The 288,358-nt window shown below is 38.5% G+C and overlaps 4 protein-coding genes, 1 long non-coding RNA gene, 1 other non-coding gene and 1 pseudogene across 15 annotated transcripts; 4 read left to right on the top strand and 3 right to left on the bottom strand.

The window, feature by feature from the left end:
• Positions 1-6,451: 6,451 nt before the first annotated feature.
• On the top strand, positions 6,452-26,884 carry CD274 (CD274 molecule). Of its 3 annotated transcripts, XM_057724755.1 has the most exons (8): positions 6,452-6,522; positions 8,181-8,249; positions 11,600-11,665; positions 12,559-12,900; positions 19,073-19,357; positions 21,398-21,505; positions 22,932-22,991; positions 24,052-26,884. In XM_057724755.1, the coding sequence occupies exons 2-8, from the start codon at positions 8,213-8,215 to the stop codon at positions 24,072-24,074; spliced, it is 921 nt and encodes a 306-aa protein (XP_057580738.1). In that variant the 5' UTR covers positions 6,452-6,522; positions 8,181-8,212; the 3' UTR covers positions 24,075-26,884. The 3 variants fall into 3 exon arrangements, with proteins under 3 accessions (XP_057580738.1, XP_057580737.1, XP_057580739.1); XM_057724754.1 differs by lacking the exon at positions 24,052-26,884 and having other exon boundaries at positions 22,932-23,249; XM_057724756.1 differs by lacking the exons at positions 11,600-11,665; positions 24,052-26,884 and having other exon boundaries at positions 22,932-23,249.
• A 5,899-nt stretch (positions 26,885-32,783) lies between these two features.
• On the bottom strand, positions 32,784-34,059 carry LOC130845648 (CDP-diacylglycerol--inositol 3-phosphatidyltransferase-like). Its single transcript, XM_057723161.1, has one exon. It carries the CDS (start codon positions 33,969-33,971, stop codon positions 33,525-33,527), a length of 447 nt encoding a protein of 148 aa, XP_057579144.1. The 5' UTR covers positions 33,972-34,059; the 3' UTR covers positions 32,784-33,524.
• Positions 34,060-52,623: 18,564 nt separating this feature from the next.
• Positions 52,624-53,656, bottom strand: LOC130844399 (thyroid transcription factor 1-associated protein 26-like; annotated as a pseudogene).
• Positions 53,657-56,157: 2,501 nt separating this feature from the next.
• Positions 56,158-149,559, top strand: PDCD1LG2 (programmed cell death 1 ligand 2). Of its 2 annotated transcripts, XM_057724516.1 has the most exons (7): positions 56,158-56,301; positions 72,261-72,329; positions 80,281-80,586; positions 90,457-90,723; positions 98,558-98,695; positions 102,298-102,347; positions 113,305-113,452. In XM_057724516.1, the coding sequence occupies exons 1-7, from the start codon at positions 56,283-56,285 to the stop codon at positions 113,308-113,310; spliced, it is 855 nt and encodes a 284-aa protein (XP_057580499.1). In that variant the 5' UTR covers positions 56,158-56,282; the 3' UTR covers positions 113,311-113,452. The 2 variants fall into 2 exon arrangements, with proteins under 2 accessions (XP_057580499.1, XP_057580500.1); XM_057724517.1 differs by lacking the exons at positions 56,158-56,301; positions 113,305-113,452 and adding an exon at positions 149,515-149,559 and having other exon boundaries at positions 72,270-72,329.
• Positions 113,521-156,733, bottom strand: LOC130846339 (uncharacterized). Of its 4 annotated transcripts, XR_009051548.1 has the most exons (6): positions 150,949-151,023; positions 149,700-149,752; positions 139,853-140,051; positions 118,908-118,999; positions 117,762-117,998; positions 113,521-117,184 (listed from the first exon to the last, which is right to left on the bottom strand). It is a non-coding gene; the product is annotated as an uncharacterized LOC130846339 (long non-coding RNA). The 4 variants fall into 4 exon arrangements; XR_009051550.1 differs by lacking the exons at positions 149,700-149,752; positions 150,949-151,023 and adding an exon at positions 156,584-156,733; XR_009051549.1 differs by lacking the exons at positions 149,700-149,752; positions 150,949-151,023 and adding an exon at positions 156,406-156,519.
• Positions 123,220-123,326, top strand: LOC130847288 (U6 spliceosomal RNA). The gene has a single exon (XR_009052066.1). It is a non-coding gene; the product is annotated as a U6 spliceosomal RNA (small nuclear RNA).
• A 282-nt stretch (positions 156,734-157,015) lies between the features above and the next one.
• RIC1 (RIC1 homolog, RAB6A GEF complex partner 1) lies at positions 157,016-286,015 on the top strand. 4 transcript variants are annotated; one of them, XM_057720553.1, is made up of 26 exons: positions 157,016-157,388; positions 182,856-182,963; positions 210,345-210,424; positions 232,593-232,700; positions 237,540-237,682; positions 238,004-238,137; positions 243,316-243,407; positions 250,741-250,829; positions 254,753-254,897; positions 255,546-255,594; positions 257,203-257,355; positions 260,477-260,677; positions 265,254-265,292; positions 265,634-265,744; positions 266,591-266,680; positions 267,287-267,447; positions 268,388-268,523; positions 272,852-272,968; positions 273,440-274,168; positions 275,795-275,953; positions 276,042-276,178; positions 277,922-278,208; positions 279,075-279,263; positions 282,027-282,204; positions 282,349-282,537; positions 283,390-286,015. In XM_057720553.1, exons 1-26 carry the CDS (start codon positions 157,245-157,247, stop codon positions 283,676-283,678), a joined length of 4,257 nt encoding a protein of 1,418 aa, XP_057576536.1. In that variant the 5' UTR covers positions 157,016-157,244; the 3' UTR covers positions 283,679-286,015. The 4 variants fall into 4 exon arrangements, with proteins under 4 accessions (XP_057576536.1, XP_057576537.1, XP_057576535.1 ...); XM_057720554.1 differs by having other exon boundaries at positions 238,001-238,137; positions 243,319-243,407; XM_057720552.1 differs by having other exon boundaries at positions 238,001-238,137.
• The last annotated feature ends 2,343 nt before the right edge of the window (positions 286,016-288,358 follow it).

Raw genomic sequence — 288,358 nt, 5'->3', positions numbered from 1 at the left:
AAATGGAGTAATCAGAGATGACAGTAATTTAAGGAGGCAGCCAAGTCACAGAAAGCTTTTTTGAGCAGAGGGTGATTATATTTCAGAGTGTAACCTGAATAAGACTGAGGCTTCACATGGTTCAGTCCAAGCATGTAATAGCATTCTAAGAAAACATCAACCAACTGCTGAAGCACTTAAGAATAATACATAAGCTTTCTTAAGCAGACCCTGCAAATGACCTGCACAGCATATTTAACAGGAAACTCCCCAAATCTTCTCTAGATGTATCTCTCTTTCCCAGTATTTTTTCCACTCACAGAAACTGCTTATATTTCTCCTACTTCTCAACCATGAGGTTTCCATATCACTAGACTAAACCATATCACTAGATAACTTCCTTCATCTACAGCCCATGCCACTCACATAACCCTGTTTCTAGCCAGTGACTCTCAGCCTCCTACACCTCTGAGAAATTCAGCCTGGTCTCCCACCTGGAATCCCAGGTAGGATTTCAATTTAAGTTGAAAACTGTCCCTGAACTCTGGTGAATAAAATTACCTGCCTTGTTATATATTTCCTCTCTTTTGCAGCTCTTCACAAGAGGGATACATCTGTTTGGGCCATCCAGGGACCATAAAAAACCATACCCAGAGTTCATTTTTCATTATTTTTCTCTTCCTTCTGTGGCAAGAATCCCTGGAAGTGCTGCACAGCTTAGCCCGACAGTGTCCATTAAACTTCTTCCAAGCGAACCTAGGAACAAGCATGCCAATGGAACACTTTATTCTTCCTCATGCCAACTTCCTCTTAGGATCTCCAAGAACATATGAAAAATGATGAGTTCACAGGGTTAATTTTTTGTGGTTACAGCAGGTATTAATCATCCGCTTTATCAAAACCAAGCAAATATGGTTATCTCCTTGACTGTTGGAGTCTGTGACATACAGAGTAATGAAAACCCAATGATTTTGTTTGATATTAACCCTACTATATCAACTGCAAACTAGAACCACCTTTTCCAACTCAAAGCTAGGCCAGGCCTCACTGGGTTTGGAGAAACTGCTTATCTTCACCCCCTAGGGCCTTGCCTTGAGATAGCTGGACTTCAAGTAGGAGAAGTATGCCTATGTTGCTTCTGACTTTACAAGTCTACCTCAGTGTTTGAGGTCAGAGTGTTGCTATCCTATCTTACTCTTAAAATGCTGCTATGGTCTTCTCTTTGGCTTTGTCAGCTCTGATTAGCACAAAATTAGCAAGAGTTTCTGGGTTGGGGGCCTTACTTGGGGTTGTAAAATGTCTATTACTCTAGATATAATTCACATGTTTCTGCTTGGCTTGCTCATGCACAAGCACAAATGAAATCTATGCTTTCCCCTTACTCTCCACTCTGCCATATTCTGTAAGAAGTAAAACAGTTCATCCCTAGAGTACACAACACACACACACACACACGCACACGCGCACGCACACCTTAATGTTAATGACTTAGCTGATGGCATTTCTCAGCCTCTGAGGCTTTCCCTCTGTGTACTTGTCAAAGGAATGCTCTAACCATAACTCAGAGCCTTTTCCTCTCATCTCTGGCACAGTGTTGCCAGTAAATTTCTTCAGCTTATGATAGAAAATGACCTAGACCAGTCATGTGGTACCCTGATAAAGTCCCATGAACAGGACCAAAGCCTTGGACCACTTCAGCATACTGCCATCAACTTTCCATTTCTAGAAAGGATTATGTCAATAATTTCTTCTTAAGTTATGAGTCTCTTGAAGGGTTACAACCAGTTTCCAATGATAATTTAATGGGAGAGTTTGTGTTTCATTTTGAGACTTCCTTAAAGAGCTCACAAATATTGTGAAAGCCTTTAACTCTGGCTATAATATCCTACTCTGGAACAGTGTATTACATCCCATCTATCATCCTTGATACCCTCTTCCCTCTTAACTACGAATATACATCAACAAATTAGTTCTACTTCCAAATTACATTTTGAATGTAGTCTATAGCAATAGCTCCTAAAGGTCTCCCAGCTTCCATGCTAGCCCCTCTATACTCCATGCTTCAGACCACAGCTAGAGTGATGTTTTTGGAACATCTGTCAGGTAATCCTCCTGCTTTAAATTATCCAGTGGCTTTCCATTGCAATTTGAATCCAACCTTCTTCCCATCTGATCACCACCCCTCCTTTCACTCTGTACTCCAGCCACAATGACCTTCATTCTGCCCCTAAAACTTGCCAGGTTTTTGCATCTGCTGCAAAAGCCTTTGTTTTTGCATCTGTTGACCTCTGTACCAGGAATGTTCTTCCTGAAAATCATTTAATGTTTGTCTTCATAATTCATTTCTCAAATATCGCCTCTTAGAAAAGACTTCCTGGCAACCATCCTAAAGGAGCCTCAAGTCTTGGCATTCTATTATATTGTCCCACCTCATTTTCTTAGCTGCAGCAGGTGGGATTTTCGTTGTGACATGCAGGATCTTCTGCTGCTAGTTGTGGCATTCGGGTTTTTCTCTCTAGTTGTGGCATGCTTGGCTCCAGAGTGCGTGGGCTCTGTAGTCTGCAGCACACAGGCTCTCTAGTTGAGGCATGTGGGCTCAGTAGTTGTGGCACATGGGCTCAGTAGTTGTTGCACACAGGCTTAGTTGCCCCTTGGCCTGTGGGATCTTAGTTCCCCAACCAGGGATCAAACCTGTGTCTCCTGCATTGGAAGGTGGATTCTTTACCACTGGGCCATGAAGGAAGCCCCTTCTTTCTTTTTTTTGTTTTTAATAAGACTTTCCAGTATCTGAAATTTCTGTTTATTAATTTCTGTTTGGAATCTCTCTCTCTCGCTCCCTCTCTCTCTCTCTCTCTCCAGAAAAAGAAAGGCCTTGATGTCCTTTCACGACAGGGTGGGGAAAGAAAAAACTACATCTCATTCTTTTATGATGAGCCTATAATCATGAATGGCAGATTAATTCGGTTCTAGATCCAGTAACCTGGATGTGACTAAACCACTTACTCATACCAGAAAATGAAAGTCAGTTTTTCCCTTTCAAGTAGAGTTTCTGAAGACTTTTGGACTCTTAGAACTCATATTGTTCTTAGTTTAAAACCAAGAATGAGGGGCTTCCCTGGTGGCACAGTGGTTAAGAATCCACCTGCCAATGCAGGGAACACGGGTTCAAGCCCTGGTCTGAGAAGATCCCACGTGCTGCAGAGCAACTAAGCCCAAGGGCCACAACTACTGAGCCTGTGCTCTAGAGCCCATGAGCCACAACTATTTGAGCCCACATGCCACAACTACTGAAGCCCATGCACCTAGAGCCCGTGCTCTGCAGCAAGAGAAGCCACTGCAATAAGAAGCCTGCGCACCACAATAAAGAGTAGCCCCCATTCACTAGAGAAAGCCCATGTGCAGCAACAAAAACCCAATGCAGCCAATAAATAAATTTATTTTTATATAAAACAACAAGAATGAGTGTAAAATAATACTCTTGGAGGCAGTTCCACAGAGACGTTTGAACTAAATCATGCCCTCAAACCAAGTGAAATAACTCACAAGGGGACTGTTTCATTTGTACAACATTCACTTAGGTTACTTAGCTCTAAGATATTAAATACATAAAAATGTCCCCAGTATCCTCTGAAGGTTATCTCCCAATTGTAAATTCTATTTTTAGCAGCCTTCAGTTCATTTATTGAGATTCCTTGGAATTATTTACCATAGAGTGTTCCTGACTTCCCACAGCATTTACCTTAGTCATAATTATCTATGTCTGGGTTTGTGAATTCCTTGAGGACAAGGGATATTGTTGGAGGCCTCATCTTTGTTTTTAAGAACCCACAATGTGGGAGCTGCCCTTTGTAGCCAAGAGCTCTTCACCTGACCAGCTCTTCTCCAGCTCAGGACAGGAAGGAAGGAAACGAATATGGTCATTTTTAAGTAAGAGAAGCATCTGAGCACGGGTGTCAAGTGATGACAGCTGCTACCCCTTGACCACCCACACATGTTAATTGCTCCTGTATTTTAAACAGTTGTATAACCAGGGCAAAGTGTTCTGCTCCATAAAATCTGTTTGGCACCAATTTATGGGGGTGTGAATAGATGGCAAAGGTGGAGGCAACAGAAGGTGAGAGTTGGTGGATGGGGGCAGAGAGAGAGAAATGGGCAGTGGTTTACAACCCTACACAATCAAAAATAGAACATGAGGGGAAATTTGGTTGTCTTTATATGTAATAATAAGATGCATTTCTATGTATTCAATGAAAACAAAGGAGTTTGTCAGTATTTTGTTTTAAGTATCTTTATTATGTCCTGTTCTTGATGATCAAGCAAGTTTACTGGAAATTGCTCCTTCACCAGAAAATTGCTAGCATCACTTCAGGCCCACTTGTAAAACCCTGGAATCTCTCTCTCTCTAAGGTCAGGACAAAGATCATCTTTCTTGTTTTAGGGGCAAAAGTGAAAGTAGAATGGGCAGAGGTAGAGTGAAGAGTGGTGATGATACCAATTAACCAAATTAGATGGAGGCAGGAGAGTTATAACTGTACTTGTAAAGAACTCTTCGTTCAGTTTTTTTCCTTAAACATTATACCATCAGTTTTAAAAACTTCAGTGTGTACATGAATCATGTGGGGATGGTGTTGAAATGTAGACTCCCAGGACCACCCCCAGGAGAATTGGATTTAAAAGATTCGCGGCAGAGATCTGGAATCTGTATTTAAACACCCATCCCAAGTCAAATGTGATGCAAGTGACCCTCAGAAATACTCTGAGAAACAGCACATCAGCAATGACAAGTTTTTAACCTCTAAAAATGAACAGATTAAGAGGGGTGCGAATAGGACATGGCGATATTGGAGATGATCTGGTATGTTGCTCTGCAGCTCTGGTTTCCCACTACTCTTCTATCTCGGCACTCCTCCATTCACTTCACCCAAATCACAAACCATGAACAATGTTTTGGGACTAATGCCCTCCTGGCGGTTAGATTTTCATATACTTTTTTGAAGTGATAAGATCTCTTTTTTTCTAAATACATCCTGTTTTTCTATCTCCAGAGGATATAAAAACTTAACTAAGAAGCTTGATAAACAGTATGGGAAAATGAATGACTGAAGGGTGGAAACAGGTGGGTGAGATGGACAAAATCACAAATCCTCAGATTAGTAATATGTAAATCACAGAGCAGAAAACTGAGTAAATACCTTCCATTCCCATCAATAACTTCAGAGAAAGGCAAATTTCACTCACCTCCTGCCTTCCCTACTGATCTTTAAGTAGACCCTGAACATAAAGATCAGTAGGGAATAATTCTGCTGCTGCCTCCTTAGTGTGAGTCAGGTGACTTCAGCTTGGGCTCAACTATTGATCCGGAGTTACCAGAGAATTTTCTTAACCCTCACCTGTGCTACCCCAACCTAGATCTCAAGGATGGTAGAATAGCAGGGATCCAGAGCATTCTTAAAAGGTTTAAGTCCTGCTGAGAAGTTATTTTAATGACAAAGCAATTATAGTTTCACTATGTCGAGGAACTTTGAGGAAGTGACAAAATCCACGTTTTAAAAATATATTTCCTATCATACACAAACCTACTTTCTAGAATAAAAATCAGTCATATGGGCCCCTGTCGTTTTACTTTCTATATGTTGTAGATTTATAGCAAGTTATGTCAGGATAATCTTGTAAAAGCTTTTTATCAGATAGAAGGGAAACCTCATGGCAGAATTTAGAGTGCGAATTATGAAGGTAAAACCAACGTCTGAAATCTTTGTGATGATTCTGGACGTTGGTTTGTTTTTAAACATTGTTTAAAACATCATATTTTTTTTGGTTTTGTTTTTTAAATAAATAAATTTATTTATTTATTTATTGGCTGCATTGGGTCTTCCTTGCTGAACGAAGGGCTTTCTCTAATTGGGGGGTGGGGGGGTGGGGCTACTCTTCATTGCCGTTTGTGGGCTTCTCATTGCCCTGGCTTCTCTTGTTGTGGAGCACGGGCTCTAGGCGCCCAGGCTTCAGTAGTTGTGGCACGCGGGCTAATAGTTATGGCTCATGGGCTCTAGAACACAGGCTCAGTAGCTGTGGCCCTCTGGCTTAGTTGCTCCGCTGGTATGTGGGATCTTCTCAGACCAGGGCTTGAACCTGTGTTCCCTACATTGGCAGGTGGATTCTTAACCACTGAGCCACCAGAGAAGCCGAATTTTTTTTGTTTTAATCCATGAAGATTTTCTTTTAAAAAGCTGATTTACGGGAAGCTGGACTTAAGTTTCATTTTCCGTTTCATTTATCTTTTTATTCCAAGAATGAAGAATCCTCTTATTTCCCAAATTACAAGTTTAGCGGCAGCGAAAGAAAATCCAGTCGGGGGCTGGGCGAGCGGTGGGGGGAGGGCTGACCGGGAAGGCGGGTCTGTCGAGCAGGGGTGGGCGGAGAACTCACGTACACGAGCTCTTTAGCAGCAGGCCCGCCGCGAGGGGTCCTTACAGTCGGGGCACAGCGCCGGAGTCTCTCCGCCCGCCGCGCGTCTCCCGCCCGCCGCGCGTCTCCCGCCCGAAGGTAGGGAGCGTTCTCGCTCACTCGCCAGGCATCTTTGGCCATCTGACTAGGCACTTTAAAATGAACTGTCAATAGACCCTTTCCTTGGGATGGAGAGAGGAGAAGGGAAAAGGAAAGAGTGATGGTTTAGGTGCAGTAGAGCCGATTGCCTGTCAGCGTTAATAAGAATAAATAACAAGTTTAGCCTTTCGCTGGGGGGTTCAGTTTCTTATCTTGTAACTACATATATGTTTCTGCACGTTCATGAATGTGGTCCTGAGGTGGGTAACCGGGTCTAGAGGGAAATTCCTGGGCTGGAGGTCGGCACACCTGGGTCCTAGTCCACCTTTAGCCGCTCAGTAGCAGTCTGATCTGGGTAAGTCATCACACCTGCAAGCATCTACTAAGGTCCTTTCCTGCTTTAAGAGCCAGGATATCCGAACCCGAGTTCTTTGCTCTGTTTTGAGGACTAAAGGAGTGCTGAAGGAGGAAGAGAGGAGCCTAAGGGAAAAAAATGTTAAAACATTTCTTTGCTTGGCTAAGCTCAATGTGTCTGAGTTCAGTTTGGGTTTGTCTTATAACACAGAGAGTACTTCACGTATCATTGTTCCACCTTGTTTTGTGCACCTAATGTGACTGATTTTCTATGGATTAAATCGCTTTCTAAAAATGCGATTTTTTTTAATGGCACCATTCCATGGTGCTGGATGACCAAACTAAATTACTCCCCCATGCTGAACATAAAGGTTATTTACAGTAGTTCACTATTTTAGCCATTCACCAAACATCATTGCATATAAATGTCTGGGACATTGCTGATTATTTCCTTCAGATTAACTCTTACAAATATAATTTGTAAAGTCTGAATGTTTTAACAGCTTTTTAACACAAATTTAAAATTGCCTTCCAGAAAGGTTGTGCCAGTTCACATTGACAGTTGCCCAGCAGTTTTTAAGAACTGTGATACTCTAAAAAAAAAATTAGCCTTTTTTTCAGTGGAATAGAGTAGGCAGAGGATGCAGGACAGTAGAGTGTGGTCTTAAAGGAAGCCACAGAAATACTATTGGGAATTGAAGCTACACTGGGAAATGTACAAGAATATCTCAGTGTGACTGAGCGGAAGGAGTCTGGGCACAGGGTTTAGTCAAGTTTAATAGAGTTTGATATTATAGTAGAGATTTAATAGATCAACTGTCTTGATCTGTTAATCAGGTAGGTTTTCAGCTTACTTGGGGACACATTTTCAAACTCTAGGAATTTAAAAAAATCAAATGATAGTTCATATACACCAGGTAACAATCAAAGGAAACCCTGAACTAACAGATATCAAGACGTTCCTTGCTTCTACTTTTGAGAAAGAAAGGTTGAGTTCTTTTCCCTGTCTTTTCGTCCTACCCATCCTACCTTAGCGAGATAGAGAAGTAGTATCAGTTCCATAGTGTTACAACGGATTCCCCCAGGGACAAACCTGCTTCCCCATCCTGAATGAACCATCACTTCCTCCCTAGTTCACATTTCCTTGCTCTTTGAATGTCTCAGTTCTTGTCTGGAAATTCAGATACATTGTCAGAGTTTCTTACCTGAAGATGACAGTGTTCTTCTCTTAGATCAACTGCCCTGATGTGGAGTTTAGAGGTCAAAGACCATGTCTATTTACATGGTCTCTCTCTTCTTTCCAGTGTTCGCCCACTAACAACTGCCCTCCAAGAGAATGGAGCCTTGGAAGAGAAGGTATAATGAGGAATTAGGTAAATATCAGATCTAATCCATCACCTTCCAGTAAACTTTTATTACCTCTAAAATTTTCAACCAAATTCATTAAGGAATAGGAACTCCACCAGGGTATGCCATAAACATTGGAAAAATTAGTTGAAATCCATGGGTGGATTTACTGTCCCTCTGTTTTATTCAATAGTTCTTTGCTTGAAGTTAGGGGCATCTTAAGTTTTCTTCTGCCCGACAAATGTATTTGTGTGTATTATATCACATTAGTATTTTATAATTGTGATATAATCAACTCTGGCTCAAGTAAAGGATAGCCAAATAGCTGCTACAACCCCATTTCAGCAATCTTAGTATTCTCACAGCCCTGGCTGCCATCCCTATTCCCCACGTACAGGACAGACAGAAAGGAGTGAAATAAGAATTATGCACCTAACACTAGCAAGAGGATGATAATGACCTGTTTTATTTTACCCTTTTTGTATGTGTATATCTATATGAACATGAAGGATTCATACAGGTTGATAAGGAAATCAGTAAGATAAACAGGCAAAAAAATGATCAGATAATTCACAAAAGAACTAAAACAATCAGCAAACCCATGAAAAATTCAAGTTGTACTTTGTAATTAAATTAGAAAAAATATATATTTTCAACAAAACCAAGGGCTAGGTGAAGACACAATGTAACTGGCACCAATTATCCGCATGTATCAAGAACCAGGAAAATGTTGTTTCTCCTTGATCAACAGTTCCACTTGGGAATATCTATCCTCAGGGCCCAGCCTGGGACCTGGTACACAGTAGACACTTAACAAATATTTGCTGAATACACAAATACTTATATTTTTAAAGCTGGAAACAATCCTATATCTAACAACAGGGAAACTAAACATTATGGGACCACTAAATAAGATACTTATAAATATCATGCAGTAAAATGGAAAATATTTGTCCAAATATTAAATGAAAAAATGGGTATTAAGTGTATAATTGTTTTTAAAAGCTTCATAGGGGAAAAGACTGGAAGAAAAATATACTGAAATGCTCACGTTGGTTGCAAGGTTTCTTAACTTTGGCACCATTGACATTTTGGACCAGATATATCTTTGCTGTGGGGGCTGTCCTGTGCATTGTAGGATGTTTAACAGCATCCCAGGCCTTTACCACTGGATAGTAGGAACACTCTCTCCACCTCATTTTGACAGCCAAAGATGTTTCCAGGCATTACCAAATGCTTCCTGGGTTAAGTGATAGACTAGTGGGTGACTTTCCCCTTCTTTTCTTATTTTCCATAATGTGGTTATATTATTTTAATGATGAAGAAAAACAGAAAAATAAACACATGCCATTATTCTACCTCAACTCTGATGCTTGGAGTTCTGGGGTTATTTCCATTATACTACTCTGTCTGCCAAATCCTCTGCAGCTTGTCAAGGTGAAATGGTTCATTAAATTTTGTTTTTATTTTTTTCTAGTAAATGTAAAACATATTCATTTGTTTGAAAATCTGGACACAGGAAAACACCAAAGAAGTCATTCACAATCTCATCTCCCCTATTTTCTTTCTTTTCTCCCATCCTTTCTTCCTTTTGAAAACTATATAAAGAGGTAAATACCTGACTATTCTTCCTCAAATTTCATTCCTAGGTATAATCACTGTCGGCATCTTGGTATGGATTTTTCTATAAATTTCCTATGTCTAAATACACACACACATTATTTTTTTAAACAAAAGTGGATTTCTGCTACATATATTATTCTTTCTACATATACATATACTGTTACTTTCTACATCTTTACAAAGTCAATACATCTACATGCATTCTTTCCTTAATGGTATTACATTATATGGGCATAGCAAAATTTATTTAACCATTTAGGCTATCTAGGGTATTCCTAGTTTGGGGCTAGTATTAGCAATGCTAATCCTTTGGTGTCTATTGTTACATGCATTTGTTTTTGTTTTTGTAAGGTATATTTCTCAGAGAGGAAGTGAAAGCTAATATCACATATACATTTAAAATTTTAATGGAAATTACCGAATTGCCATCCAAAAAAGGTTGTACAACTTCACATTCCTACCATTAGTGGGTAAGGAAACCCATTTGTTCATATCCTCACAAATGCTAAATATTAGGAATCTTTATAATTTTGATCAAGCTAATAAGTGAAAAATTATCTTACATCTTAAACTATTATTTTATCTTTACTGGTAAGATTGAGCACCCTTTCCTATGTTTAGATGTCATTGTACTTCTTATTCTCTGAACTGTATATTAGAACCTTTGGCTCTTTTTCCTGGTGGGTTGTATATAGTTTCCTTATTTATTTTTAGGAGCTATTTATATATGCATGACATAAATCTTCTGCCTTACATATGTGTAGTATTGATTAATGGATCAGTCGTGAGTTTTTGTATGTATACAAAGGTCAAAGAGACCCTAAGGGGGAAAACTGGCTTTCTTCTCAAAGTGGGTAAATATATGTGTAACATGAGAGAGAAAATATGTTAATAAATAAACAGATTTGCTGAAATATAGCACAAATCTTTTCTATTTAATCCTCTACCAGAATATATGCTCCTAGAAGAGAGTGGTTTTTCTTTCCTGTTCACTGCTGCATCCCTAATGCCTAAAATAGTGCCTGGCGCAGAAAAAGTACTCAGTGTTTGCTGAGTTAAAGAACTGGTAGAATTTCAAGCAGGATAACACAATGAAGAGTAGAATCTAGGCAGATACCCCTGAAAGAGGACTGTGAGTGAGTCACATCTTAATGTGACGTGATTGAATCCAGCTGTTTTTCCTTCTCGCTCCCCCTGCTACTAGTAGAATCAGTTTGTTGAGGGAATAGAATTTATAATGTGGGATAAGCAAAGAGCAAAGGAGGAGATTTTGGAAAGATGGCATCTTGAGGAGAACTGGCATGGTTGGGACAATAATGTGGAAGTCTTGAATAGTTAAATGCTAGGATGAAAGTATTCAGCGGCTTGGGGGGAAAAGGCATTTTGTACAGGGCAGGCTTGGATTTCTAGATATGTTACACTGCAGGAAAAAAACATAAAGTAATTGAGAGGATTTTGGTGCAATATTTTCTTCTTGGTTTCTTTTGAGCATACAAGTTTTTTTTTCCAGGCTTTGTAATTAAATTTTAAAATTCTCATCATAGTACCTTTTTTGTTCATTTAGCTTTATATGGCTGTGGGATATTAAGTGAAGGTATTGAAATTCTAAATTCCCTGCTGCATTTCAGCACTTACAAATGAGTGATTGTCTGGTTATCAGAAGACAATTTCAATTAGAACTGCCAAGTCCCATAATATCTGGGTGTTCAGTTATTAAGTAAAGGAGTTTTCTTTTTGTGTTTTCCATAATTAGGTCATTCCAGAAAGATGAGAATATTTAGTATCTTTACATTCATGGCTCACTGTTGTTTGCTGAAAGGTAAGACACCAAATCCTTTCATTAGGTTCTATATTTAAAATATTTTAACTATAGGATAAAAACTGAAATAATAAAATGGGTATAATTTTTATAGAGAGGACATTCTATTTTTCTTTCATTATAATTCATAAACATATTTCATAAACCTATTTCACTGCACAAAGAAATAGGGAGTTTGGACACACTGCAAGAAATAAAATTAACCCATATACATTTGTCCATTACTCATTATCCATTATCCATTTCCCAAGGGTAATTACTGAAAGTATCTGGGGAAATTGCCTATGTGTATACTTTTATATGTTTGTTTTAAACAAAGGCAGGATCATTCTATCCACCTTGCTCTATGATCTGCTTTTCCCAATGAGTATATTCTAAGGAAGAATTGTAGTATACACGCAGTGTCAGGGTAACACAGTACTGGCATCAGCCTGAGACTCTCCCCAAATCTCTGTACTCATCTGCCTCTAGCTAGACAACTGATTAAGAGTTTCAGGCAGTATGTAGAGAGGTCTTTTGGGCTCTATGATTTAGACTAAGTAAAAAGCAAGTAAGCTTCCAGTCAAAGGACATTCTGGGGATGTCCACGTGAAACAAAGTATCCCTAGTTATAAGTACCCCATTACTATATAATATTTCTACAGTAGTGTATATTTATGAATTTGGGGACAACATCTTTTTTAGCTAATTTTATTATTCTAACTCGGGAATGAGATATACATCCTAAAACATGTCTCAAGCTCACTAGATAAAATACGTATTTCTGGGAAGTAAGTCCTTAAATGTAATTATCATGTAAGTGAACAGATAAAGTTTTTATAAACCCTGCACTCATTCTATAAATATTTTGAGGAATTTTCCATCTTCTAAAGATTGGTCATCTTTCTTTTCAGCATTTACTATCACAGTGCCCAAGGACCTGTATGTGGTAGAGTATGGCAGCAATGTGACATTGGAATGCAAATTTCCAGTAGACAAACAATTAAACCTGTTGGCATTAGTTGTTTACTGGGAAATGGAGGATAAGAAAATTATTCAATTTGTGAATGGGGAGGAAGACCTGAATGTTCAGCACAGTAGCTACAGCCAGAGGGCCCTGCTGTTGAAGGACCAGCTCTCCTTGGGAAAGGCCGCACTTCAGATAACAGATGTGAAATTGCAGGATGCAGGGATTTACTGCTGCTTGATCAGCTATGGCGGTGCCGACTACAAGCGGATTACTTTGAAAGTCAATGGTAAGACTTATTATAGATAAAGACGCACAACCTTTATTAAAACCGTATCTCAGTGTTGAGAACTTTTCATTCTTGTAAGTCCTGCCTCACTTTCCACAGCAGCAGTCTGTTCGTTCATTCATTCACACACTCATCCAATGAGAATTGTTTGAACACATCCTATTTGATATTCCCTGGAGATCCAGAGCCAAACATGACAGTCATGTTTCACAGTATGTTCAGTTTTCCTAAAAATAAATTCTGAATCTTCACTTTTTTATTATGAAAGTAACACACACACACACACACGCAAATAATTCAGATACTGTGGAAGAGAATAAAATGGACCACAAAAGTGTCTCTCCTCCCTTCACCACTATCTTCCATGGCATGCAAAGATAAGAATCACTATTTGTGTGTCCCTCTAAGAATTTTTAAATTCAATACCTATTAATTTTATCAGGTCTGCCAGCATTTTTCCTTTGAAACTCTCTGTGTCGAATCCAAATAAATATATTAAAAACAAACCCCATCGTAAGGTTCACATTCAAGAAGACAAAGTCAATCTTTGAAGGCAAAAAATAATCACGTCAAGTATTGAATAAACTATTTATCCTCAGAGACAGTATAAACTATGCTCACTAGGCATACATTCATCTTAAAAATCTGTACCAATATTATCTTGGAGTGTTGAAGAGAAACTGTCAAATTCCTGGGTACTGACCTATAAATATGACATCAGGTCACCTGGGTTCAAAGTTTTGGGTTGCTTCTAGCTAAGTAAAGGAAAATGCCTTAGCTGACCACCTCTGCTTCCACGGTGAAAGCTGAAAGGATCCCAGAAAAGAGCAGCTAAACCAAACACCCAAAGAACAGAAATCCCCGTGAAGGATCTTCTACTCACATACTTCCTACCGTGATAGCCCTGTCATTTGGACCTCCCTTCCATTGCCTATTTTAATTACTTTCTTATATTGAGCTGAAATCTGCCGTTTCTAGTCATAGTTTTGAGATTATCTGCCTACTTCTTTGGTTTATATGGTGACCTTTTGATATGTGACCAGAATTAAATCATCATCCCTTGGTGTTTCTGTTCCTGACCGAAGAACCATCATTCTGAATGTCAGTAATATAAGTAGAAAAAGATTACATTTATCATAAAGGGTAACTAATTATTATAAACTCAAAATGAAAATTATATAGGAATTAGGAGAAATGCATCTATTTTATGGTACATCGCTGGGTCTCTGATTCTGGCTCAATTAATGCTACTATTGTCAAAATGCCACTTGTGAAGTAGATTTAATTTAATTGTATCTTACCATATGCTTTTCCATAACAGATATTCATGAAAGCAAGCTGATAGGATCCCAAGTTGGGATTTTTAACTTTTCTTCAGTCCATCAGCAAATATGAGGCATACTATGTTGCAAGGCTTTAAAGAAATTTTCAAGACTTAGCTTCATGAACAGCCAGCATTGCTGGATCTCAGCGGGGGAGGAAGAACATAAGCCTGGCAGTCAGTTAGAAGGAAGGATAGAGTATAAGTGTCTCCTTCCAGAAGCAGAGTCATCAGTCTGTAGGGAGCATGCAGAGAGTGAGAAAGCTGTCCCTGTTGTGAAGAAGGGTTTTCTTCCAGGTTATCTGGGCTCTGTAATGTCCCTTGTGGATTTGTGATTTTCTTTGCTGTGGTTTGACACAGTAGGAAGTCTTTGGGCACTGATGATTTTTCCAAGGAAGGGTCCTTGATGGAGCAAAGCAGATGACCGACCAGATTTGAGGATGTGATTTGTTTGACCATTCCATTTTGTATTATAAATTACTATTTTGGCGTCCTAGTCCATCTAGTTGTCATTTGCACACAGTGGTCTTGGAGGTCAAGTTGAGCTGCACTGAAAGCAAGCCAGCCACCAGGCTTCAGTTGAACTGAGGCATTGTCATCAAAGAAATGTGGTGGCCAGCTTGCATGAGTTTTACAACTCAGGGAAGTAGAACTCCTGAGTCACCTCCATATGCAAATGATTTCACAGTAATGCTGGCTGTCAGGCTTCTCTTCCCATCACTGCAGACATGTGGTAACACAGCTTCCCCACAGGGAGTTTACTCACCATGGGATTTTAAAGGTGAAGCATTTCAAAACTGAAATTTGAAAGAGTTTAGTTTTAGATTAACTCAATTATTATCACTTTGATGTTATTGCACCTTTCATGTTTGTGTAAATACCAGATTCTCAGGCATCTGACTTTCAGTTGAAAATATTATTTTTCCTTAAACATTGAACCTAATAGCAGGGAAAATAAAGTGCCCATTTATACTTTCAAGAACTTAAATGGTAGGAGGCAACCGAAGGAATAAAGTATGTGTAGTTATCCTGATAAGGCTAATTTGTTCATATGGACCAAGGATTAACTGCTATCATTCTTCACCAAACCCATCCCTCCCCCAAATTCACCAACCAGCCCTGTTTAAGTGTTCCCTGTAGCATTTAATCCCCATCTAATATATCATGTAACATACCATATAAATGTACATATATATTTTGTTTATTATCTCTCTCCTTCTTCTAGAATATATAGCCCACAAAGGTAGAGATTTCGTCTGTTTTATTCATTGCTGTATCCCTAGGACTTGGCATATAAGAGTAGTAGTGTGATAAGAACACACACACAAAATTTGTTGGATGAATGAATGATATATTTCCTCAAACAGGATAAGCCTAAAAAGTTTCAAACATAAACAGGTTTGGATACATGAGGATTTATTTCCAAGACTGCTCATCAGGAACTGTCTATACTTTCTAAAGAATACCACAGGAGTGCACTTTGGTAGTAGTAGCAAGGGGAAGAGCAGCTCTAGCAGTAATAGCGGTAGTAATTAACATGTGTATAGTACTTATGTGCCAGGCCCTATCCTAAGGACTCTGCCTATATTATCTCATTTAATGCTCAAATGACTCTATGGAGTAGGAGCTTTATCATGTCTAAGATACATGTTTTTCACAGTTTACTGTCTCTGAAGTCTGAGTGTGTCTTTCAGTAGGTGACCTCTTAGAGTCAATGACATGTGGTGTTGTTATTCTCATTTCATGGATGAGGAAAGTGAGGTCCAAAGAAATTAAGTGATTCGCTAAGTCCATTCAACTATTAAGTGATGAAGCCAGGTTCTAAACTCAAGCAATCTGATCCTGAAGTCTGTGCCTTTACCAACCAGGTTCTATTTTCTGTATTTGTACCTCCAAAGTGTGTATTGAGTTGTATATTGACTTCAAAACTACTGTTAGCTTTTCGTGGTCTGGATGTAATGGTTGCATTAGCACATGTGTGCTCTAGATCTAGTAAACCACGAGTCTCCAAATGTTTTTGATTACCTACCCCATCAGCAAAGCAGGTTAAACTAATATGTGTGTGTGTGTTTATAAAGAATATACTTGTGCTAATATATAGGTTATAACATAAGAAATTGACATTTTTTAAAGGCAAAAGAAATTGAATACCACCGTTCAAACTAATACAGTGTACATTCTATAAATATATAAAAATAGAAATTTTAAAAAGATGAAATGAAAATTTAATAAACAATATTTTCAGTGTCTTACTAATTATGGTGCTTCATTGTCATTAGCTAATATTTCAAGGCATAGCATATCTGAGGTGAAATTTATTGTTAACAAAAGAGGATGGTCTTGACAATCTTGAGGTTTTTTAACCAATGCCTTGTCAGGTCCAATTAGGTACTTATTGTTTTACTTCATAAAGTCTTGGTGAGAAGTGTCACTCATGCCATTTCCTTTTGGTTTTTGCTTGAATTACTGGTAATGCCTTCAATCCTCAGTTTCTCTGTGGGAAACCTTTTAATTAGTTGTTCATTTTGTAAGCAGGTTAGTTTAGTTAAAATTAGATAAGAGAACCTGCATATCTATAATAATCCCAAACAAGTCACTGTCCTCCCTTTGGTGTTATAAATCTCCCCTATTCCTTTAAAAGCCTTGTGTGGCACACAAAGTGAGGCCCAGTGTCAATCAGTAAAGGTTATTAAGCTTAGATTCTTTTTTTAAAAATTTATTTTATTTATTTATTTGCTTGTTTATTGGCTGTGTTGGGTCTCTGTTGCTGCTGTGCACAGGCTTTCTCTAGTTGTGGCGAGTGGGGGCTACTCTTTGTTGCGGTGCACACGCTTCTCATTGCAGTGGCTTCTCTTGTGGGGGAACACGCGCTCTAGGCACACTGGCTTCAGTAGTTGTGACATGTGGGCTCAGTAGTTGTGGCTTACAGGCTCTAGAGTGCAGGCTCAGTAGTTGTGGCACTCGGGCTTCATTGTCCGCGGCATGTGGGATCTTCCCAGACCAGGGTTCGAACCCGTGTCCCCTGCACTGACAGGCGGATTCTTAACCACTGCGCCACCAGGGAAGCCCTTAGATTCTTTCTTAATTGTTATGATAAAAATACATATAAGTGGAAGTTCTAATATTCTCGTCTTGTACCGCAGTACGTCTCCACTTGAGAGACTAATAAAATGGATATTTAATCAATGAGTAGAATGAATCCGCTAATTTGTTGGGCCCTTAGAGGTACACTACATTTATACATATGCCCAGGCATGAAACAACATTCTCCTTTATTCTTATTCCATTAAAAATAGGAGAAGAGTGAAAAAAGCAGACATTTTACCCTTAAAGTTTACTATTAACTCTGATTTTAGGCTTGGAATTTTAAGTGTCCAAAAATCAAGCTATGTGCTATATGAATTAGCACCTGTTATAGTAATATTCTTTCATGAGGTATAATCAGTGGATTCCTTTTTAAAAGAAAGCTTAAATATAACAGATATAATGTTGAGGACTCAAGTACTCAGGAGAACCATTATTTATGTGTTTTGAAATTGTAATTATGTTGATTTCATTGGTGGTTTCATTGACCATCACATCATTGTTGAAATTTTGTTTGTTTCTGTCTGTTTTGTATTAAATCTCTGTGAATATATCATATCACAAAGCCATTGTTGTGTCTTCAGTAAAGGAATGCAGAATTAAGGCTCTAGGTGGACCATTGGTGGTTACACTAAAATATTAGGAGTAAAATAAAAATTATGCAAACAATGATAACATGTTAACATACTTGTAATGGAAAACATGAAGAAAGTTCTTAAGCAATGTAAATGCACTAAATAATCTACTAGAATATTCAGTACATCGGGTACCTTAATCCTAAAAAAGTCCCAAACTAATGATCTGAAATTAAAGTTTCTTCCTTGCATATAATTACATGATTTATTAAAATAACCAGCGTAAAAAGTTTTACAAATAAGTATCAAATATGGTATTCTAGATGAGATCCTAGAATAGGAAAAGGACATTAAGGAAAAACTAGTGAAATGGAACAGAGTACTAAGTTTAGTTAATAGTACTGTACTAGTGTTGGTTCCTTAGTTAGGATAGAAGTACCACGGTAATTTAAGATGGTAACATTAGGGGAAACTAGGATAGAGGTATGTGGACACCCTGTACTATCTTTGCAACTTTTCTGTAAACCTAAAACTATTCTAAAATTTTTAAAAATGCACTTAAACTTTAGAAATTATCATCCAGAAGCACATATCAACTTTTACAATGACATAGTACTATTTTCATACCTAATTTCTGATCATTGACCTAAAGTTGGAAAAGTGAATGGCACGTCAAAATGAGATTTTCTGTTTATTAAATAAAGTCTAAGAAAACAGTGCTGAACAGCTGGAGAGGTTCATGTTTATGAAGAGAGCTTTACAACAACAAAGAGAAAATCAATTTAAGGATTTGGCCCTTTGTACAAACTATAAAACTTTACTGAGAAACATATAAAGACGTGAGTAAGTGGACAGACATATTTTATATTTGGAGAGAAAGACTACTGGTTTAAAGATGACAGTTATCTTTTAATTAATCTATACATTTATCAATACTTTGAGATCAACAAAAATAACAATATTCTTTTTATTGCAAGATGGTTTTTCTTTTAAGCCCAAACTTGGCCCAAGTATGAGTGGAAGAATTGAGGCAGAACTACCAGGCATTCCTCACTTCTGAGACACATGATCATTAAACTTATTTCTCTGAGAACAGCCTGGATTGGTATTCTTTCTAAGGTAGATAAGACCAAGCCACATGTCTAGTTCTGTGCTAAGTGAAAGACGTGCCTTCTTTTTGCTCATGACCTAGCTCCATACCGCAAAATCAACCAAACAATTTCTGTGGATCCAGTCACCTCTGAACATGAACTAATATGTCAGGCTGAGGGTTACCCTGAGGCTGAAGTCATCTGGACAACCAGTGACCACCGAGTCCTGAGTGGCAAAACCACCATCACCAGCTCTAGGAGGGAGGAGAAGCTTTTCAACGTGACCAGCACGCTGAGAATCAACACAACAGCTAACGAGATTTTCTACTGCACTTTTCGGAGATTAGGTTATGAGGAGAACAGTACAGCTGAGTTGGTCATCCCAGGTAATATTCTGAATGTCTCAATTAAAATGTGCCTAGTACTGTCCCTTGGTACCTAGCCTGATGCCTGCTCATCATAAGCTTTCATTGTTTGTTGAATGAATGAATAACACTGTGTTTACAAAATGCATCCTGCTTCCTCACCTCCATTCATCCAAGTCATATTGATACTTAATAAAAACCTTCAGCAAATATTTATTGAATATGTTCTACGTGCCAGGCATTGGGGGCTCATAGAAGAATAAAGAGCAGTTAACACTCTCCAGGAAATAGATAATAAAACAGGCAATCACATTTCATGTAGGCTAGGGGATCTAGGAGAGCACCTGAGAGGAAGACGCAACTCAGGCCATGTTTCAGGAATCCAAATCTGAGCACATCAGAGCTGTTTCCTTTCCAGGGTTTCTGTGGCAGGAAGCAAATAGAATGTACTTTTCTATCTTATTCTAAACAGGAGAGAGCCTTCCTCCCCATCTGCCTCCTCCTAGGTAGTCTGCTTAGTGCGTAAGATATAAGGCTGTGTGTCCCTGGGCAAGCAACTTGACTTCTGTATGTTTCACTTTTCTTATACAGTTATAACCTATTGGGCAACACCAGCATAGGAATACATGAGCTACAGTGTATGAAAATGATTTGAGACTCTTGTTTGCACAGAATCAACTTTTTTTTTTTTTATCTTACTCTCCTGCAGAATTGGGTAAGGCAGGAATTGGTCTGGTGAGAGGCTCAGATGTTTAGAGAAAGTGAGACTTGAGAGCATGATGTTAATATTGGGTTGGCCAAAAAGTTTGTTTGGTTGGTGAATACGTTGTTTGATAAAGTTCTTTGTGAAAATGAAAAATGAGTCTTTTATTTTTACTTAAAACTGAGCAAACTTTTTTGCCAACCCAGTATAAACCCAGAGGTCTTCTCAGAGGTACTTCTCACCACTCTCTCTCCAGCTAAATGTTGGGAGTAAAGTTTAGGTACTTCAGAGAAAACAACTAAAAAAATGAATAGAAAAGGCAAACAATAGGAAAAGACAATTCTGGGTGGTCCTATGAACAAAAAGAATGAAAAATGTTGAGAAAATTGAAGAGGTGCTCTTACTGGGGCATGAGTCACTTTGGTAGGAGCTGCCATTAGTACACTAGGTTCCTGCCATTTAAAAGCTATTTTATGACAACTTACTTGAGGGAAGACCTCGGGTTAACTCACCTAACTGCTCAGAATCTGTGTCCTCATCTGTAACCTAGGGATTTTGTTTTTTAATAACCTGGCACACCTAACTCATAAAGTTATTAACAGGCTTTGTAAACTGCAGGCTACTAGAGAAAGGCTGACTATGGTTGTGGCTTTAAAGCTTGAACTAGGTAGTCATGGATTGTGGCTAATGGTGGGAGGTGGGAGTTAGCAGTCTCTGAGCATCATGTGCCATAAGACCCCTTTTCTTTCCGCACGGGACTGGAAACAGAGAGATTGGTGAGAGGTGCCAATGATTAGATGTCCCAAGATGTTCAAACTGTGGAGAAAGGAAAGATAGCAAACATGGTCCCCAGTCATGGCCACAGATATGGGGAAGTAGGAGCTCTTTGGCAATGGCAGTTGGTCTTCTTGTTCCATCTTTGCCATGTGCAGTAGGCTGCTAGCTTTTATATTAAGGAATGCAAGATGTGAAATAATCAGGGCTACCATTTAATATTGAGTTGCCACTCCCTGTGAAAAGCACTTTATAAACATTAGCCTTACAAAAATTTCATTATTTCCATTTTGTAAGCTGGTTAAAGGACCTGCTAGAGGTCTCAAAGCTAGTGAGTGGCAGCAGAACTTAACCCCAGGTCCATCTGTCCAAAGCCTGGGGTGCTTCCACTTTTCCAAATGCTTCTCCCATTTTCATGTCTGAGGTATCTCACCATTCTAGCCACTCACTGGAAAGGAACTTTTGGTATTTAAGAAAATTAACCTAATGCTAGCCTAAATTAAGCTTCAAAGATGATTATTCTCTTGGCCACTTCCAAAGAAAATTTTATCATTAGTTTCTTTTTATTTTGTTTTGTTTTTCAGAACCATATGCAGATCCAGCAAAAAACAGGACTCACTTGGTGATTCCAGGAGCTTTCCTGTTGCTCCTTAGTGTAACCCTGACAGTCATCTTCTGTCTAAAAAGAGATGGTATTTCCTTTATTGTATTAGTCTCTATTGGGGTTGTGGAGAAATGTATGAGTGCTACTGTTGTCACAATGGCTCTTAGTGGGCAGAACCAGGGATGCTAAATGTGCAGGACAGTCCCATGTAACAGGGAACTATTCTACCCAAAATGCTAGGGGTGCCCCCAGCAGGAAACAGTGATTTATAAAATGCCTTCCTATTAGCCTTCCCTTCCAGGGCCAACTTTCAGTTATGCAAAGTAGGTTTTTAGCTACTGTTCTGCAGCATCACTTTCATTGGAGGGCAGCAGTGAACACTTATAGTAACATTTCCAAGGGAGTGAGAGTTGGATCATGGCTGCAAGCAAACCTGACGTGCCTCTGCAAGGTAGCACAAAGATACTCCACTATTTCATAGCAATTATAGTGGAGCTGTGCAGGATTGCTGGGTGAAGATCGTGAAGATCACGTGTATGGAGGTGAAGTGTTAAACAGTTTCTGTCCATCATGCAAATAACCACAGATTCATAGGAGAGAAAAAGCTAAAATGCCTGCTGGTTTCAGTTGAATTTGTTTTACATTAGTTGCACTGTTATATTGAACTGGTTTCTGGGAGCTTTAAGTAATAAAAATAGTTCCTTATGGAGAGCAGTGATACTTTTACCATAGAGTAGTTTGCAAGATTTCTGACTGAGGGTATTACATAGTTTTCAAAATAATTTTAATGTGTGTATTTCTCTATTTACCCAAGGGGGCAATTAAAATTCAGGAAAACGTGGCTATTCAAATAATTTCCTTTCATTTTAAGATGATTCAGGGTAAACATTTCCCTACTTCTTTGAGAAGTACACCAAAGGATCCGATGATGATCTGTGTATAGTGTTATCTCATGACAAATAGGGAAGTGGAACATGGAAGGGAATTCCAATGGTCGTTGAGAAATTCCCTACAACCCCTTAAGAGGTGGGTGGGTCTGGGAAAGTGGTATAACTGAGGGGGTGGAGGTCAGCTTCTTCTAATGAACAAGTACTTAACAGAACTGAGACAGCCAGAATATAAGGATCAAGTTTCAGTGATAGGAAGACCTGAGATGGCGTTGATGTGTCCAAGGAAGTGGCTGTGGCCAACTTACATTTTCATGTGAAAAATAATTATTTGGTATTAGGAAGGGCTAGAACACCAGTATATAATAAAGTATCTCATAATGTGGTACATCTCTGGGGGAAGAATGGAAAATAAAAATATATACTTCTGAAGAAAATTGTGGAACAAAAGCATGTGCCCTAAACTGTTGAATAAATCTCAGGGGTTGGGACTCCTGGAATAAGGAAGTCTACCAGATTTCCTAAGGGATTAAAAATGTTTCATAGGAACCTGGAATTTAAACTTGAGTCACTGTGTGGGATATAGAATTCTGTCATATGGAAATAAGAATAACTTTTTTTTTCAAGTGAGAATGATGGATGTGGAAAAATATGGCACCCAAGATATGAACTCAAAGCAACAAAATGGTAAGAATATTATCAGGGATCAGAAGTTGAAGGAAAAGGAAACAAAAAGTTAAAGAACAAGGAGAAAGCTATCAGCTGTAATCTCCCTCATTTTACAGAATGCTGACTGTTGGAACTGCTGGCTCCTCTTTGCCCCACAAGTCTGATATAAGAACTATTCCCACAGTCTGAGGTTTAGGGATGGCAAAGGAGAGTAGAGGGGTGGCCCTTTGGGGAGGTGAGGGATAGAGGCAGTATCTCTCTGCTAGGTTTCTATTGTTCTGCATCTTAACATCTCCTTGCTATAGGGGACCAAGGTGATTTATGTGGATGGGTGATGGATGGATTGATGGATGGATGGATGGATGGATACATACATAGATAGATAAAACATGTATCAGGCACTGTGTGTACTGCTTCAAGTGCAGTACCTCAGTCTCCTCCCTCTACAAAGTCAAAGAGAATTTATTTATTATCCTAGGATAATGCTAGAATTATTCCTATTTTATAGTACTGAAAACAGAGGGTCAAGAAGATAATATAAATTGCCCCAAAATCAGGCTTTGGGCCCCACTAGCCTGTCCATATAGCCTTACTCTTAATCTATTCACTTAAATCCATTTCACCACAAATGTCTACATTTGTAAAAATCCATAAAGACCTCTCACCCAGGTGATTGAACTAAGAAGTAAGTTAAATTAAGGTTTCTAATTCTTTTTACTGTAATTAGAAACCAAACTTCCCAACGAGCCCCAGTTTAAAGTAGTCCAATCACCTTGGACAAGCTCAGGCATGTTTCATTATGTAGTCCGTAGCACTCATTTGTGTCGTAAAGCTAATTAGTGTTGTTTGGAACATCCTAGGGTGACAAACCATCCCGCTTTGCCCAGACTAAGTGTTTTCTCAGAACACAAGTCTTTCAGTTTCACAACCAGGACAGTTCCTGGCAAACCAGGATGGTTGGTTACACTTTGTCACGTAAAGGGACCTGGGCATAAATATAATCTGCTTCTTTCTCTTATTGCAAGTTTATTATATCATCTAGCAAGTATAACTTATGTTTCTCATTTTCACTCTCCAGATACACAGTTTGAGGAGACGTAATCCAGCATTGAAACTTCTGACCTTAAAGCAGGGATTCTCAGCCTATGGTTTGAGTTCGTCAGGGCTAGGTGTGTCCAGAGGCATGCAGTGGGCCAGGGGGCTGCAGGTAATGTAGAACTTAAAAGCCCCAAGCTCTGAAAATGGAAGCTGGGAAAGAAGAGGAGAACAAAGGAAGAAGGAGTAAAAGAGGTAGCCTGGAAGGAAACCTTGGTACTTCAAAATGACTGGAAGACTCATCAGTGCATATGAAAAGGAGAAAGGACACTTCTGATTGATAAACCTCCATGCAGATTATCCATCACTCATCCTAGGAAAACAGGTTGAGATGCCCCGTTTTAATGGTCAGTTCCTGCAGAAGTGCCCTTTGCCTTCACTCAGTGTCTTGATTTGTCTTCTGGGTGATTGAGAGTCCCAGTGTCACAACAGCACTTAAGTATGAGTTATTTTTATTTATTTTGAGTCTGTGGGGTCTTGTCATGTGAGTGTGGTTGTGAGTGATTTCTTTTGAAGATATGCTGTAGTAGAAGTTAAAATTTTGTCACCAGACCAAACTTACTACTTGATAACTTGTATGTGTCCAGTAAAATATAGTATTTGTAAATTGCTTGATATCCTCTATAACTATCAGTACATAGGAAGCATAGAGAACAAACCATTGGTTTGTATAGGATATGACTTTATTTAACCCGTTGATACTTTGATTGACTTGGATAATCTTATTCTCCGACACCAAAGTAAGGTACGTTACCAAAATATCTGTTACATTTAAATATCAGCTTTACAACTGTGTGTACACATAATCTAATTTCATCCCTGTAGCAGCTGTGTTGTGATAAGCACTATTATTCTACCCATTTCACAGCTGAGGGAGCAGAGATAGAGTAACTTGCCCAAGACAATAAATAGCAGACCTCAGATTTCCAAGAGGAAAATCTGTCACCCACTGTCCTTTAATTAATTTATTTATTTTAACTCAAGTATAGTTGATTTACAGTATTGTGCCAATCTCTGCTGTACAGCAGACTGACTCAGTTATACACATGTATACATTCTTTTTAAAGTTTTTTTAAATTAAAAAAATTTTTTTACTCACTATCCTTATAGAATACAATTTACAGCTGTATTTTACTTTAAGAAATTCATTCATTCAGCAAATATTTAGCAAGTGCTCTACCATGTCATTCACTGTGCCACGCAGAGTCTACAGATGTGAGCAAGATAAAGCACCTTCCCTCAAGGAGCTCCTAGTATAGTGGGGACATCAGTAAGAAAATGTATTGCTACAATGTGGTGCATTATCATAGCATGAGGTGTTAGAGGAGAATGATTGTGTGATGAGAAAAGTCTAGAAAGGAGCGCTCTGGGTAGCCAGCCAATGTATTCCTGGACAGTTGAAAATATGTACACATTTTAATAATCAAAGCAATTTTAGTTCATGAGTTTTGTTTTTTAAAACTGTGGAAAACAGCTCTTGAATTCCTTTTCTATCACTGTATTTACCCCTGATTTGTTTGCCTTGCCATGCAATTTGATGCTTATTTATATAGTGCCTAGTATTGTCTAGCAGTTTTCTTCTTTATTTAAATCCAATGGAATTTTGAATTCATGCTTTTTCATGATTCAAAATTCAGAAAGTCTAACAGGAGACATCAAAAAGTCTCCATTCCATCCTCTACTCATCTAGCTTCCCTTTCCAGAAGCAACCACTCTTGTCTTTTATTTGTCTTTAAAGATATTCTATGAATACATTTGGAAATGTTTGTAAAATGTGTGTATATTTTCAGTTTTTGCTCTATTTCACGTACGTGGTAATGCATTATGCGTCTGCTGTGCACTTTGTTATTTTTATTTAACATACTGTTTCTTATGTAGTAGACAGCACAAATTTGAAGTTCCCAGAGGCTAGGCACTATGTCTTGTTTGTTCCAAGTCATCTATTCCACAGCCTCTTAGTATCTTTCATAAGATGTGGCACATACTAAATAGTTACTACATGTACATTTAGACAACCAGCATTTGTCAAGACTTGCTTTATGACTGTGTTTGGATTTGGTTTATTTTGTGTTTCTCAAAGAAAGAGTGTATTTCTCAAAATGGGTTTTCCAGGGTACGTGAGGTCAACCTGGTCCTAAAGGATGACTTGATTGCCAAGTCTGTATGACAGAATCATATCTGGAACTTGTTTTTTTCTGTTTTCCCTTGAGTATAAATTTGACGTTGATGTTGCACTTGCAAAATTACATGTTCTTTTTGGAAATTCTAGTTAAGTACCTTGATCCTAGACCTTCGTCTGTGCCAGCACAGGCCTGTGAGGCCTGTGAGCTGTGCCTGAACCTTTGAGTCCCACCAGTTCTCACCACTACACAGGCATCCTAAGACATTGCCTTCCAAAAGTTCACATGCCCTCTGAGGCGGTCCTAGAGCGTTTCTTCCCCCTTGACCATTTACCTGGATCGATGACAAGGAAAACCTTCCTTGCTTTGCCACATGTCAAGGCTGAAGAAACAGAATCTCCAACAGAACTCTTCCTGTTATGTTTTTGTACATGTTCATTTGCACAATATCCCTTGTTTGGGTGAAAGCATCCTTTGTTTATGTGAAATACAAGCTAGGATTCTGGTTCAGCAAGACATAAAGTCTGTTTACTCCATTCCCAAATCTTAATGCCTTCTTGTGGTATTGGATTTGTAAGGCACTTTATCCCTTTGTCTTGTGTTTCATTGTAAATGGTATATGCACAGATTATATTTAATTCTGCATTTGATTGTCACTGTTTACACTTGCATTAATTTAATAAAATTTTCTTATTTATTTTGTTCTTCAGTTAACCCACATATCCATTTTCTTGTTTTCTATGTGTTTTATAAAACCATTCCCAGTTTAACATCGCGATGGAGACAGTTACTTGGAATATCTTCAGCTACCTTCTTCGTTCTTTTTTTCATAGCTTCTATGTTTACACAGCATACTTTTGCATCCTGTGTGATGAAAAAATATCAAAAGAATTTTTTAAAGAATGTATTGAAAATTTTCATCCTCTCTCACTTGATAGCTTCCTTAGAACAATACCAAGAGAAGAGTCAGAATTGTGTTGTCCAAATTGAAGATCTGAGGGAAGGGAGATGGGAGAGGAGTGGTCTTCAGGAGAATTACAGGGAAATGAAGGGGCTTTCCTTTACGAGAGTACTCTTCTCGGATCAGCAGACAAGGATATGCAAGCCATACATGTCAACCTGGATGTATTTCAGTCATCAGGTTCTGAAAAGGAAGTGAGAAACCTAGAATGAAGCCAAGTTAAGGATTAAGGCCTGACACAGGGTGGGACAGTAGGAAGATTTAATATGTCAACTAATTTAAAACTTAGTCATCAGGCTTACTTTCAAGAGACTTTTGATCATTTCTCTAAATCAGACACTCTCAAAAGATAATGGTGACTATTTCTAAGACTGGATGTCACATTCTAGATGGTTCTAAAGTAAGAGTATCAGTATCTTTGTAGAAATGATGACGGTATAATGTTTATGCCACTGCTGGGCAATGAAAGCAATAAAAATGCATGATTGGCATCATTTCACCTTTCTGACCAATCTTCCTGGCTGGCGTTGGTGGTCATGGTTTTGGATGGAATTTTGTGACATTGGGAGGGTCCATATTATAGGAAAGTTAGCTTGAAAATGTACCATAAGCTTTCATTAAGCTTTCACTCCAATCCCTTTGACAAGTGTGTGACTATTTGCCATAGTGGACCAAATATATTTTTATCTAAATATTTTAGAAAACATATATATTATTACTACTTTAAAACTTAGAATTCACTATAGATATCCCTGGCCAAATTTGTGAAGATAGATACATTCCATTTTTATAATTTTTTCCTACTCCAGGCCCCCAAAGTTTCAAGGAAATTAATAACTTCAAACCAAATTACCTCTATTATAATTTAAATATTTCCAGAATTATTTATATTTGAAAAGAGGTTAAAGTTTGACCAAACTAAAGCAATTGTTTGTGGTGGGGTTTTATCATCAATAATTATGATAATTACCATTTATTGAGCATGTACTCTCTGTTAGGCACTGGGATTACACACATTATCTCATTTAATGTCTTGGGCTGGTGATGAGGTGTACCAAAGAAATGCACCATGTTTACCTGGAGAGCTACCAAATCAGGAAAGTTAAGGAAAATTGGAGCATTAAAAAGGCAGAAATAAGTAACTGCATAATTACAGTGATATTATAGGAAGAAAAAAACTTTTTTAAAGAGTTTTTATAGTAATTCTTGCTGATTATTTACTTAAATATTTTCCCTCAACAGAAAAATATAAAATGGCCATTTAAATGTTATGTATATAAGACTATGACATTAATTTTGCATGGAGAGTAAGTTGTGGAGCACTGGCTAAAATATACTCTTCTCAGTTTCTTATTGTTGTGAAGCTATCGTATTTTGACTCCATTTTCTGCCAATTTATGATATGACTGCAGATTCTATAGTATAAAGATGCAATTGGATGGGCAGGAAGTTCTGAATATGCATTTCCACTCAAGGAAATATTGTCAGTAAACAGATCCCTGACCTCCTCCTTCCAAAGTCAATGTGACCTCTCTAGGAGATCTCTTTTTGTAGAAAATGAGAGTGGCTAATACTTTCTCACCAAGGAGAGAGTCAGGCTGGGGAGATGGACAACAGCCTGGAGTGTGGAGTTAAATCTCACCCATGACCCCAGGATTTAATTCCCCATCAGAGCTTTTTCAGTACAGGTGGCAAACCAGGGGGTGTCCCAGAGGGGGATGGGAGGTCAAAAATGTTAAGAAGGTACACCCACTGCAAGGATAGGCCTGAGGAAATAGGCAGCAGCATCCTGGTTGAAGGGGAGGTAAAGGGAGGTGAAAATCCACCCTACCTCTAAACTTGCAATAATCTGTAGGCTGGAGACCAGCCAGAGGATTGCACACTCTCACATTCACACTTTGAGACCCCTGGGGGTGACTGCAATGGTGGCAAAACTGAGTTAGGACAGAGTTCCAAGGCCTACATTCTGGGGCAGGAAAATTCTCAAGATAGGAAGTAAATGGTTTACCAGAACAAGGTTTTGTGGCAGGATCATGTCATATCTCAACATATTAATCTGATTTTTCTCTGTGCACGTCCCTCCACCTCTTCTCTCCTTCTTTATTGCCTGAGGGTCGATTTTCCTCCCCAAGCCCATGCCAAAGCTGAGACCTAGGAAGTACCACTTTAATACCTGAAATCCCACTCCCATTTCCCACAGTTTCATTACAAACATCTCAGCAGGTCACGTAACTCATTGGGCATCTTCTACGTGCCAGGCATTTACAGGGCACTGTGGGGGAATCAGAGATATTTAATGTGGCTCATGCTCTCAGGGAGCTTACAGTCTAGCTGAGGAGACGATATACGAATTTAGGAAGAATTAAGCAATAAATCAAGTGTTAGAGAAGATGAAACTTTAAAAAAATGTCTCAAGACAGAAGAGAGGACAGCAGATACTATGAAATAGAGGAGGGAGGAAATAGTAAGGGCTAGAAAGCCTTCACCAAGGAAGCCAGATTCAACTTAGACCCTGGAGAATGGAGAAGATGCCTACCTCTGATGGTGTGTGTCTTACTGCATTTGAGCTGCTATAACAAAATAGCACAGATTGGTGGCTTATAAACAGAATTTATTTCTCATCTTTCTGGAGACTGGCAAGTCCAAGATCAAGGTGACAGCATGGATGGGTTCCAGCCAGGACCCTCTTCCTGGTTTGTAGCTGGCATTTCCTCACTGTGTCTTCACATGGTGGAAGGGGCAAGGGATCTCTGTGGGGTCTCTTTCATAAAAACACTAATCCCATTCGTGAGAGTTCCATCCTCATAACCTAAGCACCTCCCAATGGTTCCATCATCCTAGTATCATCTTTGGGGGTTAGAATTTCAACATGTGAATTGGGGAGTGGGGCACAAACATTCAGACAATAGCAGTGTGGAAAGCAGTTTCTTTTCTTTTCATACAGGATACATTTAACAATCGAAGAAAATCTGCAACTGCTTACATTTACTTGACACAGCCCCTGAAAAGGATAATTTGGCAATATCTATCAAATTATAAATGACCTAGAAATTCTACTTGCAGAAATTTGCCCTACAGCTATATTCTCATATGTGCAAAATGACATGCATAAGGGCATTTATTGCAGCTTTATTTATAATAGCAAAACACTGGAAACAACCCAAATGTCCATTAATAGGGAACTGGTTAAATAAATGTGGTGGCACTTCCAAACAACAGAATACTATATTAGACAGCCACATCAACAAATAAGGAAGTTCTTTTCTGTACTGACATGAAAGAGATCGCCAAGATACATATTGTTAAGTAAAAAAGGTATAGAAGAGTACAATATGCTACACTTGTACATTTTATTAATTAGGTATACAACACCATGTATACTGTAAGCACTTGCTTCCACAGTAAGTACTTAGTATGTATATACTATATACACTTCATTTGTATATTATGTATACTATGCATCCTTTCAGATATAAATTTTGCATTTTTGAAAGGAAAAATGTAGAAACATATTTCCTTGTATATGCAAAAAATATACATCTGAAAGGATGCATCTGAAACTTGAAACTAGTTGCCTTTGGGGTGGCATATTTGGTTTACAGTGGAAGAATTTTATTGGTATAACCTTTTGACTTTTGAATCATATTATTACCTATTCCAAATAAACAGATTATAATTTTAAAAGTCTGAGTGCAATTATTTGCCTTCCAGGGACTTTCATGTACTTTTAAGGAAATGATACTCTCATTAACGCATAAGGCCAAATACAAACATCAGAGGTGAGGGAGTTTGAACAACTGAATTCAACCACCACTGGATTTCAGTCTGGGCTTGAGCCCAACTGTATTGAATTATTTTCTTTCATTTAATTTTCCCCTGTTTTTCACTGTACTCACTCCCAGAACAGCTTCTAGTTTGTGAAAGTATGATCAGTTTATTTATGGGCTCAGATTAAGCAGCTATCGGTTTGGATCCTCACTATCATAAAGGATACTGCTATAAAAGAATGAATAGGCCAAATCAATCCCTTGTTTATAGTGCCATAGACATGAAATATGCTTCCATAGATATGAACTAACTAAAATATTTGGGCCTTGGGAAAGCTTGCAAGAATGATCCTAACTTATATTTATCCAGTTGGAGAAGTGAGTTTAGCACAAGTGAAGTTTTTGCAAAGTAAAGCTTTGGTCAGCATTTTGGGGGCCACTGGTGACTATCAAAATCCCCAAACCTAGGCTTCCCCTTTCATTATCTTGGATTCTCCATGAGGAACTTTGTCTGCCATAAGATCAAGCATCCAGCCTTTGACAAGACACGAAAAGCTCTTTCGCCTCAGTGCTCTGTAATGGCAAAAAATGAAAAGAGATCATGGAGAAGTTACTCAATAGACAACAAAATTTACATAACTGAAACTGATTAGAAGAACTTTTTTTGTTGTTGTGAGAAAGAAAATGCTGCATCAGGACTGAGTAATGAAAAAACTAATATTAGCAACAGCAAATGACTGAGAGCAGCCTTCACCTGTCAAGCATCTCTCTTCCTTTCTGGACACAGATGACTTAGCAAGAATAAAATGGTCTCTTTCTAGGACACTGAAGGTGTTTGGAGACTTAAAAACTTGATTAAAATGATTCAAGAATCTAGGAGAAAGAAAATGCAAAAAACACGCAAAAGACAAAAACAACAAACACATGTTTATACTTACCACAAGCTCTTCTGAAGTTGTTTCATTCCAAATGACATGAAAGAAAGGAGAAACAAGAAAAAAAGACTAGCTGTATTAGAAATGTATGTATATTTGGGAAAGAGTGAGAGAATGCTTTTAAACACCTGGAGTCCTTCAGACCTAAGTTCCAGTCTTCTTGACTTCTTAAGTGGCTATGTTATTTAAATTCACTGAACCTGTGTGGGAAGACATTCTGGAACCTTTCTGAAACATTGAAAATGTTGAAGTATGTGGGCGGAGCGATGGGATTCAGAATGTCCTGCTCGAGCAGTGGAGGAGCTAAGGGTGCGGGGCGTGGAGACTAATATCACCCTGTTTGGTCCTGAGGGATGGCTGGTTAGCCAAAGACGGGTAAGATTCCTCAGAGGAGGAACAACCTAAGACAGGCACAGCCGCAGAGGGGCCAACAGGGGTGGTGCATAGAACCTTCCTTATATCACCGTGTTTGGCCCTGGAGGATGACTGGTTAGCCAGAGACGGGTAAGATTCCTCAAGGGAGGAACAACCTAAGACAGGCACAGTCGCAGAGGGGCCAACACGGGTGGGGCACAGACCCTTAATCCTTTTGAGAGAGGTCTCCTGCCCCCAGGGCTGCTTTGCTCTCCACGCCCAGCTCAAATCAGGACCCAGGAGGCAAACAAAGATCATTGCCCCCAGTCATGTGAGGCCTTTGATTGTTTATGGGATTAACCTGGGAGTGTTAGACCCTTAGGCTATGCCGAGAACTCAATAATAAGCAACGTGGGATCAATCAGCGAGGCTCTTTTTTTTTTTTTTTTTTTCCCCAGTCTATTCGTATTTATTAAGCGGCTACGATGTGCCAGGTCAAGGTTAATCTTCTTTGTAGGGATAGAGAAAGAACAAGCAAAGTCTATGCCCTCATGGAGTTTACATTTTAGGAAGGGTAGAAAATATCAGGTACACAAGTAAATGTAGACAGCCAGTGACAATGTTGTAAAGAAAATACAGCAGGTGAGCAGAGGACCTGCAATGCGCTTGGATGGCAGGGAGGGGCTCTGAGTTCACTGAGGAATGACAGGAACGTGGCAGCAAGTAAACCACTGGGCAGAAAGTGGTCCCTCCAAGCTCTCCTCAACCCAGGCCCCAGTCCAAGACTATCTCAAAGGAAACCGAGTCCAGGACAGTGGCACTCCCGCCTTTATTATCAAGGCTTTCAGAGCCAGGACAGACAGGACAGCGGAGACTGCAACGGGGATCTCAACGGCCCCTTCTCTCCCGGCCATGGTACCCACAGGCTTCGTCTAGCCAGGGGCAGAGGCCTGAATCTCCGCCTTTTGGAAAACCTGGCCCTTACCCCACCTCCCTCACTCAAGTGTCCCTAAGGTCTCAGACCAAAAGCTAAGGCTGAGCCACTGGGTATGACCGTGTCCAGTCCTCTGACAGCTCTCTTGGGGCCCCAGGAGCACTGCCTGTGTGGGTGGGGCCTCCTGAGCATCCTTCCTGATTTGAAGTCCAGGTCCCTGGAGATCACAGGGGTGAGACTGGTCCCCAGGATTACATCACCAAAGAGGCTGGCCCTCTTCCTAGCAGGTTGGACAACACATTGGGAAGACGTGAGCCTGGGACCTCCTAGGAGGGACAGGGGAGCTGCATGGCAGGTGGGCAGCCAGGGGCTGGAGGTTCCAGGGTCACTTCTTCTTGGCACGATCTGCTGCGTCCAGGGCAGCCATGTTGCGGGCAGCTGTGATCAGGTGGATGACACTGATGAGGGACTTGAGCAAGGCGACAGGGGCGGTGATCCAGAGGCCCATTCGGGAAAGACCCACAGAGCCAACTAAAGGTCCCTCGGAGAAATTGAACAGGTAGAGGAGGCAGTAGAAGAGCTCATTTCCAGCACACAGGGTAAACAGAGCAGGTCTGGAGGTGTAGTAGATGCGACGCACTGGATTTCCAGACAGGTCAATCATCTTGTGACTTTCACTGCCTCGGACCACAGAACTGTGGAGGTGTAGCCAGTGGCTGGCCACATCCAAGCTCATGCTGAGCTGGAAGAGAAGGGTGGCGCGAGGGTACAGCAGGGCCAGGTTGACCAGCAGACACATTGTGGAGCAGCGGTCCGTCAGCATGTCCAGCATGGCCCCAAATCGGGTCCCTTGATTAAGGACTCGAGCAGCGTGTCCATCGAAAGCGTCCAGAAGTCCACGATAAGGTTCGGCACAAACAGGAAGATATTTTCGCCTGGCATCAATCAGCGAGGCTCTTGATCCTAGAGGTCTTGAGTCCCCTGTCCCATCTTTCTCTTCAGTCTGTGTCTGTGTCTTCTTCAAGCTTGTGGCACCCGTCACTCACCTCGAGTCGCCGAGTTGATCCCGGCAAACCTGTTTCCTTGAGACTAAAATGGAGTAAGGACTAAATAAGGCAGTGTACCTAGAGTGCTTAGCACAATGCCTGGTGCTTAAAAGCCTGCAATCAATTTATGTATTCCTATTTTCTAAAAGTTACAAGTATTTACTATTAAAATTTTATTTATTTTTAAAATTAAAAAATTGAAAGCTAAAGTGTTTGATTTTTCTTTCTACCTTAAAAGTTAAAATCACTGAATTAAAATTGTGCAAAGTTAAAGGTCTAAGTTGGTAGACTAATTTTTAAATCTTTCATAATGGCAAAATTAACTAGAACTCCTTTTCTTTTTCAATTTGCACATTTAAAATTCTGTCATTCTTTTTGATTCATCTAGGCCCCTCATGTCAGTAAAGTTGAGCTACTATAAAGCAGAAGTTTTAACTTAAAACTTATTTAGGGGAAGTTTAGGAAACGTTTATTTGGATAAACCATGTTTTGTCTGTTTTGAAGGAAAGATGCTTCATTCTTTGCTAGTTTCAGAACAAACAGCTCTACAGTGGAAAAAGAAAGCAATTCCTGTTTTTACACCTCAGATTTAATATTTGTCTATCCTTCAGTCAAACTGAAAACATAACAAAATAATAACCCAGCTTGGTTTCTAACTACACAGAAATGAGCACACAGTAAATAACATGTCCTCTTTATTGAGCATTGGTTGAGCACTTACTGTATCCATTAGGCATTATGGAGAATACAAAGATGACCCAGATATCCAAGCTGCCTTAAAAACATGAAGATTGAAACATACTATCATTAGTTATGGGCCTAGCTCCTCCTCTTCCAAAAACAAAACAAAACAAAAGACGAAAGTAACAGTGTTTGTTAGAAATAATAATACAAGCCATTGAATCTCCAGAAAATAATTAAAGCACTTTGAACTCAACCTTCACACTCTCTACCACTTGAGTTATATTTTATCAAACATTTGTAAGTTATTTCATGTATTTTGGTGCCTCAAGGACTCTAATCCAAATACGGTATTTTTAGTTCCATATAGTCTCGTGCATAATCACCGTGCTAGAAAACACATGGAAGAGAGTTAATAAATAGTATTAATTAAGGGTTTTTTTTGTTTGTTTGTTTGCTTTTAGTATTTACTACATGCTGGGAAATGTTGTGAGTGCTTTATGTGTATTAATTCGTTTAGTCTTCCTAGAAACCCTATGAGGAAAGTACTACTATTATCTTCTGTTAGCAGATGACGAAATTGAGGAACAGAAAGTTTAGGTAATTTAGCCAAAGTCACGCTGCTAGAAAGTGAAGGCCCCAGGATGTGAAGAGTTTGGCTTCAGAGCCCATGTTCTTAAACTCTACACTATGCTCTACCTGAATAATTGACTAAGTCATGTTAACTGAGGTTTCAGAGTTTAATACTATCATAGCAGTGTAGTACAGTGATACCTGCCTGAGTTGAACAACTCCAGAAGCGGTTTGTTAGGCCATGTGTTTTTGTTTTTCCAGACAGTGGGGGCTAATCTGACTAGCACAACTACAGATATTCTAGTATAGGTCTTTCTATGAATCTTAAACTCATTTCTGTTCAGTATATACCTGATGGTACAATTGCTGAATCATTGGTATATACATAAGAGTGGGATTTCTGGGGCATAGTGTAGAAATTGCTGGAAAATGCACCAATTTGCATTCTTAACCTCAGCGTATGGGAATTCCAGTTGCTCTACATTCTCAGCAACATTTGATATTTTCAGTTGCTTTTATTTTAAGCATTCTGGTAGGTCCATAGAGCTATTACATTATGGTTTTAACTTGTATTGCCTTGGTAACGAATGAAGTTGAACTCTTTTTTGTATGTCTGTTGGCCATTTGGCAATAAACTTCTATGAAATGTCTTTCCAGGTGTGTTGTCCACTTTTCTGTTAGGTTGTCTATCTGACTGATTTTGTAGGAATTCTTAACACATTCTAGATATAAGTCCTTTGTCAGATGTATGAATTGAATATATCTTCTTCCAGTCTGTGGGTTGTCTATACCCTCTCTTAGTGGGTCCTTTGCATGAACAAAAGTTCTTAATTTAACATAGTGCAATTTATCATTTTTTCCTTTATGCCTAGTACTTTTTTTAGATTATAAAAGTCCAGTTACCAATACTTAATTCAGACCAATTCAGTCGGACTTTCTGGAGGTGAAGTAAAAGTATCAATAATATTTTAGTGCTTCTAAGATGATTCCATTGTACAGCCAGGTTTGAGAATTGTGGATACAGAACCACCTGCTAAGTTGTTAGCTATGACTGTCTTTGTGGGATAGCATTATGATATAGTTTGTCTATTCCTTATATGTGTTTTCAGTTTTGATATACGAATAATTTAAATGATGATAATGGTACAGGGTGCATTCCTATGTGTAATGAAGAATCTGACTCCATTTTTTTGATGTCTCACTGTTGACAGCTTTAAGCCTCTCCTCTCCCGCTTCCTCTGGTACCTCACATCTGATCAAGCTGATAAGGAGACTTGGCTTGCCCTCCGTTGGCACAGGTGAGAGATTCAAACCATGCAAGCCTCTTCTTGCACATGAACCTCCACTCTAGCCCTATTCTATAAAGATGATAAAAGCCCAGGCTAATCTTTCTTTGCCTTTTCAAGCCACTTCAGACCTGCTTGAGAGACTGCCTTATTCTCCCAGGGGCCTCAATTATGTAAGTAATAAAGTTTTTCATAATAAACCTTTTTCACGTGTGTGGCATCAGTCTTAACGTGAACCAAATTTTGAGTAGGGGGTCCATTTGACTTTTCAGGGGACTATAACAGCACGGAAAATAGACACTTGAAAATTGTCATTGCAGCTCTTCATAACATCACATGCCTTCCTGTACCACCAGATACTCTCTTTACTGCACTGTGCTAGGGCTTTTATTGTCCTCAGCTGCTAAAGACTCTTGCTTTGTCCTCTGGGAGCAGACTACAGGTTTATATCTCTATTTTCCTACTAGACATAGTTCCCAGGAGATTTTGCTCTTCTTTCCTTATCTTCAAACTGAATTTTTGAGGCTTGGGGTGGGGTATAGAATCTGCATATTCTGGCATGGCTACTGTCTTTATTCTTCTGATGTCACTATCCTATCAGCACTATCCTTTGATTCAAATTCCTCTCGAGTTTTGATGCCTTGATAAGAAATGAACTGATATTTCAACATCTCAGTTTTATTTCCTTCTCTAGAAGAGTCACTTCTACTGTAGTTTTGACCAAATTTCTTCTTGTTTTAAGCAGTCTTTAGCTATGTCTCTTTTCTCATCTTGCCATGCCCCTGGCAATGTTATTGAATTAGAGAATCTTTTTATATTTAATAGCCATTTGTTAGCATTCTTTATAATCTTTTGTATCTATACATATTTTAATAGTTAGAATAATAAACTAAATTCTATATTCTTTTCTCTATTTTTCTACTTTTGTGTCCCATTTAAGCAAACTTCGCCTACTCCCAGGTCATGAAGACTCCCTCCATGTTTTCTTCCAAAATTTCTTTGTTTTGTCATTGATATTTAGATCTGCAATCCTTCTGGAATTAATTTTTTGGCATACAGTCAAAGTGCATTTTTTTCATATGAATATCCAATTGTCCCTACACCATTTACTGAAAAGACTATACTTTCCCTCCCTATATTGCAGTCTCACCTTTATCATAACCAGGTGACGGTATCTATATCTATGTCTCTCTAAGTATCTCTCTCTCTCTCTCTCTCTGGATTCTGTTCTATTACATTGGTCAGCTCCTTTGTTTTTACATCTAGAAAATTTTGTTATAGCTGTATTAATGAGTTTGAATTTTGCCTCTTGGGGCTAGGACAATACTTGAGTTCATGACTTTTCATCTGCAGCCCTAGCCAGGCATTGGCACCCACCGAGACTTCCATCCTATAGGTATCCTACGCAAAAGACACCCCCATCTCTTTCTCCCCTGTTTACCCTTCCCACTTTCACCCTAGGTCTATATTCAGTCTCTATCTTTCTCGCTGAATGTGTTTATTTGTTTCTCCATAAGTATAAAAACATACCCTCATCGTTTATTTTACTTATTGGACATCTTCTCTTCCTTGTGCATTATTTCAAAAGCAGACAAATAAGGGATTTAAACATATTTTTAAATAAAAAAGAAATTAAATTACACTTATCTATGTAGGCTTCAATGAAACTGTTTTCTACTATAAATTCAGTGGTTTTTGATTTTAGAAAAATATTTTCCACTTACCCTAAAACAACATAGTTATTTGAATTCTACAAAGAAATTATTTTATTCTAATCTAACAACCACTACAAAATATATCTTTTCTATGATAATTTAAAAATCTATAATTTAAAAAATGAATATTCTGTATAACCGGCTTCCGAGAATATTTGCCCATAGCTACAATATTGTAGGGTCAAATAAACTTTATCTCATGTTCACATGTTTGGAATAGAGTCACGTAGCAATATGCAAAGCGGATCTCCTGTTGAGGTGTCTGTTGGCCTCACTGGCTCACTTGCAGGGCCATGACTTGACTAAAACAGAAACTGTGGGCCATGTCCAGCAGTTCCCCATTTCTGTTATTGGTTTATCAAGTTCCCGGTCACCAGAGCTAAACCTCAGGACCATCAGTTTACTCCTCCCTCTTCCTCATGGCTCAGCTTCAATATTGACCTAATTTCCTTTCACAGAATCTCTTGTTCCAATCACTTCTTTTGTGAATTCACTGTTACTGTCCTCTCTTGGCCTTGATATCAGGATGTTCATATTGGATTAAATAAAAAGGAAAATCATTATCTCACCCAATAAGAAATATACAGATAGAATATCTCTGTCTCTGTTTCTCTGCAAGTTTCTTGGCCCCACGGTCCTGGTGGGTTGACTCTATACCCAAGCTTGTGTCAAGACAGCTGTGGCAGTTCTAGGTTCCACACCCCAGCCAATCACACCTCATGTCTCGTCAGCCAGATCAGGTCACATGCCTACCCCTCAAACCAATTGTTGTCAAGGATTTACCCAGTAGCCAGGGAGAGATCACCTTCTTCTGGGTCACATAAGGAAAGGTACCTGAACAAAATCAGGGTCTTGTTACCATTGAAGGTAGGGTTTGAATGCTGGTAGATAACCAACAGTGTCTGCCTCGCTTTGAATAATTGCAGCCACCTCCTAACTGTGCTCCCTGCCTTTTGTTTTTAGCCCCCTTTATTCAACATTTATATGAAGCCAGTACAATCCTCTTTAAACACACTTCTGTCACCATAGACAGACATTCCTTGTCAGGGGGCCTGGATGTCTCCCCCTATCCCTCTAACTGAAGGATAAAGTCCAAACACCTTGGCCTCCACAATCAGCCACTACCCTATGCCTGTTTTTTTTCTTTTTTTTCAAATTTTACTGAAGTATAGTTGATTTACAATGTTGTGCTAATTTCTGCTATACAGCAAAGTGATTCAGTAATACATACATATATACATATACATATATATTCTTTTTTATATTCTTTTCCATTTTGGTTTATCACAGAATATTGAATATAGTTCCCTGTGCTATACAGTAGGACCTTGTTGTTTATCCATCCTATATATAATAGTTTGCATCTGCTAATCCCAAACTCCCAATCCTTGCCTCCTCCACCCCCTCCCCCGTGGCAACCACAAGTCTGCTCTCTATGTCTGTGAGTCTGTTTTTGTTTAGTAGATATGTTAATTTGTGTCATATTTTAGATTCCACATGTAAGTGATATCATATGGTATTTGTCTTTCTCTTTCTGACTTACTTTGCTTAGTATGATAATCTCTAGGTCCATCTATGTTGCTGGAAATGGGCATTATTTCATTCTTTTTGATGGCTAACATTACATTGTATATATACACAACATCTTTATCCATTCATCTGTCAATGGACATTTAGGTTGCTTCCATGCCTTGGCTATTGTAAATAGTGCTGCTATGAATATAGGGGTGCATATATATTTTCAAATTATAGTTTTGTCTGGATATATGCCCAGGACTGGGGTTGCTGGATCGTATGGCAACTCTATTTTTTGTTTTTTGAGGAACCTCCATACTGTTTTCCATAGTGGCTGCACCAATTTACATTCCCACCAAAAGTATAGGAGGGTTCCCTTTTCTCCACACTCTCTCCAACATTTGTTATTTGTAGGCTTTTTAAATGATGGTCATTCTGCCCAGTGTGAGTTGGTACCTCATTGTAGTTTTCATTTGCATTTCTTTAATAATTAGCGATGTGGAGCATCTTTTCATGTCTATTTGGGTCTTCTGCCCATTTTTAAATTGGGTTGTTTGTTTTTTTGTCATTGAATTGTATGTGCTGTTTGTATATTTTGGAAATTAAGCCTTTGTAGGTTGCATCATTTGCAAATATTTTCTCCCAATCAGTAGGCTTTTTGTTTTGTTTATGATTTCCTTTGCTGTGCAAAAGCTTATAAGCTTGATTAGGTCCCATTTGTTTATTTTTGCTTTTATTTCTATTGCCTTGGGAGACTGATCTAAGAAAACATTGGTACAATTTATGTCAGAGAATATTTTGCCTATATTCTCTTCCAGGAGTTTCATAGTATCATACCTCATATTTAAGTCTTCAAGCCATTTTAAGTTTATTTTTGGTGTGGTGTGAGGGTGTGTCCTAACACCCTATGTGTTTATCCTTCCTTCTCTCTAGTCCCTTATAACAGGGGTGTACAATTTTTTTCTATAAAGGGCCATAAAATAAATACTTCAGTCTTTATGGGCCATGTGGTTGCAACTATTCAACTCTCCCATTTTAGTCAAAAGCAGCCATACATAATAGATATGACTTTATTGACAGAAGAGTCATAGATACAGAGAACAAACAGGTGGTTGCCAGAGGGGAAGCGGAGGAGAGAAATCAGTGAGGGAGATTAAGAGGTAAAAAGTTCCTCTTGTGAAATAAATGACTGGAGAGTAGGGCACAAGATGAGATGGAACCCTGAGGGCCGTGGTGAAGAGTTTGGATTCCATTCTAAATGTAGTGGGAAGTTGTTGAAAGTTTTAAGCAGGGGAATGATTGGTCCAGCTTGTGTTATGAAATCCCTTTTGCTACAATGTGGAAGAAGCATTAAAGGCGCATGGAAGCAAGGAGAATAGTTAGGTGACAGGTGTCATAAGCCGATGGTAGCTCAGTCACGGCAAGCCTGTGTGATGTGGTGGGAAGAGTGTGTTCCTGGCATGTGCTTAGGGAGAAGAGGAGACTCTGTGGTTTGTGGTCTATTCTTGTTTCCCCTCCCCTTTCTTAGCCCACTTTTTATTTTTGCTCTTTTTTTGTATATTATAGACCCTTGTGAACAGCCTTAAGTCCTTTCTGGATATCCCAGATTGTCCAAGAATCCTCTAATATAGCTCTCTCTTTGTTCCCAAAACTATTTCATTACATTGCTCTGGAAGAAGAAATACTGCTCCTTATTGTTTCTCAAGAGGGTTGGTGTTTCTGGGTAGATTAATTAAGTTCCCATTGTGAAGATAGTTGGGACTTTTAGAGAACGTGGATCCAGAAAAACCCGAATTGCTACTAAGAACAATTTACGAACGTCGGTCATAAAGCTTGGAATAAAGTTTTTCTGACATTTTTCTAGGATTGTGTGAAAGGACAACACTTGGAAAGTCTGTGGACAGTCAGGGAAACCTCAAGTTTAGCTATGAACTGGGGAAATGGGGTGAATACGGAAAGGGTGAAGTGAGACAGGAGACTACTTCCTCAAAGTCAGGATAGTTATGAGAATGCTCTGGTTTAAACTTTAAGAAGTTACTGGAAATTGATTGTTACATACACACGCATGTGCACACACACGCACATCCATCAAAAAGAAGACATAACAAATGTCTTATGCAAGTGAGCCCGTGGCAAGTGAAAGTAGCATGATTACCCTTAAATCTCCTACTAGGGGAGGGAGGTGTTGCCTGCCCAGTGTGGTGTAGACAGGGAGTGAAAATCCTGGCTGCTGTACCCATAATAGAAATACAGTGCTCCGCCTCTTCAGGCCAGAACTCCCAGCCAGCCCAGTGTCCTTCCTTCCCACCCACTGCTCGAGTGCTTGCTGACTCTGTCCACTCTTTGGTCACTTCTCCCAGCATCTGTGTCTCTTCATTCTCAGTATCATATCATGGCTTAGGCCTCTGACTGGGCCTCTGGCCGTCTTGGGTACCTCATTTGACCCAGCTATTGTCCTGTTTTCTTGAGCAGTGAGGTCATAATTTCATAACCTTGTAAATACAGTACATGGAGCAAAACATTTCCTAAACCTGATGATATAATAACATTTTTAGAAAATTAACAATTTGTGGAGACAAATTGTGTATGTATGAAATATATATGTATATATACATAGATAGATATGGATACATAGATGTATAAATATATACATCTATATATGCGTGTGCATGAATGAGAAATGAATAGTGTGTGTCTGTTGGATACAAAGCAGCTACAGTCTACGAGAAAAGGACAAAAGGAACAAGGAGGGAAAAGTAAAGAAAATAGAGTTGACAAGGAGTAAAAGCAAAGATGCCCACATATCTCCTACATTTAACGCAAAGCATGTGGCTGTCAGATAATGTCACACATCCCCCAGCTAGAATCCCCAGGGTTCTGGCGCTAACGATGGTGTTTTCTTTCCCAATCCCAGGCCTGGAGGGGCTCCATTCTTTTATTTATTAGCTTTTGATCAATCTTAAGAGGTTTCACTTTGACCAACAGGCTCAAGAACTCCCATTAGCTTCTCGAAGTTTACCCCTGATATGTATGTGTATGTGTGTGTATGTTTGTGTGTGTAAAATATAGAAATATATTTATTTATATTTCTGATTATTTCAGGAGTATCTAATTGAAGATAGAATCATAGATGCCCATTCTTCCAATAATGAAGAAAAGCAATAATAAATAAAAGATCCCTGGAACTAGACATTTGGGTTAAACCTTGATTCTCCCATTTACCTGCTGTATGACCTTTAGCAAACTGTCTACCTCTCTGTACCTCAGTTTCCCTATTTATAAAATGGGATCCATGAGAGTACCTATCTCCTAGGGTTGCTGTGAGAATTAAATGGATTAATATACATAAAGTTCTTGGAAATGCCCTGGCAATATTTAGGCTTCTGCGAATGTTAGCTTGTGTTACTGCATTCCACTCCAGTTAAGAATGACTAAAAGTAGTTGCAGACTGCACACTCCACTAATCCCTCCTGATCACTCCTCAGCCGCACCAAGCCTGTGTGTTGGAATATCCACGCTAGGACAGTGTCTGCGGTGGTCAGGAGGGGAGGCTGGAGTGAAACCAGACCTCTGGTTTAGGAGAGCCAGGCATTTTCCTCACCTTCTTCCACATGTAAGAGCCTGACCTGGCCAGCCCTGGATGCAGTCCAGCCTGTGTCCATCTCCTTTCCACCCTCTCTTCATCTTTCATTACTGTCTGGTCAGCGGAAGGTGCTGAGCCTCATGGCCACCACTCTTGTTTGTTGCCTCACATCCCAGTTCCATCTGCTCAGGAAAATGCTCAGAATCCCTGGCCAAGTGAAGAGGAAAGTTTGGGGCTAGGAAAAATCTCCCCCAAGCCTGACGGGCGCAAAATACCCTTGGACATTATACCCTTAGGAGGTTCCTTAAAAGTGAAGTGACATTTTTCAGCCAATTGAACTTCCCTAACTGATTTCCTAGAAAAGCCAGATATTCAGAGAAGCTACAGGGCACTGGTGCTGTAACAAAGAGGTCAGTAAATTCTCCCACAGAGTTCCTTCTCAGGCCTGAAAAATCACCTGCTAGTAGAGGAACATGTCTGAGACCTGAGGGCAGGGAGTGCCTCCACATATTTGCTCTCCCACAAACGGACCATTGGCCTGATTGTCCTCCCACAACTAGTTGCTGCAAAAGCCACATTCACATAACTCCTGTCAAGCCAGCTGACTAGGCAGTCTGTTTTCTCACAATATGAGTTACTTTGCTGGGACACGTATCTTCAGGTTAATACCCTTTGATCCGGAGACTCCACTTACAGCAAGCTGTCCCAGGAAATAATCAGACAGGGGCCCATAGCTGACTGTGTGGGGTCATTCAGTGGTGCCACTGTTTTATAGTATCAACAATATTAGAAAAAACCTAACTGACCAACACTAGGGGATGGCATAAATAAATTATGGCATAGCTCTACAATGAAGCACTTATCAGTTTTTACAAATAATTATCACATCTATAGTTATGGACATGGAAAGATACCCACAATATCTTTGATGAATAATAATTGCCATTCACTGAATAGCATCCTAACACAATGCCACTTGTTAAAGTTGCATTCATATAGATGTGTCCAGAGAGCTATAGAGAATTATGTTCACCAAACTGTAAAAGCAGTTATCTCTGGGGTTAGGGAGTGAGGTAATCTTTACTTTTTTTTCATTAAAAAATATTTTACAATGATACAATGTGTCATTTTGCAATCAGAAAAAACCCAAGCTTTTTACATTTTAATTGTGAGGTGGAAAAATGAGCTAGGTTTTAGGTTTTGGGAATCAGATCTTCAGTTGGCCACACCAACCAGGTAATAGCATAAGAATAATACATTTAATGCTTATTGAGCACTTACTGTGTGCCAGGAGGCCCTGTTCTAAGCACTTTCTATGTCTCAAATAATTTAATTTATATAACAATGCTATGAGGCAGGTCTTTTATTATCCTTATTTCATAAATAATAAAACAGAATTAAAGAGAGAAAGTCCTTTGTTCAACGTCTCAGGGCTGGTGCACGATGTAACAGAGGTTTGGACAGAGATCTCTGATCATGATCCCTGTGCTGCTCTGAGTATGGTTCACCTGCTCCATCTCTGCAGGGAGGAATGAGGGTGCTGAAGTCTGAGAAGGAGTGGGCAGGTGATGGGAGCAGGACTCTGTCCTCTTTCCCCCACTGTTTCTGAATGCTCTTCAGCCTCCCACTGTCCATTTGTTTACTTAACCCCTCTAAGCTTCTGCTTCCTCTTTTGTAAAACAAGGAAGCCTTCATAAGCCATCCAACCTAGAATTAATTAGTGTCCTCTCTACACTGTGTACCGACCTAGTAGCTACTTCTATTTTGGCATTTATACTGCCCCCCTGGCTCCGCTGCCCACCCCGGCCACTGTCACCACCAACATCCCATCTCAGGCTGAGAGGCAGGCCCCAGCATCCCCCCGTGGACAAGTTGTCAGAGAGGCTGGAAGAGAGCTGCACACTCTCTGTGCCTGCATTTACCACCCTCTATGAGAATTCTGTTCATTTGACTTCCTCCCCACTGGACATGAGCCCCTTGAGGCAGAAACAATGTCTTGGGTACCTCTGCATCCCTGGTGCCTGGAACATAACATTGTTCAATTAATAAACATTCTTTGTGGATTGATATGTGAAAATTACAGCCATGTGGCCTTAAGATTCAGAGGAATAGGGAAAGCAGTGCTTGCGTATTAATTTCTTTTTTTGTTTGCTTTTCGTTTGTTTGTTTTCTGCTTTCCACCTCATCTGACACCAAGTTCAGAGTAAGAATGGTCATTAAATAAAGTCATTAATTTTTAACATGCCACTTAAGCAAAAGGGACCAGCAGGCCCTATTTTACATTAATCACCTAATGCAAGAAATTCTGGGCATTACAAGATATCATTAACAGAACTTCTCCCTCCTTACAAAATATCATTAACAGAACTCTTCTCTTGGTTCAGGCATTTTACCACGGATGCTCAGAGCAGTCAACTCACATAGCTGGTGAGGAGTGGAGCCTGGTTCAGCTTTTCAACCCCCTGTGTCAACTGCTCTTCACCTTCCACACAGTGCCACCCCGCTAACCACTACTGTGGTTTCTAAAAGCCAGCCTGCCACCAACTCTGGCATCTTAGGAGAGATCAACTCGTGTCTGAGTGCTTCTACGTTTCTCCCCACTGGTAAACTGAGGCTCATAACATCAGCTCTTCTTAGGAAGAGAAAATCAAAGAGGCACAGACAGACGTTATCCACATATTTAAATAACCACTATTTGTCTCTAGGTTCTCACCTTCTTCTTCTCCCTTTTACTGACTTTTCTTCACAAAGATTGTTGTGACCAATGTCATCAAAGCTAGGGATTCCCTCATGCTGAGTCACCAATTAGGGCAGGCTGGTTAATTCAGAACCACCTGATCAAAGTTTTGAAAAATACAGATTTTTGGACCCCACCTCTGGAGATTTTCAGTCAGGAGGTCTGAAGTAGTGCCCAGGCATCTGTATGTTTTTGAAGTTCCCCAGGGGATTCTGCTCTGCAGCCAGGTTTGGGAACCACTGATCTGACTCCAAAACATGAGTCAGCTGTCTCCTCCTGCCCCTGACTGTATTTGAAGAGATGAATCATCATTTCACTTTTTTTTCCCCAAAACTGAATTGAAACCAAAGAGCCAGCATGGGAATCTCAGATTTCCTTTACCTGATAATGAGATCAGATGTGCCCTCCACTTGGTCCGAGCACTGCATCTGCTTCCCCAGGTCCAGGCTTCAGGTGATAGATTCCCTCCTCCATTTAATCCCGGGAACATATTGCAGTCTTGATCAGCCCTGGTTAGGAAGTCCCTGGGTGGAATGGCTGTGTGATATTGTGATTTATAATAAGAATATGTATTTGGTCTTTTGTCTCCACTTCTGGCACAGAGTTCCTAGAACTTTGGAACTCTGGAGAGCCTTCAGTCCTGCGTTGCTGGGACCACACCAGGTTCATCTTAACAGCAATCCTAAATGTCTGGGTTCAACAGTCCTGCATCCCTCTGTCCTCCCAGAGATGAGCCAGGACAAGGAAAAGGAGAGACTTTAGAACACATGTAGATTATCTGGTTCTGTAGGTCTACCTCGTCATTCTCCACCCAACCACCCTAAAAATGAGGTCAGGCCTAGTCAGCATGCAGCAGTAGGTAAATCGCAGGCATTTTTGCTCCTTTGTGTTATTAGAACTGTCTGATGTAACAGAGAACCACTTGAGCAAAATCTTAATTCCACACAGGTATATGGCCAAACCCGATGCTGGGACTACAACCCAGGCTGCAGAAGGGCCTGGAACAAGGACCAGGATTCTAGTCAGGGCTGTCTCTCTTTCTTGTCTGCTTCTTTCTTTAGTTTCTCCCTGAAGAGCTTATCTGGGCTACATGGTTGAAGATGCTAGTAACTGTTTTCTAGTAACTATTGCCAACAGTATCCTGTCAGACCTCTTAGCCTGCTGGGCAGAGAGTGACCTTCATCACATCTCAGTCCAGTTTCATAATTTGCAGTTCATTTATTATGACTCAATCCAGCCCCATGTTTTCCAATGGTTTTTTGAGATTTAATTTACACAACTGTACAATTCATCGATTTGAAGTGTACCATTCAGTGTTTTTTTGTATATATACAGAATTGTGCAACAATCACCACAACAAACTTAAAAACATTTACATCATCCAAAATGAAACACCATATCCTTTACCAGCTACCCATCTACCTCCTCCCACACCCCTAGTCCTTGGCAACCACTCACTGTTTTCTGTCTCCATGGATTTGTCTATTGTGGATATTTCATTTAATGGAATTATACAATACGTGCTTCTTCCACTTAGCATGATGTTTTCCAAGTCCATCCATATTGTAGCCTGTATCAGTACTTCATTCCTTTTTTAGGCTGAATTATACTCCATTGTATGGATATAACAGAGTTTATTTGTCCATATACCAGTTGCTGGACAGTTGAACTCTTTCCCCTTTTAGGCTATTATGAATAATGCTGCTATGAACATTCATGTATACATCTTGCATAGACATATGTTTTCATTTCTCTTGGGTATATACCTAGGTGTAGAATGCTGGGTCACACAGTAAATCTGTGTTTAACTTCTGGAGGAACTGCTAGAATCCAGTCCCACTTGAAATTCCACTCACATATGCTTTTCAAATATCCCCCCTTATCCCACAACTGGCTAAACTGTGGCTCTGTTATCTCACAGCGGGGGAGGGAAATATCCCCAGGCTTGCTCTGGTTCAGTCTAATGTCCGTGGCCCTGATAAGGGCCCAGGACTCCTGTGCCCCTAATTTCCCTCCTTCTGTGTTGCCCGAAGCTACGGTAACTTTTGGAGTGTTCAGAGGTCACTAAAGGCTCAGGGTCCTGGAATGAGGGGTGCCCGAATTTTCTTCATCTGTGAGAACAACCCTGCAGCCCTTCACATCCCCCACCCCCGGAACTCCAGAGTACCTCCCCCTTCAGAAATTTCAGTCAAGAAGCAGGTGTTAATCTCTACATAAGGGCACTCTCAAACGTCAAGGGTATGTGTCCAGCATCCCCTTTTTCTCCCCAAGAATGAGAGAAGAAGAGGACAGGACACATTCTCTCCAGGCCCTCCAGGACCTCCTCCTTGTCTCTTGAATCCCTCTCTTTTATTTTTTCATTGTTAAAAGCCAGTGGAGCAGTTCAGCTTCTCCCATACACCTCTCTTCTCCACCCTCATTTCCTGCCTCCACCCCTGCACTTGGGAGATTTACCTGAGGAATTTGATTTTAATTAAGCTTGACCTTTGTGACTTCAGTAACTTTTTTTCTCAATAAGGAGCCAGTTATTTCTTCCCCATTCAGTAATGTGGGTGGTGCTAGGGCAGGAAAAGTACTTAATCAACAGTTTACCTCAAACCATTAAACTTATAATAAACCTCCCTTTTATGTAAGTGCCTTTCAGAGAGTGAGCCAAACCTGGACCTCCTTCCTTCTAAAAACAAGCATCTCAGTTGCTCTGGCCGGAATAGCCATCCACATCTTCCCTTCCCTCACTTTGACTGAAGGCCTTCCTTCACAGGTGGGATTCTGAGCTGAGTGTGTGACTGCTAGTAGGATGCAAGTGACCAGCCCCTGGGTCGACCACAACTCAAGGAAGGCCAGTTTTCAGGGTGGCCCACACGTGGACTCCCTCCTCTATCTGACCCCCTCTGCCTATGACTTTCTCCCTACCTCGGAATCCCCACCCTCATTTTCAAGAGACAGGGCTAGCCATCATTCCTTTTTCTCACATTTCAGATCAACTCATATCAAGACATTGGTTCCTGATGTTAGGAGGGTTGCTAAGGCTGGTTCTAGATAAACTGCTGGCTTCTTGCAGTTCTTCTCACGGCTTCCTGAGCTCTTCCTCTTTGCCCATGTCCCCAAAACCCTGGGTGCATTTATTTCTCACACTTAGACTGTGTTCTTTTTTTTTCTTCCCTATAAGGCCTAGCAGAGTGGGAAATACTAGACTTATTTCTTGGACCTGAAATAGCTAACACTGATTTAGTACCTGCTATGTGGCAAGCACCGTTCCAGGTGCTTTATGTGAGCATTTATTTTTAATTCCAGTTTTATTAAGACATAATCAACATACAACACTGTATAAATTTAAGGTGTACAGCATCATGGTTTGACTTACATACATCATGAAATGATGACCACAATACACTTAGTGAAGATTCATCATCTCGTATAAACACAACGTTAAAGAGATAGAAAAAAAAATTTCCCTTTCTTAGGGTTTACTCTATGTTTATCATGCTGTACATTACATCCCAAGTACTTATTTACCTTATAACTGAAAGGTTGTGCAGTTTGACTGCCTTCATCCAGTTTCCCTCCACCTGCCCCTGCCTCTGGAAACCATAAATCTGATCTTTTTTTTTTTTTTCCTATGAGTTTGTTTGTTTGCTTTTGAAGGATAATTGACCTACAACACTACGTTAGCTCCTGGTACACAACATAGTGACTCAAATTTTTTTTAACATTTTATTTCATCTGAATTTCATATGGTACAAAAGTATTATATGCTTGAACATGTCCTCGAATAGGAGGCTCTTTCAGTTCTCCAGGCCAACCTTCCTTAAGAGGCAAATAAATTTTTAAAAATATAATATTATGTAGAACATACATAGAAAAATTTCTCTTACAAAAATAAAAATATTTGGACATTTTCTTTCTTTTTTTCATTTTTTCCCATATATAGATGTCTTTATTGAAACATATATGGATATATAACTGATATTGAGATAGTCACCAATAAAAATTACACAAAATCTAAACATAATATGCAAGAATAATAGAACTAAAATACCAGAATAGGCCTTGAGAGATTGTCAAATCATCATTCTACCTCAGCATTAAATGATCTTTTAACCATTTATTTATAAACATAGTATAAATGCTATAATGTCTAAAATTATTTTAAGGTGTTTAGTATACTTGTCATTCCTTAATAATTCTAATATATTATTTCAATTGAAATGTTTTAGCACATATCTATCCCTCTACACTTGCCAGATTACATTGTAATATAAATCTTTCTAAAGCTTTGAATCTTAGCTAACAAACATTCTTTTCTTTTTCAATGATATAATGCCTTTTATATTTTTTATTTTGATATTTTGATATAGAGATTCAACGGACACTCAGCATGTACTTAATTCTTTTTTTTTAATTGGTGGATAAATTTCTTAAAAGTTAACAAACTTGGACTACCATATATCTTACTGCATGAAGACATTGCTTAAAGCAGCAATGCCCATTGGGTTTAATTTATAAAGCAGTGAAGTGCTGCAAAACTAATTTTACACCAGTTTATATGAGAAGAAATAGCTACCTTTTTATTATCAAACACTGTTATAGTGGCAACTATGCTCAGACCTAAATATTTTTTTAAGCTCTTTATGGGAATATAATTGCTTTACACTATTATGCCAGTTTTTTCTGTACAACAAAGCAAATCAGCTGTATATATACATAGATCCCCACACCCCCTCCCTCCTGCAACTCCTTCCCACCCTCCCTATGCTCGCCCTCTAAGGCATCACCCGTCATTGAGTTATATCTCCCAGTGTTATGCAGCAGCTTCCCACTAGCCATCTGTTTTACATTTGGTAGAGTATATATGTCAGTGCTATTCTCTCACTTCATCTCAGCTTCCCCTTCGTCCCCCACCCCAGGTGCTCAAGTCCGTTTTCTACATCTGCATCTTTATTCTTGTCCTGTCACTGGGTTCATCAGTACCATTTTTTTAGATTCCATGTATGTGAGTGAACATACGGTATCTGTTTTTCTCTTTCTGGTTTACTTCGCTCTGTATGACAGACTGTAGGTCCATCCACCTCACTACAAATAACTCAATTTCATTTCTTTTCATGGCGAGTCATATTCCATTATATATATGTGCCACATCTTCTTTATCCATTCATCTGTGGATGGGCATTTAGGTTGCTTCCGTGACCTGGCTATTGTAAATAGTGCTGCAGTGAACATTGTGGTACATGTTTCTTTTGGGATTATGGTTTTCTCAGAGTATATGCCCAGGAGTGGGATTGCTGGGTCATATGGTAGTTCTACTTTTAGTTTTTTAAGGAACCTCCAAACTGTTTTCCATAGTGGCTGTACCAATTTACATTCCCACAAACAGTGCAGGAGGGTTCCCTTTTCTCCGCACCCTCTCCAGCATTTATTGTTTCTAGATTTTTTGATGATGGCCATTCTGACCAGTGTGAGGTGATACCTCATTATAGCTTTGACTTGCATTTCTCTAATGATCAGTGCTGTTGAGCATCTTTTCATGTGTTTGTTGGCCATCTGTATGTCTTCTTTGGAGAAATGTCTATTTAGGTCTTCTGCCCATTTGTGGATTGGGTTATTTGCTTTTTTGGTATTAAGCTGCATGAGCTGCTTGTATATTTTGGAGATTAATCTTTTGTCAGTTGCTTCGTTGGCAAATATTTTCTCCCATTCTGAGGGTTGTCTTCTTGTCTTGTTTATGGTTTCTTTTGCTGTGCAAAAGCTTTTAAGTTTCATTAGGTCCCATTTGTTTATTCTTGATTTTATTTGCATTATTCTAGGAGGTGGGTCCAAAAGGATCTTGCTTTGATGTATGTCATAGAGTGTTCTGCCTATGTTTTCCTCTAGGAGTTTGATAGTGTCTGGCCTTACATTTAGGTCTTTAATCCATTTGGAGTTTATTTTTGTGTATGGTGTTAGGAAGTGTTCTAATTTCATTCTTTTGCATGTAGCTGTCCAATTTTCCTAGCACCACTTATTGAAGAGGCTTTTTTCCATTGTATATTCTTGCCTCCTTTGTCAAAGATAAGGTGCCCATATGTGTTTGGGCTTACCTCTGAGTTCTCTATTCTATTCCATTGATCTTCCTTTCTATTTTTGTGCCAGTACCATACTGTCTTGATCACTGTGGCCTTGCAGTATAGTTTGAAGTCAGGGAGCCTGATTCCTCCAGCTCCATCTTTCTGGACACTTTAAATTTAGTATAGCTTAGCAACCCAGTTTCCATTGATAAATTTAGTTAATTGTTAGGAGGTTTAGTACATATACAAAAAACTCAGTAAACAGCAGATATTTTAACCCTTGATTAAGGATGACATGTCTGACTTAATTTTGTTCTTGTATTTTTTTAAGAAGATATTTCATTTGTAAATTCAAGTTTGGTTGGCCCTTTATAGTCTCTTTGCTCAATATTTTGAAAACTTTGATTTTCTTCCTGTTGTAGAGCCTTTGAGCTTCTTCCCTCTCTTGTTTTCTCCTCTCAAATTCTTGTTTCTTAGCAGCACACTTAGCTTGTACCTGTTCATATTCTTCCTGTCCTTTTTGATTTGATGTTTCTATTTTTCTTTGGCCCAGTAATGGCATTTACTCTTATGCTACATTGTTTCTGGCTGAGATTGCTCAATGCTACAGTGTTCTTCAGACAATGCCTGGTCAATGCTACATTGCTCTTCTGGCAAAGGCTGATCAACTTGCTCTTCTGAGAAAGGTTAGTCAGCTTATTCTAACAAAGACTGATCAACTTTTCTAAGTTGATTCCTTAGTCTTTCCTCTTCATCTAAACAGGGACATTTCAGATGATCAGGGTATCGATCTATGAATTGCGATTCCTGTGAGGTTTGAGCCTTCTTTTCCCTCCATAGTAATTTCTTGTAATTTTGCTGAATTTTTTCAAATTGCAAAGCCTTGTCCCTCAAGAACACTGCCCATGAAGGCTTGCAGATGTTTAGATTGCCATATCCTCTGTTTCACATTCTTTTTTTGTTTGTTTGTTTTTGGTGGGGGAAGTTGGCTGCGTTGGGTCTTCATTGCTATGCATGGGCTTTCTCTAGTTGTGGCAAGCAGGGGCTACTCTTCGTTGTGGTGCACAGGCTTCTCATTATGGTAGTTTCTCTTGTTGTAGAGCATGGACTCTAGGGATGCAGTCTTCAGTAGTTGTGGCGCATGGGCTTAGTTGCTCCGAGGCACATGGGATCTTCCTGGGCCAGGGATCGAACCCATGTCCCCTGCATTGGTAGGCATATTCTCAACCACTGTGCCATCAGGGAAGTCTGACACATTTTTATTTTTGAATCCTACCTGTAAAGCTCCTTCACCACGTGTCCCAAAATTCGCTTGCTGCCAGCCTCACCAGTGCCATGGCATACCAACAGTGTCACCAGAAAACCACAAAGGACCCAGTCAATAGTTCTATACATTTCAAAATAATCACTGTGATAAGGTCTAGTTACCATCTGTTGCTGCACAAAGATATTACATAATTATTGACTATATTCCCCATATTGTATATTTCATATCTGGGACTCATTTATTTCGCAACTGGAAGTTTGTACATCTTAATCTCCCTCACATATTTATAATGCATCACATCACATCACATTGCATTGCATCGCGTTGCATTGCATTTGGAGAAAAATATTTGGGGAAGAAAAAAACGCCTTGCACTCACAAGGTGGTCAATTCTTGGTGAAGCCACATAATCTCTCTTCACCTCAACTTTCCCTTCTAGAAAATGAAAAGGGCTTCATAGACTGATTGTGAGATCATTATTATGCAATATTTATTACCTAAATTCCAATTTTCCATGACTGTGTCAGTACAACTTTGCCAAGTTCTAAAAATGTTTTCTTGTTGCTATTGTTTAGCAATTTAACTATAATCTCCATTACTGATTTTTAAAAATTATTTCTGTCTTTACAAAAGCGATTTTTGTCCCTGTCAAGTTATTTAGAAAATAAAATAGAAGGGAAAGAAAGAGAAAGTAAAAAAATCACATGCAAGTTCTCCACCTAGCATTGCCCCTGTTAACACCTCGGTATCTACTCCTCCAGGTTTTGGGGGGGGGGGGTGGTTTTGGTTTTTTTGTTTGTTTGTTTATTTGTTTGTTTTGGCATATAGATTTATGAGGAAGGAAAATGTGCTGAGATATTAGTTTGAGTTTTACTTGGGCCTCGTTGTGAAAACACCTGGGCTTTCCTTTGTGCTGAGATGAGTCTGTTTTCCCAAGCCTAGGTGTGGAGGAAGAACTGAGCTGCTTAGAGGAAAGAGTAGAGAGGCGTGGACCGAGCCGGGAGGGAACCCAAATAAGATAGAGGAAGGTAAACAATGGGGGAGTGTATCTCCCTCTTAAGGAGGGGCAGGGATTCTGGTGGGTGGTGTGTGGACCCTATACACACTAAACTCTTAGGGTCTTACAGGGGACATATGCCCATTCCTCAGCCAATCATGTTAGCTAGGGAAGGGAGGCCAAGTAAGCGCAGGCAATGCTCACTGAAACCACATGCCTGGAGTTATTGGTGGAGAGGCAGTTCCCCACACAGCCCCATTTTTGGGGTCTACGCAGCCACTCCCATTTGTAGCTACTACAAGTTTCAGCCCTTCTTCTTTAAGGAATAACGTAAAAAAAATGAGAAAGAGGAAAGGAGAATGCTGCTTTTTCAGAAGAAAAACAATTAGGTCGGGGAGAATTAGAGGCAAGACATGTTAAGAGGACTAGGACACGATGGCTAAATATGGCTTAGAAAACCTACCCTGTCTCTTCGGACCCCACTCCTATGAGCCCAAGGGAAATGGGAAGGTAGGAAGGGGATTGGTCATCAGGACTGCACACAAGTTGGCCTTTTCTTGCCACCAAGTTTGAGTGTCATGACTGAAGAGCCTCATGGTGTAGTGGGGTCTCAGAGTCCTGAGTTCAAATACAGCCATGCAACTGAAGAAAGGTTGCTTGATATCTACTGCTTCCTCTTATGTAAAATGGGTCTAACAGCATGTAGACCACAAGTTGCTCCAAGAATGAAATGAAGTACTGTCCACCTGGAGCCTCTGAATGTGGTCTTATTTGGAAGGAGGGTGTTTGCAGATGTAATTAGTTAGGATGAGGTCATACTGAAAAGGGTGGGCTCCAACCCAATGGCTGGTATCCTTATAAGAAGAGGAGAGGACACGCAACAGCGTGCACAGGGAATAAGATCATGTGAAGATGAAGGCAGAGATCGGAATGAACTGCTGCAGCCAAGGCTTGACAGGGGCCCCCGGAAGCTAGGAAGAGGCGAAGAAGCATTCTTCTCTGGAGCCTTCAGTGCGAGTGTGGCCATGTGACACCTTGATCTGAGACTTCTAGCTTCCAGAATGGTGAGAGAACTGTAAGTACAGTGTCTGTTGTTTTAAACCACCCAGTTTGTGGTCATTTGTTACGGCAGCCCCAGAAAACAAATAACGATACTTGTGTCAAGTTCTTGGTGCATAGCTAGAACATGCTGGCATTCTTCTTTCCCTCCCCTCCTCCTACTCCTAAATGTGCACACACAGTTCAATGGGTACCTGCATGCGGAGAGGTGACGCTGAAAGTAAAACCAAAACTTGCCAGTAGGTTGGGCTTCAGTCAGTTCCTTAGAATCAGTTTTGGTTTGATTTGACCTCGTGTTAAGAGAAAGCCTGAGTTAGATGGGGATGGCATCTTTTCTTCTCTTGCTGAATGTCCCTTATCCCCACAATTCTCTGTTATCCATCCTCGTGCGTCCCTCTGCCACCTAAAAAGAACCCTGGGTTGGAGCTACTGCTTGTTGCAGTGGTCTCGGCAGCAACCTAGGTTTTGTTTTTGTTTTGGCTGTTTGTTTTGTTGGCTTCTATGACAGAATCTGAAAAAAGCACCCGTTTGTTCTTTTCTTTTCTTTCGCGTCTTTGCCTGAGGATCCGTGCCAAGGCCTGACGTGAGTATTGAGTGGGCTGAGATTTTCTTGTACTTTGTGTTGGTGTTGTGGACCACAATGAGGCTGCCATTGTCGGGCAAGCGTGGGCACGTTTTGTCTCCACACCATCGGAGGTGGGAGAAACTGCCTCAGAAATTCTGCTCGGGGGCACAAACAAGCTAATTTCCTCCTGTCCTCAAAATAGTAGGATTTCTTTCTCTTAATGAAAAAAAATTCAATTACCTGGAAGACTATAAAAGGCACCTGGAATAGTCCTTTGCTTGAAAAAAAAAGTTTTGGGAAGATGGAATTATGAAGTTGCCTGAATAATGGCAGGAGGTAGTGGAACAAAAGGGTGAATCCGTTGTTCAATAACGTTCTTGATGAAAATGAAAAAAAAAAATAGTAGGATTTCTCTCGCTGGTCCTAGGCTTATTATTCTTGTTGAACAGTTTTATTTGGTGAGATTTTTTTTTTCTGCACAAAATAAATGCGCACTGAAAAAAAGATTTATTCCTGAAACTGTCTCTCTGCTCAGCATTTTGGAGGGTTAATGGGACTTAAAATTTTGGGTTTTTACATCTAACACCTGTTCGTGATTATCCCTTTGGCAGGCAGCCAACATTCCAGGCCAGCCTGTGTTTACAAGCTATATTCAAGAGTGAGCTGTTTAAAAAAACACAAAACTATAATTATGTTAACTTATAGGCAACCATTATTTAACAAGAGCATGATTTGGGCCTACTAAAAGGCTTAGTAGTCAGCATAAAATGATGAAAGAACTTTTAGCAAAATGAAGGAAAACTGCCACTATTGCTATTTATTGATCTCTACCCAGATGCACATAGTAGGAAAGAGTTGACAGTGGATTCGTGTGATACAGGGTTGAAGTGAGGAGGTGAAACTTGAATGAAATTACCTACAAACAAGGTCTCCTAACCCTGAAATTCTGTGGTTCTGTGGAAGGGAATGATTGACATACATTGACAAAATGCACAGTAAGAATATTCAAGTGTGAGCAGAGATCAGACAATTGTAGCAGGAGTCAAATGCCAATTGATCTGGATGTTCTTTAAGCTCCCTTTGAAGCCTAAGATTCTATGAATAGGTGAACTATATCTCATGCCACTTGGAACTGGCCTATTTGCCTTCATTACCTGAACTCTCACCATCAGCAGGATCTTCCTTTCCTACTCTTCAAGGTGTTTTCTCAGATTTCTTCTGTCTGTGAGCCTTTCCATTCCACTGCAGCTGCTCGCAGGCAAAGACCCCACCTTTTAGGTTCTCTGAATCCCAAGTGCCCATCATAGTGCCTCACAATATGCATGGCTGCTCACTGGGTGCTTGTTGAATCCTTGAATTAACTGATTTGATGAAATGGCAGGTGAATCGCCAGGTGTGGGATGTTTGCATAATATACAGCGGGCAGTGGGGCTGATGGAGGTGATGCAGATTTCTCAGGGACAGTATTAGGGGTCGTGCTTCAGAGCTGACTTTCTTTAAGATGCATTGCACAGCGATCCATAGATTGTCGTGTGTCATTTTTATTCCGCATGGCAATGTCCAAATATACCGCATGCCTTAACTGTGGCATGCTTGGGTTACCCTGTAAGGAGGCAACTGCAGCTTGACCCCCTCATGTCCCACACTGCTCTACTGCAGTGGGGCTCCCTCAGGTTGTGTTCTCCTAGTCTTCAAGTCAACTCACAGAATTCCAGGATAGATAGAGGAATCCGAAAGGTTATCCAGCCCCAGTCACCGTCCCAGGTCTTACTCTCCCGACCTCTCTATTATCAACCTTTTCCGCTTCTTGGGGTTTTGCTCTCTTGGCTCTGAGGTATTGTGATGCGGAGGCTTCTCACTCTTAGGATCATTTCTTCTCTGCTTTCTTCTCCCGTGTCTTACTCCTGCTCTCCAAATTTTGGGGCATTCCTCAGAGTTCAGATCTTTTCTCTCCAATCTCTCTTTTTATACTCTCCCCTCTCAGAAAGTTAATTCATTCCCCAATGTCCACTAACATTTTATTAGAAATAACTTCTTTATCTTTATCTCTAGTCCCAAATTGTGTCCCAGACTCCAGACCTACATTTTTCTTGACTGCCTTGTGCTACTTCCTGACTCAAACCCAACTCATTGTCTTTCCTTTAAAAATCAGCTCTTGGTCTTATATTTCCTCCCCTACCCCAGCCCCACCCAATGACATCAATGTTGTTTTGATAGTCTGGCCTCAAAACCACAGCCAACTTGTTGTGTCTGTTTCTTTCCCACGTGGCCGATCACCTGCCAGTTGTTTTGTCAGTTGTGCTGTCAATTATCTTATAATAATTCCCCTCCCTTTCTTCCCTTTTCTGATCCTAAATCAGGTGTTTCACCAAGCATCTGGATGAATACTGTGACCCCCTAATCAAATAGCTGGGCTCCAATTCCACTCTCCCTCTATTATATGCTGAAAAATACCAAACTCAGACTTAATCTTTTCAAACTTCTTTAAAATTGTCACTCAGTTTTTGAGTGACTGTCACTGTCTCTTATTGGCAGCTCTACCTGGCATTAAGCTATCAACATTCCTGTCTCAAGCTGTATTTCCAGCCAGCTTATGCTGTTCACTGTCTTCCTCAACATGCCCAGTGTGTTCGCACCTCTAAAACTTTACTCCTGGGCCATTTGCAGTGCCCTCAAGAGTTGTTCCAACTCTCTGATTTCTACCAGTGCTTCAAAGACTCATTTCAAATCCCAGCCATCTGAGAAGTCTCCCTTCTTCCAGTCAGCTTCCAGTGTTTTTGTATCTTCATGCAAAATATTTTACACCACTTCTTAATATTTTTCACGTGTATGAGTTTTAACCTTCTGACTGTGTTATAATATCTTTAAGGGCAGGGATCCTTTCTTAGATGAATCCTTCTATTGATTCTCCACAGTCTAATACAAAGACTTGCAAAAAAATGGGAGATCAGTGTTTATTGACTAAAAAGTTGACATTCAATTTGAATTTAAGTTAAATTTGGATTTAAGTTAAATTGAAGGCTACAAATAGCCTACGTATGCCTGAGATGGTGTAGATATTGAATACTGAAAAATTACTGATCCACCTCTAAAAACAGAGCCACTGTTGCTAAAATTCCCTAAAAGTTGAAGTGGCCGTAGGGACTGGTAGACAATAAACTGTGTGATAATACAGTAGGGAGTAGCAGGGCCTGGGGCGAACTCTGAATTTCTTGCCAAAGGCATTTAAATCCAAATTATTTTTAAACATCGCTACTTACAGTTCTTGTTTTAGACACTTGGCTTCAAAAACAGTGATTAATTCAGGTATTTCAGTTCAACTTGGTGTGTATGTATCTAGGTCTTCATAGATACCCAGGGCTGTGCTAGACACTCAGGAAGAAGGAGGAGCCAAGTGAGTTAAGACTGGCAATGTTCAGCAAAGAATAAAGTGTTATACAAATATGATCCTTTATGCTGGTTATTATTACACGAATAAATTATTTGCTAGGGTTCTTGAGATATTTCCATAAAGTGTCTGTGCTTTGGTTATTCTAGAGATCAGAGAATTCTTGAAAGCCTTGGTTCTGTCTTATTTACCTCTGCATACCAGAGCTTGCCACATAGAAAATATAGAATAAATGTCTTGAATAAAAGAAAGAATTAAAACCTCTGTACATTATTGCAGTACCACAAATTTCATTTCATCTATAAATTCACATCTGTAGATTTCAGTAGATAGGTGAAATGGCAAGAAACTGGGCCTGAAGCAACCAGAAAGTGAACTGTCTAACACCTATAGTGATTTTTGATCCTCTTTCAAATTTTGCCTGGAAACGTTTTCCTGTTTACATTTTCTGCTTACAAACTTCTCAGAATTTGCAGAAACTTTCTTGATTTTTTCTGGAAAGATACATCTTCTTAATACAATTGAATAGATTGATGTTGTATCTTTTATGCAGAAATAAGCAGAATAAGATCTAAACATCTACTAAGCAGAAAGACGTAAACTATTAAATACAGGGTAGACAAGAAGTACTCTGAAAGGTACAACAGTTCTGCAAACATTTACTTACGAGGCACAGGGGAGGATTCATGAAGGAGGCAGCCCTGAATGAGTTTTAAAGACTAGGTAGACTTTACCAGGTGAAATCTTCACGGGTTAGTGAAAGGAGTGGTCATGTTAGGAATTCATGGGAATTTTAGACCAAAGATCATCAGTCCCTATCCTCAGTAATAATGACAATGAATGTGAAGAATGCTTTGCCATTTACAAAGGATTTTTCACATACCTTGTCCACAGTCATTTCTGTTTACTGCCTGTGGTGTGGTCAAGAGCTTCAGATGTCAGAGGACTTGATGATTTCTGATTTCCACCCCTCCCAATATCACTGTGTTAGAAGGGACATTTATGGCTCTTGGACCACAGGAGCATGATCTAGTCATTCAGCAAATATTCATGAGGACCCACCATGTATTAGGAGCTGTTTGGGGTGCCAGGGATATAGTAAGGAACAAAAAAAGGCAGAAATTTCTGCCCTTGGGGAGCTTAATCTTCTTGAGCAGGATAGAGAAACAGAGGAAAAAGAAAAGAAGAAGAAACAGAAGCAAAAGCAGAGAGGCAGAGGAGGAGAAGGAGGAAGAAGAAGAAGTGGGGGAGGAAGGAGGAGGAGAAGGAAGAGGAGAATATCCACTGAAGCAGGAAACTTCCACTTGATGGTATCCATAAACTCTTGAAAATTTCTGCAGACCCACTTCTGCCTAGATGAGGACATAGCTGACCAACACATCACATTACTGGCCACTGGCTCTGCCACAAACTAGGCAACAGAAGTTACGCAACTCCCCACATTATTTTGTATTCCTAATAATAAAGTGCCTAAACTATCAAAAGTTAGCTTTATGTCTATGTATACATTCATATATATATACACATTTATCAGTTGAAGTTTATTACTTATCTTCATTATGTCATTTTTAAAATAAATTTATTTATTGGTTGCATTGGGTCTTCGTTGCTGCACATGGGCTTTCTCTAGTTGTGACAAGCAGGTGCTACTCTTCATTGTGGTGCACAGGCTTCTCATTGTGGCGGCTTCCCTTGTTGCAGAGTACAGACTCTAGACACGCGGGCTTCAGTAGTTGTGGCACATGGGCTCAGCTGCTCCACAGCAAGTGGAATCTTCCTGCAGCAGGGCTCGAAACCATGCGCCCTGCATTGGCAGGTGGATTCTTAACCACTGCACCACCTAGGAAGTCCCTCTGTGATGTCATTTTAACTCACTGTCTTAGATGCCTTTTAGAGGGGAGGAGTAAAAGACTTTAGCTGGAATAAGGTCAGTCTTACATATCTTAACTTTATCTTAAATGCTAGTGATCAGCTGTTACTGATATGCCAATAATACTTGTGATAGGTAGAAATGGAATTACACTTTAATATCAAAAATATTAAAATGTTCATGGTTCATCAAAAATCTTGGTATGTTACACACTTGAGTATTACCTAAGATGGCGAAACAAAATGGTTGAGATTTGTTGTTAGTTGCATAGATGGTACATGGAAAGGACCTTGGAAGTCACCTAGTTCAGCCCTTCTTTTGTAGAGAGTGGACAATGAGTTCCTAAGGCAGCAGGAACAGAGCAAAGACTGGTACTCCTGTCTCCTGATACCTAGCTCAGCACTGTTGCTTCCACCATACCACCAAGAGAAGCAGCTTTTCTAGTGGCCTGGGTGAGAGCAGAAAGGGGGCAGCACTTTGATCAGGACTTATCACAAATCTAAAAAGAGTAGCTGTCTCGTCTCACTCTCAAGCTTGACTCCTGGAGCCACCAGAAAATGTTCTCGAAGCTTATCCAATTCCATTCTGTTCCATTGTAGATCTTGACTTGCCCTCAACTACTACAACATGTTCATAGGCAGAATTATCAAAAATTATCCAGAAATTCATTAAGGATATCCAGAAATTAAGATATTTAGCTAAACTGATCATTTGATTAAAAACTCCTTTTTCTATTCACATTCCAAAGTATTCATTAGAGGCCAGCCTGCCTGATATAAAGAGAGCTGCAATGAGCACCCTCTGCTTGATGGAAAAGCTAGCCAAACCAAACGTACATATGGAATATACAATTAAGATGAAAATGAAAGGCTGACCAAATATAGACAGTAAGATATTTATATCCAAAGCAAAGGTGAATTTTAAAAGGGGAGACTGGAAAAGAGATGTGGGTGTTTGAACATGTTCATTGTATCATGGAGAAGAGTCATTACAACGCTTATTTGGCCAAAGGAGTGCCTTACACATCAACGCTCTGTAAATGATGCGTTGAGTTAATGAATTTTGGCAATGCACTCCATAAGTTCTCCAAATAAATTTTTTCAGGCCCTGACTGTCTTAATATGAAAGAGTTCATACTTCCCTAACATTAAAGGCTTCAAGAACCTGCTCTTTCTCCTAAGGAACCCAGAGGGCAGAGGTCTTATCCAGATTCCCAAGTGTTTTGAGAGAGGTTGTGAGGGGCTTGAGTTACCTGTGGAAACATTCTTGTGGGAGATACTCTTGTAAGTAATCTTGCTGTTAAAAAGGGATCACCTTCCATCTCTTGTGGAAGCTCTTGCTTCAACACATACGCTTTGCTTAAACAATTCCAGGGATAATGCCTCCCCATGCCGTTATTGGGCCATTCTGTTGTGTGTGGCTCCACTCAATGGAAAGTTCTTATCTGCAGCCAAAATATACGACCAAATTAAGGTTTCTGTTTCTCTGATAGAGTGGAGTCAACTGGGAGCCAGCAGTCTCAGATTCCTGAGTATGATGCTAAATTGCCATGCACGCAAGAGCTCACTCACTTGTCCATTCAGCACACAGTTATAAGGACCAATCAAGTTCAGTCCACCCTCCGTACCTGAAGGGTTCTGCCACCCTACGTTTATGGCCAACTATACTATGCCATCTCACGTAAGGGACTTGAGCATCCATGCATTTTGGTATCTGCAGAGGATCCTGGAACCAGTACCCTGAAGATACCAAGGGATGACTGTACAATAAGCTCCTGTTCTAGCCTGGAAAACAGAAGTGTAATAAATCAACATACCAGTAATGAGTTAAGTGCTCACATTAGCAATGAGTAGCAGAAACAGTTGAGGCAGAAGAAATGGCCTAAGGCAGTTAGGAAAGACTTATGCACTTATGTTGAATGCATGGAATGTAAGGCCATTTAAGGAGTTATTTATGATACAATTTTTTAAGCTTATGAGGAAATTGAGATAGAAGAAAAATAAGATTAGAAAAAATAAGATGGGATTAGATGTGAGATTAGCCTTCTCAAAGCACCTGTGAGGTCCTAGTCATGGAACGCACATGTGTTTCTCTGTGGCTGAGGTAGGAGGTGCCAGATCAGGGAAGGTTTTGTAGGTGAACACTAAGGAGAACTTCACCTTGTGAATAGTGGGAGCTATTGAAGTATTTTAAGCAGGAGTGACATGGTCAGATTTGATCATTCAGTACTCAAGAGATTGTTCTGCCTGCTAGGCAAAGACAGAGTTCATCCAACAAATATTAAGCAAGTGTCTGCTTATTGCCAGACTGTTCTAGGGCTGAAGCCATAGTAGGAAGCAAACAGACAAAGATCCCTGTCCTTAGAGTGATTATACTCTATTCTAATGGAAGATGGCAGGTAATCATATAATAAACAAGTACATTATATGGTAAGTTAGATGGTAATGAAAGATTTGGAAAAGAGAGGCAGACAAGGAGAATTGGAAATGCTGGAGAGGTGGTGCTGTTGCAGTTTTACATAAGGCAGTTTCACTAGAAAAAGCAAAGTAAGCATCCAGGTGTAGGGACAGGCACACGGCAGCAAGATCCACACTTGAAGGGATCGATTTGGGGAAGACACTGCACAGGGCTGGAAGCAGGCATTGAGCCTTTTGGGCAGTGAATTCCAGCATCCCAAGGACCCAGATTATAATGGGTAATGGGGGGAGGTCAAGGGCTCCAGATGACATCTCTCAGCCCAGCAAACACCTCACACTGCAAGGAGGAGCATGGCTACAGCGGGGCCATCTAAAGCATGGCAGGGGAGCTCAAGACAGAGGGCCCTCTTCCCTGGGTTATTGGAGCGACTTAGGATTTTATTCTCAGTAAAATATCGAGCCATCAGAAGGTTTTGAGCAGATCTGCTCTGACTTATATTTTTAGAGAATCACTCTGGCTCCTGTGTTGAGAATCAACTGTACGAAGGCAAGGTTAGAATCACCACGAGAGACGATAATGGCTCAGGTTGATATGGAAGCAGTGAGACGTGGTCAGTTTCTGGATATATTTGAAAGAAAGGCCTATAGGATCTCTTAATGAATCCGATGCAGGTGAGAGAAGACAGGAGTCAAGGATGACACCAAGGTTTGTGATGACAAGAGAAGGATGGAGCAGAAGGAAGCAAGACTAGAAGGTAAACGTGGCAGTGAGGAGGTTCTGCTGTGGTGTAAGGAGAAACGTGGAGAAGCTGAATTAAGGTGATAGCAGTAGGCTGGTGGGAAGAAGAGGCATCATCCAAGAAGAATGCAGGAAGTAGAATTAATAGGACTGGGGGATGGACTGCATGTGCAAATGAGAGATGAGTAGGTTTAAGATGACCTCCCAGGATTCTGGCTTGCAGTAGAAGTTATCATTGGCATTTTAGGGAAATGAGACACAAAGAGTTTTCATAAACTGTCTAAAGTCTTAGAGGCTAATAATTTGTAGACTCAGGATTTGAACTCAGATGTGTCTGACATTAGAACCTGAGCTCTTAACCATTGCATGGGGTATATTATCCTAGAAGAAAGAAGGCTGCTGGTTGGAAAGTACCTTTGTGACAGTGTCTGTCTCTCAGTTGGCTCACAGAGGCAATGTGCAAGGAAAGTCCCCTTGGATGGGCAGGGAAGAAAGGGAAGTTAAAACCAGTGATAGGTGAACCAGGAGTCCTTTCTGTTGCCAGAACCATATGTTACTTGCTACCCTTTTGTACTCTAGAGAAAAAAAGAAATGCTAGGCAAGTGCTAGGCTGCAGGTGCAGCTTAAAATGGTATCTTTTCTGGATATATTTTCATTTTCAGTAAGGAAGAGGGTTTTCAAGCCTGGCTAAGGTGTGTCTTAAGCATTTCCTGGTAGAAAGCACTAGATTCTGCTGCCAGTTGTTACCTGCTGTAATATTTCCCTCCCTAAACTAAAAACAAGAATACAGCCCACGGTGGACCTTGCATTCCCTTCTAGTTACTGCGTCATATCTCTTCCCCCTTTTATAGCACTCTTCTCTAAAAAGTTGCCTATATTCTGTTGTCTCTACTTCCTTACTTCCTATTTTTACCTGTACCAAATCTACTGGTACTGTGCTTATCAGGGCCATCCGTGACCTTCATACTGCTACATCCAGCTCTCAGGAGCATTTGACTCAACTGATCACTTCCTCCTTCCAGCACGATGCTTTGAACTCTAGGTTTTGACATTATTTATTACTATTATTCTATTATTTTATTTTTAAATTTTATTTATTATTATATCTATTATTTTATTATTATTTAGGGACCGCGAGGCCAGCAGATCAGGAGGTGACTGCCATTGAAAAAACAGTTTGTTATACTCGCAGATCCCAAGAGAAAGGGGCATGCCACACCACAGGGGGCCGTACAGGCAAATACCAGGGTCACACAGGTGGTGGCATGCGGGGGCGGGGGTGTTGCGGGGAAAGGTGGGCAGGAGCCTTTACTGTGGCTTCCACAGGAAGGAACAGGAATACTATGAATAGTTTCAGCAGATTCTGGGGGCACAGAGGTATCTGGTATCTGGCCCTGGGATGATTAGGGCAGATAGATAGTGGCCCAGAGCATGAGAGCCCAATAAAGAGGTGATTGGAAGTAGGACTCTGGACTGGTTGGTTTGCACGGACGGAAAGGCACACCCACGGGTGAGCCGGTTACTGTCTGTCTCTAGGAATTGGTTAATCCTGAGGGGCAGTCCCTCTGTCGTCAACAACACTCCAGATGTCAAAGCATCAGAATACAGAAAATAAAAGAGATGTTTAATTTGCCTTTATATCCTTTCTCTCAATCTTCTTTGCTTGTACCCTCCCTCTCAAAGACCCATAAATGTTGAAATGCTCCATATCTCAGTCCTTTGACACTTTCTCTTCTCTATCTTTCTTTGGGTGATACCATGCAGCACCAAGGCTTTAAGTAACACATGCATTTATGACTCCCAAATTTATATTTCTGCCCCAAACTTTGGATCATCAGTTGTCCAGCCATCTACTAAACATCTTTACTTGGATGTCTAATGGGCATCTCAAACCAAACATATTCCAAATACAATTTTTGGTTTCTGCTCCCTAATCTGCTTCATCCTTAGTCTTCTCCTTTTTAATAAAGAGTATCTCCATTGCCCTAGTGACTCAAGCCCCAAACCTAGAAATTTTTCTGAATTTCTTTACTTTCGTCAAACTACATTTCCAACCTGTTAGCAATTCCCATCAAATTTTCTTTGAAAATATAGAAAGCTTAAATAAATGGAAACACATGCTGCATTCATGGATTAAGAGACAATATTATAAAGATGGCTATATTCCCCAATGGATCTACAGATTCAGTACAATCCCTATCAAAATTCCAGCTGTTTTTTTGTGTGGAAATGGACAAGTTGATCCTAAAATTCACATGGAAATGCAAGGGAGCAAGAATAGCCATACACCACCCCCCCCCAAAAAAGTTTTAAAAAATGAAAAATAAGCTGGAAGATTCATAGTTCCTGATTTCAAAACTTACCACAAAGCTACCGCATAATTAACAATCTGTGGTACATAAGATAGACATATAGTTCAATGAAATAGAATTGAGATTCCAGAACTAAGCCCATACATTTAAGGTCAATTGGTTTTTTGTGAGGGTGCTATGACAATTCAATGGAAAAAGGATACTCCTTTTTAAAAAAAAAAAAAGTTCTTTGTTGGAATATAATTGCTTTACACTCTTGTACCAGCTTGCGAGGTACACCAAAGTGAATCAGCTGTATTTATACATATATCCCCACACCCCCGCCCTCCTGCAACTCCCTCCCACCCTCCCTATCCTGGCCCTCTAAGGCATCACCCATCATCGAGTTGATCTCCCTTTGTTATACAGCAACTTCCCACTAGCTACCTATTTTACAGCTGGTAGTGTATATATATGTCTATGCTACTCTCTCACTTCATCCCAGCTTCCCCTTTGCCCCCTGCCTCCCCACCCCCGTGTCCTCCAGTCCATTCTCTGCATCTGCATCTTTATTCTTGCCCTGTCACTGGGTTCATCAGTACCATTGTTTTTTAGATTCCGTATATATGAGTTAGCATACAGTGTTTGTTTTTCTCTTTCTGGCTTACTTCACTCTCTATGACAGACTCTAGGTCTATCCATCTCATTACATATAGCTCCATTTCATTCTTTTTTATGGCTGAGTAATATTCCATTGTATATATGTGCCACATCTTCTTTATCCATTCATCTGTTGATGAGCATTTAGGTTGCTTCCATGTCCTGGCTATTGTAAATAGTGCTGCAATGAACATTATGGTACATGTTTCTTTTGGGATTATGGTTTTCTCTGGGTATATGCCCAGTAATGGGATCACTGGATCATATGGTAGTTCTATTTTTAGTTTTCTAAGGAACCTCCAAACTGTTTTCCATAGTGGCTGTACCAACTTACAGTCCCACCAATAGTGCAGGAGAGTTCCCTTTTCTCCACACCCTTTCCAACATTTATTGTTTCCAGATTTTGTGATGATGGCCATTCTGACCGGTGTGAGGTGATACCTCATTGTGGCTTTGACTTGCATTTCTCTAATGATCAGTGATGTTGAGCATCTTTTCATGTGTTTGTTGGCCATCTGTATGTCTTCTTTGGAGAAATGTCTGTTTAGGTCTTCTGCCCATTTGTGGATTGGGTTATTTGCTTTTTTGGTATTAAGCTTCATGAGCTGCTTGTATATTTTGGAGATTAATCCTTTGTCCGTTGCTTCATTGGCAAGTATTTTCTCCCATTCTGAGAGTTGTCTTTTTGTCTTGTTTATGGTTGCCTTCACTGTGCAAAGCTTTTAAGTTTCATAAGGTCCCATTTGTTTATTTTTTATTTTATTTCCATGATTCTAGGAGGTGGGTCAAAAAGAATCTTGCTTTGATGTATGTCATAGTGTTCTGCCTATGTTTTCCCTTAGGAGTTTGATAGTGTCTGGCCTTACATGTAGGTCTTTAATCCATTTGGAGTTTATTTTTGTGTATGGTGTTAGGAAGTATTCTAATTTCATTCTTTTACATGTTGCTGTCCAATTTTCCCAGCAACACTTATTGAAGAGTGTCTTTTTTCCATTGTATATTCTTGCCTCCTTTGTCAAATTTAAGGTGCCTGTATGTGCTTGGGTTTACCTCTGAGTTCTCTATTCTGTTCCATTGATCTTCCTTTCTATTTTTGTGCCAGTACCATACTGTCTTGATCACTATGGCCTTGTAGTATAGTTTGAAGTCAGGAAGCCTAATTCTACCAACTCCATCTTTCCTTCTCAAGATTGCTTTGGCCATTCGGGGTCTTTTGCGTTTCCATACAAATCGTAAGATTTCTTGTTCTAGTTCTCTGAAAAATGCCATTGGTCATTTGATAGGGATTGCACTGAATCTGTAAATTGCTTTGGGTAGTACAGTCGTTTTCACAATGTTGATTCTTCCAATCCAAGAACATGATATGTCTCTCCATCTGTTTGTATCGTCTTTGATTTCTTTCATCAGTGTCTTCTAGTTTTCTGCATACGGGTCTTTTGCCTCCTTAAGCAGGTTTATTCCTAGATATTTTATTCTTTTTTGTTGCAATGGTAAATGGGAGAGTTTCCTTAATTTCTCTTTCTGCTTTTTCATTATTAGTGTAGAGGAACACAAGCGATTTCTGCACATTACTTTTGTATCCTGCTACTTTACTAAATTCATCGATCAGTGCTAGCAGTTTTCTGATAGAATCTTTAGGGTTTTCTATGTATAATATCATGTCATCTGCAAAGAGTGACAATTTTACTTCTCCTTTTCCAATTTAGATTCCTTTTATTTCATTTTCTTCTCTGATTGCTGTGGCTAAAACTTCCAAAACTATGTTGAATAATAATGGTGAGAGTGGGCACCCTTGTCTTGTTCCTGTCCTTAGAGGGAATTCTTTCAGTTTTTCACCATTTAGAACGATGTTGGCTTTTGGTTTCTCATACATGGCTTTTATTATGTTGAGGTAATTTCCTTCTGTGCCCACTTTCTGGAGAGTTTTTATCATAAATGGATGTTGAATTTTGGCAAAAGCTTTTTCTGCATCTATTGAGATGATCATATGCTTTTTATCCTTCAATTTGTTGATATGATGTATCACATTGATTGATTTGCATATATTGAAGAATCCTTGCATCCCAGGGATAAACCCCACTTGATCATGGTGTATGATCTTTTTAATGTGTTGTTGGATTCTGTTAGCTAGTGTTTTGTTGAGGATTTTTGCATCTATATTCATCAGTGATATTGGCCTGTAATTTTCTTTTTTTGTGACATCTTTGCCTGGTTTTGGAATGAGGGTGATGGTGGCCTCGTAGAATGAGTTTGGGAGTGTTCCTCCTTCTGCTATATTTTGGAAGAGTTTGAGAAGGATAGGTGTTAGCTCTTCTCGAAATGTTTGATAGAATTCGCCTGTGAAGCCATCTGGCTCTGGGCTTTTGTGTGTTGGGAGATTTTTGGGAGATTTTTAGTCACAGTCTCAATTTCAGTGCTTGTGACTGGTCTGTTCTTATTTCCTATTTCTTCCTGGTTCAGTCTTGGAAGATTGTATTTTTCTAAGAATTTATCCATTTCTTCCAGATTATCCAATTTATTGGCGTATAGTTGCTTGTAGTAGTCTCTCATGCTTTTTTGTATTTCTGCGGTGTCAGTTGTTACTTCTTGAGAAAGGATACTCTTTTCAACAAATTGTGCAGAGACAACTGGATGTCCACATGCAAATGAATGAATGTGGAGCCTTATCTCACACCATATACAAAAATTAACTCAAACTGGATCGAAGACCTAAACATAAGAACTAAAGCCATAAAATTCTCAGAAGAAAACATAGATGTAAATCTTTGTGACCTTGGATTAAGCAATGATTTCTTAGAAATGACATCTAAAGCACAAGCAATTAAAAGAGAAATTAGATAAATTGGCCTTCGTCAAAATTAAATTAACTCGTACTTTACAATTAAATTAAAACATTTGTGCTTCAAAGAACACTATCAAGAAACTGAAAAGGCAATCACAGAATGGGAGAAAGTAATTACAAATCAAGTATTTGATAAACAGTTTGACAGTTTCTCAAAAAGGTAAATATAGAGTTGTTTGAACAATTCCACTCCTACATATATACTCAAGTGATTCAGAAACATGTCCACACAAAAACTTGTACATGAATGTCACAGTAGCATTATTCATAATAACCAACAAGTGGAAAAAACTCAAATGTCCATCAACTGATGAATGGATAAGAAAGATGTGATGTGTTCTTACAATGGAATATTATTCAGTCATAGAAAGGAATGAAATACTGGTAATGTGCTACAACACAAATGAGTTTTGAAAATAATATGCTCAGTGAAAGAAGCTAGACACAAAAGACCACATATTGTATGATTCCATTTATATGAAATGACCAGAATAAGCAAATTGACAGAGACAGAAAGGGGATGAGTGATTGCCAGTGACTGAAGGGAGAGGGAAGAAGAATTGGGGAGTTTCTGCTAATGGGTATGGGGTTCCTTTTTGGAGTGATGGAAATGCTCTAAAATTAGACAGTGACGTGGCTTGCACAATTCTGTAGAATATACTAAAACCCACTGAATTGTGCCACTGAATCATCTGTGTCTCAAATACATATGTATACACACACACACAATCCTCTATTGTATATCAATTACACTCCAATAAAGCTGTTAAAAATTAATAAGTTTAAAGGACCAATTTTAAAAATTTAATAAATTTTAAAAGTGTATGAATATAAAAAACCTTCAACAGACCACTTCTCACCTCCCCTAGCCCCACCACTCTGGTCCAAACTATCATCATCTCCATGAACATATTTCTTATGGATAGTTCTGCTTCCAATCTTGCCCATCCCACTCTCCTTCACAACAATAGTCTATTGTCTACACCAAAACTGAGCCCTCTTTTAAAAATGTAAATGAGATCGTGTCATTCTCCTGTTCCAAATCCTCCACTGGCTTTCCATTCTACTCGGAGCAGCTCTGCTTTTACCTGATTTAGATGTATGGCTCCAAGTGATTACCCTTGAAGAAATGGTTCCATGGCTAATAAAATTTTGAAAGCCTTTTTGAGGACAAAAAAAGCTGACAGTGGTATACACTGGCTCTTTTGCCTTCAACCATGAGAAGTCCTTGGGTGGGAAAGTTTGTGAGCAAAAGTGGAAGCACAGAAGGTGAAGCAGAACTAAGGTTTGGCACCCACTCAGTGGAGCCAGTTTTCAGCAATCTCCATCTACACGTCTTAGTAACAGGTAGTTCAAGTGAAGGGCACACTGGATCACTCCAAAGAGCTTGACAATTTTACCTGCTCAGTAAAGCATTTACTGAGAATCCAGCTCTATTCTGCTGAGCACTGCTGAGTGTCCGACTCCCAGAGTTCCAGTCCAGCTGGAAAAGATGGTGTGCATTATTCGTTTGATGAACAAGATTGGTTTTCAAGGGCCTACACTGAAACTATGGAAGAAACAAAGAGGCAGAGGTAACCAGCTGTGTGGGTATCACATGAGGACTGGTTCACATGAGCTTCTAATTTGGATTGATAAAGAGTGCCTCACTTCTTCTTATCCCATCTCTCCTCTCCTCTAGGCAATCACCCTTTAACTTCTCTTCCCAGCTCTACTCATGGTCTGCTGCCTCCCCAAAAGATTTGTTTACCAGTCATTTCCCTGTTTTCAGGAGTGAGAAAATGACCAAATCATGAGACCCAGCAAAACTGCAGAAGGCTCTGAGACTTTCAATTGTCTGTTTCAGATCCGGTACAGAACATGTTCCTCCTGTTGCTAATTTTGAGCCTGGGATTGCAGCTTCATCAGACAGCAGGTAAGAAAGGTTAAAGGGAGGGGCCTGAGAATTAGGAACAGGTGATGACCCCTAGCTGAAGCCAAGTATGAGAATGTGGTCCTTGGGCTGAAGAAAGCCTTCAGTTCTTTGAGAAGTGTGATTACCGGCTATTATAAACACAGCCAAAAGAATGGTGCCCAGGGTGGCTTGTGCATACCCATGTCCCTGTCTTACAGAAACAGGGACTAAGAATATTGGTCCAGCTATCCCCACTCTCCAGTAAAGGCAGTAGCAAGAAGACAGGACCATTCAGACCATGCACCTCTGAACTGACACAAGAAGGCATGGGCTGAGTGTCCAGAAAGCTGAGATGCCAAGCAGCTGTCTTTTTCTCTTCTGTCAGGGACAGTGAGGAGACAAATGTCAAGGGGACACCTCCTCTTTTAAAAAGTAAAAGTAGCAGCGATTGGTCATTCAGACATTTAATGTAGATTACTGAAATTGGAAAACCAGAGTCTTCCTTGCATCTAAATTAATGATGAACCTTAAAGCTTGTGCCTTTGAATTTTGAAGAAAGATATTCTATTGGAGGGTGTGGATGGCAAGGAGGAAAGCAGTTTCGGAGTTCTGCTTTCTTGGCGAAGGTAGTTCAGACCATTCACACATGCAGTCAGGACCATGAGTGCATTATAGTGGCTGAACACCAGTAGGTAAGAGAGGACAGAGGTGGGTGCAGGGGATTATGTCCTTTATGATAACAGCTCCAATTCCATGGGAAGTCATCCAACATTCTGCCTTTGATTGAGAAAGAATGCCTTCTTTGGCAATGATAATTTTTTTATATATATAAATTTATTTATTTATTGGCTGTGTTGGGTCTTTGTTGCTGCATGCGGCTTTCTCTAGTCGCAGAGAGTGGGTTTGCTCTTCTTTGTGGTGCGTGGGCTTCTCATTACAGTGGCTTTTCTTGTTGCGGAGCACGGGCTCTAGGCGTGAGGGCTTCAGTAGTTGTGGCATGTGGGCTCAGTCGTTGTGGCTTGCAGGCTCCAGAGTGCAGGCTCAGTAGTTGTGGCACACGGGCTTAGTTGCTCCGTGGCATGTAGGATCTTCCTGGACCAGGACTTAAACCCGTGTCCCCTGCATTGGCAGTTGGATTCTTAACCACTGCACCACCAGGGAAGCCCCAGCACTGATAACTTTTTTGAAGAGCTCTTCCGTCCCTTCCAGATGATCCCAGTCATGTTCCTCCCACTCCCTTGAGCTGCCCAGCCTGGTCTGGCCCTAGAGACACTGACTTGCAGCCATCCTTGGAGAACACCCCAATATTCTGCTTACTCCAGCCCTGCCCTTGCAGTGGCAGCTAAAGGAACACTTGATATCTCCTTCTTAAGGGACCCTGCCCAGCTGGGATTTTTAGAGACAGGTGACATTAACTCTTTCCTTATTTGAATGCTCTGTGGATGCTCTATTGTGTTATCTATAAAATAATTTAAAGTTTGAAGTGAAAAGCTATTGGAAAATATTTTCATTTCACCTTTTAAATATTTATTTTTAAATTGACAAAGTAAAATTTTATAAAGACATCTATGAGTTTTGACAAAAGCGTAGTCATACAGCCACCACTGCAATCAAGATCCCGAACAGTTCTATCACCAAACAAAAACCCTCCCACAACTTTTAAGCCCAGGTACTCCCTGATCTATTCTCTATCCTATAGTTTTAACTTTTGCAGAATGTCATATAAATGGGATCATTTATTAGATATTCTTTTTGTCTGGCTTCTTCCTTTTAGCATAATGCATTTGAGATTTATCCATATTGTTATATGATGTTGTTGAGTAGTATCACATTGTACATAAGCACTTTGTTTATTCATTTCCCAGTTGAGGGACTTTTGGGTTGTTTCCTATTTTTGGAAATTATAAACAAAGTTGCTATAAACATTTGTATATAGGTTTTTGTGGAAGCATAGGTTTTCATTTCACTTGGGTGAATACCTAGGAGTGGGATTGCTGAGTCATAAAGTAAGTATATATTTAACTTTATAAGAAACCGTCACACCCAAACCGTTCTTAGTATCTATACTGTTTTGCATTCCTGCCAGCAAAGTATGAGAGTTCCAATTGTCCCACATCCTTGGCAGCACTTGGTATTGACATTGTCATTTTTCTAAGTCACCCTAATAGGTGTGTAGAAGTATCTCATTGTAGTTTAATTTGCCTAGCATCTAGTGATGATAAACATATTTTCATATATCTATTGCCCATCCATATATCTTCTTAGGTGAAGTGCATGTCAAGTCATTTGACCATTTTTAATTGCGTTATTTTCTTATTGTTCAGTTTTAAGAGTTCTTCATATATTCTGGATACAAATTCTTTATCAGATATGTGATATGCAAATATTTTCTCCCAGTCTGTGGCTCATCTTTTCATTCTCTTAACAGTGTCTTTTGCACAGGAAAGATTTCAATTCTGAAAATAGCGAATTTATCAATTTTTTCTTTGATGAATTATCCTATCTAAGAACTCTTTGCCTAACTCAAGACCTGAAAGATTTTCTTCTAAACATTTTATAGTTGTATGTTTTACATCTAAGTTTACCATCCATCTCGAGTTGATTTTTGTATAGTGTGAAGCATAGGTTGGGGTTTTTCTTTCTCTTTCTTTTTTTTCTTTCTTTTTTTCCTTTTATTTTTGCCTATGGCTGTCCAGTTGCTCCAGCCCCATTTGTTCATTTATTGAAAAGACTACCTTTTCTCTATTGATTACCTTTGCACCTTTGTAAAAACTCAATTGGCCATGTTTGTGTGGGTCTTTTTCTGGACCCTCTGTCCCGTTCTATTGATCTATGTGTATATCCTTTTACTTATATCACTCATTACTGTAGCATCATAATTCAATTTTTTCTTATGTTTGCGTTTCAAAACCTAAGGACATCTTATAACCCAGACACATTTAAGGGGAAATATTTATTTTTGTACTTTGTCATGTCTTGGAGAAAAAATAACCCCAATCTTAAGTCTTTCATTGATGTTTCCTTCTTTCTTCATCTGCCAGCGAAAGCTAAAACCCAGGAGGCACACAACCAGGGTGATGCTTGAGGTGACTCTAGGGCAGGGACCACAGCCTGGGTCACTCTACTTAGCCTATAGCTGGTCCCCAAAACTACATCTGCTGACCCCTGAGGTATACAAAGCAGAAGAATCAGGTTGGGGAAGGGATTTCTAATAGACAAGATGTCTCATGCAGCATTCCTGCAAAGAGGAGTGCATTAGTCAGGTGCCCAGAGCAGCATCTATCCTAAACCAGGAACTAGAGTTTTCTGAAGACTGGCTGTGTAAAGCAATCCGCCCTTCTCTCCCCACCTAGACCCATCCTCATCTTTCAAATACCTTAGGTAGGAAGCCTGTAAACACTTAAGTTTCTGTTGTTAATGGGGAAAAAAGTATAAAATTAGCTTAAAGAGGAAGCTATCTTGGGAGGTAATGCAAATAAATTGTTTTGTGTTTCCTGGAGATGTGACAGGTGCTGACTCCATTGGTGCCCTGATTGCAAATAAAATGCAAACTTCCCCCAAGAACTTTCAAAAAGGCTCCACCATTACGCAAGTCAGCTATTTCAGTCTGTCTAAAGAAACTGCGTGTATTACTTTTTCATGCTCTGACCAAGTCCTTTGCCCTTTCATTTAGTCAAGATGACCAAATGAATGTTTTGTCTGCTTAATTTTGCAGTTGTGGAAAATACTAAAATGTCTTTTCCTTAGTATAAAGCTGAAAAGTATCTATTTCATTCATGTATGTAGTATGCACATGCCAGTAGATATATAGTCATATCTGTTAGAAGTACAAGCTTTCAAGACACGGAGATATGAATTTGAATTTCAACTCCATGAGCTCCCACTTTTTTACTTTGGGCAAGTTGTATCATTTCTTTAAGCCTCAATTTCCCTATCTGTAAAATGGGAGTAGTGACTCCTACCCTTGCAGAGTTTGGAGAATATCAAATGAGATGGTGATGTACAGTTTAGCCCAGTGTCTGGTTCATTGAGTTTAATAAATGTTAACTATTACTCTACTTTCCACTAACAGTCCGAATGCAAACCAGTGTTATAATCTGTTTCTCAAATGTTAATGTGCATGTAAATTGCCCCAACCTTGTTAAAATGCAGATTCTGCATCTCTAGGTCTGGGGCAGGGGCTGAGATTCTGCATTCCTGACTAGCTCCCAGGGAAAACTGAGGCCAACACTTTGAAAGGCAAGATGGTAAAAGATGTCTGCAAGTGCAGGTGTTTTATTCATCTCACCAATGGTTTCTCCATGGTCCCTGCACATTAGAAGCGTCCAGGGAAATACTTTTAAAAATTGATGCTGGCCTCACAAAATAATTAGAATTTAATTTTAAAGGATCCAAAGTGGGGTCTGAACATGTTTTAAAAGCTTCCCAGGTGATTCCAATGATGGCTCAGGTTGTGGTCCTCTCATTAGTGATTCTAATGTGCAGCCAAGCTTGAAAAAAACCTCCTCATAGAATTGTTTGCAGGAGTGTTTTGATTTCCTCTGTAATTTACAATAAGTAAGAATATTTTAGTATTGCACTTCATAAACTCATCATTTTGTATTGAGTAGTCAAGCTCAAAGCTCTGCATGTCTTAGAAGCTTTAATTGGGGCAAAATTAGAGCAACTAACAATCTTTTAGTTATTCTGAGTGACTCAGATGTTCGATTCATGTTCGCCAATTGCTCTTTCCTTTTGTGAAAGTTAGATGGAAAATGTCACCTGTCTGAGAGGCAGCATACTTTATGCTTCCAACCTCTGTATATACACACACACTCTGTACAAGGCACAGGGGAAAAGCAAGTAGAAAATGGATTTTTTTCAAAGGCCCAGACAGTGAAGAGGGGAGTTCTGCTGTATGCCGTGGGGAGTTCCAGAGGAAGTTATAGGCGTTCCCTCTCTCATGAGAAGAAAGTGTAAGTGTGGTAAATAAATTTGCTAAATAAATTCAATAGAAACTACACCCAAAGACCTCTTACTCTTGTTAAATCTCACACTCAGCAACTAACCTTCCTTGCAAGCCCCATTTCTCTTCCCTGTTTCTTGTTTTATCAGATGTAATAAAATAAGAGAAGGAAGTACTATGAGGAGAGTAAAAGAAGTGTAAATTCCTAAACCTGGCACGTAGAAGATGGTTAATACATATTTGATGAGAGAATAAATAAATATTATTCTTCCGGGCAGAGTGGATTTGGTGTCAGGCAGCTCTGTTTTAATTATAAGGGGACTTAATAAGTCAAGTATTTGGAGATGATTCCAATCATAAAGGAATCTACCTTTAAGAGTATCCTATTATGGAGACTCGAGTGAGAGTTATTACAAGTGTTCAGGGGATTCTACAAAATGGAATCATGTGGGAACTTCGGAAGCACGGCATCTTTTTTCACATGTATCGTCCAGAGTCTTCTCAACCTGGCCAAACAAGTGTTCAGTTAGCGTTGCTTTACACAGAAGCACTCACGTTGCAGGCCTGCCCCCACCCCCATCCTGCACAAAAGAATATCGAGCAGATGTGAATCTCTGTTAGAAAGCCACGCTAATGTTCTAGTTGTGCTTAAAACAGGGGTTGGAGGCATGACATAAACTAGTCTGTCATTCATTTTTGATAAAAACTCAAAAGTTTGTGCACTGCTCTATCAAGTGTGCTGAGAGGTAATTAAGAATGACAGTTTGTGCAGTCTGGGGCAAGTTGAAGTTTGATGAGAGGAGAACAGAAGTGAATACGGGGATGCTCATCGTTTTTTTTTTCCCCTCTCCCTAATTTTGTCATTTATGTGTTAAACCTTTAACTGGAATTTAGTATGTACTAGGCACTGGAGATACCAAAATAAGCTCAGCCTGGTCACTGCCTTCAAAGATTTGCAGGATGGTAGGAGGGAAAACTCCAGTCAGAAGAGAACTGCAATGTGAATCATTCAAACAACAGAAAATCCCCGAACTATTTATACTGTGAAATCTGTCATCCAGGGTGACCAGAGGACCACTTTCTCAAGAATTAAAACACTGTACAAAAGAAAGTTTTGCTGACTACCCACTACCTGTCACGATAAGGCAATTCATATGTGCCGTTTTATCTAGTTTTCACCACAGTGCTAAGTAAATGCTAACCTTGGAGCTTTACAGATAAAGAGGCTGAGACTCACAGAGTTTAAACGGCATGATCAAAATCAAAGGGCTCATAATCCTGATACAGTCAGAATTTGAACCCAGGTTCCTCTGTCACTAAATCCCAAGCTCCTTCCACACCACGATTTATGTGGAAACAACCCCTCAAATAGTGTATTCTTAGAAGCCATCCCCAAATATTTGTTAAATGGCTGTTTTGACTGATTAAATGAATGGATCGACGAAGCAAGCTCTACGGAACATAATTTGATCTAATCTTGTCACAATTCAGAAGCTACCTCGAGATCTTACGCTCAGTCTTAATAATTACCTATTCGTTAATGATGGAAGCAGCATAATTCTGTACAGTTTCTCACAATTTATTCATGCCTACACTACTTTCATTAGTTTTGCCATGTTTGACTACTCTTTGTGCTATTGTTTTTCTAGAATTATCTAAATCAACTGAGCTTTTATTTTTTGAACAAAACAATCTACTCCTGTGTTAAATGGAAAACCAGTGTCACTGGTACTGATAAACAGAGGAAATATGAGCAAAAATAAATGCAATGAAAGTAAAGTGGTGCTATTAAATTCTACCCAGATAATAATATCTGTCTGAGAGCCTCTTGTTTTATTAAAAGGAAAAATAGCCATTGTTAGAGGTGTGAGAGTCTAGTTGCAAATTATATGTAATTTGAAGGCTTGAAATAGAATTGAAGAGGGAATAAATTCCTCTCCCTTTGGGCCTTGATTCTGCCATATCTAAAACCATTTTGCACACTTCTAGAGGTATGTGCCTCACATTTTGGAAAATACTGTTTCAAGAACTAAGTTTTTAGATTTAGATTTTGAAGTCAACCATCTGACTGGCTCTGAATTTTAACTTTACTAACTACATCCTGGAGCAAACCTCTTTGACCACTTTCCTCAACTATAAAACAGTAATGATGATACATACTCCATGGCTGTATTTTCAGTATTAAATGATATATTTTTTAAAATATTTATTTGTTTATTTATTTGGCTGCTCCGGGATCTTTGTTGCCACACGAGGGACCTTTCGTTGCAGCACGTGGGATCTAGTTCCCTGACCAGGGATGGAACCTGGGCCCCCTGCATTGGGAGCACAGTCTCAACCACTGGACCACCACCAGGGAAGTTCCAATGATATAAAGAGCCTAAAACAGCAGCTGGCACATAGTAGGTATATACTAAGTATTAGTTTCATTCTTTCTTTCCTCTTGTTGATAGCAAAGATGCTTCTGCAGTGGGCTTGTATGACGTGGTGGTTAAGAGCACTTGAACTGAGCAATACCTGTATCTGATCCTGGCTGTGCAGTCTTAGGCAAGTTGCTTAACTGTGTCTCAGTTTCATTTTCTAAAAAGAAGATGGCTCTACCTCACTGTCTTCCTGGGAAGACTAAAAGAGATCACGTGTTAGCAGAGGCCTAACACCTAGTAAGAACTCAACAGGTGATAGGTGTCATTATTACTATTACTGGTGAGAGGAGGTAGAATTTTGCAGGGAATGATGTAACATGATCCATATGAAGAAAATGAGCCTGGATGATAGAGGGCAGGAGGGCAGTCAGCTGCACAGGTGAGGAGTGTTGAGAAGCTAGAACTACCTCAGAGCCGCGGATCAAGAAATTCCACTCTTTCCCAGAATGGATGTGGCAAAGGAGAGAAAGGAACATTCACAATGCCCAGATTGTGACAAGTGTCTCCTCGGAAACGGGGGTGCGATAGATCTTCTCTGCTCCCACTCTGTACAGAACTGAAATGTGAAGGCAGACAATGGGAGAATGTCTTATTTTCTGTTCAGCTTTATTCACAGTGACAGTCCCGAAGGAAATGTACACAGTAGACTACGGCAGCAATGTGACCTTGGAGTGTGATTTTGACACCGGAGGTCACACGGAACTCGGAGATTTAAAAGCCAGTTTGCAAAAGGTGGAAAACGATACAACCTTGCTCAGTAAAAGAGCCACTTTGCTGGAGGAGCAGCTGCCTCTAGGGAAGGCCTTGTTCCACATCCCCCAAGTCCAAGTGAGGGATGCAGGGCAGTACCGCTGCCTGATCATCTATGGGATTGCCTGGGACTACAAGTACCTGACTCTGAAAGTCAAAGGTGAGTACTTGCAGGGATTGGAATCCCCGGAGGTGTCTCTCCAACACAGGACCTGCATTAGCTGCAAGTAAACTGGGAGGATGGCTGTAAAGAGACAGAGAGCTACCTCAGAGAGAACAAAGCCCCTGCTCAGAAATATTTTTCCGTATCTGAGTGTAAAGCAGTGGAGGTGAGGGTAAAGAGGGGTAGAGGGAATAAAAGGGGTCTAGAGAAAGCCAGGAAAGTGAGTCCCTGAAAGGTGGGAAGGTACCAAATGTAAGTTTTGCCTAATTCACAGGAACGATACTGATTTGATATTAAACTACTCTTACAGAGTCCAGAGTTTTTTAAACCATGATTTGACACTCATTAACAGATTAAAATATCAATTTAATGAGTAGCAACCAGGTGGGTGGTTTTTTTTTTACCAATAAAATGAATGAGCAGAATGAATAGAATATATCAGGGCATCACATAGCAGGGCTTAGTGTTGTTTCGTGAAATACAGATTATTTCAGAGGTGTGTGTATGTGTGTCTTTGTGCGTGTGCATCTTGGCTCACGGTGTAAAAAGTTTTTTCTCACTCTGGGTCATAGTCTTAAAAAGCTTGGAAAATGCTGCTCTAGTCCCAGCCTTATCTATTGCACATGAAACAGCTGGAGTCCAGAGAATTGAAATGGGCAGCCTGAGGGAGCCAGTGAAATCAATAGCTGTCCCCATTCCTCTGGGTTGAGGGCTCTCTCCACCACAACATGAGCCAAGAACCTAAATCTGATAAGAATCTTCAAGTTCTTTTTTGTTCTGGGAAAGGTCATTTGAGGAAAGACATGTAACAATTATAGAAGAATAGATTTGGCTCTCTTCATTAGTTTGTGTTTTTCAGCTTTCACTGACTGTTCTGAGTTAAACTATGTCAGTTTTTCTCTGTCCCCTCCGTATTCCACCCATTAGACCTCAGAGGATCTGTTCTGTCTTCTAGAGGGTCTGTGGATTTTGATCCCTGAAGACCATTGACCTTGACAGCAGTGGTGTGACTTTATGATCTGATACAAAGAAGGACAAACTAGAATAACTAGACATGAGGGTGAATGCTGTTTTCACCTGTGACCTTGGGTGGGTTATTTCACCTTTCATAATCTTGCATTTTTCTTATTTGTAAAAGAACAGCAATAGTAACGTCTACCACATAGGATTATTACAAAAATTAAAAGAGAGAATGAACATAAAGAACTGGCACATGCTGCATGTCCAGAGGTTTGGTTCAAAGACCCTCAATTACTGCAGGAATGGCATCCTCTTACACCGCAACTAATAGTGAGTCATCAGGAAAGCCCTTAGCCTGGATGTAACTGCCTTCTATCTTTAATGCATTTCCTACATCCAGGCATCAACTGGGAGGAACTCCAGAGCATTGAAGTTAGGCTGAGTTCAACCAATGGGAGGAGAGAGGGCTCTACATCTTCACGATCCCCTCGTGTACTTGGGTACCTGCACCCCTAAATCACTGCCCCATGTTTGTTGATCTCTGAGTGCTATAATGCACCCAGGGTCTTTGGGCAATTTGATACCAGTCCCACTTTTTCTCGCTCTGGCTGAGGGGTGTCCTTCATCCATGGGACGGCACTCTGCCTGCTTCCTCACCTAGATCAGGGAAGAATCAGGCGTGGAACAGATTTATTCCTCAGAACTTCATTAATTAATTAGTTAATTAATTCTTTAAACTCTTAATGATTTTCCAGCTAGAGTATATGGGATCACAAAGGCTTTCTATGGGATGCATAAGCATAGCCAGTTTTAGGAAATTAGTTTCTAAATCTTCATCATCCGCAAATACTTATTCCCCAAATTGTGTGCCTGAGAATGTGCCTTCCAGGCAAGGCTCTTGGGGTTCCCCTAAAACACTTCCTCTTTTATTTTTGTTTTACCCACTTCATATAAAGCCTACCTCTCACCCACCGTGAATACAGTGCATTGCCCCGAGGCATACATTCCTCTGTAGTGCTGAACAAAAGAATGATTGGAAACACGGATACCTTACCAAACGGTAATGACTAACAAATCCTTCTGCACGTCAAGAGGTGTCAAATTCTCTGTTTTCAACAAAATTGAAGGAGGCCCTAATAGAGTTAACAGCTAATAATAATAAAAAAGTAAATTTTTTGTCATGTAAATCATTAAGGCTTTCAAAGAATGAAATGATATTACTGTAACCGAACTGCTTCCATTCCCACCTACTTATTCATATGAGCAAGATTCCTTGGCCCTTACAGCTACAAAAAATGAAAAATAGAAATAGAATTGATGCTGAACCTTGTCTCAGTCCAACCGTAAGTCATATGCATCCTCAGATTCATGAACAGATTGAAAAAGAGTCCCATCCATCCCGTTAAGAGATACACTTCCAGTAAACTTTTTTATGTTTAATAATTATAAATATTCATAATATTTTATCTTTTGATTTTACATGTGTTGATAACAATGGAAATTAGATTTCAATGCGGAAGAAAACTTTGAACACTTAAAGCCTTATGGTCACAAGAAAAAAAATTTAATTTCAATAGCTATACATGTTTTGTTGTTGCAAAGAAACAAAAGGGTAATCACCAAAAGAGCATTCCAACATGTTGAATTAGGATAAAATTCTGTAGAAGTGGAATGGGAACTGATATTCAAGGAATGAAAAGACACATTGTAAAGTTCTGACCATTAGAGAAGAATTTTTGTATGTATTTTTCAATGGATGGTGGTGTGTATGAAAGAGCTTCTTTGGTATCTAGGTGACATTGGATGCATTTGTAAAAGAGTGAAATAATTGCCTTACTAAAAATATGTGTTTATAAAGGGTTAAACATCATATATTTTCCAATATAGAAACTATAAAATATTCCAAGAATGAACTTAATAAATATGTGAGAAGGAGCACACTGCATCACAATTGTTTTAGGAGAAATGCAAGCCAAAAAAAAAAAAAAGTTGGAGATCAGCACCTAAAGATATTCTACCCAGATCAGGGGTCTCTGAAGGAAGCAGGGGAGATCTGGGACCCTAGTTAGGGCGTGCTTAAACAGACTAAGACTAGAAGAAGGATGTGCTTTGTCCTTAAAATACCTAAGTTTTGGCATACAACTTGAAAATAGGTTTATAGCATTTTCTTTGATGTCTGGGCAACAGTTCATAATAAATACAGTGAAAAGAGAACTGAATTCATAAGGAAGGGGAAAAAAATACTAGGTAGCATAGCCAGAGAGTCTAGATGAGACAGTAACAGAAGCCTGCAGTTTTTCAAAAGCCAGGTTGCAACCCCAAGACAATTATAAATCAGTCAGAGGAAGGCCAGGGAGTGTGACTGAAGAAAAGAGCACAGCGGCCCTGAGAAGCCAGAGAGTGAGCCCACAGGTCACGAACTGGCCTGAGCAAGGATCCCAGGCAGACACAGAGCAGGTACTAAGAACAGAAGTGCCAGACCAGCCTGAAGGCCTGAGCAGGCTGAGGCTTACAGAAGTACTTTAAATGAACAAAAAGCCCCAAGATAGAGTACAACTTCAACAACTGGGGGAAGGAGGCAGCATAGTTTCCATTTTCTCTCGCAAGAGAAATGGCCTTCACCCTAAGAAGGGGAAGACAAACGGCATAGGGCATAGGGAGGAGACAGCCCCAGAGAAGCAACTCTTCATCATAGTGAAACCACGTCTGTACGTTGAGCCTCCAGGCCCAGAGAAAGCATTTGCGAAAAGAATTTAACTCACGGGGCTAAATCTCTGCTCTCAGTATCTTTTCTCCCCTGAGGAAACAGAAGGGAATAAGGAAAGCCTGAGTCAAGAAAACAATACCCTGAATTTTGAAGGAGAGAAAGCTCCTGGAAATTACAAACTGTGTAACCTGATGTTCCTCTCCAGGCCGTTTAACAGACCAATTGAGAGCCATCCTGAAAGATATCTTTCAGTGACTGTAGAAACCTTCCAGGATTCTCTAAGATTAATACATGTAAAACTACATTTTTTCACCTTAGTTATGGTCATTATGATGATAAAGCAGATAATATTACATACAGTAGTAATGATAATATAGTACTATCATATAAAGAAAATAAAGCTTATCTTTATTTCAGAAATGCTGGAGTTGCCAGTAATGTTTGAATCATATAGTCAGAGACACCAGGATAACAGAAACCATTTAAACCAGTGGAAAATGAAATCAGAAAATAGTAATTCAAAAGATGGAACAGACTGAGAAGCCAAATGGGGAATAGGGAGGCAAATCAGCAGTTAGCAAATGCAAGAAGATGCTACGACACTGCTGGGCTGGAGGGAAGGGGGGAAGGCAGGATTAATGGGCCCAGGGGCGGAGTCACTTGACAGACACTGGAACCCTGTCCAGTGGTGTCTGGAGCCAGGGAAGAGATGTGGTTGCTGATGGAGAGGCCATTATAGCATAGAGTGCGGTGGAGAAACACCCTTCCTCCTTCCTCCTGCTTGCCCTCCAGTCTTCCCACTGTGCCTGCTGTTGGCGGTCAAGAGCCTGGGACACGCAGCCTGCAGGAGTCAGCTTTCCTACAGTACAGAGCAGAAACTGAGGGATGGATCTAAGGGCAAACAGGTCCAGGACTCACATAGCACACACTTTGTGCATAAAGTGGTAAAATGTGGGGTGAATAATAGTGTCATTGACTGGATCTATAACCGACTGAACAAGTAATAGTTGTTGACTAAGGGCCAACAAAGGTCTTGGGTCAACCTGGAGACAATCTCCAGTGACAAGGGGTCTGTGAGAGCCAACCTAGCTCTTTCAACAAAATGGATCTTATGAACTTAGGCTGCTTTAAAACCCTGTGGAGGGCCTAAATTATGCTCAGCACATAGGAAATAGTCACACTATACTTTGTGCTGCTTAGGTAATATCTGGAATATAGGTCACGTTACACTGGCAAAAATAAAGTGTATCCAAAGACTGCTATCTGGAGCTGGGGCTGAAAATTATGTCCTGTGAGATATGGTTGAAGGAAGTAGGCATGTTTTACCTAAGAGGTGGATCTTCAAATATCTGAAGAGTTGCCTTGTCACATGAAAGCGATAATAATAATTGCCAGTACTAAGTGACTAATAAGTTCTAGGTACCTAACTCATTTAATCATCCTCACACCCCTGTTAAGGATAAGTATTATGGTACCTATTTTACAAATGAGAAACCTGACGCTTGACAGGTCACATAACCAGCACTTGGCTTAAGCCTAGTCAAACCTTTCCGACTCTGAAGCCCATGTTCTTAACTACTATGCTCACCGTATGTTGTTTTGCTAAACCAGAAAAGTAAGTACCAACGGATTGAAGCTACCATGAGGCGAAATTTGACGTGGCACCAGGATGATCCTCCCAATGAAAGTTTGTCTAATTATGGCAGTGACTGCCTCTGGAAGTAGGAGCTTCCTTTCATAGATGTATTTAACCAAAAGTGAGTTATCTAGCAGGTTACTAATATCAAGGAAAAAAAGTAATATTAAAGATAAAAAGGGGCATTTCATAATGAAAAAAATCATTTTAACAGGAAGATGTAACAATCCTAAATATGTATACATCTAATCATATAGCTTCAAAATATATAAAACTCACAGACCTAAAAGGAGAAATGAACAAATCCATAATCATATTTAGGGATTTCAACTCATCTCTATTACAGCTGGTAGAACACAAAAAGGAAAATAGAAGAGTAGAACAACATGATTAGCTGTCTTGATCTAGTTGACATATATAAAACTTATACCCGACAACTGCAGAATACACATTGTTTCCAAGTGCATGTGAAACATTCACCAAGAGAATTATCTAGTAAGGCTACCAGAGAAGATACTTCTCATTGAGCAGGAAGTTGGGCTAATTGAATTTTAAGACTACTTCCACCTCTGAAATTCTAAAATATACTCATCATCTTTTCCTAAGAATATCACCCTCAGTCCAGCTTCCCCATTGCGTGTTGCTGATAATGATGTCTTTTCAGCCATTTCCCAAATAAGAAAGAGGCTGTGGAGACATCTTTAACATTATATAGACATAGGGTGTGGGCTCCTGTCCCTCCCCCAAACCTCACGCATTCTTTTTTAAAAATTTTATTTTATTTTTCAAATTGAAGTATAATTGATTTACAATGTTGTATTAGTGTGTACAACAAGGTGTTTCTCATATATATATATTCTTTTTTTCAGATTCTTTTCCATTATAGGTTATTACAAGATATTGAATATAGTTGCCTGTGCTACGCAGTAAATCTTTGTTCATCTATTTTATATATGGTAATGTGTATCCATTAATCCCAAACTGTTAAGTTAACCCCTTTGGTAACTATAAGTTTGTTTTCTACGTCTATGAGTCTATTTCTGTTTTGTAAATAAGTTCATTTCTATCACTTTTTTGAATTCCACATATAAGTGGTATCATACGATATTTGTCTTTGCCTGACATACTTCACTTAGTATGATAATCCCTAGGTCCATCCATGTTGCCTGCAAATGGCATTATTTCATCCTTTTTAATGGCTGAATTATATTCCATGGTATGTATTTACTGTACAATGGAACCTTCTTTACCATTTCATCAGTCAATGGACATTTACGTTGCTTCTGTGTCTTGGCTATTGTAAATACTGCTGCTGTGAACACTGGGGTGCATGTATCTTTTCAAATTAGAGTTTTCATCTTTTCTGGATATGTGACCAGGATTGAGATTGCAGGATCATATGGTAACTCTATTTGTAGTTTTTAAGGAACCTCCATAATGTTCTCCATAGTGACTGTAACAATTTACATTCCCACAAACAGTATGGGGGAATTCTCTTTTCTCCACACCCTCTTCAGCATTTATTATTTATAGACTTTTTGACGATGGCCATTCTGACCGGTGTGAGGTGATACCTCATTATAGTTTTGATTTGCATTTCTCTAATAATTAGTGATGTTGAGTGTATTTTCATGTGCCTATTGGCCATTGGTATGTCTTCTTTGGAAAAATATCTATTTAGGCCTTCTGCCCACTTTTTGATTGGGTTGTTTGTTTTTTTTTTTTTGATCTTGAGTTCTATGAGCTGTTTGTATAGTTCGGAAATTAATCCCTTGTCAGTCACATTGTTTCTCGCCGATTCTTTTAGCTGCACCTCTCTCCCTTCTGCTCCCTTATTTGTATATCCCAAGTCAAAGCCTCAATCTAGCTCCTGACTCATGGCCCTCCTACCTCTGAGATCACCTATGAACTCAGCAACCAAGACCAGCGTCTTGTCCTGAGCTACCTTGCTGGAGCAGGCCAAGCTCTCACCTGTAACACACTACTCCTATGAATCCATTTATTCTACTCTATGCCCCTCCAAAACCCCAGAGCTTACAGAAATAATCTACAACATAATAGGATTAAATGATTATAAGAGGACATCAAATGAAGTGAAAATAAGTGTAGATAAAATAACATAACATGAGATAAAGTGAGAATTCAAAATGCTTGCTTCAGGTCCTATTGGATTGCTAGAGGCAGACCAAAATTGGCTCCAAGGAGACTGGTGAGTCTAACCAGTTCAAGTCCTTCAGTAGTAGGCTGCTTCAGAACCTGATTCTTCTTATCTTCTTCTACTTCTGGGTACTTCTAAGTCCCCCTGGAAAACATATCCTCTTCCCATGTATGTTGCTTCCTCCCTAGACTTTTGCAGTTACATAGAGGATCATCGTCTTGTAATGATCCCGGTAGAGAATTCAGAATGCTCTTCCCATGAAGGGCATGAGTTCCAGGGCCCTCAGCCACCCCATATTCCAACTGTTTCCTTATTTCTTACTGGAATGTGAATTTTGCCTACCTCATGAGGTCCTTGTGTGGTTTCAGTGAGATCAGGTATATTAAGCGGATGGAGTCAGGGTTCAGAGCTACTCACCCCTGCTCTAAGTTCTTGACTAAGTGAGCCATACCCAGAGGAATCAGTAGCTAAATGGAAAACGAACTCCATTTTTTAAATTAATAACTGGATGAGCACATGATTTTCTTGTTTCTTTCTCCTTTGTCTTAAAAAACTGAGTCCAGGTTTTTAGATTGGACCCAAAGTTACTCATCCAACCAAACTCATAGATAAAAAAATCTGCCCCACCAACCCCTCCCCCCCCCCCCCCCCCCCCCCCCAGTCATAAGCAGAAGCTGGAATACTGTGGATGAGAAAGATGTAAGAACTTTTTGAGACAGGTAGGCCAGCAGGCCCGGGCAAGTACACTTAATGGCATGGAAACAAGAACTTCAAAAGAAGGCCACAGGTTATTAATAGCACTTCAAGGCGCAGTCACCCTGCTCTCCAGTGACCTGTGACTCAGTGAGTGACTTTGGTTATAACTAATCAAATTCACAAATCATAACATGGAGACATAAGGAAAGTTCTCAGAAGGCAAAAATTGTGGAGAGGGATATAAGTATTCCTTCCACCTCCACAGAATGGAAAAGCACAGGGCATGAACTCAGCACCTAGAAAACACGTAGTAAAGCATACGTATTTGATATTTTCCACATGGCTGTTATCATTATTTTAATATAAAATTGCTTTTCACAGTTTGTGCTCATTTATACTCTCCCCCAAAATTTAAGAAAAATGTTTCATCCTGTCTGTGCCATATATACATCTTTACTTCAAAGCGTGTATTGAAATTTTATTTCTTAAAGAAGTATTTCCTACCTAATGAAAGCTAGTGCTCACTCCCTCTTCTTTTCACCAAAAATCAACAGGTTACTTTTCACACTCCCTGGTATCTGCACATGTGGTTAATATTTATTTATTTTCAGCTAACATTTGAGATAATTGGACCATTTGTCCTTGTGTCTTCCTGGTGCTCTCAATGTCACGTGTCTATTTTAGACCTCAGTTTTCTAGAGGGCAGGGAAGCATATCTGATGAATTCATTCAGCATCGACTGCAGAGAAGGGTGAGAATGTGTGTGTGTGTGTGTGTGTGTGTGTGTGTGTGTTAGGAGAAGTAACTAATAAATATACTCAATTCTTGACTATAAGCAGAATCTAGGTCTTTTTCAAAAAAAAGTAATAATAGCATTCATCAAGTGCTTACTGTGTTCCTGCGCTTTTCTGAGCACTTTACATATATTAACTCATTCATCTTCAACGTGTTGCCAGAGCTGCTCTTGGTCTTTGCTCAAAACCCATCAGTGCCCACCTTTAGCAGGACTGAACATAAATCTAATCTTTAAAGTGTCCAGAGATAAGAAAGGAAGCTACAAACAAAAACAAACAAACAAAAAAACCCCAAAAAACACCCCAAACCCAGATGGAACCAGCTGGGACCAAGATGGTAATGAATCTGACCTCCAACAGATGCCTAGATCTTTATTTTTTCTCCTCCTAATCTCAAAGAGGACAGAGGAAAGGAGGAAGTGGGAAGAAAATTTTCTGCTGAAGATGTTAGAAGTAGTAAATAAAGTGAGATGTGGGGGTTATCTAGTGATTTTGTTTATCCAGCCTCTCTTTGCTCCAGTCCCCAATTGTAAGACAATTTACAGCAATAGGGGAAGGCACAGGTTGTAGTAGGGTAAAGCACCACTGAGATTTGGAATTAAACCTCGGGTGTGCATGAATTGGCTCACCAGTTAAAAGCCCTGTGACCTTGAGAGAAATACTCGACCTCTCTAGCCTGAGTTACCGTCAGCAAAAATTGGGAATATCAACAATGTTGTTTTGCTCTATTGTAAAAATTAAATAATTCAGTGTATGTAAAATATCATGATATCTGGGACCCAGGAAATGTTTTAAAAGTTAAACCCATTCTTACTTAGTATGATAATGGTAATTTTATTTCAAGTGGTATTGAGTGCAGAGATCTACAGGAATCAGAAAAGAGAGATGTATTTCTTTTTCTTCTTCTCTTGTCCAGCTTCCTACAAGAAAATAAACACCCGCAACCTTAAGGTCCCAGGGACAGATGAGGTAGAGCTCACCTGCCAGGCTGAAGGCTATCCCCTGGCAAAAGTGTCCTGGCCAAACATCAGTGTTCCTGCCAACACAAGCCACACCAAGACCTCTGACGGCCTCTACCAGGTCACTAGTGTTCTGCGCTTAAAGCCACACCCCGGCAGGAATTTCAGTTGTGTGTTCTGGAATGACAATATGAAGGAACTCACTTCAGCCATCATTGACCAAGGTAAGAGCTGCCCGTCCTTCCTAGCTCTACCAGTCAGGGTTCAGGCAAGAAACAGATGGTACATTCAGAATGAATAATCTGAGGTGAGTGTAATAAAGGGACTGTTTATGAAAGTATGATTAAGCTTTAGAAACTGCTAAAAGTAGTGCAGGACACCTGGGGCTTCAAAAGTCAGGGAGCAATTATCACCCTGGAGAGGCTACTGGAACCTGGAAAAAGGAGCCGTGGCCTCCAGTACAGGGATGCTGCCACCTGCGGCAGCTCCAAAGAGCAGAAGCTGATGAATGGATACCCCTTCCTCGTTCTCTTCCAGTCTCCAATCTCCTACTGGTGCCTCCCATTGGCAGAACCCGGGTGTAAGTGAGAGAACAAGGAAGTCCACTGATATGTTCATAAAGTCAACCTCTCGGAGCTCAGAACTGAGTGTTGCAGTGGAGAGAATGGATCCAGAAACTGAAAATAACCAGCATGAAACTAATCACTGTGATTCAGGCACAGTGGCACGTGTCAGCAGTATGAATACTACTTTGCTGGCTTTGCTGCCAGCCAAGTGGTTTTAGGGTTTTCCAGGAAAACTGACCTCTTAAAAAAATTGCTTAGAGACCTCACTGGCTATGCTGAGTCCCATACTTTAGAACTTCGTGCACCAGCAAAATTTCTAACAGTTTTGGTAGTCTGACAATTTTTTATCTGCCAAGAACATTCATTTGACAAATAAGAGCAGCTAATATCCAGTATCATAATCATTTCATAAGAGATAGGTCGTTTTATTACCAGAAGTGTGTTTCCTAGTATTCCTATTGTTCCACAAACATCGTGGGCTTAAGACAACACAAAGTTATTAGCTCCTCCTTCTGGAGGTCAGACGTCTGAAGAGGGCTTCCCTGGGCTCAAATCAAGGTGTCAACAGGATTGCAGAGGCTCTAAAGGAGAATTCATTTTCTTGATTTTTGCCACTTTCTGGAGGCCACCTGCCCTCTTTGGCTCATGGCCCTTTCCTCCACCTTCAAGCCAGCACCTGCATTACTCAGATCTCTGCTTTTGTCGTTACATCTCTTTCACTCTCTTGCCTCCCTCTTCCACATTTTAAGGACCCTTGTGATTACATTAGATGCCTCCCCCCAGTACATAGCACACCCTGATAATTCAGGATAATTTTCGCATTTCAAAGTCCTTAATATAATCACATCTGCAAAATCCTTTTGTCATGTAGGGTAACACATTCACAGGTTTCAGAACATGGACATCTTTGAGGGGAGCCCTTATTCTGCTACCATACCAGCAACGGGTATAATCTCAGAGTAACGGACAGTCCCTAATAGTGATTAAATTTGACTTTATAGATTTGCTATGTTGTCATTGTATTTCGCTATTTGCCCCTTATCTTAGTTAGATAAAACATAGCCTATAATGAGGACTTGTGTGGCATGCAGGTATTCAGGTGGTGATCTCAGGGAACAGAAGGGAGAGGTTTAGGAAATTAAGACAGGAAAGAAGGAAAAGCAAATAGAAGGGTGCATTATCAAAGCTGTTGGTGTGGACAACAGAAGCTCAAATACTCAAGGACCACCTGAGAAGTATATAGATCCTCTCCTAAGATGGGTCCTCAAAGGGCTACAGGTGGAAGGACTAAGCCATCTGCTCCCACCGCCAAGGGTTAACAGTTGTCCCCAGGAGAGGTACCTCCTTCTGCTGTGAGCTGTGCCCGCCTGAGGGCTGAGTGAGCTCCCCTCAGCATCTGCAGCAAGAAAAGCATTCAGGGCAGAAAGCCACGTGTCCACTCCAGGCGAGTCACGGACCGGGACGGGAGTCGAGGCCCGTCCTGAATTCTACCCAATCTGTGGCTGAAACCAGCGGTGAATCCGAGAGGCGGTGAGGAAGGACGACAACAGTCTACCCTGGCACTGCTCAGGTCTGCCCGTTCATGCCCTACCTTCAGTCCACTGTCTCCGAGCCTTCGGGCAGGGACGTAGCTACAATTGCTGCACAAGGTACCTATGCGAGAGTTCAGGGAACACGTTGCAGTTCCTGCTGCTGCAACGGATCCCAAGCCATAATTAATATTTGTCATCTCTCTCATCCACCATACATCTTAGATTTCCCTCACGGCACATCTCAGATGGAGTAGTCTGTTTGGCTGGAGGGGGAGGGAAGGAGGGGTGGGGGGTGACTCAGACGTGCAGTCCTGAGAGCCCTCGCCCTTAGCAGACTGAAGTTGCTGCCGTTGCCTTTTCATTGTTATCACGGGGTGTGGAAGTAACAAGACTCAGAGAACCCGTGGGTCCCTGAGTTCCAGACACAGTCATCCTTGCCTCCATGGTGTAGCAGCATTCGCGTTCTTTATGGTAATCAAGATTGATTACTCTGCCAGCTCAATGATTCTTTTCTTTGCCTGCGGGTCCAACAGTGGTTAGAGTTCAAGCTGTCTAGCCAGTAGCTATAACTTTAGATGCAGCAGAACCCACCCCTTGGTACAGCATCCTTTTGTAGAAGCACTTGCCACTAGGAAACTGGACCTTTAATCCAGTAGAGCCGAAATTTGTGGAGAGGAGAAGCAAAAATTCTACAAGTGGTGACTGGAAGGAATGATGAGAGGGACCAACCTTCAGCACTGGGGGAGCCCTGGCACAAAAGAAGCACATGGCTGAGGCAAGACTGTCCTGGGAAAGTGAGTTAGGACCCGCACAGAATCATCCATCATTCGGTCACATTCGGTCACTCAGCCATGGCTGAGATCAGGGGTGGGACAGGCAGAATATGAGCTGAGGCACCGGAGACACCTTCTCGATCTCAAATTAAATTTTATCATGGATGGCACCAATCCACAGACCAGACTGAGAACTTTCATGTGACTCAATGTCCATCTCATCATTAATTTCCTAGCATATTTTCCTATAAAAAAAAATCCTCCCATTTACAGTTTTCAGAGGCAGCTAGCTCTGTTGTCTTCTCCAAACCCTCAATTCCCCACTTCCCCACCTGTCCACACTTGCCTATCCAATTCCAACCCTAAAGTTAGCCCAGCTTCTTTCTAACTAAGCTATTATGATGAAGTGAGGAAGAAAAGAGGACTCATGCTAAGGGTCTTGAAAGAAATGAAGACATTAGAAACATACCATTTTTAAGGCCAATTTTGAGTGAAAATAGTGAATTAGGCAAGTTGACATTTCAACATTCTCTACCTCTTTTTTAGCCACAGCTAAGACCACCAGACTTGTCACCTGATAAAAATTGAGCTATAACTAATTCATACCAGAGCTCCACAGCCTTAAATGCTAACAATCCCAGGGGAATTAATTTTTTCCAAGAATTGTTCAGTCAACTGTTCTTCGTTATGTGGAATTTTCTGCCTGGTTAATGGTTGGCCAATACTTTGGATGAAATGTGATTTTCTAGAATGACACTTATATAAGGATCTTCACTGGGAAACAGGAGCCTGGATAAAATGAATTTGGAAATAACTGGAATCTACACTTCACATCACTGATTACATCAGTATTTTTTTTCTTCGTGGTAGAGAGGTAGAAGGGCAGACTAACCATTCCTCTGGAAGCCTTGAGGCGATGAGACGTTAAGAATGGAGTAAGCTGGCCCTTCTCTCCATGGAAGCCAACGGAGCTGACGGGATAGTGAACAGTCGTGGGAGGGAGCTGTGGGGTCTGCACCTGAGCTTGGGAGCTCCAGGATGCGACTCATGAATGCAGCCTATCCCCTGACATGGATCCTCTGCTCTAGGCAGCGCCCCCTCCTCTCCCCGTACTCTCTGAACCTGCGTGTACCTCTCCCATCACCACGACTTCTCTGCTCAGGCAGTTTCTCCCACATAAAATATCATTATTCACCCTCTTTGCCAGCTCTCCAAGGCAGCTCAGGTAACTCCAGGGTACAAAGCATCTTTCCCTCATCTTGCCTCCTAAGACCTATTGCCTGTACCATTTCTTTGTTTACCTTGACGGCACGTGTCTTTTCTCTTTCACTGCTATTTTATTTTCCGTGTATTTTAACTGTTTACATGAGTCTTCTTTATATCCAAACTAAAGCAAAACCTGAGTGCTCTGCCCATGATAAGTGCTCAGGAAATGTCAGGTTAATGGGTTGGAGGCTTAGTCTTGGATGACCCCAGGTGCATCATCCCAGCTGCTAGTCTGCGTCCACAGCCAGATCAGAGCAGTCAAATGATCCCCTAGTTTGTGGGACAAATACCAGCAACAAAATAACCAAAGTCACATGTCCTCCCTGGGTTCCTTGCTTCTGTTTCTCAAAGGCATTTTTAAGTTGTCTTATGACTGTCCCCTTCTGACTCATTCTCATATAAGTTGAGCTGGTCACCGCTGACTTCTGTGACCCACAACATGCTTCTCCAGAAGTCAACGAATAGAACAAATTCAGCAGTGACCGTCTGGGGTGGGAGGTGCTCCAGTGGCTCTAGAATAGATGACTGAACATCCTACTTTTCAATCAGAAATGAAGGAGCAATGAGACCATTTTCCTTTTGAAACAAGATTCCTTCCGCTCAGCCAGTATTGCATTTTCATTAGGAAATGTAGTGACATTGGAGCACAGGAAATAACTATAACAAGACCCTTGTAGGGCTGACAGAGAAGCTCTCCCAGGAGACCTGGAGGTGACTCTCTGGCAGTGGTCAGGAGCACAGGCTCTGGAGTCAGATGGACTTGAATTTCAAATCCTCTCTCTGCTACCTACTAGCTTTGAGAACATGAACATTTGACTGAGCTACCCTAGAACTCAGCCTCTCATTTGTAGAATGAGGGTAAATAATGGTAGATATCTAATAAGGTTATTGTGAGGATTAAATGAAATATGTTTGTAAAGTCCTTAGCAGCCAGAAATGATGGAAACAGGAAAAAAAAATATGGCACCTTTGGCAAGAAGCATGGCTTCCTGGTGGGTGTATGAGGCTGTGGATAAGGATAAATCCAATATTTTTCCCATGGCATCATGACATCATTGTTAAGTAGCAGGCAATTATCATAAAACAGTCTAGAAGAATATATATTAGAATATTGGCTAAGAGACCTCAAAATGCAGTGACTCAAACAAAGCAGGAGTGTATGTCTCTCTGATGTCACATTCAGAAATGGAAGGTGGTTTAGAGCAGGTAAGTTGCTGTCTTCCATAAATTCATTCAATAATCCAGGTTCTTTCCATCTCGTTGCTCTGGCACTCTCCAGGATGTCATCCCTGTTGAGTTGTCAAAGCTGTGCCACTGCCACATTCATGTTTCAGCCTTCAGAAAGGGAGACACATTCAGTGTGTAAAGGCCAAGACTCAAAAGACCCATTCTCTAGTCCTGAACTTAGTTCAAGTGGTCAGCCACACCTAACTGCAGGAAAGGCTTAGAAATGTAGTCTCAGAGAAGCCATGTGTCCAGCTAACCGCTAGCTAATACTAGGGAAAAAACAGAGAATGGATGTAAGGTATAAGCAGCAGTCTGCCATAAGGTAACTAATGACAGGGAAGACTTGGCAAGGTAGACTGGACAGACAGATGGTCACTTCAGCCCAGCAAATCCTTATTGACACCTTTCATGTAGCTGGCACTTGGCCCTATGGGAGATTCAGAGATGACTTAGAGAAAATCTTTGCACTTCAGATACTTACAACTAAGCAGACTGATGTCCTGCTGGATGTTCAATGCTAGAAAATCCTCAGGAAGGGCTCCCCTGTTGGCGCAGTGGTTAAGAATCCGCCTGCCAATGCAGGGGACACGAATTCAATCCCTGGTCCTGGAAGATCCTACATGCCACAGAGCAACTAAGCCCGTGCACCACAACTACTGAGCCTGTGCTCTAGAGCCTGCAAGCCACAACTACTGAGCCCACGCACCACAACTATTGAAGGCCACACACCTAGAGCCAGTGCTCTCCAACAAGAGAAGCCACCGCAATGAGAAGCCCTCACACTGCAATGAAGAGTAGCCCCTGTTCTTCACAACTAGAGAAAGCCTGTGCACAGCAACAAAGACCCAACTCAGCCAAAAATAAATAAATAATAAAAATAAATCTTTATGCAAATGTAGAGAATGGACTTGAGGACATGGGGCTGGGGGTCAGTGGGTGAAGGGGAATCTGGGACGAAGTGAGAGAGTAGCATTGACATAGATACACTACCAAATGTAAAATAGATAGCTAGTGGGAAGTTGCTGTATAACAAACGGAGATAAACTCAATGATGGGTGATGCTTTAGAGGGTCAGGACAGGGAGGGTGGGAGGGAGTCATGGGAGGGAGGGCATATGGGGATATATGTATAAATACAGCTGATTCACTTTGGCATACCTCAAAAATTGGTACAAGAATGTAAAGCAATTATATTCCAATAAAGAGCTTTAAAAAATGTATTTTTCAAAGAAAAAAGATGCTGCTACTTTCTGCTGATATAAAATTGGGGTAAATTTTCTAAGAGTTTATTTCAAATATGTAGACATTTAGAAATAATATTTATGAGCACTAAGATGTATGATTCTTATTAGATCTGCTATACTCTTCAATGGTAAGTTATGGCTATGACACTGGGGACTTCACAGAAGTACACTCGTCTTTCTAAAAGCTCCACTATGTGAGGACAACAACTTCCCCACTGCTATGGACAGAATTGGATCTCCCCAAATCTATGTTGAATTCTTAACCCCTAATGTGACTGTATTTGGAGATGGGACTTTGAAAATGGTAATTAAGGTTAAGTGACGTCATAAAGGTGAAGGGCCCTAATCTCATAGAACTGGTGTCTTCATAAGAAAAGAGCACAAATACACAGCTCTACAAGCTGGGAAGAGAGCCTCCGCCAGAATCCGACCACACTGGCACCTTGGTCTTGGATTTTCAGCCTCCAGATCGACCACTACAATATTTTGTAAAAATAAAGCTACTTATTCCTCATAAGAAAAAAAGAAAGAAAGAAAGAGAAAGAAAAAGAAAGAAATATTTTTAAAAAAAAGGAAAGAAAATCCTCAGGAATAAGTAGAGTTTGTGTGGAAGGGATGATGAGGGAACCTGCACAGGAAGAGGGTTTGCATAAAGGCACAGAGGTAGGGACCTCTCCTGTTGTGGGGACAGTGAGGACTCCTTGACTTACGGTGCTACATGCAGCAAGTACTTAACAAGAATTTCCTAGGAGCTATTAATTAACATGGGTTATATATGGTAAGGGAAGTTACCTAGACGTATTGTGGTGATCAGTCGCAATATATACAAATATCAAAGCATTATGTTGTACACCTGAAACTGATATGTTATATGACAGTCATACCTCAAAAAATTTAAATATGGATTACCCAATGTGTAAATGAACCAGACGTCTTAATCCTTTTTTTCTTAATGTTCACCACAATCGTAAGAACAGGGACAGATACCTGTGGGGCCCAAGCTTTGGATCAGACAGATGTGGGTGTGCAGTCCTGGCTTTGCCACTTACTTAGCAGGGATGAAAGAAGAAAAGAAAGAAGACATCACGATAGCTGTATCAGAATGATGAAAAGCATGGGGTCTGGAATCAGGCAGCCTGGATTATATCTCAGCTATGTCACTTGCTGTATAACTTTGGGAAAGTGTCCTAGGTCTCTGTGCCTCACTTTCTTCATCAGTAAAATGAGGGTCATAGTAGATCCTGCCTCATAGGATGGCTGTGAGGAGTAAAAGAGCGAATACATACAGCATTCACATACAGACAGCATTCATGGAGCAGTACCTGGCATGGAGTAAATGCTCCATGCAAGTCAAGCTGGCCATGTTGGTTATAACCCAGTCGTTTGGCCAACTTGTTGCATTACCTCCCAGCTACCATGTAATGGGATTCTGCTGCTTTTCTTTCTTTCAGGTGATATGGAATCCCCTGAGATCCCTCCATCTTCACTGCTTCATATTTGCATCCTCTCCTTCAGCCTTGCTTTAATGTTCATAACCACAATGATAGTCCTAAGAAAATGGCTCTGCCAAAAGTTTTATTCTGGAAAAGGTAAGCGAGTTTTATTCATGGTAACCAAGTGGACCGGGTGTCTGCAGTGTGAGTCTTTGCTTGGCCCCACCGACCTATAGCTTTCCAGCTTCACACGAATCCATTCAGGGCTTATGGATTTCTTTGGGCTTTTCCTGATGATTTTTCCCCAGAAGAAAATGGCTCTGGTCTCCAGTGAGCTGGATTCTTTGCACTGAATATTTTTAAAGGAATGTTTTGTTCCTGTGGCTGAAATTGTTTGCTGTGTTCTTTGAGCCAAGAAATGTCACCAGTCTCATGAGATCAGTGTTATTTTGGCAATAGAGATGACTATGTGGTCAGAGTTCACTGGTGGGAGGATGCCAGGATCCTTTATGAGGATTCCTTTAGTTCTCATTCCTCCTTTACCCATTCTGGGTCTCAGCTGAGCCGAGCCCTCCTCCTCCCCACAGGAACCTGAATCTTCTGGTTGGGTAAAAAAAGGAAAAAAGTGTGAGGCTGTTTGGGGGTAGGGAAAGCACCTGATTGGTGGTGCCCTGAGGGCTTTCAGCAGCTCCCTCCTCAGCCTGTCACAAGCTCACCAGCGCATTCCTATTCTGTTGTGACAGCTGGGACAGAGCATGCTTGTGGCCTTTGAGCCCAGGCCAGAATACCTGCAGGCCTATCTGGTGCGTTCCTAAACTGTTCCTTTGTCAGTACCCAGAGAGCTCCTCCCAAGATCTATATAAAATAGGCCTATAAAAAAGGAAAATGCATCTGGGAATAATTCAGTAGGAATTTGGTGTGGTCACTATTTGAGAATTGGGGGACTTTTAGGTGATTGTTATGCTACATTTACAGTCTAACTTCTATATTCTCATCTGCCATGAAATATTGTCATAATTTTTCCTTTGCCTTATGTGTGCATTAGCTTGAATATTAACCACAAAACCCTCTCCTATAGCATCCAAGACCCAAGAACTATTGTCAAAAGAAAGAGGGAGGTTGGGGAAAAGGGAAGAAGGGAGGGAGGAGAGGAGAAAAAACGGGGTGGGGAGAGAGTGAGGGGATAGAGGTGGAGGGGAAGGGTGCTTCGCATAAGGGAGGAATTACACGGCCTTGCCCAAAAAGACCTTTGACTAAACAGAATCATTTCTGCAAATCTATGACCTCAGAGAGTCAGGACAGATGCAGCTCATCAGAATCATACCGTCCGCATTCTTTTATTACCTCTCTCATACATACTTCTCAGAAACAACTTTATAACCAAGGTTCCAGGCCTGGGTCCTGAGAACCCATTCGTCACCTCAGAAATGAGCAGCCAAGTCTTCTGTCCCCACTCTCTTTGGGAAAATGAAAGGGAGGCACATCTCTTAAAGCAGAAAAAAGAAATCCTCCCCTCATCCCGCATCCCAACCTCAAGAGTAAGTGAAGCTATCAGTAGCTTCAAAAATGCAAGTCTGAGGCAACAACTGAGTAGGAGAGATTTGTTTCTAATAAGAGTTAAGTAAATACATCTTCAAATGGTTCCTTTTCTGTTTTTAATGAACCAGGGTGAAATCACCATTGCCTATGTAACAACCCCCCTCTCTAACTCTAGTGCTTTGGGATCTGCTTTCTTACAAGGGAGTACATGGATACGCATGTGGAAAATGCGTCTGCCATGTACACAAACTCACATGGCACAGAGAAAGCTTGAGAACTTCTGGTACTGTGGATAGAGCTTTAAACCAGGGTCAGAAGGTAGGTCTGGACCTGGTGCTGCCACATATTGGCTCTATGATCTTGATGCAGGATGACCACCCTTCTGGCTCCACTCACATATTCTGCCGTTGCTCCTAAGGCAAGAGTCTCACGGGCTGGTGTGGCAGAAGGGGCTTCCTGCCTTAACCACAGCTGTGCCCAGCCAGCCTCTTCTGCACTAGGCCTTTGTGTTGAGCTTGGGACATCAGTCATAACTTCCTTCTCTTGAGTTCCTCTTGGGGACATTACTGTCCCAAACTTCTAAATCTATCAAAGAGAGTCAAATAAACGGGTCCACCCAGAAGGCTCCACGGCTCGTAAACAGATTTACTCACCTATGTCTCAGCAACCAACTCTGCACACCAAGGTGTATAGGGAGGCTGTTGACAGTCCACAAAGGTTTCTGTTTATCATCTCCACTTAAGAGGAACCATTCAATAGTTTAGGGCTCTAGGGTGACTTTCTGGGTTCCAGAAAAGAAGTTGGTAATTTCTATTATAAAAATAATGTCAAGTTCTGCGTCATCTGCTAATGTTTAAATTTCATGAGTTCAGGGACTGTGTTTCTCTTATTTATCAGTACACGTTCAGTGTCTAAAACATTACCAGGCATGTATAGATGTTCAACAAAATTTTAGACATCGAACCTCCCATGTGCAGATGTGTATGCTAACCTGCTTGGTACAACGTAGCCATATGTGGTTATTTAAATTAAACAAAAATTCAAGTCCTTGGTCATATTTTACCTGCTCACATGTTGTTAGTGTTTATAAGCCACATGTGGCTAGTGGCTACTCTATGGGATAGACCAGTATTTCCAATTTCTACTGGATTCAATAACTATAATATGATATTTCAATAAATATGATCATTAAAAAATAAAATGTATTGAAACAATTACTATAAAAGTTTCTAAATGTTTACACTTGATTTCTATACCCATCTCATCGTGTACTGCTAACAATCAGTTCACCCACCAGTACCAGCCCATGAGCTACATTCTGAGTGGCACTGCCATGAAAGACTGAGCCAGGACTTTGCAGGGATTGAAACCAAAGGCCAAATATGCTGGCTAATGCTTGCATGAGAACCACAGAGAATGGCAGCACTCACCTCAGGCATTAGAGGCCCTCACTCAATCTCCAGCATTCAAGGGCAATTTCTATAGGCTAACCATTAGGCTCCTTTCAAATACAAATGCTCTTGAAGGAGGTTACAATGCTGGATAGAAGCCATCTAAGTCCAGGCCAAGGTCAGGATGGTTAGGAGGGAGTTACTAAGAATCTGATGACAGAACAAAAGCAGAATTGGGGACGGACTGGGTTCAGCAACCCAGGCAACTGCAGGACATGGGCATCAAGCCCTGGAAGAAAATCAGAGGGGGAGGAAACATGTGAAATTGGGGGCTGAGGAAGAGATGAAACCAGGGAAACAGTGGCAAGCGACATCCCATCATGTGAACATGTGCTTCTGCCCCAGGAGTTACTTTGAACAAGTAACTCATTTATCCTTTAACGCAAATTAATTGCTCAGACCTTCTGCTCTGTGTAGGGAAGACAGGAAGGAAATAGTATTCAAGACTAAAGCAGAATGGAGAGAGATAATTTCAGAAACATTTCCTGGGCTGAATACCCAAATTAGCAGTCCATCAGCCTCTGAGTACCTGGGGACCAGGGGCAGACACTGGAATGGGAATTAAGTGAGGGCCTTCTTTCTTCACAATTTTCTCCTGAGGGTATGGTTTTACGGTGTATTCAGCCTGAGGTCTCAAACCATGGTGGACGTTTGGACTTCTGTATGTGGATTTATTTGGATTCACTTTTTGTTCTGCCATCAGTTAGCCTGTAAACAGAACTACTTCCTCATTAATCTCATCCCATTCCTGGGTTTTTTCTTTTTTAGACACAACAAAAAGATCTGTCACCACAGTGAGGAGGCATGTGGACAGAACTGTGAGTAATCATGATTTTTCTTTTCTTTTTCACCCCCTTTCCTCTTCCAGCTTGAATTAAGAAATAACCTCTGTTCTATGAATATACCAAGAACAACTGAATAGTTTAGGTCTGTGCAAAATCTTCCTGTTAAGTGGCATTTTTAGCTAGTTTTTCTTGCATCCCTGTGGTGTTCCATACCTGTCTTGGAGAATAAATATGGTGTCCGTTGTATTGTCATAGAACAACTATGTAGCCTTTAGTCTGTCTATATCCCTAAGCACTCCTAGAAAATAATGCACAGGACATCTGAGCTCACATAATTAGAAACAGGGTTAAATGTAACGGCAAGGGGAAGATATAGATATTCAACTGTGACACAATCAACAGCTGATGTTTTTGCAACAGTTGTTGAGTACACTCTTGGGGCTATGGGTCAAGGGTATTTCTGGGAATGTAGACATCTCTTCATGAGGTTGACAGGCTTGGAGCTGGACTTTGTGGAAGAGAGAGGATGTGATCTGGAGGTTTGGAGAAGTAGGATTGCTAATATCATTCAAGTTCGTTGGATGAAAAGCTTAGACCTTGGGGAAGTGGTGTGTTGGGGACCAACAGGCCTGGGTCATATTGTAAAATGGGTATTTCTGGCTTTCTTGGGAAAGCTGCCTTTCCATGTATTCTAGGGATCACATGGTGCAACACACGAGTTTATGAGTTCTCCAAAATAATGATAGGCAATTCATAGAAATTTCTAAATAACTATGTATCAGCTACTCAGAATATTCAGAACTGTTTATTTTCAAATTCTGTTGAATGTATCTCCAAATTTCCAGGGGCACCAATTGTGAAAATAACCCTAGAAAACCTTCAAGTACCGGGGTCTTGTGTCTGGCTTATATACATCAGATGTGGCAGCTCATAAGCACAAAATGTGACTTAAAAGAATGAAATGAAAAAAGGCTCCTGTACCTTCCCCATCTCCACCACTTCCCTGAAAGCCATTCTTGAAAATACATCATCCTGTCACTGTATACCTATCCCTGGGCACAGCACCAGGAAAGAAATGCAGCCTAGGCCAGACTGTATTTGACGTCCTGTTACCTTGAGCTTTTCTGAATCAGCAACGAGTCAAGAAAGTTCTTGACTCAGAAAACTTTCAGATCAACACTGGCAGGCCTGATGGAAACATTCATTTCTTGAGAAACAAAAATTCTGTATTCTTATAAATTGATCTGTTTGGCCTACCAGTGAGTTTCCATGGGAGAGGCCCAATATTTGTCTAAATTTTGTGAGGTCAGAGTGTTTATATAAGCGACTCCTCCAACTGCTCAGCATAAGGAAGAGATAGTGGAAGCCCTGAGCACAGAGGTAATAGACTCAGATGCCCATCAGGGCCAGGCAGGTGATGAAATGAGTAAAAACTGTCTAGTATAACCACATAGGGAATGGGGGAAGGAGGGATTTCAACAAATTAGAGAGTATATTCACCGTCAGTTTAGCACTAGCCTAACGTTGCCAGAGAAGATGGAAATCCAGATTCTTAAGTAAAACGTCCTAATGCTGGTTGAAAAGTATTTCAAATACCAAACAAACTAAATAAAACATGCCCGTAGACTAACTGAGCCTGTCAATGACCAGTTTTCAAGCTCTTTCCTAGAGAGAAAATATTGGCAGAAGAGAGCTTAGGATCTGAGTAATGAAGGCAAAAACTCCTACTTGAGAACTTGAACACTCAAAGCCTTGCTGGCAACCTAAATGTCTATCCTGTGGCCTGCCACGTGGTCTGAATATTGCACTGTTATAAAGTGACTTCTTTGGATTAACAGGGTATCACAGTCATTTTTAACCAGTATAGCTCCTTATAAACAGAAAAATCACACCCTCTTTTAACGGTGTCTGAAATTCAAAACAAAGTAACTCTCTTGATCAAAAGTCAAATTAAAGAAATGGGACTAACTCCCTCCTCTCCCCACCTAGCCTCCTGCCCCTCCACAATTATATACAGTCACACTCTCTACCTTTTAACCTGGAGGAGGGGAGAGTCAGGGAGGTGAGAGAGTGATGCGTCTCCTCTTTCTCCCTTATCCCTCCTTGACACTTACCTGAGAATATGTGGTACAGTATAAAGAGGTCAGGACCACTTAGATATACATCACAGAAGACACACATAGGAATGTACCTGGCACTATTACTTATAATTGCAACAAATTAGAAATAATCAAATACGAATCGATAGGAGAAAAAATGAATAGGAAGACTAGACAGTAATTAAAATGAAAGCACGAAAGCTAAATGTGTTTTTGAGATGAATAAATCTGAACAATATAATTTTGTGAGGAAAGACAGATGCAGAAAGCTATAGATAGCAACATATTACCAATGACAGAGAGTTTAAAAACATGCAGACAACCCCTAAGTAGTATTTATGGGAAGTAGTCATGTGATATAAAAGTACAAAAATATCATGGAAATGATAAATATCAAATCTAACCTCTTAAACTGGGTGGTCATTACATGATTCTCTATACTTTATACCTCAAATATTTATTTTTATAAAAAAGAGGTCACAATTAAAATTCAAGACATTTAGATTCAAATTTTTCTGTAAGCCAGCTACATAATCTTAGGTAAGATCCGCCCCCTCTCTGTGCTTCAGTTTTGTCATCTGTAAATTGAGAAAGTTGGACCAAATCCAGAAGGGCAAACAGGCCTCGTGTCAGGTACAGGAAATGCCTAGAGCAGAGGTGAGGATGGTTTGGGAGACCATTTCTAGATGGAAAGTGTGGTGATTGATGGATGAATAATGTCTGCCTTGGGTGTGGGGTGGGGAAAGTCACGGGCCTTGGCCATATATTTGCCAAATGTGGAGTAAATGCTCTTTATTTAAAAAGACAATTACGTGTTCATCTGTATTTCCAGTCATCTTCATCATCTTTGTATCATACACACATGATACTATTTTGTGTTCTACACATTTCAATGGCATTCAAAGTTATTTTCAGATTGATCCAAGTCTTTGTGATCATGTTTAGGGCTGCATAAAATCTAGAACTTGACTGGTGATCACGGGTGATGAAGTCTTATAGGGAAAAATTACTCATCTTTACTTAGCGTAATGTTTTATAGTTTTGCCAAGACAAATACCGATGTATTAGATTTTCAGTAGTTGCTTTTTAAGTTCCTCCCTAAAAAGTTGCTCATCAGTCATTAACTCTTTATTGAGAACTGATTGAACATTTTGGATAATATCCTCCGGGAAGAAGAGGGAACAGGACGTGGAGATCCTGATCTGAGGAATAGGAAGAGGACAGGTCTGGGCCCAGTGTTTGGACAGCCAAGAAAACTTGGTAGGTGTTGTTGGGGGTGAGGAGCGCTTCAGTCTTCTCCAGAGAAACGGAACGCAGAACCTCTCGGAGACTGAACAGTATGAAATCTGTAAGGCAGGCTGGCAGACTGGGGACTCAGGGAAGAGCTGAAGATGAAATACTGAGTCCCAAATCTATAGGGCAGGCCAGCAGGCTGGGAACTCAGGTAGGATTTCTATATCACAGTCTTGGGGCAGAATTCCTTCTTCTCTGAGAGACCTCAGTTGTTGCTCTTAAGGTCTTCCACTGATTGAATGAGGCCCACCCACATTACAGAAGGTAATCTACTTTATTTAAAGTCAGCTGATGGTAAATGTTAATCACATCTATAAAATATCTTCACAACAGCATCTAGACTAACATTTCACCAAACAACTGGGCTCAGTAGCCTAGCCAAATTGACATATAAAATTAACCATCACAGGCATCATGAGATGAGGGGAACGTTCTTGCCTGGAGTAAGTCAGTTTGTCAGACTTCCCAGAGCCTTTAAAATTAGAAGTATTTTGGCCATCTATTTTCTGGTCATTGGCGTTGTCCGAAAGACCAGGGCTCTGTCTAATACCTGCTCATCCGTGCAGTTGCCACCCAAGATTTGCATGCAGATTGACTATTTAGGGTTTTTTATTTCAGCAGGACATTTTTTCTCAGATCACTGCCTCTCAATCTTTCAGAAACAAAAGGGCATCTGTGGCATCAGAATCTACCACTTTATGTATTTTAAAATAAAGAATATCTGAGTAGATCTAGATGGGGAATAAGACCCAAACTTGTAGCCAAAAATTACTTGATAAAATCAAACTGAAGTTTTTGGAAATTACTTCTCAGTAAAAATGAAGAGATTATATGAGATATATTTGACATATCTTGTTTCTTTGCCAACACTCAGTGAGAAATTTTAAAATGTATAGATAGCTTTGGAAAGTCCCCTTGAGTGGAGCTGCATACTCTGTGCGATCCGACTCCCCCACAGTGTTTTCATCATCGTGCCAGTCTCCTGTCTCTAGACTAGATCTAAACTCCTTTGCGTGGCTTTTAAGACCATCAATTTCCCTCTCCTGTTCCCAAGCCAAGCTCATTCCCACCTCTGTGCCTTTGCTCATGTTGTGTCTTCTGCCTGGAAAGCCCTCCCCATTCCTTCTTGCTGACCCAAATTCAAACTTCTTGCAGGATCTCTCAATATAGAATAATAATTAGCATTATTATTGTTATAATGCCAGACCACTGTTCTAAACACTTTGGAGATACTAACATTTAATCCTCACAGTAGCCCCATGAGGTATATACTCCCCCACCCCCATCTCCAATCTTAGAGATGAAGAGATACTTGTGCAACATTATATGGCTAGTAAATACAAGGGCCAGTAAATAGACCCATGTACCCCAGCCCAGAGCCCATGCCTTTACACTACACTGTACTCCCTTTCTCAATCTGTAAGACTCTCTCCCCCAACTCACCCCTCTTTTTTTTTCCGCTCTCTGCGTTGTACACACAGTCTCTACTACTCAAGTTCATGGTCACAGCATTATTTTCTGGCTGCTTTCAAGTGTACATATTTTATGTCTACTTAGTGTAATGAAGTGAGATATTACTGCTGATGAAACTAGTGGGTATTTGGTGTTTGTCTGTTTTATTGTCCATTTGTTTGCACTTCTTCTAGTTTATTCTGTGATAAATTTAAAAGAAGATGACTGATTTTGACCAAATTTGACTTACTACTAGAGAATCTTGTTTAGTTTTAGTTGAGTTTGCCAGCTCAAAAAGGAATAACTTATAGTAATTTCTAGAACATCTGTCATGCTTTCAGTAGGCACCTATCAATGAGAATCGAGCACAATTAACACCCCACTACCCACTGGTGTGTACAACAAGCACAGGGTAGGTAAACTGTGGCCGGGGGTCAGAGCCCCACCTGTCTTAGTAAACAAAATTTTTATTGAATTTCTATGGCTCCTTGCTTTCGTAGTGTCCCCTTCAAACTTCATACCCTTTCGTCTGCTTCTAACGGCAGAGTTGAGTAATTGCAACAGAAACCATATAGCCCACAATGTCTAAATGTTTAATAATCTGGCCCTTTACAGAAAAAGTTTGCTGACCCCTGATCTAGAGGTTCCCCCAGGCTTTGCACCTCCTCCCAGTCGATGTACTTCCTCCTGTACTAAGTGACCCAGTGCCACCCCTGCTCCTACCTCAGCTTCACGAAGTCCGACAGAGCCAACCAGGAAGGGCTCAGGTTCAGCCAGCTCCAGGCTCTCACTCTCCCTCACACAGTCTCTGCCACCCTGGCCCTGCCTCAGCCCCAAAACCATCCCTGTGGGGACAGGGTTAGGTTCCAGGCTTTTCAGGAGTCTCCCTGGGTCCTCATGTTCTCATTCAGCATCACCTCAGGAGATGAAGTCTTGGGACTTGCTCTGAGCATAGCCTTTGGACACACTTCATTTTTTTTAAATTTTAATTGTAATATATTTTTATTGAAGTACAGTTGATTTACAATATTGGGTTAGTTTCAATAGTACAGCAAAGTGATTCAGTAATGCATATATATACTTTTTCAGATTCTTTTTCATTATATATTATTATAAGATATTGAGCATAGTTCCCTGTGCTATACAGTAAAACCTTGTTGTTTATCTATTTTACACATAGTAGTGTGTATCTGTTAATCCCATACTCCTAATTTATTCCTCCCTCTGGCCCATTTGGTAAACATAAGTTTGTTTTCTATGTCTGTGAGTCTGTTTCTGCTTTATAAATAAGTTCATTTGTATTATTCTTTTTAGATTCCACATATAAGTGATATAATATGATATTTGTCTGACTTCACTAAGTATAATAATCTCTAGGTCCATCCATGTTGCTGCAAATGGCAATAGTTCATTCTTTTTATGGCTGAGCAATATTCCATTATGTGTACATGCACACACACACACGTACACGCACACAGCACAGCACATCTTCTTAATCCATTCATCTATTGATGGACACTTAGATTGCTCCCATGTCTTGGCTATTGTAAATAGTGCTGCTGTGAACATTGGGGTGCATGTCACACACACTTCTGGAAAGACTTTTATGAAGATAATTATTCCTCCTTCCCACTTAAGAAGGGAGGTGCTTGCTGGTTTTGCCTCACTTACCAGTGACTGAAGTGAGACCTGATTATTGTGAGAGTGTCTATCAGGGCTCAGTAACTCAAGCAACAGCTGCTCAGGGCGGGGTTTTCCTCTCCATGGCTCTGCCCCTAACTTTCTAGGAGATTCTAGGAAAGGCATTCCTTGTTCCTATTATTGTAAAAAATCCAGACTTCTCAATCACCCAAGATGGACCTTCAAGGTCTTAACCTTAATATTATAAAATTAAAGACTCAGATCAAACTAAATGTAGCCAAGGAGATAGCTCATTCCCATCCTTCTCCATGGTGATGTTGTGATCATTAGTATTTTTCATATATTCCCAGATTTCTTGCTCTTGTGTACATAATAGGATTGCATTTCTCTGCAATAAATTAGTAGTTAAGTGTGGTCATGTGACTTGTTTTGGTGAACTAAATGTAAGCATAAAAGGTGTGTTATTTCGGGGTATAAGATGTAATAGCTAGCGTGTGCCTTGCCATATTTTCTTTTTCCATCTGCAACATTCAAGGTAGTGATTGCTACATCAGCCTGGGGTTCTGAATAACTACAAATAACAGGGCCCCTGCTGACCCTCAGTGGATATGGAACATGAGCAAGAATAAATCTTTGTTTATTATATTGAGGTTTAAATGTTGTTTGTTACTGCAGCATAATTTAGTCTATCCTGACTGATACAAGAGGAAAACAATAGACCATGTGTTGCCATTTAACATCCTGTTTCTGAGAAATAATGATATGGAAAAATGCTTTCTATATAAAAAGAGAAAAAAAAAGGTAAGGTATAAAAATATACTCATATATAGAGCATATAATTAATGCCCTATTTAAAAAAATGTTTTAAATGTACCCACCACACCCCCCTTCTCCCAAAAAAGTGAAGTGAAAACACTAAAATGTCCATAATCATTGTCTTTATGTTATGGAAACTTGTATTATTTTCTTCTTTTATGTTTCCTGAATTTTCTTTGTACTTTAATACATTTTAAAATATCCCAATATCATTTTTAAGTATGCAAGGGTGCCTGTTAGGTAAAGAAAGATGTATTCTGAAGCCCTTTTAACCATACCCCACTTATCTCTCTATATCTCAGTAGTCATATGCATTATACAGGGCTCTTCACTGGGTCCTTGTCAACTTGAGAGAAATGCTATTCCCCCCTTTCAAGTACACATACCAATATCGTAGTTGCCTTTCAGATATTCCTTGTCCAGGCCAATCTAGAAGGGACGGATACATGCTCCAAGAATGTAAGAGATGAGGTGACTTGCACAAGGTGATCTTATAACTTAGTGATGGAACTAGAGTCAGAGTCCAGGCTTCCTGAGTCCTTGTCTGTGGCATACTACCCTTTCCATTTATGGATGATCTTCTGGCAGCTAACTTTACTCACTCGTGCTGCTGTTCAGGCCCATAGCTTCTCGCTGTTATGCAGGCAACCAAGCTGTCAATCAGTATAAGTTGAGTGGATTCTGATACCATACATAAGTATCATGCTTCCTTAAAAAAAATGGAATTATTGTAGTCATCAAGCCATGTTTTGTTAGGGCTTCCAGACCATGTAGCCTGACTTCTTCACTTTAGAGAAGGTAAGATTGGGGGATGTTAAGTGACTTTCTTGATGAAATAATGACCAAAAATAAATAAATAAAAGATCTTGTGGTCCCCAGTATGACAGTATGTATGTATGTATGTATGTATGTATGTATGTATTCTTTCATTCATTCATTCACTCTCAAACATGTATTGTGTCTGCTATTTGCAAGACTCTGTGTCAGGTAGGCCATGTGAGAATTATAAGGGTGAATTAAGTGTATTAGTCATCCTAGAGTTTTACAATGAAGTATTGGAGATGATGTACTCAAAAAACTGTTTTCATTGCCACAGTTTGGGTTAAAATTAAAATAAAACAGACCAGCTTTCTATATACCCCCTAGTAACTGATCCAATCTCTACATTCTGTTTTGTTTTGTTTCTTACTTGAGTCCCTTGTCCTCCCCCTAAGAGCTTCTACCTGGGAAATGTCACAGCCTCCCATCATGGCACTATGGGCGTCTCCTTTCCCCTTACCTATTCCAGTGGTTCCCAATCTTTTTTTTTTTTTTTTTTTTGCCATTATAACCCTTTAAAAAGGATATATTAGACAGAACACCTATATATTACTGAATAGAAAAAATTTCAGTTGTCCTCCCATTTTCCTCCTTTACTCTCACACTCAGACCCATCTGACACCAGATGTGTGGAAGTTTTCCCCACACCAAGCAATTCTCTGCACCACCAGGCGAGTGTCCTACAATTTAACTCAATTTGACACTATCTACCCAGCAATAGCATGAGATCTCACAGGTTAAGAACTCAGCCCCACAAGACTGCTCCTGCCCCCCTTCAGATGCCAATCATGAGTTCAAGTTGTCACCTGTACTTCTGACCAATCAGCTATAAATCAGATTCTCCTTGGGTTCAACTAGTTTGCTAGAGCTGTTCATAGAGCTCAGGAAAATAGTTTACTTAGGTTTGCCAGTTCATTATAAAAGGATGTGATACAGGATACAGATAAACATCCTGGTGGAAGAAATGTGTAGGTCAAAGTACTTGGGGAAGGGGCCCACGGCTTCCATGCTCTCTCCACGTGCCACTCTCCCAGTACCTCCACATGTTCACCAATCCAGAAGCTCTTTGAACCTTGTCCTTTGGGGGTTTTTATTGGAGGCTTTATCATGTAGGCATGATCAATCATTAACTACATTTTTATCTCCTCTACCCTCTCTGCAGAAGAGGGGGTGGGAATGAAAATTTCAAGCTTCTAATCATGGCTTGGTCTTTCTGGTGATCAGCCCCCATTCAGCAGCCCACTGAGAGTCATCTCACTAGACCAAAAGACACTGCTATCACCCAGGAAAGTCCAAGGGATTTAGGAGCTTTGTATCAGGAACCAGGGTGAAAGACCAAATATTGGAACAAAAGATGCTCTTAGTGCTCTTACCCCTTAGGAAATTACAAAAGTTTTAGGAACTCTGTGCCAGGAACATGGGACAGAGACCAATATATATATTATCTCACAAAAGTAGATTAAAACAGTGGCAGAACTGGGGTGGAGGATATAAACACCCTTCCATAGGTCCCTGCAAAGACCTCTAAGGTGACTTGTGCTTCTTGGAACGTATTTGGAAAATCATGTAATAGAAGTGATCTTCTATGATCACTTTGTTCTGAAGCTCACCTCTTTTATTTATCCTCAGAATCCCCAGAAATGCCCATCCCACGTCAAGCTTCCTTTCCACACGGAGCACAGCTGTCCCAGGGAGGGAGGAGGGGCTGCAGGATGGTCAGGAACAGCCTCACTCCCTGGTGCTCATAGATTTTTAATGGTATGAGAAGTCTCTGTGTTTTTTATGGTTCTCCATGGCTTACAAGAGGTACACATAATACATGAAAATTCAGAGATGGCAGAAAAAATATCACTTTAGGCTGGGGATAATCAGGGAAGAGGAAAGGTTTCATGGAGGAGGTGACATTTGAGCCAAGCAGAAACAGAAATAACAGACTATTCTAAATAGAGGGGACATGGGAGAGAAGGCAGAAAGGCCAGAAGACATGAAGCGTCTGAAGGAAAAGGCATGTGATCCTTGTTTGGAAAGAGCCAGGTGTGGGGTAAGGGGAAAGATTGTTGGGGGCCATATCGTGAGCCATGAATTCTGGGCCAAGGGGATTAGATTTTACACACTAGACATGGGTGCCTCGGTCAGGGCTCGGCAGGAGACAGACGGCACACACCGGAGGGGTAACTGAGGCACGTTTACAAGCTTTTACTCTTCACAGAGACACGAGCAGGATGAGGGGAAGCCAGTGAGGGATATCGGGCACCCTGAGACTAGCAAGAGCGGGGGACCGGTGACTGAGCCTCCGCCTGAAGGGGAAAGGGGAGGGGGCGGCTACCAGACCTGGGGAGAACAGCCCTAGGACAGGGCTGCCCACAGGAGCTGTGGGCTTTCGCAGAGGGATACAACGGACCTGCCACCTGTCTGGGAGGGGGCTGAGGCAGAGATACCGCAACCTCACCCCCCTAGCCCTGGACTGAGGGAATGGAAATCAGAGGGAAGAGAGGCTCGTGACACAGTCCCGGGCCACGCACAGGGCAGAGCAGGTGGAGACTGCATCTGCAGGAACACGGAGAAACATCTGGCACAGCGGGAACCCTAAAAGGTCTGAATAGGGAAGCCCCGAGAACGATGCTCTAGTATAGCTGAGCTGACAGCAGCCCAGAGAACAGATGAGAGAAGCCTCTTGCCACAGGTCTAGAGAGAAAGGCTGAAGCTGCGGACTAGGGCAATGGTCAAGGGGTGGAAAGAAAGATTTAAGCCATGCTGCCTTTTGAGCATTTTTTTCCTAACTGCAGTTTTCTCACTCCAATCTGATTTTGAGAGGTTACGTATTTTCTAGTCAGAAAAATGATTTTCCTATTGTGGACTTTTCTCCCCAGATTTGAACCTGTGATCTGAGGAGCTGGGGTGACCTGATGGGGACATCCTCAAGAAACTTCTAGACCCTGAACAAGAATCCCTTGGCCTGCAGATCTTGTTGTGTGTACTTTTCAAATGCCTTTATGTGAACCAGCACTTTAATCTGGAGACTCCAGCAAGACTAGGCAGCAGCTGCCAAGGTGTACCTGTGTAAGCCAGACAACCACCCCTCCACTGATCCGGGCTCTCCCTCCTGCAGCCCGTGGCTCCCATCACACACTACTGCACTTTAGAAAATGACCACACTGGATCCTGGACCCCAGTGAGTGTCCTCAGGCTCTCTCTTGCTTCCAGACTGGAAACAAAGGGAATTATTTCCCTGTAAGTTTCCGAAGTGATTTCCAGAAGCAGAGACAAGTGGAGATTTCCAGTTACAGGAAGGGACAGATTGCCAGTAGCGTTACTTTTATCTGTAGTTTCCTCTGGATACCGGACAAGCCTATCAAGACTGCAAGCTCACAAACAAGGCTTTATACAAAGTCAAGCCATAATTGACATTTTAGGGCTTATAGGAATCTCGAAAGCATTTGAGTTGTCCTAATGAAGTATTTAAGCATTTAAATACACAAGTGGTCGACTACAGATTGTGGAGAAAAGCCACTGAGTATTTTTGTGAGGTCTAAATTTTTTTTAACTACATCTTTCCTTCAAAAAAAAATTCTATTTTCTTAACCTCAGAAGCCAACAGTACACATTTTAAATTTTGGTATGCTAATATGCTCTTTCTGCAAAGATTTCAGATGAGTAGCCATGATGGTCAAAGCCCCAAACTAAGGCTCATTTCCTAGCCCTCTATATGACTTTAAAATTAACCTTTCCAGGGCTCAGTTTCCAGGTCTGTGACACAGTGATACTCACTAGCTGAGGCCTTTGATGGTCAGCACTAGAAATCCTGTGGGATCCCATTATGTGTGTGTCAAGGAGGAGGGTAACTGGACGTGGTGACAGCAGGCTAATCGTGTTAAATCTGGTCTTTGTGCTGGGGCCACGAAGCTCAGCTGACCCCTGAACTATCCAAATGTAAACATTATCAAGTATAACAGATGATGAGTGGGCCTAATCCTGACTGGTACACAGACTAAGAATGGGAATGAAGGGGTGTGAAAGTGAGTAACAGACAAATTAAATAACATTTCAGCTTTTTCTATACAAATCAAATGTTGCTGTTGAAGAATAAAAATTGTTTCTTCTTCAAAGTGTTCCAGATGTTCTACTTTTGGCTAAGTGGTTTCCTCAGGCCGCATCCAGGTCAGTAGGTTTAACGTTCCATCAGGCCAGTCGGCTCCCATAGATTTAAAAGCCTTTGAGGCACCCTTGGATGCCCTCTTCAGATGGCCGGGGTCCCACGTGTTGGTCTGGGGTCCCTGATGGAGAAGCAGCACCTCCTAAGGCTGCAGAGATCAGAGCAGGCAGACAAGACCTTCTCCCTGAAGAAGCAAGTCTATCCATGCTGGGACCCACCTCCCCACAGATATGTAATTGGCGTGCTGCATCCTTGGATGGTAATATTTAACTCTGTTGGAACCCGGTGGCATATTGCCTTCTGTCAAAATACCACCATCTTTAGTCCTAGATTGGAGATATTTTCTAAAATACCAAGCAGGGACAGGGCTCCCTAGCTCCAGTATGCCAAAATTCAGGCTGCTTTGGGGAAGAAGACCATGAAGCAGTGTATCCAAGTGTGAGAAATGTCCTACACTACAGCCTACAATCATAACGTCTAACATTTACCAAGTACTTATTATATGCCCAACATTGTTTAGCATTTTATACATGTTATTGGAATGAATTCTCTCAAAACCCTTTGAAAAAGGCACTATTTGTGTCTCTATTTTATACATAAGGAAACTGAGTCACAGAGAGGTTAAGAAATTTGGTCAGGGCTGCCTGTTTAGTTTGGAAGGGATAGTGCTAGGGCAATGAAACCATATTCAGTATACCCCACCATGTGTCTTGATTTCCTATCAGCTGGGACTTTAAGGTGGGATTTTACTGGCTACATACATGTGTGGTCTTTAATTTCACTCTTATTTTTTCCAAAGAGGCACTACAGGAGCGCGGATGGAGGAAAGGCTCTGACATCAGAGATTCCAACCCCAACTGAACTATATATGAATTACACAAGTTTGCACATATCTTTTGATCTCTCCAAGCATCAGTTGCCGTATCTAGAAGAAGAATACGGTCATCCCTCAGTATCTGCAGGGGATTGGCTTCAGCACCCCCTTGGATACCAAATACGTGGGTGCTCAAGTCCCTTATGTAAAATGGTTCTGTATGTGTGTATAACTTATGCACATCCTCCTGTATACTTTCCACCAGCTCCAGATTACTTAAATACCCAATGTAAATGCTTAAATGAATAGTTGTAAATGCTGTGTCATAGTTGCTGTTACACGGCAAATTCAAGTTTTGCTTTTTGCAATTTTCCTCAATTTTTTTTTCCTAATATTTTCAGTCCTCAGTTGGTTGACTTCCTGGATGTGGAACTCATGGATATGAGGGGCTGGCTATAATATAAGAAAGGTAGTTAGCATCTTCCTTTATCAGGTACTTAGCATGTACAGCACATAGTACTTGTTATTTAACATAGTAGATACCTCCTAAATCCTAGCCCTGAAGGAGAAATGAGTTATGCTCCAAGGATTTCCAGCCAAGAGGTTTTGTGTCCCCAGGCTCTCCTGTACATGCTGCATTCTTCAGCTAAGCCAAAGGGCTCTCCATTCCTCCAGGATGCCTTATGCCAGCCCCTTCACCCAGAGCACCTCCTTTCTGGGACCTCAATTCTCCCTCGCAAAACCCTATCCATCCTTCAGATGCCAGCTCTGCCAGAGAATAGTTTCTGTTTTTCTCCACTTGAATATGCGCTCTCTTTACTTTGGGCAGAGCAGTGTTTTCTTTGTCCCTCCCTGAAGCGGTTATCTTTTTCAGTTTTGAATCATGAGGATTTGAGCACATTTTATATCTTCCCCTTAGACTGTAAGCTCCTGGAAGGCAGGGAGAGAACGAGATTTTGTCATTCCTGCAGCATCTTGTATGTGATAGATGCCTCATGCATGATTGGCTCTGAGATTCACTATAATATTGGAGAAAATGGCTATGCTTAACATTCTTACTTATTATGACCTTACTATGATTGGCAGAAAAGTGTATGATGGCAATCCTCAAAACAAAAGAGCTAAATGAGTTCTAAGTCTTTTTTTAAAAAAGTACCTTTTACAAGGAAAGCAAAAATAGCATTTGGGAGAGTTTGAGGAATTGAGAAAGATCAAACAAACAAAAATCACCTATGATCTCATCATCCAAGCACAAGTATTTTCATTTTTGTTGTTAGCATTTGCTCTTTGTCCAGACATGTACATAGTTTTGGCTTTTTTAACTTGTCATTTTCAGTCCTTTTTTTTTTTTTTTTTCAAATTTGTCACTGTGTTATACACATAGTGTATACACATAGTTCAAGCTATGTGGCTGACTAGTCTTCCTAATTATCATTTTTAATGGCTGCATGGGTCACAGATCCATGGTGAGATGGACTTGAGCCCAAACTCTGTTTATCACCTGATTGCTCTAAGCCCCTATTTTGACCACTGGATTACAGTGGTATTTGGGGTTCCTAGGAATTAGTGTCATTTCAGAGCAGTGTTTTGGAATTCCTGAAAAGTTTGGGTATTTCCATTTCCCCAAATGCACAGACACCCTAGTAAATTACTTTACATTCCTTTGGGGATGGCTTGGAGGAAGAGCTACAGTAATTATTTGCGGCATTGCTGCACGGTCTTTTCTTAAGGGGTCCAATTTTCCTCTTCATCCAGGAACTTCAGATCTGTGAATTGGTAGGATCTGGGAATTGGAGAAGAAGGTATGATTCTCAATTGTAATAACTCAAGTCAGATTTCTATCATACAGATCAAGTAGTGCTTTGGTAGTTCAGCCACCTACATAAGTCTTAGCCACCCCCACCAAAGCTTCCTGTGAGTAAAAAATTCTGATTGCCACTCTGGGATCCCATCATCTCCACTGAAATCAGGAGGCCCATCTCAGCGGCAGCATTACCCAGCATCAGCCCTGGCCTGTAGAAAACAGCTCCCTGGGGGTGTTCAGCATTGCTGGGGCTCCCTCACTAATGCATTTCTCAATGCTTTAGTGAAGGAAACAGTTCTCGGACCCTTTCAAGATGAGGAAAGACACACAGGTTACACATGAGAACTTACTCCATTATTCCTGTCTCCCTAAGCCTTTAGAATCCTTCTTGTACATTAATCTGGAGAAATTCTATCAAGTCAGCATCACTGAATATATTGCCGACACAGGTTTCAGCCAACCAACCAAGCAAACATAGCCACTCCCGGCTGCGCAAAAGAATACATTTGTTTCACCTAGCTTTTGCTGTATAACAAAACTTATGTTTATCCCTTACGTTTTTATGATTTTGCAGGTTAGCAACTTGGGCTGGGCCCAGCTGGGGCACTTCTTCTTTACACGTCAGCTGGGCTCACTCATGCGTTTGCAGCCAGCCTCGCAGTTTGACAGGTTGGCTGGAGAATGCTGGTCTCAGCTGGCCTTACACGTCTTGGAGGTGGTGCTGGTTGTTAGTTGGGCCATGCGTCTCCAGCAGGTTAGTCCAGGCTTCTTTAACATGGAAGCTGGTCCAAAACTGGGGGAAAAGAGGCAAGCCCCAACATGCAAGGGCTTTTCAGGTTTCTGTTTGCATCACGTTTGCTAATGTCTTATTGGCCAAAGTGAGTCAGACAGCCAGGCCAAAAACTCCGTGTGGAAGGGGTTACATGAGGGCATGATATACATAGTGTCATGGTTCTCTGGGGGCTATTATTGTAACAATTTACCATCGAATTAAGTCAAAAAAAATCTATGGAAAGTGTATTATATCAGGGCTACCTAAATTTGGTCCCAACACAACACTGTATTCTATTTTCCTTGGTCTGATACCTTAGAATCCATCCTCTGTTATACTAGATGGGTTTCTTGTAATATAAATGTAACCAAATCATGTTATTCTTTTGGAGTATAAGCTTTTTGCTCCTGAACAAGACTCTGCCCTTCTCCCCCTGAATATGCTGGGATCTGGAGACTCTGATAAAAGACAGAGTTGGGAGCAAAGGAGCTTAAAATGAATAGGGATCTCCATGCGAGGCAACTGCCTCATATATGGTCATTACAGGTTTTCAAGCAAAGGAAGGCTGGTATCATCAAATAGGAAATAAGAGGCTTATTCCACTATCAAGGGAAGCTCAGGGATACTTTTGGGGTTCAGGATTCTCAGCTTCATCCAAGCCCACTCAAATGTTTACATTCCTAGTCTCACAGTCCTATCCCTTCCAAATTACTGCCTAAACTTTGATGTGTGAGATTTGGCCAGTCTGTGGATGCTTAGTTTGGGTCTGATTTTTTTAGACACGTCTGTCCTAAATGTAGAGGGAATAAGAGATGCTCTTAGGGGCAGACTTAGGAGCCCTCTGATGCTCTGAAGATGATTTGAGCTGAAAGGTCTGAGCTTATTTTCTTCCTGCAAGCACCATAGCACAATCAGAAGTAGCCATCTCACCTTACGTTCCTTACAGTCACCTTCACTACCATAAGGATCACATGCAGCAGTTACTTGATCTCCAAAAGCCAGCTTCCCAGTGGTGCTCAAACCTGGGAAGAATAGATGATAATTTAATAAATCATGATGCCATTACATGCCATAAGTTACCACTTCCCATTTTCCACTGGCAAAGAGCTGAGTTCAAAGTGAATCAGTTCAGAACCCTGGTTTGAAAGTCTGTTTCCTAGGACCACTCCTAGTATCAAATACTGTATCAGCCAGGTCCCAATCAGGAAAATAGGGTGTATTTAATATAAGGAATTGGTTATAAAAATATTAGAAGGCAGAAAGAGCAAAAAGTGATACCGAAGAAACCCAAATGTTAGAGCTGCAGAGAACAGCTACCTTTCTGCTGTCTGCTGCTGCAGACACATTCGGGGAACTGGAAATAGGAAGGAATTCTCCGCCTCCCACATTCTAGTCCCCTAGAGTTCCCCATTTATTGAACAGGAAGCCAGCTGGCAAAGAAGCCTGGTAAATGAGGTTTACTGAATCAGAGCCCTAGCACCAATAGAGCAGAGGAGAGGAAGGTAGGCTTGGAACTTAGAACAGGAGGTAAATAAACACCTGTCCCTGAATCAAAACTTATCTGGGTAATGGAGATGTATTCCTTGAGAGAGGAAAATACAGAGATGATGAATTCTAATTAGACTGTAGCACAAGGAACTTTTTTAAACTTACTGACATCTCACCATGTAACAAGGGCCTATCACATATTTCTTGAACAAGAAAATAGCAATTGGGAACTGCTTTGGCCATGAGTTACAGACAAAATTGATTTATTTTTAAATGCACTTTGTAGAAGAACTTATATCAGTTGTACCATTTGGTTGCAAGTGAAAGAAAACCTGATGCAAACTGGCTTCCGTTAAAAAGCAGAATGTGTCAGCTTATGTTAACTGAAGAGCCAAAGGTGCAGGTGGGCACAGGGGTCCACCCATGTTTGCAGGATTCAGCTTCTTTCCACCATCTCTTCACACGGTTTCCTTTTTGTTGACTCTCCTCCCCTCATGATCACACCCTGGGTGCAGTCGTTGCTAAACCGTCCACGTTCAAATCCACAAGAAAAAAAACGCCATTTTTTCCAGCATTCACAGCAAATTCAGATATGAACTCTGGGCAAGTTACTGTCATGTGCCATCTCCTAAACCAGTCACTGGAAGGAAAAAAGAAGAATATGTGAGTGATGTCTTAATTCTGGAGCTCCACTCAGTACATGTGAACTGAAAGTGGGGAATACGGTAGGTCCCCAGGTTAGGAATGGATGCTGGAGAGGAAACACCAGTGTCCACTATCAAAGCCATTTATTTAATCAGTCAACAGTTGATGAGCTCTTACCCATAAGGCTCTGGGGATTTAAGATGGCTAAATCATGGTCTTTATCTTCAAGGATTTCACCACTAGGCTGGGAAGACAGAGATGAATGTAACCCTGGTGTCTGCTAGATGTTGGGACAGATGCATAAGAATCCTACTGATGTCCTTTGTACTGAGATGTTGAACAGTGTGGGCTTTTCCTGGAATGCACAGCATAAGATGTCCGAAGCTTATTCTAAGAAAGCATTACTATCATATGAGACCCTGGAGGAAAAATACTTCTGAAACATCACATTTTCAAAAGTTGATCATCCTACCTTTCCCGATGGTATACTTCCTACCTACATGGTATTTAGATGTGTTAAAATGCTGGGAAGGGTTTGGACCACATGTTCCCCCTTGCGTTGAGCTTGAAACATTAGATTAACCATGTCATAGTGCCAGTAGCCATCATGAGGTTAATTGTTTATCATTATAGATTTAACTTTCATACCATGTGCCAGACATTGTTCTGATAGCTTGACATGTATCACCTGACTTAAACTTCACAGGTCAATGAAATAGAGAGAACTAATATCTCTAATTTACACACAAGTAAACTAAAGCCCAATAAAATTAAATAAATTGCGCATGTCCCACAGCAGAGTGAGATCTTAAGATTGTGCAAGCCAGCCATGATCCGAGACCTGTAAGACAGTCAAGCTCTCCTCATGTGGTATTTTGAAATTACTTGTATGTTTGGTTTTCTCCAAAAGCCTGCATTGTACCTAGGAACAGGAACTGGATTTTTATTCATTTACGTAGTCCCAGAGCCCAGTACAATACTGGCACATAGAAGATACTTAACAAATACTGCAGAATTGAGTTAAAGGCAAATGCATGGAGTCTAGAAAAGAGAGGCCAGTGTGGAAAAGTGTGGTAGTGAATCCCAAGCACATCCAGCGGAAAGAGGTCCCTGTCCCTCCCGCACATGCATGGCTACCACCTGTCTGTTCTATCCCTCCACTGGTGATAGATGCCTCAGAGTCACATAGCTTGATGACATCAGCCATTAAAACCATTCCAGCCACTCCCCCCCCTTCCCGTTCCATCCTGATTCTCTGGTTACTGAGCAAACTGATTATAATTTGACTTTTCATATAGATTTCCTATGGGAATAGAATGTTCTGAACCACTTTCTGATCTGCATGTTAATGACACTTCTTATTATAGAAAAGTCCTAGGAATTTGGTTAGCACAATCCAATATTTTAGTCTAATTCTGAATGCACTGACAGAATCAATTTTCTGGGCCTTTAAGATAAGACCTCGGTGATGCCAATAAGAAATTTTTTTCTGTAAGGATGCTTATGGTGGCCATCAGCTGCCTCCTATAACATACCTTATCTATAACTGTGTATTCTCAAAAGCAGGCTCCACTTAGGAGAGGCAGACTCAAAGAGAGCAGCATGTTTTCTGCTCAGTTCTGTTTGTTCTATAAAAATTGAATTCCATTTTAAAACAGAACAGCTGCGAGAAGGACAGAGGAAGCCACTAATGGCTGAGATTTTGTGTTGTGCAGGTCGAAGTGGAATATAATTAGGCTGCTGGGCAAATCAGGCAGCAGGCCAGTGTCTCAGTTCCCCTTGCTTTAAAATTAAAAAAATGAAAGGCTCCACTCATGGGTCATTTAAAATTTAAATCAAAACAAAACTTAAGTAGGACTTTTAAATTATTACATTGGCAAAAGCTTTTTTAAATTATAAACACATAATGCTTCAGAACACATTGTTAAATTAGTAGACTCATAAGTTGTTAGTGGTCATATGAATCAATAGTTTTTTTTTTTTGGAAGGTGGTTTGTCTATAGATCAGAGGTCTTACAGTTTATCATACCATTTGTTCAAGAAATTCTACAATATGTAAGTCTACTCTAATCTGAGGAAATAGTAAAATATATATATATACATATATATATATAAAGCTATAGACATGGAGTAGTTCATTGCAAATATATGATTTTTTAAAAAAGTTTTGCCATACACTGAAAGAAAAAAGAAACGTACAAAACTCTATACTTGTTTAGATTACTCTTAAATTTTAAAAAAATGAGCTAAAAAAAAATGCTTGGATATGTAGCAAGAATCATGTCAAGTTTCATACTTTTAACCAAATTACCATTCCAAGGATTTTTTAAAAGGATATCCATAGACAAAGTGAAATAGGTATTATATGAAAAAGTACATTACAGTATTATCTAGATGACCCCAAACTGGAAATAACTTGCCAAACAAAACAGAAGTGAATTAGTCATAGTGATCTGTACTTGCATTACAGACTACTATCTAGTCATAAAAATGACAGTTATAAAGACTATATAGAAATGAAATAATTATGATATAATTTTAAGTAGAAAAATAGTTTCTATATACTGAGCACTGACCATGAGCTGTCACTATGTTGCTCAATTTATTTACAGTATCTCTTTTCTCTACCTACTCATCACAGAACCTTATGAGTAGGTAGAGTGCTATCCTCAGTGACAGATTAAAAAATTGAGACAAAGTTGCTTAGTTGTTTCTCTGAGTTCACAGAGTTCATAAAGCCAGTATTCAAACCTAAGCTGATATCAAAGCCATTACTCCTTATCCAACATGCTATAAAAGCCCTACACACCTGAAGATAATACACAAAGTAAATACAATATACATATGGAGAGAGAGAAAAATCAGAGTGGAGCAATGGTGTGGGGGATCTTATAACAATTGTTTCCTTTCCATTACAATGTTAAGTCCAAACAAACAAAAAGGTAAACAAATAAAATTTTAAAAGTGAGAAAGGAACAAAGGCTGGAAAGAAGTATACTAAAGTATTAATAGGGTTTTGTTAAAGTGGTAGAGTTCAGTGTAATTACCCCCTTTTCTCTATTTTATAAGATTCTTTGGTAATATACAGTACTTTTGTAAAATATCTTAAGTGCTCACTTCAGCAGCACATATGCTAAAATTGGAACAATTCAAAGAAGGTTAGCATGGCCCCAGCACAAGGATAACACACAATTTCATGAAGCATTTCATGTATATGCAGATAGATATAGATATAGATATAGATATAGATATATAGATCTGTCCTCTGTGGTACAGAAACCAGAGCTCTGCAAAGCTTATTGATCATGCAAACACTGTGATGTTCAGAAACAGCAGTGGTACTCCTGGCAGTGTAAGTGTTATGAGGAATACATCATATCTGTCATTTCTTTCAAAAATTCTGGGGGTTAATTTCCATAGACTCTCTTTTCTTTTTTTCCCACAGGTTTGAGAAGAAAACCTAAAAGCTCATCCTCTGTCTTTTTTTTTCTTCCTTCTTCTCCTTTGCTTTCTTAACTGTAAAATTAGTATGGTGATAACAGTAGCCCTCTCTGTTGATGTGATGAGTATATGGGCATTTTTTATTTTCATTATATTCTTCCTGTATTTGAAAGGTTTTGATCTTTAACAATTTTAATCTGAAAAATAACTTTTAAACTTAATGTTTTAAATTATTAAATTTAAATTTAATTCAAAAGATTTTTTAAATATTTTGAAATTTCAGAAATTCAATGTTTATTGAAAATCAAAATGTGGCACAAATACCAAGTATAATGGTGTTTTTGGCAAAATTCTTATATATGCAACTGGTGTTTTTCCCCTTTCTGGTGTAAACTTTCACCTGTGTTTTGAAGAGACTCTAAAGAGAAACTAAAAGGAAAGTTTGCTAAGTGAAAGTTTGAGCAAGTTCTGGGTTGCCAGCATACTGCTTGCTTAATTGAACGTCACGTTGGCCTCTGCACACCATGCATGGCTGGGCTGTGATAGAGCACATGACACACATGTGACAGGACGGGCTGCTCATGTCCTTTCCAAGTAGTGCTCTGGGGAATAGTCCTCAAGAACCACCTTCCTAAGGGCAGAAAACTTAGGGGTGGGGAGCAAGAGGGGTCTTTCCAAAGCACAAAAATGTTTCTGAGTGTTCTAAAAATGAAGAGAAGGAAAGAACAGTGAGTACTAAATGCTAAAATGTGACATTTGAAAGCTGTTAGGAAAAATGCCAGGCTGATAGTCTCCAGCTATATCCCTCAGAGTCAAAATGAAAAGCTCAGGCCCAGGCTGACAGAGGCCCTACTTTTCTGAGTGTTCATCAATGAGATGGGGAATTCATCGGACTACCCCGAAAGCACCTCCTTCCTCTCTGAGCTTCTGCAAGTGAAGGTTTAGTCCCCAGGATCTATCAGATTCTATCTTGGGTGTTTTAATCCCAGTCAGCATTGTATGAGATGTTGTGAGGCATACAAAGTCTATATTAGATATGCTTCACCCTGGGGAATTTGTAGGTAGTGGCAGGAATACATCACACACAGGAAAAGTTATATAAAAAACAAGGCCACAAAGAGTTAACTGTCTTTTTAAATTTTTATTGGAGTATAGTGGCTTTACAATGTTGTATTAGTTTCTTCCGCATGGCAAAGCGAATCAGCTATATGTATACATGTATCCCCTCTTTTTTAGATTTCCTTCCCATTCAGGTCACCACAGAGCATTGAGTAGAGTTCCCTGTGCTATACAGTAGGTTCTCATTAGTTATCTATTTTATACATAGTAGTGTATATATGGCAATCCCAATCCCCCAATTCATCCCACCCCCTCTCCCGCTTGGTAACCATGTTTGTTCTCTACATCTGTGACTCTATTTCTGCTTTGCAAATAACTTCATCTGTACCATTTTGCTAGATTCCACGTGTAAGTGATAATATATGATATTTGTTTTTCTCCTTCTGACATACTTCACTCTGTAATGAGTGGGACTGATCATAAGGCAAAGGAATTCCGAGTGGGTGGAAGCTGCCATGGGAGGGAGAAGCACAAGAGACTGGGGCGGGGGGTGGGAAGGGGAATGAGAAGTGCAGGGGGCCTGGAGGATTTTCATGGATGGGTGGCGAGTAGCTAAGTCATGGGGCCAGGGATGATATTAAAAAACCACCAATTTGCTCAGCCGTGGCACTGGCCAGTCAGAATGGACACTGGTCCAAATGCTGGAGAAGCATCCTGGAAGCTCCTTGCTGAGCCAGGAGTTACTTCTGTGGTTGTTAGATTGTGGCAATATCAGGGGGCTCCTGGAGGAGATGGCCAGTGTGCTGCTGGGGCACTCAGGGTGCTGGAGGCAGTGGCTATTTTCTATTCAGTTCTATCCACGACAATGATGCAGCCATACCTGTGAGTATCTGCTGAAAACCAGCCTTGATTGAGGGCACACGGTATAACAAGAATATTTACAACTTGCTTTTGCATATGGTATTTCATTTGATCTACCTATCTCAGCCTACCTATCTACCTGTCTGTGTATTTGTCTGTTTAATCTTTCTGTCTGTCCGTGAAGGAACGAAAACATAAGCAGAGGTACAGAAGTGAGAATGAAGGTGGCCTTCATTCATCTTTATTTGGTCATTTCATCATTCCTCTAACAAACTGTGTCCCTGGGTGCTAGACACCCAGCTGGACACCAAGTTGAGGAGCCTGTCCAGAGCTGGAATTGTCACATGGAGTGGTGCCACATGCAATGAGCCCCGATGTGTATCCACGGCAGAAACTGACAATGACAACAGAAGGAAACAAGTGAACCCCAACTTGAGTATGGATCCATGTCAGGCGTTGGAGGAGGCAGGTCCAATAGAAGGCAAGGGAAGATCAGAGACCCAGCCATGGTGCTGGGTCAGGAACTGATGACTTGTCAGGCACCGCAAACAGGAGTAGGAAGGAAGCAAATAAAACATAAACCAGTTACACTCAACATTAGTAACAAATCATCATCATCATCATTTAGATTCCTGTGACAAGTTAAAATCTGCAAAGCATTTTTAAAATAAATTTATTTATTTTGTTTTTATTTATTGGCTGTGTTGGGTCTTCGTTATTGCACGCGGGCTTTCTCTAGTTGCAGTGAGCGGGGGCTACTCTTCATCGTGGTGCTCAGGCTTCTCATTGTGGTGGCTTCTCTTGTTGCCGAGCACGGGCTCTAGGCACACGGGCTTCAGTAGTTGCAGCACATTGGCTCATTAGTTGTGGCTCACAGGCTCTAGAGCACAGGCTCAGTAGTTGTGGTGCACGGGCTTCGTTGCTCCGTGGCATGTGGCATCCTCCCGGACCAGGGCTCGAACCCATATCCCCTGCATTGGCAGGTGGATTCTTAACCACTGTGCCACCAGAGAAGCCCATGTAAAGCATTTTTAAATGTCTCTTTATACTGGTTGAACCTTACTAACAGCTAATAACGGGAGTAGGGCAAATACTCCTATTTCACAGATAAAGAAACTTGGGTTTAGAGAAGTTAAATAACTTGCCCAATTTATCCCATTTCTTTTTTAGTAATGTTACCAGTTTGGTAGCTCAGGGAGATGCCAAGGGCACAGAATATCTTGATTTGCATCATAGCACATAACAAAGTGTCACATTTATATGCATGTGAATAAACTGATATGGTTGGGAGAAGAAGTCAGGATGGCAAAGCAACTATTAGGATATTGTCTTCTTTCTGGGGGTTTAATATAAAATAATATGAGTGATAGCATACTCATAAATTACAACTGTGCCACAGCTACAAACGCAAGCTGAACTGAATTGCCAAAAAGCTAAGAAAAATTTCTTTAAGCCCACCAATAGCAGGATATTGTTGAAAACTGGCAACAGATAGTTTTACTCTTCCTACTATGTCTAGACCAGAGTGCACTTAGAATATTTGGTCTATTCTGGGCCCCACTTGTTAATTGGGAAGTTGATATGTGGGAATAGATCTGGAGGAAGCACCCAAGATGGTGATGGGGCTGGAAACCACTGTAGTCTAGGAATACCTAAAAAGTTGGGTGTACTTTTCCTGGAGAAGAATTATCAAGGGAAGACACGCGAGCCAAGATCAGTGGGTACAAGCTACATTGAAGCAGTTTCACCCAGAGCTGGAAAGGACTCACTAACAACTAGAGCTACTCATCAAAGGTTAATCTCCCACTTTGGTGTACCTCAGAGATGGGTACAAGAGTGTAAAGCAAATATATTCCAATAAAGAGTTTAAAAAAAAAAGGTTAATCTCCTAGTTCCTGGAAATATTCACATAGCCTGGAAGTGCCATTTTCCAGGATGCTCTAGAAGGTATTCTTCCCTTAGAAGGTGAATTTATAAGGTGTCCTTCTCACCCTAACATCCTATGATTTCTCAAACTAGTCACTTTATTTCTCTTGTGGGAGGGGAGTTAGAATGAAACGGCTCACAAATTCCCTTCCAGCTCTCCTCTTCTACGAAGTATTTAGTTCTAAAATTTAGCCTCACTCATGTTTCACAGTGATATCAGAGACAGGAATCTTTCATCTTCAGCTTGACTCTCAAGATCTTATCCTCAAATGAACTTTTCTCTACCAACTGAAATAAGTCCTTAAAATCTTCTAGTCAATGTCTCATCAAAAAAGCAAGGTTTCCAAACTTCATTGGCAGCGTTCCTTGATAACTATGTCACCTTGCCATATTCTTTTTTTACTATTATTATTTTTTGCCTAAACTCTATTTTTAAACTCAAACATTCTGCTTTCAACACTCTTTATATCTAAGAACAGAGTGGAGCTAATGTCAGAGGATGAGAAACTTGTAAAGGGTAGCAAATATCTTGACTTTCAACTGGTAGATAATGCCAGGGTTTGAGAAGGGCTGATGTGAAATTCTGGGCTTGACTTCAAGGCGGTAACTAGTAGTCGTAGGAGCATTGCCTTAAAGAGTTGCCTCCAGACGGGATCGGTCACTGTAGGTAAAGTAGGTGGCTGTGTCTGGGTATGTTAAGAGGGATTCTGGGGAGTCCCTACCCTTTCCCCTAAAACCCACCTTCCCCATTGCTCCATCCTTCTGCCTTTAGAAATCATTTCCTTAAGCCCGCAAAGACTTTTTAGACTTTAAAAAGCTCCTTAGGAGCTATTCATTCGCTCAATCAGGGCAGTATACCCAGACTTGAGAGAAAGGGCAATTGTTAGGGTCCAGGGCTATCTTCGGCAGGTGCCGTCATGGGAAAACCAAATTCTTATCCTTTTCCATTTATTTTGCCACTGACTTAGTGTAAGCACTATACTAGGCACTAGGGATACAGAGATAGTAAAACATCATTCCTGTCCTCAAGGGGCTTGCAGGTCACAGCAAAGTCAAGCCTTACTGGTCAAACCTTTGACATAGGTGAAGATATCATATGTAAAAAAGAACAGAAGTCACAAGATGATTAAAATGGGGAGAGCAGCTTGGAGATGTGTGGGTGGAGCAGCCCATGGCGGGGCCTTTACCCTGGTGGTGGTGCTCACCCCTTTACTCACTAAGGGGAGTGGCCAGAAGCTGCTGATTTGGTCAGTGGGGGAGGGAAAAGTAATTCTGTAAGGACTAGAAGGAGGTCAAACACAACCTCTCAGCCAAGTGTTGGGGCCATGAATTTTTGCTGCAAGGTTTTATGATTTCTGGAGGTCATTTACAGAATTAAGTAGGAGTTACTCTAGGCAATACTGGTAAGGGTGAAGAACTAGAATTCTCAGAAATTTTCTCCTGGAGCCTCAGACAGAGGTAGGCAGATGAGAGAAATAGTGCATTGTGGTGGTTCCCAGACTTTTTCAGACTTTTTTTTTTAACTTTTTTTAAAAATAAATTTATTTATCTATTTATTTATTTTTATTTATTGGCTGCGTTGGGCCTTTGTTGCTGCACTCGGGCCTTCTGTAATTGCGGCGAGCAGGGGCTACTCTTTGCTGTGGTGCGCAGGCTTCTCATTGCTGTGGCTTCTTGTTGCAGAGCACAGGCTCTAGGCGGGCGGGCTTCAGTAGTTGCAGAGCATGGGCTCAGTAGTTGTGGCGCATGAGCTTAGTTGCTCCACGTCATGTGGGATCTTCCTGAACCAGAGATCGAATCTGTGTCCCCTGCATTGGCAGGCGGATTCTTAACCACTGTGCTACCAGGGAAGCCCAGCTCTCAGACTTTTAACCTCAAAACACTGAAAGATAATTCAACACTCTCCATTAGTCACAGTAGCTGACTTGTGCAGACATTCACAACTATTAGGGGTACCTGGCAGAAAACCGTGGAGAAGCAGGAAATGGGAAGTAATTTCATACGTTGCCTAGTTGAGTCTATATGTTCCCACATGGCAGCAGGATAGGAACTGAGGGAGAGATACCCTTCCTTTGAGATGACGGTAGTGAGATGTTATGGAGAGTCCAGTTTGATATTTTTCTTTTATGCACTGTGTTTTCTTTTTCCTTTCTCCTTCAGTAAAGTTATGTTAAATGTTGCAGCCTGTTCTCCATTGTGGGGGATTATGAGATGGGCTATGCTTGCAGCTCCAGGTGGTTGACAGAAATAAGCATTCCTTGGAAATTCCCAGAAGTTTCGGGGGAAGAGAAATGAGAGACTGGCTTTCTTGCAGTCACGTGAGAGTGAATCTCAGAGTTATTTGGGGATTTATTAGAGGTGTGGTTCTCTGAAGGCCAGACACCTCTGTTGCACGTTTGTCCTTGTGGGCAGCTTGAATGGTTCCCACAAAGTGACTGGACACACTCCCATGAGAGCAAGCCACTGGGCACAGTTTCCAAGAGCATCGAGCCAGAGCAGCTCACTCTCCACTAACTCAAATAACGTGAAACCAGCAAGTTACTTTACATGCTGGGGTACAAATGTCCTGAGCATGTGGACTAGAGATTGCCAATCCAAGGCTATTTCCTTTTTAGTCCTCTCTTTTCCTTTCTTACCTGCCATCCATGCTTCTCCCAAGCTCCCTCTTGGGCCCTGTTGCCCAAGTGAAAGCAAAGAAGAAATTAACATATATGGAAATCTGCTGTGGTAGGCACTGTGTGGGCTGTTCTGCATAAATTATATCATTTAGCTCCTTACAACGATTCGGCAAGAGGGATAAGATTATCCCCTTTCTCTGATGAGAAATGAAAGCTGAGAGTCCTATGTCCAAAGTAACATAACCAGCAAGTAGGTAACAGTCCTGCGGTCCAGATACAGGTTTATGTAACTACAAAGTTCTTTGCACCAACCACAAAGGAAAATGTACGTTGGGAGCGAAACATAATTTAAAAAGAAAATGTATTGGGAGAAATGCTTTCTGCTTCCAAGCAGACGTAAGTAATTGCCCGTCAGTGCACACTGACCTCCAGTTGTAACTGAAACCCGAGATGCAGGGGGCCCAGGCTCAGACACTTCCTCTACCCTTAGAAAACTGCCACAGAGGAAAAAGAAGTGGTGAACGGCAGTTTCAGGAAGATCATGACAAAGCCAACTAACCTTTCTTGGGTGATAGCAGTAAAGGGGCCATATCTATCTGTCCTAGGAAATCAAACAGTTGCCTGGAAGGTTAATATAAGTCTGTTGTTTAAAACACAGTTGTTTTATACATCTGGCCCCCAAAGTTTAAGCTTAAAAAAATATCCCTCATTCAAGCAAAATCATGCTGACATATAAAGGCACACCTGTGGTCCACAGTTTGATCATTCATAGCCCTCGTACAAAGCACTGACCACACAGGCCTTTGCAGACCAGTAATAGCTGGTGAGGGGGACCCAGATACATGGATCACACTTCCAGGAACACTGATACTTTCACTTTCAGTGACAACAGCCTTACCATGGGTTACTTCTAAGATAAATCCAACCATTTGAACCTCAATGTGGTCTCCACCTATCAAATGATTGCAAATTATTTTTCTTCTCTTTCTGCCTTTTTTTTTTTTTTTTAACTCAAGCAACCTGTGGGGCTGCTTAAAACAGTCCTTAGTTCCTGTAGACTTTCTGAAGGAAATGAGAGGCATTTGGAGGTCCAGATTATATTTTCTTTCCAGTGATTGCTGTATAAATCTAAGACTGTTATTTTTATCATCTCAAAGATTAAAGTTGTCTCTGGCAGCACAAGGGTAGAATCTCAATGTTTTTATGTTTCTTCCCCTGTTTTTCCCCTCTCCTGGTCCTGTACCCACACATAGAGAGAACACACAAGCAGAGCCATTTACTCACAGAAAGCATCAAAAACTGGTCTTTTTATAGTTTTATTGTGGAATCTGTTTAAAAACCAAACCAGACGCCACATACCACCCACTTTACTTTTCCTCTGTCATCCCTGTTTTGTGGAAACATGGTTTTCTATCACAGAATGATGACACTATTACCTTAAGGGGTTTCTATGATGAATTCCCAGAAAGAGTTTGGGGAAAAAGTTTTATTTCTCTTTTGCTTCCCCCAACCCAAAGGTCCCTTCTGTGCACCTCAAACTCTTCGACCTACTCTTCTTTTGAGGGGAAATTAGTCAATGGCTCATATGGGTATATCCCAGCTCTGACCTCAGTGGCTTATCAAAACCAGACACATTCCCTCACTCAGTCAAGTCCAATAATGATCTTCCACAGATGCTGAAGCCCCCCTTGAACTTGGATTATTCCCCCTTAGGATTCTCCTTGGAGAAAAAGAATCAGGAAAGCCATAGGCAGAGGGTTGAGCAGAGAATAGAAACCCCAGAGCCTTCCAGCTTCAACTGTTCCTACTGCCCTGTTGAACCACTTGGGGTTGGAGAGGAAGAAGATCAGGGAAGAGAGTAGCTTTTAGAGGGATCTCTCAAGAGATCTGAAAGTGTGCAGAAAGCCCTGCAGTTACTAGGAAAATGGAGATATCAGTGCCTGACAAACAATAGGTGTTCAATATTTACACTAACTCAATGGCTGAATGAATAAATGGGCAAAAGGGAAGGAGCAGAAGAGAAAAGGGTGAAGCAGAGCTTCACAGATGACTTTCATCTGCCTTTCTTCCTGGGATCTTTTTTATGGTTGTTTTTGGTTTTGTTTTCCAGTTGCTCCAGGATGGTCCTCAGGCACCATCTCCAGGCCGAAGGCACCTCCATCACTTCACCTTTCCAACCTTAGTGACTGCTAGACTATGAGTTCTTCACCTCCCAAGTGGAGGCTTAAGATAAGGAAGGCTGGATAGTAAGGAAAAAGGGAGGAAAGGGAAGCACAAGCAGAGGAATCTGCCTTCTCTTCCTTCTGTTTTAATTTGCTGGTGGTTATGGGGTTAATTTCCTTGAGCCTCTGTCACTGAGACACCCTGAAGGTAGATCTATTGAAGGTAGATTTGTGAAAACATAAGGAAAACACCATGTTTGGTAATATCTAGAGAATATGCCTTCAAAGCAAACCCCTAGTTCTCATCAGCTCTCACCTAAACCACTGCTATTCAGACTTTAATGTGCACATGAACCACCTTATTAAATATTGAGCTTATTACAATGCACGTTCAGATTCAGTAGGTCTTACGGGGGGGCCCAAGATTCTGCACTTCTAAAAGTTGCCTGGTCAAGCCAAAGCTGCCCTGTGGAGCAGTCTAGAAATTTGAGTAGCAAGGACCTAGAGCATTGCTATAGTGTCGTCCAGCTTCAATTCTTGCCAAATCTCTCCCACCCGCATCCCTCTGCTCACCATCACCAGTGACTCACAGAGCCTCAAACATGCCATGCTCTTCAAACCTGTGTGGCTTTGTACATCTTCCCTCTGCCCTTCACCCCCCTTCACTGGGTGAGCTTCTTCATGTCTCAGCTCACATGTAACCTATTCTAGGCAACTTCCCCCGGCTCCCCATCCTACCAGATGGTCAAGCCCTCTCTGCTCTGTGCTCACCACACTGGACTATAGCATGCTGTTTCCATGTCCAGGGCTATTGTATAGGGTTGCTCAGGTTGTGCCCAGGGACAAGGGTCCCTGGTCAAAAAGGAAAGAGGGGACTGAAATCCATCCTCCTCTCTACTTGCCACATTGGTGGAGCCCTGGTGCAGAGCTGCCTCTACCAGGAGGGACGGATGACTTTTTCTAATTCACACAAAGGCAACATACGGGCTAATTTTCTGTCTTTTCTACCAGATGTGGGGTCCTTGAGGAAGGAATCAAGTCTCACTCATCTTGATGTTATCTCCTAGCATAGTGCCCATCACAATTCAGTGTTCATGGAAATGTGTGCTGAATGGATACATGATGAGAAAAAGAAATGAAGAATTACTGAGAGCAATGCACAGATAATAATTTCATTCAGTTCTAAAGGTAAATTAACTGAATTGTAAGCAAGGGGTCTGGGATTTGCTAATGTGCTACTAAAAAGGCAAGGTCTTCAAAACCCCATTTTCCCAAAGGGATTACAACAGCTATTAGTGAAAAGATGTAAAGCCTACAGGCAGCACCTTTAGAAGACTCAACAGAACCAGCAAAGAAATAGGCTGACCAGAATCAATACTAAATTGTCATGTCTTTTCAGATCTAGGGGAAGATGAGGGAGATTCTGAGGATATTATTTGGTCATAAGATTTAGAGGCTACTAAAATCAGCAAAAAGGTCCTGAGAAGAGGAAGAGGTGATAACAAAACATGTATTTACATAGAAGGGCCCAAGTCAGAAACAAAACAGAATGTGTTGGATTGTGAAAATGAGGTTCCCGTGACTGCTAAGGGCCTTGAGAAAGGCACAGCCCTGATGGAAAAAGTCTTGGTACAAATCTTTTAAATGGGGTTCGTTTGATCTGCTTTGCATGAGTTCCTCAGCTGTTTCCCACAAGTGTCTCTCTGACAAGACTGTAAGCTCCCAGAAGCTGGGCAAGGCTTAGATACCTTTTATCTTCCTGAGGGGTGGGATACTCTGTGAAATGAAGTAGGTGTTGGTTTTGCAGGGAGTTTACAGCTGTCATTGACGAGAAAATAAGGAAGTGCAAAGAGCTAATCATCCTTAGGAGAGACATCCAGAATTTCACCTCAGCACTGAGAAAGAGGTTCCTTTGAGAAACGTCCTGACACCTTGCAAAAACCCAACCTGGGCTTTGCCTTCTTACATCATCTTGTTCTCATTAAGGCCAGTTTCTGAAGATACAACTGTGCTTCTGCAGTAAGGGGAACTAAGAATTTTGAATACTGTATGCTCCTGTGTTTCTTCAAGATAAAATGTAATTCAAAACAAAATCTAGATTAAACACACACACACACACAAAGGAAAGTAGGCTAAGATCGCCAAACTTACATTTACCTCTTACCAAAATTTAATCCCAGATCTCCAACAAACAATTGGGAGGTGTTTGAGAGCATTTGGGGCCTTATCTTTTCATCTAAGGGACTTTCTGGTCTAGTTATCTACGGCCAGCATTTGTGATCAAGATGGTAAGGAGTCATTATCAAAAAGAAGAGAAATGAAGTCTTTCTGACACATCATCGTCATGAGACTTACCACTGACAACTGCCCAGGGCCCACTGGACTGTGCTGGAGTCAAGAATTGCGTAATTGCAAAGTTTTCTCTTTTTAAGGCAATAAAAAATGCTGACTTCACGTCCTTATTCCCTGGCTCATTTCTAGAAGGAAGGCAAATTAGTTAATTTTTTTTTCATAAGAAAATAGGCCAAATAGCAAATACTCATTTTAAAAAGGCTTTCAATTATTTAAAAATGCATTCTCAGTTTAGAAAGAATTTTAAAGCATGAGAAGTCCAAGAGAAAAAAAAAAGGATCCCTCCAAGTGCCACCAACTAGCACAAACTTACCAATGTCTTACTGTAGCTTTTTAAGTCATAATCAACTCATAGAGATAATCAACTGTGTTCATACATTCACTAAGGTGAACCAAAGGCAGGCTATGCTCTTACACTCTGAGGATCAGTGGGGATCAGTGGAAATGTGCAAGTAAAATAACATGGAAATCTTAAATGTCAAATTGAAAAATTAAGAAAATATATGAACATAAATCACTTCTTTCATGGTTGAGAGTGCAGATCTGCTGATCTGTCACATGGCTTTTTTTTTTTTTTTTAACCAGACAGAAAAGCTTTTGGCATTCTTGTTTGCTGTTTCTACATCTCAGAGAAAAGCTGAAAGCACCTTCTCAGATACTGGCTGGCACACACGAAAAAACTCCATTCAGGAAAGTTAGAGAAATCCCAGAATGTTATTTATCAAGCAATTTAGATGTATCCTTTTGAAAAAGATTGACTCTGGAAATTTTATTACTTAGAATGTCACTTATAAGACATTTCTTCTGAGTGTCTATAACATTTTTACTTCTTATAATAGTTCTTTTTGCTCGGGTTCTTTACTCAGTTCTCAGGAGAAACCTGAAGTAACCTAACTCCTTTGGATACCACATAATAGGCTGCTGAATTTCTTACTCTGTGATATGGAATTGCTTTCAAGCTGAGCTCTGAAGCTGCAAACTTCAAACTTTATTTTTAACTTTTAATTTTATATTGGAGTATAGTTGATTAACAATGTTGTGTTAGTTTCAGGTGTACAGCAAAAGTGATTCAGTTATACATATACATGTATCTATTCTTTTTCAAATTCTTTTCCCATTCAGGTTGTTACATAATATTGAGCAGAGTTCCCTGTGCTGCACAGTAGGTGCTTGTTGGCTATCCATTTTAAATCTAGCAGTGCGTACATGGCAATCCCAGACTCCCTAACTATCCCTCCCCCCAACAAACTTTGATTTAAGCACCAAAAATGTTTGGGTCAATATGTGTGGCTTGGCATATAAAATAACAGCAACAACAGCCACCACAAAGTTCTTACCATATGTCAGGAACTATTCTTTTTGCTTTACAGCTACAAACTCATTTAAGCTTCATAATAAAATCCTCACAATCATCCTATGAGCTGGATACTATTATTATCCCCATTTTACACGTGAGGAACAGAAAGCAATTTGCCCAAAGTCACAGAGCTGTTAAGTGGCAAAGCTGTGCTAGAAACCTGGCTGTCTGTCCCAGAGTCCACACCATTAATCCCTGTACTTGATTGTCTCAACTAGCAATCTACTCGCCCAGTTGAAAAATCACATTGGCTCCTCCTAGCCACCCTCCTCCAACATTATACCCACCTGAGTAACTGAATGCCAAGTTCAATATGGCTGCATTCTCTAACAACTCCCTTTCCCAAGGTCCACAGGAGAAGCTGGCTCTTTGCCGAGAAGCCTATTCATTCCCTATCTGAAGGGGCTTAATAGAGACTAACTCTGTGCTACTGGGCAGAGGAAGACGCGTTTTCTTGTTCATTTAGCATGAAGAGTCTCTTAAACTGAAGGGTTTCCTTCCCCCTCCCTCTGCTGCTGCTAGCTACAGGTGAGAAAGTCTCCTGGGTATCAGTTTCACATGATCTGCCTCAAATAAAGACAGGTCACGTGCTCCCACAGAAGGCAGCAACTTTTCACCTCAGCTTTACTGCTAACTGCAGGTTTTCGTCTACAGAAAGAGTCTAAGGGAAATGAGCAGGAATTATGAAAACCGTGCTAGTTGGTGACGTAGATAAACCTCATTGGCTTTCATTTTCTCAGCTGGAGTGCAACTAACATGATTAGTACCAAGAAAGAAGCCCTCAAGTTATTGTATTAACCATTCTCTTCTTTAGATGAGACAACATAAAACCTTGGGATGGTAGAGCTGGAACTCAAGCTCAACATCATCCCCCACGTTTTACAGATAAGGAAACTGAGACCCATAGGGGACTCCCTGTGTGCTCATGATAACAAAACTAATTTGTGACTTAAAAATATGTATTTCCTTTTTTGGATTATTTTCTTTTAAAAAAAGAAAAGAATAGAAATGAATTAGCCTTGTCTGGTTCTAGAAATGGCTCATGGCATAAGGCTCATGACACGAAGTTAGCATTTTATTGCCTTACACGGAGGAAATTGCAGTTACTACCCCCCATCCCAAAATGGGTCATTCTAGGCCCTGGGGGGCTTGTGTATTGGCATGAAAAAGGAGAAGTGTCTAGTCTTTAGTCTCTAAGCTACTATGCCTCTCACTATCCATTGCTGGCTCGTCCTTTAGCATCTGTTGGGCCCTTTTGCCCTTTGCAGGATACCGAGATGCTCCCACAATGGTTCTCTCTTTTGATCACAGGCCTGCCACAAAGGATTCTTGCCACTGTTCTTGGGACTGAAGTGTTCAGGCCACGCTACCACAGGCATCCATCCAAACTTCCCCCACCAGAGGTCTCATCCTCTTTGGAGTACTGTGCAAAATTGCAGTCAGATCCCCAGCCCTTATAGGACTTACTGCAAATCTCCTTTTCCCAATTCCCTATCCATGCCAGGTCAGGACACTTCCTTTTCCCCTCCTCATGCAAAACTCTAGTTCTTACCACTCCAGAGGTTTTCTAAAGCAAGGGTTATAATGCGTCCCTGAGACTAGAAAACTCTGACCTCCTAGAGCAGAAAACAAGATCCCTGTTATCCTAAACCAATTTTTTGTGTGTTTAATGTCTCTCACTGCAGGTTATAAATTTCATGAATTGAGGATTAAGATTAGGTTAAAATTACAGTGATATTTAGGATTCATCTGTCTTGTTCACTTTTGCATCCCCTCTGCCCGCTCAAGGCCTGGTAAATAATGGTCATTCAATACATATTTTCAGAGGGAAGAAAGGGAGGGAGCAGGGAAGGGAGGAAGGGAAGGGAAAGAGAGAGGGAGAGGGCTGATTATAGCGGCCCATTGAAATAACAAGAGTCTGATTTAAGGTGGTCTTAGAGGACACAGACAGGAAGGGGTGGGAATGAGGTTGAAAACTGTCAAGAAGAAATAATTTACAGGGTCTGATAAATTTGCCATGAAATATGTGAGATGCAGCAGTCACGGATGATTCTGAAATTTTTTATTTGCCTTACCTAAATGTGCTGTGGGCTGTGAGGGAAAAACGGTTTTGTCGGTAAGGAGTGGAGGTTGGTGGAGGACTTGTGAACAGTGAGTCTAGTTTGGAAATGGCAAGGTGTCTGGGGAAGATGTCCAGCAGGCAGAGAAATCTGTGGGTCTCACTGTTTTAAGTACATGTGAACAGGAAAACCAAAATCAAATTGTGAGGTGGGCAAAGTTATCTTTAGAAAGTACCTTCTCTTTTAAGACCCACTTCAGGCCCCAAGTTCTCTAATTTTTTGCCTGTTTTTCTTCATCTACATCTGCTTTTAAGAAGTGCTCTGATAATCTCAGATAATCTCAGTTTAGAAGATAAACTACTGATGAGATGCAATGAGTAGCCCTTTCAGGCTGTACTGGAATGCTCACGGAGCACAGCCTCAAAGGAAAGGAATGATAACAACACTAGGAGGAGCGGGTGTTTACGTGGCTGTCCGTACACGCCGGGCACTGTACCACGCAGTTCATGCTCTCGGCAGCACCGTGAGGTAGCAATCATTTTAGAGCTGACAACACTGAGACGCGGAGAGGCTAAGTGACTTGTCCAAGGTCACACAGCCTATTAGTACTGAAGCAGGAAACATACCCTGGTGTTGTGGCTCTGGTGTCTATTCTCGTAACCACTACCCTGGGAATGAAAGTATAGGGTGGAAATTTAAGAAGAGTGGAAATGTGCAGTAAATTTTGTGGGGGGACCCGAGCGAGATTCAGATCCCATTGTGCGAGGTCACTGCAGTTTCATCCTACAAACTGATGACCATGATGGTGTGGGCTCTGCCAAGAATTAAGCTTAGGCAATGTACCATACTTAATTCCTTTCAGTTTCATTTTCCTCATAGGGTAAATAAGGAGAAATGACTCACGTAAAAGGTTATTCCTTAAAGCTGAGTTTGTAATAGCAGATAACTGGAAAGAACCTAAGTGTCTATTGAGAGGAGACTGGCTGAAAAAAGGATTGTACACCTATAAAATGGAATATGACGCAGCCATAAAGAGGAGTACGGTAGAGCTCTACATACTGCTATAGAGTTGTTCCTAGGATATGTTGTTATAGAACTAGGTATAGAGTATGCTACCATTTGAGTAAATAAGGGTGATAGGAATATATGTATATACTCTTTTATGTTTGTATGTGCACACACCCAGGAAACCTATAGAATTGGTTGCTTCAGGAGAACTGGGTGGATGGGGAATAGAGATGGGAGGAGGAAGCCTGTACCAGTTAGGATACCAGCAGGAGCACATGGCACACTCAAAAGGGTAATTGAAGGGAGTTTAATGAAAGAGTGATTTACAAAAGTGTAGATGGGGCAAGCACCCAACAAAGGATGGTGATGTGTCCACCCTTGGGCTAGCTACAGAAGGGAGTCATTACCATGCCTGGTCCTAAGGGACAAGGGGAGTAAGTGGTTACCTGAACCCGGAGAGAGAGCTGTAGGTATAGAAGGAGCCACTGGATGGAAAAACACAGCCTTCCCTAGATGAACCCACAGCCCAGCAGGGAAGGGGCTGAGCTTTAAATAAAGACCCTGACCCCATTCTTCTCCTGTCCTCCAATCTCTTGCCAGTGCTACCCCAGGGCAAACCCTATCAGAAGCCAGAGGGCAGAGGACCCTGTAAGTGCACCCTTAGAGAAGAGCCTTTCAGGGCCCAAGGCAGGTGGCAGTGAATCTGGAGGGCAGAGACTAGCCACCACAGAAACTGCATGTATAGCCTTTTACCTCGTACATTTACAACAATGTGAATATATAACATTTGAAAAGTAATAAATTTTGCACACACAAGAAATAAAAATAAAACATAAAATGAGGGATTAGAGCAGATGGTTGCAAAGTCTCCCCCCACCCCTCCCGCTCCAAATTGTACCTATTTCTTTGACGGGTGGCTTTTCCACCTACTGACAATCCAGGGCTCCACCTAGTGTCAAAGCGATGCTTCACTGAGTTCAGAGCACCGTCCCGTTCACGAGGAATTCTGGGGCAGACAGGCTCTCTGCCCCAAATCACTGCTGTGTATGGGCAGTTTTCACCGTGAATTATACCCACGTGGCGAATGATCTTATCCCCTAAAAGTAGAAAATAATTATTTTGAGACACAGAACATTTGCTGTTTTTTCTTTTAAAGAGATAGTGAATTTTTACTTCAATTCAGTTTTGAACTACATAGTTAAGATCTTCCCCCCCATATTTCAAACTGTTAAATAAACTTAGAGGTAAACAGCATGTGATCTAAGAGAGTAAATCTTACATAAGCCCACTTTTGAGCTTGTCACTCCTCTGTTCATATGTCCTTAATATAGCAATTTTCAACCCTGCCTACAGAAAATATCCCTTGGGGAGTTTTAGGAAGTTCCTAATGGAGATTCTAGTTTAATTTGTCTAATGTGGGGCTCCGGCATTGATTTTTTTTCCCCGAGATCACCAGTGGGTGTAATGGACCACCAGGGCTGGGAGTCCCTGCTTTAATGATTCTTTGCTGCCTGTGAGGTGTATTTCTCTCACTACTCAGAATGTGCTGCTTTCACTTTACAGAAGCGAGGTTACTTACCAGACAGTTTTCCACTCTCTGTGCCCCACTCCTGCCACCCCCTCTCCACTGCGCATGCCCTGAACGCTTTCCCCACCCCCACTACCCTGCTTAACTACTACCTCCTCCAAGAATTCCCCTGCCCCTCATTCCCAAACAGATGTTTCTTTCTCCTTTGAATCCTTGAAGATTTTTTAAAATAACTTTTGTGATATATTTTTCCTTAGTAGAAAACTAATACATTTATAAGAGTATTCTTGTTACTTATCAAATTGACAACCATCAAAAAGTCTGATACAGGATGTCCCTGATGATCCAGTGGTTAAGACTCCATGCTTCCAATGCAGGGGTGGAGGTTTGATCCCTGGTCAGGGAACTAAGATCCCACATGCCATGCTGTGTGACTAAAAAAATTTTTTTTAAAAGTCTGATACATAGTTCCCTTTTATCCATGGCTTCACTTTTCATGACTTCAATTGCCTGTAGTCAACCACAGTACAAAAATATTAAACGGAAAACTCCAGAAATAAACAATTGATGAGTTTTAAATTATGCACCCTTCTACATGGAAGCAACCTAAGTGCCCATCAACAGATGAATGGCACAATATATACAATGGAATATTACTCAGCCATAAAAAGGAACGAAATTGAGCTGTTTGTAATGAGGTGGATAGACCTAGAGACTGTCATACAGAGAGAATTAAGCCAGAAAGAGAAAAACAACTACCGTATGCTAACTCATACATATGGAATCTAAAAAAATGGTGCTGATGAACCCAGTGACAGCAAGAATAAAGATGCAGATGTAGAGAAAGGACACGGGGTTGGGGGGCGGGGGGCGAAGGGGAAGCTGGAACGAAGTGAGAGAGTAGCATAGACATAGATACACTACCAAATGTAAAATAGATAGCTAGCAGGAAGTTGCTGTATAACAAAGGGAGATCAACTGGATGATGGGTGATGCCTTAGAGGGCCAGAACAGGGAGGGTGGGAGGGAGTCGCGGGAGGGAGGGGATATGGGGATATATGTATAAATACAGCTGATTCACTTTGGTGTACCTCAAAAACTGGTACAAGAGTGTAAAGCAATTATATTCCAATACAGAGCTTTAAAAACAATTATGTGAAAAAAAATAATAAAATAAAATAAAATAAAAACAATTATGTACCCTTCTAAGTAGTGTGATGAAATCTTGTGCCACCTGCTCCATCCCACCTGGAACATGAATCATCCCTTTGTCCAGCATATTGCCCCAAATAAAATGCTAATTTTAAAAAGCCAAGAGTTTATTTTAAAAACCCAAGAGTTTATTTGAAAAAGATAAAATATAAACAATTGGGTTTATCCAGAAATGCAAGGATAGTTAAACATTAGAAAATAAATATAATTCACTACATTAACAGATTAAAAGGGGAAGAACATATGATCATCTAAAATATGCAGCAAACAATATTCCTAGTGATGAAAAAAAGAGAAGTAGACCCTAAAAAATCAGGGATAAGATAAAGAAGTCCATTTACCGCTATTCAGTATTGTACTGGGTTTCCTAACTAGTGAAGTAAGACAAGAAAAAGAAATAACAAAGAACAAAGATAGGAGAAGCAGTAGCCAGTAGAAGTATTGGAATGGTCTCTTTTTCATAAAGATATAGTTGTCTACATTCCAGTGAATCTACAGGCAAATGATTAGTAATAATAGCAGAACTCAGCAACATGGCTGAATAGAAGACCAATACACAAAGTCAAATACATTTCTAAGCATTGGCAACAAAGAGTTAGAAAATACAATTTTGAAAAAAACTGCAGTTTACCATAATAATAAAAAAATATAAGTTACCTAATGGAAGTTGTATAAGGCCTGCAGAGAATAAATTCTAAAATTTGATTTGATGACCATCAGGGAAGACCCATCATGGAACTACAAGGTGGAAGATGTCCATAGGAAGACTCTACTGTAAAGCTGCCAGTTCTCCCCAATGTGATCTATAGATTCAATGTAATCTAATTCCAAATCCCAATGGGATCCCCCTCCCCCTCCCCCAAAACTGATAAACAGATTCTAAAATTTGTACAGATAAACAAAGGTCAATATGTAACAAAGACCCTTTTGAGAAGAATAAGGTAGGAGGACCTGCCTTATCAGATTTCAAGATTTCAATCATAAAGCTATAAGAATGAAGAGAGTGTGACACTGATGCTGCAATAGACAAGTGCATTAATGGAATAGTAGAGACTCCAGAAACAGATCCACGTATTTATGGACATAATACATAAGAGAAGTGGTATTAAATATACTGTGGAAAGGAAAAATTAGTCAATAAGTGCTGCTGGGGAAATACAGGGAGAAAACCAAAATCAGATTCCTACCCCACAGGTACATGGGAAGTCAATTCTAGCTGGATTAAAGACTTGGATGAGAAAGCTGATATTTCTAAACATCTAAAAGGAAAATATAGAATAGTATCTTTACGTCTTTGGGGTAGAGAAGAATTTCTTCAACAAAACGTACACAAACTCTTATCCACAACTGAAAACTGAAAGGTTGACAAATTCAACTCTTCTAAAATTAAAGGTTTCTGTTCTTCAAAAGACCCCACAAAAGAATTTGTAGACAAGCCACAAACCAAAAGTAGATATTTGCAACATATATAACCAGTGGTGTGCTTGCAAATGTTTTAAAACTAGCTTTCCAAGGGAAAAAGCCATGATTTGCAGGGTTTGATGATTACCATGGAGGAAATAATCCCACTATGGCCTATTTCAAGCTACCAACATGATGTCACTACACACAGTTTGGAAGAGATGCACAAATCACTTTTGTGAGATTGTATAAGCCAACTCGAGCGCACCACTGCATATCACCCTAAAGGATTTGTTTCCAGAATATATAAAGAACTCTTTTTGTGTGACAATAATTAAACATCAAACAATGCCATAGAAAAATGAGTAAAAGACATGAATAGTCATTTTACAGAAGAGAAAATGTGGAGAATAGAAATATACAAAGATTCCCCACCTTCATTAATAATCATTTAACTATTAATTAAGCTTTCAATAAGAAACCATATTATATTCTACAGGTGGGTTAAAATTAAGAAGGATAGCTAGGGACTTCCCTGGTAGCACAGTGGTTAAGAATCTGCCTGCCAATGCAGGGGACACGCGTTCAAGCCCTGGTCCAGGAAGATCCCACATGCTGTGGAGCAACAACTAAGCCTGTGCACCATAACTACTGAGCCTGCACTCTAGAGCCCGTGAGACACAACCATTGAGCCTGAGTGCCACAACTACTGAAGCCCGTGAGCCTACACTCCGTGCTCCACAACAAGAGAAGCCACCACAATGAAAAGCCTGCAAACTGCAATGAAGAGTAGCCCCTGCTCGCCGCAACTAGAGAAAGCCCGTGTGCAGCAGCAGGGAAGACCCAACGCAGCCAATAAATAAATAAATAAATTTATTTTAAAAAAAGAAGTATAGCTATACTAAGTCATTGCAAAGACAGATCAAGAGGAACTCGATGTTGATGTGAGTATAAATTGGCACAACTACTCACAAATAAAATTCAGTATTATAAGTTGAATATTTGAATACCTTACAATGCAGAAATATGTACTCTTAGGTATCCATTATATAGGAATTCTTACACAAATGTACCAGAAAACACAAACATGAATGTTCATAGTGGCGTTTTTATGATAGTAAAAAACAAAAACAATTTCAGCCCAAATGTATCAGGCAGGGTTTGTTCAGAGAAGCAGAACCGCTGTGAGAAATAGACACAATGAGGGATTTACTGTAGGGATTTGATTGTATGCAATTAAGGAAGCTGGTTGTACTGTCCACGTGAGGCTGTTTTTCCTGTATTTGATGCCAGAGCTGAAGTCCACAGGAAGTCAGGATATAAAGTGGGGGAAGCAAGGACACCGTGGAACCCTCGAGGGCGTACTGGAATCTGCACTAGTCCCTCCCCACTCCCAAACCTCTGGCGCGATTCACCGTGGAGTTAAACGTACCCGACCCAAGAGTTAGAGAAGTTGAAGCAGACGATCTGAAAGGAGTTGGGGGAGCTATGGGCCTGCAGGGACCTCCTCAGTGTAAGGAAATAGGGCCACACCTTCCCTGCCACCTCTGTACTGGGTACAAAATGTCTCTTGTCTTTTCACATAAGTCTAAGAGGCCCAGAGAAATGAAGTGACGTGTAACCCAGAATCCTATTTTTAAGAAATATCCTTATGCATCTGAAACTCTTCTCAAGAGAGTTCATGTCAGTATTTTGGATCTGGGTACATGCTATTCCTCCTCTCCAAAGGACGTTCCTGACGCATGCACTTGAGCCTGTTGCCTCTCATGATACCATATAAGCAGGCTTAGGTAGCTTTGCAGTAACAGATCTACTTACATTATTAGTCTCCAAAGGAAGTTCTTCATTTCACTGTAAATAGATGTCATCTTAGGGCTGATTTCCTCCTGAATCTTTATAACATAATCTTATCTAAATTTGAGCACTGCATCCAAATATGCATTTTATTTAAATGTGAATTGCTGGCTCTGAGCTAAGGACAAGTTTTCAATCCTCTATCCAAATCTGGTACCAAATTATCCATGGTTACTCTGCGACTACTAATCTAGGGGGAAAAAAACACTCTTTGGCAGAAGAGGATAAGTAAGTTTCCAACCTTCATTTCTCTATTCTTGGAGACATCCAAGATGAAGTTTAAACCCATTACCAAAACGTAGCATTAGAATTAAAATTATTTAAGGGAGAGAATGATAAGTCTTCATCAATGCATTTATTTTGAGCAATAATAATATAATAAAGTTCCAGTACTGGTAAAGAATTTGGCTAATCTTCTTAAGAACAATATCACAATATGTAACTTGAAGTGACTTTTTCTCCCTCTGTATCTGAAATCACTGGGCCAAGAGCAGTTAATCAGAGTTGAATGCAATTTTATATTAGATGTTTTGCTGTGGCTTTAGATTTTGAATAACAAATACTTTAGTTTAAATCATTTCCGTGAGTGAAAATCCAGTTTCATAAAATAACAAATTTGAAATTAGTGATTTAAATTTGCAATTTTTTTCTCCGAAAAACTATTCATCACAAAAATCCTTACATGGTGAGTTCTGCTACCGACTTTAAAATATAATTTAATTCACCAAAATATGATTCACAGTCCACTTTTTCATGGATGTATTTTTTTTATAAAGTGAGATATCAGAACTTCTTTCATTTCTATTTAAGTCTCTTTCTCTATTCTTTTTTGCTAATTTATTTTTACTCTGTTTCTAAGATAGTGTACAACAAAATGTCCCCACAACCCCCAGTTTTATAAATATGGTACTTATTAAATTATATTCTGATATGGTTATATTTGGAGACCTCAAAAGAGAGAGAGAGGCAAGCTTCCTCCTGCAAGGGAGTGGTGGATCACTAAAACCACCAAACAACTGAGCGCGAGACAGCTCTACATACAGGAAATAATAGGCTGCTTTGACTTTCTCTTCCTTTACTCCTTGGGTCCAGACTTGAGGCGTTAAGGTGTCTAGATACTTGCACCTGCGCTGTGGGTATCTGCCACGAATTGGGTTCCCAGGGAAGCGGACTCGGAGACAGAGATTAAGGTAAAGGAAGTTTATTAGGAAGTGCTTTTGGAACCAAACCAGTCTACTTTCCTGGCTTAGGCCAATGTTAAACCAGGGAAAAATGCCCTCCACCCAGGCCAAGGGAAAGATGAAACCAGGGGAATTAAGATGCAGCTTTTCCTTTCCATGAGGAGATTCTCTTTTGAGTGTCGATTTTGGAGGATATGTGTTTATTTTAATTAAAGAAGGCAACATTTTTTATCAAGTGTTTGTAAATATTAGCGGCTAAACACTTTCAAAACGAATTTCAATTAGTCTTCATTAACAATGAGCGATTTAGAAAAACAGCATTGTACTGAAACAAATTTACTGTATTTTTCAGATGCTATCTTAAGAATTGAAAAATTGGTGTTTTTTGCTTTTTGGAAAATATGATACATTTTCTTCTCAAAGTTTCTTTTTGTTTTTGTCTTTATGTGACTCATTCTCCATGCCCTCTATATCCCTTCCCAAAATCTGTTCTTGCTGTCAGGTGGAGATATTTAGAAACAAAGAAAAATCTAAGTAGGACCCACCTAGCTTTTCTATCCTGCATGGCTGAACTTTAATGAAAGTTTGAGTTTTTCCAAAAGTCTGGTCTTCACTGACTGGGAGGAAAAACAGTTGGAAAAAAAAGCCTTGAGCATGTGAACCATGTAATTTCATTTGAACTAAGGAATTCCAAAAATACTTGCTTATTGAAAGGGCAGTTATGTTTTTGTGTTGGAACTTGTTATGGAGAAGGATAAATACTGGTTCTTTCCTCCCCTACTTTTTCTTATAAACATAAAAAAAAATTAAAGACTGTCTGAGTGGCTGGGTAGAAAAATAATGTGGAGAGGGTGAGTTGGACCACGTCCTGCCCTGGAACCTATGCCTTCCTTAGGAGAAATATCTATTTTGTGGGATCTATTGAGCCCCACTCAGCTTCAGATAACCCTTTCCCCCTCTGATGAGAATTCAGGACTCCACCTGGCCAGATGTTCAAGACTAGTTGGACTGAGACACAGAGGTTTTGCCAGTTCTGCTCGCTGACGCCAGTATAAATGCCATGCCAGTAACAAGACTGGAACTTCTGGGTTCCTGCTGGGCAAACTGGTCAAGCAGAACATTTTTAGGTCTGGTCTGGTTTAAGGGGATCAGGTGTGAAGGGGATCTGGTGTTAAGAATAATATTAATCACTAGCATTTTGGGGAATACATACTATGTGCAGTCACAATACTGGGTACTTTTACATGAAGTATACTATTTAACCCCCAAAACAATCCTTTGTGGGATTTTGAAGCTTAGGGAAGTTAAGAATCCAGATTTTGAAACCAATCAGTCTGTCTCCGATCTTCTTCGCTGTTCTGTGAGCCCTGACTTTTGGTAATGGGTCTCAGTATACTAGACTGGAATCTCAGACACAAGTGTAGCAGATGCTGTTGGTGCCCTGTCTACGTCTCCAGCAACTGCACCACCTTTCAATGGCTTTCTCTAGTGGCTAGAGGTCCAACTGTGAGCATGGGGGCTAGATGTGCAGAGATTTAACGCCTCCCAGGAGCAGCCCTTGGCTAATGATTGGTAAGAGCTGGTGTATAAATCTCCAGCTCCCTTGCTTCTTGGGTTCAGTAACTCAGAGGCATGGGTTTTACACTGGCTCCCAGAATTCCCCAGAGGGGCTAAGCATCTGTTACCCATAGTGCTAATGTGCTTGAAAACACTCCCCTTACTGGCTGTCTTCCCTCCCTTGCATATTTCCACTGCTGGCACTTCTTGTTACCAACACCCAAATAAACTATTGGCATGTATATTCCTGTGGGCTTCTGGGGGAACCAAAACGAAGACAGAGAAGAAAGGAAAGGTAGGTCTACGAAGCAGGAGAACCCAGCTGGAGGAGGTGCTGCATGGCTGGAAGGCGAGCATGGGGTTGCTTCTTTAGGAAGCAGCCTCACAGATGTATCCCTGTTCTTGAAGGTGACAGTGTCTTTGTGAGACAGGAGAGAAAGGTTTTGAAGGATTGTTGAATATGGACACACTAGATGGTTCTTTCACTGCTTGGTTGGTGGGCCTTTTTCAGAAGTCTCTTTTGCTCCATTCCTTTTATTTATTTATTTTTATTTACTACACTACAAACTTTACTTGAATTTTACCCAAGTGTCCTCTTTCTCTTCTGGGATTATACCCAGGGTCTCATGTTGTATTTAGATATCATTTCTTCTTAGTCTCCTTCAGTATGTAAAAGTTTCGTGACCTTGACACGCTCCATTCCTTTTAAATTTATATTTGTCTAAAGTTTTAATAAGAAGTAAGAGAACCCAGGAAATGCAGCCAGTAGTTAAGTGGAAAAAAAAAAAAAGTGAAATAGTGAAAGGGGTATAAATGCAAACGTTCTCAATGAAAAGTAAATGAAAGACAGAAAGTACGTATATAATTTTGGAGGATTTATGGCTTACCCATAGCCTGAATATAATAATGTTATGTACTGTATTTCACAGCGACTTAAACTCTTTCACCGACTTTTGACTCTATGGCCTTTGTTGATTAACTGGACTTCCAGTGGTGCCTAATATAGTCTCAGGGACTAACACGGGCACTGGAAACTCTTGCTTTGTTAAGGTTAATGGCATTGTAAAGTGTCAACTGTCATGTTCACACATTTTCGTTCCTTGACTGTCTTTGATTTCATATACTCAACTTCACGTCTGCATTAACTGAGTTTTGACATCTTTAAAATTTATTAAATGGTAGTTATATGGTCTGAATAAGTTTGTTTTGAAACTTCTGCTTGGGGGTATTGTTATTAGTGCTTTCAAGGTGAACAAACTTAGAAATGCCCATAGTTGTTAAAAAATCTGTAGGTTAAGAGAAGATGGTACAAACTTTCGTTATTTTTTCTAATGACTACTTTAGCCACAAGAGGGAACTGTATGAGCAATAATAGGATATTTAGGGATAAGCTTTAGAAGATCTCAGCACCCATTCCCCATTCCTTGAGCCGTGGAGCTTGCCACATTTTAGACAAACAGAATTTTCACCAGAGATCTGGGTTACAGAGCTGGATAACCCTTGCTAATTTTTAACAGGTAACAGACATTAACAGGTAAACTGTTTTTTATTTCCATGATCATGGAAGGACATGGTTTTAATAACAAAGTATATACAGGCAATGGCCAACTTCCTTTTCTAATCCACATACCTGGCTGATATAAACCCATGTGTTTCCTTCTACCTGGTCAAGGTAAAAACCTGGAGGGAGCTCTTGCCATCTTTGTCAATTTTCTTGTCTTTACTACAGAGGAATTCTGAGACAACCTCTGAGAACACTGTGCTTTCGTGGGGTTGGGGAAGTGTAGGTTGAGGGGACAGATTGGGACACTATGCTCCCTTCCTCAGGGTCTTGCAGAAGATTCCTCTCTGTTGGGAAGCCACAGGCAATGAAGCACACGGCAGGAACACAATCAAATCCTAAGGACCTTCTGAGGAAAGAGCCTGCAGTGCATTCCAGTGGGCATTTTTAGGAAGTGACTTGGGTAAATTATCATTTTCATTTTTGCTTAAGATACAAAGGATTTACTCACCAGGGGAATGTAAAAATGCTGATTTCACTCATTTTCTTAGCAAAGCAAATTTCCTGCATGAAGGATTAATAAAAATATATTCTTAGGAATTAAAAAAAAAAGTTAATAAATCAGCCTGACATAAAATATGTATATTTAGTTAGTGAGAAGTTTGTAGAAAGAGACAGTATTGAAGTTGTTAAGTGTTTGGGTTCTGGGTTCAAGTTTTGACTCCATCACTTCCTAACTCTGTGAAACTTGAGCCTTTCTGAGCCTCAGTTTCTTCACCTGTAAAATAAGAATAATAATAGCTACCTCATACAATTGTTAAGACGATAAAAATTAAGTGTTTAGAGCAGTATCCAGCACGTAATGAGGGCTGAATAAACACTAGCTGTTGTTGTTATTACTATTATTATTAGTCGAATATCACTAATCATTAGGAAGTTCTTTGTGTCTATTCCAAAGTATGCTGCTAAAGGCATGGGTTACTCTGAGCTCTCAGTTTCCAGCATTATAAAAAAGAAGAATCTGATAAGACAGGTATTATCATCTCCTCTCTACAGATGAGGAGCAGTTAAGGGTAGCTTAGAGGGCTAGGAGGGCAACAGAGAGGTAATGAGCATGGGCCAGGCAGCCTGTAAGCATAGGCTCAGCTCACTCGAGATGACTGCTATTGAGCGACCAAAGGTCCCTTCAGCCACTTGGTCTCCTCTGGTCTCTACAGTGGATAGCTCTCTCATCAGGAAACCAAGAAGACTCAGATTTGCCGGAAGAGGGTTCATGCCCACACTTCCAAGGAATCAGGTGCACCTGGATTCTGACTTGTTTGCATGCTGACAGGAGACTTGGAGATTCAGTACAGAGATTCTGGCCCACATACAGAGTACAAACAGGAGGCACTTTAGCTTTTTAACTCCTAATCAACTCTTTATCAACCTTATTAACATGCGTGAGAATCATGAGGGTATTTGTTTAAAATGCTAATTCTTGGGCCACACCTTCAAGGAATTCTGATTCAGGAAGCCTGCAACTTGGCCAAGGAATCTACTTTTTATTTTTTAATTTTTGTGTGTGGCAGATTCTCTTTTCTTTTTTTAATTGAAGTACAGTTGGTATACAATATTATATATTATAGGTGCATAATATAGTGATTCACTATTTTTAAAGGTTATACTTCATTTATAGTTATTATAAAATATTGGCTATATTCCCTGTGTTGTACAATATATTCTTGTAGCTTATTTTATACATGATGGTTTGTAGATACCTGCATTTTAAATGTATCTCCAGACAATCCCGATGCAAGTGATGAGCGGACCACACTCTGGGAAAACTGATCTCCTTAATAAATAATAATAAAATTAACATATTAAAAAATAGATTTTTCTGATTATAAAAGGAAAAACACAGTAAATGCCAAGAATGAAAAAGAAAAGAAAAAACATTCATAATTATATTTTCTAGAGATGACTACTGCAAATATTTTGATGGCTGTCCCTTTAGTTTTTCTTTTTTTTAAATATGTAGCCACTTTTCCATATCTTTCATGTACTTATAATCAAGTGTATTGAGTATTGTTTCATAGATATGGTCCTTTTATATTAATTCTTTAGTGGTTTTTATAAATTCTTTCTATGTTTTAAACATATGTAAACTTACACTAGGAAATCTGCTTATATTCCCATCAGATCTAGAGATTGGAATAGATAATATTTAAGGCCCATTCTAACTAAGATGTCATACTGGTAAGATTCTTGCAATTCTTTGAATGTAAGGATTAACCACATTCAAACTTGATGGAGAATCTAAAATTACATCCTCCAAAACTTAAGCTCAAAGATTTGCTCTTGAGCTTTGTCTTTCTGTGCAGACCTGCTGATGTGACATTGTGTCAAAGGTAATAATAACATTTCTTCAAAGATGATATATAAATGTCCAGCAAGTATGTAAAAAGCTGTTCAACATCACTAATCATCAGAGACATTCAAATCAAAACCCAGAATGAGATATCATTTCACATCCATGAAGATGGCAACTATAAAAAAAAACCCAGAAAATAGCAAGTGTCAGTGAGGATGTGGAGAAACTGGAATCCTTGTGCACTGTTGTTGGGATTGCAAAATGATGCAACCTCTATGAAAAACAGCATTAGAGGTTCCTCAAAAAATTAAAAATAGAACTACCATATGATCTAGGAATGCCTTCTGGGTATATATCCAAAAGAACTGAAAGCAGGGACTTGAAAAGATGTTTATACAACAAAGTTCTCAGAGGCTTTATGCACAGTAGCCAAAATGTGGAAGCAACCCAAGCGTCCATCAATGGATGAATGGATAAACGAAGTGTATTATATATTTACAATTGGATATTATTCAGCCTTAAAGAGGAAGGAAATACTATGACGTTCTACAACATGGATGAACCTTGAAGACATTATGCTAAATGAAATAAGCCATTCACAGAAAGACAAATATTTTATGATTCCACTTATATGAGGTGGAAACTAAACTAGTCACACACAGAAACAGAAAGTAGAATGGTGCTTATCAAGGGCTGGGAGGGCTGGGAGGCAGGGGAAGAGAGAAGTTATTGTTTAATGGATATAGAGTTTCAGTCTTGAAAAATGTAGAAGTTCTGGTGATCTGTTTCACAACAGTGTGAATATTCTTAGGCTACTGAACTGTACACTTAAAAATAGCTAAGATGGTAAATTTTATGTTATATGTTTACCACAACACAATAATGTAAACCATTAAAAAATGTAATAATAAAGTGTTGCCCTTTTATAACATTTTGAACTGTTATAAAACATAAATTATAAGTTAATATTAAGATTTGGTTTGATAAAAAATTTTCATGTAAACTGTTAAGTTTCTAGAATTGTACTTACTTGGGGTTTATAATTCTCAAAGTTGGTCAGATTAAACCTAGTGGAAAACCTAAGAATAATCGATGAGCACAGGTCAGAAGACAAAGCTATTATATACCAGGAATGGTTTGTTACAACTGGGCTGTAAACATGACTCTAAGCTTACTGGTAAATACAGGCGATAAAAAGATAATGCAATGAATATGAATTTTTCTCCAAATTAATGAAGGGAAATTTCTCTGAATATAGAGAGGAAAGAAGGAGGAGGAGGAGAAGATGCAGGTAGAGGAGAAAGGGGGTGCAGAGAAAGGGAGGTGTCTTTAAATTAGAATTATGGAGAACTCTATTGTCTCACATTGTGGGGTTAAACAATTTCTCATTCGAACTCCTCTTACTGTTTTAATAAACAATGCACACAGGAAATTCAGGTTGGCATACTGCAAAATACTGGAAAATTGGATGAGATGTGGTCAAACAGAACAATTGTTAGTGTTTGCTAATTTGAGTAGAATCAAGTCTGTTTGCAATGATTTTTTTTTTTTTTAAGTTTCTGAAAAGATCAAAGTGAAGGGAAAGAATAGTGACTGTTTCCCCGTTTTGCTTGATCAGGAACAACAGGTTTCCTTACTTTGTTTTCTAGTTTGTGTTAAGTGTCATTCTAGAGAGTCTCATGTGCATCCATTAAGGCTTATTAATAATAATGCATTCTGCCTTTATGGTTAATTAAGTGATTCTAAGTAAAATTTAACACTATTTACTGTGAGGAGGATTGTGGACAAGGTAGACTGGTTAATCACACATGATGAGAGTTCCTAGACTTTTCAAAAATTTAAATGTTTATACTTTTTTAATGGAAAATGCAACCATATGGAAAAGCAGAGTGAATAACATGATGAGTTCCCAAGTACCTATCATCTAACTTCCAAGATTATCAACTCATAGCCAGCCTTGTGTCACATATATTTCCACCTTCTCCACTCACGCCCAGATTATCTTGAAGCAAAACCCAGACATCGTATCATTTCAGCTGAGATAGTATCAATCTTCAAGAGGGGATAAATAATAATCAAGAATCTAGCCCAGAAGCAAATACATTAGTTGCACATGACAAAAATGCCATAAAGTTGAATGTGAAAAGCATATGAAACAACCAAAAACTAAAGCAGTATCATTTTCGGTGAATACTGTGATTGGCTCTTATAGAGGTCCCTCCAAATTGGGAGTGGTGTGAGAAGCATCAAATTCCAGTCCAGTTGTGTACCGTCACTAGAAGCCTGTATATGCGTGAAGGGCAGACAGCCTACTTTTAGTCTGATGACTCAGGGTGCTTTTCCTCCTAATCCCCCTTCCACCAGGCTTGGGACCGTGCCTGAAGCGCCTCATTTCTACGTTTCTCGCTTTGATCTGCCAGCACTGCAGGCCCCACTTAAAGTAGACAAGTGGGGCATTCTCAATCACTGGCAATGTAACTTTGCTTTACATAATTGTTTCTCATTACAAAAGTAACATGTGTTTATTATAGGCAATTTGGAAAATACGAAAATGCCCCCAAAAGAACACAAAAGACACCCGTAGTCAGGGGTAAACACCAATATTTTAGTGCATTTTCTTCCTTTACTTTTCTAGACATTTTTACACTTTTTTCCCCCGAACATAGGATATTTTACATACTGCCTTTTTCTGCTTTCGTTACTTCATAATATATAGTGAATATACTTCTATATTAAATATTCTTCCCCAACATAATTTTTTATTTTTGCAAAATATTCCATTGTAAGGAAGGACTATAATTAATGTCTTTGGGGTGACATTTGGATTATTTCCTCTTAGCTACACCTTTGTGGGGTACATGCTTAAAGCTAAACTCTATACATATTGGTATTTATTTCTTAGAAAATAATCATAGGAAAAAAATAGTTGGAGCTAAAGGTATGCATGTCATTAAGATCTCTCTCTTTTTTAGATGTAATACTGACTATTCTTTAGAAAAATTGCACCAAATTATACTTCCACCAACAATTTATAAGTGTACCTCTGTTCCTGTGTACCAACATTATTTCTTGTAATTAAAAAAAAAAACCTGTTAGTTTGATACATGAAAACATGTACCTATTAACTTTCGCTTACACCTTAGTCTTAGCTCGGAATAGAGTTCATTAAGTTTGACTTGAGAGTGACAGTGGTGGTGTAGGGAAAGGAAGAGAAGGAACACACAGGGCATAGGAATTGCTAGTGTATTTTTCAGAGCAACCTTAGACTGTGATATGTGAAAGCTGGAAAATCCAGTCCATAAGGTTTCTATCACAATGGGGGAACTCTTAAGTAAGGGGTTGTGTAGAGTCAGATATTTTACTTTTCCCCCACAGGGAGAAAGGCCTACAGGTCTCAGTCTCTGGAGCAACTCCCACAGTTCAGTTCAATCCAAAGATCACTAAATCTGTAGAAGGAAGGCCAGTTCTTTTCAGGCCATGTTACTTTAGGCACGTCCACTACTCTGGTCCTGTTTCCTCATGAAGAAAGTGAGAATAATAACCAATATTACCTACTTTTGAAGACACTGTGGAATGAAATCAAGTCACGTGTTTGAAAATATTCTGTAAACCTTAAATGCTACAAAGAAGTGCGGCAGGGAAAGTAGATTCTAAAGTCAGCAAGTAAAGTTAAAACTGAGTGCAATGAAAATTACTTAGAAGTTCCTGAAACTGCATGAGTGCAGTTAAATGCTAACATTTCGGAGGCACGTGAGAACAAAGAACCTCTGAAGGAGAGCTGGGACAAATACAGTCTCAGGAAATTTGCCAGTGGAATTGGTGCCCTCTAACATTTTAATTTCCTCTCTCTTTCTGCCAAGCGCATAACTGAATCTGAGAATGTTAGATGACAGTATGATGCAACTGTGTTATTTTTCTACAATTTTATACTGGCAAGTCAAGAAACCACTCTGCGCCTCTTTATTTGTCTAACAGTGCAGTTCAGCTGGATCAGCGTTTCATCCAAGGTTTCCTTTGACAAATATTTTCAGAGTTTACTATTCTTACTATGTTCCAGGCTGCTATGCTGTTTGTCGGAAAAAAAAAAACACCAGGAAGGAGACACAGTCTGACCACAAGAGGCTGGTGAGTGGTGAGACAGTTTCAACTTTGATTTGAGGAATCCTGGGTTCTTTGATCACCTTCTGGGGAATGCACTGAATGTTTAGGAAAATTATGGAAAGTTATGTATTTTGTTATGAAAACCAGCTACAATACTACATGTGATATGGATTAAGTTACTTTGTTTCCTTTTTTGCTATTTATCTTGCTACTTTTTCATGTGAGTTAACATTTTTTTAAAAACCTGGGCTAACTTAAAAATCTTTTAATTGAAAAAGTAATATAAACGTGGAAAAATTCAGACTGTACAAAAAAGTAGATAATGAGAAGCAAATCTTTTAATCCAGAACCCCCTTCTCCTACTACACATTCCCTCGCCACTCCTGCCATCCTATTCAGAGGTAATCGCAGAGTCAACACTTAAAAAAAACCTCTTTTGTTTAAGGTGATCCCTGGGGTCCAAAAAGTTAAACATCGAACTACAGAATCTCTAAAGTCTAAAGTCCAGCTCTAAAATTAAATCACATACCCTGCTGAGAGGGCAAAAGAGGAAGCCTCGCCTTGTCTAACATTATGGTTGGTAAAGAGAAGCATGCAAACTGAATCAAAAATACACACTACATTTAGAACTCCTGAAGGGCAGAGAACAGGATTCAGGCAGTTTCATGGTAAGCGGTTTATTTATGAACTGAAATGAAGGCCCCCCGTCTATGGTGTGAACTCCACGAGGGCAGGAACTTCACCACCAGCTTTCACTGCATACCTTGGCACACAACAACGGCTCACCGGGCGAGCGACCCGACAACCCAGCACCGAGACCGAGGACCACAGCTACCGACCGGAACGCGAGCAGGCAGCGTCACGTGACCCGCTCTCCTGCGCACACCGCCCCCCACACGCCGACGACGCAGCTCGGGGCCCGCCTCCACCAGAGGCCTCACCAATCCGCGAGGGAAGTCAAATCTGGCTGGCCCAGGCAAAGGGGCGGTCCCAGCTCCCAGTCTCCTCGCCGCTGCGTTTCGCCGGTTCGGCCCACTCATCGCCGAGTCTGGGGCGCTCGTCCCGCCTTCCCACCCAGGCTACACGCTTGGCCTGGCAAGTGGGAGGTGCTCAGCAGCAAGAGCGGGGCAAAGGCGCATGCGTTGTGCAGTGACTCCTAAGGGGGCGCTTCCGAAAGCCCAGGGAGAGGGAGGGGCGACGTCCCCAGTACGCTCGCGCGCAGCCGCCCTCCGCAGCCAGACACACGCGGCGCGGCGTGGTGACGCCAGCGCGGCCCGAGGAAGGGGCGGGGCCGGGGCCGGGGCCGGGGCCGGGGCGGGCCTTCCAGCTCCTCCCGCCCCCTCTAGGGCCCGACTCTCCCTCCCCCTCCCTCCCCCACACTGGGCCCCGTCTGCGCGGGGGGTGCCTTCGTCGCTCAGCATCGCGTCGGCCCGGCCTGGCCCGGCCCGGCCCGCAGGCAGATGCCCCGAGCTGCCGCCGCCGCCGCCGCCGACTCGGCCGGTGGCGGTGTGGGTGACGGGCGTCCGGCCCCGGGCCGCTGAGTGTGACGGACGGGGCCGGGGGGCCGCCGGGCGCCGCGGCGTCGGCGGCTCCGCGCGGACCATGTATTTCCTGAGCGGCTGGCCCAAGAGGCTGCTCTGCCCTCTCGGGCGCCCGGCCGAGGCGCCTTTCCACGTTCAGTCCGACCCCCAGAGGACTTTCTTCGCCGTGCTGGCCCCGGCCCGCCTCAGCATCTGGTACAGCCGAGTAAGTAGAGCCGCCCGCCGCCTCTCGCCTCTTCCTCCCCGGCGTCCCGGCACCGTCCCGCCCCCAGCTCCCACCCGGAGTCTGGGACTCCTGCCCCTTCGTGCCGGACCCACTCGTCTTGGCCGTCGGCGTCCTTGTTCCGCCTACTCTCTCGCACGAACCCCCGGTTTCGAACGCGTCCCCGGCCAGGGCTCGGGGTGGATGCCGTCGCGGCTGCCCCACATCCCAGCGCCTCCCTGCGTTGCTCCGACGGCCGCGCACGGCGCAGACCCCACGCGCTCACTCCGCAGAGCCCAGACTTTCCCTCCTCTCCCTTCCCCCGTTCGCCGAGGAACAAATTAGTTTAAACTTTACACAATTAGGAGTCTGGCCGTTATTGTGTTCCTAGCCCTTCCCTGCTTTAAAGGCCATTGTTTCGAAGTTGGGGAAAGCCTGTTGGGCTTCACCCAGTGCCAGACTTTACATGCTGTGATAACTTATTTCTAGCAACCACAGCCAGAGTTGTTATGATTTTTTTTTTTAACTAAAGGTCTGATAATCCAGCTCCTCGCCTCACCCTAACATCTCCTTTCCCCTTTCAGGCCAGTTTTTTTTTTCTGCTGCTCTTGGTCTCTGTAGAGAATTGTAGGGGGGTTAATAGGAACGGAAGTAGAACTCAAATCTGTCGGGGTTCCCCTGGTATTCACACCTGGAAGTAATAAGATTTTGGGAAGAGCGTGAACCGGTGTTCTGTTTTTGCTTTCTGTGACTCTTGCCTTTTTGTTTTTTTTTAATTTCTTGTATCTAATTACTGAGTATATAAAAGAATAACTTCAAAAAAAAAAGCGGTGGATAGGATACTCCTTATTTTCCGCGAACGCTGCTGCAGGTCTGTTTATAAAAGCGACAGAATAGAGTATAAAAATCACCCCCCCATCCCCCGCGAGAAGGCAGTATTAATCGATGTCAGAGTGAAGTTCTTTTCAGAGCCAATTTTACCGTGTGGAAATAGGTCGTGACCTTAGCTTTGTTAGATCTGTGTGAAATACTGGTTTTAGTTAAATTAGTTAAAACTGTCACATCTGTGTATCTGACCATTAGAATGCCTTGTAAGGCCCTTGACTATCCTCACACACAGCCCTGGTAAAAGTGATAAGATTTAGATATTTCTGGTATCTCCTTTATATGATTATCATGGTTAGTAGACTATTTGCCATTAAATTTTGGCTGATTTAATTTTTAAATATATATTCAGAACAAAATAGGCTGTTATAAAACAACAGTGTGACTTCTGTCTGGTGCTTGATTGCATTTTTTGAATATGTGTATTGCATATCATTTGGTTCTTAAATGAGATACTAATTCATTTACATCATGGATGCCAATTGAATAATTATTTGTTTGGGTGTATATGACTATTACCTTTAAAACATATAAAGGAAAAATATTTAGAACTTGAATTTTAAATTACCTTCTGAATTTAGTACGTAATTTCACTCTAATGTAACAGGTTGTAAAGCCTAAAATTTAACCTTCCTTATCCCTATAAAGGGCAGACCTAACTTAATTTTAGGCAGAAGTAAACTTAATATGAAGGGAGAATAGACCAGAAGCCTGTAGGCTACTATTCCTCTGTAAAAGAAACAAAAATATGCCTTGACTTTCTTAGGGATATTGTGCATGTTAAGAATATCAGTTTTTTTGCTTTTGAACCTCGATACTAAATAAGTCTAAGGCAGTCCTGGAATGTAAAACTACTCATACTTCTTTCCTTTAAATTCCCACCATGCACACAGATAGCTACTTTCTGCACAAGTGCTGGGACCACTACCATGAAGATCCACTGTGCAAAAAGTTAGGTTGCACAGAATCTGTGGGTTCAGAAGTATGTGAAATTAAATGCAGGAATACCTCAGAGGAGGCTCCATGATACTGTAGCTTTTTGAATGGTTAACTTTGATCTCTGGCATCACTGTCGCTTTAAAAATCAAGTATTGGACCAGATGATTTTAAGGTCTGTAACTGGGTGAATGGGGGAACAGGTGCCAGACCCCAGTTTTTATTTTTATTTTTTAATTTTTAAACTTAAACTATATAATTTAAAATAAATTTGTCAACGGACTTCTTTTAAAAGTGAAAACACCTTTAGCTAAATTGAGTAGCTATCAGCTATTCCTATATAATTTAGAGTGAATTGGTTTAAAATGTTTGCATGAGAACATGAAAGCTTTGATTTTGGAGACATTGTATATGCAAGTAATTTTACAGAATAAAGTGCATTTTGAAGATCTGAAAAAGGGTTTTATGGAGTTTGAGGTCTTAAAAGCAGCTTGAGGGCATTTGGAAAACAGGGAGAAACATGCTCAAAGAGATGAGAGGATATAACACGATTTGCTTACTTGAAATTTTGTTAGGACTCTCTTAGTAAGTTAAACTCAGGAGGAATGCATTTTGAAAAAGAGAAAACTAGCCTTGTGGGAGGAACGTGCATTTAATAGTCTAGCTTTTTTTTTTTTTTAATGTCTAAAAGAATTGCTGTCTGGAAAATGTTTATTAGACATGAGACTATGGAAACATTAAAATAAAATCTCTAAGAATAAGGTGTACATTTTATGGGTCTTCTAGTGAACCTTTATGTATCAGTACCTCATATAGCTACTATTATATATCCTAGCTAGCTATTTGGAATCCCAGTATTATACAGTCATATCTCTTCAAAATTCTTTCCTGACTCCAAATCTGAGAAATATAGTATAGTGCTTTTTAGATGTGTTGATGAACAAAAGAGTTTCTGTAGCTACTCATTTTGCTTTTTGATTTCATTTTTAGTGTGAAGGTATGACTTGTTTTCATGGTAACTTGTTGATGTAACTTTGCTTTCTCTACTTTGTGATTCTACTTAGGAGTTTTAAAAACTACTTAAGATTAGGACAGGGATCATCCATACACTTTGGAACCCCAAAAAGGGGACTCAAAAAAGGTTTGGTGTCTATGTTAGATTGGGGTACTACGCGTGCGGCTTACTTGATCAAGCAAGTTGATGATGTATTTCTGCCAAGGGTATTGTGAAAGGACTCGTTTCAGCTTTGAGGGTGACGCTGCTGTTTAAAGCATGTTATGATTTATAATTGACGTGGGTGTTGTGCTAGATGAATTGTGTTTTATACTGTATCATAGAGCCTAGAATTATTCCTTTAATATACTGCTTAACTGTGAGTACAAAAATCTGCATATGTGAACTGCAAAATGATGCCTTAGAATGCTGTGATTCCAAATTAGTCTTATCTCAGTTTTCAGGTCATTGATTATTTCAAGTATACAAACACCTCCTGCAAAAAAGATAGTATAAATAGGCAGTATATGAAAGGAATTAAGGAGCATGTTGTATGTAAAAAACATTCTATCCAAACATGTTAGTGTGTTAATATAAATGAAAATTTTGTGAGTTATCACTACTAATAAAAAGCTGAAATAGATAAATAATTATTGGGCTTATGAAATACATTGTCTTTGAATAACCCTGAGTAGAAACTTATCCTCTGGTTGCTGTATCCTAATAACGGAAGATAATGAGATAGATGTTCAAAGAATCAGGTGTGTGGTTAACTGTGTGACCTTAGGAATAAAATTTAATTTGTATTGCACCTGTATTTTTCCAGCTCTCCCATTTCTCACCTTTTCAGTCCTGTTCTGCTAATGCCTCCAAAGAGCCTCACTTATAAACTCACTGCTTGGAAGTCATTTAGGGTTCACTGTTGGTTAAAGAATGAAGTTCAGACTCCTTAGTTTGATATCAGAGACACTCCCCTCTTGGAATGCTCTCTTGCCCCATCTCTGCCTTTAAGAATATTATCCAGACTTCAGCTACTGTTGAAATATTGCTCTATGAGTCATTCTTTATTTACTGTAATTAGAGGTGTTCATTTTTTTGATGAACTACTGTTTGTATTGTAGTTTTGCTCACATACTTTATTTCTCCAACTAGATTACTAAGTTTTTGAAGGGCAAAAGTGGTCTTATTTATTTATTTTTAATTGAAATATAATTGATTTACAATATTGTGTCAATTTAGAAGTGATCTTATTTTGTATTATCCATAATGCTTTGCACAAAGCAAATGCTTAATAAGTATTTTAAAAATAAATTAATGAATTTAGGATATCTGTCCTATGCATAGCCCAGAATTTTTTCGTTTTAATAGTTGAAAGATTTTTAAATCTTGACACATAACTTAAAAAAAATGTGGTCATACTAAATTACAACTTAAAACCAGAAAAAATTGCATTAAGAGAGGGTTATATAAGTGAAGGTGAATTAAATACTTTTTATTATACACAGTCTAAATTGTGTTAGAAAAGTAGTGCATGTTATTCACAATAGCCAGGATATGGAAGTAACCTAAGTAACTGTCAGTGGATGAATAGATAAAGATGTTGTATATACTCATAGTGGAATATTATTCAGCCATGAGAAAGGACATCTTAAACCATTTGCTGCAACGTGGAAGGACCTTGAGGCCATGATGCTAAGTGAAATGAGTCAGACAAAGACAAATTATGTATATCACTTACATATATGGAATCTAAAAAAGCTGAATGCATAGAAACATACTAGAATGGTGGATATAAGGGGCTGGCGAGTGGTGGAAAAGGGGAGATGTTGGTCCAAGAGCATAAACTTCCAGCTATAAGATGAAAAAGTTCATGTACAGTGTGGTGATTATAGTTGATAGTACTGTATTACGAAAGTTGCTTAGATAAGAGTAGATCTTCAGTGTTTTGAGCATAAAAAAGAAATGGTAATTATGTGACATGATGCAGGTGTTGGCTAAGACTATGGTGGTAATATTTTTGCAATATATGTGTATCAAATCAACATGTTGTACATCTTAAACTTTACACAATGTTATATGTCAATCATATCTCATTAAAGCTGGGGGAAAGGGACTTCCCTGGTGGTGCAGTGGTTAAGAATCCGCCTGCCAATGCAGGGGACACTGATTTGATCCCTGGTCCAGGAAGATCCCACATACTGTGGAGCAGCGAAGCCTGTGTGCTACAACCTCTGAGCCTGCGCTCTAGAGCCTGCGAGCCACAACTACTGAGCCCACAGGCTGGGAAGATTCCACATGCCACGGAGCAACTAAGCCCATGCGCCACAACTACTGCGCCTGTGCTGTAGAGCCCACGTGCCTAGAGCCCATGCTCTGCAACAAGAGAAGCCACCACAATGAGAAGCCCGTGTGCAGCAACAAGATCCAACGCAGCCAAAATAAATAAATAAATAAATATTAAAAAAAAAAAGAAAAAAATGATGTAAAAAAATAAAGCTGGGGGCAAACGTGGTATGTGATAAAGAGTCCTTCTTTAATTTTTAGATAATCTGCAATTTACCAAAACTTAAACTACTGTGCAGTATTGTAGACAGTTGAACTCCTAGTTCCCAGTATGTGTTTATATTGATGTGATCTATGGCAGAAGAAGGTCACACACACAAAAGAAGCAGAATAAAAACATTTAAGCAAAGACGTTTCGCTCATCTTCAGGTGCTTGTGAATTACTACAGTGACCCATGTTACTTGGAAACATTCATTCTGAGTTTACTGTGGACTATGTGCTTTACAACATGGGAATCAGAGTTTCCTGAATTGAGTTTCTTAACATACCTCACTCGTGGTTTTTGCCCTGTCCTCATAGTACCTATCCAGTCTAACTTTTAGACTTGAACTTCTCCTTCAAAATAAATTAATTTATATCTTTATTACAGATGGAAAGCTATTATGAATAGAGGGTGACTGCATGAGGGAATACAATGAAAAGAATGTTATGAAAATTGAGTTTCCTGCCAAAGGCTCTTATCCTTTTCCTTTAAAGGGCAGTTTGCAGATTATATCAGAGGTGTTTAGAAGTAAACTAGTCCATCATATACAGATCTCCTTCTTAGCTAAATGAAAAGAATTGAAGAAGAATTGAAAAAGTTGTTTTCTCACGTATGATTAAATATTTAATACAGTGTTTATATGTCACCTAAAATGACGGTATAGAAAATATTGCATTAAAGCATTCCATTTACTGCTAAATAAAGCATTTATTATGCAGTTTATCAGGTTAGAGAAAATAAACTTACAATTTAATCATTTAAAAATATTCTAGAATCAGACTTAGTACAGAGGGAGACAAGTACTTAAGTTTCTTCTTTTTTTTAATTGACCAGCATTAATTGGTTGAAATCAAGATAACTTTCTTTTAAGTTCATTTATAATTGCTTTGCTTTTAGTGGCTATCACAAACCTGTCTCCCCAGGTGATTTGTCTTATTTCAATCATAAGTCATCCCTAAATTTACATAGGAATTTTTGGATATTGTTGTAGATATACACTAGGATTTGCTGTGGTTTAATTTTCAAACAGCTTTATTGAGGTGTATAAAATACATCTCTTGTAAGTGTACAGTGATTTTTAGTAAGTTAATAGAATTGTACAATCATTACAGTCTAGTTTTAGAACATTGATAGCAACCTCAAAAGTATTATGCCCATTTGCTGTCAGCCTCTGCTCCCACTCCAGCCCCAGGAAATCATAGGCTGGCTTTTTGTCCCTTTGGATGTGACTTTTCTGTAAATTTCATATAAATATAAGCATGTAATAGTTGGTCTTTTGTGTCTGGCTTTTATTTAGCATAACACTTTGTGGTACCCCTTTTTATTGCTGAATATTATTCCATTATGTGGATATGCCATGTATTTTTTTAGTCATTCACCAGTTGATGGGTATTTAGATTGTTTCTAATTTGGGACCATTATGAATAATGCTACTACAGGCATCTGTATACTTTTTTTTGTGTGTGATTATATATTATCATTTCCCTTGGGGAGATACCTAAGAATGGAACTGCTAGGTCATATGGTAAGTTTGTGTTTAGCTTTTTAGGAAACTGCTAAAATGTCCCAAAGTAGCTGTCACATTCTGTTTCTCCACATCCTTGTTAACAGTTGTTATTACAGTCTTTTTATTTTTTTTTTTTAAGATTTATTTTGTTATTTATTTTATTTTTGGCTGTGTTGGGTCTCCACTGCTGAGCATAGCCTTTCTCTAGTTGTGGCAGGGGGGGCTACTCTTCATTGCGGTGCATGGGTTTCTCATTACAGTGGCTTCTCGTTGTGGAGCACGGGCTCTAGGCGCCCAGCCTTCAGTAGTTGCAGCGTGTGGGCTCAGTGGTTGTGGCTTGCGGGCTCTAGAGTGCAGGCTCAGTAGTTGTGGCACATGGGCTTAGTTGCTTCACAGTATGTGGGATCTTCCCAGCCCAGGGATTGAACCCGTGTCCCCTGCATTGGCAGGCGGATTCTTAACCACTGTGCCACCAGGGAAGGCCTATCAGTCCTTTTTATTATAGCCATTTGGTGAGATTGTAGTGGTATCTTGTTGTAGCTTTAATTTGTATTTTCCTAATGACTAAAAATGTTTAACATCTTTTCATGTGCTTATTAGCCATTTGTATACTTTATTTGGTGAAATATCTATTCAAATCCTTTGACTTTTTTTTTTTAATTGGAATGTTTGTCTCATTGAGTTGTTAGAGTTCTTTATACATTCTAGATACAGATTCTTTATCAGATATATGACTTGCATATATTTTATCAGAGTCTGTGGTTTGTCCTTTCAGTTTCTTAATGGGACCTTTTGAAGAGCAAAAGTTTAGTTTTGACGAAATCTGTATTATCATTTCTTTCGTTTATGAGTCATGCTTTTTGTGTGTTATCTCAGAAAACTTTGGCCAGTCCAAGTCACAGACATGTTCTGTATTTTCCTTTATAGGTTTCATCATCTGAACTCTTATACATAGGTCTATCATATGTTTTGGGTTGATTTTTATGTATGGTTTGAGGTAAAGATCGAAGTACAGTTTCTTTTTTACATATAGATCTAGTTGTTTTAGCATTATTTGTTGCAAAGTCTCTTTTCACAATTGAATTGCACTGGCACCTTTGTGAAAAATCGGTTGACCACAAATGTAAGCGTTTATTTCTCTATTTTCTGTTCTGTTCTGTTGATCAGTATGTCTGTCATTATGCAAGCATAACACTGTACCTTTATATAGCAAGGTGGTGAAAGTCCTACTTTTTGTTTTCAAAATTACTTTGCCTATTCTAGGTCCTTTGCATTCCTATATAGATTTTAGGATCATCTTGTCAATTTCTACCAAAAAAAAAAAAAAAAAAGGAAAAGAAAGGAAAGAAAAGAAAGAAAGAAAAACCTTGTTGGGGTTTTCAGGAAATGACATGAAATCAGACACTGATAAACATGAGTGTCTCCATTTATTTGGATTGTAAGAGTTTCTGTTGGCAGTATTTTTTAGTTTTCAGTGTACAGGTCTCTCACTTTTGTTAAACTTAAATTTCTAAGTATCTTATTTACCTTTTATGATGCTGTTGTGAATGTAATTATCAATTTCATTTTCATGTTGTTACTGGTATATAGGTATAAAATTGATTTTTGTATACTATTCCGCAGCCTTGCTAAACCTTATTTACTTTAATAGTTTTTTTGTAGTTAGAACTAATAAACAAATTCAGCAGAAATACAGGACATAAAATGAAGACACAAAATTCAGTTGCATTTTTATACAAAAACAGTGAACATCCAGAAATGAAATTAAGAAAAAAGTTCCATTTACAATAACATCAAAAAGAATAAAATACAGGGTATGTGGGGAGATGAATTAGGAGTTCGGGATTAACATATACACACTACTATGTATGAAATATATAAACAACAAGGACGTACTCTGTAGCACAGGAAACTATAGGCAATGTTTTGTAATAACCTATAATGGAAAAGAATCTGAAAAAGAATGTGTGTGTGTATCTGATATAACTGAGTCACTTTTCTGTATACTTGAAGCTTACACAGCATTATAAATTAACTAAAAATGGTTAATTAATTTAAAAAATGGTTATTAAAAAAGAATGAAATACTTAGAATTAAACTTAACTAAGGAGGCGAAAGACATCTGCTAACAACTACAAAACATTGCTGAAAAAAAGAAGATGCCAATAAATGGAAGGACATCCCATCTTTATGGATTGGAAGACAGTATTGTTAAGACGCTAGTACTACCCAAAGCAATCTACAGATTGAATGCAATCCCAACAGTATTTTTTGCAGAAATACGAAAACCATTCTGAAATTGATATGGAATCACAAGGGACTCCCCTCATCAGTCTAGCTAAAATTTTATCAATTTTTTTAGATCTTTACAGAGAATGAGCTTTTGGTTTTGCTGATCTTAGTCTGTTAATTTTCTGTTTTCTGTTTTATTGATTTCTGCACTGATTTTTTTAAAAAAATTATTTTCAGCTTGCTTTGGGTTTAATTCACATAAAGCAAATTAAAAGTAAAGTAAATTTTGCTAGGTTGAAAAGTTAGATTATTAATTCAAGGTGTTTCTTTTTTTAAAATAGGCATGTTAAGCTCTAAGTTTTCTTCTAAGAGCTGTATTAGCTGTATTCTATAACTTTTTTCCTTTTCTTTGTTTCTGTTTTTTCTTTTTTTTTATAGCAGTTTCAGGTTTACAGTAAAATTGATAGGAAGGTACATAGATTTCCCATATACCTGCCTCTTCACACATACATAGCCTCCCCCATTATCAACATCGGTCATCAAAATGGTACTTTTTTTTTCAACCTAGGGTGAACCTACGTTGACACATGGTACTTGCCCAAAGTTCGTAGTTTACCCAAGAGTTTACTCTTGGTATGTGTGTTCATGGGTTTGGACAGATGTCTAATGACATATATTCATCATTGTAACATACAGAGTATTTTTCCTGCCATAAAAAATCCTCTGTGTTGTGCCCATTCATTGCCTGCCCCACCATAACTTTGATACATTCCAATTTTGTTTTCATTTGGTTCAGTTTTTAAAATTTAACCATGTCTTTGAATCATGGATTGTTTAGAAGTGTGTGGTTTAATTTCTTTTTTTAAAAAATAAATTTATTTTTTGGCTGCATTGGGTCTTTGTTGCTGTGCATGGGCCTTCTCTAGTTGTGGCAAGTGAGCAGGGGCTACTCTTTGTTGTGGTGCTGTGGCTTCTCGTGGAGCACAGGCTCTAGGTGTGTGGGCTTCAGTAGTTGTGGCATGTGGGTCAGTAGTTGTGGCACATGGGCTTAGTTGCTCCTTGGCATGTGGGATCTTCTCGGATCAGGGATTGAACCCATGTCCCATGCATTGGCAGGCAAATTCTTAATGACTGTGCCACCAGGGAAGTTCCTTAATTTCTAAATGAGGATTTCTCAGAATCTCTCTGTGATTCGTTTCTAACTTAATTCCATTGTGGTAGGGGAACATATACTTTGGGTGACTTTATGCTTTTATGGTTATTAACATGTCTTATGGGTTAGCATATGGTTTGTGTAAATCAGTTTCAGTGTGCCCTTGTAAAGAATATGTATTCTGCTGTTTGCAGAGTGTTCTGTAAATGTTAGATTAAATTGATTGACATGGGTGTTCAAGTGTTCTATATCCTTGCTAATGTTAAGTCTAGTTCTATCAGTTATTGAAAGTGAAGATTGAAGTCTCCAACTCTATTGTTGAATTCTGGTTTGAGTTCTGTCAGTTTTTGCTTCGTGTGTTTTGGGGCTGTGTTAGAGTTGTATACATTTATAATTGTTTTGTCTTCCTTTTGTATTGACTGATTTATCACTATGAAATGTCCCTCCCTCTACTAATGTTTCTTAAAGTGTATTTTGTTTTGCATTAATATTGCCACTACAGTTCTCTTATTCTTACCACTTGTGTGACATATCTTTTTCCATCCTTTTACTTTCAAACTACTATGTCCTTCAATCTCAACTGTGTTTTGTAGAGATAGCATATATTTAGATCTTGCTTTTTTGTTGTTGTTTCAAAAATTCGTCTGATAATTCCTGCCTCTTGATTGGAGTGTTTAGTTCGTTCATGTACAATGTGATTATTGTTGTGGTTGGATTTACATTGGCTGTTTTGCTATTTCTTTTCTATACTTCACGTGTTTTTTGTTTACCTGTTATTCCATTAATTGATTATTCTTAACCATACTTTTTTAGTTATTTTACTAATGGTTGCTGTAACAATTAAAAAATGAATCTTATTACAGTATACTTCAGGTCAATACTGAATTAATTCCAGTAAAATATAGTAAAGTTTTCATCCCCTTTCTTTTTACTTTAATGTTTTCAAAGTGGTAAAATATACATAGGATAAAATTTACCATTTTAATAATTTTTAAATATACAGTTCTGTGGTATTAAGTGCATTCACATTTGTGCAACCATCACTACCATCCATTTCCAGAACTTTTTTCATCTTCCCATATTGAAACTCTATTCCTGGTAAACAGTAATTCCACATTTCCCCCTCCTCCCAGCCTCTGGCAACCACCATTTTACTTTCTTTCCCTATGAATTTGATTATTGTGGAAACACAATTTTTGCCCTTTAGTGATAGACTTAATTCACTTAGAATGTCTTCAGGGTTCTTCCATGTTACAGCATGTACCAAAATTTGCTTCCTTTTTAAGGCTGAGTAATATTTCATTGCAGGTATATATTATAGTTCATTTATCCATTCATAGTTGATGGACACTTGGGTTGCATCCACTTTTTGGGTTGCTTTTGCTTACTGTGAATAGTCCTGCTGTGAACTATTTAGTGTGCAAATACCTGTTTGAGTCCCTGCTTTTGATTCTTTTGTGTATATACCCCAGAGTGGAATTACTGGATCATGTGGTAGTTTTGTGTTTAATTTTTTGAGAAATTGCTTTCTTGGGGCGGGGGAGGGGGGAGATTGCCATGTGATTTTTCACAGTGGCTGCACCATTTTACATTTCCATCAGCAATACATAAGGGTTTTGATTTTCCCACGTTTTGGCCAACGCTTCCTTTTTTCTGTTTTGTTTTGTTCTGTTTTGTTTTTTTTGGTGATAGCTGTCCTGAAAAGTGCAAAGTGGTGTCTCATGGTTTTGATTTGTCTCTCTCTAATGACAAATGATGTTGAGTACCTTTTAATATATTCATTGGCTGTTTATTGTAACTTCTTTGGAGAAACATCTGTTGAAATTCTTTGCCCATTTTAAAACCAGGTAATTTTTTCTTTTTGTTGTTGAGTTGTAGGAGTTCTGTATATACAGGCGACCCTTGAACATTATGGGTTTGACCTGCACAGATCCACTTATACATGCATGTTTTTCAGTAGTCACTACTATAGTACTACACTCTCTGTGGTTGGTTGAATTCCCAGATGTGGAACTGCAGTTATGGAGGGCTGACTGTTAAATTATACTCAGATTTTTGACAGATGGTCAGTTCCTGCATTGCAGGGGTCAGCTGTATTCTGAATATCAATCTCTTGTTATGTATATGATTTGCAAATATTTTCTCTCATTATGTGGGTTGCCATTGTACTCTGTTGATGGTGTCCTTTGATGTCCAAAAGTTTTTACTTTTCATGAAGTCCAGCTTAACTATTTTTCTTTTGTTGCCTGTGCTTTTGGTGTCATATGCAAGAAATCATTGCCAAATCCAAAGTCATTAAGTTTTTTCCCTTTGTCTTTCTTATAAGAATTTTATAGTTTTAGCTTATATTTAGGTCTGTGATCCATTTTGAGTTAATTTTGTATATGGTGTAAGATAAGGATAAAATTTTTTTTTTTCCATGTGGATATTCAGTTTTCCCAGTGCAATTTGTTAAACACTGCCCTTTCCCCCCATTGAATGGTTTTGGCACCCTTGTTGAAAATCATTTGGCCACATATATGAGAGTTTAGTCCTGGGCTCTCTGTTGTATTCCATTGTTGTGTGTGTCAGTCTATGCCAGTGTAGTATTATTTTGATTACTAAAGCTTTGAAGTAAGTTTTGAAATCAGCGTGAGACCTCCAACTTTCCTCTTTTTCAAAATTGTTTTGGCTCTTTGGGATCCCTTGAGATTCCATATTTTAGGATGAATTTTCATTTTTCTGCAAAAAACTCGTGGTGTAATTTTGATAGGGTTTGCATTGAATCTGTAAATTGCTTTGGGTAGTGTTGACATCTTAACATTGTTTTCTCATCACTGTTTTTTGTTTTTTTTTTTTTGTAAAATTTATTATTTACTTGGTTGTGCCAGGTCTTAGTTGCAGCAGGTGTGCTCCTTAGTTGAGGCTCATGGGCTCCTTAGTTGCAGCTTGCCGGCTCCTTAGTTGTGGCATGTGAACTCTTGGTTGTGACATGCATGTGGGATCTAGTTCCCTAACCTGGGCCCCTGCGTTGGGAGCACGGAATCTTAACCACTGCACCACCAGGGAAGTCCCTTAACATTGTTTTTTAACCTATGAGCATGAGATGTTTTTTCCCTTGGTACATGCATCTTCTTTATTTCATCAGTATTTTGTAGTTTTCAACATACAGGTCTTTCACTTTCTTGGTTAAGTTTAATTCTAAGTATTTTATTCTTTTCAGTGCTGCTATAAATGAAGAGAGATTTTCTTAATTTTATTTTTAGATGTTCATTACATAGAAGTGCAACTGATTTTTGTGTGTTGATATTGCATCCTGCAACTGTGCTAAGTCGTTAATCACTTCCAACAGTTTTATGTGGAATCTATAGGATTTTCTACATAAAAGATCATGTTTTCAGAGAACAGAGATAATTCTACTTCTCTTTCAATTTGGATGCCTTTTATGTCTTTTTCTTGCTAATTGCCCTGGCAGGGACTTCTAATATTATTTTGAATGGAGGTAGTGAAAATGAGCATCCTCGTCTTGTTTGTGATGTTAGAGAAAAAGCTTTTCAGTTTTTCACCATCAAGTATGATATTGACTGTAAGTTTTTTATATATTGCTTTTATTACATTGAGGTAATTTTCCTCTATTCCTAAATTGTTGAATGTTTTTTGTCATGAAAGGGTGTTGAGTTTTGTCAAATGCTTTTTTCTGAATCAACTAAGATGGTCATGTGGTATTTTTCTTTTATTCTGTTAATGTGGTATATTGCATTGATTTTTCTTCTGTTGAGCTATCCTTGCATTCCAGGAATAAATCTCACTGGTTTATAATCCTTTTCATAATGCTGTTAAATTTGGTTTGCTAGTATTTTGTTGAGGTTTTTTGCATATATATTCTTTAGGGATGTTGACCCATAGTTTTCTTTTCTTGTAAGTCTTTGCCTGGCTTTAGTATCAGGGTAATGCTGACCCCATAGGATGAGTTACTAAGTGGTCCCTTTTCAGTTTTTTGAAAGCGTTTGAGGAGGATTGGTGTTTATTTCAAATGCTTGACAGAATTCACTAGTGAAATCATATGGACTTCTTTTTGGGATGTTTTTGATTACTGATTTAATCTTATAAGTTTATTCAGATTTTCTGTTTCTTCAATATTTACTTGTGGAATTTGTCCATTTTATTTCAGTTTTCTGATTGGTCAGGATACAATTGTTCAGAGTATTCTCTCTTTTTTTTGGCTGTGTTGGGTCTTTGTTGCTGCATGGGCTTTCTCTAGTTGTGATGAGTGGGGGCTACTCTTTGTTGCAGTGTGTGGGCTTCTCATTGCAGTGGATTCTCTTGTGGAGCACAAGCTCTAGGCGCTTGGGCTTCAGTAGTTGCAGCACATGGACTCAGTAGTTGTGGCGTGCGGGCTTCAGTAGTTGCAGCATGCAGGTTCAGTAATTGTGGCGTGCAGACTTCAGTAGTTGCAGCACGTGGGTTCAGTAGTTGTGGCATGTGGGCTTAGTAGTTGTAGCTGGCGGGCTCTAGAGCACAGGCTCAGTAGTTGTGGTGCATGGGCTGGTTGCTCCACGACATGTGAGATCTTCCCAGAGCAAGGATCGAAACTGTGACCCCTGCATTGGCAGGTGGAATTCTCAATCACTGTGTCTCCAGGGAAGTCCCCTTAGGTGCTTTCTTTGAGGTATTGTCCTGCATGTTATGTCTGTATATTACAAACCCAATAGTACAGTTTATCTTAGTTTTAAAAGTTATTCTTTTACAAATGCTGATATATTTTAGAGAAATTAGAAGAAAAAGTAAAAATACATGTATTCAGTCTTATATTTATCCATTTACCATTTCTTGTGCTCTGTGTTTCTTTCTTTGGATTTGAGTTACCATCTTTCTCAGTAGCTCCCCAAATCACCCCCTGGTTCAGTGATTTGCTAGGAAGACTCACACTGTATACCATATAGTAATACTCATGACTGATTTATTACACCAAAAGAATACAAAGGAAATCTGCCAAAGGAAAAAGGTTTAGTGGGCAAAATCTGGAGGAACCAGCTGCAAGCTTCACATAGTCCTCTTTCAGTGTAGTCACATATGATGTACTTATTTTCTCCAGCATCAAATTGTGACAACATTTGTGCAATGTTGAATACCAGGGAAGCTCATTATAGACCTAGTCCCCAAGGTTTTTATTGGGGGCTTTGAGCCCAGCACATGTCATATTTCACATTCTCTGAAAGAAATGAGTGTTTCAGCATAAGCCATTTGATTTGTATAAACAGTTTAGGCACAGTCAGCCACTCTAATCAGTTAAGAAATGGTGGGAACCCTCCCCAAATCCAAGTTTCCAAGTGCCAGCTCAGGACCAACCTTGCAGGCAGGTGTGTTTTTTAGTACTGCAGTCTTAGGCCTGTTATGTTAATTTTTCTGCATACCATTTGATGTCATTTCCTTTTTTTCTGAGGGATTTCTTTTAGTATTTCTCATAAGGCAGGTTTGCTAAGAACAAATTCTTTTAGTCTTTGTTTATCTGGAACTGTCTTTGCTTTGTCTATAGTTTCAAAGGATAGTTTTCCTGAATATAAAATTCATGATTGACAGTTTTTCTCTTTTAGCATTTAACTATGTCCTTTCATTGCCTTCTGGTCTCCATTGTTTCTCACAAGAAGTCAGTCATTAATTATATTTTTGTTCTCTTGTATGTGATTGCTTGTTTTACCTATGTTCTTTTCTAAGTGTTACACCTTTTATTTTAGTTTTTACTTATTGGCTGCATTAGGTCTTCGTTGCTGCATGTGGGCTTCCTGTAGTTGCAGAGAGTGGGGGCTGCTCTTCATTGCAGTGTATAGGCTTATTGCAGTGGCTTCTCTTGTTGCGGAGCATGGACTCTAGGCGAGTGGCCTTCAGTAGTTGTGGCACGTGGCCTCAATAGTCGTGGCTTGCGGGCTCTAGAATGCAGGCTTAGTAGTTGTGGCACACAGGCTTAGTTGCTCTGAGGCATGTGGGATCTTCCCGGACCAGGGCTCAAACCCATGTCCCTGGCATTGGCAGGCAGATTCTTAACCACTTCACCCCCAAGGGAAGCCCTTACCTATATTCTTTTAACATTTTCTTGTGGACTTTAAGTAGTTTGTGTAGTGTATGTATACATGTGTTTATTAAGCATTCCGAATCTGGGGCTTAATGTCTGTCATAGAACTTGGAACATTTGTAATCATTATTTATTCAAATATTTTTTTATTCTGTGTGCCATCTCCTGGAACTTCCCATTATACATATATTGGTGCATTTGATGTCCTGTAGGTCTCTGAGGCTCTCTTCACTTCAATCTTTATTTTCTGTTTTTTAGATTGCTTAATTTTATTGAATTGTTTTCATGTTTTTTGATTGTTCTGTCATCTCAAATCTGCTGTGGAGTCTATATAATGAAATTTTCAGTTGTTGTACTTTTAAACTGTAGAATTTCTAGAATTGGTTCTGTTTTATTGATTTTACTTTTCTGAGATTCCCTGCTTGTTTAGGTGTCATCATATTTTCTTTTCATTATTTAAACATACTTTTCTTTACTCCTTTAATATATCTATCATGACTGATTTGAAAGTTTGCCTGCTGTTCTGGGCCCACCCACAGATAAAGTCTTTTTCCTTCAGTCAGGGTCACTGATTGTATATCTTCTAATATTTTGTTGATGATTGGACATTTTGGATAATTTATTATAACAACTCTAGAGTCTTTTTGTTTGTTTTGTTTTCTGAGGGTCGTTGTTGCTGATTTTTTTGTTTTAGTATTGTTTTTTAGTAAGTTGCTTGGATTTAATCTGCAAAACTTATTTCCCCTACAATGTGCAGCCACTGACTAATGTCTCTGCTTATTTTTTCTTATTTTTATTTTTACTATGGCTTCCTAGGGATTGCCTCTATGTCTGCGTAGTGAATGTTTAGATGTTCAAACATCTTGAGCCAGTGAGACATCCGTTCTCTGTCTATTGTGGGATGAAACGTGAGTTGGGGAGTACAGGCAAAGTTCAGGACGTTTTTACTTCCTGCCAGGCCCTTCTGGAACTTCCTTGAGAATAGAGCCCCAGTAGCCAGTGATGTGTGGGGAGCTTGGCCTTTCAGTGCTCTTAGCTGTGCATGTACACAGCCTCCCTGACAGACAGGGTTGAATGGAAAGTTTGGGTGCTTCAGGGTTTTTCCTCTTGATAAGTTCTGCCTCCCATTGAGCCAAGGATGTGTGGCAAGCTTATCCGTTCCCTCTTTGACTCTCTGGTTTCCAGGATTTTCCTGTTAAATTTCTTGCTCGTTGAGGGATGTGCTGCTTGTCCAAAGCAGGTCTGCAAACTCTGGCTAGCAACACTGTCAGCTTTTTCTGTTCATTTTCTAAGAATTTGCCACTTTAACAATGCTGCAGGCTGTATTGTGCTCTGCTCCATATCAAGGCAGCCTACCTTTAACAGCAAAGCGGCTGGTTTTTCACTAATAGCCCCACCCCGGTGGCACTACTGCCTACCAAGCTCTGGTGAGGGGATGGGAACAGTCCTGGCAAGAACATCATTTATTGCCACTGTTCTTATCTGAGGTCCAGCAGTTTTTCATGAGTAAAATATTCTTAATTTGTATGCCATCAGTCACTTTCCAAATATAGTACAGTTGATCCTTGAACTACACAGGGGTGAGGGGCACTGACCCTCTCTGTGATCAAAAATTTGTGTATAACTTTACAGTCAGCCCTCTGTATCCACGTTTCCACATCCATGGGTTCAACCAACCACAGATTGAGACATACTGTAGTACATATTTACTGAATAAAATCTGCATGTGAGTAGACCTGTGCAGTTCAAACCTGTATTGTTCAAGGATCAGCTGTATTTGAAATGTCTGACAGTTTTGTTCAATGAGTTTTATGGTTGTTTTGAGGGGAAAGGGTTTGGCAGTCTTTTTACTTTCATTGTTGAAATTCCTTGTCATTTAACTTTTGCTTGGCAATTTTATGATTCCCTAAGTCTTAATGGGGTAAAACTGATCAAGTTGGCTATTTGTGTCATATTTCACAGTCATATATTTAGAGGAAATAATTCCTTAAGTTTTCTCTTCAAGCACATGTAACTGTTGATGCACTTGCTGGTTTTTTAAAGCAAGACTGAGCTGTATGGTTTTGTGCGTGTTTGTGTGTGTGTGTGAGAGAGAGAGAGAGAGAGAAGTGGTAGGGAGAATATGTTTGCAGCTTGATTATAGCACAGTATTCAGTAGTGTTTGGGTCTCATTTTTCTTACATTTTCATGATTGTTATCACTTACTTTGAAAACAAGATTCACTACCCTCACCTCTGCTGCCATCATCAGTATCGCTTGGTTTGTTTTTTTTTTAGAAGATTTATTTATAATTTTTGTATTTATTTATGTCTGCGTTGGGTCTTCGTTGCTGCTTGCTGGCTTTTTCTAGTTGTTTCGAGCGGGGGCTACTCTTCATTTTGGTATGTGGGCTTCTCAGTGCGGTGGCTTCTCTTGTTGCAGAACACGAGCTCTACATGAGCGGGCTTCAGTAGTTGTGGCGCATGGACTCAGTAGTTGTGGCTTACGGGCTCTAGAGCACAGGCTCAGTAGTTGTGGTGCACGGGCTTAGTTATTCCGCGGCATGTGGGATCTTCCCAGACCAGGGCTCGAACCCATGTCCCCTGCATTGGCAGCCGGATTCTTAACCACTGCTCCACCAAGGAAGTTCCAGTATCACTTGTTTTTGAAGCACAAGGGTGGTAGAATTTTTGTTCACTTTTTTCACCATCAGTCACATGAAATATAAATCCCATTGACCTTAAAACTAAAACCTTAAAAGAGAACAAATACAAACTAACAAGTATTGAGTGCATATTGTATGTCAGTTTCTATTTAAGTTTATTATATATGTTATTTCGTGCAATCCTTATAGTAACTTTGGGAGATTGGTCTTAGTTCTGTTTTCCAAATGGGAAAAGTGAGGCTCAGATAAAGTAATTGTGTGGCCTAGAGGAAATTGTTTAATAAATGGCGGAGCTGAGATTCAAACCCACACTTAATGCCAAAGCTGATTTTGTGGAGATTGTCTCATGCTACTTCTCATATAAAGTAAGAACCATAAAACTTGAAACAATCTGTTGGAAAACAACTGACTTAAGTAAAGCCATATTCAAACAGTTTTATTTAGACTTAAAGATTGTTTAATAAATACTCACTAAATTTCAAGCAGTGTCTAGAAACTTTTCATATATTCTGTTTAAATGAAATGATACTGTTAAGTAGAATGGATTTCTTTCCATTTTTGACATTTCCATAAGCCTGGATTCCAATTCTGATGCTGAACTGACAGAAGACTTTTGAAACTGAACTGGGAAGATGGCTATAGGAAGAAGAAAAGTCTTAAAACATGAATGTATATTTAAAACCAGAAAAATGTATTGTTTAGTGAATTTTTAAATGTTTACTGTTTTTCTGGAATAGGGGAATTAGGTGGTCTCCCTGAGTCTATTTTCCAGTTAACTGATTCTATTTCTTTAAGTCCACCTTAAAAAAATATTAACAAAGTTTTATAAAAAAAATCTTTCTGAAGTTCTATTATTTGTTTTTTCTTTATATGGTATATAAATAGTATGTACTAGTGAAGACTGTAAGTCAAATAGTACATAAGACTTGGAGTCTTTGTTATTGATATCATGATGTGCTGTTGAGGTATGTTGGTCTGTGACCTACAGTTCACACTTAACTGTATGCTAGGAAATAGAGGTAAACTATAAAGATTGCTTACCTTCAGCTCTGTACAGTTTGTAGAAATTTCCACCTCTAATTATGTCCAATTGTGTACATACATAGGACTTAACTGATGCTTCTCTAGTTTGATTTCCTTAATTCAAGAGATTTAAGTATTGTTTCCCAATTTAAGAATACAACCAACCCATTTTCTTTATAAAGTTTTATATAAAGTTTAAAACATATAGAACACCTGGATACCACCTAGAATCAACAATTGTTAGCATTTTTTTTTATAATTTATTTGCTTGGGTGTATATGTCTGTGCATGTATATTTGTGGGAACTCTTTGCAAGTTGGAGACATCAAGATGCTTCACTAGTACCTAACTACTTAGTGTGCATCTTCTAAAAATGATTTTCATATGCATAGCCATAATATGAAAATTAATAATTCCATAATATATTCTTCTATGGACTTTGACTTGAAAATGTCCCCAGTATTCCTCAGATTAGTTGCATAGCCTTTTTCTTATTTTAAAACAAAGATATACTCAAGGATCATGCATTCCATTGGATTGCTATATCTTAACCTAGAGATTATCTTTTTTTTTTAAGCTCTTTATTGGAATATAATTGCTTTACACTCTTGTACCAGTTTTTGAGGTACACCAAAGTCAATCAGCTGTATTTATACACATACCTCTATATTCCCTCCCTCCTGCGACTCCCCCCCACCCTCCCTGTCCCAGCTCTCTAAGGCATCACCCATCATCGAGTTGATCTCCCTTTATTGTACAGCAGCTTCCCACTAGCTATCTGTTTTACAGTTGGTAGTGTAAATATGTCTATGCTGCTCTCTTACTTCATCGCAGCTTCCCCTTTGCCCACCCCCCCCAACCTCGTGTCCTCCAGTCCATTCTCTGCATCCTTATTCTTGTCTTGTCACTGGATTTATCAGTACCATTGTTATCTCTTAACCTAGGATAGTCTTCCCTCCCTCTTTTACTCTCAGTTATCCAATGCATAGATTTATTTTGTTTTTAATAATTAGGCCACTTTTCTTGAAGACGACCTTCACGCTGCGGATTTGTTTAGTTGTTAATGTTTTCCTTGAATCCACTATATTTCTTGTAAACTGAAAGTTGTGTTTAAAAGTTTGATTAGATTAAGGTTAAGCATATCTAGTGTAAATACTTTATGGATGATTTTGTGTTCATGAAATTAATTTTAAAAGTTTCCATTCAAGAGTACTTGTTAATTGAGGTTACATTGCACAGGGTAAAGAATAGTAACATGGTAGGAGAGAAACAGCCTGGTTTCAAAAGCTGGAAAGTGGGAATCAGGTATTTCTCAAATATTACTCATTTTGTGTAGGAAAGAAAGAAAATAGCCTAAGTTTATTGGCTGTCCTCTTCCTGTACATGCAGGTGATCATCTCAGTTTAATGCCAGGAGTATTGGTGTTGAGATTGTGTCGTCAGTCTCAGTCAGTAGTTGCTACCCTTAGGGAAGCTTGCACTTCGGAATTCAAGGAATGTTTGAAGCATGGAGTTAATTATTCATCACTACTGACATGGTATCAGTAGAAGAAATTGCATGTTACTGATAAAAATGCCCTGTGTCTACTTTGAAAATAATACCTAATGGATTATCAACAATTAATCAGAAAACCATTTTTGAAAATCATCTCATACATACTAGTAATCTTCCCTGCCTTTGGAAATAGTATTCAGTATACTTAAATGATGGCCTATTTGGGGTTTTTTTTTTTTTTAATGTACATTGATGTTTTGATCTTAAGTGAATATTGACAGGTGTGTATACTGAGATAATGACTATTCCAATCAGGATTCAGAATATTTTCATCATTCCAGAAAGTTCCCTGTGCCCACTTCTAGTCAGTCTGGTTCTTCTCCCCCTTCAGGTATCTGGTGGTCCAAGCCCTATACTGCCAGAGAATTGCGCTGATCTTGTCATTGCTTAAGCTGTAGCAGAAAGCAATATGTTACTGGTGTCTTAAGTAGGAATTTAGAATAAATTATGTCAAGGAAACATTTAGAAGTTTTATTCTGTAGTATTTCTAATAATATGATCATGAGACATTAAAATAATAAAACAGCAACAAATATTGACAGTGCTTATTGAGCGCTAAGCACTCTGCCAAGTGCTGTATTATTTATTTAATTTTTGCAGAACCTACCAATGAGGTAGGTTCAGTTGTTAGATTTATTTTAAAGATGCAGAAACTGAAGCATAGGAGAAATTGGTTTGTTCAAAACTATTAAATGGCAGAGCAAGTATTTGAACCTTGCATTCAGATTTCAGAGCCTATATTCTTAACCACTATATTATATTCCCTGTTAGTAATGTGGGCTGAGTAGACCTTCTTGAGCTGGTTGGGGAATCTAATCGCTAGTTACAGCAAATTTTCCTATAGGAACAAAAGAACCCCAGTAATCAACTTAAAAAGACAGATATTGGGATAGTACCTCTTTGAAAGTTGGTGATCGCAGTTAAAAAAAATAGTCAATGCATTTGAATAGATATTTATCCAAAGATGATGTAAGATAACGAATAACCACATGAAAAGATGCTCAACATGATTTGTTCATTAGGGAAATGTGAATGAACCACAAGATACTACCACCCTCACTAGAATGGCTACCATTAAAAAGACAGTAGCAAGTGTTGACAAAGTGGAAAAATTAGAATTCTTGTGAGCTGCTGGTGGGAATATATAATAAAATAGTTCAGTCACTGTGGAAAACAGTTTAACAGTTCCTCAAAAAGTTAAACACAGAGTTATCATATGACCTAGCAATTCCATTCCTAGGTATATAGACAAAAGAATTGATAACAGGTATTTAAACAGAAACTTGTGCATGAACATTCATAGCAGCATTTTTCACAATAGCCAAAAGGTGTAAACAATCCAACATCCATCAACAGATGAATGGATAACCACAATGTAGTATATCAATACAAAGGAATATTTTTCAGTCATAACAGGAATGAAGTATTGATACATGCTACACCATGGATGAACCTTAGAAGATTATGCTAGATAGAAGAAGTCAGACATGAAAGGCCACATATCATATAATTCTGTTTATATGAAATCTCCAGAATAGGCAAATCCGTAGAGTCAGAAAGTCGATTATTGGTTGCTGGAGGAGCTGGGGGTGGGGGAGGGGAGGGAATGGAGAATGACTTCCAGTAGATGCAGAGTGTCTTACTAGAGTGATTAAAAAAATGCTCTGGAGTTATATAGTGGTGATGATTGCACAACTCTGAATACACTGAAGCCCAGTAAATTAGACACTATAAAAAGTAAAAAATAAACTTTAAAAGTTGACAGTTTATCAGACATAATATACACATATAACTACTTGAAAAATGTAGAGTGGAATTTTCTGAAGGCTGATATAAGGAACTGTTGATACTGTGTGGTAATCGAGGGGAAAGATGAGTTGTTTAATCAAATAAGCTTGGGAAATATACATACTGTATCTATTGAAGATTTACAGTGTACATCAGCCTATGAAAGATTGGCTAAAGCTCTGTGGTAAAGAAACCTGTTCAATTTTAACACAGGATTTTTGCAACTAGATTGGTCTCCAGCCCTTTAAATAAATAATCATCCATTCTACAGAACCTACTTCGGTATATCCAGCATGGAAACCACGGGTCACGTTACTAAAATTTTAGTTTATTAACACTTAAGTAAAATAAAACCAGTTCCTTACACTAGCCACATTTCAAACTGCTTGTAGTGCCAGAAAGTGGATATCCAGTTGTTCCAGCATCATTTGTTGAAAAGACTAACTGTCCTCCATTGTGTTGCCTTTGCTGCTTTGTCAAAAGTCAGTTGACTGTATTTATGTGTGTCTGTTTCTGGGCTCTCTATTCTGTTTCATTGATCTATTTTCTGTTCTTTTGTCAATATCACACTGTCTTCATTACTGTATCTTTATAATAAGTCTTGAAGTTGGGTGGTGCCAGTCTTTCAACTTAGTTTGTTTCCTTCAATATTGAGTTGGCCGTACTGGGTCTTTTGCTTCCATGTAAAACTTAGAACCAGTTTGTCAATATCTATAAAATAACTTGCTGTGATTTTGATTGGGATTGTGTTGAATCTGTAGATCAAGTTGGGAAGAACTGAACATCCTGATGGTATTGAGTTTTTTAATCCATGCATTTGGAATGTCTCTCCATTTATTTATTCTTTTTAAATTTTGTTCATTGAAACTTTGTAGTTTTCCTCATATAGGTCTTACACATATTTTGAATTTATACCTAAATATTTTTTGTTGAAAGTTCCACTTGTTCATTGCTATCATATAGGAAAGCAGTGACTTTCATGTATTAACATTGTATCCTGCAGCCTTGCTATAATCACTTACTATTTCCACAAGTTTTGTTGTTGTTGATTATTTCTGATTTTCTGTATGGGCAGTCATGACATCTAAGAACAAATTGTATTTCTTCTCATTCTCTGTATCTCTTATTTCCTTTTCTTGTGTTATTGCATTAGCTAGAACTCCCAGTATGATTTTGAAGAGGAAGGGTGAGAGGGAATATCCTTAATCTTGTTCCTGATTTTATCAGGAAAACTTCTAGTTTCTTCCAGTGAGTGTGTTATTAGCTATAGGTTTTTGTAGATGTTCTTTTTCAGGTTGAAGAAGTTCCCCTCCGTTTCTAGTTTGCTAAGAGTTTTTGTCATGAACGTGTGTTGGATTTTGTCAAATTCTTTTTTGCATCTATTGATAGGATCATGTGATTTTTTTTTTCCTTTAGCCTGTTGATGTGATGGTGGATTATATTAATTTTCAGATGTTGAATCAATCCTGCAGCTCTGTAATAAATGCCACTTGATTATACTGTATGATTCTTTTTATACATTGTTGGATTTGATTTGCTAATATTGTATTCATGTGATTTTTTTTTTTCCTTTAGCCTGTTGATGTGATGGTGGATTGTATTAATTTTCAGATGTTGAATCAATCCTGCAGATCCGTAATAAATGCCACTTGATTATACTGTATGATTCTTTTTATACATTGTTGGATTTGATTTGCTAATATTGTATTCAGAATTTTTGCATCTATGTGCATGAGAGATATTGGTTTGTCATTTTCTTATAATGCCTTTTCTGGCTTTAGTATTAAGGTGATACTGGCCTCAGAGAAGGAGTTAGTAGTCTCTGCTTTTATCTTCTGGAAGAGACTGTAGAAAATTTGTATAATTTCTTTCTTAAATGTTTGGTAGACTCCACCAGTGAACCCATCTGGGCCTGGTCCTTTCTGTTTTTCAAGGTTGTTAATTATTGATTTAATTTCTTTAATAGATATAGGCTTATTCAAATTATCTTTCTTTATGGTTCTTTTTAGCTGATTTGCTCGGACTGTTTAAACTCATTTAAATTTGGATTATATTATCTTTTATTATACTTTACTAAAATATTGTCAGAATACTCCATGATGTTATCTTAAATTTTACTTTTTATGAGATATTAATAAAATAAAACTGTTTCCTTCCAGCCTAGTGTGTTAATCGTAACCTACAAGGAACCTGCAAAATCATCTTCTCAGTTTGGATCCTATAAGCAAGCTGAATGGAGGCCAGATAGTACCATGATAGCTGTGTCAGTAAGTAGATTTTTCAACTTTAATGGTGTTTTCTTATGAAATCATTACACTGCATTTAAATTTGATTCTCTTAGATGAGATCCTTTCACTTTTTCACACCCATTAGTATTTACCATCTGTGATAGGAATTACTGTACTGATTCTTCTATTCAGGTTACTCCTGCTGTATCTTCTTTCTTGATTCTTCTACTTCCTCCCATCCCTAAATGATGCCTATATGCTTTTCTTTTTATTCCTTTCACTTTCCTGTTTTGTTTTTGAAGTCTAATCCAGATTTTTAAGCTTTCATCTACATTCACATGGTAGTCCCAAATTTATATTGTAAATGCTGCTCTTTATTCCCAAGCATGTCTCACAAAAATGGTAAACTTTGTGTTAGTCATACTACATTCTCATATCCATTAGGGTTTATTTCTGCATTTCTCCTCTAGTCTATTTATGTGCTTAGATCTGGTTAATTTTACCTTTTCAATTTCTGTTTTTTCATTATCATCTCTTGGGCTGTCATCATCACCTAATTTGAATTAGCAATAATACATGGTTAACATTTAGTGAGAGCACCTTCTGTGTAACTATTATAACCAGGTTATGTGTATCATCTCTTTTTTTTTTTTGGCACACAGGCTTAGTTGCTCTGTGGCATGTGGGATCTTCCTGGAGCAGGGATCAAACCCGTGTCCCTTGCATTGGCAGGCGGGTTCTCAACCACTGCGCCACCTAGGAAGCCCCTATCTCTTTTTATCTTTAAATCAGCACTTCAGAGTAGATACAGTTGTCCTTCGTAGTAGGTTAGTGTATTGAGGGTTTGAGAAATTGTTTCATCCAAAGTTACACGGATAGTGTATGTTGGAGAGAAGGACTTTAAAATTAGGTACTTAGATTCCATTCACTGTCCTTTTAACTACTATGCTAATTTACCTCTCTGCTTTTGGTCCTTTTCGTATTCATGCTATATAAAGCTGACTGGGTTAATCAGCTGAAAATGGCTCCATAAAGTAAAAAATTTTGAGTAGTTCCTCACTTTCTGCTGCTTGGGTTTGTAGACTACCAATTATGTACCAAATCTACTCTGCTTCCTGTTGCTGTGTGGACCATGAGCTAAGAATAGTTTTATTATTTAAATGATTGAAAAAAAGAGGAATAATATTTTTGACAGTTGAAAATTATATGAAATTTAAATTTTATTGTCCATAAATAACATTTTCCTGGAGTATGAAAATGATAATTTATTTACATATTGTCAATGGCTGCTTTCAAGCGACCACAGCTGAGTTGAGTAATCCTGACAGTGACCATGTGTGGTGCTTCATCTCTTTACTCTTCTGCTCAGTGCAGTATAAATTACAGTAAAGCATTTATAAATTCAGTGTTTCAAGTGCCATGCATGTTGCTATACTGTGACATTTCATGTTATTTTTATTACTAGTGCATACTGATTATGTCAAAGGAATAAAAGAAGAGAAAAATAGATTTTGAATTCCATGCTTTTAAAGCATATGTGAATTATTTTATCATTGAATTAGATGGCAAAATACTATGTTTATTATGGAATGACACTATAGTGATGGCAAAAGAATACAATATAAGTTGACATTACCCAGCTAAGTACTCATCACAGTATTCCCAAATCACTAAAATTAATAGTAAGGAAAAATTAGGAAATTTAAAATGGAATATCTCATCACATCAGAATTTTTTCACAAAAAATAAGAAATTAAAATGAAGGTGCAATCAAAGTAAGTTTGTGTGGTTCTTGTGATGAATTGACCAGTGTTAACACTGCTTATTTGAACAGTCAAGGCAGAGTGTGAAATGACTAAGAATTACTCCCCATATAGTACATGTGGGACAACTTCAGGTGAAAAATTTTTTAGAGAAGTTGAGAAAACACTAATTGAGTACAACCTGAAGTAGAATCCATGAAAGTGCTTTAGTTGATGATGGTAAAAACATTGAGCAGAAAAAGGCTTTAGTTGGACAAATTTACAAAGCTTATGTAAACATTTAAAACCGATGGTTATTTTAATTTTAATTTAATTTTTTGTCAGAAATAGAAGCTGAATATCCTGACTTGCCCAAGCCCACAGGCTTTTGATGGCTTAGCAGCTAGTGGTAAAGATTTATTGTGATTTTTTTGAGCTCACGCGAGATTGAAATTTTTTGAGATTGAAGGACCACTCTTAACCACCTATGAGACATTGAATGAATGACTTTGGAAAATAGCTTTGCTGCAAACTTACTTGGTAATGTTTCCTAATGAATTTAATCTAAAACTATAAAGCAAAACAGTGCTTATATGTGAAACATATATGTGGTTAAACCACTTTGATGACAACTAATGTTTGAAATGCAAGTAATGTTAGGCTGCTTTTTATGCTTCCATTGCTTTCAAAAGTTGACAAGAAGTCAGATCTCTATTTCCAACAAGAATTAGCAATAGACATTTTTTCTGAGCTCAAACCACAGTTCTAATAGTATTTTTTGGACCTTGATGCAATTGCAAAAGAAGTTTCCATATTCAGAATCCAGTAATTGTGCAGATGATGAGTGCTTCCACCTAACCTTCAGTTGGAAGTGATTACAATGTAATGACATTAATAGGCAAACATAGAAGAAATCTAGTAGACTTTTGATTGCCTACCAAGTGATGAATGTATTCAATTAAAATCATACGCTTGAGAGAAAAGATGGCAGCGAAGTAGAGAGACGTGGAGTGCATCCCTCTCCACAGATGCATGGGGAATGCACAGAAGGACGCAGTAATTCCCACAGAGAACCAGCTGAACACCAGCAGACAGCCTTGGACACCAGAAAGGGCTGCGGGGAGCTCGACATAGCCGGTAGGGAGGCATCTACGAGGGCTCAAAGAAGGTGAAGCGGCGGAGCTGTGGCAGATGGGAGGGAGTGAGAAACATACGGAGGGTCCGCAGCGCAGCTCAGCGCTCCCAGACCGAGACATCGATCCGTGGAAGAACGGAGGGTCCAGGAGCGGGAGCGTGGGAACCGGAGAGCTGGTTCAGGGTGAGAAACATTGTTGCGGGTAGGGTGACGGACCGAGAGGACAGGAGGGAGGAGGTCCGCGGAGAGGAGTGCCGGTCCCTGAGAGCTGCCTGGCCATGATGGCAGCTGGAGGCTGCAGGCTCGCGGGGGGGGGGGGGGGGGGGCGGGGAGCAGCGCGTAGCCTCTCCCTCTCTTTCGGCGCCTCTGCAACAGGCAGTGGAGAGACGCCCTGTGGGCCACCTAAGGCGCTCAGGGATAACAAGCACCCTCAGGCACTCGGGTGGGGCTAGATTAAAACCCCTTGCAACGCCAGCAGCAGGGAGGCTGCCAAGAGAAAAAAGAAAAAAAAAACCCAACAGCATCAAAAAGAAAAAAACCCCGAGAGAGGCCCAGCTCTAAGACTTTATGTTTACACCTGAGCCACCAGCGCTCTCTGCAACAGGCACCTCCAAGCCTGACTGAAACAACAGTGTGCCACTGCTTACTCACTCCCAGGAGAAGGAGCCACTATTGTACCCTCTCCCTCCCCACACACCGACGCTTACAGACGAACAATAAATAAACCTCTGCTGGTCACAGAATAACGCAAAAAAAAACCCAAGGCAAAGAGAAGGACACTTACAGCTGAGACGCTAAGGAAACAGAAATAGTAGTATCAATACCTATTGAACTGGTCCATTCTGGGATCAGTTCTGGATTTTTTTTTTTTTTTTTTTCTTTCTCTCTCTCTCGCTCTTTTTTTTTTTTTTGATTTATTAAATACGATCTTAGCCCTAAGGGATCTACAAGTTTTATAACATAATTTTTTAATGATATTTTTTATTCTTTTTTTTTTTTTTTTTTTGCCTTTTTATATACTTCTATATCTAGCTAAGTTTTTGGTACTACAGACAAAATATCTCTCATGCTTTCCTTTCATCCCTATCTTTTATACATTTCTATTCCTTTCTTTTTATTTGCATACTTCCAACCACATTATGCTCTTCTGTTCCCCTTTCTTCCAGCCTTTTTAAGTTTATTTTATCTTAACATACTTATAAGCAACACTATCGCTCTGCTCAGACTCCTTGCTCTATTCTCCAGATGATGCACTGCCTTGGTATGTAATATTAGGCTTTTGTCTTTATCTTAGTTCTTAGTACAGTTGTCTAATTACATTCTGAGAATCTCCATTCTCTCTGGTGGTACTCCAGCTCTTTTCTATATTTGATCCTAGCTTACAAAATCTCCCTGGATTGATGTTTGTATGTGTAGGGTGTTATTTGTTGTTTGTTTGCTTTTGCTTTTGTCTCTGATTTGTTCTGTTTCAGTTGTCAATTTCTGCTGGGTTTCTCTTTGAATATCTGATAGCACACTGGGGTTCTGTCAGGTCTTTCTAGAGCCTTATGTCCTAACGAATTCAGTAATTGTGTGTCTTATACATGTATGTGTTTCCTAGACTTAATATTCGTTTAATCCAATACTTGGACATTAGTCTGAGGCTTGGACAGTCTTCTATAAACACCTCTATCACCAGGACAAGCAACCCCAAAAGCTTGGACAACCATGAGGAAACAAAGAAACACCATGCAGGCAAAGGAGCAGGAAAAAAACCCACAAGACCAAATAAATGAGGAGGAAATAGGAAAAATGCCTGAAAAAGAATTTAGAGTAATGATAGTAAAAATGATACAAAATCTTGATAACAAAATAGAGAAAGTACAAGAAACAGTTCATAAGAACTCAGAAAAACAAACAGCAATGGATAACAAAATAACTGAAATTAAAAATACTCTAGATGCTATAACCAGCAGAATGACTGAGGCAGAAGAACGAATAAGTGAGTTGGAAGATAGAATGCTGGAAATAACTGCCACAGAGCAGGAAAAAGAAAAAAGAATCAAAAGAATAGAAGACAGTCTCAGAGACCTCAGTGATAACCTTAAACGTACCAACATTCGAATTATAGACATCCCAGAAGAAGAAGAAAACAAGAAAGGGTCTGAGAAAATATTTGAAGAGGTTCTAGTGGAAAACTTCCCCAACATGGGAAAGGAAATAATTCACCAAGTCCAAGAAGCACAGAGAGTCCCATACAGAATAAACCCAAGGAGAAATACACCAAGGCACATATTAATCAAACTAACGTCAATTAAACACAAAGAAAAAATATTAAAAGCAGCAAGAGAAAAGCAACAAACAACATATGAGGGAAAACCCATCAGGATAACAGCTGACCTTTCTACAGAAACTCTGCAGGCCAGAAGGGAATGGCAGGATATACTGAAAGTCCTGAAAGAGAGAAACCTACAGCCAAGAATACTCTACCCAGCAAGAATCTCATTCAGATTTGAGGGCGAAATCAAAAGCTTTCCAGACAAGCAAAAGTTAAGAGAATTCAGCACCACCAAACCAGCCTTACAACAAGTGCTAAAGGAACTTCTCTAAGTAGGAAACACAAGAAAAGGAAAACACCTACAAATACAAACCCAAAACAATTCAGAAAATGGTAATAGGAACACACATGTCAATAATCACTTTAAATGTAAATGGATTAAGTGCTCCAACCAAAAGACACAGACTGGCTGAATGGATACAAAAACAAGACCCTTCTATATGCTGCCTACAAGAAACTCACTTCAGACCAAGGGATACATATAGACTGAAAGGAAAGGGATGGAAAAAGATATTCCATGCAAATGGAAGTCCAAAGAAAGCTGGAGTAGCAATACTCATATCAGACAAATTAGACTTGAAAGTAAAGACGATTAAAAGAGACAAGGAAGGACACTACATGATGATCAAGGGATCCATCCAAGAAGAACATATCACAATGGTAAATATCTATGCCCCCAATATAGGAGCACCTCAATACATAAGGCAAATGCTAACAGCTATAAAAGGGGACGTCAACAGGAACACAATAATAGTGGGAGACTTGAACACCCCACTTACATCCATGGACAGATCATCCAAACAGAAAATCAATAAAGACACACAAGCTTTAAATGACACATTAGACCATCTCGACTTCATTGATATTTATAGGACATTCCATCCAAAAACGACAGACTACACATTCTTCTCAAGTGCACACGGAACATTTTCCAGGATAGATCACATCTTGGGTCACAAATCAAACCTCAGCAAATTCAAGAAAATTGAAATCATATCAAGCATCTTCTCAGACCACAACGCCATGAGACTAGATATCAATTACAGGAAAAAAACTGCAAAAAAGACAAACACATGGAGGCTAAACAATTCACTCTTAAACAACCAAGGAATCACTAAAGAAATCAAAGAGGAAATCAAAAAATATCTAGAAACAAATGACAACGAAAACACAACAACCCAAAACCTATGGGATGCAGCAAAAGCAGTTCTAAGAGGGAAGTTTATAGCAATACAGTCCTACCTTAAGAAACAAGAAAATGATCGAATAAACAACCTAACCTTACACCTAAAACAATTAGAAAAAGAACAAAGAAACCCCAAAGTGAGCAGAAGAAAAGAAATCATAAAGATCAGATCAGAAATAAATGAAAAAGAAAGGAAAGAAACCATAAGAAAAATAAATAAAACTAAAAGCTGGTTCTTTGAGAAGATTAACAAAATTGATAAACCATTAGCCAGACTCATCAAGAAAAAAAGGGAGAAGATGCAAATCAACAGAATTAGAAATGAAAAAGGAGAAGTCACAACGGACACCTCAGAAATACAAAACATCATGAGAGACTACTACAAGCAACTATATGCCAATCAATTGGATAACCTGGAAGAAATGGATACATTCTTAGAAAAATACAATCTTCCAAGACTGAGCCAGGAAGAAATAGAAACTATGAACAGACCAATCACAAGTATGGAAATTGAGGCAGTGATTAAAAATCTCCCAACACACAAAAGCCCAGGACCAGATGGGTTCACTGGCGAATTCTATCAAACATTTCGAGAAGAGTTAACACCTATCCTTCTCAAACTCTTCCAAAATATTGCAGAAGGCGGAGCACTCCCAAACTCATTCTACGAGGCCACCATCACCCTGATACCAAAACCAGGCAAAGATGTCACAAGAAAAGAAAACTACAGACCAATATCACTGATGAATATAGATGCAAAAATCCTCAACAAAATACTAGCTAACAGACTGCAACAGCACATTAAAAAAATCATACACCATGATCAAGTGGGGTTTATCCCTGGGATGCAAGGATTCTTCAATATACGCAAATCAATCAACGTGATACATCATATCAACAAATTGAAGGATAAAAAGCATATGATCATTTCAATAGATGCAGAAAAAGCTTTTGACAAAGTTCAGCATCCATTTATGATAAAAGCTCTCCAGAAAATGGGCATAGAAGGAAATACCTCAACATAGTAAAAGCCATATATGAAAAACCAAAAGCCAACATCGTTCTCAATGGGGAAAAACTGGAAGAATTCCCTCTAAGAACAGGAACAAGACAAGGGTGTCCACTCTCACCACTATTATTCAACATAGTTTTGGAAGTATTAGCCACAGCAATCAGAGAAGAAAAAGAAATCAAAGGAATCCAAATTGGAAAAGAAGAAGTCAAATTGTCACTCTTTGCAGATGACATGATATTATGCATAGAAAACCCTAAAGACTCTACCAGAAAACTGCTAGCACTCATTGATGAGTTGAGTAAAGTAGCAGGATACAAAATTAATGCACAGAAATCTCTTGCATTCTTATACACTAACAATGGAAGAGCAGAAAGAGAAATTAAGGAAACTCTCCCATTCACCATTGCAACCAAAAGAATAAAATACCTAGGAATAAACCTGCCTAAGGAGGCAAAAGATTTGTATGCAGAAAACTTTAAGACATTGATGAAAGAAATCAAAGACGACACAAACAGATGGAGGGACATACCATGTTCCTGGATTGGAAGAATCAACATCGTGAAAATGTCTGTACTACCCAAAGCAATTTACAGATTCAGTGCAATCCCGATCAAATTACCAATGGCATTTTTCACAGAACTAGATCAAGAAATCTTACGATTTGTATGGAAATGCAAAAGACCCCGAATAGCCAAAGCAATCTTGAGAAGGAAAAATGGAGTTGGTGGAATCAGGCTTCCTGACTTCAAACTATACTACAAGGCCATAGTGATCAAGACAGTATGGTACTGGCACAAAAATAGAAAGGACGATCAATGGAATAGAATAGAGAACTCAGAAGTAAGCCCAAACACATATGGGCACCTTATCTTTGACAAAGGAGGCACGAGTATACAATGGAGAAAAGACAGCCTCTTCAATAAGTGGTGCTGGGAAAATTGGACAGCAACATGTAAAAGAATGAAATTAGAACACTTCCTAACACCATACACAAAAATAAACTCCAAATGGATTAAAGACCTACATGTAAGGCCAGACACTATCAAACTCCTAGAGGAAAACATAGGCAGAACACTATATGACATCCATCAAAGCAAGATCCTTTTTGACCCACCTCCTAGAATCATGGAAATAAAATCAAGAATAAACGAATGGGACCTCATGAAACTTAAAAGCTTTTGCACAGCAAAAGAAACCATAAACAAGACTAAAAGGCAACCCTCAGAATGGGAAAAAATAATTGCCTATGAAACAACGGACAAAGGATTAACCTCCAAAATATACAAGCAGCTCATGCAGCTTCATACCAAAAAAGCAAATAACCCAATCCACAAATGGGCAGAAAACCTAAATAGACATTTCTCCAAAGAAGACATACAGATGGCCAACAAACACATGAAAAGATGCTCAACATCACTCATCATCAGAGAAATGCAAATCAAAGCCACAATGAGGTATTACCTCACACCAATCAGAATGGCCATCATCACAAAGTCTGGAAACCACAAATGTTGGAGAGGGTGTGGAGAAAAGGGAACTCTCCTGCACTGTTGGTGGGAATGTAAGTTGGTACAGCCACTATGGAAAACAATTTGGAGGTTCCTTAAAAAACTACAAATAGAACTACCATATGATCCAGTCATCCCACTCCTGGGCATATACCCAAAGAAAACCATAATCCCAAAAGAAACTTGTACCATAATGTTTATTGCAGCACTATTTACAATAGCCAGGACATGCAAGCAACCTAAATGCCCATCAACAAATGAATGGATACAGAAGATGTGGAATATATATACAATGGAATATTACTCAGCTATAAAAATGGATGAGATGGAGCTATATGTAATGAGGTGGATAGAACTACAATCTGTCATACATAGTGAAGTACGTCAGAAAGAGAAGGACAAATATTGTATGCTAACTCACATATACGGAATCTAAAGATGGTACTGATGAACTCAGTGACAGGAATGGGGATGCAGATACAGAGAGTGGACTGGAGAACTCGAGGTATGGGAGGGGGCGGGGGGTGGGGGGGAAACTGAGACGAAGCGAGAGAGTAGCACAGACATATAGATACTACCAACTGTAGAATAGTCAGTGGGAAGTTGTTGTATAACAAAGGGAGTCCAACTTGAGGATGGACGATGCCTTAGAGGACTGGGGCAGGGAGGGTGGGGGGGACTAGAGGCGGGGGAGTCATGGAAGGGAGGGAATATGGGGATATGTGTATAAAAACAGATGATTGAACCTGGTGTACCCCCCCAAAAAAAAAAAATCATACGCTTATGGATTGATATCAGTATTTGGCAGTACTGGTTTGAAAAGATATTTTCACACATGGAATATGTAAAATCACATTATAGGCTAGCATTAAGAGGAAACTTTGCAATCGATTTGATCATAGAGAACTCTAGCTTTATTTTTAATTGAAATATAGTGGATTTACAATGTTTCTTGTGTACAGAAAGTGATTCAGTTTATATATATATATGTATATATATACACACACATATACATATATGTAGGGTTTTTTTTTTATATTCTTTTCCATTAAGGTTTGTTCGAAGATATTGAATATAGTTCCCTGTGCTGTACAATAGGACTTGGGTTATTTATTTTATATATAGTAGTTTGTATTGGCTAACACCAAATTCCTAATTTATCCCTCCTCTACCCTTTTCCACCTTGGGTAACCATAAGTTTGTTTTCTATGTCTGTGAGTCTGTTTCTGTTTTGTAAATAGGTTCATTTGTATCGTATTTTAGATTCCACATGTAAGTGATAACATATGGTATTTGTCTTTTCCTGTCTGGCTTACTTTGCTTAGTATGATTATCTCTAGGTCTATCCATGTTGCTGCAAATGGACATTATTTCATTCTTTTTTATGGCTGAGTAATATTCCATTGTATATATAGAGAACATCTTTATCCATTCATCTGTTGATGGACACTTAGGTTGCTTCTGTGTCTTGGCTATTGTTAATAGCACTACTCTGAACATTGGGGTGCATGTATCTTTTCAAATTAGAGTTTTCCTCTTTTCTGGATATATGTGAGGAGTGGGATCATTTGGTAACTCTATTTTTAGTTTTTTAAGGATCCTCCATACTGTTTTCCATAGTAGCTGTGCCAGTTTACATTCCCACCAACGGTATAGGAGGGTTCCCTTTTCTCCACACCCTCTCCAACACTTATTTGTAGGCTTTTTGATAATGGCCATTATGACGAGTGTGAGGTGATATCTCACTGTAGTTTTGATTTGCATTTCTCTAATAATTAGTGATGTGGAGCATCTTTCCATGTGTCTGTTGGCCATCTGTATGTCTTCTTTGGAGAAATGTCTGTTTAGGTCTTCTGCTCATTTTTTGATTGGGTTGTTTGATTTTTTTTTCTTGTTATTGAGTTGTATGAGCTGTTAGTATATTTTGGAAGTTAAGCCCTTTATTGGTCACGTCACCAGGAGTTTTGTAGTTTTGAGAATTGAATTTTTTAAAAAGTTTTAGTTTTTAAGTTATAAGGCTGATAAATGTTTGATGAAGAAAATCTGAGAGTTGCAGAGATAAACAAGAAAAATAATTTCACACAGATAATTAATTTTTATTTATGTTTCTATATTTTTTTGTGGATGTTTGCAGATACACTTATATTTAATAGTACATAGAATTTGAAAGGCTTTTGAAGTCTATTTGTTTTTAAATCCAAAATGATATTACTATAAGTGACTGCTAATATCACGTGTTCATGGGGAATATACTTGATAAATCTGTGAGTTTCATAGGCAGAGGATTATCTAAAACGTAATTTTTTTCTTTATAGAAAGCTTTTGTACGGCTTTTTTGACATGTTATATCATGAGCATTGTCTCACTTCAACATTTTTGTGTAACTTGATTTTGAATGTTTGCAGTAGGATTCTAACTTACAGATGAGTAGATTTTTAAATTGATAATACAGACATTTTCATTATTTTCACACAAAATTGGCATCTTGATTTACATATTATTCTGCAATTTAATTTTTTTCACTTAGTATATTATAACTGTTCTTCCAGTTTAATACATATACTTCCAACTTACTAGTTTTAGTATTTGTATAATATTTCACAGTCTGGAAATGTCTTATTTTTTTGCTATTCTTCTGTTAATGGACTTTTGGCAACTACAAACAGTACTACAGTACACATTATTATACATATATCCTTGTGTATTGGTGCATTTATTTCTTTAGGGTACTTTCCCCCATGTACGATTGCTGGGTCAGAGTGTGTATGTATTCTTCTCAGTGAATATTGCCAAATCATTTTTTAATAAAATTGCGTCAGTTCCCAGAGTCACTACTACGTGTTCTTAATGTTGTTTTTTCCCTACATTTTTGCCTACATTAGATTGGTGAAAAATGGTCTTTTCATTTTAATTTCTATTTATTTAGTTTTTATTGCTAGTGAGGTTTGGCATCTTTTCATATGTTTTATTAGCCCTTTGCAGTTCCTTTAGGTTGCCTGTATTTGTCCATTTTTCAAACCCAGAATACTAGTTGCATGTCGGTTTGCTTGTTATCTTCACTATAACTTCAATGCCAAGAGTGTTTTCTGCACACAGTAGGTGTTCATATATTAAATAATACCCGAACATACTGTTCTTTAGGCATGAGCCTGCTGGTATGTACAGGGGCTGGATGCTAAAACTCGGGCTTCAGCAGACAGATCTGGCAAGAGGACTTGGTTTGGCTGTGCAGAGATAGCCCAAAGGGCCAGAAGTATAGTCTGGGATGCAACCGGGATGCACACAGGATGGAGCGTGGATCTGCCATAGAACCCCCATTGTCAATACATGAAGGGAGGGGCATGGGCCCACCATGGCAGCCTCATTGTCAGCATGCACATAGTGGGGTACAGTTCCAGCCACTATGGGCTTTGGGAATACGCAAGCACCAGTGAGTTTTGGGAGCATGCAAGTGCCACCAGAGTAGGTGCACACATGCAAAGGCAGGGCTGAAATCTGAGCAGATTACCAGCACTCCCATAGTGGGTGCAGGAACTCTGCTTCAGTGGGTTTTCACGCCAGTGGCTTTGTGAGCATGCACATCCCTGAGGAATGTCTGAGTCTGTTGATTATTGATGCTCCTGTAGCAGAGGCTGGTTTTAAGGCAGTACCAGCAACATTGTACTTTGTGGGTGCACACACCAGGTGGGAGGTGACATCACAGAGTTGCACGTTCTGGTAGACACTCCTGGAGAAAAATATACAGTGGCCACTTTCCTACTGAGAGCGTTCCAGTCCTGCCTACCTCACACTGTAGCTTAGAACTGGATGTGGGGGCTTCTACTCCAACAGTTGGGGAGCAGACCCTGCCCCCAACAGGGCTGTGACAACCACAGAGCAAAGAAGCGACCCCTCCCAACATCCTGTGCAGGCTCTGGTCACCACAACACAAACCCTCTATCAAGGGAATAATGACCAAACCACTCTGAGAAAAAAACATGGCAAGCATCTATACCAAATACAGGCCTCACACCAAAAATACTGGACTTACACAGGCTACACAGGGATGCTTCCACATAAAAAGCAGCCCTTCAAGACCACAGTAGATAACTGTTTCTTCCAAATTCATAGAGTCAGAGAAATATGAGTAAAATGAAAAATGGGAGGAACCACTCCCAATTAAAAGAACAAGAGAAATCCCCTGAAAGAACAAACAGTGAAAGAAACCTCTCCAGTCTACTAAACCCTAAGTTCAAAAAAGAGATAATAAAAATGCTAAAGAAATTAAGGAAGATTATTGATAGAAATACAGATCACTGTAACAAGGAACTAGAAACTATGAAGGAGAGCCAATCAAAATTAGACAACTCAATTGCCAAGATAAAAACTGAACTAAAGGCAGTGAATAACAGATGAAGGCGGAAGAATGAACAATTGATCTGGAAGATAGAATAGCAGAAATCACCCAATCAGTACAGCAGACAGAAAGACAAATTAAAAAAAAAAAATGAAAGCAACATATGAGAGCTATGGGATAATATTAAGCATGGCAATCTGCATATAATAGGGATCCAAGCAGAAGGAGAAACGGGGATTGAGTATTCTAAATATTTATAGAAAAAGAAGCAAGAACTATAGGAAAAGGAAATCACAGTAGGAAAGGCAAATACATAAAGGGATTGTAGATCATTTAAACAAGGCAGTACATAGATTTTAAAAAAAAAATCCAAAAATTCTGTGAAAGTGATTATAATTACAATGAACAGCAAAAGGATAAACATGAAGATACAAAATAGGACATCAAAATCACAAAATATAGGGGAGAGGAGTAAGAAAATGTAGATCTTTTAGAATGTGTTTGAGCTTATATGACTACCTGTCTAAAATAAGTAGATATTGTAATGGGTTAACATATTTGAAAACCAGGGTAACCACAAATCAAAACACACAATAGATTCACAGAAACTGAAAAGAAAAGAACTCAAGGGGGACTTCCCTGGTGGTGCAGTGCTTAAGAACCTGTCTGCCAATGCAGGGGACACAGGTTTGAGCCCTGGTCCAGGAAGATCCCACATGCTGTGGAGCAACTAAGCATGTGTGCTACAACTACTGAGCCTGAGCTCTAGATCCCTCAAGCCACAACTACTGAAGCCTACACACCTAGAGCCTGTGTTCTGCAACAAGAGAAGCCACCACAATGAGAAGCCCGTGCACCACAACAAAGAGTAGCCCCTGTTCGTTGCAACTAGAGAAAACCCATGGGCAGCAACGAAGACCCAACACAGCCAAAAATAAATAAGTTTATAAAAAAAAAAACAAACTCAAGGATAATACAAAAGAAAACTATTAAACCACAAAAGGAAAAATAAAAAGAAGGAAGGAACAAAAAACAAATATAAAATCAACTGGAAAACAAGGTTTAAAATTGGAAAAAATACATACCTACTTATCAGTAGGTACTTTAAATGTCAGTGGACCAAATGCTCTGATCAAAAGACAGAGTGGCAGGTTGGATAATAAAACAAGAACCTACAACATACTGCCTATAGGAGACCCATTTTAGGGCAAAAGAAACACATAGATTAAAAGTGGGGGGGATGGAAAAAGATATTAAATACAAATGGACATGACAGGAAAGCGAGGGGTAGCAATACTCATCAGACAAAATAGAGTTTAAAGCAAATGCCATAAAGAAGACAAAAAAGGACACTATACAGTGTTAAAAGGATTAATACAAGAAGACATCATATGTATTAACATGTATGCAGCCATATAGGAGCATCTAAATATATAAAAGAAATACTAACAGACATTAAAGGAGAAATTGCCAGGAATACAATAATAGTAGGAGACTTTAATAGCCCACTAACATCAATGGATGGATCTTGCAGACAGAAAAATCAGTAAGACCCTAAATGACACAATAAAACAGTTGGACTTAATTGATATCTACAGGACACTACATCTTAAAAAAAACAGAATAAACATTCTTTTCAATCACACATGGAACATTCTCTAGGATAGATCATGTGCTGGGACACAAAACAAGTCTCAGTAGATTTAAGAGAATAGAAATTATTTCAAGCATCTTTGCTGCCCACATCAGCTTGAAACTAGAAATCAACCACAGAAAGAGGAATGAGGAAAAAATGATTACATGGAGACTAAACAATGCGTTATTAAAAAACAAATGTGTCAGTGCAAAATCAAAGAGGAAATTTTTAAAAATCTCAAAAGACAGGTGACAGTGAAAACACAACCATATAAAATGCATGGGATGCAACAAAAGCAATCCTAAGAAGTAAGTTCATAGCCATACAGGCCTTCCCCAGAAAACAGGAAAAACCTCAAATAACCTACTGTGCTACCTAAAAGAATTAGAAGAATAAACCAAACCTAGATTCAGCAAAAGGAAGGAAATAATAAAGATCAGAGAGAAAATAAATAAAATAGAGATTAAGAAAAACAATAGAAAAGATCAGTAAAATTTGTATGGAACCACAAAAGGCTCAGAATTGCCAAAGCCATCCCAAAGAAAAAGAACAAAACTTGAGGCATAAGCTTTCCAGATTTCAGACTATGCTTTAAAGCTACAGTAATCAAGACAGTATGGTACTGGCTCAAAAACAGACATTTGGATCAGTGGATCAGGATAGAGAGTCCAGAAATAAACCCATGCACCTATGATCAATTAATCCGTGACAAAGAGGGTAGGAATATACACTGGAGAAAAGACAGTCTCTTCAGCAAGTGATGTTGGGAAAGCTGGACAGCTACATGTAAATTAGTTACATTAGAACACTCCCTCAAGCCATATACAAAAATAAACTCAAAATGGTTTAGAGACCTACATGTAAGACCTAAAACCATAAACCTCCTAGAGGAGAATGTTGGCAAAGCATTCTCTGACATGAATCTTAGCAGTATTTCCTTAGATTCATTTCTCAATGCAAAAAAATAAAAGCAAAAATAAACAAATGGGACCCATTCAGACTTAAGCTTTTGCACAACAAAGTAAGCCACAAACAAAATGAAAAGACAGCCTACAGACTGAGAGAAAATATTTGCAAATGATGTGACCAACAAGGGCTTAATTTCCAAAATATGTAAACAGCTCATGCAACTCAATATCAAAAAATCAAACAACCCAATCAAAAAATGGGCAGGAGACCTAAATAGATTTTTCTCCAAAGAAGACATACAGATGGCCAATAGGCACATGCTCCAATTATTAGAGAAATGCAAATCAAAACTAGAGTGAGGTATCACTTCTCACCAGTCATCATCAAAAAGTCTACAGATAATAAATGCTGGAGAGGGTGTAGAGAAAAGGGAACCCTCCCACACTGTTGGAGAGAATATAAATTGGTACAGCCACTATGGAGAACAGTATGGAGGTTCCTTAAAAAACTAGAGCTACAAAATGATCCAGCAAGCTCACTCCTGAGCGTGTATCTGGAAAAGATGAAAACTCTAATGTGAAAAGATACATGCGTCCCAGTGTTCAGAGTAGCACTATTTACAACAGCTAAGACACGGAAGTAACCTAAGTATCCATCGACAGATGAATTGGTAAAGAAGAAGATGTTGTATATACACACAGTGGAATATTAGTCAGCTATAAAAAAAGAATGAAATATTACCATTTGCAGCAACATGGATGGACCTAAAGATTATCATACTAAGTGAAGTAAGTCAAAGACAAATACATGATATCACTTATATGTGGAATCTAAAAATATAATGCAAATGAACTTATTTATAAAACAGAAAGAACCATAGACATGACAGACAGACTTGTATTTACCACAGTGGTGGGGGGAAGGGGATAAATCAGGAGTATGGGCTTAACATATACACACTACTATAGATAAAATAAACAACAGGGATTTAGCACAGGGAACTATATTCAATATCTTGTAATAACCTATAATGGGGAAGATTCTGAAAAAATAAATATGTATAACTGGATCTCTTTGTTGTATACCTGAAACTGATACAAAATTCTGTCAACTATACTTCAATAAAAAAATACAAATAAAAAATAGATTATATTTATATATGTTCTGTATCATGGGATTGTTTCCATTTGAGCATCTGGAATAAAAGGTTCAGGTGCCATAAAGGATTATTCCTCATCAGTTGATCTGTTGCATTTTTCTATTAGGAAATATTTAGCTCTGAAAAGTTTTGTTTATATCCTAATAGTATCTCCTGAAAGTCCTTAATATTTTTTCCTTAATTTACTTGCTTTTTTCTGTGTCATCAGTGTGGCTCATTGGTAGGATCCATATATTTTAGCTGTTTATTTTGGTCTTTTAAAGTTACTGGGATTCCATACAGGTGGTATTTTTCTTGGTTTTGTTCCATTAGCTACCCAAAGAGGTTAGACTTTTGTGTGAGTCTCTCTGGCAATGCACACCAGCAGGTGTTAGCTAAAATGGCGGTTTGCAGAGGCAGATAAGGTCACAAACTCTTGTCTTTTGAGGCTTAGGATGTCTCCTCTGCTCAGGCACTTTCTCTGAGTGGAAGAGTCTTAAGCTGAAGGATCCTGCAGACCATGAGGTCTGGGAGCAGTTCAGTTCACCAGTGCAATGTCTACTCTAAGCCTGCTGAAGTCAGCAGAGTTAAGCGTACAACCCTGTCATTGTCCGTTTCTGGGAGCAGTCACATTCATTCAGCTCTTTTAGGGCTCTGCTTTTTAAACTTACTTAGGGAACTGTGAAATTCCAGGTCTTGGCCCAGAGCCTCAAGGAGTTGCAAAGCACAGCTTTCCCTATGCTTGGTCTCTTAGCACCCATTCTCTCCCAAGAGAGCTCAAGAGATCTTCAAGACTGATAATATCCTCCTGGTTCATCCAGCATACTTTTTGATAATTACTGTACTCTGAGACAAGAAGGAGAAGGTTAGGAATGTGGGCTCTGTGTTTCCATCTTAGCAGTAAACCATTTCATCCTGTTCAGCTTTCATTTGCTTCTGCCTGCGAAAGAGGTTATTTTTAATTTTCATTTTTTACATTATAAAATAAAATAATATAGAATGATACAGATGGAGAACCATTAGTTATTTGTTAGTAGTTTAGGAAGGTCACTGGTATTTGTGTATTCTCTCTTCAGCAAGGCAATCAAGGTACATTTAAAAATAATCATAAAAAGTTGTATATTATCATGAAATGTATATTGTATAAGTGAACTCTCAAGGTAATCAAAAGTTTAGTTGGATTCTGAAGCTTTACTAATTTTGATGGTCCTTTTTCTCAAATGTATTTTACATTTTCTTAGCCTCTTACATGAAATATATTGATTATGAATTAACTACTTAAATATTCAGTTATTATTATGGTATTTAACTTTTTTGGTGTCTGCTATGTGCTAGGCACTGTTGTAAGTGCTTTATGTGTATTAAAATTAATTTATCCTTCATAACAATCCTCTAAAGATAGGTAATTTTATTACTTCCATCATACAGTTGAGCTAACTGTAGTAGACAGGTTAAAGCACCTGCCCCAGATTATGTAGATACTATGTACCTAAGATCATGTTACTGATAATAGAATTCTAACCCATGAAGCCTGGTTCTAGAATTTAAAGTCTTAATTTTGCTTTATTGCCTTTCACTGTTAGCATGGTTTTCTTATCCTGCTATTATGGAATAAAGCTGAATCTAGGAGATACCTTGAAATTTGCTTTTACAAAAAAATCATTGATAGACTGTGTGAGAAGGGTATACAGTTGTATGACCTGTAGAGCAATACAGCATCACTCTTTCTGCACATTAAGTCAGAGCCAAAGCAGCCATCCCCATGTTTTCTTGTGGCCTTACCCCTGACCCCCAAGTATAGTCATTGTGTGCTCTGACATGTCAGTTATATTAAAAATTCTACTATTATATTATCAGCAGAACCACAGAAGGAAATCTCACTGACGCTGTTTTTTAATGGGGTGTGAGAAAGAAAATCCTTTACCATTTTAAGAATTGGCCCGTAGTGTTTGGGAGAGTGTTTTCTCTGAATATCAGAAGTAGAATATTATTTTTGTAGACATACCAGGCCATAATTATCCCTACACTTTCTCTCAGTTTTAGACAATTAATACATATCCATGCACAAGGAACATTAAAATGAATTTTGTGTTGATACTATCTCATTTCTAAGACTCTGGCAAGTAGTAGCACCAACATATTTAGGCATATGCATAAGTATTTTTATTGTGGCTTTGCTTGTAATAGGAAAGCACCTGGAGTCCCTTGATTCTGCATTCCCATTCAGTCACCAATATTTTGCTAAGTCCTGTCTCTAGTTTACTGACGTCCTCTTCTCTTTATTCTCATTGTCATTATCTTAGCACAGGCCTTTAGTATCTTTTGTAGATCGCCTAGAACTCAAAACTTTGAGCTATATTTTTTGTCTACTTGAAATGCATCTGTATTATGCATAGCTATTTCTAAATCACTGCTCTTATATTATTCTTACTTTCAAACCTTTTGGTGGCTTCCCATTGCATTCAAAATATGTTCCAAACTTCTTAGCCTAGTATTCAGGACATCTTGTGATCTGGCCTCAACCTGCCATTCCAGCTCTGTTTCTCATTGCTGCTCTTAATATTCTCTTTCACACCCAGCTAATAGAAGTGTAGATTGTTCTGCCACAACATGAGAGTTACTGTAACATGAATTAGAATATAACTTATTTGTGAATAAGGGAAAGACATCAGTTTGACTTAGAATTCCTGTTGTTTCATTGATTTTTTTCCTCCCTTCTAGCATGTTAATGTATTGAGTCACCAAATAAAAGCTGAAAGCAAAGTATTACGAGAGAGTGGAATATAGCAAGTTGTAGAGGAATACAGTGTTCTACATAGTACCCATTCGTCTCTCTTTTCTTTTTTCTTTTTTTTTTTTCCATCTTGATGCGACCAAACACTGTTTTGGAAGTGATTACTCTGCAGTTCTCCTAGATCTTTTTGAATTTTGCTCTTGTCTCCATAACTTGGTGTCCTTAAATTATACTACTTATACTTCCTTAATTTATACTATTTGTTAGGTTTGTTTTTTTCACATTTAATAGCTGTTGAACCATTATCTTCAGAATGGTGGCTCAAAACAACCATTTGTTTACTCTCATTCTGTGATTTGCTCTGGGTTTTGTCAAGCGGTTCTCCTGATCTCACCTCTAGTACTGATGTGGCTGCAGTAATCTGATATGTTAGCTCTAGATGTCCACTTTGGTTTTCTTTGTGACCTCTTATTTTCCAGTAGGCTAGATAAGGTTTTTTTTTAATGTGGTGGTAGAAGCTTTTCAAGAGAGCAAAAGTTTCTAAGTCCAACCATCATTTCCATTCCTTTTTTCTAAATAGCTTTACTTGAAGTATAATTGATGTACAATAAACTGCACATATTTGAAATGTACAATTAGATAAATTTTGAAACCATAACTGCAATCAATAGTGAACAGATCCATCATCTGCAGTTTCCTTGTACCTTTTGTAATTCCTCCCTCCTGCCATGATTCACCTCCCTCTAAAACCAATTATTGATTTGCTGTCTGTCACTACAGATTACTAGAGTTTTAAATAAATGGAATCATACAGTATGTGCTATTATTTTTTTTCTATTATTTTGAGATTCATGCATGTTGTCATGAATTAGTAGTTCATGCTCAGTAGTATCCCATCTTAATGGATATGCAAAATTGGTTTATCCATTTATCTGTTGATGGGCGTTTGAGTTGTTTACAGTTTTGAGCTATTTCAAATAAAACTGCTATGAATATTGATGTACAAATCTTTATATGGACATACATTTCCTTTTCTCTTGGGTAAATAACCATGAATGGAACAGCTAGATTGTATGGTTTAACTTTTTAAGGAAATGCTAAACTTTTTACAAAGTAGTTGTACTGTTTTACATTCCTATCAGCAGTGTACGAGTTCTCATTCCTCTTTGCCAACTTATGGTATGCATTTTTAATTTGAGCTATTCTAATGGGTGTGTGGTGGTATCCCATTATAGTTTTAATTTACATTTCTCTAATGACTAATGATGTTGAACATCTTTTCATTTATTTGCCATGTGTGTTTTCTGTGCTAAAGTATCTTTTCAAATCATCTGGCCATTTTATTTATTGGGTTCTTTTCTTTCTTATTGTTGAGTTTCTAGAGTTCTTAGTGTATTTTGGATACAAGTCCTTTATTACACATATGCTTTGCATAGACTTCGTCCTAGTATGTTACTTGTCTTTTCATTCTCTTAACACTGTTTTTTGAATGAATGAAGTACTTAGTTTTAATGAAGTCCAGTTCATTATTTGTTTTTTTATGAACCATGTCTTCTTCCTAGGCTTTCTTCTAGAAGTCTTATGATTTGTTTTATATTTAGGTCTGTGATATATGTTGAGTTAATTTTTGTGTATGGAACAGGATATGGATCTAAGTTAATTACATGATATTCAGTTGTTTCAGCACAATTTGTTGAAAAGGTTATCCTTTGTATACTGCATTTCTTAAAAAAAATAAATTTAGTTATTTATTTATTAGCTGTGGTGGATCTTTGTTGCTGCTGCTTGAGCTTTCTGTAGTTGCAGCAAGTGGGGGCTACTCTTCGTTGTGGTGTGCAGGCTTCTCATTGCGGTGGCTTCTCTTGTGGAGCACAGGCTCTAGGCATGTGGGCTTCAGTAGTTGCAGCGCATGGGCTCAGTTGTTGTGGCTCACGGGCTCTAGAGTGCAGGCACAGGCTCAGTAGTTGTGGTGCGTGGGCTTAGTTGCTCCCCAGCATGCGGGATCTTCCCAGACCAGGGCTGGAACCCATGTCTCCTGCGTTGGCAGGCGGATTCTTAACCACTGCACCACCAGGGAAGCCTGTATACTGCATTTCTTTTGCATGCTTGTCATAAATCAGTTGCCCACATGTATGTGGAGTTTTATCTGTATTCTCCATTCAGTTCCATGATGTATTTGTCTGTCTTTATGTTAACACAACATTATTTTGATTACTCTAGCTTTGTAACAGTTTTTTAAATCACATAGTGTCACTTTTTAAACTTTGTTCTTTGTTTTCAAGTTGTTTTCACTGTTCTGGGACCTTTTGTTTCCATATGAATTTTAGAATCAGCTTGTCAGTTTCTACAAAAATGCCTGCCGAGGTTTTGATTGGAATTGCGCTGAATCTGTGGATCCATTTGGGGAGTGTTGTCATCTTAGCAGTATTGGATCTTCTGATATCTCTCTTCCTTTACTTAGATATTTTTAATTTCATCAGTGTTTTGTTATCAGTGTACAAGTATTTCACATCTTTTGCCAGGTTTATTCCAAAGTATTTTATATTTTTTGATGCTTTTGAAAACAGTATTTTAAATTTCTGATTGTTCATTGATAGTACATAGAAATGCAGTTGATTTTTTCTGTTGATCTGGTATCTTGCAACCATGCTAAACTCACTTATTCTAGTTTTATTTTTTTTGTAGATTCCATCAGATTTTCTCCATAGACAGTGATCTCAAAAAACAGTGTTACTTTTTTCCTTTCCCATCTGGATACCTTTTATTTCTTTATCTTGCCTGATTTTGTTGGTTAGACTGTCCAGTACAATTTTGAATAGAACTCAAGGTCACTGATTTGGCATTTTTTTCTTTTTTCTAATACAGGTATTTGAAGCTATAACATTTCCCTTAAGTACTGCTGCAATAACAGCCCACAAATTTTAGTTTCCCGTATTTTTCTAAATATCTGTCTTGATTTCTTCTTTTATTTGTGAATTATTTAGAAGCATGGTATTTAGTTTCAAATTATTTGAGAGTTCTCCAGAAATCTTCTGTCATTGACTTCTACTTTAATTCTATTGGGTTCAAGAAACATATATTATACACATTTTATTTTTATATATGGTAAGACCCCAGCATACATTGCTATTATTCTTGTGTAAAAAAGTCTATTATCTTTTAAAGAAATTTAAGTGAAACAAATGAAATTTGTATTAAATTTAATGCAATTTAATTTTTCTGACTTTTTCCCCTATCCTTTGGGGACTCTGTTTATGTGTATTTTAGGCCATAATTCACGGATTTCAGTTTTATTCTTTTGTGTGTGTGTTTTGTTGAGGGTAATCTTTATTGTTACTCTTTCATGACCAGTAAACTTTTCAATGTCTAATCTGCCATTAATCCCTTCCAGTGTATTTTTATTTCAGATAGTTTAGTTTTTATCCCTAGAGTTTGATTTGGGTTTTCTATGTTCCCTAACCTTTTGAACATATGGAACACAGTTATAACTGTTTCATTGCTCTTTTGTGCTAATTCTAACATCAGATAGAATTCTGGATCATTTTGATTGGTTGATTTTTCCTCTCACTGTGTCTTGTGTTTTTCTGCCTATCTAGACGTGTGGTAATGTTTGATTGGATGCCAGACATTATGATTTTACATTGTTGTTTGCTGGATATTTCTGTGGTCCTGTAAATCTTAAGCTTTATTCTGGGATGTACTTACGTTATTTGGAGATGAACAATATGTTCATGTCTTGTTTTATGGTTTGTATTGAGGGTCTGGAACAGGTCAATCTAGAGCTAATTATTCCACACTACTGAAACAGTACCTTTCTAGGATTTAGCACAGCCATACCAGAGGACTACCTTCCTGAGCAATCAATGCCCTGTGCATTATGAGTTTCCTCAGTCTTGGGACTGTTTTCAGGACTGTTGAAGTAACTTGCACTGTTCTCTGTTCTAATCCTTTTGGTTTCTCTTCTGCCTTGGTAGAGTCCTCACATGCATGTGCTTATTGGTACTCTTTGATTCTTTCTCCATGCAGCTCTCTTGTCTCTGGTTCTCTGTCTTGTAAATTTTAAGTGCCTTGTCCTTCCTGGGCTCTCAGCATCATCTTCTCAACTCAGGGAGTCTGCCAGGCTCTGTTGGCTCTGTCTCTGTTCCCCTTCTCAGTGCTGTGACCTGGAAACTCTCAAGAGAGTAAGCTGGAACTATCATAGAACTCACCTCAGTTGTTTTCCATCTCTCAGGGATCACTGGCCTTCAGTGCTTGATGTCAGTGTTTTGAAAACCATTGTTTCATATATCTTGTTTGGTTTTTGGTTGTTTGTTTCAGATAGGAGCATAAATTGACTTCAGCTTAATCCATCTTGTTTGGAGGCAGAAGTTTTTTTGTTGTTGTTGTTTTAATTGCTCTGGCATAAAACAATGTCATATAACTAGGCATAATAATTTTTGTGACTATTCATATCAAAAGATATTCATCACCTATCTTTGAGAGAGTGTGTTGTTTACAGCTGTTTTGTTATTTTTCATTTAAATATATTCGTATGTATGAATGTACAAAGTCTGAAAGAGTATACACAAATGTTAGATCATTATCTTAGTGTTATGATCTGAGGTGAGTAATTTTATATACTTGAACATATATAATAAAGAAATAAAGCTAAAAACAGAAAACACCATTTATAAACCAGTATAAAGAATTAAAAAATGCTAGTCTGTCATCAGCCTTATTTGAAACCTGCTATGACAGTATGTTGGGATAGAAGATACATCTCTAAATCATCAAATCCTTATCTCTTAAGTTATAGAAATCTTTGTGATGCCATTATTCAGGTCATTGGAGCCAGATGCATACATCTGTCCTATTCTTTATGGTAAAAATGGTATATGTTAAGGAAGAAATGTACTATGATTTGGAATTCTAAAGTATCTGTTGAGTTCATGTGAAATGAAAGTATTGGGTTGGTAGAGGAAAGTATTGGGATGCCGCCTACAGGTTAAGCGTTAGTTAACATGTATAACAGTTGATTTGTCTCATGACACAGATTTAAATTATTCCTGTTTACAGAAAATTACTATTTGTAATATATATGTCATACATCAATCATAAAATAATTTTAAAATACATTTAATTTGGGGTGGCAAGTGAAAACTTCCCAGATGCCCAAAGTGGAATAGAAACAAGCAATTAATAATAATGATAACCATATCAACTACTACCACCACCTGCAGAATTCGGTCTCTTCTTTTTAAAATGTGAAATTAGGTGAGGTAATCTGCATGGTTTTTAAAATTTTCATTACTAGATTTGCAATTGAAAAAAATGATGTCAAACTTTAATATTCATACCTCTGATTATTTGTTGCATTATTAATATCCTTTTACATTATTGTTTCTTGTTCTTTTTCTTCTCAGTGGCATTAATAGAGACAAGTCTGTCTCCTCCATCCTGTATTTAAGTAGTGATTTTCTTCTTTTATCCTCTTAATACCCTTTATCCTTATGACCTTATGGCCCTAATTCATGGGTATTCAAAAGAAAGGGACATAAAGACTTGTCATATAAGTTGCCTACAGATTGTTGGGTCTCTGATATTAAAGCCACAGAATCCAGTAATATGCCTTGGAGAAAGAAAAAAATATTTTTAAGATGGGGATAGTAGGAAAGAGAACTTTGAGGTTCTTTATTTTGTCTTTTCATTAACTTAGAAAAGTTAGTTTTGAGGTGTTTGCATGTATTTATGTATGTATACTAGAAGAAGGTATTGGAATTGTTGCCTACAGATTAAGCAATAGTTATATACTTATTTGCAGTGTTTTGGGGATAGGAAGAGAAGGGCCATCATAACACTGCATTACAGTTTTGGTATAGATACACAAAGATGCTGCTTTTTAAGGATGATCATTTACTACCAAAACTTTTTAAGTTGTTCAAAGGCAGGACTATTTATGAAATTATCACTGATGAATGTCATTGAGATCTGGAAATATATAACATTTAATACACATGCAAAGCCATAGATACTTGGTAAACATGATTGGTACACAATACCAAAATAGTAGCCAAGCTATTATGTGTAATTTCATCTAGTATACTGTCTATATAAAATTTCTAAATGCTGGTACATAGTGATGCTATATTTTCCTTTTCTAGCCCATGTAACACATGGGTTTACACATGCATTTACACATTTTGAACAGTCACTAATCTATATAGGGGTCGTGATGTCTGTGAAACTCCTGATATGGTTTGATTTGAATGCATTTTCATTTTGATCCCATAGTTTTCACATTAGAAGAATATTAAATTGCATGAGGAATTTGAATGATGATCTTATCTGAAGGATTTTAGCCTTTTTTCTTTTGTATCCCAATATGTTGAAGTAGAGTTTTGGAATACATTATGAAATGGTAAAGTTTATAGCTTAGAAACAAAACACCTGGCTTTGCTGAAGAAATTGTTTTCTCTGGCATTCCTTTATGTGAAAAACAGAAAACCAGTGCTGGAAAGAAATTGAAACCTTGAGTAATTTTTTCAGTTTTTTCAGTTCTACTTTGGGTAAAAGCCCTCCTGTCTCTAAAATAATAAGAATTCAGTATGAATATAAAGTCGTTTGAGTAAAACATTGTCTGAAAATGTTTGTTTAGAAAAAGCTAAATGTAGTATTTCCTATATTTATATAAATGTAAAAAAATGTAAAATAGTTGTTTGAGCTTCACAAGTCAGATGTGTGCCATAATCATATGATGGCACTGTCTGTTTTAATGCAATATATATATATACTTAAATAAAATAAAATATATATATTTTATTGAAGTATAGTTGATTTACAGTGTTGTGTTAATTTCTGCTGTACAGCAAAGTGATTCAGTTATACATATATATACATTCTTTTTTTATATATTTTCTATTATGGTTTATCACAGGATATTGAATATAGATCCCTGTGCTATGCAGTAGGACCTTGTTGTTTATCCATTCTATATATAACAGTTTGCATCTGCTAATCCCAAACTCCCATTCCATCCCCCCAACCCCACCCCCACCCCCCAGCAACCACAAGTCTATTCTCTAGGTCTGTGAGTCTGTTTCTGTTTTGTAGATAAGTTCATTTGTGTCATATTTTAGATTCCACATATAAGTGATATCATATGGTATTTGTCTCTTTCTGACTTAGTTTATGTAATATAATTTATATTTTTAAAACATTTTGTTGACTTAGAAAAATTAGCTGATGTTCAGATTTTTGAAACTGAAGATTTGCTGTTTTTTTCTTCTGTCTCAGGGTATATTTTGTAGTAAATCAGAGGCTGATTAATTTTGAAATGTATGAAATATGTTGTTCTGAAGTTACGCTATATAAACTTTGAGTAGAGTCAAGAATTTCACCATACTGTTACTGTTTAGTGACATCGTTGCTTTAAAAACTCAGAAAAATTATTTGCTATATTATTCCAGAGTTCAAAACATTCTGTATGTTTTGCAAAATAATCTATTATTGAATAATAAAGTTATTTTACAATATTAATGTCTGCAGCATATTATGAACTATGATTTCAATTACCTGTGAAATATTTTGGAATCTATAAGTCTCTTTCATGAGTTACTTTAAACAGGGTGGATTATATTGAAACAAAGTGGTTTTTTATTTGCATAATTAAGCTATAGCTCTTCAAAAGAGTGAAGTGTTTTCAAAGTAAGAATATATAAAATTAAAATTAAGGTTACAGTCAGACCCTTACCCTTTAATTCATGGTAAATAAAATTTATCTTTCAGACGGCAAATGGCTACATCTTGTTTTTTCACATAACATCTACAAGAGGGGACAAGTACCTTTATGAACCAGTGTATCCCAAGTAAGTTTGTTGTCTTTCATTTTTTAAATATTTGATTTGCATACTTTTTATTCACAAAACATTACAGTTTGGGGTTGTCTAAAGTGCTAAGCTGGCATTTCCAAAACACTGTTTCAGAAATTACCAGGTCTTTGAACTGCTATCACTTGAATAAAGAATTCTATAATTAAATAATTCTGGAAATCTGGAATGGTTGTACTATCTCCCTTCTTGGACATTCAGAATTACTATTAATATACTCCAGATCTAGCATCCTTTAGTCTTTATTGGGGACATGTGAGCTAAGAGATTGTGAGGGGAGGAGGTAAAATGTCAGTAAGCTATAGGTACTTTTTCCTATATAGTTTCGTATATGCCTAGAAAAAAATATGTACCCCAAACAGTGGGTTACCTCTTGATTAGAATTTGAGGGAACTTGGGCTTTTGATCGTTAATCAATGTTATTCTGTATGTTTTGCATTGTTTTTTTTTCCTTTTTTGTTTTTTGCCTTACTTTTGAAATGAGGACATTTTATTGAAAGAACTTTTGAAATAAAAGAACATGTAATTTTCAAGTATGACACACAAAAAAAGATCAAGCCATTAAAACTGGATGAAAATATAAAAATTATTTATCACATTTCTAGATAGTGGAAGACAGAGGTTATTAGTTATGTAAGAAATTAAAGGGCAAATAGATTATATGAAAGTTTAAATTTCTGAAAATTAACAGAAAAAAAAAAAGACCAACATTAAAAGGGCAGATAACAAACTGGAAGAAGATTTTGCAGGAAATAAGGCCAAGGCTTACTGTTTTTTATATGAGGGGTCATGTAAATTGCTAAGAAACACAAAGATTTAAAAAGATAAATAGTTAAGAGCAGTTTCATAAGAGGAAATATTTTCCATTTTAATTCTCAATTTAGATGCTCTCCTGTAAATAAAAAGCAACAAACAGAATCACCTGTACTTAACTTGATTTTTTTTTTATACTATTATGGGGGGCAGGGGTGGGAAATAACATCTCTAGAGACAGTGAAAAATATAATTTTCTTTATTTCAATTCACCAACATGATTTGCATATATTTACAGTGGTTTGGAATAGTATTTTGAGACTCACTTTTTGTTTTCCAGAGATTTTAAAGTTTCTTAACCTTCTAATTCTGAAACTCCAGGGGATGCTGCTTAACAAAGTAATAGTCTCAACAGTGCATGAGCTTTGCTGTGTTTGACTGTATATGTTAAGCTAGAGAACTATGTAAAGAGAATTATTATGTGTTGTTTTTTTTTTTTAAACTTGGATGTTATTCCACTGCATTGAAGATTTTGAGTTTCAAGACGTGGGCCCAGTAAAATGTGTATTGCCTTAGAACAGCATGAATACTAAAGGGGATATAGGCTTTGGTATCAGATAGACCTGGAATTGAATGTCAGTTCTGGTGCTTTTCAGCTGTATAACTTCTATCAAGTTAATACCTCTAAAACCTCAGTTTCCTCACCTGTAGAATGAAGTAACAGCAGTAATTATTTTATAAGATTAAATGAGATCATGCATATTAAGTGTTTAGGTAAGTGCCTAGCTTGTGGAAAAATTAATAATGGACAGCTACTATTATTATTAATACCTTTTTTCCTTCACCAAATTTTTACTTCATTTCTAATGTTTTAAGTGATTACATATATAAATATAAAGTGATTTTATAATTTACATAAATTGTATACATTATATATATTTCTTTTGTTTTTGACTTAATAATGTACTTTTTTCAGAGTTTAACTTCTAGTAACTGCTACATAAAAACAAACAAAATCTCTTATATAGAAACAGTTTTGCAGAGCAGATTAGAATCAGCCTATTATGTATTTGTTTGCTAGGGTACTTTCTGGTTGGGTTTTTTAGTCTACTAAATTTCTTAGTTTTTCTGTAGAACCTGTTTATAAAATGGGAATAGAAATATTTTCTTCTTTAGTTGTTTGGAGGATTATATGAGTTTAGGTTTTTAAAACCTGATTTGAGGAGAGTTTTTAAAAAATATTTAGTACTTGTTGGGTGTAAGAAAGGCTCAAGGATGTATTGTACAACACAGGGAATATAGCCAATATTTTGTAATAACTCTAAATGGAAAGTAAACTTTAAAAATTGTATAAAATTTTTTAAAAATTAAAAAAATTTAGTTTTGAGGGTATATTATCATTATCATCTGTGGCATTGTAAACAATTCTGCAGTTCAAGACACTGTTCTAAGCAATTTTTAAAACTCAGTCCCTGTAGCAACCCGATGAGGTAGTTATGTACAATTAGTATACAAACTGCAGCACAGAGAGAGCAGTAACTCACCCGTAAGTCACACACTAGTAAGTGGCACAGTCAGGATCCAGACATAAGTGTTGTAGCTTCAAAACTGCGTATTTAACCACCAGTACTACACTGCCTCAACCTTCTGTGTCCATCTAGCCGTCTACTACTTTGGAATTTACTGGGGGAGTTGGGGAATCAGAAAAAGGATAAATGATCTGGAGTGGTTTATAATAGTCCTGAAGAACAGAGGCAGCATAATTGAGGCCAATAGTTAGTCATCCTCTTCTCAGTTTTAGAAATGCAGTTGTCTCTTGTTTCTCTTCTTTTACTCTTATGAGTTCATCACATGAGTTCTTCTAGAGTATCTCGAATTCCTTGTATGTGACAACATCTTAACCTCAGACTGCCTCTCTTTTCCCATTACGCTCCATGTTAGAACAGGTCAGATGCCCCCATAATCTTTCAGTTTCCACATAGTGTTGTTTCCAGCACCCTTCCTGTTGATGATGGGAGTCAGGCTTCAGCAATGGTTACAGTCTTATTAAATGACTCTTTATGCCTCAAAGGTCATTTATTCTTTGATTAATAAATTTGCATTCTTTCATCTTTTGCATCCTTATAAATTCCATTCTGTATTAAAATATTTCTTCATTTGGTTACACAAGCTAATGGACAGTTGTCCATTGAAGGTTGTCTTGCTGGCTTTTTCTTTCATGTCTTGGGACTTACAGTAAAATTAATGAAGGAAACTCTGCCAGGGATAAAGCAGAAATAACTTGTGTTAAGTTTTAGAATGTGTTCATCTGTTTATGAGATATTTGGCAGATCTCGAAACTTCAAATTATATTTCATTTCATAATGAAAATAATTTCAGCATGTCATCATTATGTATACTTCTTTGACAGAAGAGATTTTTTTATCCCTTATTCTTTCTATTGTTCCACTTTTTGCCAGAGACCAGCCTTATTGAGGTCGATGTTCTTTTAAAAAGAAAAGTTAGCAATTTCTAACCTCGACATAACTTGCCTTTTCAAAAATCCTGCTTCTTGGGAACTATACTCAATACTTTGTAACAGCCTATAAGGGAAAAGAATCTGAAAAGGAATATGTGTATATATACATATACACACACACATATATATATAACAGAATCATTTTGCTCTACACTTGAAACTAACACAACATTGTAAATCAATTATACTTCAATGAAAAAAATAAAATGAAAAAAATATCCTGCTTCTTGCCAGAGAAACCTGCAAGGGAGGGGACAGAAACATTTACTCAGTTACATCAAAGAAAAGAAAAGAGGTTTGGATTACTTACAGATGTGAAGGATGCCTCTCAACATTTGTTTTTTTCTTTTTGTTAATATGTTTTGAGTATTAGTTTTCTGGAGAATAAACTTTAACTGCTTTTTTTCCCTTAAGCTTCTGTAGATTTCAGAAAGTTATTTTTAACAATATACAGTAAAGCCTTGGTTTGCGAGCATAATTCATTTCAGAAACATGCTTGTAATCCAAAGCATTTGTATATCAAAGCGAATTTCCCCACAAGAAATAATGGAAACTCAGATGATTCGTTCCACAACCCAAAAATATTCATATAAAAATGATTACAATACAGTAAGTAATATAATACAAAATAATAAAATACAAAATATAAAGAAAAATAATCAAATTAACCTGCGCTTACCTTTTAAAACCTCCGTGGCTGCTGTGAGGGAGATGAGCGAGGAGGGTTATTGTGTAGGATGACTTTCACTGTAACTAACGGAATCACTGCTATCTGTTGGCTCAGTGGAATCTTTTTCTTTTCGTGCAACTTTAGCAAGGAACCTATCCAATGACACTTGCTTTTGCCTCCTTTTGAGGATTTCGTGGAAATGTGACATTGCATTGTCATTAAACAGATTCATTGCTCACACTGCTACAGCCTATTTTGGGTGGTGCTTTTCTACAAAATTTTGTACTGTTTCCCACATTCTAATCTCCCTAATCTCATTTGAAGTGAGGGATTCCTCTACTTTTTTCTCCTCCTCCTCTGCAGACAAGATCTCCTCCATAACCTCTTGCTGTTGCTGGTGATACAGATCCATCAGTTCGTGGGTGGTCAGCTCCATTGGCTCAGTTGTGATCACGTGACATTTGGCATCACGTACTACTCATATTGCAAGACATGGCTCATTTATCAAGTTAAAATTTATTAGAAACGTTTGCTCATCTCACAAAACACTCTGAGAACAAGTTACTCGCTATCTAAGGTTTTACTGTATCTTGTTCTAAGTTCTGTTTTTGAACTTGACAAAGTAAGTTATCCTAACATTTTTGATTCCCTTTGATCTTCTCAAAACATTGCATGTGTAGTTTGATTTCAATATGTATGTATTCTGTAACATTATATGTGTAACCTTCAGCTCTTGAACTTTGCCTCTCTTCTGTATCCATTCGCTTACATTATAATTGCATGAGCACTTACTAATAAGATAAATAGCAATGCTATTCTGTAAATTGTGGACAGTGAAAACTCCTTCTCTATTGGCCACACTTCTGAGACAGGCACCTGATTCCAAAGAATTATAGAATTGTTAAAAAATCAACCCAATTTAGAGAGCCCTATATATTGTTCTTAGCAGACTGAAAGCTATCTGATTTTGAAAAATGATATAAAAGGCCTGGTGATAAGGGTACTACCTCTTTCAGAAAACTTTTCTGAAAAATTGTTTTCATCCGTCCATCTGTCCATTTAAGTAGTAAATTTTGTGAGGCTCCAGGACTGTCGTAGATACTAGGGGTGCAGCAGAGAAAAAGAAAAAAAAAAAAAAGACAAGAAACTCTACTCAGAGAGCCTGACTTCTTCTAGTAGATGGTGATAAATAAGTAAAATACATTACAAATTAGGTGATATATTCTATGGAGAAAAATAAAGCAGGGAATGGGAGTGGGGAAACAACTTGAAGTAGAGTGGTCAGGGTCTTTACTGAGAAAATGATGTTTTAAAAGTTCTTAAGGAGATGAGGAAACAAAACATACACCCAGGGGTGGAGCATTCTGGATTGGTGAGGTTTAGCAGGTAAGAAAGTTAATAAGAAGAAATTATTGTGAATAAATTCTAGGCCTTATCTAATAACTTATAGCTAAGAAGTCAGAAGGGAGAAATTTTTTACGAAGTATAAAAATGAAAAATTATATTCTGATTTTTAAGTAACCTAATCCTGGGAAAGCCTACAGTTTAGTCTCTTTTTTTTGTAAGTGGCACCATCATTTGAGCTTATTTATTCTAACCCCTTAATAACTCCAATAGCCAGTCTATATCAAGTCCAGTATCTTCTACCTTGTATGTATTCCTTATGTCTTTCCCTTCTTCGTAATTCTCAGCAACACTACTTTAGTTTGTGTTTTGTCACTTTTATCCTGGATTATTGTAATATCTTTTTATTTATTTATTTATTTATTTAATTGGCTGTGTTGGGTCGTTTTGTTGTTGTTGTGCACGGGCTTTCTTTAGTTGTGGTGAGTGGGGGCTACTTTTCATTGTGGTGCGCGGGCTCCTCATTGCCATAGCTTCTCTTATTGTGGAGCACGGGCTCTAGGTGAATGAGCTTCAGTAGTTGCAGCACATGGGCTCAATAGTTGTGGCTCACAGGCTCTAAAGTGCAGGCTCAATAGTTGTGGCGTATGGGCTTAGTTGCTCCATGGCATGTGGGATCTTCCTGGAGCAGGGATCAAACCCGTGTCCCCTGCATTGGCAGGCGGATTCTTAACCACTGTGCCACCTAGGAAGCCCCCTGTAATATCTTTTTAATCCATCTTTAGTGGTTTTCCCCTAAGTGAATTTTCTAACATAAAATTAACTTGCCATTTTTCTACAATTTTTCAGTGGCTTTTCTTCGCTTTCAGGATTAATCACGTTGCTTACTTTTTTTGAGTTTTATTTTACTCATCTGAAGAATGGAGTTAATCCCATCCACTTCATGAAGATGTCATTAGGGTTTGTTTAAACCAACAGCTTAAATTACTCTATAGTACCTAAAATAATGCTTTAGTGTTCCCTAGGTTTTTGTTCTCGGTTCTCTAATTTTATTTATTTATTTTTTTTGACTGCATTGGGTTTTTGTTGCTGCTCGTGGGTTTTCTCTAGTTGCAGCGAGCGGGAGTTACTCTTTGTTGCAGGCTTCTCATTGTGGTGGCTTCTCTTGTTGTGGAGCACAGGCTCTAGATGTACAGGCTTTAGCAGTTGCAGCACGAGGGCTCCGTAGCTCTGGCTCGCAGGCTCTAGAGCGCGGGCTCTGTAGTTGTGGCACATGGGCTTAGTTGCTCTGCGGCATGTGGGATCTTCCCTCTCCAGGGCTTGAACCTGTGTCCCCCTGCATTGACAGGCGGATTCTTAACCACTGCATCACCGGGAAAGTCCCTAAATGTTTTTTTTTAATTACTTTTTATTGGCATATAGTTGCTTTGCAACATTGTGTTTGTTTCTACTGTACAGCAAAGTAAATCAGCCATACATACACGTATATCCCCTCTTTTTGGATTTCCTTCCCATTTAGGTCACCACAGAGCGTTGAGTAGAGTTCCCTGAGCTATACAGTAGGTTTTGATTAGTTACCTATTTTATACATAGTATCAGTAGTGTATATATGTCAATCCCAATATCCCAGTTCATCCCACCCTCCCCTTCCCTCTTTGGTGTCCATGAATTTGTTCTCTACATCTGTGTCTCTATTTTTGCTTTGCAAATAAGACCATCTATACCATTTTCCTAGATTCCACATATGTGTGTTAATACACAGTATTTGTTTTTCTCTGACTTACTTCACTCTGTATGACAGTCTCTGGGTCCATGCACATCTCTACAAATGGCCCAGTTTTGTTCCTTTTTATGGCTGAGTAATATTCAGTTGTATATATGTACCACATCTTTATCCATTCCTCTGTTGATGGACATTTAGGTTGCTTCCATGTGCTGGCTATTGTAAATAGTGCTGGAGTGAACATTGGGGTGCATGTGTCTTCTTTAATTATGGTTTTTTCTGGGTATATGCCCAGTAGTGGGATTACTGGGTCATATGGTAGTTCTAGTTTTTTAAGGAACCTCCAAACTGTTTCCCATAGTGGCTGGACCAACTTACATTCCCACCAACAGTGAAGGAGGGTACCCTTTTCTCCACACCCTCTCCAGCATTTATTGTTTCTAGATTTTGTGATGATGGCCATTCTGACCAGCGTGAGGTGATACCTCATTGTGGATTTGACTTGCATTTCTCTGATTAGTGATGCTGAGCACCTTTTCATGTGTTAGTTAGCCAACTCTATGTCTTCTTTGGAGAAATGTCTATTTGGGTCTTCTGCCCTTTTGTGGATTGGGTTATTTGCTATTTTGGTATTAAATTGCATGAGCTCCTTATATATTTTGGAGATTAATCCTTTGTCAGTTGCTTTGTTGGCAAGTATTTTCTCCCATTCTGAGGGTTTTTGTCTTGTTTATGGTTTCTTTCGCTGTGCAAAAACTTTTAAGTTTCGTTAGGTCCCATTTGTGTATTCTTGATTTTATTTCCATTATTCTAGGAGGTGGGTCACAAAGGATCTTGTTTTTGACGTATGTCATAGAGTGTTCTGCCTATGTTTTCCTTGAGGAGTTTTATAGTGTCTGGCCTTACATTTAGGTCTTGAATCCATTTGGAGTTTATTTTTGTGTATGGTGTTAGGAAGTGTTCTAATTTCATTCTTTTGCATGTAGCTGTCCAATTTTCCCAGCAGAACTTATTGAAGAGGCTTTTCTCCATTGTATATTCTTGCCTTCTTTGTCGAAGATAAGGTGCCCATATGTGCATGGGTTTATTACCTCTGGGCTCTCTATTCTGTTCCATTGATCTACATTTCTGTTTTTGTGCCAGTACCATACTGTCTTGATCACTGTGGCCTTGTAGTATAGTTTGAAGTCAGGAAGCCTAATTCCGCCAACTCCGTCTTTCCTTCTCAGGATTGCTTTGGCTATTCAGGATCTTTTGCGTTTCCATACAAATTGTAAGTTTTCTTGTTCTAGTTCTGTGAAGAATGCCATTGGTGATTTGATAGGGGTTGCATTGAACCTGTAAATTACTTTGTGTAGTACAGTCATTTTCTCAATGTTGATTCTTCCAATCCAAGAACATGGTATGTCTCTCCATCTGTTTGTATCGTCTTTGATTTCTTTCATCAGTGTCTTCTAGTTTTCTGCATACAGGTCTTTTGCCTCCTTAGGCATGTTTATTCCTAGGTATTTTATTCTTTTTGTTGCAGTGGTGAATGGGAGAGTTTCCTTAGTTTCTCTTTCTGCTCTTTCGTTGTTAGTGTATAGAAATGCAAGAGATTTCTGTGCATTAATTTTGTATCCTGCTACTTTAGTAAATTCATTGATTAGTGCTAGCAGTTTTCTGGTAGAGTCTTTCGGGTTTCCTATGTATACTATCATGTCATCTGCAAAGAGTGACAATTTTACCTCTTTTCCAATTTGGATTCGTTTTATTATTTTTAATTTTTTAGGAATTGCCATGCTATTTTCCTCAAGGGCTGTGCCATTTTCTGTACTCAATGACAGTGCACAAGGAGTCTAATTTTGCTATATTTTTTTCCAGTTACTTGTCATTTGTAACTAGTAGGTATGAGGTGGTTTCTCACTGTAGTTTTGGTTTGCATTTCCGTAATGATTAGTGTTGTTGAGTATTTTCTCATGTGCTTATTGACCGATTGTTTTTTTGTTGTTGAGTTTTAGAAGTTCTCTATATATTCAGGTTATTAGTTCTTTATCTCATAAACTTTTGTTGCTCTCCAGTCCCCACAAAATAAAATCCAAGAGATCTGGCCTGGCATTTAGAACCTACTTGTGCCCTATCTCTAGCACAATTTGCATTTGTTTTTAATTCTTCTGTTCATTTACTCTTTGCCTTACTTGGTATGCCTTTACCACTATATATTTTTTTTATGTAAGAAAGCTATCTCACTTGGTTTTCAAGCTCAAGTCAAATGCCTATAAAGCTTTTGCCCTCAACTCTCCTGTTCTTCCTTGGACCCAAGAAATAATTGATCCCTCATATGTAATCCATAGCACTTTTAAAAAAATTTACACTGGTAGTCCATGAATACATTCTTATAAAAACAAATGTTGAGGTATGTTCCCGCTGTGCTTGCTTTCTGTAGAGTTTTTATCATAAATGGATGTTGAATTTTATCAGAAGCTTTTTCTGCATATATGGACATGATCATGTGGTTTTTATTCTTCAGTTTGTTAATGCAATGTATCACATTGATTGATTTGTGAATATTGAAAAATCCTTACATCTCTGGGGTAAATCCCGCTTGATAATGGTGTATAATCCTTTTAATGTATTGTTGAGTTTGGTTTGCTAGTATTTTATTGAGGTTCTTTGCATCTATGCTCATCAGTGATATTGGCCTGTAATTTTCCTTTTTTGTGATATCTTTGTATGGTTTTGGTATCAGGGTGATGGTGGCCTCACAGACTGAGTTTGGGTGTTCCTTCCTTCCAAACTAAAATCTGTTCCAACTTTTTTTTAATATTTTCAGAAGGATAGGAGCTAAGTTTTCTCTAACTGTTTGTTAGAATTCACCTGTGAAGCCATCTCGTCTTGGGCTTTTGTTTGTTGAGAGTTTTTAAATTACTGATGCAGTTTCAGTGCTGGTAATTGGTCTGTTCATATTTTCTATTTCTTCTTGGGTCAGTCTTGGGACATTATACCTTTCTAAAAATTTGTCCGTCTCTTCTAGGTTGTCCACTTTATTTGCATGTAGTAGTTTGTAGTAGGTTGTCCACTTTATTTGCATGTAGTAGTTTGTAGTAGTCTCTTACAATCCTTTGTATTTCTGTGATGTTGGTTGTAATTTCTCCTTTTTCATTCCTGATTTTATTGATTTGGGCCCTGTATCACAAACTGACAGCAGTATCATCCTCAGCGGTGAAAAGCTGAAAGCATTTCCTCTACGATCAGGAAGAAGACAAGGATGCCCATTGTCACCACTTTTATTCAGCATAGTATTGGAAGGCCTAGCCACAGCAGTCAGAGAAGAAAACGAAATAAAAGGAATCCAAATTGGAAAAGAAGAAGTTGTCATTGTTGGCAAATGATGCGTCACTATACATAGGAAATCCAAAGATGCCGCCAGAAGACTACCAGAGTTCATCATTGAGTTCTGTAAAGTTTCAGGATACAAAATTAATATACAGAAATCTGTTGCATTTCTATATACTAACAAGAAAATATCAGAGTAATTAAGGAAACAATCCAGTTTACCATTGCATCAAAATGAATAAAATACCAAAGAATAAAGCTACCCAGGAAGCCAAAAGACCTTTACTCAGAAAACTGTAAGATACTGATGAAAGAAATTGAAGATGACACAAATAGGTGGGAAGATATACTGTGTTCTTGGATTGGAATAATATTATTAAAGTGACAATACCCGAGACAATCTACAGATTCAGTGCAATCCCTATGAAAATACCAATGGCATTTTTCGCAGAACTAGAACAAATAATTTTAAAATTTGTATAGAAACACAAAAGACTCCAAATAGCCAAAACAATCTTGTGAAAGAAGAACAAATATGGAGGAATCACACTCCCCAACTTCAGACTATACTACAAAGCTACAATAATCAAAACAGTGTGATATTAGCAGAAAAACAGACACATAGATGAATGGAACAGAATAGAGAGCCCAGAAATAAACCCACGTACTTATAGTAAATTAATCTTTGACAGAGGAGGCAAGAATATACAATGGAGAAAAGACAATCTCTTTAATAAGTGGTGCTGGAAAAACTGGGCAGCTACATGTAAAAGAATGAAATTAGAACAGTTTCCAGTGCCATATACAAAAATGAACTAAAAGTGGATTAAAGACCTAAGTGTAAGACCGTATACTATAAGACTCCTAGAGGAAAACATAGTCAGAACACACTTTGACATAAACTGCAGCAATATATTTTTGGATCTGTCTCCTAAAGCAAAGGAAACAAAGGCAAAAGTGAACAAATGGGACCTAATTAAACTTAAAAGCTTCTGCATAGCAAAGGAAACCATTGACAAAATGAAAAGACCACCTACTGAATGGGAGAAAATATTTGCAAATGAGATGACCAATAAGGGATTAATGTCACATAATTAATAGCTCATACAACTCAACATCAAAAAAACAACTCAATTAAAAAATGGGCAGAAGATCTGAATAGACATTTTTCCAAAGAGGAAATGCAGGTGGCCAACAGGCACATGAAAAGAGGTTCAACATTGCTAATCATCAGGGAAATGCAAATCAAACCTGCAATGAGGTACCACCTCACACCTGTCAGAATGGCCATCATAAAAAAGAACATGAATAACGAATGTTGGCAAGGATGTGGAGAAAAGGGAACTCTTGTACATTGTTGGTGGGAATGTAAATTGGTGCAGCCACTGTGGAAGATAGTATGAAGGTTTCTCAAAAGACTGGAAATAGAACTACCATATGACTCAGCAATTCCACTCCTGGGTATATGTCCCCACAAAAAATAAAAACACTAATTCAAAAAGATAAATGCACCCCAATGTTCCTAGCAGTATTATTTATAATTGTCAAGATATGGAAGCAACCTAAGTGTCCATCAACAGATGAATGGATAAAGAAGAAGTGGTATATATACATATATATGTGTACATATACGTGTATATATATGTATGTATATATATGTATATATACACAATGGAATACTACTCAGTCATAAAGAAAATAATGAAATTTTGCCATTTGCAGCAACATGACTGGACTTGGAGGGCATTATGCTAAGTGAAATAAGCCAGACAGAGAAAGACAAATGCTATATATCACTTATAAGTGGAATAAAAAAAATATATAACAAACTACTGAATATAATGAAAAATAGACTCACAGATACACAGAGAACAAACTAGTGGTTACCAGTGAGGGGAGGGGCAATATTAGGGGTGAGAGAGTAGTGGGTACAAACTATTGTGTGTAAGATAGGCTACAAGGATATATTGTACAACACAGGGAATATATCCAATGTTTTGTAACAACTGTACATGGAGTGTAACCTTTGAAAATCGTATTAAAAAACATGCAAATAGTGAGAGATATGTAAAGAGTAAAAAGTGAAATTGTGAACCTTGTCTCCTTTTTCAGATTCCAGTCTCATTTCACTCTCCAGTTAGCTTTATATCTCTTGAGTAAATAAACACCTAGGAGTTGAATTGCTGGGGCATATCACATGTCTAGTGATTTTAGATTGGATGACGGGCATAGTATTACATATCAAGTGTCTGATTTTTATTCTTTTGCTTTAAAGAATGTTTAGGTTTGTTTTGGATGGCAGTTAAGTTGGAGCTCTTCTTCATCCTTTTGAAGCTTGTACAAACAATAAAATACATTAATATTTTTAGAGTGGGTTCAACCTTTACTCTAGGCTAGCTTAGCCCTTCTAAGCTCTCTACTAATGTCCTGGGTCTTTAACCAGGTCTCTTTAATCTGGTCAGAACTGGAAGGTCTCCAGTCCTAAATGAGCTTAAAACTCTGGTAGTTATTCTTTGGCGGACCTTGTGAGGTTTCACCATATATATGCATAGCTTAGTATTCTGCAAGACTTAAAGGGAACCCCTGTAGTATTCTAGAGCTCTTTCTCTATCTCTCCCACCTCTCTCGTACCCTGTTCCACAGATAGCTGCTTCTGCTTCCCCGAACTTTAATCTTTCCGTCCTCAACTTAACAAGACTGCTGTATTATGCTTGTGTTCTCCCACTCTACGTGGTAGTCTAGAAAGTGACTTCTACCAGAAAACCTTGTTTGTCTCCCTTCACTCAGGATTACAGTCCTATGCTGCCTGTTATGCAGTGTCTGAATATAGTTGTTTAATATATTTTGTCCAGTTTTTTATTGTTTCTGGAGGGCTAATTTGTCACCAGTTTTCTGTTAGTGTAGTAATAAAGTGACTGACCACCTATGTGTCCGTCAGTCAGCTTGAGCAATTTTCAGTCTTTTTTCACTGAGTGTGTTTTAGCACATTCAGGATATCGTCGTTTTATTTATCCCAGAATGTTCATTATTGATATTCTGGTAAACAGGTTGACTGAAAATGATGAAATACGAGGTATGAAGTTTGAGGAAGGAAAGTATCCTGAGCCCTTCTAGAACTGTGGTTGGAGAACCAAAGCCTTTTGGTTCAGAATTCACCTAGGGCTGCCAGAACTTCCTGGATCAAGCTTAACACATTCCAGAATCATTTTAAAAATTGATAATCTGAGTTTTAAGAGAGTAGATCTTAAAAGTTCTCATCACAAGGGGAAAAAAATGTAACCATGTGAGGTGTTGGATGTTAACTAATCCTGTTGTGGACAATCAAATCATTTAGTTGTGCACCTTAGACTCATACTGTGTTCTATGTCAATTACACCTCAATAAACTGGGGAAAAAAAGATGTGAAAATCTGGAATGAGATTTTTCATTATCATCAAACACTTACTGTATGCTTTACTATCATTTGTAAGACACTAGCTATCCTGGTGCTGAAAAGGTATAAGATACTATTGAAGAGAGAAATATTTAAAATTAATGGCAGTATAAAATGGCAAATGCCAAGTGAATGAACATCCCTTAAAGTGGTAATAGCATTTCGGGGGAAAGTGTGTGAATTGTCAGGGGAAGTTTTGTAGATACGGAGATTTGAGCTATACTTGGGAGGAAAGATAGGCCTTAGGTAAGCTATGTTGCTAGGAAAAACACTGTATAATTAGCTGTACTTTTCAAATTCCTATCCCATGTCCCTATATCCTTGTGCCCCCGCCCCCAATCCCTGCACCACCAAACCCATCAAGTTATCTGCCACGTTATTGTTTTCTTTAGCTGGCACTTAAAGTATCTGAAATTTCTTGCACAATAGAATTTGTTGAAATAAATGCCTGTTGAATTTAATTGCATAGTGACAGTTTTCTATATCACCTTGTTTAGCCCTCCAAAGTGTACTTGACATATATATTCTCTTTTAAGGCTTCTCTGTAATTTTTATGATACATTTTTGAGTACTATAGTTTGCTTTTTACTTTTACCAATTTAGTGGGAAACTACTCCCTCCTCAAAGCTGTGGGAAGTTTGGCTAGTAGTTGACCTACCCCATGGAAGAATTTCATTTTTCATTGCCCTTTGGGGGCCATTCACTGACATGAATGCATTGCATTCATTAGAATGGAAAGCTAGGAAACTTTGCTTTTAACTCATGAAAAATACATCAGTAAAACAAAACTCTTAAACTGGCTTAATTTCATTTTTCCTACTTTCTTATGATATTGGACTTAATATTACTACCTCTGATAAATATATAGCAGTTTAGAGATGTGGAGAAGAGAATGGCATTTGAAATGAGACACCTGGGTTTCAGACTGGGTTCTGCTTTTTACTGGTAATGACTTTGGAAAAAGTGCTTGTTCAGTTACATTCCGTGTTTTTGTGCATCTATAAAATGAGAACAGTGAGTTAGTAGGTTCTTAGTAAGTTGCAGTTGTTATTGTTGTCTAGGTTGCCTTTTGAATTACTAAACATAATCTGCTTCCACTGGATATTTAAGACAATTTATGTACAGAAAAGAAGGAAATTCAGGTTCACTAAATATGTGGATTCTCTTACAATCCATTTATTTCTCTGAGGTCAGTAGTAATGTCCCCTCCTTCATTTCTGATTTTAGTGAGTTGAATCTTCCTTCTTTTTTCCTTAGGTTTTTCAATTTTATTGATGTTCTCAAAGAACTACCTTTGCTTTAGTACTTGATTTTCTCCATTGTTTTCCCATTCTCTACTTTTTGTTCATATCCACTCTGGTCTTCATTATATCCTTCCTTCTGCTAGTTTTGAGTTAAGTTTGCTCTTTTTCTGGTTCCTTTTAAGGTGTAAAGTTACATTATGGATTTGAGATTTTTCTTCTTTTTTACTATAAGCGTTTTAGCTGTAAATTTTCCTTTGATCACTGCATTCACTGCCTCCTATGATGTTGTGTTTTCATTTTCATTAGTCGCAAATTATTCTCTAATTTTCCTTTTGGTCTTTTCTTTGACCTATTGGCTGTCTCAGAGGCGTTGTTTAATTTCCACATATTTGAATTTTCTAGTTTTCCTTCTGCTATTGCTATCTAGTTTCATTCCATCATGGTCAGAGAAGATACTTTGTATGATTTCAATTTTTTTTTTAATTTATTGAGGCATTTTGGTGGCCTGACATGTTCTATCCTAGAGAATGTTTCATGTTCATTTGCGAAAGAATGTGTATTCTGCTGTTACTGGATAGAGTTTGGTGTATGTTTTAGGTCTGAGTGGTTTATAATGTTGTTCAGATTCTTTATTTCCTTACTATTCTTCTAATTTTTCTATGCATTATTGAAAATGGGGTATTGCAATGTCCAGTTGTTACTTTAGAACTATTTCTCCATTCAGTTGCTTCAGTATTTGCTTCATATGTTTTGGGGCTCTGTTGTTACATGTGTTATCTGTTTATAATTGTTATATCTTCTTGCTGGATTGACCCTTTCATCAATATATGACATCCTTTATCTCTTGTAACAATTTTTAATTTGAAGTATTTTGTCAGATATTGCTGTAACTGCCTAGTTCTTAGTTACTATTTGCATGGAGTATCTTTTTTCATCCTTTCAGCCTACTTGTTTCTTTTGATCTAAAGTGAGTCTCTTACAGAAAACTTAGAAATGGAATCATATTTTTTAATCTATTCTGATAATGTCTTTTAATTGGAGCATTTAATACATTTATGTTTAAAGTAATTGCTGATAAGGAAGGACTTCTGGCATTTTGCTGTTTGTTTTCTGTGTGTCATATCTTTTTTGTTCCTCAGTTTCTCCATTACTATCTTATTTTGTGTTTAATTTTTATTCCTTTTTCATTTCCTTTTCTCTGTATATTTTAGTTTTCCTTAGTGGTTACCTTGGGGATTACTTAACATCTTACAGTTACAACAAGCTAGATTGATTAATAACAACTTGGTTTCAGTACCAAAACTATATTCCTATACATCTTCATCCTTCCTCTTTTATGTTCTTATTGTCACACATTGCATCATTATACATTGTGTGCCTATAATGTAGATTTCGAAATTTTTTCATTCATTAGTCTTTTAAATCATATAGTTTAAAAGGTGGATTTCTAAATCAAAAATACAATACTGCTGGCTTTATATTCACCTATGTAGTTACCTTTTCTTTATTTTTTTTCATATGGCTTTAGATTACTGTTTAGTGATCCTTTGTTTCAGTCCGAAGGACTCCCTTTAGTTTTTCTTGTAGTTCAGATTTACTTGTGACAGAATCCCTCAACTTTTGTTTATCCAAAAATCTCTTAATTTCTTCTTTATTTTTGAAGGATAGTTTTTCTAGTTATAGAATTCTTACTTAACTTTTTTTTTTCTTTCAGCGTTTGCAGTGTCAACCCACTGCCCCTGTTCTCCATGGTTTCTGATGAGAAATTGGCTGCTAATGTTATTGAGGATCCCTTGTATGTGACAAGTCACTTCTCTTGTTACTTTCAAGATTCTCTTTGTCTTTCAATAGTTTGAATACAATGTTTCTTGATATGGATCTTTTAAAATTTATCCTGAAACCAGTCCCCTGCAGACACCAAGGGACAGCTGTACTATATAAGTCAGCACAGGCTAAGTCCCTGTGGTAGAGGGTAAAAGCAGAACATCGTGTACCAAGTTTGGCTCTTAAAGTCTCTGCCCAGAAATGACACAGGTCACTTCCCCTTGTGTTTTATAGGCCAAAGTAAGTCACCATACCATATTTTAAGTGGTCAGAAAAGCATAGTTCTGTGCACACAAGAATGAAGAATATATTATTTTTCAATAGATTGAATGACAACCAAATATACATGCAGTGTGATTGTATCTTTCTGTCTCTAAGGAACCTCTGTTACTGAGCAGGAGCTATAATTCTCAATATGCTTTTATTATCTCCCTTCAAAAAAGATTATGATAAAGTTGTCTGAAAAGATATTTCTACGCCACTGTTAGTAGATGCTTTTGTGTGCTCTTATTAACAGTCTCATAATTAATCTTCAGACTGCTCCCTCCCCGTTCTATCCCTAATCCATTCTTTGTCATTCGTTGTAATACCTTTTTGTGTACATGAAGGTTATTATTAGTCTCTTTAACTCTACTAATTTTCAGTTTCTTAGAATTGGAGCCACAGGCTCATGTGTCAATACCTTCACTTACTAGCTCTGTGACCATAAATAGAATTCTTAATAATAAACCGAAGCTTCAGTTTCTTTTCTGGAAAAATATGAATAGTAATGCCTGACTCTCAAAGGATTGTAATCAGCTAAGATAATGTGTACAGGACGTTTTGTGTACTCATACTTAGTAAGTGCTCAATTTATTGCTTTTTTACCTCCTGACATTCAGTGCTCCTCATAGTTCGGCTTTAACTTATCCTTCCAGCCTCATCTTCCATGACTCCCTTCCAAAAATATGATGCAGTACTCAAATTTTTGTTGAACTATAAGTAATAATGTTTTTGATCAGAAAGTTAGATTTTTGTTTTTGTTAATGTAATTTAACAGTTTACTGCATTTTAGTATGTTTGGAGGAAGGGATGGAATTATCCCTAATTTTATAATGGAAGTCAATGAGAAGTCAGGATTTACTTAAATTTGCTATAAAATTCCTATAATACTTTAGCTCTAATAAATGATAGTATTTATATAAAGGAAAATAGTTTCCAATTTCAAGATGGGCAGTGAGGTTTCCACCTTTTTCTTGAAAATCACCAACAGAACAAAAGGTTGAAATACTATTTTCATCTTCAATGAGAGCTGGAAGTATGTCTAACCCATGACCTAAAAATTGGATGAGAAATAATAAATGACTTAGGAAGAATATCAAACCTGAGAGTCTAAGGTAACATATATGATATCAATGAAGAGCAACTTGTTTGATCTGCAAAACCCTAAAATGGCTCAGGCACTACAGAATGTACGAGTGAGCCAGGGGCCATAAATGGGGATTGTTTGAAAAATCTGAATGAGGAATAGGCTTTCTGTGTTCTCACCTCACAAGAGACAGGAAATATATTGTCTGAGTAAACCAGAGGGATTTCAGACACAGAATAGGGCAAGGATAAGATCCTATACTAAAGATGGGGATTAAGTGAAAGTCGTTGTACTGATTGATAGGATGTCAAGCTTTCTTTCCCTGCTTGGCTCCAGAATTCTGGCTTCCATACTTAAATATCCCAGGCGGGATTGAGGGATTCTTCCTGGGGAAATTAAATCACTTCAGATGAATGACCCAGCAGGCCCTCATATTGGAAGACCTCAACAAAAATGCCAACTGGCCACTGCCCTGAGGTCCACCAGGTAACAATCCAACTTGAACACACAGAGCTTATGATTAGTTTTTTTCTTACTAACCTGTTAAACATGAAGAAAGATTGTTAGCCAAGGATTTTTAGTCATCTTAGGAAAGTTTCCAATGTAAAATAGAGACATGCAGCAGAAAAAAGGAAACTCAAAGGAAATAGACAATGCAGGGAACAAAAACACTTTGGGGAAATGATAGTTAACAACCTTAAACAGGTATTGCCTAATTTAAAAAAATGGTGCTATAAGAAAAAAGGGGAGGTAGGTGAGAAAGTTCCTGGAATGAAGAGTATGGTAGCAGAAATTAAAAATTCAGTAAAAGCATTGGAAGAAACATTTGAGGGACCCTCCCAGGATATAGAACAGTGGCAGAACAAATGTCTTTTTAGACAACTTTATTATAGTCTTTTTTGAAGGGACAAACATTCATTCAGTTGTCATAATAAAACAGAGACATTTCAGATTTGAGAGTTCTAAGTTTGCTTCTCATACACCATTCCAGGAAGCTCCAAGAATATGTGAACCAAGGAAGATACGGGGCCTATAAAATAAAGATTCCACATAGGAAAGAAGCACAGAAATCATAAGGATGATGACAAAGTAAATGTCATGTTGATAACTGTGAATTAGACAGTAGGGCACTGGGTATAAAGAGGAATGCCTCCAAGGGTGAGGCGAGGAGAAATAGAAATGATAAGTTATGTACAAGTTTGACCACATAGAAGATTATATTGAGAGTTGTTTCGTCAGAGCTGTTATGGAGTATGAGATGGCTTAGGTATAAGTTTAAAGAAAACCAAGCAAATGAAAGCATGTGATAGAGTTAACGTCAGGAAAATTAACAAGTTATATAAGAAAAGAAATGTAATTACTGAATACTACCTGACCCAGAAGTGAAAATATTTATATAGTCATCATAATGAAAACATTTTGGTATAATTGTGTTGGGAGGATGGGAAAAAATGGGTAAGTGAGAATAGAAAGTTAATAATGTCTAAAATTAATGATGTTAAAGCAGTGTAAATACATGGTTTAAAAATATGCAAGTAAATGTAAGAAGATAACAACTCAAAGAATTTAAGCTGGCTGTTTCCTCACTAAAAGATCACTTCCGTAGTTATTTTTCTTTTGTCATAAGCCTTCTAGCATGTTTGACAATTTATGTGTATGTATTTGAAAAATAACTTTAAAACTAGATGTACATGGAGAACATCTCAAGGAAATTCATCACTGTGTTTTGTGTGATTAGCACTTCAGATATGACTCCTATAAACTAATAACTCATAGTGTCCTTTTAAGGACTATCATATCAGTCGAACATACTAATTGAACGTGAACATATTTGGTTTAACATTAGCCAGTTTAGCCATTCAGACATGTAGAAGGAATCAGATATTCCAGGTCATGGCCGTACCAGAGGAGGATGTTAACAAAGCACCACCAGGCTTCTGTATGGAAAATAAAACTAAAAAAAGAAAGAGCATCTGAATCATTGGCTGAGCATCCAGATAATTTTCACAAAGCTAGAAACCTTAAAAGCTGTTTAACTTGTTAGACTCTTTGCACATTATTTTACTAATATTGACAAATTGGTTTCTAGCGTTACAGGTGATGAGAAGGAAAGATGATGTAGGCAGGATAATTGTTGCCTAGAGTAAGTGATGGCTGATAGTAAGAGAAGAGACAGATAGCTCTAACAAATTCCAGCACAGGCGTTTAGAAAGAATGGTCCATTGCCATATGGATATAAAGATTCCAAAACAGCTTTATAGTCCTTTTGAGGGGTTGTTTGTGACAGCTCTATTATGTTGGCATTGACCTAGCCAGTCCAGTGCAGCCATTTAGTGCCAAGGAGTTTTCACAGTTAGCCATTTTGCCATTTAGTATTGCTTATGTAAAATATCTCCTGATTGCATCCCTGAACCTGACCTTAAGTCTGATACAAACCTAAAGGATAGGAATCAAGAATTAGATGTGGAGTAAGGTAGATGAGGTTATGATTTGAATCACTTCTGCCATGCACTGTACAATAGGATGGCATATAAGTTCCACAGTTGCCAGACTCAGAAAGGGCCATCGGTCATTTTAAATAAGATATCTTTTGGTTCCCTTGAGAATTCACTTTTATCTTTACTGGGTTTTTTTTTTCTAAGATTCTTTGCTTTTCTCCCTCTTCTCCTTCCACTGACAGCCCCCCAACACAAGTTACATTGGTCAAACATTTATTTCTAATTGATAAATAGATGTCTGCTATAATGGAATTTAAGTGTGTTTTTCATGTGAGAACCTCAAGGATGAACACCTGACTTGTACGTTTGATTCTGTTACTTTAGTTGATCGGATGTTAGTCACAGAGTGGAGGAGAATTCGATATCTGTCTTTCTCTTTAATCCTACATATTTGCTTTTCTTTTCTGTTTTTTTTTTTTTTGGGGGGGGTACACCAAGTTCAATCATCTGTTTTTATACACATATCCCCATATTCCCTCCCTTCCATGACTCCCCCCACCTCGAGTCCCCCCCACCCTCCCTGCCCCAGTCCTCTAAGGCATCTTCCATCCTCGAGTTGGACTCCCTTTGTTATACAACAGCTTCCCACTGACTATCTGTTTTACAGTTGGTAGTATATATATGTCTGTGCTACTCTCTCGCTTCGTCTCAGCTTCCCCTTTACCCCCGCCCCCTCCCAAACCTCGAGTTCTCCAGTCCATTCTCTGTATCTGCGTCCTTGTTCTTGTCACTGAGTTCATCAGTACCATTTTTAGATTCCATATATGTGAGTTAGCATACAATATTTGTCTTTCTCTTTCTGACTTACTTCACTCTGTATGACAGACTGTAGTTCTATCCACCTCATTACATATAGCTCCATCTCATCCCTTTTTATAGCTGAGTAATATTCCATTGTATATATATGCCACATATTCTTTATCCATTCATTTGTTGTTGGGCATTTAGGTTGCTTCCATGTCCTGGCTATTGTAAATAGTGCTGCAGTAAACATTATGGTACAAGTTTCTTTTGGGATTATGGTTTTCTTTGGGTATATGCCCAGGAGTGGGATTACTGGATCATATGGTAGTTCTATTTGTAGTTTTTTAAGGAACCTCCAAATTGTTTTCCATAGTGGCTGTACCAACTTACATTCCCACCAACAGTGCAGGAGAGTTCCCTTTTCTCCACACCCTCTCCAACATTTGTTGTTTCCAGATTTTGTGATGATGGCCATTCTGATTGGTGTGAGGTGATACCTCATTGTGGCTTTGACTTGCATTTCTCTGATGATTAGTGATGTTGAACATCTTTTCATGTGTTTGTTGGCCATCTGTATGTCTTCTTTGGAGGAATGTCTATTTAGGTCTTCCGACCATTTGTGGATTGGGTTATTTGCTTTTTTGGTATGAAGCTTCATGAGCTGCTTGTATATTTTGGAGGTTAATCCTTTGTCCGTTGTTTCATAGGCAATTATTTGTTTTTTTTTTTTTAGAGGAAGTCCACAAATGAAGGGGACACCCCATTTTAAGGAAGAACAGTGTGCTCCAGCATTAAATTTAGAGATGAGGAAAATATTGGATTTGCAAGCACCCATCATGAGGTATAGTACTTTGGTTAACTTTAGCATTTTGTGATGACAGTATACAGTGTAGTTTGTTAACCACATGAGCAATAAGAAAGTGGATTTTATTTCTCTTCATTGAAGATCATTTTTTTTAGTCCTAGAAATTCTTAATTAGCCTCTATAAAAAATGTAAAATTTTACAGATGGTACGTTATTATACTTAAATTACTGTAATAAAGCTCACAGTTTGAGTGTAACAACTGTAATTTTATTTAGAAATCTGTATTTTTTGATAAGATCTAGAATTGTTTGAATGGTATAATAGTCCATGTTACTTAAAAAGAAACTCATGCATTTGTAAAAACATTGAGGGCACTCTTGAAAAAACTTCCCAAATATGTTGTTGGGTAAAACAAGCAAGATATACTGTACATAATAATGCTACTGTTTTTTTGTTTTTGTTTTTGTTTTTAAAGCTAGCTGTTGGTGGTAGAGTATGTGTCATTCTGGAAGAATACATAAGAAACTGGGCATGAGAACTGAGTGGCTGGGGGGACAGGTTTGGGAAAAAGACTTTTTACTGTGTACTCTTACGATAAGTATTTGACCTATATGGTTGCAGTAGTGAATATATTAAACTGTGTGAGTGTAATACCTTTGTTTTTTAAAATCCTTTTGATTCACAGTTCTAATGAAAGGCTTTTTTCATCATTTCTCTTGTTAGAACATACAGTACAGATACTAGAACATATTAAATAGAATTGTATGCAAGTGGCTGGCTATTGTCTTGCCTTGTTTAATCTTTTTTTACTTTTAATTCTCCTTAGAGAAAAAGAATGCCTTTTTTGTTGTTGTTTTTATTCGTTTAAATGTGATCATGGCTACAAAAGATTGAGTTCAGGTTACTCTTCATCTCAGATTTTATTTCAGCACAGAAATCCTTTTCAAGAATGTAACTTCGTAAGGAATTTTGAATGTCTGGGTACCAAGCCAGATGGAACTGTAACAAACATGGCTTTCTACCTCCACCTGGTGGCAAAAACTGTATGGTTCATGGAAATGGGATAGAAAAAGAGCCTTTAAAAAAAGAATTCCTCCTATCTTGTACAAGTTTAACTTGACAGGTGCTAGTTTTTAATCTACTAATTTAGGTGATTGGAAATCTCTAAGGTTTCTCTCAAACTTCAGTAAAATAATTGCTTTTCAGAGCAGTATTATTATTAGCACCTATAACATGTACCCCCTGGAAATTTGATTGGAGAATTCCTGTATAATTTTGAATTGAGCAAGGAGGCATGAAGCTTGGGCTTTTAGTCAGCTGTTTTCCCTTCCACTACTAAAAATAAGTCAAATAAAGTTAGGGACAATGATTGTGCTGTTGCTTATAGGCATAAAATCGCAAGAGTACTGCCATCTTTTAATTTTTGATTGAAAAAAGAATAGGATTAATGGTAAGCATCTACCCCTTGTTATTTTTTTTAAAATTTATTTATTTTATTCTCTGTTGGGTCTTTTTTGCTGTGTGCGGGCTTTCTTTTTAGTTGCGGTGAGTGGGGGCTACTCTTCGTTGTGGTGCGTGGGCTCCTCCTTGCCGTGGCTTCTCTTGTTGTGGAGCACAGGCTCTAGGTGTGTGGGCTTCAGTAGTTGCAGCACATGGGCTCAATAGTTGGGGCTCCCGGGCTCTAAAGCGCAGGCTCAGTAGTTGTGGCGCACGGGCTTAGTTGTTCTGTGGCATGTGGGATCTTCCTGGGGCAGGGATTGAACCTGTGTCCCCTGCATTGGCAGGTGGATTCTCAACCACTGAGCCACCTAGGAAGCCCTACCACTTGTTATTAATTGAGAATAGAGAATGTTTAGAAAGTAAAAAGTACTAATATAATTTATAATTAAAATTCTATTTCTAACTAATACTACATAATAAATACTAATAAATCTTTCTTCTTCCCAGGCACTTAGAAAGCCCCATGTAGTTTGTATAGTATTTAACATTAATTAGGTAGTAAACATGTTTACATATTTGAAAATTGGTGATTATGAATTATATATTTCCTATTAAGAATATTTGATTAATCAGACTCCAAAATCCTATTATTCTACTTCTAAGATCCTAAATTAAACAACAACAGCAATTAACAAACACCTCTGGGATACCACATAGCTGTTAGTAAAGCCCATAGAAGTCAGTGATTGAAGAGGCTCTCTAAAGGTATAACTTAGAGTATATTTATGTGTATTTTGTGTGTACGTACACCCAGGGGTGATTTTCAATAAAAATCAGTACAGCATGTAAAGATATAGGATATCAGTTATTGATACAGGGTCCCGACATCCTCCAGGTACCAGGAATTAACCCTTTAGTTCTTGAATCTTTGTGAGAACGGGAATCAGTGGTGGGGGCAGACACTTGGGTGACTTGGAATAAGGCCCATTTACTAAACTTTATGGAAGTATTTAGTACTTTTACATCTGACATCAGCCTTTAATTGAAAGTTTGTTTACTTTCTGTTGTTTAATTGAAAGTTTACTTTCAATTAAATGAGGAGGATCTGTCATTTTGTATAAATTGTTTATTGTGTTTGTCACAGTTATTTTAAAGTCATTGTTAACTCCATCATCAGGATTGTTTGAGTCTGTTTACATTGACGCATTTTTTTCTCTTAACTTTAGGTTACCTTTTCCTGTTTATTCAGACATCTGTCTTGTTTTTTGTCACAGCACTGTGGATGATATTGTGGTAGAGATTCTGAATTCTGTTAACTTTGTCAGAGGAGTGTTAAGTTTTGCCTAGCAGGCAGTTAAATTACCGGAGGGTAACCTTGATTTTATTCCTAACCACCATATGCAGTGATCCTTCTAGGGAGATAGGAGCAGGGGAGAGGGACAATGTAGTTTGAAAAAACCTAGGCTGACTCCTGCTGAATGAAAATCACTGGTAAACCAATGACCACTACTGAATTGCCTCTCTTGACATGTAGTAGTAGATCTGAAACATAAAGTTTTTGTATTCTGTCTGCCACATGCTACACATAAATTTTACCACTAAAGCATAACTTTGAAATAAAAGAATATATAATACTTTAAAAGATGAACTTTCTTTAAACTGGGAATTGTAATTGAAGTCCAAGAGATGGAACTCAGTAAGGGGACATGTTATTCTAATCTTTTTTAATATTTTCATAGTTGGGGTGAAAATATACTGAATTCTTCCTTATCTGAAATACATGATGGGATAAGTCATTGAACTCAACTTTCCAAAGAGTTGAAGGTTAAAGAAAACATTAAAAACATTCTTTTCACCATTATGGATTAAAATATTTCTGAAATAGACTCAACTTCTTAAGTATGAAAGGAAATTTAACACTATATAGTAGAGTATATACTGTGGACATAACATTTTTCATCTTTTCTTACACTTAAATTTTTTTATAGTGTTTGAGACTCTTGAGTACTCTTTCTTAAATCCATCTTATTCCCTTGGCTTTCTTGATACCAGTTTCCACTGGTTCTCTCTCTTTCTCTCTGCCAGTATCTTTGTCGCCTCACTTTTGGATTCCCCTTCCCTCTTGACCTTCCTCCCACAAACATTTGGTGCCAGATGTAACTGACATTGCCCTGGGGGGCTTGGCATTATAGGATTAAACAAATTAGGCATTTATTGCCCTGCGGTTCGTAATTGTCAGATTTCTTTGCAAGTATCAATAAATGCTGATATCTCACTACATAATTACTTTTCAGTGCTTAGTCAACTGAGAGGTCTTCTAAAGGGAGAAACTATTTTATTCACCTCCGAATCTCCAGCACAGCACAGCGCCTGTGACAGAGCCCAGCTTAATAAATGTTTGTTGAATGGGTGCACAATGTGAGATTCTGTGATACCTTAGAAATACTGTGGTCTAGAACTGTGCTCTTCACTACAGTAGCCACTAGTCAAATGAAGTGATTTAAATGTAAATTATAGATAAAATAAACAAAGTTAAAAATGTAGTTCTTCTGTCACACTAGCCATATTTCAAGTGTCCAGTCACCACATCTGGCTCGTGGCTAGCGTTTCGGATAGTATAGATACAGAACATTTCTACCACTGGTGAAAGTTCTCTTGGTCACGGTTAGAGGATTGTTACCTCTGCACTCCATGGTTCCAGGTTGCCATCCTATCATTAGTTGTTTTCATGGTTTCTCTGCCTCTTTCATTTCTCATCAGCTGTGACTTATCCATCCACCTTCTCATTTGCTGTTTCATTTGTCTAGTTTTTTATAAATTTATTTAGTTATTTATTATTTATTTTTTATTTATTGGCTGCATTGGGTCTTTGTTGCTGCTTTCTGTAGTGTTGGGCTTTCTGTAGTTGCAGAGATTGGGGGCTACTCTTTGTTGTGGTGTGCGGGCTTCTCATTGCAGTGGCGTCTCTTGTTGCGGAGCACGGGCTCTAGGTGCTCGGGCTTCACCAGTTGCAACTCGAGGGCTCTAGAGTGCAGGCTCAGTAGTGTGGTGCATGGGCTTAGTTGCTCTGCGGCATGTGGGATCTTCCCGGACCAGGGCTCACACCCGTGTCCCCTCCATTAGCAGGCGGATTCTTAACCACTGTGTCACCACAGAAGCCCAGTATGTCTAGGTTTTAAACTCAGTTCATCAGGTTTGTGACTACAGCAACCCATGGTCTTTCTTTCTTTCTTTTTTTTTAGAATTTCTGATTTTAGATTGAATTATGCATAGATAAAGCTACTATATAGCTAAATTGTACATAAATGGCAGTTTTGTAAGTGATTTTGTGATCTTTGCATGAATATTCTCCAGAGAAATTATACTCATATTTATTGCTTTCCCCTATTTCTTCTTAGAAGGTGATTGATTCTAAATTACTTACTTCCCTACAGTTTGCAGTCTGTGCTGGAAGATCTCCTGGTTGCTACTTCTGATGGACTTCTTCATCTTATTCACTGGGAAGGAATGACGAATGGGAGAAAAGCTATTAATCTTTGTACAGTACCCTTTTCAGTAGACCTGCAGTCATCTAGAGGTAGTTAGAGTTTTTGCATTACATAGAACCAGATGTTTAATATTTATAGAATCTAGTTAGATATTTTCTATGAATGAACCTTGGTTTTTCTACTTTGGTATTAATTATACAAGGGAGGAAAGAGAGAGATTTTGTGTGTGTGTGTGTGAGAGAGAGAGAGAGAGAGAGAGAGAGAGGAGGAAGGAGTAGCTTAATTGTTTAGTGTTGTTAGGTCATTATTTTTGCCCTTTTAACTGTCCTTACATGGTTTGCAAAAATGTAAGAGAATTAATTTACTATATTCATATTCAGTATTTCATGTGCTTATTTTTTCATCAGCAGGTTCATTCCTGGGCTTTGCAGATGTGCACATTAGAGACATGGAATACTGTGCCACACTTGATGGGTTTGCTGTTGTGTTTAATGATGGTAAAGTTGGATTTATTACACCAGTGTCAAGTAGATTTACTGCAGAGGTATGACTTACTTTGAATGTTTATTTTTTATTTTTGCATTTATTAAGTTTAGTCTTTATTAAATCCCTCCCCTATTTTCCTTAAGATTTTAGGGGTTGTTAATTAATTTTTTATAAAAACTATACATATAAATAGTATAAGTAGACAATTCTGTTGACATGTTAATGAAAAATGATAGTTCCTTTCCTCCTGCCTGCTCTTTTCATGCCCAGTTTTCATTCTCAGAGGCAACTACTTTTTATTCCTTTATTGATTATTTTGCTGTTATCTCCACTACTCTGAGTATTACCTGTAATTTTTAGTTCTTAGACTGTGTTTATTGACTTCCCATTATGGAAAATGACCATTTACTTCCCTCTTCCTTGTTCCCACCATGTCCGTGTAAGTTCTTCCCATCTTCCCAATATAGTTATTGTGATTTTTATTATATTAGTATCTGTTTCATCTTCTTGAATAAACTTCTCTTGGAGCCTTCAGGACGGATTGCTCACTATACATACTTTAACACAGTTGCATTTTGGGGCTGTCCATCATCATCATCCTGTGGATTCCCTGTATTCTTTTCTTTTTAGATCCTTTCAGAGTTAATGGTTAATTAATATTTAATTAGGTTAATATATGAATTTGGTTGCTGTGACAGAGACTCATAAATTTGGGTTCACTGAAGGCTTTGTGGGGTCTGGTGGGCTTGGTGGACTGTGGTGTTCATCATAGAGCTAACTGGGTTATTTCCTTTCCTCCCTTCTCCATATCCAGTGCTTGTTGGAGAAGAGTCCTTCAGTCTTTCCCAGAGAATATGTACCCGGCTGGCCCAGTATTTTGGGGTTTGAGTTATGGAAGAATTAGACTAGAGCGTCCAAATTCAGGATGTAAACTCCCACGTATCCCTATTTTCAGTGTGGTATAGAGATCACTGGGATTTTTGTTTTGTTTTTCTCCAAAGAAAAACTCCCATTTTCTATTGGAGTGGAGGGGTGGGTATTTCTTAGCTGCTCAGACTGGGGAGATACCCTAGGCAGACCTAGCTACTGATTAGACAGGCTTTGAGCCAATCTTATGGGTTTTAGTTGAGCTTTTGAGAGACATTTAAATTCCCAAGCCTCTTCTGTACCCTGCAATGTAAATTTGGCTGTTTTTCAACATCATTACTGCTAGTTAAGGATTCTGTTCATCCACTTGCTTCCCAGCTTCCAGAATTTTCTTATACTACCTTCTCTCCCATTCTTCGTCCTTGCTAACTTATGCACCTTGAAAAAAATCTTTTCTGTTATAAAAGTTAGGGTTTTAAGAGTCAGAGAAGCCGAATATTCATGTTCAGTCTGCTCTCAGCAGAATATTTAGCTTCTCTGGAAAGGATTTTAAGTTTTTAAGGGCATAGTTTTCTATATGGTATCAGCTTTCTCTCTCTGATTAATTTCACGTAGCATAATGCCCTCAAGGTCTGTCCATGTTGTTGCAGAAAGCAAGATTTCATTCTTCTTTATGGCTAAATAATATAGTTGACTCTTGAGCAACATAGGTTTGAACTGCGCAGGTCCACTTATACCTGGATTTTTTTTTAGTGAATACATACTCAGTACTCTATGATCAGCGACTGATTGAATCCACAGATGCAGAACCAGGGATATGGAGAGCTAACTGTAAGGCTGTATGTCATTTTCAGCTCTGCTTGGGGGTACCCCTAACCCCCATGTTGTTTAAGGGTCAACCGTATTCCATTTTGTGTGTGTGTGTGTGTGCACGTGCACGTGCGTGTGTGTATACCAAATTTTCTTTATCCATTCATCCATGCTGCCTTGAACATGGGGTACAGATATCTTTTCAAGTTAGCGGGTTTTTTTGTTTTTGTTTTTGGATAAATGCTCAGAAGTGGAATTCCTGGATCATATGGTAGTTCTATTTTTAGTTTTTTGAGGATGCGCCATACTGTTTTCTGTAGTGGCTGGACCAGTTTACATTCCCAGCAACAGTGCACAAGGGTTCCCTTTTCTCCACATCCTCCCAGCACTTATTATTTCTTGTCTTTTTGATAATAGCCATTCTGACAGGTGTGAGGTGATAGCTCATTGTGGGTTTGGTTTGCATTTTCCTGGTGTTAGTGATGTTGAGCATCTTTTCAGGTACTTTTTGGCCATCTCTGTGTGTTCTTTAGAGAAATGTCATTCAGATCATCTGCCCGTTTTTTAATCAGTTTTTTTTTTGCTATTAAATGTATGAGTTCTTTATATATTTTGGATATAACTTTTTTATCACATATATGATTTGCAATAATTTTCTCCCATTCAGTAGGTTGCCTTTTCATTTTGTTGATGTATGTTTAGGATTTAAATGTTTTTACTGAAAACAAAAATATTAGAGCTGGAAAGTGATTGACTCATTTCTGAATGTAAGCTTTATTAGTATTTGGTTAAAGAAAATTTTCAGTAAATTAAGGATTTAAAAAGTAATGGAAAGTAGACAGACATTATGAAATAAGTTGTAAGTAGAAAATATAAATTACAAGAAAACAATACGTATGTATTATTGGTAATTGGGAAATATACTAATGGCATATTAGACACTATTTAAGTGCTTTATAAAAATTCTGTTTGGCACTGTTTAATACAGTTAACAGATGTGTTAAAATATGTCAGGTTATGCCCCTCCTCTCTCAGAACCCTTCGGTAGGACTAGACAGTTAGGACAAAACCTGCTGAGGACAACTAGAAAAGCTGGAGAAAACATTTTTTGAATGTGCTTAAAGGCTTTGGAGAGCTGACAAGACAGTAAGAATCACCAGGCCAGGGGAGGCCAGAGGCCTGGTGCGCTAAAAGCCTGCTGTTTGACATGACAATGAGCGTGAACAAACAAGGCTATGTGCGACAACAGGGACGAATCTCACACACGTTTAGTGGAAGCAGCTAGACGCAAAAAAGTATGTGCTATGATTCTATTTTATATAAAACTGAAGCAGCTCTGAATTAGAGTTTGTACAAATACATGTTTAAGTGTTAGTGGTTTAAAGGAAAAGAAGGAAGTGATTACCATGTAAGTCTGAATATTGATTACTTTTGTGGTAGGGGTGAGGGTATATTGATCAGGAGTGACACTGTTGAGGGACTTTTGGGTAGTGATAATCCCTAGTGTAAGTGGTAATTTCACAAGCGTTTACTTTGTGGTATTATTGTGATGTACATTTTTGGTTTTGGCATTTTTCTCTAATGTATTATAATTCATAATAGAAAGGGTTAAAAAAATTAGACACTCCAAATGACTCCCCATATATGAACTGGAGAAAAAGCCAAAGTTCTTATGGTGACTTTCAAAGCCCTATAAATCTGGCCTCCTATTTTATGTTACCTCATGTACTACTTCTCCTTCCGCCATTCCACTCCACTCCATCTACACAGGCCTCTTTGATGTTCTTTGAACGTGCCAGAAATGCTGTATGACAGGGCCTTTCCACTGCTGTATCTCCTTCAGTACTCTCCACTGTCATAGGGAAAACCGTTTAATATGACATCCTTCCCCCATGCACTCTTCTCCATAACTGCTTTATTTTTTGTAGCATTTACCAGCCTCCCATGTAATACAATACAGTTTTTTAAACTCGTCAGTCTCTTAACAAATGTAAGACAGGGATATAGCTAGGGATTTTGGTATGTTTGAAGATCTGCAGCATCCTCGGCACCCGGAGCAGTACCTGGTGAATAGTGGGCACCTGGAGAATTTTTGTTACAGGGATGAATAAATGAATTTCAGTCTAGGCAGTAGTCCAAAGAAATAATGCTCAGTGCTATCTTTGCCATTTTTTGTTATCTAAAATCATATCTAGTTTTATTAAAATTGAAGAATAAATAAAATTCCTACAAAGAAGCAAATATTCTGTATTTAGATAGTAGATTCTATAGTTTATTTAGGAATTGAATAAAATCTATAGTATTATATTTCAAACAGTTTAATTATATTGGGTCATCTAATTTTACTGTTGTGATAATCCAAAAATAAAGTGCTGTAATGTAGTGTGCTAATTTTTGTGCTTACTAAACTAACAGTCATGATGACCTTTGCCTTAGAAAGTTATGATCTAAGATGTTCTTAATTTGACAAATAAAAACAGACAGTGGAACTGAATCTGTTCTGTGTCTGTATTCAAAATTAAGTAGCATATAAAGCTTAATAATAGGGCTTCCCTGGTGACACAGTGATTTAGAATCCACCTGCCAATGCAGGGGACACCGGTTCGAGCCCTGGTCCGGGAAGATCCCACATGCCTCGGAGCAGCTAAGCCTGTGCGCCACAACTACCAAAGCTCACGAGCCTAGAGCCCATGCTCCACAGCAAGAGAAGCCACTGCAGTGAGAAACTGGCGCACCACAACGAAGAGTAGCCCCTGCTTGTCACAACTAGAGAAAACCTGTGCACAGCAACAAAGACCCAACACAGCCAAAAATAAAAAAAATTTTTTAAAAAGCTTAATAATAGTATCGTTCATTTATTGCAGCTAAACTTGTTGAATTCTAGGCATTATGTTGAGTGGGTTTACATGTAAGTTCTCATTTGATCTTCAGAACACTCTAAGAGGTAATTTACAGATAAGAAGACTGAAGCTTGAAAGGTCAGATAATCATTTTAGTAAGTGAATGGTAGATCTGAGATGTTATGTCAGGTAATTAATAGATACCATGCTATTAATTATGAACCATTATACTATAAAGCAGAGGTATAATAGCGAATAGTAAGCAACTGACAAATCATTCATCATTTCTAAAGGATAAATCAGATAAAATTGACTTTTCAGTTGATTGGGAAAGTTAAACACTGTGCTCGGTGACAAGAATAATAATAATGAGCAAATCAGATGCAGTTTCTACCATCAAGAGGTTTACGTTTTAATAGGAAGGTCATCTTCATTTAATTTGAATTTAGAGATCAGATATCCATTTTTTAGTGTTTTATAAGTAGATTAGCACTGGACTGAGCTCATTTGGGACTGTCTGTTGAACCAGTTAATGAAATTGGGGTTTTAAGGGAGAAAATCCAGATAGTAGTGCTGATGGGATATTTTCCGACCCAGATGAAACCATATAAAGCACCATATAAAGCCTTATGACACTATGTTTGTTGAAGGATAATTATATTGATTAAAGTCTATTTGGAGAACACACTTTAAATCTTAACTATTTTTCTTAATTTTAGCAGCTTCATGGAGTTTGGCCACAAGATGTTGTTGACGGAACTTGTGTAGCAGTAAATAACAAGTATCGACTAATGGCATTTGGTTGTGCAAGGTAATTAATATAGATGTCTGCATTTTAAGACTTACTGCCAAAAATAATGTTTTTTTTTTAAAAATGTAGGATGTTCTTAACACACTTAGGAACTTTGTTGTGCGTTTCATAATTTATGAATCATCCTTAGTATAAAATGTAAAAGTATTTTAATAGATTGAAATCTAAAGGGCAGATTTTGGAGATTGGGTGTTTTAATTTGTGAAAGTGAGCTTTTTTCAGTGGTAGAAAGTTGAGTCACAAGATTAAATCAGTTAAAATTTAGGTTCTTTATTGTTTAAAAAAAGATCAGGAAAATGTTTTCTTTTTTTGAAATAATCCTTTCTTTTTAAGACGTCAGTATTGACTTGCCTTTGAATTAGCGGGCATGCCTTAGTTAACAAATTTAAAGCTCATACATAAAATTAGTTTCTTGCTTTCATTCAAATAATGCAGGTTTTAGAAGTAAAATTGAATACAGATTATTCATTCAGCAAATATATTTGTGTCTGCCATGTACCAGGCACAATTCTAAGCACTTGGGATATGTTAGAAAACAAATATACCTGACTGTGTTGAGCTTTATATTTTAGCTGAAATGAAAAGATTATATCAGATACTGAGAGTAATGTCTTAACAATGTGTATAGTGCTTTTTTGTCTTCAAAACTCTTTCTTAAATATAAAATTCCATTTTGACTTCAAAATGTGGCTTAGTGGTTCTGTAGAACATAACACCTAGTACACTTTCCAGCTATATCAGGGTAAATATCAAAGTATTTCTATCAGTGTAAGTAATACACGTTATAAATCACTGCCTTCATTACACCCTCAATCTGTTTGTGAAGTGGGAAATCTTTATCCTCAACACACTGCTTCTCACTGAGGAGATAAATGTAGAAAGTAAATTTAACTTAGTGTGAGAGAAAAAGGAAAGTGGGTTTTTCTTCATTATTATGGATTTGATTTGGTCACATTTTGTTTAGTATTTTTAAATCTATGTTCATGAATATATTTGCTTATAGTTTTTCTTTTTTTTTCCTTCTTCTTCTTCTTCTTTTTTTTTTGCTCTCCTGGTTAACCAAGGTTATGCTTGTCTCATAAGACAAGTTGAGGAAGGATTTCTCTCTTTCCCTTCTCTGTTCATCTTGAATGTGTGGCTGAATATGTCGGGGAAGGCACCTGAGCCTAGGATTTTCTTTGTGGGAATTTTTTGGATTACTAATTCAATTCAGTTTTTAAATAGGCTGAAGATTTAGATTTTCTTTCTCTTCCTAAGTCATTTTGGCAAGTTGTATTTTTCTTAGAATTGGTTTCTTTCATATACAGTGTCAAATTTGTTGGCATAGAGTTTATAATTTTTTTTAACTTTCATATTGTAAAATAAAAACAAACAGGAAAGTGCATAGTCCAAATATTCACAGTTTTACAAATAATTATAATACAAACATCCATCTTTTCACAGCTTGGTCAAGAAATAGAACACTGCCAGCCAATATAAATTTTACCCCTGCTACATCCTTTATATGAATAGAATCGTATTCTGTGTTTTGTGTCTTGATTCTTTCAGTCAACATTGTGAATTCATCCATCTTATTTGCCAGTAACTGAAATCATTTATTTGGGATTGATTTATAAATAGTGTTTAGGGGTATGAATATATCATAATTTATCTGATTTCCTGTTAAGGACATTTACATTATTTCTTGGTGTCCAAAAAAGGAGACATTCTCTTATATAAATGCAACATCTTTAATGAAACACATGGGAAGTTCTCGTGTCTCTCCCTGCCCACTGTGGGTCTCTCCATGCACTAGGCCAACAGCCTCTGAGAGCTCCCACCCAAGTGCCCTGTGAGCCAGTGGGCGGCGGCCCTCACCAGGGACCCTCCAGTGGGCCCAGGGGGACAAAAGTGGCTCTAAATCCAGCACATGCGTATTGAAGCAAGTTAAAGGATTTAATATGAAGCAGAGAAACAGATAATGCCAAAAAGCAAGCAGTAGTTGGTACACATTTAGTGAGTGAGGCAGCATTTCCTTCTCCCACTGCTGTTGAGTTGGCGAAAATTAGTCAAATTCACTATGAAATGGAATACACCAAAGGTATTAGCGAATGAGGGTACCAGAAAAATTAAAGGTAGCACCACAAAATGCTGACCTGGAACAAGGATTCTGAGGAGTTTCAAATGCTAGTGTGATTATGCAGGTTCCAGAGAGAATAGTTGTCGCAGGAAATAATGAAGACATTACACTTTCAAGACCAGCAGATCTTGACCTTATACAGTCAACTCCCTTTAAACCTCTGGCACTAAAAATACCACCTCATGTCCTTATCCTGAGTGAAAGACCACTAGATTTCCTGGATTTAGAAAGATCTCCTTCAACTCCTCAAAATGAAGAAATCTGTGCAGTTGGCAGGCTAAAAAGAGAGCGCTCTATGAGTCAAAATGGACAGCTGGTCAGGACGACTCTATACCTGTTGTGTGGTGGGTCTGCTGCCACCACTTCTGATCCTCATCGTGACAGCGTCAGGTATGGCATTTCAAATATGGATACAACGATTGAAGGAACTTTCAGATGACATGACTGTTGTAGATGCAGTTTCATTAAGACGACAGATAATCAAACTAAATAGACATCTACAACTTCTGCAAGAGGAGAACAAAGAATATGCTAAAAGAGAAATGGTCATGTATTCAATTACTGTAGCATTCGCTGCTAGAGGTAACATCAGCTCTCAAAAACATTGTCTCAACAGCTGGAAATATAAAGAATTTGCAAACTTCTTAGTTTCTGTCCTTGCATTGTATGCCATTTTACAGCCAACGCCCTGAAAATGTCTCTCTCCCAGAAAGGAGGCAGGAAAGACTTATATTTGCAGAAGTAAAGGTATATTCTGTCACTCGACTGTACTTACTCTTAACTAGATCTGCCATAACACCTACTTAAAATTCTCCCTTTGCATGTTTTGTAAATAAGATCTAGTTTGTTTTGTTTTGTTTTTTTAAGGGATTTTTTTGCCTCATCAGTCTGCACAACTAATTCTATGAATGGGAGAGAGAGTATATAGAAAATGGATTTAGAGAAGTGTCTGTAAAGGAAAAATAATACTTTATGTTGTCCAGTTTCTCAAGCATTATTAGATTAAACAGTTTTAGTTAATAGACATTTTTGCATCCACATTTCAACACTACTGAAGTCATGGTCTGGTGTCTGATTTATTAAAAAATCAAGCCACCTCATGTTTCATGATCACTTTCAATAAAATAATTCCTAACATTTTTAGCAGTTTAAAATGTGGGCAAAATGTACATTTTTATTTTTGCTTTAGTTTTGCAGATGGTTTTCTTTAAAGTGTATTTTTGCTAAGTCATTGTGTGAATGATTTAAAAAACTACAGGGCTTCCTAGGTGGCGCAGTGGTTGAGAATCCACCTGCCAATGCAGGGGACACGGGTTCGATCCCTGCTCCAGGAAGATCCCACATGCCACGGAGCAACTAAGCCCGTGCGCCACAACTGTTGAGCCTGTGTGCTGCAACTACTGAAGCCCATGCGCCTAGAGCCCGTGCTCCACAAGAAGAGAAGCCATGGCAATGAGGAGCCTGTGCACCACAACAAAGAGTAGCCCCCACTCACTGCAACTAAAAAGGAAGCCCGCACACAGCAAAAAAGACCCAACACAGTCCATAAAATAAATAAATGAATAAATAAATAAATAAATTTAAAAAAATAAATAAAAATTAAAAACTACAGAATAAGGTACAAATGTGGTGTATTTAATAAACTGTCAACCCAAAAAAAAAAAACCACATGGGAAAATTAATGATAAATCCCCAATGAGATCTAATGCTCAATTCATATTCAAACTAACGGAATTTGTTACCAGATTTCCTTTATATCTCTTTTGTTTCAGTCAGAATCATTCAAAATTTATGAATTATATTTGGTTATTGTGTCTCTTTAATTACCTCTTTAATTTAGTGCCTATAAAAATCCTTATACCTTTTTTCTTATTTTTATGACAAACTTTTTTTTTGAGTCTAGGTCAGTTGTGTACAGAATAGCATACATTCTAAATGTGTCTCATTGTTTTCTCATAATGGCATTTAATTAGTTTCTCTAACACCAGTTTGAACCTTGATGGTGGTTCTTATTGAGCCAGTACAGTCAAATGAGTAGGAAGCTCATATCAGCATTTAGAGGAAACTCACAGAGACAGGAGCTGTGGTGTGTGTGCAGTTCTACATCACCTACATTCACGGCTAGCACCCAGGGATCTAGCAAGGCCAGATGTTAGGCTCCAGGATTCTAGCCCTTCTTCCAGGATAATGAAGGTGGGATCTTGGCTTTCAGCTGTTTAGTCACCTCAGTTTTCATGAGTTGGGAGAGTGCCAGCCCTTCTTATGGCATGATCCTGGGTTGATGTCAAAGTTTTGTGATTATAGCTGTGTGACATAACAGACTAGTGGTTTCTAGCCCTGATCTGCCAGTAGTTACCAGGATTAATTGCCTTGAACACCAGGTTGTAGCTGGTGTCCTTAGAGTTCTGTAAGAAGCCAACTTTCTTTTAGGATGCCAGTTTAAAACCTAATTCTTACCACTATATTTAAAGGTTTGATTAGATTCTAGTTAAACATTTTTGTCAAAGGTGATATTTTCTACTTCCTATGGCATCATGTAGCAATAATATTGAATTGTCTCAGTATTGATGATGCTAAATTTGATTACTTAGTGATAATAGCCATATACATCTTATAGAGATTTGGTTTTTGCTTTGAGATTAGTACGGAATGTCTTTTTAATGAAAAAATATTTTTCTCTTATGGTGGGCTTATGAGAAATGGAAGAAATAATTTAAAGACTATAGGCACTATAAATACTAATTGTCTCTACTGACTTAGCACCTACTTCTTATGTTAGAAACATCTGGACTCCTCACTGACTTGTTAGAGTTCAGCAGCCCAGAGCTAGCACTTCACATATGTTCGAGGCAAAGCAAAAATAAGTAAATACCTGCTAGCCACTTTGTACTATCTTTCAGCAAAGTATCTAATTGGGCAGGTAGTCTGGATAGATGTTTGTTCCAGGCACTTGGCTTCTGACTAAGTTGGAATAACAGAGCAGATTTTTCTCTCCCACCTAAAATAGCCAAGAAGATGGACAAAAATATGAAACAGGTGTTTTGAATTCAAGACATAGGATATCAGGCAAGAAAGAACAGTGATCCCTGAAAGATGAGAAACTAAATAATAAAACTCTTCAACTGCCCCAGCTTTAATTACTTTGAGAGAGTTTCTAGCACAAGGATGGGGAGACAGGGCCTGGCAGATTCCCTGGGTTGAGTGTGTGGAAATGAGTGTCTGGGAGACCAAAGCAGCTTGGGCTCACAGGCCAGACACCAGAGGAGAGAGTGGCAAAAAGAATGAACTCCAGAGAGCTGTAGAAGGTCTCTTTTGAGTATTAAATTGAAACATGGGGACTTCCCTGGTGGCACAGTGGTTATGAGTCCACCTGCCAATGCAGGGGACATAGGTTTGATTCCTGGCTCAGGAAGATCCCACATGCCACAGAGCAACTAAGCCCATGCGCCACAACTACTAAACCTGTGCTCTAGAGCCTGTGAGCCACAACTATGGAGCCCACGTGCCACAACTGTTGAAGCCCATGTGCCTAGAGCCCATGCTCTGCAACAAGAGAAGCCACCACAATGAGAAGCCCGTGCACCACAATAAAGAGTAGACCCCGCTTGTCATAACTAGAGAAAAGCCCATGCACAACAGTGAAGACTCAATACAGCCAATAAATAAATACATAAATTAAAAAAAAAAATTGAAACATGGAAAATAAAAGACCCAAAACAAACATTACAGAAGAAAAGATTAGTAAACTTGAAGAACATAGCAAGAGAAATGATACAAAATGAAACACGGAGAGAGAAAAGAAAATTTAAAAACAGAGCACAGGAGAGCTCTGGGTTAACTTCAAGTGGCCTGTTATTGAAAGTATTTTATTTAGTCCCCATCCTGATCCTTGAGAAGAGTGAGGCCTGGCTGGAAACTGATCAAAGCTCCTGTGAGGAGACCATCTGACTTCTCCTACCTTGAAGGAGCCTGCACAGGGGTCAGAATATTGTGGCAGTAATTAGCTAGTGTCATCCTGATGTGTGCAAAAGCAGCCTTGGATTTAAATTATTTTAAAAACAACATTTATGTTAAGTTTTTTATCTGAGAATAGTTCTGTAAGCAGAAATGGTAGTTTTTTATGATCATTTTAGTTCAATTTTGAAATGTAGCTTAGGTGTAATATACAAATTGTTTTGGTTTCTGGCCCTTTGTAAGTTTGACCTTTTTAAAGATTTTTTAATGGAATAATGACACATACCATTTTATATGAGTATGTGACATCAGGCACTTTATTGCTGGACCTCAGTGGGGTGAGTTTACCGCCTACTTTTCTGGAGTGTTGAAGGGAAGACTGGAGGGCTTCCTGGAGGAGGCTGGGAATGGGAGGGGTCAGGTTGAGAAGGAGGAGGCCAGCAGTGAGCCATTGCACACTGGGGCAAGGGGTGGGGGCCAGCGACTCCCCTAGGCTTAGTTTTGTAATGATTTGTATAGGAATAAACACACCTAAGCTCTTAAAAATAAAAAAATAAAAAAAAGTATGTATCATGTATACATACAAAAGATATAAGGTAAAAAAATAACAAAATGAAAATTTCTATGAATTATTATCCAGCATGAGAAATAGCATATTACCAATACTGAACTGATGAAGACCCTGCTTGCCCTTCTTCTTTAATATTCCCCTTTCTCCACCAGGGCAGTTACTAATCTAGAATTTGTGTACATTAGCTCTCTGTTGTATTTTTACCACAGTTGTATTTAACTACTATATTTTGAATGTTTTTCACAGTATAGAACTGGAATTATACTGTTTATTAGGTAGATAGATAGATAGGTGGGTAGATAGATATGCTGTCCATTTTAATGCACATGACAAAAATTCATTTTTAATACTATATGGTATACTGCTATATGAATATACCACAGTTTCTCTTTCTTTTCTCTTATTGCTGGACAGGCAGATTGTTTCCATTTCTTTGCACTTATGCACAATGCTATAATGAACATTATACATGTCTCAAAGACAAGGATATTTCTGGGGTGTATCTGTAGGTGAAATTGCTAGATTACAAAATATGCATTTGTTTAAATTTATGAGATTACTGCAAATCATTTACAAAATGGTTTTGCTCTAGTTTACACTCCTATCAGCAGAACATAATATTTCCCATAATCATGTTTTTTATATTTGTATTTGTCTTTTTACACTAAAAGTCTTTTTGATTTTCACAGTGGTTCTGTACAGGTTTATACAATAGATAACACCACTGGAGCCATGCTACTATCTCATAAACTAGAGTTAACAGCAAAACAATATCCTGGTGAGTCCTCTTCTTCTTCTTTTTTTTTTTTTTTTTTTTTCCTAATTACAGGTAATGATATGCGAAGTGAGTTTTGATTTTAAATTAAATGATGGATGCCAAAAATTGTTAAAACATGTAACAACATTCTCTCTGACCCAAGGATTTCTGTGTAACTAAAGGCTCCTGGGATACCTCTTTTTATCTCTTCATTTAGTTTTCTCTATCCTCAGTTTTAGCCCCTATATTCCTTGTCTGGGCTTTGATTTAGCCTCTTGCCTGATTTTGTTGCCTCTGTTATTTTATACCTTCCAATTCCATTTATTCATTCAACAAATAATTATTGAGTACATACTATAGGCCAGACACTGTTCTAAGTGCTGGATACACAGCAGTAAACAAAGCAGAAGATCTCTTTCTGAACCCTCTTAGTGACTCTTGAGTGAATCCTGTCCACAGGAGTAAGCCTAAAGTCTGTATTGACTGAAACTAACAGAAAACCCAACTTGTTGCTTAAACAAATAGGATTTATTTTCTATAATAGCAAGAAGTCCAAAGGTAAGCTGCTATTGGCATCCATTTGGCCTTTCTTTCATGATCACAGGGTAGCTTCTGAGCTCCAAGCATTACTTCTGCATTTGAATCAAGAAGAAAGGAGGAAGAATGGTGTATATATATATATATGTTTTTTGATCAGAAAAGTAAAAAAGCTAAATCAAATTTGAGTTCTTCCAGGGAGGATTTCTGTTTGTTTCTTCCAATCACCTGGGAAAACTACATCAGTCTGGAACCCTTTGCATTATATTCTCTGTTTGAGATTATTCTGATTCATACAAGTTATACAAATTACAAATCACACTGAGGACTGGCTTGTGGTTGCAGATTCTCAGGGGAGCTTCTTTATTTTCCATTCAATACCACGGACAAAAAACAGGAAAGTGTTCCTTGCTAATTTTTCACCTTCCTTGTGGTAGAGTTTCTCATCCTCCCCTGTACATGGAATCTTTGTAGTCCCAGCATTACGTGGGTATCTTCTGTTAGATTCCCTGCCTTGGCCAAGCTCTGAACTTTGTCTCCTGTCCCTCACGTGCTGAGTCAAAGTCAGGTCTCTAGGGTTCAGCAGAAAAATTCAGGGCAAGAGCACTTTGTACACTCACTTACCTCCCAGTATTTTTGGATATTTTGAGGTGTTTAAGTATTCTGTTTAACATTTTATTTGCTTCAGTGTGGAGAGTCATTCAAGGTGTCTGATTTGCTGTAGTACTGCCAGAAATAGACATTTGCTCCGTAAGTTTTTATCATTCTTATTGTGTAGCCTTTAAAGGCTTGCATATATTCTTTTCTAAGGACAGTTTTTGCTGCAGCTGACAAGAACAGGGTGCTGTGTGTTTTGATTGTGTTTTCTAGCCATGTTTTTTTTTTTTTATAAATTTATTTATTTACTGGCTGAGTTAGGTCTTCATTGATGTGCACGGGCTTTCTCTAGTTGCAGTGAGTAGGGACTAGTCTTCGTTGTGGTGTGTGGGCTTCTCATTGCGGTGGCTTCTCTTGTGGAGCATGGGCTCTAGGTGCGTGGGCTTCAGTAGTTGCAGCACGTGAACTCAGTAGTTGTGGTTCACAGACTCTAGAGTGCAAGCTCTAGTAGTTATGGCGCTCGGGCTTCGTTGCTTCATGTGGCATGTGGGATTTTCCTGGCCCAGGGGTCAAACCTGTGTCCCCTGCATGGCAGGCAGATTCTTAACCACTGCGCCACCAGGCAAGTCCCTTGTTTATTTTTTTATCCATACTAATGTTGTGATGTCCAATACAATAGCTACCAGCCACATGTGGCTATTTAAATGAAACTAACTGAAATTAAAGAAAATTAAAACTTTTCTCAGTTGCATAGTCACACCTAAATGTTGAGTAGCCACATGTAGCTAGTTCCTATCTGTTAGACCAAGCAAATAGAGAACATTTACAGCATTTGAGGGAGTTCTGCTGATAGCATCTATTGATTGTTTGACAGTATTGTATTGAATTTTTTAGATTGTTTCCTCTTTTCACATTCTTGGAATGCCAGTTCTCCCTTTGGTTACCTACTGACTCTCACTCTTGCAGTCTTTGTTATGGGAGATTGCTGCCCTTTTGAGTTATATGACTTTAGGCTATAAAACTGCTTTCATCGTTGGGAGACTTGTCCTACATCTTGAACAGAAACAAGCTTCTGTGTTTTCTTCTGGCACCTCTGGCTGATTTTAACAGGTGGCAGCGCTTCAGGAGTCCTTACACGTTGCAGCAGCTTCCATTCTGATTCCTGGCCCGAAACCTCTTTCTTATCTTCGCGTAGGATGTAACACCCCAACTCCCTAGCCATTGCTAGGTCCCATTCCAGCCGTCTGCCCCTATAGTTCTAACCTTTTCCACCTCACCACTCCCCACTCTTCATACCTTTTCCCACTAGGCTGCCGTAATTCAAGCACTAACCAGTCTCGCTTTTAGTTTTCTCTTTTCTTTTGGCTCCTGGAGATCTTCCTTTCTTCAGAGTTCAGCTCTGTAACAGAAAGTCTTTGGATTACTTTTTACATTTTTCTCATTATGCAGATTATCACAACCTATGTTTATGGTAGGTTACCAGCTAGGTAAATTTTCCTGCCACTTGACGATTAGGTTAACTATTATTAATGTTTTATTGTGTATCTCTACTAGATTTTAATATGTGTATAATACTTGGGAAATAGATTTGCATATTATGTACATATGTGTATATATGTTTATGTTGGATAATAGGGATACTGTTTATAAGCTTTAATTTGAGTTTGTATGTTTCTTCTTGGTTTGTTTTTAAATTTCTTTCCTAGATGTGTAAAGTATACTAATAAGTTACAATGTTTCTTATGCATGTTCCCATTTATTTTTTATATACATAAATAACACAGTTATTCAAGGTTCAAATATAGGCAGAGCAAAAAGATTCTTACTCTGTTAACCAAGACTGTCTTCTGTAGGCTAAAATCTTATGCCACCTCTTTGCAGCAAATGTACTTATAACAAAAATTTATTAATACAGCCGATGTAAAGAATTTTAATTTTAAAGAAGGTGATACCATAGATCTTTTTGAATTGCTGATGGGAAATGTTGGTATGTTTCATTTAACTCTTCAGTAAAAAAACTTGGATTTTACTACACAATGAAATTTTCTCCTTTAGTAATTATATATGGGGTTGAAAGAACTATTATTAGTTAAAAGAAAATGTAAGCGCCTATAGTACTGAAGCTGGAGTTTACCTACTTAATCCTAACAAAAGGTTAAACTTCAGTTTATTTTAGCTTGGATCCCTTTGATATTGCTGATAGAACATGGAGATCACGGTAAAATATAATTTTACATTTTAAAATGTCTCTTACTTTGCAAAGTACTCTGACATTCAGTGTTGAATCATTCAGGGGAAATATTCCTGTCTTAAGGAAACTGATTTGCCCAAAGCTAAAGACTTTTTAAGACTACACAGTTGTAGTTATTTAAACTCATAGTGGCCAAAGACGGTTTTCGGTTCTTATAAATCACTTGAGTACTGAGTTTGTTCTGCTTAGGTCAGGTCAAGGCTAATGACCATACTGACTTTTTTTGGGGGGGGAGGTGGTAGGTGTACCATGCATCCGGCATGTGGGATATTAGTTCCCCAAGCAGGTATTGAACCTGTGCCCCTACAAGATTTTAGTTCTGACCAGGGATTGAACCTGTGCCCTCTGCATTGGGAGTGTGAAGTCTTAACCACTGGACTGCCAGGGAAGTCCCGTGACCATACTGATTTTAAATGGTCCTAAATGAACAGAATTCTTCTAATATTTGAAGCAGACATGCCTCTCTGCTTGTTTCAACCTGAAGATATAGGCTGTTAAAAATACTAAGTATTTATGAAGCAATCATTTATTTTTAACTCTTCTCACGATTTTTTAACAGACATTTGGAACAAAACAGGAGCTGTTAAATTGGTCAGATGGTCTCCTGACAATAGTGTGGTAATAGTGACCTGGGAATATGGAGGCCTTTCTTTATGGAGTGTATTTGGAGCTCAGCTGATTTGTACACTTGGAGGAGATTTTGCGTGAGTCAATAAAGAAATTTTGGACTTCATTTTCTCCAAGACAGTACACATACACAGAAACTTTGTTATACAGCTACCATTTTGCTTTATTTGACTCTTAACCCAAAACAATTTGTATGGTTCACAGTTAATTTATTCAGAATGTATTGATTCTTCATACATCTGTCCTTTTTCCATTCTCTTAAAACTGACCATTCAATAAAAATGCATGTATTTATTGAACATGTTAGATTCAAGGCTAAGTCAGACATGAACCTGACTTCAAGTAGCTTACTATCTAATAAGAGCAGTAAGCTATATACATAAATAGCTAGTAGGAAATGAAAATTTACATTGTCTCATTGGGTTAATGTGGGTTAACTCAGTGTGTTGATAGAAGTGGATTAATGTCTCTTCCACTTCATATACTACCCAGAACTTCAGTCCTGACATAATGAACATACCTACCCCAAACTGCATGACCCTGTCAAGAAGTTACTTAGTAACTGGAAGACTGTATCTCAGTGATATACCTTAGATGTATGAACCAGGAGTTTCATATTTCATGCAGTATTGTGTATTTCTCTTTTGAAGGAACAAAATTTTTTTAAATCAAATGTTTTGTGCAATTAGAAGATTCTTTTTAATAAAGTTTCTGCTCTGTTTCAGTTATAGGTCTGATGGTACTAAAAAAGATCCCCTTAAGATCAACTCTATGGTAAGTTCTTTTTATAAAATACTGATATAGTGTGAAAAACTTGGTTTTTTCTTCCTTTTTTTCTGATGTTGACCTGATAAAATTATAAAGCTATTCTAGTCTCAGCAGACTCTTCTTATACAGTTCTTGCTTTGATAAAAGTATTATCTTTAAAAATCGGGGCTGCCCAATTTTCAGTATATGATTTTGGTTTTGTTTACATGTGTCCACCAAGCCCTGTCATCTCTGTGAACATAGTGACTGTTCAGATTAGGCCTTTGTTTGTCCAAATCATACCTACATTTCTTATGTGACTCAAAAGCACCCCCTAACCTCCTTTCTTTTAGCATAATGTGAAATGCTCATTGGGTCTTTTTTTGGGAGGACATCTACTTGTACATTGTTGGAGCATATTTAAAATTTTTTCCATAGATGTATGTCAAAAGAGTTATAGTCCTGGTTGTAACAATATTCTTACCATCAGTTTTCAAGAGTTTCTGTAGAAAGCAGATGTAACCCCTGTCTTTACATAAAAACATTTTCTTACTACACCCCTCTGTGTACCATCTTTGTGAAATTAGTGGCTTATGAGGCTGATCTCTACCTTTCTTTCCTGCCCCACAGAAGAAGGCATTATCTGATCATGGGTTTCTCGAATTTAAAACCACCATGGTTGCCTTGAATAGGGGTTCCCAACCTTTCACCACCAAGGATCCCATCTGATGGCTCGCCTCATCTCCACATTTTAAAATAAGTTTTCAAACACCATTTATATGACTGCCGATCAGTGCTTCTGAATGGCATGCAACAACCAGTGTTACCAGCCTCACTAAGTTGGTATTTTAATCACAAACTAAGAATCTAAGCATTTTAGTTGATTTTTCATGGGAAAGCAAAACTTCTATTAAACTTTTGAAATTTTGCAACAATTCATGAACCTCTCCTCCCCCCCCCATTAGTATTTTCTTGAACTTACAGATTGGGAATTACTAATTGTAAAAAAAAAAAATTTTAACTCTCATGGAATCTAGTTATAGAATATTAAAATTAACTGGGCCTGGAGAATTGGTTTGAACCCTCTCATTTTACAGAGGAAGAAACTAGTACAAGAAATGAAATAGCTTGGCCAAGGTAGTACAGCAAAATGGTAGCCAAGCTGGTGTGAAAAACCCTAGTCGCATAGCCTCTAATCCAGTGCTCTTTGTTCTGTACGAAACTGCATCTGTTTGGGTGCTTCTTTGTCAAGCTTCAGCTATGTGACATGGGTCTTATCTCTGTAAGGAATTTCTTTGTATTTGAGAGGCAGTTAAATTAATGGTGAACTTATGGAGAGCAGTAGGCATTTCTTAGGATTTGGACCAAGGTTGGTGTGTAGTGTTTTCACTACTTCTAGGTGGAGAGCAGTGATGGTTTCTACTGGAGATCTGAGGTGTGATAGACGTAGGTATGATTCTTGTCTGTGTTGTTTGTCATGGTTTCTCCAGCCTTCAGAAGTCATTAATGATGCTGTTTTTGGTTATTTCAGAATTTGAGTATTTCAAACCAGGAAAAAATAACAAGAAACCTTTTATTGCTTTGATTTTTTTTTTTCCCTCCCATCTTTTCTTTCCCCTTCCTCCTCTCTCCAAGAGCTGGGGTGCCGAAGGCTATCACCTATGGGTAATCAGTGGATTTGGTTCTCAAAATACTGAAAATGATTCTGACTCCAAGAGTATAGTTAAACAGCCTGGCATTCTACTATTTCAGTTTATCAAGAGTGCACTCACTGTAAACCCTTGTATGGTAAGTTTATTTAATTAAAACTCGGGTTTTTTTTAGTGGTTTTTATATTTGAATATCAGACTCTTCCTTATGACACAGATATGTGGAGGGTACTCCTAAAATTGGTATAGGATCTTCTTTTTGTATATTTTATGTGATTCTTAGGTTTCTTTTAAATTTGTATTAAATATACCTCAAAATTTTATTTATGAGCAGGTTTTGCTTTTTTTTGGCCTAAGGGATCTTATTGTGGCATGTGGGATCTTAGTTCCCTGACCAGGGATCAAACCTGAGCCCCCAGCAGTGGGACAATGGAGTCTTAACCACTGGGCGCCAGGGAAGTCCCGTGCTCTTTTTCTTTTCTTTTCTTTTCTTTTTTTTTAGGATCACAAGCAACTTGAGGAAAAGCAATGCTTACAGATTTACTTGATTAACTTGAATAAATTTAGTCTTTGTCTGAATAGCATTTCCCAGAGTATGTTCCACTAGGCACTACTTGTGAGAAATATCAATAAGTTACATAGGATAAGAAAAAGTTCTGTTGTCTTGTAAGTGTGAAATAAAGGAGTTAAAGCTGTAGAGATTTCTTTAACTTAGGACTCTAGTCTTTAATATGCTAATGTGCATCATGAAAGTCCAGGATTTGGTATATAAAAAGCAGTGTTTCCCAAGCTTATTTAACTATGAAATTTTAAGGAATACCTAGAAGAAAATAAGCCTAGAATCCTGCTTTGGGAAACACTGCCCCAAATTATAAACTCATGTTTTATCAGTCTGAAATAAGATATTAATATGATATATTATTGATATATAATAATTATGTTACATGATAGGGGCGCATATCTTAGTATATACCACCAATGGGTTTTTAAATATTTGGTGCAACCAATTTCTAATTAAAATTGACAGCATGTTAAAAAAGACTGAAAATACCCTGAATCTCAGACCTGATCACTGTAGTTAAATAATAAGAAAAGCAAGAGTAGAAGATGTCTCCCTCTGCTCCTCTATCCCAAATAATAATTTAACACATTTATTGACCAGGGGATTTTACAGAAACCAATGGCTGTGGCTGTAATACGTCTACGGTCAAAAATGTGTTAAAGGCACCCTAAGTTTTATGTCAAGACAACATTTGGACTGCAATGAGAAGGTGAGGGGCCGGGGTGCTGATCTGTCTGATTTAAATAGTGAGTGACCTTAACACCATACACAAAAATAAACTCAAAATGGATTAAAGACCTAAATGTAAGGCCAGACACTATAAAACTCCTAGAGGAAAACATAGGAAGAACACTCTTCGACATAAATCACAGCAAGATCTTTTTTGATCCACCCCCTAGAGTAATGGAAATAAAAACAAAAATAAATAAGTGAGACCTAATGAAACTTCAAAGCTTCTGCACAGCAAAGGAAACTATAAGCAAGACAAAAAGACAACCCTCAGAATGGGAGAAAATATTTGCAAGCGAATCAACAGACAAAGGATTAATCTCCAAAATATATAAACAGTCATGCAGCTCAATATCAAAAAAACAACCCAATCAAAAAATGGGCAGAAGACCTAAATAGGCATTTTTCCAAAGAAGACATATGGATGGCCAAGAGGCACATGAAAAGCTGCTCAGCATCACTAATTCTTAGAGAAATGCAAATCAAAACTACAATGAGGTATCACCTCACACTGGTTAGAATGGGCATCATCAGAAAATGTACAAACAGTAAATGCTGGAGAGGGTGTGGAGAAAAGGGAACGCTCTTGCACTGTTGGTGGGAATGTAAATTGATACAGCCACTATGGAGAACAGTATGAAGGTTTCTTGCAAAACTAAAAATAGAGTTACCGTATGACCCAGCAATCCCACTGCTGGGCATATACCCAGAGAATACCATAATTCAAAAAGACACATGCACTCCAATGTTCATTGCAGCACTATTTACAATAGCCAGGACATGGAAGCAACCTAAATGTCCATCAACAGATGAATGGATAAAAAAGATGTGGTACATATATACAGTGGAATATCACTCAGCTGTAAAAAGCAATGAAACTGGGACATTTGTAGAGACATGGATGGACCTAGAGACTGTCATACAGAGTGAAGTGAGTCAGAAAGAGAAAAGCAAATATCGTATATTAACACATATATGCGGAATGTAGAAAAATGGTACAGATTAACCAGTTTGCAAGGCGGAAGTAGAGACCCAGATGTAGAGAACAAACATATGGACACCAAGTGGGGAAAGCGGGGAGGGTTGGGGGGGAATAAATTGGGAGATTGTGATACCAAATTGTACACTCTAAATATATGCAGTTTATTGTATGCTAAAAAAAAAATACGAAAACTGATCATCACAATAAATTAAATAAATAAATAAATCAATAAATAAATAAATAGTGAGTGAATAACCTGCCCACATTTGAAAACACTGGCCTATAATTGAAAACCAGTTAAAGTGTTAGTTTCACAAATAATAGAAACTATCTTTTTGGCTAAATATCCTCAGAACCTGGCACACTCCTTGGCACTAATCAGACACTCACCAGTATGGAATTGTTCTGAACCAGGACCACAAATGTAGGCTACTCTTCCTCCTTCCCATTGTTTAAAAGATCCTCCGGCATCCAGTTATCCCTGTTGCTAATCCACTCCTCGTTCTTACCATGTGGGCATGTGGGTGAGCGTATACTCACAAACTGTTTGACCAGGCATGTATTCTTACCACCATTCATCAGGTATCTTATATGAAACTAGTTTGTAAACTGTAGACATTGTGTAGTTTTATTCAGTTTTCAGGTGGGAAATCTGTCATAGCATTGCCATTTTGAAGTAGTTATAAAAGATGCTGCTGTAGCAGTTGTAACCCTGGGCAGGTTTTGGAATCTGTATATAAGACAGACTTTAACAAAAATTTTATTTATACTGGGAAGTAATCATTAAAATGTTGCCTGTTAATCTTAAATATAACAGTGTGTGAGATGATTATGTAGTCTTGTCCTCTGTGAGGAAAATTAACGTTGAGATATATGGTACCTTTCCAACAATAAATCTAACTTGATGTATTACTTACTTCCCCCTACCTTATACTGACTTGTTTTTATTTGCTTTCCTCCCCTCTGCTTCCTTTTTCCTTCATCTAGAGTAACCAAGAGCAAGTGTTGCTTCAGGGGGAAGATCGATTGTACTTGAACTGTGGAGAGGCTTCACAAACCCAGAATCCCAGGAGTTCTTCACACTCTGGTCATAAGCCCAGTCGGGAGAAGAACCTGTTTGCAGATGGCAGTTTAGAGTCTCAGAGTTTAAGCACTTTACTTGGTCATCGGCATTGGCACGTAGTACAGGTAAGTCTTCAGGTGCTATTGACTGTTGACTTAGTCCTTGGTAAGATAGCACGTGAAGCAGATTTTTAAGTATTTCATTTGTTGCTTTAGAAAACTGAGAAGCTTTCTAACCTTTTGACTGTCACGTCTCTCTTCTGCTTTTCTGTGCTCTTGTCCTCTTTGTCTTCTCCTTTCTTTCCACCTGATGTAGATTGTATTCCCACTGCTTTAAGTCCATTAGTAAGTGAATAGCTTAAAAAAACTAGTTTATGCTTTGCCCTCTTATTATGCAAGATTGTTTATTTTACTTCCAGCCCTTTTTTTGGTATAAATTTAGCTCTGGATTTGCACAGGCAAAAGTATAGTAATTTCACGAAAAGTGACAATATTGATTACTACATTGTTCAGCTGACCTTGTAGTCCTAATGGGGACACACTGAGGTTAGTTGCCTGACTTTGGACCCAAATTGCAGACTTGTGATTAGTCTAGAACCTTATTGTTAATAATTTTATTGTTACTTAATCTTGTTCTAGATTATTCATTCTGATATAACTTTTAAATTAGTAGTTTCTTTTAATAAATCTGATAAGTTGACATTAATATAGAAATTAATTCTGAGTTTTGATACCAAATAAAATTAATTTGGGTAAATCAGTAAATGGAAGTTTTTTGAAAGAAACTGTCATACACATGTGAAAGTCCTTGAGTGTTTTCTTTCCCTTCTGATGCCAAAGTGTCTTAGGTACATCAGAGCCTACTCTTGGGTTAGTTTCTTTTAGTCATTTTCTGTTTCCACAGTTCTTTGTCTTACTTCTACATTCTGTACTTTTACCTTACTAGCTTACTTCAGCTCCCATGTTATTTTCACTTGACTTTGAGTGGAGGTAATGAGAGACAGAAGAATGGTCATTGTGTGAAAAATTAAAGGAGGAATATCTCCTACATTGACATGTGGTATACACTAAAAGAAAATGTATTTAACTGACATTAATAAATTCATAAAATCAAACAATGTGCATACCATTTTATAATTAGTAACAGTTATTAAATAAAACTGCATCAGCTACTTCCTTGACTAAAATTTTCCACTGCTCCCTTCTCTCCTATAGCCATTTCTCTGCTATTTTCATTTCCCCATACTTTGAACTATTCATTCTACACTGACCTAGCATCAATGCCAGTTCTGCCTAGCCAGGTCTGTGTTGCCAGAGAACCAAGTAGAGCAGAGGATCAAAGAAGGTAGGTCTGGAACTCAAAAATCCATCAGGCAATAACAAAAATTGAATTTCCTTCCAGCTCAAAAATTCAGTGATTCTTTGATTTGTAGCCATCTATGAAGTATCCCGTATTAGAAGCATATAACACTGATTTTGCAACTTCAGACAAAGTAGGTGCTAGCAAGCTTCTTCTGTCATTCTCTTCTTTAGATATCTAAAATATTCCGAAAGATAACTTGTTTAACTCTAGCTTTACCTAATCTTTTAAGTTTCCTTAAAACTAATAAAAATAATGCTAGAGTTGTACTCCCCCGAAATTAAGTTATAATGGACTCATAGAATTTTTAGAGCTGGAAGGACCTTAGCAATCATGTAGTCCAACTAGATTTTATACATGAGGCAACTGAGGCTCAGGGAAGTTAGGTGACTTGCCCAAGGTCACACAGCAGAGTAGTGGCAGACTCTATCCTTACCATGATATAAATTAAAGTAATAATCAAACCTATTTTAAAACCTAGGTACTAAATGTCAAAGCATATAACATACTGCTGACCTTAAGCTAAAACCTAGAATGTGCCTATTTGTTATTGTTTTTACTTGGAGTTGCCCTATGCTTTATTTGCTGGCACTCCAGCCACAAGGGTCAGTGCAGTGTTGTGGTGTTCGTTCGGTAGTGTGGTTTTCAGTGTCCATATAATGTTAACGCTTTACCTTCCAGATATTTTAGCCATTAGTAAGTATTCCCTGGAGAAACATGGGTGCCTGTTTAATTCCCCCTTCAACATATGCTCTTGTCTAGGTTAAGTGCGCACATCCTCCATCAAAGTGGCTTTGTTTGTGTGGTTTATACTTTGCATGCTTCTTGTACAGCTTAGAGTTCATCAGATGAGCTCCAATTAATTCTGCTGCTCTGTCTGTTCCTCATGTAGACTGCTGAATTTTTTGTTTGTTTGTTTGTTTAAGCCTTCTCCCTTACACTTGTTAGTTTCCTGGTCAGAAGATTCTATGTTAATTATGTTTCCTCCTTTAACAAAAATAACAGGATACATACTTGTCAGAAGCAGGGTAATGTATCAGGCACTATGTTAGGGAGGTCAGTAAAGAGGATTGTAAAGGCTGTTTGATTTATAATCGATTTGCTCTCATTCCTGCAATGTGTATCACATGTTCCAGGTATTTAGCAACATCAGATCTCCTAGGATGATGGCTTTCACAGTCTCACCAGTTACAAAAGTAGTCTAGGTAGGAGACAGGGTTTTAGCAGAATGAGTTTAAGGGGAAAAGAGATAGATTTAGGTTCTATGAGAGACTGAAAAATCCTAAGATGTTAAGAGTAGAGATTCTGTACCTTAGGACTGAGTTTCCCAGTGGTGTAACGTGATTTTTGTGCCCTAAGCATGCAGTCCTGACCTGAGTTTCTTCATTACTCATTAGCTGCCTCTTTTCTTACTTCTGCCATTTTCTGTTCTCAGTGTTAGGGGTGGAACTCAAAGTTCAGGTAACATATAGATCTCCTGGGGAAAATACAAGTTTTTGTTCTTATTTCATAGCATCTTCAAGACACAAAACCATATGAGAAATAAAGCTTCATTTTAAGTTTTGAAAGTAAACCATTTGCCATTTGTGACATCTCATATACTTTTGGAGGTGAAAGAATAAATTGTTTTCTCCTAGAGATATTCATCAGAGTGTGTATGATAAGATTTAACCTTAATTCCCATGAACCTTGGTTCTTCATGTTGGAATCCACTTTGGCAGTGAGATCTCACTTCCCACTTTACCCACCCACACATTTCATAAGTACTTATGAAACACCAAGGTTTGGGGAAGGCGGGGGGAGGTTTTAGTGTCATGGGTGGCTAGGTCAGTTGTACTCTAGGAACATCCTTCTTCAACTGACTATTTTTATTTTCTTCATCCAAAAAAAGAATTTCACTTACAGCCTCCTGCAAAACTACTTGCAGATTTTACTTTGCCACCTGATCATTACCTCAGATTATCATTATTCTGAACCAATTTCACCCATCATAGTAAATTTTACTAGTTGGCCTGAATGGTACAGCATATCTGTTAAGACGCAAGTTAAGCATTCTTCAAGCGTATCTGTTGTGACACAGTTGTTTCTAATTCTGTAAGGTAGGCTTCCACAAACCAGCACTGGGGTTAAGAACTTCCTAATGTACTAAAAGCTATTAATTTACTTAGATTTTAGGTTGACTTACTGGATAATGAGCGAAGTCTAACAAAAATTGTTTTATGAATAAATTTTATTGCAGTTAATACAGATGTTTTTATTAGCATATTATAGTTACTTGAGTTTTGCTTTGCCTTCACATTACACAAAGAATCTTAATGGATTTGATTATATGTACTTGGCTTTTTAATTTGGCTTTCTCTTTTTAAGTATGTAATAATTTTTCTTTGAGTAAATGGAAAATAAATTTAAATAAATTGAAGATTTTCTTATTCCAGGAACAGAAGATTTTTTCTTTGTTCTGTCGTGTTAATTTTCACTCTGCTTTCACCACATGCTCATAAAAACTGTTTAATCAGTAGGCTAATCACAGTATCAGTAAAGCTAGACTTAATCTACATTGATATATCACAGAGAATTTTTTAAGTTTAAAATTCTCATTACAGTGATACAAAGACACCATGTACAAAGATGTAAGACAGATGACATGGAAAGATATATTTATTGCTTATGTTGCAGGTAAACAGTTAATATCTATAATATATTAAAAGTACTTGGTAGGGGAATAAGCTGAACACCCCAATAAAAAAAGTAGTAGTTTATACACACTCTTACATGTATATGGCTGTTTGTTTAGAGATAGAATAAAAACTAACCAGTGGTTATCCCTGAGCAATGATGTAACAGAAGAATTTCATTTTGTATTTTGTGTACTTTTGTATTGTTTAAATTTTATAAGCATGTGTTGCTTTTTTAATCAGAAAAATGTAAAAATAATAAAGAGATTTCCATTGAAAACAAAAACAAAACTCTTGCTGAGGCTCTGATTTTATTAGATAAGGTTTTTTTGGAGTGGTATCAGCAAACCCAAACTGTGTTCATCAATTCTTGGCTGCCTTAGTAGATGCTTCTCTAAATATCTTTTGTCATTCTGTGTTTATTGTGTTCAGTATTGAAAACAAACAAAAACAGTGTACAGAAAAAAGGAAAGTCTGATGTCTAGAAACATATAATGAAATGGTTAAGATGAGATGTGAAATATTGGCTGCTAGTAATACTCATTATTTGGGAGCACTTTAAACATTACAGGAAAATTAATTTCATATTATGATGTTAATGCTCTACATGCTTTACATTTAAATACATTTCAGAAGTCTTAACAAACTGATGTGTTATTTCCTATAGATTTCCAGCACCTATCTAGAGAGCAATTGGCCTATAAGGGTGAGTTATTTGTTACTTTGTTGGTGTTAACTTTCATTGTGTAGCATTTGCTGCAAGAGGTATTCTGGGAATTGAGCCTTTCAGTGGATGCACTGATAAAAGTAAAATTTCAATACTTGATTCCTTGTACATTGTTAGTGTAAATCTATAATCTGGTCAAATGTAACATGTAACATTTGTATTCAAATATTCAGATTCTTGAATTTAGCATTTGACATTTAATTTACTTAGCAAATGTTTATTAATAGTCTACTTGCCTGACATTATCCTCAGCTCTTTATGCCTAATTAAAAAAACTCAAGGAAGAGGTCTTCATTGTTTTGTTTTGTTTTTTAAATCAGTTTTCAGCTATTGATAAGCTTGGACAGAATATTGCTGTGGTTGGCAAGTTTGGTTTTGCACATTACTCTTTACTCACCAAAAAATGGAAGCTTTTTGGAAACATTACCCAGGTTAGTCTTTTTGAAATTAAAAACCTATTTCTCAAAGTATGAGAGAAGTATAATATGAAATAAGTAGAAAGTAAACCACTGTTTACTTATTTAAAAATAAAATCAAATATTAAAAATGACACTGGATTATGTCTGAGGGTCAGTTCTGATAAAGTACTTGATGTTTGATAAAGGATTTTGTATTGAAATAGTTGGTTTATTTTTAATTCTTGTTAAGATCAGACATTATAATCCTGTAACTTGAGGGTTTACTTTTACTTTCCAGGTAGAGTTCATCAGATGTGATCAGAATAAGTCTCCACAAAATTTGAGATCATTCGCTGCTTGTCTGTGTATGACATAAATATTTGGGTAGCATACAAAAATATGCAGTTGGATTTTGCAAGAATCAAATAGGAGGAAAAGAGAAGGAAGTTAACATTTAATAGGTGCTTGCTATGTAGCAGGCACTTTCACATGTTGTCTCATTGATCTTCATAACAACCCAGTGAGAGCACTTCTGTTACTCATCATTTTATAAAAGAGAAATGAGGATTCGGAATCAAGCAGCTGATAAATGATAAAGCCAGAATTTAAACCAAGGGCTGTTGAATGTGGAATAATGATGCCACATGCTGCCCAGTTGTTTTGAATGATATATTTTCTGTCTTACAGAAATATTTAATTTTTTCAAAATAGGATAATGAATCATTATTAATAAAGGCCCTAGAGTAACACTTATGTTGGGGGGTGGGATAGAGAGTAGAGCAGAAGCAATTAGAGCTTTCATTGTCTGATCTGGAATATTTTACAAATGTGTTACTGGCAGGAATAAATGTAAATATGTTTTTTATATTTTCTTTTAAGGAGCAAAATATGATTGTTACAGGTGGCTTAGCCTGGTGGAATGATTTTATTGTCCTTGCATGTTATAACATAAGTGATCATCAAGAAGAGGTACGTTTTTGTTCTCTCAGAAATAACAAAATTTTGTATTTTAAAGGTATTAAGCACTGTTTGATTTTATACAGAAATAACCTGTTGAAAATGAACAAAACATTGTACTTCTTAATCAGGAATTTGGCATTTTTAGCTAATGGGATTTTCATTTCAGGTTACTACTTTTTAAAAATTTAAAGGAGCAATCAGGACTTCTGTGATAACTTTTTCTAAGGATTTTAACCATTAGACATTCTCTATAAAGTTTGTAAATAATAAAAAATAGTTGAAAAGTCTATAAGGATGGCTGTCCTTAGAGATTTATTGATTTATATATTTATTTTTTGAGAAACTACCAATCTTCTTATATCGGGTCTAAATGTGCAGGTCTAAAAGGAGTATGTCATAATAGTATATCACAGTTTTGATCACTTCATCTTTAAGTTATTTGTAGAATGAGCCTACCCTATCAAAATGGAAACATCCATTTATTATTAATGCTCAGATTAGTCTTTAACTCCTCTTACTTGAAGAAAGTCAGTAGGTAAAAAAACAGCATGTCTAAAGTATTTAGTCATCCATGGTAGGTATCTTGTTTTTACAGTTTATTTTTGTTTTCTACAGCTCAGAGTGTACTTGAGAACATCAAATCTGGACAATGCTTTTGCTCATGTCACCAAAACACAAGCAGAAACATTACTGCTTAGTGTCTTCCGGGACATGGTAATAGTATTTAGAGCAGACTGTTCAATATGCCTGTACAGTATTGAAAGAAGATCTGATGGGTAAGTGTGTACAACATGTGACAAGTCACTTGTTGCTCCGTTTATCATGTTTCCTCTGTAGTTTTTATTTCTCCAAACAGTTATTGTGATTTTATATTTAAAAAAGCAAGGAACTTTAATTAGTGATATTCATATAGTAGTTATTTTTTAGCTACCAAAATAAATTAAAGAGCCTGTACTTCTTCCTCTAATCTTACTGGACTCATTTGAAAAAAACCTAGTTCAGGGTGGGGTAAAGCTTTGAATACTAATTTTTTTTTCACCATCTCGAAAACAGGTGGTTACTAACTATCCTGGTGTTCTAGAAACTTGGAGAAGTTTGTAGGAGTTTACAGCTTTAAGGCCTTAGGAAGCATGACCTCAGAAGACTCATTTATATTTTCACTGAGCTAGATGGCTGTAGTCTGGGAAAAGAAAAACTCAGTCTTATTGCTGCTATGCATTGCCTGTATTCTTCTTGGCACCTGGCTGGCTTGCAGCATTTAGACCATACTTTTTGAGTTTTATTTTGTTCTCAAATGGTTTTTGTTTGGTTCTCTTTTTAAACAGCTGTGAAGTGCATATTTGCTGAAGTAGCTTAGTAATTTGAGTAGTAATATAAAGATAAAAATTAGCAAATCTGCTAGCCTCAGATAGAACCCGTATCTCTCTGAACCATTTCTCAACCAATTGAACTATTCCTATAGCTTCCTCCCAGTGTATTTCTTCCTTTCGACACCTTACTCCGTTTTTTTCCCTCTCTCATCTCCATATGTGTTCTTGGGTGCCACAGCCTTGTCAGTCTGCTGCTTAAAGGATACTTGGGGAGGAGGAAATGATAGGTAGAAGGCATTTGGGGCCCCCATAAACATAAAATATTATACTGTTAATAGCGGAAAAGGAAAAAAACCTCATTAGCATTGTTGTTGAGGTGTATGGGTTTCTTTCTCTTTTTTTGCAGTCCAAATACTGCTGGTATTCAAGTTCTTCAGGAAGTCTCCATGTCACGCTACATTCCTCACCCTTTCCTCGTAGTATCTGTCACTCTGACATCAGTGAGTACAGAGAATGGAATCACCTTGAAAATGCCACAGCAGGTACCATTCTATTATCAGAGCTCTTTAGAGTTTTCATTTCTTTTTTTTTTGTGATTTTAATTTGATATTAGGAACTATTCATTTGTTCAGCAAATACATACTAAATGTCCAGAATTTGCCTTGTGTGAAGATGCTGGGTTACAGTGACAAACTAAACAAACATGGTTTCTGCTCATACTATAAAGAAGTAATTACATACATAATTAATTACAACTGTGATGTGTGTACCAAAAAGTAATAATAGGTTACTGTGTATAACAAAAACCTGGAGTAGTCTAAGCAATCACAGAAGATTTCTGTATCATTTAAATTGAAACCTGAAGAATAAGTGGCAGTTGTCTAAGTAAAGAAGGGGAATTTCAGGCAGAGGGAGAGTAGTTCAAAGGCCCGTAGAGAAGAGAGAACATGACACATTCAGGGAATTGGAAGAAATTTCAGAGTGACTAGAACATGGAATATGAAAGGATGAGAATCTTATTGATAATATGGACTTCAGACTTTGTCTTAAAGTTTAAAGTGTTTTAAGCTGGATTAATTATTAGATCTAAGCTTTGTAATGATAGAGAAAACATTACAAAGGAGGAAAATGAACCTGAGGTGAATGGTGTTTGTGGCCTGAACTTGGGTAGTGAAAAGAAGATGGAAAGAAATGGAAGGAATCCTATAGAGGACTCCATGATTAGTTAATTATGAGCAGAGAGAAGGGGTAATCCCATAGCTTCTGGTTAAAGTAACTGTGTGGGTAGCAGTGCCACTAGGACCCAGGTTGCATAACTTCCTATTCCAAGCCTCCTTCCATTATACCATTGGTTTCCAAACTTCCTGTCAACATGGAACCCGTTTTGAAAGGAAAGTTCTGTGTGGGTTTATTTGTCATCCCTGTCTTCTCAGTCTGTCTTTTACTTCCTATTTAGGTACTTACACTGAATGCCTTTAAAATATAGGTTGCATTTTCTCTGCAGACTGTATTTCATGTAATCAGATAGTTCTAGTTGATAAGGGGAAGTTATGTTTTACAAAAGAACTCTAGCTAAAAGATATGAAAGGAATGTAAGAATTAAAGAATCACCGTTTTGCAGCCCTTGAAGAAGTGAGTAATTCAGGCAGTGATCATTGGATGAAATCAGTGAAAGGTTGATGGGAACTTTACAGTGAAGGCATCAAGTTGTCATGCTCAAGCCTTATTAATCAATTTTAGCATCACTAAAAGTGGGAGAACTAGATGTGGCATGCTTCCTGGGGTGATGCAACCTAAAGTTCATGTGAAGAATTACTAGCAAAAACATTGAGTGTGATCTGAATCAAGCTTCTAGAGTCATCTTCTATTCACAGAAAATACAGGGATAGAGGTTTAATAATATTCTATAGGAAAGCTACAGGTCAATAATGTGGGGGGGTGGGGGGAGAAAAGATTCTTCTAAATAAGACTTTAGAGCTATAACAACAAAATTCAATGCGTAAGTTCATTTGTATCTTGATTCAAATTTGTATCTTGGTAGAAAAAGACACTGTTAAAACAGCAATATTTAAATATGGACTGAGAGATTACACTAAGGAATAGTTGTGAATTTTATTAGATTTAGATGTGATGTTGCATTGTGATTATATAAGCAAATATCCATATATTTTAGAGATGCCTATTAAGTATATAGGGGTAAAATGACATGATATTTTCCTTTAAAATACTTTGGCAAAATAAGTAAAAAGAAAAAAAGGATAGGTGGAGCAAATCTTGATAGTTGTGAATTTGGATGATGGGAATGGGGGGGTGTTCGTTGTACTCTTTATGTACTTTCGATCATGTTGGAATTTGTCATTAGATAGAAAAGGAGGACTCCTTGTACATGCTGGATAGAGTAGGCAGTCAGTGGCATCAGTAATACTGGGTCCCTTTACAAAGAGGAGATATTTAACTTGGTAAAGAGCAGATTAAGAAGTAAGTTGAAATATAATAGGAAATAGACTGATCACATCTTGCGCAGAAGGAAGACCAAGATTTAAAAAGCAAAAGCAAGTCTTGATTTAACAACAAGAAACTAGCAGTGAGAACTGTCAACAGTAAGGCGGCCTCCTCCAGGAGAGAGGGTGAATGCCTTGTCTCTGAAGCTCCCAATGAAAATTGTCTACCAGGGATTTTTTTAGGGTAAGAGATGATATGTTGGTATGTTGGGTTCCTTCAGATTTAGTATTTTGAAGATACGTGTAGTCCCTGCTTCTGTGTTATAGTCAGTTTCTGAAAAGTGCATTAAAGTTGCCTGAGAGGGCTGTTGCAGTCACCTGTAATTGTAATGTGATCAGTAGAAAATGTTGACTGCATGGATAGAGCTGAAGGAAAAAAAAGGAATTTGCTTTTTTTTCTTGAAATGAAGTAGTATAAAATGTAGTGGTGAATTTACGATCTTAAAACTTAAAAGTGGTCATTATGAACACTAGTCCTACTTTAGTGAACCTCAGTAAATGTTCCTCAGGTCTCCTGAAGTGTGTGAGGAGTTTGTCCTTATGCCAGTCCCCAAACAGTCATACTGTTTGATTCTTGGGATTGCATGTTCGTTTTCCATTTTTCCTCTGCTCTCTAGCTCTTGTAATTCTCATGTAGCTTTTAAATTCCGTTTTTCCTTCTCCTACCTGCAAGTTATTTGCTGTTTCTCATGTGTTATGGAGAGATGTTCAGATTTTTAGTTTTCATGTGCTAAATTATGTGCTAAATGGGGAACTGAAGATTTCTTTCCAAATAAAATTCTTGACAGTTGCTTAGAGATTATGTGGCATTTATTTTTTTAAATTCTTACTTTGTAAATTAACAGTTCATATCATGCTTATTACCTACCTGGATATGATCTAAAGCAAAAATGAATAACGAAGTCTGTGCATATTCTGTACCCTTTTGCCATTTTTTTATACACAATCCTTTGTGTCTTAGAGCAGTGCAAAAGAGCATTTCATATATCTGAGTATTTTTTGCAAGTAGAATACATAGGGTGATAGGGTTGTTTTCTTGACCGAACCCTAAATGATGTTGGCAGCTTAAATTCATCCAGCCAGCAAGAGTCAGAGCTGGGACACAACCCATGTCTTCTGAGCAGTCATCCTTTCCTTCCTAAAACTCTTTTCTTGTTTGGTTTTGACATCATGCTCTGTGTCTCTTCTTGCCTTCAAGAGTCTAGACAGTGGCCCTCTGATCTTTTGCTCCCATATACTTTGCCTCAGAAAGCTCATCTCTTTTCTTCAGTTTACCAGTCTTATGATTCTACTCTTCATCTCCAGTTTAGTCATCTCTCACAATATTTTTACTTGGAAGCCTTACGATTCTTTTTAATTTAATGGGCAATAAAAGGAAGCCCTTCAGTTTCCCTTCCCTAAACTGTTTTCTCCTCCTGACTTCTATCGGTGACAGCCACAACTTCTCTAGCACCTCACCTAGATTTAGTACCCTGAAATCATCTTTGATTCAGCTTTTTCTACCCTTCATGTCTAGAATATAAGTAAGCTTTTTTCTTTTAATAAAAATGCTCTTCCTCTTTACAAGTAAAAATGACTTGATATCTGAGACTCACTTTAAAACAGTGCTTCTGAAATTTAAAGCTGGGTGGTAGGGTTCAATGGAAATCATTATGCTAGGTTCTCTACTTGGGGGTTTGATTGAAATTTTCCTTAATAAAAAGGCAGGCTCTTTCCTTCATTCCTGAAGTCACCACCTTCCTCTCCCAGTAATCCATTCTGAATAACTCAGAATTTTTAATAACTCCCTTATTCAAGGACCATAAGTAGGGGCTTATCTCCTGCTATATTTTTACTTATCTTTCCAAGCCCTCCTTTGAAGGTCTATTACCATCAGCATTTTTTCTCATAATATCCCTAATCTAGCCAGATTGTTCTCACTTTCCCAGTAGAAATGTTTTATCCTATCTCCATGTCATCTATATTGCATTCTTCAACTAAAGTACTAAACCTTTTTCTCCCACCCATGTATGTCATCCTCATCATTCAAGTCTCACCTCATCTTTTGCCTTCCCTGGCTGTGCCCGCTGGGTCACTGAAGCAATGTCTCATTTTTATGAACTTCTGAAGGTCTCTTAGTTTTTCCAGGATAATTCAGCTCTGTCCTCAATTTTATGTTCACTTGTATTGTTCATTAATTGCATTGTGTTAAGCTTGTTTTACCCTAGCCAGACAGCTCCCTGCACTCCCACAGAACCTAACAGAATGACTTGTACATAGTACACACTCAATATTGTCGTTTGTTTAACCTGTAAACCTTATGCATTGGTGGGGGAAATGCTGAAAATATACCTGTTAATTCGTGTGAATCCAATTTATTTTTCTTTCAGGCTCGTGATGCAGAGAGCATTATGCTAAATCTTGCAGGACAGCTCATCATGATGCAGAGGGACAGATCAGGCCCTCAGATCCGGGAGAAGGACAGTAACCCTAACCAAAGGAAACTTGTGAGTAAAATGCAGGTCATTTAAAATATTAAGAAGGTATGGGAGGAAGATGAAGGAATAAAAGAATTTAAGAGGAGACTATTGTCTTGTGATTTGGAAACTGAGAAAGTACATATCATTAGCCTTAAACCTCTGAGTACAGGACTGTGAAGGGTGGAGGATAAGGTCCTAAAATGATAATAAAATGTATGCCAGATGTTACTGCTTAATTAGTGTTATTATTTGCTAATTCTATTGGATAAATTGGTGAAGTTCCTTTGGGGGGGGGGTATTGTTTTGTTTTTAGATTTAAATACACATACTTTGAAAGGCAGGGTACTATTATTAACTCTAATTCTAAATAGATTCCCCTAATTTTCCCAAATATTTGTACTATCACTTTGAAAGACTTGGGAAACTAGTACCTAGGAAAACTTAAGAATCTACAAATTTAATAGGAAAAAAAACTGATTTCTGTCTCTCCTTCTCCAGCTGCCATTCTGTCCTCCTGTTGTGCTAGCCCAGTCTGTTGAAAATGTCTGGACCACGTGTCGAGCAAATAAACAAAAGCGTCACCTTTTGGAGGCCCTCTGGCTGAGCTGTGGAGGTGCAGGGATGAAAGTTTGGCTCCCTCTCTTCCCTAGGGATCACCGCAAGCCCCATTCCTTCTTGTCCCAGCGGATCATGCTGCCTTTCCACATAAATATCTACCCCCTGGCTGTTCTGTTTGAAGATGCATTAGTCCTTGGTGCTGTCAATGACACTCTACTCTATGATTCTTTGTATACTCGGAACAGTGCTAGGGAACAGTTGGAGGTGCTCTTTCCTTTCTGTGTTGTGGAGAGAACCTCTCAGATCTACCTCCACCACATTCTACGTCAGCTGCTGGTGAGGAATCTCGGGGAGCAAGCCTTGCTCTTAGCCCAGTCCTGTGCCGCGTTACCTTATTTTCCTCACGTGCTGGAGCTCATGCTCCATGAAGTGCTGGAAGAAGAAGCTACCTCACGGGAGCCCATTCCCGACCCTCTGCTTCCCACTGTGGCAAAATTTATCACGGAGTTCCCACTCTTCCTGCAGACAGTTGTTCATTGTGCCAGGAAGACTGAGTATGCCCTGTGGAATTACCTTTTTGCAGCCGTTGGAAACCCCAAGGACTTGTTTGAGGAATGTTTGATGGCTCAGGATTTGGATACTGCTGCCTCTTACCTTATTATCTTACAGGTAACAGTTCTCTTCTTACAAAGGTGTAAGAATTATTGAACGTAAACCTAGAGGAAAAAGAAAGCAAGTGTCCTGTGTTGGCACTGTGATTGTGTTTAAAGAACTATTACAGTCAAGTTTTCTGTTCAGTTTTTATCTTTCTTTTTGAAGAATTCAGTCTTACCATATGATAGCAGAAAATTTCTTTACTATCATAAAGTAACATTGTAGGGTTGTTTTTTTTATCCTGTTTGTCATAAATAGGCCTAAAACAAATTAATGAGTTACAGTATTATTTTAAATAATACTGAAGAAATCTATATACATATATGTATATACATATAATGTATTATAATACATACAATATGCACATACTACATAAGATTGTTGAAATATTATATAAGAAACATAATAAAGAATTATTCTGAATATTAGTGGGTTTGTCTGAGTCCTCCAGAATAGTCTCTCTCCTTATAGTGTGGAATTGCTGAGGGGACTCTGATTAGAACGCGGGTCATAACAGACTACCTTGTGTTAGGCTCCCCTTAACAAGCTCACAAGACCCAAGCCTGCCACAGTAATTACTCTGCTAGCATACAGTTCTTCTCACAATAAGGGGTTCTTTGAGACTCTTGAAGATTTATTTCATTATACATTTGACAAAAGGGCTTGATAGTTTGCTTTCCTATTAGCCTGATATAAATTTGATAGATTACATTTAAAAGTTCTTTCAAATTATTGCAGAGTTGTTTTTATGGATTAAAGAAGCTAACTATAAACCTGGTTTGAAATTCTGCCTGAAGCAGTTTTCTTGTCAGCTTATTTGCTTCATGGCAACTGATTGAAACCAGAGGAGATATTCAGGCACAGAAGCTGGGTGGCCCTGAGATTCTGTGATTCATTGGCCATCGTTAAAAGGCCACACGATCATAAAAACAGAAACAAAGTAAATGCAGCTGTTTTTTGTTTTAGGTCATTCCTCAGACTTTCAGTGCTCTCCCAAGCAGTGGAATTAGAAACTTTTTCTCTGTCAGAATTCCTAAATTGCTATGGATTGACAGATAATAATTACAATTGAACTTGCCTGTTAGGCACCTTCCCATGAAGGCCAAGGCAAGCAGCAAGGTTAAGTTGTGAAAGAATCACTGAGAATGCTCATTGTGTAGCAGTACTACATACTATTGCCCAAAGCAAAGATTTTTTTTTTTTAGTCACATCCTCAGAAAACTCTGTCACAGGAGATAAACCTGAGCTTTTTTGGAGTCAGTGAGACAAATTTATATTCTTTTCTGCCAATCTTCAACAAGTTATTTAACTCAGTTTTCTCATCTGTAAAATGGGAATGATATACCTATTTTGAGAGTCACTAGGAGAAATGAAAGAATGTGTATGACGTTTATGTAAGATATCTGGTAGTAATGGGAGTTCAAGAATCATATATTACACCAGCAGAGTATTTGCCTCACTTTTCTATATATGGTACTCTTTAATGCTTCTTTTAATTTTACTGTTAAACTATCCCTTACAGTGTTGTAGCTGCATTGTTTCCCTGGGTTTAGGGAACCACGGAGATAAAGAATTGCTCATATCTTCCCAAATCATTTGCAGCATAAAAGGAATTCTTATCTTGCTTGGTTGTTTCTCTAGAACATGGAAGTCCCAGCAGTAAGTAGGCAACATGCCACCCTTCTGTTCAGCACAGCCCTGGAGCAAGGCAAGTGGGATCTGTGTCGACACATGATTCGATTTCTTAAGGCCATTGGCTCTGGAGAATCTGAGACGCCTCCATCCACACCTACAGCTCAGGTTAGTTGCAGAATTGCACAGCTTCTCTAGGCCTTACACCCACGTGGCATCTTGCTCTAACTCTACTGCACCTCGTGTGTAATCACAGGAACCCAGTTCAAGTGGTGGATTTGAGTTCTTCAGGAATCGAAGCATCAGTTTATCCCAGTCAGCTGAAAATGTTCCTGCTAGTAAATTCAGTTTACAGAAAACACTAAGTATGCCATCTGGTCCTTCTGGAAAAAGGTAAAAGAATGAAGAGCTGTTACTGCTTTTAGGGCATTCTGTGACACATTGTATTTCAGGGTATTTGTAAAACTGGATCTTGGGAAAACTGTTTGATCCAATTGCAATTCTTTTTTACATTCCCAAAAGGCTTCCCTTTTTTCATTCTCCAAAGTTCACTTCTTTATTCTTTGTACAGTTTCTGACCTTTGTACTAGAGTAGGTCTTGGTATGCCCGTTCTGAATGCAACTAACTTTAAATTACCTTTGATAATAGAGGACCAGAATAAGAAGGAAGATAGATAAATCTGTAGATAATTCAAAAGCCTTTGTATAGTCAACAGTTTTATCCTTTCCAACTATATCTCTCTTTTCTTTTTTTAAAGCTCTTTTTTGGAATATAATTGCTTTACACTCTTGTACCAGTTTTTGAGGTACACCAAAGTGAATCAGCTGTATTTATACATATATCCCCATCCAATTATATCTCTTGACAAAAAGTAAAATTTAGTCTGCATGTACTTGACTCTCCTTTGACTCTTTTGAGTGGGGAAGTCATTAAACAGTGGGAGCCAAAAAGAAGTGTATCCTGGAGCCTGAAACCTACATTACACATAGATGGGTTGTTGTCTTCCGAGAGGTAACTGAACTCATATTGAACAGTGCAAAATAGTTAGAAGTTCCTCTGTTTTATGAGGTCCTTGTATGTCCCTTCCTGTGTTGTTTTGTGATCTTGGCTCTTGGTTTTTTACTCTCCCCTAATCCTTTCTTTTATATTCTGTGTGTATTCTTACTACAGTGCCTGACACACTGAGAGCTTACTGAACATTTTTTATTGTGATGTTTTACTGCTTTTTCTTATCACAGCCATTAATACATGCCCATTCCCAGCACACACACACACACACACACACACACAGAGTCATGGGCTATAAACAAGTTCAATGCAACCATGGAGGACTGTACACAATCGCCAGGCAAAAGTAGCTTCTCAGCCATACCCTGAATTTAAGTGCTGGCTGATACATACTAAGCGCTCACTGTGTGCCAGGCACGATTCTGAGCATTTCCATGTGTAGGTCTTTCAGTCCTTACAGCAGCTTCATATGGGTAGATACTGTTGTTATCCACATTATACAGGTGAAAAACAGAGGCCCAGAAAAATAAACCTGCTTTATGTTCACACAACTAATGTGTGGCAGAGCCAAGATCTGAATCCAGGCAGTCCGACTCCAATACTGCCTCTCGCTGGAAGCACCCCATCACCCAGTTACCAAACCAGTTACACCACATCAGTTCATATGAGTAAGGGATAATAGACTATATTTAGTCATTAATTTTTAAAAATCCGTTTTGTTTTTATGTGTCAGTATAACTCACGTTAAGAGATTCCATTTCACTTGCTTCTCTCTTTAGTTTCTTTGATCTCATCTCCTTCCCTCTTTTCATGGGTCTTTTCAAATACAGCATTTATTTGCTCCCTTTGTTTCATCCAGTCATCACCCTCTTCCGAATTGGTTTTGTCAGTCTCCTGTTTTTTCCTAGTCTATGTAATCATGTTTTAAGAGACTACTGTCTTCCAGCTATTGTTCAGTAGGCTGTAGTATCACATGGAGAAGCCCTGATACTTTATCTTCCTCTTCAATGAGAATTAGATCTTAGATCTCTTACCTCCTTGTCAGCATTTTCAGTGCTACTTCGTCAAGGTGTGTGAAGTCTTCCAGTGAAGGCTGTTCTGTAGCCTTCTTGTGTTCACACTTACAGGTGGAGCAAAGACAGTGACTGTGCTGAGAACATGTATATTGATATGATGCTCTGGAGACATGCTCGGCGTCTCTTAGAAGAAGTTCGGCTAAAGGATCTCGGCTGCTTTGCAGCCCAGCTGGGCTTTGAACTAATTAGTTGGCTATGCAGGGAACGTAGCCGAGCTGCCCGAGTAGACAACTTTGTGTTAGCCCTGAAGAGACTCCACAAAGATTTCCTGTGGCCACTTCCCATCATCCCAGCTTCTTCTGTCAGTTCTCCTTTCAAAAATGGAAAATACCGAACAGGTAATATAGGCTTTATGTTACTTGTACAGGGAGGATTATATTTTGCTCCAGATGTTTAGACATTTGGCTGTTAATTGATATTCAAGGAAGTCTTTTCATTCCAAGCCCAGAATAGATAAAAGCTAAATTTTTGTACATCAGTTGGAACATCCACCATTTGACTAAGGATGTAAATGAAGTAGAATGTATGTCTCTAGGTCTTATGACCTTGAAGTGGAATTTATAAATCCAACCAATTATTTTCTCAGATTATCAACAAGTTGAGCATTGACTGCATATAGAAGCTACTACACTTTTTTTGTAGGTAGGAGTTTTGGCACTGATTAGTTAACGACCTCAAAATAAACTAAATTGTGACTTACCTGACAGGACTCATTCCAAAGAAATGGTAAAAATGCATCTTTGAGACCTTGGGCCATCTTCTAAATTAGGAGGATGAAGTGAAACTGTATTTTGATAAAAGAAAAAAAGGTTTTTAGTTCAGGTCTTTTAAAGAAGACTGTTGTAATTATTATGAAAATTCAAACAAAAACCTTTTTATTATTGTATTTGGAAACTTCACATCATCTTAAAACCAATGAAAGTCATTTAAAGATGAACAGAATCAAGTTTTGCTAGTTCTAGTAAGATAAATGATGATATAAGGTGACTGCTGGGTGGCGTCATGTAGTCAGTCCATTCTGTTACAGTTCCACACCCTTGGTTCATGGGTGGATGATGCAGTGTAGGGACAGTAATCGGCTCTGAACTTTTAGTATTTGGGACTGGTGAGGAAAGAGAAGCTGAAAGAACTGAACTGGAAATGGCAGTTTGTGCACCTTTAACTCCCAGTTTTTCTTTGTTTTCTTGGACCTACCTTGCAATAGGAGAGCAGCTGTTAAAATCTCAATCAGCTGACCCTTTTTTAAACCTTGAGATAGACGCTGGCATCTCTAATGTCCAACGAAGTCAGAGCTGGCTCGGCAACATTGGCCCCACGCATCATGAAATAGACACAGCCTCATCCCATGGACCACAAATGCAAGATGCCTTCCTTTCACCTTTATCTAATAAAGGTAGATATCATAATCCTGGCTCTTCTTCACTTCCTTTGGGAGGAAAGTTTATATGCTATTATAGCACTTCAGAGAGAGAGCTTCATTCTCTTCTTTCAAGATGTGTCCTTGAGGATTAGCCATTAGTATCTGCTGGAGAGGTGGATAGTTGCTAGAACAAGGCCAAATTGGCTTTGACTATACTTTGCCATGTTTATTTTAGAGAAATGAAATAGGTAAAATCTCATTACAGCTCAGCACTAATTAATGAACCTTTGTAATCAGTTTTGATGATACAGAAACACTAACTTTGAACCTCAAGTAAGCAAAATGTTATCCGTGTGTAAAGAATTCCATTCTTCTCATTAGGTAGATCTGTAGCATAAAAAATTGTACCCAATTATCTTGTTTTTTATTTCACTGATAAAAGTTTATGGAAAAAATAGTTTCTTTTGTAAATTCCTACATAGTATCCTTAATTTTGCCTCTTAGCTTTCAAAGCCTAAAATATTACTGTCTGACCATTTATCAAAAAATGTGTGTCAACTTCTGCAATTATAGTAATGGGTAAATTACAGATTGAGGTTTTGAAGTGATTTATGTTGTTTAGGTTTATGTAAGAACTTAAAGTAGCAATTGGTCTGATTTTCTGCAGGTTTTAATGACCAGGCATTCACCTGATGTTTAATTTTTCAGTGTGTCATCACTGCTATCTGAGCTTCTGCTGTGTGGGGAGGCATATAGCTGCCATGACTTTTTTGTTAATTATGGCAGAATACATGTAAAATTGACTATCATAACCATTTTTAAGTGTACAGTTCAGTGGTATTAACTACATTTATATTGCTGTGCAACCAACTTGCAGAACTATTTTAACTCTTTTCATCTTGTAAAACCAAAACTCTATACCCATTAAATAACAACTCCCCACTTCTCCCTCCCCCTACTCCAGCAACTGCCATTCTATTTTCTGTCTCTGTGTATTTGTCTTTTTTGTGTCTGGCTTATTTCACTTAGCATAATGTTCTCAAAGTTCATCTCTGTTGTAGCATGCATGGGAATTTCCTTCCTTTTTAAAGCTGAATAATATTCCATTGTGTGTTTATATCACATTTTGTTTATCTATCCATCAGTGGACACTTGCATTGCTTCCACCTTTTGGTTATTGTGAATTATGCTGCAATGAATATGGGAATACAGTGAACGTGGGAGGTCTCTTTGATACCCTGCTTTCAGTTCTTTTGGGTACACACTCAGAAGTGGGATTGCCAGATCATATGGTAATTCCATTTTCAATTTCTTTCCCACAGCAGCTGCACCATTTTACATTCCTACCAACATTGGTAAGGATTCCAGTTTTGCCACATCCTTGTCAATACTTATTTGCTGGTTTTGTTGATAGTAGCATCTTAATGGACGTAAGGTGGCATCATTGCATTTTTTAGAAAACTTTTTAAAGAGATCAAAATAATAGTAGAATGGATACCTTCCCCCCAGCCCCCACTTCAGTTATTCCCAACTCATGAACAAATTTGTTTTATCCACTTTCCCCTTCCTGTATTATTGAACTAAATCCAAGACATGATGTATTTTTTTTAAATTTATTTATTTATTTAATTTATTTATTGGCTGTGTTGGGTCTTCGTTGCTGCACATGGGCTTTCTCTAGTTGCTGAGAGTAGGGGCTGCTCTTCATCGTGGTGTGCAGGCTCCTCATCGTAGTGGCTTCTCTTGTTGTGGAGCACAGTCCCTAGGTGTGTGGGCTTCAATAGTTGTGGCACATGGGCTCAATAATTGTGGCTCACGGGCTCTACAGCACAGGCTCAATAGTTGTGGCGCACAGGCTTAGTTGCTCCGTGACATGTGGAATCTTCCCAGAGCAGGGCTCGAACCCGTGTCCCCTGCATTGGCAGGCTGATTGTTAACCACTGCGCCACCTAGGAAGTCCAACATGATGTATTTTATCTGAACATTTCAGTATATATTTCTAAAACGACTTTTTTTGAAAATAGTAAAAATACCATTAACATCTCTCTAAAAATTTAACCATAATTCCTTAATACCATCAAATATTCAGTAAGTATTCAAATTTCAACTGTTCTATAATGTATTAATTTTTTAATGGTTTGAATCAAGATCCAAATAAGATTCACGCAGATTGTTTTTTAATTCTCTTTTTAGTGATTGTTCCCCCTCCCCATCTCTTTTTTTTTTTTCACCTTAGAATTTATTCATTGAAGAAACTTGCTCCTGTGGATTTTAGGTGATTGTATCTTCCTAGTTTAAACTCTGTATTTCTTATAAATTGGTAATTGAATCTAAAGACTTGATTGGGAATTCCCTGGTGGTCCAGTGGTTAGGACTCTGCACTCTCACTGCTGAAGGCCTGGGCTCAATCCCTGGTCAGGGAACTAAAATCCCACAAGCCACACGGCGCCCCACCCCCACTCACCCCCAAATTAAAAACAAAACAGACTTGATCAAATAATAGCTAGTTTTTTTTGTGGGGGGGGGGTTCTTTTTGGTTTTTCAGAGGCGGGCAAGACTGCTTCATAGATAGTAGTGTTTTTCCATTTGAAGGCACATGACACCTGTTACCAGAAATGTGTTTTTTAATATCTGTTACTATAAATGTAACATGGGAATTTTAGTAGTGGATTTAATGTTTTGGTGTCAAAATCCTGAAGAGAAATCAACGTCTGAGAGACAGCTAATATTTAAAATTAAAGGAAAACATATTTTCTGCATGAAGCTAGTTTGTAACTTTTGGCAATTCTTCATCAGGTGATGAATGCAGTATTGGTTCAGCCACAGACTTGACTGAAAGTAGCTCCATGGTGGATGGAGACTGGACAATGGTGGATGAAAATTTCTCCACACTCAGTTTAACTCAGTCAGAGCTAGAGCACATCTCCATGGAGTTGGCGAGTAAAGGGCCTCACAAATCCCAGGTGCAGCTTCGGTGAGTTTCTCCGCATTTTGAAAGCATAGAACACTACTCAGGATGTTTGGGCAAATTAGGTATGGAGGCTACCTTCCTGATAATGATTGCCCTTCTGTAGGTCCTTCTTAGCATCGGTCATTTTGTCTCTGCTTATATATATAGGTATTTGCTACACATCTTCATGGAGGCAGGATGTCTGGACTGGTGCATTGTTATAGGCCTGATTCTTAGAGAATCCTCGGTAATCAACCAGATTTTGGTTATTATACAGTCTTCAGAGGTAGATGGAGAGATGTTACAGAACATAAAGACAGGGGTACATGCTGTGGACCGATGGGCCTCTACAGATTGGTAAGTGCTAGTTTCATTAGGTTTGTTACCTTGACTGTCCTTTGGTAAATCCTGTCCTTTCACATTAAGGCTTAGTTCTGGTTTATTTATTTGGAGATTTTTAGGTTGCTAGAAATAAAAACTGAGAGCTCAGCTCAGAGACTCTGGAAAGGTTCATTTTTAAGGCTGTTTTCTTTAGTTACTGTTGTATACCCAATTATTTAGATGAGTAATATCCATTGAGATAGTGTTGGTCAGTAAATAAATACATGTCACTGACTCAAGATTGATGCAGTACAAATGATCTCCGAACTGGGGTGGAAATTGAGATTTCTAGTTCTATGGAATTGAAGGTAATAACCTAAAAACATCTGCTTGAGAAGATAAAAATTTAAGGTCTGTGTGAATTTAACCTTCCATGGCAAATACTAACAAGCCCAAATTTAAGAGTAGTGAATGGAAGTTAAACAAGCCTGGGATTCTTCCCCTTTGTCACCAGTATGTGGGGTTGCCCGTACTTGGGTCTAGTTTTCCTTAATTGGCAGATTCATTCAGGTTAAATGTTCTCGGAAGGTTCTGTTTTTCAAGTCCTATTGGTGCTTAGACTGTAGAATATGATTTTTTAATTGTCACACTGGATAAAGAATATCAGTCTTTGCTCTTCGGCTCGAACTTACATCACGTGCAGCTCCCTCTACAGTGGCCCTGGCACATAAACAGCCTTTCCTCCCGACCCCTCTGTGCCTCCTCCCCTCCTGCATAATCTATCATTGACCCTACCGTATCCATGCTTGGTCGGAATTTATCCATAACATGTGGTGGATCCTTTTGAATGTGGCAGGTGAAAGCTAATTTCCTTTTTCTTCTACTTAGTCCTGGATATAAGCCATTTTTAAACATCATTAAGCCACAACTGCAGAAGCTCAGTGAGATAACAGAAGAGCAAGTCCAGCCTGAAGCCTTCCAGCCAATAACTGTGGGTAAGACTCCTGAACAGACTAGCCCCCGGGCAGAGGAGAACAGGAGCTCCTCGGGCCACGGGAGCATCCCCCAGGGCGAGGTCGGAGGGAGCAGCTTGGTCAGCCGGAAGGAGGAGGACACAGCCCGAACAGAGGAGGAGGAACCTTTTCAGGATGGGACTTACGACTGTTCTGTGTCCTAACAACAGTGGGTACCAGCACCACAGGCAGTATTAATTAGCAGCAGCATGCAACTGAGGACACTGTGACCTAGCTGGATAATTTAACCAGGGAGAGAGCTCAGCTTAGAGACTCTGGAAAGGTATTATTAAATTTTAACTCTTTCTCCTCTAAGAAATCTCTGAGTCCACAAAAATGTGATATCAAAAAAATCATCTTTAGTAAGAAAATTTTTTTAAGCGGCAGTGGAAAGTAATAAAGAATATTGTACAGATGTACATGAGATTATTTTGGTTTTATTCTTAAAGGTTGGTAGCTCTAAACCACAGGGATTGTTTTGCCCAGATGAGCTTACTTTTTCACTATTTATAGCTTCCTGTGTTTTCTGGTTCAGCGTGCATTCAGACTGCTTTTTAAAAACAAATGCTAAGGTGCTTGCTTTAGCTCATCAAGTACTTGAGCTACCTGTATGCCCCCTTGGATCAAGAGCACTGGCCTCCCTAATTGGGCCTCTGAGTAGATGCCTGCCCTGGCATACAGGTGCCTGTATGGTGGAGACATGCTCCTCTTCTAGCCTGTTAAATCCTGGTCCTGAATTGATGGAAGCTATTTACCTGTGGGTCAATGTGCCTGCTTTTTTAGCAAGCTTGGTTCCTGCTAGATCAGCATCCGCAGAGGTCTGAGTTCTTATCAATTATGCTATTAGATACCACTAAACTATTTTGTATCAAAGAATTGTATCTTTTTGTGAATACTCTTGTGTAAATATACTCAAAGGCACTGTTCATATTTTTAGGGCTTGTACTATAATTTGTAAGGTTTTATGCTGGATTCTGCATGGCTATAGATACTCACTCACTCTTGGAACAAAGAAAGGGCCTGCTCTTCTTTCCAAATATAAGCAGTCTTCATAGAGGAAGATAGGTTTATTGGCTTGGTCATAAGGTAACAGAAATGGTCACACTGATCATGAAATGAAACAGGTTTTGTGCAAATTAATGTAGTTTCTTATTTATTGCTTTTGTAAATTGAATAAAAATGGACTTCTATGTAAATAGACTGCTGAATCCTGTATTATCACGGCTACTAAAAATTAGTATGTAAAGAATGCATTCTTCATTGTAACTTTTTTAATATTTTATGTATTTCTAGATATTACTTAAATTTTAGTTTTCATACATTATGAAAACATAACTGCATACTCAATTGCTTCAGACTAAACACATATCCAGGTATGTATATCAGTTACCTTAAAACAGTATTAATTTAGATAGCTTGTTTGTACTGTGCAATTTGAACAAAGGAATGCAATGTTATTTTTTACAAAAACGAACTTATTTTTATAATAACAATGTATTTGATGTGGACCAAATTCATACCACTATGTAAAACAGCCTCTCTTCTCATAGTACAATTACAGTTTAGAAATAAAACTTGGTCCTCTATCCTTGCTTTTTAAAGTAAATGGCTAGATTTAGTTGTCCTAGCCAGGTTTCCTTTGAAGGGAAACTCAAAACCATTTTGAAAATACTTGTTCGTAACTCATCACATGGTTTTAAATTATTGAGTTTGGTCATTTACTGTCACTTACTTTTCACATTACAAGTGCAATAATTTCACATACTAAAACTCCTGAATGGGTGGAATATGTGATTACTGGTACCTGGTCCTTCTGGTGCTATGTTTATTTACACTTTTGTTTTAAACCACCTTTTCCTGAACCTTAAGATAGAAAATGTTTCCCATGTGAGTACATGCAGCCCAGCAAGAAACTAAACTGAAGAATTTCTTCTCCTGTCTTACTTAGTCCCTTTGGAGAAGAACTATCATTAGTTTTGTGTTTGGTGTATTTAGTCAATAAAAATGATTTACCATTGTAATCAGCTGTGATCTTTTCAGATATCCTAATGTGCTGCTGGGTTCATCTTGTACTCATAAAAGCAGGGCACCAGTAAGTGAACTGTATTCTTGTGGTTAACGCCATGAACGAAACTTTTCTTGTATAAAATACTTGGTTTTCAACTAACAAATATAGGTGGCCCCAAGGCAAAAAAAAATGGCAACTTCACAGAACTTTCTCTTTGGTAATTTGTTATGTACTTTAATTTTTAAAATTCATATTTTAATTTTGCCTTGTTTGGATCACATATTGACTGTTTAAGCCATAATTTTAAGCAATGAATTTAAATATTCAATATATCTATTTGAAGTTTAAATTATTTGCTGATACCAAAACAAGAAGTCATTTGGGGGTAGAGTCAACCTTTGCTTGTAATTAAAGTTGCTGCTACTTCTGTAACGTGTATTTCCTTACTTGGTAAAGGGCAATAAAACCATTACCTGAGCTTCTGTTTATTCACCATCTCAAGTTAACAGCAAAAAGTATATGTATTAAAAGTCATAAGAAAATACTCTTTTCATTATATAATTCCACCTCTTAGAATTTTCCCTATGAAATAACTAGAAATTTAATTTTTAAATGTATATGCAGAATTATTTAGAGTAGGAGCATCAAGAGTTGGCAGCATCCTAGATGCCTAACAATAGACAATGGGAACAGACAGCCCATGTTTATGACATGGAAAATATTCAAAATATAAAGAAAAAGTTATATAAAATTACACATACCAGAGGAAACTAGTCATCTCTAATAGGTGGGACTAAAATAATAGGTGGGATTTTGACTTTTCCTAAATCCGCTTTGTCTCTGAATTTGCCTATTCTGGACACTTCATATAAATGGACTTCTATAACACGTGGCTTTTTCTGTCTGGCTTTCACTTCGCATGAGGTTTTCAACTTTGTATATTAGTACTTCAGCCCTTTTTAAAGCTGAATACTACTCCGTTTTATGAATGTACTACATGTTTTCCCATTCATCAGACCTTTGGGTGGCTTCCACTTTTGACCATTGTTAATAATGAACATCAATGTACAAGTTTCTGTGTGGACACGTTTTCAGTTCTCTCTAGGAGTGGAAATGCTGGGTCATATGATAACTGGTTAATTTCTTTGAGGAAATGCCTAACCATATTACATCGTGCCTGTGCAATTTTTTTAAACATTTCCACTAGCAGTGGATGAGGGTTCTAGTTTCTACTGTCAACACTTGTTAATTGTCAGTATTTTTGGTTATAGCCATCTGAGTTATGTATGAAGTGTGGTATCTTTTGGTTTAGATTTACATTTCCCTGATGGCTAACATCTCTTCATATATGATTATTAGCCATTCACATCTCTTTGGGAAAAAATGTGTATTTTACATCCTTTGCCCATTTCACAAATGCATCATTTATCTTGTTGATTTGCAAGAGATCTTTATATATTCTGAATACTAGACTTTTATCAGATATATGATTTGCAGATATTTTCTCTGAGGGCTTTTCACTTTCATGATACTGTCTTTTGAGGCATAAAAGTTTTTCATTTTGGTGAAGTCCAACTTTTTCTTTGGCTGTTTGAGCTTTTGGGTGTCATATCCAAGAAACCATTGCCTAATCCCAGGTTAAGATTTATGCCTGTGTTTTCTTCTGAGAGTTTTATATTTTAGTACCTACATTTGGGTCTTTGATCCATTTTGAGTTCATTTTTGTATATGGTATGAAGAGGTCTAACTTTATTCTTTTGTATGTGAATATTCAGTTGTTCCAGCACCATTTACTGAAAAGATCTTTTTTTCCACTGAATTGTCAAAAATCAGTTGACTATAAATGCATGGGTTTATTTTTGGGACTGTCAGTTGTGTTACATTGATCTCTGGGTCTTTCCTTAATGCCAGTACCACATTGTCTTGATTACTATTGCTACTTAATAGGAAGTTTTGAACATGAGTCATGTTTGTTTTTTCAGAACCATATTGGCTTTTCTGCGCGCCCCCCCCCCCCCCCCCCCCCGCATTTCCATTTGAATTTTGGAATCAACTTGTCAGTTTCTGTGCACGCCCACACACACCTAAGGCAGCTAGGATTTTGGGAAGGATTGTATTCAGAGCAATTTGGAGAATACTGCCATCTTGATAATGTGCATTCCAGTCCATGAACATGGGGTGTCTTTCCAGTTATTCATGTCTTCAGTTTCTTTCAGTAGTGTTTTATAGCTGCTTTTATTAAGCTTATTATTTTATTCTTCTTGATGCTATTACAGATAGAATTGTGTATTATATATATTTTTTGGATTGTTTTGTGTTAGTATACAGAAATACAGTTGATCTGTGCATGTTGAAATGGACCCCACAACACTGCTGTCTTTTGTGTTGGATTCCTTAGGATTTCCTATGTAAGAGATCTTGTTGTCTGCAATTAGAGCCTTGGCCAGAGCCTCCAATACAATATTCAAGTGGCAATAGTAGATATCCTTGTCCTTCTGATGTTTAGGGGGAAAGTACTGAGTCTTTCATAATAAATTAGGATGTTAAGTGTTGAGTTTTTCATACATGACCTTTATCAGACTGAGTAAGTTCCCTTCTATTAGTTTGTTCAGTGTTTTTTTTTTTATCATAAAAAGTTGTTAAACTTTGTCAAAAAAAAATTTTGCATCTGTTGAGATGATTATGTCCTTGTCCTTCATTCTAATAATGTGGCATATGACATTAATATTTTTTAGGTGTTAAACCAACATTCCATTTCTGGGATAAATCCCATTTGGTCATGGTGTAGGGCAAACTTGGAGAAAAGAAATACTCAACATGCTTGTTATATTTTTAC

Source organism: Hippopotamus amphibius, chromosome 2, assembly GCF_030028045.1.
Source record: "Hippopotamus amphibius kiboko isolate mHipAmp2 chromosome 2, mHipAmp2.hap2, whole genome shotgun sequence".
Taxonomy (NCBI): Eukaryota; Metazoa; Chordata; class Mammalia; order Artiodactyla; family Hippopotamidae; genus Hippopotamus; species Hippopotamus amphibius.
This window is presented reverse-complemented; position numbering and strand designations above follow the sequence as displayed.

Excerpts from the sequence above, each read along its gene's own strand:
- PDCD1LG2 (XM_057724517.1), top strand. The coding sequence starts at position 72,275 with ATGTTCCTCCTGTTGCTAATTTTGAGCCTGGGATTGCAGCTTCATCAG. Across the intron at positions 72,330-80,280 it reads GCAGCTTCATCAGACAGCAG|CTTTATTCACAGTGACAGTC; the intron begins GTAAGAAAGGTT and ends TTTTCTGTTCAG. Across the intron at positions 80,587-90,456 it reads CCTGACTCTGAAAGTCAAAG|CTTCCTACAAGAAAATAAAC; the intron begins GTGAGTACTTGC and ends TCTCTTGTCCAG.
- LOC130845648 (XM_057723161.1), bottom strand. The coding sequence starts at position 33,971 with ATGCTGGACATGCTGACGGACCGCTGCTCCACAATGTGTCTGCTGGTC.
- RIC1 (XM_057720552.1), top strand. The coding sequence starts at position 157,245 with ATGTATTTCCTGAGCGGCTGGCCCAAGAGGCTGCTCTGCCCTCTCGGG. Across the intron at positions 257,356-260,476 it reads TCACTGTAAACCCTTGTATG|AGTAACCAAGAGCAAGTGTT; the intron begins GTAAGTTTATTT and ends TCCTTCATCTAG. Across the intron at positions 279,264-282,026 it reads TTCACCTTTATCTAATAAAG|GTGATGAATGCAGTATTGGT; the intron begins GTAGATATCATA and ends ATTCTTCATCAG.
- CD274 (XM_057724754.1), top strand. The coding sequence starts at position 8,213 with ATGGAGCCTTGGAAGAGAAGGTATAATGAGGAATTAG. Across the intron at positions 19,358-21,397 it reads AGCTGAGTTGGTCATCCCAG|AACCATATGCAGATCCAGCA; the intron begins GTAATATTCTGA and ends TTTGTTTTTCAG. Across the intron at positions 21,506-22,931 it reads CTTCTGTCTAAAAAGAGATG|TGAGAATGATGGATGTGGAA; the intron begins GTATTTCCTTTA and ends TTTTTTTTCAAG.